The sequence below is a fragment of the Thunnus albacares genome, chromosome 19, assembly GCF_914725855.1.
Source record: "Thunnus albacares chromosome 19, fThuAlb1.1, whole genome shotgun sequence".
Lineage (NCBI taxonomy): Eukaryota > Metazoa > Chordata > Actinopteri > Scombriformes > Scombridae > Thunnus > Thunnus albacares.
The window spans coordinates 1,548,590-1,825,436 of record NC_058124.1 but is presented as its reverse complement, the minus strand read 5'-3'; the positions used below and the strand labels follow the sequence as shown (position 1 = coordinate 1,825,436).

General features: G+C 39.4%; 11 protein-coding genes and 3 non-coding genes across 23 annotated transcripts; 10 read left to right on the top strand and 4 right to left on the bottom strand.

Annotated features, from left to right (window-relative positions):
* The first annotated feature begins 38,723 nt into the window (after positions 1-38,723).
* On the top strand, positions 38,724-38,797 carry trnat-ugu. The gene has a single exon. It is a non-coding gene; the product is annotated as a tRNA-Thr (tRNA).
* A 1,008-nt stretch (positions 38,798-39,805) lies between these two features.
* Positions 39,806-39,879, top strand: trnat-cgu. The gene has a single exon. It is a non-coding gene; the product is annotated as a tRNA-Thr (tRNA).
* Positions 39,880-41,472: 1,593 nt separating this feature from the next.
* Positions 41,473-41,546, top strand: trnat-ugu. The gene has a single exon. It is a non-coding gene; the product is annotated as a tRNA-Thr (tRNA).
* Positions 41,547-59,179: 17,633 nt separating this feature from the next.
* stx12 (syntaxin 12) lies at positions 59,180-72,844 on the top strand. Its single transcript, XM_044336370.1, has 10 exons — positions 59,180-59,301; positions 60,049-60,189; positions 63,825-63,894; positions 64,399-64,498; positions 67,056-67,193; positions 68,779-68,822; positions 69,461-69,566; positions 69,665-69,737; positions 70,586-70,668; positions 71,884-72,844. Exons 2-10 carry the CDS (start codon positions 60,090-60,092, stop codon positions 71,974-71,976), a joined length of 807 nt encoding a protein of 268 aa, XP_044192305.1. The 5' UTR covers positions 59,180-59,301; positions 60,049-60,089; the 3' UTR covers positions 71,977-72,844.
* Positions 72,845-78,292: 5,448 nt separating this feature from the next.
* arhgef1a (Rho guanine nucleotide exchange factor (GEF) 1a) lies at positions 78,293-130,226 on the top strand. 2 transcript variants are annotated; one of them, XM_044336302.1, is made up of 23 exons: positions 78,293-78,531; positions 90,738-90,900; positions 99,019-99,086; positions 102,221-102,284; positions 102,594-102,726; positions 105,447-105,556; positions 106,250-106,393; positions 106,729-106,979; positions 107,946-108,071; positions 109,888-110,005; positions 111,824-111,900; positions 115,598-115,769; positions 116,792-116,868; positions 117,060-117,232; positions 120,116-120,183; positions 120,410-120,598; positions 121,719-121,805; positions 122,997-123,046; positions 124,943-124,978; positions 125,879-125,929; positions 126,955-127,278; positions 127,654-127,801; positions 128,516-130,226. In XM_044336302.1, exons 1-23 carry the CDS (start codon positions 78,469-78,471, stop codon positions 128,542-128,544), a joined length of 2,721 nt encoding a protein of 906 aa, XP_044192237.1. In that variant the 5' UTR covers positions 78,293-78,468; the 3' UTR covers positions 128,545-130,226. The 2 variants fall into 2 exon arrangements, with proteins under 2 accessions (XP_044192237.1, XP_044192238.1); XM_044336303.1 differs by having other exon boundaries at positions 78,300-78,531; positions 102,224-102,284.
* A 6,161-nt stretch (positions 130,227-136,387) lies between these two features.
* Positions 136,388-147,461, top strand: tpm3 (tropomyosin 3). Its single transcript, XM_044334887.1, has 10 exons — positions 136,388-136,625; positions 139,335-139,460; positions 141,531-141,664; positions 142,680-142,797; positions 143,043-143,113; positions 144,069-144,144; positions 144,626-144,688; positions 144,851-144,920; positions 145,885-145,963; positions 147,063-147,461. Exons 1-10 carry the CDS (start codon positions 136,512-136,514, stop codon positions 147,064-147,066), a joined length of 855 nt encoding a protein of 284 aa, XP_044190822.1. The 5' UTR covers positions 136,388-136,511; the 3' UTR covers positions 147,067-147,461.
* si:dkey-240h12.4 (death-associated protein kinase 2) lies at positions 147,269-174,115 on the bottom strand. The gene is made up of 12 exons (XM_044334886.1): positions 173,717-174,115; positions 163,428-163,596; positions 159,716-159,937; positions 157,782-157,920; positions 157,546-157,675; positions 156,921-156,969; positions 156,513-156,539; positions 156,110-156,262; positions 155,149-155,194; positions 154,938-155,027; positions 152,584-152,670; positions 147,269-151,298 (listed from the first exon to the last, which is right to left on the bottom strand). The coding sequence occupies exons 2-12, from the start codon at positions 163,487-163,489 to the stop codon at positions 151,218-151,220; spliced, it is 1,086 nt and encodes a 361-aa protein (XP_044190821.1). The 5' UTR covers positions 163,490-163,596; positions 173,717-174,115; the 3' UTR covers positions 147,269-151,217.
* Positions 174,116-175,631: 1,516 nt separating this feature from the next.
* ssr2 (signal sequence receptor, beta) lies at positions 175,632-179,459 on the bottom strand. The gene is made up of 6 exons (XM_044334888.1): positions 179,380-179,459; positions 178,486-178,646; positions 177,943-178,041; positions 177,325-177,433; positions 177,156-177,233; positions 175,632-176,192 (listed from the first exon to the last, which is right to left on the bottom strand). The coding sequence occupies exons 2-6, from the start codon at positions 178,644-178,646 to the stop codon at positions 176,082-176,084; spliced, it is 558 nt and encodes a 185-aa protein (XP_044190823.1). The 5' UTR covers positions 179,380-179,459; the 3' UTR covers positions 175,632-176,081.
* A 2,091-nt stretch (positions 179,460-181,550) lies between these two features.
* On the bottom strand, positions 181,551-190,347 carry LOC122969861 (low-density lipoprotein receptor class A domain-containing protein 4-like). The gene is made up of 4 exons (XM_044335870.1): positions 189,733-190,347; positions 185,714-185,865; positions 185,420-185,470; positions 181,551-184,558 (listed from the first exon to the last, which is right to left on the bottom strand). Exons 1-4 carry the CDS (start codon positions 189,830-189,832, stop codon positions 184,067-184,069), a joined length of 795 nt encoding a protein of 264 aa, XP_044191805.1. The 5' UTR covers positions 189,833-190,347; the 3' UTR covers positions 181,551-184,066.
* Positions 190,348-191,384: 1,037 nt separating this feature from the next.
* On the top strand, positions 191,385-198,136 carry thap7 (THAP domain containing 7). Of its 4 annotated transcripts, none has more exons than XM_044335869.1 (5): positions 191,385-191,587; positions 194,178-194,259; positions 194,366-194,503; positions 195,335-195,445; positions 196,658-198,136. In XM_044335869.1, exons 2-5 carry the CDS (start codon positions 194,180-194,182, stop codon positions 198,036-198,038), a joined length of 1,710 nt encoding a protein of 569 aa, XP_044191804.1. In that variant the 5' UTR covers positions 191,385-191,587; positions 194,178-194,179; the 3' UTR covers positions 198,039-198,136. The 4 variants fall into 4 exon arrangements, with proteins under 4 accessions (XP_044191804.1, XP_044191803.1, XP_044191802.1 ...); XM_044335868.1 differs by having other exon boundaries at positions 191,385-191,599; positions 194,180-194,259; XM_044335867.1 differs by lacking the exon at positions 191,385-191,587 and adding an exon at positions 192,012-192,116 and having other exon boundaries at positions 194,180-194,259.
* Positions 198,137-204,885: 6,749 nt separating this feature from the next.
* On the top strand, positions 204,886-212,542 carry s100v2 (S100 calcium binding protein V2). The gene is made up of 3 exons (XM_044335081.1): positions 204,886-204,993; positions 208,368-208,499; positions 210,886-212,542. Exons 1-3 carry the CDS (start codon positions 204,985-204,987, stop codon positions 211,054-211,056), a joined length of 312 nt encoding a protein of 103 aa, XP_044191016.1. The 5' UTR covers positions 204,886-204,984; the 3' UTR covers positions 211,057-212,542.
* A 12-nt stretch (positions 212,543-212,554) lies between these two features.
* On the bottom strand, positions 212,555-228,962 carry LOC122969427. Of its 2 annotated transcripts, none has more exons than XM_044335078.1 (6): positions 228,889-228,962; positions 227,587-227,679; positions 219,102-219,208; positions 218,655-218,715; positions 214,987-215,025; positions 212,555-214,668 (listed from the first exon to the last, which is right to left on the bottom strand). In XM_044335078.1, the coding sequence occupies exons 3-6, from the start codon at positions 219,166-219,168 to the stop codon at positions 212,745-212,747; spliced, it is 2,091 nt and encodes a 696-aa protein (XP_044191013.1). In that variant the 5' UTR covers positions 219,169-219,208; positions 227,587-227,679; positions 228,889-228,962; the 3' UTR covers positions 212,555-212,744. The 2 variants fall into 2 exon arrangements, with proteins under 2 accessions (XP_044191013.1, XP_044191014.1); XM_044335079.1 differs by having other exon boundaries at positions 218,655-218,700.
* sema4ab (sema domain, immunoglobulin domain (Ig), transmembrane domain (TM) and short cytoplasmic domain, (semaphorin) 4Ab) lies at positions 228,918-251,326 on the top strand. 2 transcript variants are annotated; one of them, XM_044335076.1, is made up of 15 exons: positions 228,918-229,091; positions 230,790-231,036; positions 232,235-232,395; positions 233,833-233,892; positions 234,065-234,163; positions 234,340-234,433; positions 239,734-239,856; positions 240,409-240,536; positions 241,858-242,039; positions 242,986-243,130; positions 244,676-244,865; positions 246,080-246,195; positions 247,068-247,231; positions 247,870-247,958; positions 249,452-251,326. In XM_044335076.1, exons 2-15 carry the CDS (start codon positions 230,940-230,942, stop codon positions 250,273-250,275), a joined length of 2,472 nt encoding a protein of 823 aa, XP_044191011.1. In that variant the 5' UTR covers positions 228,918-229,091; positions 230,790-230,939; the 3' UTR covers positions 250,276-251,326. The 2 variants fall into 2 exon arrangements, with proteins under 2 accessions (XP_044191011.1, XP_044191012.1); XM_044335077.1 differs by having other exon boundaries at positions 228,920-229,091; positions 249,467-251,326.
* A 3,937-nt stretch (positions 251,327-255,263) lies between these two features.
* Positions 255,264-262,708, top strand: si:dkey-81h8.1 (uncharacterized protein LOC100034657 homolog). 4 transcript variants are annotated; one of them, XM_044336637.1, is made up of 9 exons: positions 255,264-255,513; positions 257,635-257,737; positions 258,076-258,189; positions 258,303-258,359; positions 259,281-259,418; positions 260,325-260,372; positions 260,523-260,636; positions 261,321-261,416; positions 261,922-262,708. In XM_044336637.1, the coding sequence occupies exons 2-9, from the start codon at positions 257,642-257,644 to the stop codon at positions 262,030-262,032; spliced, it is 774 nt and encodes a 257-aa protein (XP_044192572.1). In that variant the 5' UTR covers positions 255,264-255,513; positions 257,635-257,641; the 3' UTR covers positions 262,033-262,708. The 4 variants fall into 4 exon arrangements, with proteins under 4 accessions (XP_044192572.1, XP_044192569.1, XP_044192568.1 ...); XM_044336634.1 differs by lacking the exon at positions 255,264-255,513 and adding an exon at positions 257,314-257,475 and having other exon boundaries at positions 261,925-262,708; XM_044336633.1 differs by lacking the exon at positions 255,264-255,513 and adding an exon at positions 257,314-257,475.
* Positions 262,709-276,847: the final 14,139 nt, after the last annotated feature.

The following is a 276,847-nucleotide window of genomic DNA, read 5'->3' as shown; positions in this document are numbered from 1 at the left end:
CATTCACTTGGAGAACCTCACAAGGTGTTGCACAATTGGAAACATCCCCTTAATGAAATAATTCCTCTTTAATGTATAAAAAAAAAATAAAAAAATAAAGCCTGCAGGTGTTTAGGCTATCGTGGAGCAAGCACAATGGGCACTTCTTGCACTATGGCCACTGAGAAACCAATGCAGGACACTTGGATTATGTCATGGTATTCCCTCAGAAGTACCCTCACATCAGAAAGAAAGAGACCAGAAAGAGGACATAAAAGGACCTGAACAGGTCAGAGTTTCTGTCTGACAATCTTTTCAAATGAGGTCTGCAACCAGTGGAGGAAACAACAGAGTGACCACGGTGTGCAGTTTCTCTCCCCTCTTAAATCTCAGAAAAAGGGCATCGTCACACCCCGATTGGCCGAGAGGGGAATGCAACCGGCTGCTCTCAATCACCACCTGGGAGCCAGTCCCCACACTCTGCACACAGGTGATCTGCATAACCCTCCAATCAACCTAGACATGCAACTATCCGAATTCAGAACGGGGAGACAGGGAAATGATAGCAAGTCCCACAAATGGGTGACTGCTACAAGTTAGAGAAAATTTCCTTAAGTAAAGGTCTGAAACATCACAATGTCTAACTTGCATTATGATTCAGTGCCGTATATACTGAAGTAGGAAGTAGCCTAATAGATGTATCATCTGTATGTAGTCAACAACTGACTGTCAAATCAAATAAAGAAAGTAAAATTCAATAATATTTCAACAATATTTATTGTCAGTTTTCACATTGAACTGGAGGGATTATAAATAAGTACTCTAATAATAAACAAATGGTTTTTTTCTCATTTCAAGTACAATAAGATCTGCCTTTAAAAATAAAATAAATAACAGAGAGCTTAAAAAAAGTGCCTCATTTTCAAATGTTCACACCCTGAAAAAGGCTTAAGTCGACACATGTTGGTGTATTTTTAATCATTCTAGCCCACTGAAATAAAGGTATTTTATTTTTCAAACCTACTTTGAGTGCCTGGACCTGGATTTTTTATACCAATTTTTTGGTCATAAGTCTTCTGCTCTTCTTTAAAAAAATGTTGCTTGAGTTTCCCTTTTTCTTCTTTTTTGTTAAGTCCATTTCACATCTTAACAGTCTCAACCAATTTTATAATACACAATCTCAACACATCTTAACAATGGAACAGCTTTAACACCTCATTCAGAGTATCATTATGTGAGATGATTTAAAATGCTTGGTCTGTGAGATTCCTGGGTTGGTAAACCAGTGCCATGAAGGCTAGAAAAGCTGAAATAGAAATGCTCCGTCAAAAATTAATAATTCTAAACAATTTACTGGCTATAGGTCCAGATAGGACAGCATCTGGGTCCAGACCACTGTCTGCCTATTAGTGTTTTATTATTGAAGTATTAGTGCCTATATAATAATAATAATAATAATAATAATAATAATAATAATAATAATAATAATAATAATAATAATAATTCCTTCAGATACAATACCACGGTGGCTGAGACGTGTCAAACAAACTGCAGATGCAAAACCCTTTGCAAATTCGAAAAACACAAGCGTATTAATGGAAAACACAAATGCAAAAATTAAAACACAAATGCAAGAGCCACAACGGAAATGTGCAACCACAGATGGCGACAATGAAACCAGCCATCTATAAGTGCCGGCAGACTATTATTGCCTGCACATGTGGAAGAGGAAAGTTATTGCATGTTTGAGAAGTAAGTGAAACGTTGTTCGCTAGCTAACTATGATTACTATCGCTATGTGATGATTGTCACAAATGAGCAAAGTTGTTCAATGTCTTCATATTTTCATATGTATGTACTCTGCCATCTAATGTTAGGCTATTATGAAGCTAGCTATGCAGTAATGTTAGCATTACGTAATTTAACTTACGTTAGTCAATCTGGGGTCTATTCCAGAAAGCAGGTTCAACAAACTCTGAGTTGATGACTCCTGAGATAGGAAACTCCGAGTTTTCGGTTCCAGAACAGCTGATCAGAGTCAGTTCAATCAACTCTGAGTGTGTTCACTCTGAGTTAAGTGCACAAATGATGAATGAAAAAAAAGCCATCATCAATGGAGCTCTGACACTATGATTGACCATGGCAATCCAGTGGATGTAGAGATATTAATGCATGTGTATGCAGACAGTGCACATTTATCTTTAAAAAACAGAGCCTGAGTCAGAGCGGGAAAAGTGGCAACATGTTAACACAATAAAGTTGTATTCAGTGTCGTCCATTAATTCATCATTTACCACACTTACATTTCCTTAATGATGATAAAGTGGATTCTGACTGTGTATCAGGCTGCAGCTACATTATATTTTACATATATTTGTTCAGCTTTAATCTGAAGGGGACAAAACACAGGAGGCAGCAACTGAAGATGAAAAATATAAAGATTTAAACAATATATAGATCAAAGACATAGAGACATGACTGTAAGCTTACAGTCTGATCCAGTAATAATGTGTTTGGTGATTTGTACTTGAAAAGGTGTCGAGGTTAAAATACAGTAGATTTAAAAATTTTAGACATCTAGTTGTATTTTGGCTCAACAGCATTCAGTGATGCTGCTCCTGTTCAGTCTTGTTCAGACTGATATCTCCTGCAATCATTCAGAGTTTAAATCATTGTGCCTTAAGCAGCGTTAGTCCATGACTTTCAAAAGGGTCTGATCCTGCTCACGCAGAAATATTAACATATAATCTCCAATATTATAGATATGATGTTCCATCAGTGCGACCAATCAGTGAGTGATAGAGATAATTATTCATTGATCCCATGTGTCTAAAGCTTAGAATGATTTTGAGATTTAAACTGGTATTAAACATTATGTGCAATAAACATTTCAGTGCAGGAGCTGCTCTAACAAACTCACAGCTGTCTTGTGCACAGAGTCACAGTTAACTATCACAGGGAACTATCTAAAGTTATCACATAAATGTGATAACTTTAGATAGTTCTTGAGTAACAAACTAATATCCAACCAGAATTTTGATTCTGACATACAGTAAACCTCCGCTAATGAATGCACTGTGATATAGACTGAATGAATGAGGAAATGAAGCCTGTCTGACTCTGTAAGAGGCAGGAGACAGATAGAAACTCAGGGTTTGTTGAAGAAAACCTGCCAGCGAGCAGGTTAGCTTCACAGAGTTGGTCACCATGGTAACTGACGCAGCGGCACTGGAATGAGTTTTGAAGTGGGGGGACATCCCATCCATCCCATTTCTGAATAGGCAGAATATCGAGTTGTAACTGACCAGTCTGATATGTGTAGAAGTGTGTGTGTGTGTGTGTGTGTGTGTGTGTGTGTGTTACAGTCTTTGATGTATGTGTGTTTGTGCTCAGAGTTTGTGCTCAGAGTTTGTGCTCTGGGAAAGAAGCTGTTCCTCAGTCTATTGGTGCGGGATCTGAACCATTTGCCGGACGGCAGTGGTTCAAACAGGAGCGTTCAGGGTGTGTGGTGAACCTGATAATGCTGCTAGTCTCTTTCCTCAGTTGACTGGCATAGATAGTATCCAGATTTGGGAGCTTCAATGCGCTGGGCCGCCTTCACCACACAATGCAGGTCCTTTCTCTCAGCAGCTGTGCAGCTGGCATACCACACAGCGGCACAGTTAGTCAGGATGCTCTCGATGGTGCTCCTGTAGAAATTTAGCAGCAGTTTCTGTGGGGGCTGGGCCTGTTTCAGCTTCTTGAGGAAGAAGAATCTTTGTTGCGCCTTTTTAATCAAGTCTGATGTGTTGGAGGACCATGTTAGCTGCTTTCACATATTGACTCTATGGAACTTTAGGTTTTACACGCATTCCACTGCTTCTCCATGTATCCACCTCCATGAGGGGGAGGTGGACTCCCTCCTTTGTTCTCCTGAATATTACCTTGCTGATCCCCTGACTTTTCATCTAGCTCCACCAGAATGTCAACTTTTTCACATATCCAGTGAAATACCTCAACACATTTTAGATGGGTTGGCACAAATTTTTGTACAGTCATTGTGCCATTTTTTGGTACAGAGAGACATGTCTCAAAACCTATGGGATGGATTGTCATGCAATTTGGTACACACATTCATGTTCTCCACAAGATGAATTGTAATCACTGTGGTGATCCTTTAACTTTTCACCTAGCACTATCGTCAGCTAAACTAAGATGGCAACCATGGCTGCTAGAGTGCCTGTGGACTCTTAAGTCCCTTTCAAACATGTAGTATATCCCTGAAATGTTCAGGACCATTTCCTACATGGGGTCATGTGTGATTGGGAGCAGAGATCAATATTCAGGGATGTCTGTACCACCAATTTCCCACCTCAAGATTAATAATATTTCAGGGAAAATTCAGTACAGTTCTGTTGTGAATGAATGGAGTAACAATGCAGGAACAAGCACGTAAAGGGTTACGTCCGCCTAACGAAAGATGCTTTCATGTGGAGCAAGCAAACAAATCACAAGACTCTGCTGATGACATAATTGACTCTGCGACTTGTTTATGGTTGCCTTGCCAATGCATTTGCGGGTGATTTGTCTTGTAAACTTGTTGAACATTAAATACATTACCAGAACATTGGCACTGGACAAAAACAGCTCCTCGCCTGCCATGTTCCTGAAAATAATAAGAGACATCTTCTGCCGCACACATGTACATCCAGCCTTGCCCCAACTTCTTCTTCTTCTGTTGAGTTTTATGGCAATTGGCATCCATAAGTGTTGCATGACCAACATCTGCTGGTCTGTCCTTTGCCCCATCCACTCCAGCATTGCTATGGTATGTGTGAAAAAACTCAAGATGGAAATGTTTCTGAATGCAGTTGCATTTGTGAATAGTGAATAGTGCCTGAAAGGTTATCCCAGTAATTTACCTTGAAATATGTGTGAAAGTAACTTTAATGTTGTTTAGCTTTTATTGTGACCTAAATATATTATACAGTCCAATGAATGACACTGTTAGAGTTTCTTCTAACCTATTGCTGTCGACCTTGCCTCATTGTCACTCACTGTCTATCGAGTTCTGTTTCAGGATCTGTTTCATTGTGCAGGGACTGACATGAAGACATTTCTATCAGCAGGCTAATTTGAGAAGTTGTGCCACACCCATGTGCTATTCTACAGTCTCACCACAGCCGGTTTATGCTGCAGACCTTAGCTCTGACCTCATTCAAACACACTACGTCAATAATATCTTCTGGGAATGTCAAAGGGCATATATTAAATTATATGCACTGTTTCAGACAGCCTTTCCAACCATTTCTATGTGCCTGCAGTGACTTGTTTCATTTCTGCATTAAGTATGTGTCTGTCCTGAGCCTCCGCAGCTGGTCCAAGAGGAGCTGACCGGATAGACGTTGGAACATAATGGCCTGGCTGCTCACCAAAAATAAAGGAGTTTGAATGAAAGGAAAGACGCTGTCGCAAAGACAGGAAACCAATCAGCCTGGAGGAAACACACTGCAATGTTATCCTTGTTCTTCACACAAAAGCAGGGGTAACACTGCAAAGTGTTTGGGTGTATATGTCTATATTATATTGTCATGCCACAGTTTAAGTCCTAAAGCAAAGGCAGATGTTAAAATCCTTTAAGAGACTTAAGTCTAGCAAACTACTACTGCTTGCCCAGTAAAGACAGCCACAGGTGCATGTAGTTTTTCTAGCTAGGATGGACCAGTATTAAACTTGTGGAACAGTCTTGACCCTTTTGAAAGTCATGGACTAACGCTGCTTAAGGCACAATGGTTTAAACTCTGAATGATTGCAGGAGATATCAGTCTGAACAAGACTGAACAGTTTAAAATCAAGCTGCAGTAGCAGCTCTACAAGCTGCAATGTTAATTTCCCCCACAATAAATATGAGATGGATGGTACAAATATTCTTAGAGACTTACCAGTGCTGGAGAATTTGTTCTTAGTGTGGTCACAAAAGGGGTTCATCACTTTGGAAGCATGAATGTGATCAGAAAATTGTGTGCCAATCAAACTGATTAAGTGTTAATGTTTATCTTAACAGTCATACAGTGCTCTCTCACCAGCTGCCTCTAATGCCAAATCACTTAACAGTTCCACCTCAATGGCTGGCTTCACTTGGCTCAGTATTACCTGATGGCCAACTGTTACCTTGGTATGTCAGGGCCTTCAGGCATTATGGTGACACTAGTAGAAAGGCCAGGGAAGGTCACTAGGAATCATCCACTGGAGAACATGGTTTTCCACACTGAACTGAAATGCGGCCAGCAGTTGTTTAGATATCTCTAGACCAAAATGAGTCAAGAAGTACTCAGAATCACCTCATGTCTCAGTAATGTTGTGGTCATTTAATGTAGCACATGTACTGATAAATCTGGTGACTTTTTTGTTTGTTTACCTTTGCTACCCTTTAATGTGTATATCGCATGAATGTGTCTTAATAATACATTAGCAGATGTCTTCCTGTTCAGCCTGGATGAGGTCTAGACACAACACAACTAGACACAGCCTCCGGGGGAGTTTGTTATACAACCTTCCAGTTTCAAGCACAGCCACAGCCAACTACCACTGCCTAGGGGAAGATTGGAGTCTGTGTGTTGGAGTGTGTGTGTGTTAGAGAGGGAAAGAGAAACAGGGGTTGTCAGCCTGAGCATGCCAGCATACATGCTGGTACAGCACAAGTTAAGGTGAGATGAGGAGAAACACTGAGCACCACAGAATTAAAAAATCCTCTGCTGTCAAAACAAATTGTCCTTTTGGGCTTGGTTGGCTGACACACGCCGTCTCTACAGGTCCCACCCAGGCTGTGATGATTGCAGGGGACAGGACTTGCCCCGGCAGTGTTGGCTGCCTGTGAAGGTCATGCAGAAGACACCACCAGAGTATAAATCAGGTCAAAACCTCCAATCGCAGCCTGCAGGAGAGCATGTGGTTAGTGGAACACAGCAGGCAGTTGGAAATGAGATTGGCCTCAGTCTGATGTGTGAAAACAAGCTCAAATGTAAACCCTCAGACACTGCAGCCATATACTGTATGAGGGAAGTATTAGACTTTAAAGTTACCTGTTCCAAAAGTGTCTGTCTATGGAGGCCAAAAGCAGCTGTGCAAATAATGTTTTTAAGGCAGTAAGCACCAGAAAACAGCCTTGCCCTTGATTACAGCCCACAAATTATTGTGTAAATATTGTACACACAGGGTTGCAATGAAATACTTTCTGAGTTCCTACCAAGGAAGAAGTTATAAAGAATAAAGAGGTAAGCAATTTTAATTGCCCATAAATAAATGAGATTCTAAGTACTTGTTTAACTACCTGTTACATATTAAAAGTCCAAAAGGCCTAGTCTAACTTCTTTCACATTAGATATGTCATAAAAGTAGCCAAACTAGGTGTGGCATTTTCACTTGGTAAAAAAAGGAGCACCTGGAATTTCTTATACCTGCCTTTAAAAAAGTTAGCAAAAATATAGAATAAAATCAATGTCTTTATTGAGTTAAGCATGACACAGTTAGCTCTAGCATCAGTTTGGATTGTAAGATGGATTCAACACTGGATCCCAAAACTGCATTACTATTCCCAGTATTCCATTATCATTTTAAAAGCATACACATAACTATTTTATGGTCACATAGAAATAAACCCCTTTTCCTGGGCTTAGCATAAGTCTTGTCTCTAAGCAGCAAAAATAATGTACATTATATTTATGATCTCTAGAAATGAACATGTGATATCAACAGACAGCCCAAAGGGGGTTGAACGAGTGTAACTGGACTTGGTTGTTGATACTTGAAGACTTTTCGCCTCTCATCCAAGGGGCTTTTTCAGTTCTAACTGACTGGTGGAGTCCCAGGTATTGAACCTGTTTAACCTGTGGGGATATTATCAAGTTCATTGATACCGCTTGGTTCGTAAGTGCTCCTTGCCTCCTTCACTCCTGTTTCAAACCCTCTGTCCTCCCCATCCAAAATATGTATGTTGTTGTCCTCGAAAGAGTGCACCTTATCTTTCAGGTGTAGGTAAACTGATGAGTCTTTACCTGAGGAGTTGGTCCTCCTGTGTTGGGTTAGGGTTAGGGTTAACAAGCTTTAAGTGTATCCTTCAGATGTTTGTGCTCATTCTCTTGGGCTTGGGGACTTGTTGGTACATTATCAGCTCAGTGGTGCAGAGTTCTGATAACTTCTAGTTCCAGTGGGTGCATATGGGAGTATGAAAGGACAGCCAGGAAAATTGCAGACTACAGAAACCACCTAGAGTTTAACCTGAGATGCCTATAACACAAAGTCATATTTCTACGGTGAAAGGCCACAGAGCTTGAATGATCCTAAAGATGGCGCAGAGCCAGCTACTGAATAAGAGAGTGAGACAGGTCCATTTCACAATTGAAGGTTTGAATAAAGAGGCTGACTGCCTACTTCAGAAATTGAAATCGCATCTGCCTAGTGCAGTCTTGGAAAAGGTCACTGATTTTATTGAGAAGGCATAACTATCTCAACACGCCAAAAGCAAGGAAAGACAAACAAGGAAATTCCAAAACCTACAGTCCCTAGCCAGCAACACTAGAAAAGCAGAAGACCTTATCTGGAGGCAAAAGAAAGATAATTCCACACTGGATGAAACATACGACAGATGGGTGAAGAGCCTGCCAGACAGGGAACTCAGCCAGTCAGAGCAAAGTGTCCTTGCCAAAGGATTAAACTTTGCCATCACACCACAGCATTTACCAATAATTGACCTCATCACAGCAACAGAATCAGCCATACATATATTACCATCCTAGGTAATCCTTGGTTGATAACACTTCTCACCATATTCAAAACTCCATGGACTTTGTGAACAAGGTTTGAGGATTGAAACTGGACCCAGATGAAACCATGGTGTGCTATGATGTGACCTCATTGTTTACATGCATTTCAACCATGGAGGTAGTGGAAACCATAAGGAAATGACTGCTACATGACAACACCCTTAATAGAACCAACCTTAGCCCAGACCAGATTTGCAAACTGCTGGACCTCTGTCTGTTGGGCTCACCAGTATCTCCCATTGTGGCCAACCTCTTCATGGAAAGCAGAGCCCTGAACTCCTTCAGAGGAACAGCACTGAGCAACTGATTTAGATATGTGGGCAACACATCGGTCAAAATTAAAACCCAGGAAGTGCAAGCCTTCACAGAACACATTAAGTAAGTGGATTGTAACATCACTTTCACACGAGAGGATGTCAGGAACAACAGCTTGGCCTTTTTGGATTGCGCTGTACACACTGAAGAGGACAGGAGCCTCCACATTGGGGTATACAGGAAACCCACACACAGAGACCAATACTTACTCTTTGACTCTCACCACCCACTAGATCATAAGCTAGGAGTTATCAGAGCCCTGCACCACTGACCTGATAATGTGCCAACACATGCCCAAGCCCAATAGAAGGAACATAAACACCTGAAGGATGCACTTAAAGCTTGTGGATACCCTAACTGGATGTTTGTGAAAACAGCCATAAGATCCAGGAAGAACGTCAACACTGCAGGTGGTGAAGAAAAGAAGAATAAATGCAACAACATCGTCATTCCATACGTGTCTGGAGTATCTGAGAAACTCAGGAGGATTTTCAACACCACACCCCTGTGTTTTTCAAACCCAGCAACACACTAAGACAGAAACTGGTCCATCCAAAAAACTCCACACCCAAACACAAGAAAAGCTATCTAGTGTTGTCAGTCCAGTGCAGTGAGGAGTGCATAGACTTGCATATCGGGGAAACTAAACAACCATTAATCAAATTCATGGCTCAACAAAGGAAGGCCAACTCCTCAGGTAAAGATTCAGCAATTTACCTACACCTGAAAGATACTCTTTCGAGGACAACAGAGTACATATTTTGGATGGGGAGGACAGATGGTTTGAAACGGGAGTGAGGAAGGCTATCTACATCAAAGTAGAGACGCCTCCCTCAACAGAGGAGGAGGTCTACGACATCACTTATCCCCCACCCACAATGCTATCCTTTCATCCCTTCCCAGGAGACTTACTAACCATTCACATCTGGTCTCATGTGACATCTCCAACAACTGTCATTTACACTTGACTTCAGGTGACGCCAACAACTCTTAACAACTGTCATTACAACAGTCAGGAGCACTAACAACCCAAGTAGTATCAGTGACCTTGATGACAACCCCACAGAGGTTAGACTCCCCTCCAGTCAGTCAGAACTGAAGAAGCCACTTGGATGAGAGGCGAAACATCTTCAAGTATCTACAACCAAGTCCAGTTACCCTCGATTCAACTCTCTTTGGATAACCATGACCTGGATGACTGAGAATCTTCATAGACAAATCTTCAGATAACAGATAATATCTCCTTTTAACATCTATTTAACATTGATGTTTTTAATGTGGTTGTTCCACTTTTAATTGTTATTATTGTTAATTGATTGCTGTATGTTGTTCTTTTTAACTGTAAAGTGTGTTGGGACCATGCTGCATGGTGATTCTGCACTTTAAATAAAATAGACAGGCTTCAACAATATATAACAGTAACAAAATATATGACCACCACTTCCCTGTTTCAAGGTAATGAGATCATTAAGAAATGATTATGAGATAATGGTTTGATATCTGCAGACATTAAAACATTTGTACAGCAGCAATCACAGCAGCTTTTGGCCTCCACAGACTTCACCTGTGATATGAGAGAGATGTTATAGTTAGATCTATTGTTTTTTTTATATTAACATCATATTAACTCTGTTGGATGTGAGAGGGTTGCTATTACCGTCAACTCTAGACCTTGCAGCCTCATTTAGATCATTGTTTTGATTCAACAGCCCACACAAACCTTCCATAAGGAAATGTTTGCAGCAACCAAGGTCAGAAAAGTGTGCACTACCTGCCCAGTACAAAAAGATTTTTTTTTTCAGTTGGTTTGGAGTTTGGAGTTGGTGGAAACTCCAAATGAATGTTGTGCTGGTTCTGCAAATAGTTAACACAGTTCAACCTAATTAGCCAATACCCTGTCTTTCTGTGGCAATGTCTCTTGGCCTCCTAGTAGTAAAAAACATTTTATGCAGCTAAACTAACATTATGTTGGTCTTCCCTACAATCTGTTTGATGATGCCATAAGAAAATGCTGAAAATTGGCAGCTTCAATCAAAAATCATGTCTAACATGTCAAAAAACTTTGACTTCAGACACTGATATCTGTTGAACTCTAGTTTGAACTTTAGTCTCATGCCAGGCAGGCCATGTATGCTACAAAATATACTGTAAAACTTTCACCTCTCCAAAATTGTCAGTGTTGTATTTCAAGAATGTTCAGTGTATAGTGTACGTCTGCCTGTGTTATTGGAATGTGTATCAGTCATGTAGAATGACTTGAGTGTATTTATACTGTAAGACTTGTGGTAAGTCTGTTATGGACAGTAGTGGAGTTAGAATAGAAGTGAAATATGGGCAGCAGCTTGTTGACAGATCACATGCAGCAGAGCACTGATACCACTGCTGAAACTCTGCCAACAAGACACGCTTGTGTTATTAATAGCAGTGACAGCACAGACTCTGTCACCGCTGCAAAACAAGGCTGAGGGTATAAAGTTAAGGGCCATGCATGTTTTTGACTTTCTATGATTACCTCACCAGGAGTTAATGCTTTCATGAGCCTGTGGCTTGCATGATTTATTTTGTTCTTTTTAAACACTGCCTCTCAAAAAGGTTTACCATCAACACCTCAAAAATAAAACACACAGGATGAACAGATTCATTCATAAGTAGTACATACAACCAATTAAAGAGAACTTGTGGCATATACTAATTTTCTCATATTTATAGTCTCCTCTTTGGGACAAACAAAATTCACAAGTCGTTAGTTATTCGATTAGAGTAGATTAAACTTCAATGTCAATGTCAATTATGTACCAACACATGTACAGTTGAATATTGTCTTTAGATAAGAGTGCAATATCAGGCAATGGGTCCTATGTAGCAACAGTGGTGGTGTGCAAATGAGCAGTACAAAGCTAGATGTAGTGCTGAGGAAGAACAAACATAAAGTATACATTCCAATGTGACTTTTTTCTTTTTTTTTTTCTTTTTTGAGGTGGAGAATGAGGTGATAGTTTCTCGTGTTGTAGTGGGGCTATGGGGATGGTGGATGGGGATGAACAGAGTTCAGCAGGTTAACAGTTGTAGGAAAGAAGCTGTTCTTGAGCCTGCTGGTCCTGGAGCAAGCGGTAACTACCACAGCTTGAGGCTGAAACCAATGCGGAAATTCCTCAAAGTGCAATGCCACCAACAACCACCAGATGCTCCAATTGACTCCCATTCAAAAATCCTCAACTTCTCTCTGGAAATAGTAAAGCAATCTTTTTTTTCAGTACGTCATTATCATCTCAATCTGCACAGAGGCGCTGTGGACACCCTGGAACTTAAAGCTGGAGACATGCTCCACCTCTGCTCAGTTGACGTAGATGGGGATGTGTCTGTAGCCCCCAGTTTTCCTGAAGTCCACGATCAGCTGTTTGGTCTTCTTGGTGTTGAGGGCAAAGTTGTTGTTAGCACAGCCTTCCGTGAGGGGCAGGACTTCCTCTCTGTAGGTCGCCTCATTAATGAGGCCAATCACCATGGTGTCATATCTGTGCATTGAAACTTTATAATGGCGTTGGAGCCATGTATGGAAGTGAAAGTTAAGAGGGAGTAGAGGATGGGGCTCACCATGAAGTCCTGTGGGACTCCAGTGTTCAGGGTCAGGTTGGAAGAGGTGTGGTTGTCAAACCTCATAGACTGAAGTCTGTTGGTCAGGAAAGCTTGAAAGGGGTGAGAATGTGTTTGACAAAAGCATTATAATGTCTTACTCTGAATGAACAGAACAGTACACTGGCATATGAAATAGTTTTTGACAAATGTATTAGCAAACAGTTGCCTTTTTGAACATTAAGCAGACACAGAGCAACATTACCACTGCATTGCAGCAAAAGTTGAACCAGGTTCAATTTTTTGCCAGATGACCCTGTGTTGTTTTGCCGGAGCTCCATGCATTGGCACCCACACTGCGTCAACACACTGCCCCCATTGAAGTGAATAAGAGGGCTGTGTTTTTTCACACAGAGCTGTTGTGATTGTGGGCCATCAAACCAAAACAATTAGCTAAAAAGGAGCTAAAAAGCTCTTTGTTAAATCTATACACAAACAGAAATAAAAAAGAATATCAATCTACACTTTTAGGGGGTGTTACAAACATTACAGAAGAACAACAGCTTATCCATACACCCAGCATCATAGCATCTCCAGCTATAGCATGGGTTGCCAGTTGCAGTCAGTGAGCACAGGGTTTGGTTTTGGTCTCTGTATAGGCAGGTTGTCACATATAGAGGCATTCTATAGGGCATTTCATCCTGATTTACCCATAACTAGACAGTCATTACAGAACTTTTGTATGTTTTCTCACGTCAATCATGAGGCTTGGCGGCCCTGTGTGTGTGTGTGTGTGTGTCTGTGTGTATGTTTTGAACTTTAGACACAACCAGACTAGCTGTTTCCCCTTGCTTCCAGTCTTAATGTTAGCTAGGTTAACAATGTCCTTACTACAAGCCAATATAAACTCTTCCACCCTCTGACCTCCACAGGTTTACTTTACACTGCACTATATGAACATCACCCTGTTTCCTGCATTAACACTATATGTTGCCAGTGAATGAAAATCTATATTGCAAATTAATTATCTCAAAATGTACATTTTTTCTAGCCAGGGTTGGCACCAGAACCAGTACGTTCATGCTCTCTGATCTTTGTGTAAGAAAAACAAGAACCCAGTCTCTCATACTGTTGGTGCTGACTGCTCCAAGAATGGATGTTATTTCAGTGGACACAGCTGACGCAAACATGCCAAACAGTGTATGAGTAAGTGCTTTTAAATGCGGGAAAGACTGACTGATTCTCTGTGTCTACTCATGTCCAAATACAACAGCAACAACAGAATTTGTTCTTATCACTGTTAAGGTTTTAATGCCTCTTTGCAGAAGTATTTACTTAAATAAAAGCAGAAGAGGCTGAGATATCCTGACTTTTATTCCCTGGTATTCTCAAGCTCCAAAAATGCTGGATCATACATTTCCCATATTTCAACCAATAGCATATTTTCTTGAGAAAGAAAAACTAGATTAAATGTCTTTAGTTTTTGTATACATTTCATCAAAACACTAAGGCTGAGAAGGGTCAGTCCCTAAACAAAGTTTCTCTCTTATCTGGCTTTGACAGGTTTACGAAGTACAAGCTGTAGTTTTAAGCCAGGTCTCTGTTCTGATGACATTCTTGACATCAGACAGCAGATTGAGGTGGGGGTGAGCTCTCAGGAGACAGAGCGCAGTGGGAATTCTGATGTCAGGTGTTTAGAAAGAAAGGCCTGTTTCCCACTGTGTACTCTTCCACCTGCTCTGATGGTTAAAGTAGAGATTCATCTCACTTCAGCTGTTGCTCACCAGGAGTGAAGGGCTCTATTTCAGCACTTTACTGCTTAACTCCCCCCTCTTTACCCTCTACCCCCCAGGAGCACTCCCCCTGGAGAGAGACACTTCAAGTAGGTCAGATATGTGTGCCTTCATACCACTGGAGATTTACTCTGACAGAAGGTGCTATTTAGCATTTTATGCATGTTATCACTGTTAAATAATTGATGTTGGTACACAGATGAGACCCTGGAGGAATTCATCACTACTTGTGATTCTGAAAATAAAGACCACAAGTCCCATGATCACTGCTGCTTTGTGATATCTTCCTGGCATTTGCAAATTTATGCTCCCAACACATTTATCTTTAAGAAGGAGATTGTAAAGGTGGATGAAATGTTGCTCAGCCTAGTTCGTTTGAAGCATACTGAGGCCTTTAGTCTGAACAGGGAATGGGGACACAGAGTTGGTCATGTTTTTCATGTAATTAGCTCTGGATAAGAGGGTTAGTTAAATATTTAAAAGTAGTGTAACAATAAATTTGAATCCACTAAGAGCCACTGAATAAAGACATTTGTAATTACATGCAGCTTTTACAATATGTAAACAAAATACTAGTGAAGTGAAAAATAGTAGTTTAAATGTGTATGCTTAACAAATTATGTCATAAACACTTCATTTGAGTAAAGTAAACAGTAGTGTTTATACTTCATACTTCAGCCTCTTTCAGTGCAGAGTTTCCATTTGACACACAAACATTTCTTGTTATAGTAAGTTATGGGACTTAAATCAATCTGAAACTTTTTGGGTCACCCTCATTCCTTTACTTGACTTATTTCACTTAAAGTTGAAGTCTTGCCTCCTCAGCGAGCTTCATTCCACACTTCTTAGACATGATGAGAGGAACTGTCATCACTTTGAAGATCTCAGGCTGTTGCCTGTGGGTAGCACAGCAGCCGTGGAGTGAATAGAGATCTGGATCGGATAGTGGGATGCAACAGGAGGGGGTGAGGAAAACACGAGGCAAAGAGACAATCTGTTACATCTCAGGAAGAATGAGTGTTAGGGAGGGACAGAGTTCTAAACTGATGTTCAGCAGCAAAGTCAATCCAAAGGTTTATAAAGTTATTTTTTGCCTACTTCTTTTGTTTCCTGAGGCTATGTCTGATCTTTAAACCAATTTGGCATTTTCTGTAACTACTGCACTCAAAGTTAGGCTTTTTTTCTAATATTGACTTTGTCTTGTCTTTCTTTTTGGCATGTGTGAATGTATCCTACCATGACCCATATGAAATACTGAAATACAGCTTATGGTGCTAATATTTGAATGCCTGAAATATTTTTCAAATATTCCCTTGCACTGTAAAGGCATTTAGTTTAGTTTTCAGGATATCACAGAAATTGGAAGAAAAGGATCTGCTCTAAAAGACTCAAGACTAAAGGGTAGGGAGGGGGGTGAATCTTATACTTAATGTCATAAAAAGGCCACGTTTTCCAGTGCCATTATATAAATCCTGCCTTACCTTTGAAAAAGAATGAGTTTCCTGTAGGTAGGTAAGTTAAGATAAGCAACATAAGTTAACAAATGGTTAAAGTCCACTGTTACAGATGAGCAAAAGATATTTATGGTTTTACACACAATGTGATGTGTATAACAAAGTGTTCAGTCACTAATGACTATAGAGCTCTACATCTATTGTGTTTGTCAAAGCTGATATTGGTCCTACTACAGGAGCTACAGTAGCTGATTCTGATGAGGAATTAATTACTCATGATGCGCACAAAAGCAAATTTTGATGTATCTTAGTAGATTTTTCTTTAAATAAATAAATAAATAATAATAATAACATAAAATGCACATCTGGGATGTTGTATTGTCTCTAATCCCACTTAAAAAACACATAATTGAAAATGTAATCTTTGTTATGTACCACAACAAAAAACACATAAGGAAGAGGTTGGGGTGGTGCAGAGAGCTGCGGCACCAAAAGAAGTTGATATGACGGTATAAGCGAAATCATAGTGATTCTGTGCTCTGTCTGAACTCTGTGCTCTGTCATATGATATACTAAACTAAGGCTGCTGACCCAAATGTGTGACCCAAAAAAATAAATAAAAAAGCGTCAACTTTGCAGTAGCTGATTCTCGTTAGTTTATCTTATCATTAATTCTCCTATGCACCTGTCTGAACACAGGTGTGCAAAGATCAACGGCCAATCTGAAAAATGATTAAACTTTGGCAGTGAATAATTTTAATTCTTTTACACTCCACCTCATCTCAACATCTCCAACATCTCCAGTAATGAGCTATTTTTTACACTATATAGTGCAGTAACATGACCAAACGCTATATTGCTATATTTCATACCAAAAAATATTAAGTGCATTTGAAGCTACTTTCTCTCAATAGCTTGTAGCTTACCTTGTTACTTTTCAGTAAAAGCTTATGTTGCTGTAGCTTAACTCTTCCAATGAAATGTAGCTTGTTGTTCCACTAGCTATAGTTTCAAAGTAGCTTCCCCAACACTGACCATTAGGTTTTTTGTCTGGGTTTTGGGGTATACATCTCAGATTTTTGCCTACACTCCAATGTTTTTTGTGCTTATATTTATGAAAAATTAGATTGAAGAAATGAACAGGAACATATCTTTTCAGAAATGTTTGGCCTACTGTGAATAATCCAGAAACCTCACTCATCTCTACCAAAGAAATACTTGTGTTGACAGTGTGTTCTGTGAATTATCCAGAGTGACCAGGGTACTGTTTCTGAAAAGAGATGTTCCTGTTCCTGTTGAACACCATTCTCCTCCAGTGTATTGGGGTGAAGGCAGAAACGTCAGAGTCAGATATCTCAAAACTTGGACAAATAAAACCAAAACTATCTGCATAACTATCCATCAGTAGAGGTATATAAGAAAATATATCGTTTTGTGCTTTGGCTGAACCAACCTTTTGACCACTTTCAGTTTTTTTTGTCTATCTTTTTTGGTGAAGAAGAGTTAAGACTGCCTTTATCACAGTAGGCGTAAAGAAAAGTTTTACTGTCTTACTGCATATCAGGCCAAAGTTTCCTTAAACTTCCAGGCCATGACTGAGAGCAGTTTTGGTTTGCGGTCATCTAAACTCAACCCCTACTCAGCTTAATCCGATTATGGTCTGAATGACCATGAGTGGGTCTTCTATCACCCAAAACACATTCTGCTTCAAATCGCAAACTATTTAAACCGTAAACCAAAGGCAGCTGTGTTTATGTCCCTAAAATGGGACCTCCCTACAGCAGTGAACTCCTGACATTATTACAGTTGGCCATTGTGTACTGCTGGAACTGAGGCCAGGTCATAGGGCAGACTGTGGGTCTGGGGTTTCTGGTCAGAGATTATGTTTGGCTTTGCTGCTATGTGAGAAATATTTAGTTTAAAAAAAAAACAAAAAAAAAACTGTTTACATTCTATTACTAAGAGCATTTACTTGCTTAGATCTTCACACTTAAAGGATGAAGCTGGTGATATTCTATTATTTTATTATTGTCAAAAAACCTCACATGCAGACCAAAACTAACACTGAATTGATCTACTAACAAGTATTGCGTGTGTATTCAAGCTTGATATATGTTATTCCTCTGTGCCATAGAGCTCCATTGTTCTCCAAAAAAACTATGAAAAACACATCAATGAGCTACACCGTTGCACTGGGTGACATGTTCCTTCATTACCATGAACACACACACTGTATGTACTGTTTATTTTGATTCAGTGCCACACACACCATCCTGCTGCCACCAAATGTGGATTCATCCACCGCTGAAAATAGTCCCCAAAAAATGCAGTATCTCCTCCTGTTTGAGGAACATTTGCTAAGGGGGAGATGGGATGTCAGAAAAAGGAGGGTTGTGTATTTTTGTCTTTTAGCTTAAGGGCGGGTAGTCTGACTTTTTTTTACCCAGTTTGGGTCAATGTAGCACCAACACAACACTGGGTTAATGTTATCTAGAAAGCCATTCAAGACAAGGGGTTGTTTTGAGCCAGTTTTAGTGATATTTTTTATTTTATTGTTGGGTTATTTACTCAGTCTAAAGTTTGCTATAATCTACTCTACTCTTTTTAAATTTACATGTCACAGTTTGCTATTGATTGTTATTGATTGTTGTTGTGTATCTTTTGAATGTCATGTATGCATTATTTTGTACAAGAAAAAATACATCTGTGACAGTTTCAAGCTTGTTGTGTGTAAAACTGGTTCAAAATAACAGATTGCTACTGGGTAAAGTTAAGCCAATGTTGTATTAGTCCTATATTGACCCACTGGGTAAAATTTGAACCCAGTATTCTTTGGTGTGTACAATGCCCAGTTGTCAAATTTCAAAAGAAAATTTAAAAAACGAAAACTATATATTTGTTTGTGAGGTCAGATTTGTTGACAATGAGAAAATGATAGAAAACTGCCAGCCTTATCCTTTAAATTTTTTGTCCTTTATGGTAAAGGACAAAACTATTGTCAGTGTCCCTATATTAACAATATATGGTTGCAGCTGATTTCTGTTTTGGCATCACTGCACTGCATTAAATGCAGTATGTATTGTAATTTCAGTCCATTTTCTCCAACATAAAGAACTCTAACAGCTCTCTCTTTAGGTCACTGCTATGTTTGGACCTTCACCCTGTTAAGCTGCCAGTCAGAGCTCATCTGTCTAGAATAAATGAACTATCCACTTCACAGAGCTGTAGTGAGATATGTGGGCTGAAGCCAACAGCAGGGCCAAGGACACACAGTAAAGTGTCACACTGGCATGTTGTCTTCTTTCAAACTAACCTGATTCTGGATCTGTGCTTCATTTGAGTGTTGTCATCACCAAAAGCATATCTGTGTGTCTTCTTTGAGACTTTCATTACAGGATATGTTAATAGTAATAACAAGAGTGTTTTGTTCAAATCTAAACTGAAGCCTCATTCACTAACCCAAATCAGTCAAACGATATACAATTTGATTCAGTCGAGCTATAAACCTTCCACACTTTCCCAGAGCGTAAACACATTCTATCCTTCCCACAAAGCCACAACCCAGCATTCCCTTGCAACACTTCCACAGATACTGAGTGTTTTCAAGGCCACCCAGACTGTGCTTAACATCTGTACACTCACAAATGATGACACATCTGATGTTTTCCAATAAGTGTGAACTGACAAACACTACTTGAACTCAAGGCTACTAACATGGGCATGGTAATATTCCTTGTTCACTTGCTGCGTTAGTCAAGACTGAAATATGTGGGCACTGTTGGACGGATTGTCATGAAATTCTGTACAGTCATTCATAATCTACAGAGGATGAACCCTAGTGAGTTTGATGATGCCCTCACTTTTCCTCTTACGCCATCAGCAAGTTGACATTTTTGGATGAATTGCCATGAAATTGGTACAGACATTCATGTTCCCTTCAGGATGAATTGTAATAACTTTGGTGATCCCCTGACTTTTTATCTTGCGTCATCATTAGGATAAATTTAAACTTTGTTTGATGCTTTGTTTATGACCAAACACTTACAAAACTAATGACATTCCCATCAGCCATGGCTTAGTGCTAATGAGCAAACATCAGCATGCCAATATGCTAATGCTTGGTGCATTCAAGAAACACTTCAACACTTGAACACCTCAACACTTGAGCCCTTTAACCTTTTTAGCACTTTGTTGATTGTCTATGGGTCTTTCTTGTTGTCTATGGGATTTCTAATGCACTTGTCCACTTTCAATTAATTAAATTAAAAATCCCTCTGTCTAGCACTCCTTCTCATTACACTTGTACCTGGTCAGCTACTTGAGAATTTGCACCACTGTTCTTTCAGAATCACTGTCCTCTGATGCTTGATTGCCTCGCTTTGCTTGTTAGTCACTTTGAATTAAAGTGTCAAATGACGAAATATAAAATGTAAATGTAAACTAAGATGGTGAACATTACCTGCTAACCATCAGCAATTTTATCATGACAACTACTACACCAGTCATTACTATTTTGATATTTACTTCACATTGACTGCTAGCAAAAATAATCTTTGGACCTTCATTTTTATGCATCTTACAATTTTGTTTTCTTTACAATGAGAATTAGAGCTTCACAGAGCTGTTGGCAGGCTGTAGACTTTTAGTCTGGTTGTAAATACAACTGTATGAAGGCTTGGTATTTTTACCCCTAATATATTCTTAGTAGCACAGTACCTAAATAGTTGCCCGGTATGGCTGTAGACCTTCTTTTAGAGTGGAGGTTACATCAGTTGGACACTGGAAAATAAATGTTTTAAATGTTGCTGCCGGACATGATTCATTTCCTGGCTCAGGAAACAGAAAACCACAGAAGTTTTCTTAGGTAAATAAGTGATTTCTTTGGTATTATTTTGTCTTGAGCTTACAGGATGAGCTCACTTCCCTCCTCATCCATCCCATAACAAAATATGACGTAATGAGATCCTTGTTCTCCTCTCTGCCTCCTCTCTCAGCTTCACAGCTGCAGATAAGCAAATCAGTGCTCCTAAAAAGTCAGCATGCATTTCTCTCTTATTCCCCTTTTTCTTGTACAACTTTGTGAAATACATTGTAGCCACTGATAAAGTCAGTTAGAAATGATTTTGTCATTGTGGACGTGGTGACTGATGCCTGCACACAGTAGCGGTAAACTAATTACATTGTGTTCATCTGATTGCCTTGATAATTCACAAAATTTACAAAGACATTTTTTCAAGGCCACTCCAGTCATTTCTTTCAACATAATGAAATCCTGCTCCTACGGCTGTTTTGTGTGTGTGTATTTTTTATCTGTGTCCTCTTCTATCGTGTTGAGTTCCTCCTCTGTTAATATTGGCTATGTTTTGTGAAGATATAAAGATTAATTTTACATCTCAATCCTCTCTTTCTCTCACATTTCTCAAAGGTGGTGTCTTCCCAAGGACAACATGTAATCCAAGATTAATGTAAAGTGGTTTACAATGCCTGACATTCACAAGTGCACACAGTCATACACTAGTGGTGACAGCGCTACTATGCAAGCTATAGTAAGGAGTTTTAAAGTTAAGTTAAAATAAAAGCAAGTATGTGTCCTCTAAAATATATTTGGCTCAGCTTTTTAATAATAGGTGAACATATATTGTAGAAGACAGATTTGTTATGTGGTAGTATTATGTGAATATTTTACATTTTAATTGCTAAAACTTTTCTGTGTTTCAAGTGCATTTGTGAATAATGTGTTCATGTGTGGCATTATGCCCATGGATCAGCAGGTTGGTGTTTACAGCCTAAGGCGGAGGTCAGGTCAAAGTTTCATACGGTGAGAATTTGTCACTCCACTATGCATGAGGCTCTCAATAGCACTGGATGAAGCTGTGTGTGTGTGTGTGTGTGTGTGTGTGTGTGTGTGTGTGTGTGACAATGGAAGCATGCTGAATTGGAGGCAGCTCATATTCCTGAGCATACAGAACCAGTATGGGCTGGGTTGAGTATCTTGAGAAGCAAACTGTGTCAGAAGACTATAAACACACTGTTCAAGAATGCAGAGTGACCTTAATTCTTAAAGGTTGTGTAATAAATATCCTTAAAATTACTTAGGATCTGGTGTTGTTCCATTAGGATGTATGCAAATGGAAAACCATGAAGTACAAAGCACCAGGCCACAGAGAATTATACACAAATACTGCACCAAACAAAAAATGTCTCAGTTTAATATTGTAATGTAGTTAAGTTGAGTCCTATGTGTTCCTGGTTCAGGAACTGGTAATCTTCATGTGTTTGAAATAATTCCTGTATTGAACTATGTGGATTTTCAAAGGCTGATTCTAATATTGATACTTCAAAACTCAGTAGCTGTTCTTATAGCAAAAAGGGTTGGGAAACCCCAACTATGGAAAACATAATCCACACTGATTTACATTGAATTTCTATCAGCTGATAATCAAACATCAGCAGGTGGTGCAGATGTTGTGGTAACGTAGGTGTTTAGCTGCACTAGCAATTTGACAACAGACTGAAATATTTCAGTCATTACATCCATTACAATTGGATGGATCGCCATAAAGTCTGGTTCACACATTCATTATTATTTGTTATTTGTTTATAGGGTGCTCACTCTGCTGTGTTTAATCATACTATTTCAAACTAACTGACAGACCAGCAGAACTTCTGTTCTCTGGGTTTCTGAGCATTTAATGAAGTTTCATAATCTGCTGTGTGCATTGGGGATTTGGGGACAAAAAGAAATACAAAAAGGATGGGAGGTATGGAGGGCAATTAAGATCCAACAGCAGCTCTCTAGGTCTCTCTCTCACACACACACACACACACAGTGAGTGGTCATCCAACAAGCAAAACAGTAATCACCATAGATTCTTGTGTCTGCTACCTCTGGGCACAGACAGTTAGCTCTGCTCACCAGATTACGTAATTGTTTGTCTTGCAGGTCTCTGTGTGTACACACACATTCACTCTCTCTCTCTCTCTCTTACACACACACACACACACACACACACACACACACACAAGTGGTGCCTCCATCTCCCTAAAAGGCCACGGCTGTTGTTGTGACAGATTTGGCAGTGCAGGACTGTCACTGGCCAAGCTGTTGGTGTCAAACACAAACACATGAGGGTGATTTTATAACTGTGGATAAACTGAGTTTACACACTTTTCCATTTGCAAGTGGAGTCTTAATCCAGCATAGTTAGCATAAATGTGTGGATACATTTTTATTTATATGTGAATAAAATGAAGATAGACATATTTTACAGCTTTGTGACAATCTACTATCTAACTCATCCATGATGGATGAAAGGTTGCTGTGTGTATTATCTTTTCAAAACCAGTCCAGTAAATAATACTGTAATTAAAAGAAATGAGGCCATGGTCTCATGCTGCTTACACTACAAATCCTCTCTAATTTAGTAGGATTGGTAGATTCTAACCTCCAAACCAAGGTCACAGCCATTAAACCTGCTTTAGGTTGTAACCATGAGTGAGACTACGTAACTTTTAAGAGAGAAAGAGGACATAACACAGTCTTCCTCTCACATATGAAAAGTTGAATTCATAACCAATAAAACTTCAATTCAGTACACTTACTGGTGAGTGTGCTATAGCCTTACTTGGTCTGGTGTTACCAGTAGCTTTTAGTGGCTAATGTGAGCAAATGATAGATATAGCTTTGAAATTGACATTGCTGAATCATTTCACTGACTTCTGTCTACTTGTGTTACTAGCTGTGTGTTACTAAACTAGCTAACTGTATATAAAGTAGTGTAAACTAGCTCCACCTCCAGCAGCTACAACAGTAACATGCTGCTCTAACACTGATGCTTCACTATTAATAATCTAATGATGTCATATATAATAATATATCAGTCAGAGGTACCAAACCACTACTTTTACTGCAATACTTTAACTACATCAAGCTCATTATACTTATGTACTTTTACTTATGTAGGATTTTTCATGCAGGACTTTTACTTGTATGGGGTATTTTTACATTGCTGTCAATGGTTTTATCACTAAAGTAAAACAGGAAGTATACACATGCTACTATATGCTACATGCTAATCATATGCTCCTGGGCTGCGAGGGAACACTGTGATTTGGCAACATTTTAAAAAAGTTAACTTTATACACAATTTGTTCTGTAGGTACTTTTAACTTGACATGTCTCTGTGTGTTGCATCTTTCTTCATCACTCCTAACATCAACATGAGGATACTGATTTTGAAGTAAAGTAGGTCAGTGGTACAGAAGGTAATCACTAAGTCATCACCCACTCAGACACTTGACCTACATGTGCTGTGTTCTACATCAAAACACCTGAGTACAATGAGGACAATTTGATGGCTAAAGCAAAAATGTCATTGAAAAAGTCATTATAAATCTGTGACCCTATTCCACAAAAAAACTCCTGACCTGACTTCTATAAGACCCTCTCCTTATTAACACCTAGATGTGTACCAGAAGGCTGTTCCACAACATGGCAGCAGTATAGTAAAAGAGCTTCTGCCTACATTATTTACTTGAGGTACTTTACATGAATGCACACTATCTGTGACAATGTATTGAAGAGAATACCCATTAATAATATTGTACATATACAGCTTCTATTTTTCTACTCTGACTGGCAGCAGTCTTACCCTTCTAAATGTCCCTAAAAAGGAACTTGAGTTTGCTAGCACTCTCACATAATATTTTAACAACAGGTTCACAGGAGAGTGATCTGGCTAATATTATTCCTAAATATGAGACACACATCTTAGACACAATTTCAGTTCAGTCTCAAAAGACATTCAACCTGTTTGTTCTTGACCATTTTTTTTAACATATTTTTTTTTGGCATTTTGCCTTTACTGGATAGAGGATTGTGAAGTGGCAGACAGGAAACAGGGGGAGAGAGATGGGTACAACATGCAACAAACGTCATTGGCTGGATCGAAATAGGGATGTTGCGGCTATATGACATGCACAGTAACCATATGGCTACCAGGGCACACCTGACAACTTCTAATCTTCAAACAGGATCGACTTAGTTTTACCCAAATATACTGAAGGCATATTCTGAGAAAACTCTCAAAGACATTCCAGTCTCTTCAGATTTTAAAAGTTGCTCTGAAGTCCATGATAACCGGAATTCTCCTTGTTGTTCGTGTGTTCATTGCAAAAACACAACCTACACTAAAGAATTCAGGCATCCTCATTCAGGACAAACCTTTATTGTATAGTTAAGGGACGTATTAGGCCTACTTGTGCCACCAGTGAGGTTGTTCACATGTAAAACATCCATGTGGTTTAATATATGTAAAAATTCAGATTTCAGGAAACAAAGAGTAGGTTGCACTTTGGCCACAACACACATCAGTACCTCCAGTGCTGTTAATTTATTCCATCTAATTTACTTTAACTGCACCACTCTCATTGTATAGTTATGTTTGCTTGGGTGAACAATGCACATGGGTTATCATGCTAACATAGCTAACAATTTCTTGCTTACATCATTTACAAACTACACCTTTGACACACACAGACACACTCAAATTAATTTATTTGTGACATTCAACTTCAGTTACCCAAATATTGGTTGCATGTGCTTCACTTCCTGTTACCTCCAGGTTGAAGGTCCATGCTGTCAAACAGGAAGTGGGAGCATCCAATTGACTTTATAGTTGGGAGAACTCTGACTGTATTGTAGTGAGCAGAGTACAGTCAACTGATGTTGTAAATGTTTCTATGTTAGTAGAATAAGAAGAATGTTTAGACGTTGTTTATCTTGTTTTTATACAGAAATAGTAACTTTGCATTGTTTCTGTGGGAGGAGCTTCCTGTTTAAAAGCCAGAGTTAGAGGCTGGTGATGAGGGAAACCAAGCTTTCTGATGCACTGAAGCAATTATGTGAAAATGGCTCACTGTTTTGGAACATTTGATACAGTCAACATCTGCTGGGCAACTCATTTGTATGGATGGCTTAAATCAAATAATTAGTCAGAATACAAGTGGTTGTACTGCTTATCACTTATCACTAACTAATCTTAACTCATAACTTATCACTTAAAGAATAGTCAAAAGCTCTGATTTTAAATACTATATAAAGACTTTTTCCCATGTCGAGATCCTGTAGTAAAGAGGACTCATCTCCAGTGATCTGACTGGTCAGTGGTTGGGCTGATGGCAGGTTTTGATCTTATCCTCTGGGCTCAGTTGTTTAGAAGTGATCTGATTGGATTTCGGCTATCAGATTGAATCAAATCTTGAAAATGGGTTGTTCAAAAGAAAAAAAGGATTCTGAAATTGAATTCCAGTCTTGGTTTTGATCAGGATCAAACCCTCAGTATGTGTTGTTCAAAACCTTTCAGTGGGACTTGGATGACTTTGATCCAAAAAATCAGGATTATCCTGATCCCAGCAGAAGGGTGGATTTCAGGAACAAAATGTAATAAAATGTGAAAGCCTTTCAGTACAGTAAAGTAAAAAAAAAGGATTTTGTCCACATAAAATAATCCCCCAAACAGCTGTCAATATCAAACAAAAATAATATACTTAATTTTAGGCACCGGCTATGGCTATGGAACCAGTGCAATAATTTACCGACTACTGACACGGAACAGGATTCTGTGTCAATAGACACAGGCTGTTGGTCCTGACCGGTTTTCCGTGCCAATAGTAGTTTATTCTATGGGCATGTAAACACAATTTTAACAAGAGGGGGATCATTATTTGAGGGGAGAACAGACTTCGACACAACACTGTACCTCTTGTAGACTACTAACCAGACATTCTTTACCATCACATCAGGCATTTTAGTGCCATTAAATAGGACATATTTAGCGGACATTTTGACCATCATGTTGGGCATTTTATGTGTCATTTAACGGGGCATTTTTACCAGACATTTTTACCCTCATGTTGGGCATTTTAGTGCCTTTAAATGGGACATTTTCTTCTGCATATTTACATGTTAACCCAAACCATGATGTATCCCTAACCCTGACCAAATGTTTTTTGTGCCTAAACCTAACCATTGGTGTATCACCTGCAAGCAAAAACATACCTCCATTTTGAAACAATTTGAATTTGATCACATGATCTTGCACAATCCGACACACGTATTAATTGACATGGAGGAATCAATACCAATAGCCACTTCCTCTGTCATTTATCACTGTACATTAATTACAATGACACAATCATCAGAGATGAACCAGTCAAAAATAGTTTCTATATTGCATCCCTTTCTGCACGTCCAGTAAGTGCCTCATTTTGAGAGAATGCTGGAGGTTGGTCTGGGTCTTTAACAGGCTCAGATGCATCATAAACATCATCACAGAGAGGGACACTGTGCCTGGTAGCGATGTTGTGCAGGACAGTACAGGCAAGTAGTATGTTGCGTCCTCCCTGTGGTTCCACTCGCAAGTAGTTAAGGCAGGCAAGGCGCCTCTTCAGAATTCCAGTTAAACGCTCAGTTGTACATCTTGTTTTGCAATGAGCAGTGTTGGAGTGTTCCTGCTCAGGTGTGTTTGGTTCAAGAAAAGGGGTGACAAAATCTGCAATGTATATATCAGCATTCCCAAAGCAAAACTGAGCATACAGTTCCTCAGTGGTGTATTGCTCCAGTGGTTTTGTATGCTCAACGTACACCCTTTGATGGTATCCTCTCCTACCAAAATGGTGGTGGCAATGAACAATACCTGCCATGTCAGTACCTCTCTGTAAGTGCTTCAAGAGAGGCTGAATAAGATGGGTGTGTAATTGGTCTTTTCAAACACATCCATTCAACATCAATTAGCTGATGTGCCTCAGTAATTGTTCAATTAAATCAATCATGCCTAAGGCGTATAAACTCTATGTTCACTACACGAAAGAGGTGGAACCATGGACTCAAAAGGAATTTCACTGTGCTGCACTGCTGGAGGGTGTCGGGCGCCATTATGCCTCAGTAGTAGGAAGTTTTAATTCTACTAAGGGTGGAGGAGTGACTAACAAAAAGGAAGAAAGACATTTGGGTTGAAATCACCCAGAATGTGAATGCCCTGGGGTCTGGCTAGAAGAGGACCATGGAGCAAGTGAAATTTAGATGGAAGAATCTGAAGGCCAGGGCAACAAAAGAATATGCTGAAGCAAAAAACACCCAAAGAGGCAACAAGCCCTTTAGGAGAGGTGATTAAACAGATGTGGTTCTTGACATTATTGGAGGTGAAAACTTGCGAGCTCTGCACAGGATTCAAGGTGAGCCCATAAATGTAGAGGAAAGCCATTCAGTTCCTCCTAATGCAGAGGAAACATTTATTCTGGATCTCAGCCCTGTTATTGAGGAAGAAGGTGGATCCTTACTGGTAGAGCCAGTAGTTAATGCCACTGGAGCTCAGAAAAGAGGCCGGAAGTGTTCTTTGCCAAACAAAGATGATGATTCCTATAAGTCCCTTTTTAAACGAGAAACCGAAAGAGCAGAAGTACACATTAGTTTTGCAGAGAAACAAATCACTCTTACCCAACTACAGCAAACCAAAGTCAGACTTGAGATCCACCTCCTAAAAGCAAGGCTTCAAAAAGCTGGTCTCTTCACAAACGAAGAATAACTCTGAATGTTCTTTATTTTGTTAACTATTAGAGATTAGCTTTTTCATGATTTAAAACAACTATTCAAATAAAAACACTTAAAGTGACCCCATGCTGGCTATTCTACCTGTTCTTAACATAGCTAGTAGCCTACATTGTGATAGTTTAATTTAGAGCATTGGAAATTCTGATTAGGTAATCTTGAAAAGTTTGTACCTGGATCAGGGTGATCCAATCCAATGTTGCTTTAAAAAAAACAGCACAAAAGTAAAATGGATTACCTGACCCTGGATAGCAAAACATGGGATTTCCAAGTTTGGATCATTCTCATCAAGATTAAACTTTCTGAACATCTGGGCCCAGAAGTTAACCTTCTCCAGAGCAAGTTAGCGTAACCTAGGTTACCAAAGTGATTTACCAGGGGTGAAAGTGTCAGCTTTGTGATATCAGAAAACCAACCCGAGTTAAGCTCAAAGATAGCTGGCTAACACCCTAATCTTGTGTCATGGTGCAAGACCCAGGTGTTTTTCTTAAAAGTTATTAAATTAAGTTATTAACTTAAATTTAGATTTGATACAGTTTGTTATAAATTAAATTAATTTTTTTGTTTGTGCTTTTGGCTGGTTTGATTTAACTAAAAGATGGTGCTACAATGTGTGAAGCAAAGGCAGGTAACACAGGTGTCACAGATGATGGCCTGCTTACTGACGTATACTTACGTAACTGATGTAATTATCCTATAGTATACCTTGTGTGATGTTTGAAAATATGCAGTACCAGTCAAAAGTTTGGACACATCTTCCCATTCTCTTCAATGAGAACGTTTGTCCAAACTTTTGATTGATGTTGCATGTAAAGTGTTTTTTGGTCTATTATTTGTTATTATTTTTATCCCCTAATGAAGAAGAAAGCAGAGACATTGGGTTTCAGCATATTGCTGTTTGAATAAAGAAGTCTATGAAAACAACAAGTCTGTGTGCGGTCGTCATTTAAGCTTTTCCAAGGCCAACAGCAGCAGCAAACAGGACATTTGATGGGCTTGAGGTGCTTCTTCACTGATAACTAATCTCTTTATATCTTTACACACTATATTCATATGTACAGTACAATTTACAATTCATAAACTTTATAGTACTCAATTTTATCAGACCTCTTCTTATTTTGTTTACGTTTTATATAATTTTGTTATGTTTGTTTTTTTAGTTTATCTCTTATTGTGAAGCTTACTGTAAAATGTTTCAATGTTAGTGTTATTGACTAAATCATTGATTCTGTATCTTCTAAAGCTTGATGATAATTGAGACATCACTGCTGATCATTTACAGGTGTGTGATCAATTAATAACACTGTGGTTGTTATAAATAGCTTCAGCTGTGCGTGATGGTTGTCTGTAAGGATGGCTGCTCTGGCGTCGCTGCAGGACCATGCAAATGTTACTATAAGACGAGAACGAGTACTTAGAGATTGTTCTGATTTTCTGCCTCATGATGATAGTTGGTTCATGGACCACTTTACAAGGGCTGTTCTCCTTGAGCTGAGTGTAGACCTGGATCTGACTATAGAGTTCCAGACCCAGAGAAACCCTGCCATTCCTGTCAGTCTTCAGGTTTTCACAACCCTGAGGTTTGTTGCAACAGGGACAGTCAAAGGTACATCAGATTTCTGTACACTGTGGGTTAGCAGGCAAATCAAAATGCAATTTACAGCAATGTCTGGTTTTCCAAACGTAATCATCGTAATTGACTGCACACATGTTGCAATAACGACACCTCAGAAGGATGAATTAGTATTTGCAAAAAGAAAAGACTTTCATTCTTCATTGCCCAAATCATTTGTGATGCACAAATGGTGTTTTGAGACGAATGTCTCAAAGCAATGTAGGGAGAAAACTGCAAGCTGGTAAAGTACCTCATGGATGGCTTGTTGGTAAGGTAAGGTATATTTCAATGTACCATATGTGCTTGTTGCTAACTAGTATTCACACGCACAGTGTATTTGTATTCCCTCATAAACACAAATGTGATTTTTTTTTTTACCAAATAATTACATAATTTCTTTCATATTGGATGAGATACTCCCCAATCTTTCCAACTTGCAACTGTTCAAGTGCAAGTTTGTCCTGAAATGAGCCTGGTAGGTTCAGTAAAATCTCTTATCTGTGAAGGAAGCACGTTTACATCAAAGAACAGAAGTGTCAGACTAAATATAAAATGTTGATTACTGATCATAAAATCTATGAATCTATGCAAGATATACACAATGCTATCCCCAGTAATTATACTGATGTCAGAGAAGTTTATGGAAGAAACTAAAAGGAAAAAATGCATAAATTAATGTTCTTCTGATAATATGATTTTCATAGTAATGTACACTGGAGGCTGTTTGTATGCTGATAATATGACTAGATACTGTACATCAGTGTTTACAGAGCTAGAGGAGATCAAACGTGTTATGACACGAGGGTAGAGTGCCAAGCGGCTCATATCTCATCTCACTGTGGATGTTCCTGTGGTGGCACTAAGACTTTGATCCGGGTCGGGTCTCCAGGGGACAACAGATTACGAGAGAATTGGCAGAGCGTCTAGCATGTGATCTGCACAACCTACGTCATGATTGTCTGTACTGCAGTGATTCACTTCCTGTTTGGCAGTGCTGCTTATCCCTTGGCAGCCATTACAGACCCCACATGGACTCTGCACTTCTACACAACTCTGACTCATGAGGAGAAGCTGTGACCCCTGACCCCTGGGAGGATGCCCGCCACATGGCCTCTGTCAGGAGAGTGTAAACAACAGGCCTGGTGAGAATGATTTTATCATCAGGACAGGAGGTTCGGCCCCACAGCTGTGAGCTGAGAGTTTTCATTCTTACCACACTTTCTTATCTTTACTTCACAATACAACTACCTGGTCTACAATCTAGAAGGGTATGACATTGTGCATGTGTGGGTGTGAGTACACGAGTGTGTATAACACACGGGAAACTGACTGCATGTATGAAAATTATACTCCTGAGTGCTGGTGCTATGTATGGTGTAAACTATAAATCAACATGTACAGTGTTTATGTTTTATTTTAGTAATTTATTGGGGGGATTTGGGGACATATTATGTAATAGTCCCAGTGACATGATGATTTCATAATGTCACTTTTCATTTAGGGCCCTTTCACACCTACCTCGTTTGGTCCGACCTTTTGGACTTTTCAGTTTGATCCAAATGAAAATTACAGGCGTGAAAACTCCCCTGAACCACATCCACATGGAACAGCCGTAAGCTTGGTCCGACGAAAAGATGTTCAGACCTTGGTTCAGATCTCAGTTGTAAAAAGGCCCTTAGATTCATTTTACATTTGTGTTGTCACCAATCATCAGCCCTGTGCCCCCCAGCCAATCACATGCCCCCTGCCTCTATTAGCAAACTCAACAACCAGTGCTGCCGCATTGGCCAGTTTTCTTACCAATCTCTAGTTTTTTACTTTTGAAATCGGTGTAGAGTGCATAAACACAAGACAGAGGTAGACATAAAGTGCAAGAAAATTATAAGAACTAGATAAAACCCAACAAAAGTCTGAAATAAAAACAAACAGAAAAACAAATAATAAAACAAATGTCCCCGGATATAATAATAATAATAGTGATGACAATAATTATAGTTATCACTGCTAAGATCGGTTGTTTGGGGTACATGCACACAGCAAGAAGGAAGATTAAGGAATTAAATTAAAAATAAACTGAAAACGGGGAATGAGAAGAAAGTTGAAAATATAGATGAACACAGAACATGACTATGGAAGGTTGAGAAGGGAGAAATACATCGGCTGCATTAGACAAACCCATTAATAGCCATCGCTAATAACGTTATATTTGTGATTAAGGCAAATATAACATCATAAAACATTATTTATCCACAGTAATTACTGTGGTCGAGATGTACACATACAGTATTTGCATATGTGTGGGTAATATTTGTTATTTTAACCAATAATCATAGCCTACTTGAGACTTTGGAAAAAAAAAACACATAAACACATACATACTTAAACCTGCTGGCAGGCTAGATGCTCTGATTGGGATAACGGACCCATTATAACTTGTCAAAGAAGGAAGAGGACAGCTGTAAATAATTACACTTACAATGGTTCCGTACCATTAATCATCCCAGTAAGCCATGTCAGTGAGTGAACATACACAATACCAGAGTCCTGGAACTGGCTCACCTAAATGGAATGCAACCATTGTTGAAGGACGGGTTCACATACTTTCAAGTCAACCTGTCCTTTATAGTAATCAGTTCCACCTGTGCTTTTCCTGCTTCAACAAGTCAAAATGTCTACTGTGAAAAGGGTCTCATGGTGTCAGTAAAATTCAGCTCAAATTAAGTGACACTAGCTCCTGTTAGCTAGAGAAACACAACTACAGTAATTCTAAACCAACTATCTGCTCCTGTAAATGAATAAAGAACTTATCTTACCTTTCATTTCAGTTGTCAAGGCTACAGATGCTACCAAGATAGCCATATAACTAGCTTGGTTGACATGTGCTCTTGGATTATGACTCAGCATCTTTAACAGCAGCAGCTAGCTTGTTCATTCACTTACCTCAGCTGTGTTGTGAGGTTCCTCTGAGAAACTCAATATTATTTTCAATTTATTCATTTGCAAGGTGATATTAAGGAGATATGTTGTTGCAAGTATTTGACTTTGACTATGATTGACTATCTATCTAGGCTAGATTTTAAAGGATAGGTTTTACAATTTTTCAAGTGTGTCTTAAAACAGTCAGGTGTCCATATGAACAGTGAAAGAGGTTTTCCTCGCTGTAATCATTCCTCCTGTCCATACTGGCTATTAAAAGATGCCCTTCAAATGTGCTTTCAATGTAAGTGATGGAGGCCAAAATCCACAGTGTGTCCACACAGTCATTTTGTGCAAAAATGCATTTAAAAGTTGATGTGAAGCTCAGTACATTCAAGACCAAACTAAAACTTGTACTAAAGACCAATCAGCTGTGTGACCACATTATTAATTTCTAATTGACATTGTGTGTGTATGTGATGTGCTCTTGTATGTAGCTTTGTATTTTGTATTGTGTATGGTGTGTTCTGTGTGTTTTGTTTTTTTTTTGTTTTGTTTTGTTTTTTTGCTTTGTACTGTTTGTGGTTGTGCTGTTGTATGTTTTGATTGTGGGGGACTACGGATGCAAATTAGCTTCAGGCTAACTCCGGTGCAGTGCATCTTTAATGTTTAAAACTGCACACTGTCCCAATCAATAATTCAAATCAATCATATGAGGCTTCAGCAGTCTGAGTTAGTCATATCAAGTGGATACCTGCCACATTTACAGTCTTCTTAGCATCAAATTCCCTCTTTGTGTTTCCTCGGACAGTGTTGAGCTGCAGTGGAAATATAGTAACAAAAAGAGGGACTTTGGCACTAAAAAGATTAACATTGAAAGATATCTACTGAAGCTTCATATTAGCTTCAGTCAAACTTTAAAATACATTTTTGCACAGAAGGAGGACTGTGGATTTTGTACCCCATCACTTCCATTGTAAGTGCATTATCAAGGGATCTTCTGATGGTCAGTATGAACAGGAGGAATGATTATGGAGAGAAAAACCTATTTCATTGTTCATTTGGGAACCTGACTGTTGTTTTAAGACTGATTTGTAAAATTGTGAACATGTCCTTTAAGATCTATAAAGAGATAAATAAATAAATAAATAATCTAAACTACAAAAAAACAAAAGGTTAGCATGTCTGAAAACTGTTGGAAACTATGGTAAATAACACTAATGTTTATAAGTGCTAATACACATGCAACTGTTGACATTATGTAGCAGTTTCATCACTTTATATTCTTAGCTGTTTGTACTCTAATCTCTGTATTTGCAGTATTGACTCCCCATGGGGCCCTGATTGCATATCCTACAGTGTGTCACATTTTATGGGTTTCTTTATATTGCACATATTTCTGGTTGACATGTGGGTCTCTTTTGAAAGCACAAGAACATTCTTTCATTGGATTCAGTGCCCCAGAGGCACAGCAGCGCGGCTGCCAGCATTCATAGAGCTACAGTAAGAATGTAATCTACCATGGCTCATAAAATCAGACATGGTGTGTGTGTGTGTGTGTGTGTGTGTGTCAGTGTGTATTCAACAGAGAGACTTTTAACATGTTTTTTTTTTTTTTTACCAGATCACCCACTGTAGTTCAGATTTTGTCATGTTGTTAATTTGATCATTCAAATGAGAAAAAGGATTACGTCACTTGACTTTGTGTCAATGATTTTGACATCAATGTTCATGATCCTTAGAAGATTAATCCTGATGACCTCTGTAGCCATTGACCTTTCTTATAGTTCCATCCTAAGTTTCTCTTGAACCATATTTTGTTCCATGCCTGAACATCTAAATGAAACTGCTTGGATATTCATAGTCCCCACTTGCACATAAGATATTGCATAATGCACTTCACTGACTGCCATGACATTGGCTGAGCACATCCAAGAAGAATAAGTCTTTTGAAATTGCAGATCCATGATTTGCTCTTTAGCCCCAGGATCAACTTTACATTTAGTGCTAAGGCTTTAAAGATCCCATCCAGGCATATTTTAAGAATATAAAAATAAACTATTCTGAATAATCATTTGTGTCTAATATTTTCTAATAGGTTTTTTTTTATATAGTTTTCTAATAGCTTTTTCCACAAAAGTTCATTTACATCGTTAAAATCTTTAAAATGTGACATCTCCTGCTTCTCCCTCATTGAAAAATCCAGATCTATGAATATGTAAATTTATTTCAAAAGTTGAACAGCTGGACACAAGATGTCCCCTACTTCACTGTAAAGTCCATTCTCAGCGTTTGTGCACTGGAGGCATCAAGTTTCCGCATCACATTGTTTAAGTTGAATACTGGACCATGATTGGCTCCAAATCATGCTCATAGGTATACGCCTTAAACAGAGATTTAAGGTGAGCACAGAGAAACTCCCAGTTGTTATTTTCATGTTTGAAAATGAATTTATTGCTAATATTTAATATTGAAATGTATGTAACAACATGCAAAGTGAATATACAGTGTTTGTAGCATATGCAGTCTACAAACTACTGCACCACTTCTGTGCATTGTAGAGCACATAAGTATTTTACTTGTCATTTGCATAAAACAACCTCCTTATCTTCCTTTTCTTTTATCTATGCACTCTTACACATACATAACTATATTTATTTCCCTTTTTTATCTAATTCTTTATTTCTCTTTATGTTATTTCTTTATGTTATTTCTTTATAACATATCTGTTTAAGCTACTTTTCATAACTTTACTAATGAAACACAAAAAGTCTAAGACAATGAACAACTGAAGACAGAGAGAGCCTGCCTGTGTGACCCAGGAGGTTTGCAGGTTTGCAGCATATAGTAGGGAATGCAAAGTGCAGAAGGATAATGAAACCCAGATCAGAATAGATGAGGAGAAAAACAGCCTCCCCCTTCCACCCTTCCCTCCTTCTGCTCTGTGTACTACTTTTCAAGGGTGTTTGGGACTTTTTTTCTATCACTGTACTCTTTCTGGAAGTCTATTTTTACCAGCCCTGCTACGTGATCTATGTAACACTGTAACAGGGAAAGACCTCAGAAAACACAACTGTTATGTGAGTGTTGGAGTCCTACACTGGTTGCAGTGGAACTGAGGAGTGTAAACAGGTTGGGTGGAGCAAAGATAAAAAAAGAAGGCAGAGAGAGTAGACAGAGAGAGAGGGAGAGAGATTGTGTAGGAGAAAGATGTAAGACTTTACCAGTATATACAATACAGATGATTCTGCATGAAAACTGCTAGCAGATGATACTGTTTGGACATAATAAGCATCTTTTATTATAGTACGTTTGAGTAGAGAAACTCATCAAAGGTTGCTTAAAAATGTTACTCAAAAACCCAACAGCCAGCAGGTGACAATTTATCCACTGGAGATTACAATGACCTACTGTTTAATTGATGGGAGGTTGGGACATTGAGTGTGAGTGGTAGAACCAGATGTGTCCCAATTTCAGGGGCTGGATCCTCCAAAGGAAGCGTCCAGAAAGGTGGGTCCTTCAGAGACCCTCAGAGCTAGGCTCAACTTGCATCTCATCCCCACACAGTATGACACAATCTAGCTTCAGAGACACCAACGCTGATGGTACATTCAGGTGTTCCTCGTTAGTTCATAAAGTCAAATATTTTAATATCCAAATGGCAGAACAACATATTGTCAATACAAAGTGGAACCTGGATTATGTATAACATGAACAGAAAGTGGACAAGTTATATTTATATAATAACTTCCATTTATCTGTAACGCCTTGAGATTAACAGTAAATCCAGGCTGCTGACAAGAAGCCACAGTGGTTTAAGTCTGGCTTTAATTGTTTGCATTCTACAGTGGCATTTCCATTGGTCAAGTACAGTCAGTACAACATTTCATGGCAATCCAGGACCAAAGTGGTGGACCGACTGGCCCAGTGAGCCTGTCATCCTAACACAGTCCCTGTTAAGAACCGTGGTTTAACTGACCGAAGTGCCTGTCTCACAAACAGAAGATCCTGAGCTCAGTTCCCAACAGGACCTGTCTGATATGTCCTTGTAGCATTTCTAAACAGAGAGAAATGCATGATTAAGCAAAATGCAAGCCAGCAAGAACATGACCTCATGGCAGTATCAACAATAGAATCTATTGTATTCCTTTGTATTGCAGGCTGAGATTTTATGGATTGGACAACAATTATCTCAGTGAATGGGGATCTGCTTTATGTCTGATGTCTTTAGAGCCAGCTTTGCCACAACTTCCCAGGCAATAGGCAGCTTATGTTAGCATCCAAAATCATTTCTGGTTGGATTATAGGACTGAAGTAGTGATGTTGTTACCTAACTATACAACCTAATTTTATCCCAAAAGTTTTATCTTGTACACACAAGGTGTTCTATCTTAGGTGGTCAAAGCACCTTTCTTGTAAGAAACCATTCAATCCTTGATCCTAACCCATAGCTACATGTTACAGTCTATTGAAACCCCATGAGAGGGCTGTTGTTTAGCCAACCTCACTGACATCAATATTACTTGATATTAGATGATTCTGTCCATCCAAAGCCAACATTTTTCAAACCCTGGCTATCAATAATGTATGCAAATGGCAACTACAATATGGTTAAGGTTAGGGAAAGATTGTCGTTGTGGATGATAAATCTGCCATCCTACATGAGAAACAGACGTACTATACACCCACCTCAACATCCACACCCCTACTGTCCGCCTCACCACATTTGGCACACTATTTCCTCTATAGGGACTGAATTTTGGCACTGGACGTAAATCACGGAATTCTCCAATGTGAATGTTACGCTGGGCTGGGATACTGGGCAGCAAAATTGAGGGAGCTCTGTAAAGCAGCTGTAAGTTCTAAGTTCTGTTCTTCATTCTGCAAAAGCCCTGATTTACATTTGGAGACGAGGGGATTGCAATGACCAACCTGATAGCATAAAACTTGCAGTTCTGTTGCTATTTCAGCACAGTACTGATGTCTGGGTGAAATCTTGCAGAAAGCTCTCTGAAGGCATAATTGCTCAGCGTGCTTGCCATTTATTTGTAATGCCTAGAGATTAACAGCAAGTCAAGACTGCAAGAACAAACACTGGAGTTTATGTCTGGCTTCCATTATTTACATCCTGCAGAGACTTTTTTGTTCATGTAGTTTCAGTGTTGTATTCAGGCTACCAGTGACTGATGGCAACCTGAACTATACTGCCTCCAAAAGGCAGAAACATGATGGAGCCATGGCTTACATGGTCAAAGCATCTGTCTGGTAAACAGCAGATCCTCGGTTCAAATCCCTGCAGTGCCTGTCTGACACTTCCTGAACCAAATGCAGCTCTAAGTGAAGTGTACTGTAGTAATGAAGTGTCTTTTGTTACTGAGGGGCATCCATTCATGTGAACAGTAGCAAATATCTACACAGACTCCATACTGTATTGGAGGCTGAGCTGTAATGAGCAAAACAATAACTGACTCAGTGAATGAGGACCTGCTTTATGTTTTTTTGTGTCCACCTCGTACAACGCCATCTAGAACTAGTTTCAGGCGAGATCCACAGCAATTGGCTGTGTCATTTCTTGTTGAATGATGGGACTGAAACAGAAATGCTGTTAGCTAACTTGAACCCAAAAGTTTTTGAGATGCTACACTTAATACGTAACCCATCACTCATCCATCAGGTGCTGTAGCTTAAATGGTCAAAGCGCCTGTCTTGTAAACAGGAGATCCTGGGTTCAAATCCCAGCAGTGCCTTTATGTTTCTGTTAATCTGTAGCGATAAGACACAAGCCAATCAAACACCATGAGCTCAACACACAAGACTGATGCAGTTATTATCTTCAGTCTTGTCCAGAGACCAGGGAGCTTGCACTGAACAACCTAGTAGTATTGTGACAGCCCCTTTGTTTTGTTTGTTGCAGCTGTGTTCTGTCTGCAGGAATATGTACCTGAGGGCAGACTGATTAGCAGCAAGGGACACACCTGGGCCCGGTTAGTTTTAAATAAAAATACTTTAAAATATTGAATACCCGTGTGACTACCTATTTTTGCCACAGTCTAGAGCCAGGCAGTGACAGTATGAGAAACACTGTGTTATAGCCTTTGGTAGAGTAACATTGTCCAGGTAGAATCAGTACTGTCGTGAAATCATTCAGTATTCTCACTTGTTACTGAGATCTTGGTTCTTTGAGCCCACCAACAGATTAAATATTTCCAAGCTAAAGATAGATAGAAAGTTAAGACCACTGGGAAACTGGGGTATGTTTCTCTATATTAAATTGCAGGTTGTGACATTTAACTTCACAGATAATGAACAACTGGCAAACAATGTACTAGATTTATTAGAAATAAATAAATATAATTATAAAACTTATATCTGAATATTTTCCCTTCCCTTAAATTCTCTCCCTCATTGGTCCAGTTCCAGTGCTGTATTTACTGGTCACCAATGGCCACGGCACCATTCAGTTAGTCACCAGGTAAATCTGATATATATATTCGCTATTTTAGAGGTTGAGAAGGACCACTTGAACAATCTATTATGGTCGTCAGTTGACTTTTTCCTTAAAGTGGTTCTGTAGGCTTCACTACTGTTATGTAGAGTGTTGACAAATCTCAGCAGATTTCGAGTGAACTGATCATCTTAGTCACTGTTTTCAATCTTTGCTCTAGATGTTTCTATTAAAACTCTTGAAAAACCAGTATGTAAAAAGCTGGTATGATTTGGTATACAATCACATTTAAAATGAGCACAAAACTGATGGCACTGTGGCTTAATTGGTCAAAGCACCTGTCTCGTAAACAGGAGATCCTGGGTTCAAATCCCAGCAGTGCCTGCCTTTATGCAGTTCTGCCATAGCTGTGTGGACTGTGATCATGAAACTTCTGTCAGCTCAGCACATAAATTAATGTAAACAAGAGAAGGAATCTACACAGATTGCATCCTTTTGAGTGGCTGAGATGTTACCGGCTGTTTTGTGCCAGGTTCAGAAGGATCAATTGGCCAGGCAGCCTGCTTAATTTTTTTCAGATTATGACTGCATTTAAATATAGATGTCATGACAGCTCCCAAAAAGTGAAGCCAAAACATCTCGATCACCCCCTGGCTGCAGTATAGGTCATAAGTCCCACCTCCTCCACATAAAGGGATGGGACATAAGCCAAACTAAAAAATCAAAGTACACATCAAATAATTTTTTCCCAAAGATGGTTTCTGTCATTTTAGGTAGTTCTTATCATACTGATGTTTGTCCAAGTGCTCATTTTTCTTATACGTTTGTCTTTAATTAGATATTTAATGACATAAAAATGGGATTCCATGTCATGATTGACAGCTGTGACAAACCGCCTTCAAACCTCCATCAGGCGGCAGGAGCATGTTCCGCAGGCTGTCATCCCAATGCCCTACTCTACTGCACAGACTCTTGCTTCAAATGATATCACACAAGCAAGATGGCAGCTCCCGGAAAGGAGATATTTTGGCTTCACTTTTGCATAACGGTAGGAAGTGGAGACGTGTCATCCATCTTTATATACAGTCAATCGACAGTACTAATTAAGTACTGTTATTCTCAGCTAAATTTGTTCGGCCTTTTGGTTGGTTTAGGTTGACTCCAAATGTTTTTGTGAAATCTAAAAACTGGAATCTATTGTGTAGGAGCTTTCCTGCTAGGTTAGTTGGTTAAAGTGCTCATTTTGTAAACAGGAAATCCTGTGTTCAAAACCCTGTAATGCCTTGCTGATGTTTCTGTGTTGACGTATACTATACCCACAAAACCTACCAATAAGCCAATTAAATGCAGTCAGTGGGTCAGATTCTTTAGCTGCTTGGCTTCAACATGCAGGACTAGCATAGCTCTGTAAAGCACTGATACAAACCTCTGACCTGAGATGTGGTTGGAATAAAAGTCACTCCCACCACAGATGAAATTTATAACTCCATCTGAGAGATATTAAAAAGCACTTTTTCTGCATCTTGGAATCTAGTTTGGTACTGATCATCCCTTGAGGTCTTGCTGAAAGGTCCTGTGGTATAATCAGTCAGCACACTCGGCTGTCAACTGAAAGGCTAGTGGTTTGAACCCATCTGTGGATTAGGTTCTTCTGCGGCATGATACTTAAGGTCTGTAGGAGGACTTTATGCTTTATTACCAAACTAACATCACTGTTTATGTTGTCATCAAACTGCTCTAGGGGATTGTTTTGTTGTTGCTGTTGCATAATGGATTATGGTATGCTGAGGGATAGATCACAGGGTTCTCCCAACAAAATGTTTCTGCATTTCTTGGCCGCATTTGGAGGAGTCTTTAAAATGGCTGTGTCCCATACTGAGAGACTGGATTTTCCAAAAGATGCACCCAGAATGTAGGATCATTCAGACACCCTTCAGAAACCAAAGCTAAGGATGCATTCAGGTGGCTGTCACTAAAGGCACCGTGGCTTAGTTGGTCAAAGCACCTGTCTTGTAAACAGGAGATCCTGGGTTCAAATCCCAGTGGTGCCTCAGTAAGTCTATAGCACCTTTCTGAATAATAATAATAACTTTATTTGTATAGCACTTTTCATACAAGAAATGTAGCTCAAAGTGCTTTACAACAAAAGAATTTACATGCACCAAGTGCTTCATGTGAAGAAGACATAAAAGCATGTAAAAACATTAATATAACATAAGATGGAAAACAAAGCCCACTTGATAACATTAATAATAATACTTTAATGTAAAGTTGATGTCAGCACCTTTTCTTACCATTTATGATAGCAAGCAAACATCTACACATACTGCTGCATACCTTTATATTGGAGGCTGAGCTGTTATGGGTGGTACTATGAATGATGGCTTGCTTCATGATTGATATTTTTGGTACTCTTGATTGGAAAACAATTAACAATCCCATCTTAGAGTCATTTTTGGGTAAGGTTTACAATTTCCCAGTCAATAGGCAGGTTATGTTTGCATGTAGAATAATTTCTGGTTGGATTGAGGGACTGAAGCAGCAATTCTGTTTGCTAACGTTATCAGGGAACTTGAGCCCAAAGGCTTTTGAGACACTACCTTGTGTACATTTTTATCATCATCGTCATCAAGTGCTGTAGCTTAGCTGACAAAAGTGCCTGTCTTGTAAACAAGAGATCCTGAGTTCAAACACACAGGAGTGCTGCCACTTTTCTATCTTATGTTAACCACAGCTACGAGACACTATCCAATTAATCTCCATGAGTGGGCTGCTCTTTAACTCAACATGCATGACAGAGGTGTTTTATTTGTGAACTTTACCTCATCCTGTAGTCTTTACCCAACTGCAGGCACTGTAGCTTAATTGGTCAAAGTACCTCTCTTGTAAACAGGAGATCCTAGGCTCAAATGCCAGCAGTGTCTACTTTATGTTTATAGTTGATAGACACAATTAAATTAAACCTGTTGTTTAGCTGGACAACTCATGATGCAGGACTAATACAGCTCTGTAAAGCTGTGGTACTAATTTTAGATCTTCAAGCTGAAAAAGGGTTTCTTTTAACTTGGAGACTAAAAGATTGCTAACAATTTAGCATGTAAAAACACAAGCAGCACTGGCCCAGAGAGAGCTGGTGAGAACTGCATCTAGTGACACTGGATTCGCAGATAATGAAATATGTCCTTTTTAATTATCCTACCTGCTTATCCTGCTGCCTTTCTACATGTCTGCTTAGTGCACTATGCATTATGTTATACTGAGGGCTACAACTGCCACACTCCCATGAAATTTGCTGTGGATATTCATAATCCCCAGAGGATACATGCTAATGTTCTCGAGAACTCTGACCTTCAAGGTGCAACAGAAAAACAGCCCCTGCCTCCATTGTTTTCAGTGTGAACACTGTTGTGAATATACACAGCTCTTTGCTGTCTGAGATTATGATTGTTTTTCCATCTAGCTGCCTCGGCTCACCATGTGACCATGGCAACCACAGAAACCACAATGAAGGAAATGTATTGGGCAACCATGAAAGAGCTGATTTTACTGAGTTTCCTAATCTATGCACCTCAGACAGATCAATGAACAGAAACAGTAGGCTAACATCAGCTTAATCCTGGGACAATTAACAATGTTTATGATACAAACCTAGTTAGCAAAACTTACTATATTAATTGTGTTACAATGCTACATTGAATTTTCTCTATTTTAAGATACAATCAGCTCTATTTTGTTTCTATTTGTATGCAAGTTTCTATCTTTACACAAGATATATCAAAATCTAATGGGCAGATTGCTTTGAAATTTACTGGCACACCAATGCTTCCCAGAGGGCAAACCTTTATTGTTTTAGACAACAAAACAAGACTTTCAGTTTTATTTTGTTTTGCATTTTCTAAAACCTGGTCTAACCCCATTGTAGGCTGTTGTTTACCGTGTTTCCATGCCAGTGGGTGTAGCAGATACAGTGAATACTATCAAGGGTATTGCTGTCTATCAGAACCTCAGTCTCACTGCCACTACATCAGGGAGTATGGATCAGAGTGGTAATCCAGCTTGCCATGCTACATGCTGGGAGCTCAGGTTCCTCCGAGGCGCCTACATTTCCAACAGTTGCCTTTTTTCGTCTTAGTCAAATTCACATCTTCCCCAATGTGCCTCTGTTTCAGATGAAGTGCGCCGCCCCTTGGATAATAAATCACGCGCTCTGAGTTTTTTCACAGCACACATGCAGAATTTGATATGGCAGACATCAAAGATAGAGGTGGTGTTTGCACAGAGGAGACTAAGGGCATGATAAATGTATGGAAATCCCTGATGCTTATGTTCCCATTTTAGACCCACTTGTAATGCCACTCACATAGCTTTTTCTTTCAACCTTCCTTGGAAACTGTCTTTTTCACCTGAAGCTGAATAACAATCCTGTCAAACTTCAGTAGCACAGAGAAAGACCCTGTCATCTTGACAGCAACTCACTATGGATGGAAACACCACATGGGCCTACCAGGCACAGACCCAGGGACCAAAGGGCTTGAGGGCACTTAAAGGTTTTAGTTTGGTTCAAATGCATTAGGTCATACAATGCATCGTCTGACCAGGTCTATGATGGGCAAAAACCCTGCTGCCATAGCGAGGGGTATGTGATAATCGTAAAAATGAGGATAATGGCATTCACTTTCAGACCGTCTGTCCTCAAAGGCATTCATGGTGTTGCACCAAGTTACACAAGAAATTTAAAAGAAGTAGTGTGAAGAAGAAAAAGAACATAAGAGAGAGCTTGAAATCATTCCTTCCTCTTAGGGCTGTCACTTTTTAAAAATTTGAACAACTTTGGAAAAATATTCAATATTTTATCTTTAATTATTCCCTGCCTCACAATCCATCCATGACTACAGTGCATGTCCTCCAACCTTTGATTATCTTTTCAGTTTTCTTAATACATATGTTGACCACAGCATATAACACATTGGTTGGTTAGGGTTGGGGTTGAAGACTACAAGTCTGAAAAGTAAAAAAATCTGTGAGGTTAGCAGACCTCTGTAGACTGTTCCTCATCTCTGCCACTCTCTGACTTCTCCTTAAGTGGCCCAGAATATACAAAAATGGAAATATTTCAAAATTATTTATTTTTGTGCAGCTGGTATACATTTTTGCACATAGAGGGTGTTCTTATTCAAAGGGATTTTCACCAGAGGGGGTCAAATAAAGATACAAGGCGGTTATGGGGTGTCTTGAAGCGGTGAAACTATAAACTGGCATGAGTGTGTATTTCTGTCATTGGGACAGTGGGGACAGAGTTCAAGGTGGACCTTGACACTGTCATGAGAACTGCCCATGTTCCCACCATATGGCTACATTTGCCAGGGTTCCCAACCAGGTGGGCTCACGTAGACCTTTGAGATGTTATGGGGGAATCTTGAAACAGTGAAAGAGTAAAACTGCATAGACATCATCATACATGGTGTACATATCAGTAGGGACATGGGGTCATGAGGTGCCTTGACACTGCCACAGCATCTGCGCCTGCAAACAGCCTATAAAAGTAACAAATCAAACCCATCAATTCCCAGGAAACCAACATAGTGGTTGCCCATCATAGTCCTCCCCTTAGTGGAGTGCAGCTTTCATACGACTATAAGAAGTACCTGAGCTCCTATTTTACTGACTTGGTGGATTTGTTATTCCAAGATGAAAAAGGAGACAGTAAGTTGAAGAAGAGGATGACAACATGGTGGACATGGAGGAAAGGCCCTTGTGACTTCTTTCTCTATTTATAAAGCACCACTCCATATTACCAGGTGAGTCTGATGTAGCTAATAAAAACATATCTGAGAAGCACAATTGCACAGGAGAGACTGATGGGGCTCGTATTGTTTAATAAACAATCATTTGCAATAATAATAAACAGTTTTTTGCCTGCCTTTCTGTTTGACTGACAGTTTTATTGATCAGTGAGAAAGCATTGACTTGGCATTTAGCAATTGTATTTATTTATTGGGACAGTGTACAGTTTTTCACATAAAAGATGCACTGTCCCAGAGTTAGCTCAAAGCTAATTTACATCCGTAGTCTCCCACAATCAAAACATACAGCAGCACAACAACAAACAGTACAAAGCAAAAAACACACAGAACACACCATACAAAATACAAAATACAAAGCTACACACAACAGCACATCACATACACCCACAATGTCAACTAGACATTAATAATGTAAACTTATCAAATTAAAAACAAGACTACCTGCGCTAATGAGAAAACCATAGATGAAGTTTAGACTCAGTGGTCACAGAGCTCATTGATCTTTGGTAGATTTTTTAATATGGGCTTGAATGTATTGATTGAACTGCAGTTGAATGAAGTTGGTTCAATGTAAAAGAACTAACTTTTGCTAGCTTAGCTTGCAACATTTCTCTGGGGAGTGTAGTGGAGCTTCATTTAATGTAGAGTAACTGGTAGACTGGTTGCCCAACACTAAGTATAACACCTGTCAGTGGTCGAGTTGGACTAGGTTTTTGCAAATAAGAAGAATATGTAGGGAAAAAAGCGAAAAAAACAGCATCTGACAATGTTATAGGAGTGCAGTGCTAAATTGATGGAGTAATTGTCTAAGTTATGGTGAACTTGACAGCAAACAGTTCCGTATTTATACATCCAACAGACAAACAGCAACGTTAGCATTGATTTGGAGTCGTGTTTGTGTCCAATATTCCCTCTTCTTGTAGCTCTGGTTTGATCTCCACTAACTGCTGAGAAAAATATCTGGTCACTGCCAACTGCTGCAGCTGAAAACAGCTGCCTGCTGCTGTTGGAAACCATATTGATGAGGGCACTGAGACTAATCCAAAACAATAAAACCAAAACAGTGAGCTGAAAGATGCTAGCTTTGTGGAGATGATGGGAACTGCAAAGTTAATGATCTGCATGAGGTTGTCACTACAAGTGATACCTTTCACATTATGCATAATCATCTGATCTATTATTAATATAAGAATATCAATTAGCACAGTTTGCCAGGACACATTTCTACCTCTGTTCCTCTGCTGATTTCCCACTCAGATGGCAGAGGGTTTCACAGTATTACTGTGCCTGGCCGAACCAAACCTCTGTAAGCCAAAATTACTGCACTTACCTGCAAGATGTGACCTTTGCTCTGTGATTCATTGTGAATCACCAGTAAACACAACCACCCTTCAATTCTACTGCTATGTGCTGTTTCACTCATTTACCACATCCCCCTTTTTCAGTAGGAATCAATGATGAAGGGTCCGAAGCACATGAACAACCATATTTTATATAAACATTATCACAGTATAGTACACATTTAGTAGTTCTATATAATTATTACTGCTATTACTATTTCTTGCATTTTTTTCTAACACTTCACCTGCGTCAGTACAGAGTGAGTATACTCCCAGACTTTCCCCTTCTACCTGATATCCTGTTGTGATATTTCACACATGTTCTCTATAAATCAGATGGGTTTTTTAGCGGAGGCTTTGTGGGAAGAAGACTCAGGTAGAGGAGGGGAGGACATACCAAAAGAACAGATAATCACTCCCACATGTCAGGCTGGCAGAAAGCTGACTGATATGCTGTGCCAGTAAAGAAGGCTTTGACGTCTGCTGGGAAAAACAACACTTGGACTAAAGAGGACTAAAGAGTGAGGTTCAAAGGTTGTAGAAGAAGTGTATACAGAGTTTGCAAGAGGCAGACGTGAAAATGGATAAAAGGGCACCATGACTGAAATTGTTCAGGTCTCAAGAGAGCAGCATTGGGTTGAGCAGAAAGGCGTTTGGACTGCTGAAGTGCACCTTAAGTGGCAAAAATGAAGAATGGAAGTGTTTTATCAGGGCATTGACATATCTAACTTGTTAGGGAAATTTATCACTCAGAGCAAAAAGGGTAGTGGTTGTTAAAGCATGGCTTTGTTTGGTTTTGATGTAGATCATTTCATTTTTAATTTTTAAATCTTCAAATACATTATAACTTTTAGCAAGAGAGACTCAGCCAAACTGAAGCGCAAGAAACAGTATATCACATAATTCCATAAGAACACATATCATTCATTGAGAACAAATACAGCACAGTAAACAGGGCATGAACACTTAATGAGATAAATGAAACTTGACTTTTTAAAACAATTACATTCCTCATAAAACTTTTTGTCTGATTTGAAGGCAACGTTTCCAGATGAAGTTTATCTTTCAAATAATTCCACGGAGTAGGAAAATGCAGTCTTACCAACTTCAGAGCAGACTCTGCAGATTATCCATTGAGATGATCTGCACTTAAAGCTGTTAGAGGAAAGAACATTTTACAAAAGGTAAAGCAGTAGTTTACCAAGAATGGCTTCAGAGATGAAAAGGAACATTAGAATGACAGCTATGAGTTCTTGTTCCAACAATTAAAATAAATGCAAAGATGAGTGATAGACAGGATCAAGACCACTAAGTAGTGAGTCTGGTGTCCTGCATAGGATGTGAGTGGAACCTTCTTTCCAGTGATACTGGTGAAGCCACTTAGAAATTTAGAAAGAAAAGCTGGCAAAAAAACCCACACAAATGTAAATAGTTTCAATATTCAATTGTTGGGCAAGATTCACCCTAAATCATTTTTCACCATTTTTCACAAGATTTGTTGTGCAAGTATTTTAGGACATGGTACACTATAGCATGCATCCTCCAGGGGCCACTAATATAGGAAGCAAAAACAATAACCAAAGCCTCAATTTAACCTTCACAAAAATAAAATACTGTAACTTTAACCAGTCACTTTCATACTCTTCTGTAATACAGGAGATTGAGCTTTCCAGGGGACACATATAAATTTGGAGTTATGACAACATCAAAGTGGATTTTGTGCAGGCATGCAACAAAAGAAAACAATCCTCAGATTTGTTTTTCTTCCTCCAGAGTGTGCTTTGCCTCTGGTCATGTGTGTGCAGCTCTCAGACCTCTGCAGACATTTCCTGTCCTCTGAAGTGGCTCCAGGGAGTCCTCACCTGAGGTGAAACTGCCAGACAGCAGGGATAAACAAGGATCTCTCCATTTTGTCAAAGGAAGTTCCTTTTCTTTACTGGTAATGAAAAAGCCCGACATTATGTCCCCTTTTCATTTTGCCACATAAAAGAAAATGGAAGTGGACGGAGCAAAGTAAACGTCAGCCTGCAGGATGCTCTGACTGCAGCAGGGCCTTGGGGCAGAGAGAAGCTTCTTTGTTTATCCCAGCAGAGTGAAAGCACTTGGCTTAGAAATCAGTGGTTCAGACGAGGATTACACCGGATGCATGGCTTCTTTTTAATTCTCACTGTTGAACAACCACAATGAGCTTTTATTGCCGTCTGAAAGAGAAGGATGGAGTGAACAATGCCCACAGCACATACGAGAGGCTCTCAGTGTGGTTGGGTATTATGAGGGGGAGGTAGAGCACAAGTGTGCATTAAACATGATGGTCATTGCTTAATACTGCATTGTATACCCCTTTTCTGTGAAGTGAATACATTTGATTTGAATGCAAACTATTTGCTGATATAATTTACAGTAATTCAGTTGCTTAAAGGATACAGATTCTGCACATATCCAGGTCTATATTCATATTCTGGGACTCTACTGGAATATCTTTGCATGATTTACAGTTAAAAACTCCTTATTCATCTTTATGCAGCCCCTCAGTTCAGCCTCTGTATGAAAGAGGCTGTTTTAGCTCCTGTCTCTTTAAAGCCCCGCCTCCCGATGAGCCCACTCTGATCTGATTGGTCAGCTTCCGGAAGCTGCTACTTACAAAGAGGCTATGTAAACAAACTACAGTAGTAGGAATTCACTTCTTTTTCTCATTTTTTCTGTTCAAAATGGAAACTTCATAGATACATCCATGCATGTTCGAGCCCAAATCCGATCCAAAATTTTCAAGTGGACTACCTTAGCAACAAAAGCTATGAAACAGAGGCCATATTTAACATGGACATCTGACATAACAGTATGAGAATAACAGAAAACCACAAGAAACATGACATGTCCCCTCTAAATTAAAGGTTGCAATATATGGCCCTCTGTAAACCTGGTAATGTGAATATGATACATCATTAGATACAAGCTATAAATTAATTTATGGTTTTCTCTTCATACTGCATGTGTGTCAAATACTTCAGGCAAATTTTTCATTAATTCTTATTTGTTACTTGTTTGTGTTCACTGCTCTTATACTCATGTCTACCTTTTCGCCATGTTTCATTTTCACTGGCTTTTTAGATCCCATCCAATCATCGTCCATACAGAAATCTGCAGAATATTAATTGCATTCAACGCTGCTCTTCCCTCATTTTATTGATATTTTAAAGTTTGGTTGTTTATTTAGAAAGCGAACAATACATTGGTTTATGGTAGCACATGTACTGTAGCTACTGTAAAAGCTCATTTTCATGTGAGGTCATGACCTTTCTCTGACACTTTGGAGGTGTTATCAGCCTAAGGGTCACTTTGCTTTGATTCTACAGCTCAAATTTAAACATGGTTATAGTCATGATCCAGTATTTTTAGACTCGGTATATTTAAATGTGCCTGCCCGCTTTTAAATTAACAAAAATAAATAAATGATTTACAAGATGATGATGACAACATGATGACAACAGCATGTGGACCACTCTGTTAGTCTTCCTAGGTATGATGAGAGAGGTGAGAGCCCAGTATCTAATGATTCAATTTCTTCAAGGCACATGCTCTGTAGTACGATAAATGGCCTTGGATGACAGTCCTATGTAGCAATGCCATGCAGGATCCCAGTGGTCAGAGAGTAGAAGCTCCTCTTAAGCCCCTCAGCACCGGCCCATTGCATCCAGAACCTCCTCTCGACATCAGCGGGGAGAAAAGGCCGCCATCCGGGCAGTTAGGAACCCCAGAAGATTCATGTGGCCAGGACCATTTCCTTCAACTTGTAACCACATCTCCAGAACCCAGTCAACCCATTCAAAGCTTTAAAAAACTTTGCAGGCTTGCAACCCCCTTGTAGTCCAGTACTTACTGTATGATATTTACTGACAGTGAGCTGTGAAAATATAACACTGTGCAGACATGCATGCAACATTCTGCATAGAGTGGAATTTACCATTTGATGCAAGACTGATACCTATTTCTATAGGAAATATGCTAAAAGCCATCTTTTACAGTCTAAATGTAATTTTAATGGTTAATTCTTGAGTGGGAAATTATCTTAACATTAATGAATAACTTAAAATAAATATAACTTAAATATGCATTACCCTCTTAAATTAAAATAAAATTAACATTATTATTTATAGAATGATATAGCAAACGAATAAAATCAGCAGCAGATTTTTGAACTAAATATACATATGAACTAAGTATACTACCAATTCTTACCACTGAAATCATTTTTCTTTTTTTCACAATAATAAAAAGAAATTCCCATGGACCGCCTGTAATTATGCCATCTGACATGTCATTTAACACAATGCTGCTCACTTCCTTCTTCAGTTGTGAGTGGGCCTTGTTCATTGGTAAGGGGATGAGGATGGGGTGACTGCTGAGCCTGAAGCTGCATCTGTTGGGCCTGGCACCAGGCAGGGCAGGGACAAATGATTTAGCATGAATAGCTTGCTAAAAGTTTGTAAAAGATATTAAATAACTAATGTTAGGGGAGCAAAAGTAGCCTCTGTCACCATGGACTAAGCTAACAGGTTAATTTCCACCACTCAGGGACAACAACCACCTGTCTTTGTGAAAAACTGTGACACGCTGTCACCCTTTATTTTCTCTCTCTTGTCTTTCTTTTCATTTGTAGAAACCAGATTTTTTTCACTCACAATTCACTACTAGCAAGTACTGTTCATGCCGAGTTTGGGGGCAGGACTTTTTGTCAAAAACAAAAAAAGAAAAAGAAACAATCATTTTTATACATTATAATATAAAATAAAAAAATAAAATAAAACATTAATGATGATAGGTGTTCTAATAATGTTCTAATAATTTTTTGGACCCCTTTCAGTCACAGGCCCTTAGAATCATCCTAACTTTTTGCCCCTGACTTTGCTTAGCAACATAATGACACTTTGTTTCTTACTTGAATCAGATATATATTTTGTTGTGATAAAATTAACAAACATCAGAAAATGTGTATGTCCATCCTCCAAAAGTATTATTGCAGTATCAGAATCAGAATCAGGTTTATTGCCAAGTAGGTTTGCACATACAAGGAATCTGTCTTTGTGTTGTGGTGCATAACAGTCAAAAATGTACACGAAAGTAAAGTTATTACAAGGAACTTTCATTTTGTGTTGATTTTTGCAGCCCCTGTGGACAAAAGCAGTAGTGTTTAATGGAATGAAGAAAGCATTTCCCATGAGCACCACCACCTTGTATCATAAAAATCTTGATCTGGCTAGCTTGTGCATTTGTTTTGGACAACAGCTGTTTGCAGGATGCATAGCAATGACATAATGTATCTATTTGTGGCTATGTAAGATTAATAATTGTAACATGATGATGGTGAAACAAAGTAAACTTTGTTTTAGTACCGTTCATACACCTAGGTTACATGTAAGGCTGCATTCACACCTAATACCTAACGTAACCTAAGGGTTGTGCGGAGGTGTGGACATGTTTATTTGTACTTTAGAATGTAACTGCCATGAAACAAACAGAAAATAATGTTTTATTTCTCAGATTCACTCCTTTGTTTTGCCACTCCCTCTCTTAATTCACTCCCTGCTCACTTGACTACTGCTGCTCTCTCTCGCACGCTCTCAGCTTGCTCATTCTCTGTCTCTCTCTTTTTCTCTCATCTTTTGTAAAATGAGTCAGGAAGCCGACAAGTCTAACTTTACTTTTAATGTTATCAAACTAAGACAAATGTCCTCCCCTTGTCCTAGTAACATTTCCTGCTCGCCTCAGTGTCCTGAAGGCGTGTATGTCCTTGAAGGGAAGGCAGGTTGCAGACAATCACCTTTTCAGCATAGCAGCAGTTGTTTTGTTCGCACCAAGTCACAGGATGGTCAATCTCCCACCTGTAGGCAATCTCATCTATACCAGAGATGAGCCCAATGAGGGTGGTTTCATCTGAAAACTTCAGGAGCTTGACAGACTGATGACTGGAGGTGCAGCTGTTGGTGTACATGAAGAGATGTGGAGAAAGGAGGCAGCCTTGAGGGGAACCAGTGCTGGGAGTCAGAGATGTGTTTCCTCAGCTTCACGTGCTGCTTCCTTTCAGAAGGAAGTCGGTGATCCACCTGCAGCTGGACTCAGGCACGTGCAGCTGGGAGTGCTTGTCCTGCAGCAGAGCTGGGATAATGGTATTAAAGGCGGAGCTGAAATCCACAAAAAGGATCCTGGCATAGGTTCCTGCAGTGTCCAGGTGCTGGAGGATGAAGTGGAGGGCCATGTTTACTGCATCATCCACAGACCTGTTGACTCTGTAGGTGAACTGCAGGGGGTCCAGGAGTGGGTCTGTGATGGTTTTAAGGTAGGACAGTACAAGGTGTGCAAAAGACTTTATTACCATAGAGGTCAGGGCGAAGGGTCTGTAGTCGTTGAGTCCTGTAGTCCTTGGTTTTTTGGGGACGGGGATGATGATGGAGGTCTTCAAGCAAGCTGGTACATGGCATGTGTCAGTGAGCTGTTAAAAATGTCTGTGAACACCAGAGACAGCTGATTAGCACAGTGTTTCAGGGTGAAGGGAGGGACAGAGTCTGGTCCAGCTGCTTTGCAGGGGGTTCTGTCTCTTGAGCAGTCTGTTAACGTCCCTCTCCAGGATGGAGAGAGTCGTCATTGTGGTAGGGCAGGAGGGGGTCTCAAAGGTGGGCAGTTGTGGAGAGGCATGGGCCCCTGTTGTGGTGGGGAAGGAGGAGCTGGTGTTCTGGGGCTGGTGGATGGATAAGGAATGGTGTCAGGCCTGTATGGTCCACTTCCAATAGTTAAGGACATTGTATCCAAAAAAGTCTTTTAAGCAGCACTTTGAATGTTAGTGTAACTTTATCATCTGACTGACTAATAACTTCAAAAATACCTCATACTGAGGTTTAGCTTCACACCAGCAAACCTTCTGTAAGACTAGAATATTACCACTGAGATCAGCTACATTTTGTTTATAAGGGTCTACTTACATCTAGTGGTGAAAGATGAGAACTACTGGCAGCTACTTAAAGGACAGGGTCACAATTTGTCAAGTCTGTCTTAAAACAGTCAGGTGCCCAAATAAATCATAATCATTCCTCCTGTTCATGCTCACCATTAGAAGATCCCTTCATAATGTACTTACAATGTAAGTGATGGCGGCCAAAATCCAAAGACCTTCTTTTGTGCAAACACGTATTTAAAAGTTTATCTGAAGCTAATTTGAAGCGTCAACCGTCCAAATGAGTCAAATCAAGTAGATATCTTTCAACGTTACAGTCTTTTTTTAGTGCCAAAGTCCCTCTTTTTGTTACTATACTTCCACCACAGCTCAACAGGGAAACACTGTCCGAGGAAACACAAAGAGGGAATTTGATGCTAAAAAGACTAAATGTGGCAGATATCCACTTGATATGACTAACTCAGACTACTGAAGCCTCATATAAGCTTCACATCAACTTTTAAATGACTGTGTGGACACACTGTGGATTTTTGCCCCCATCACTTACATTGAAAGCACATTTGAAGGGGATCTTTAATAGCCAGTATCACATAGTATATCACACACATGTTTCTCATGTATTTTCTTAGTTTACAGAAGTATATAAAGTACCACAAAGCTTATTATCTGATTCAGGTACAGATCAGTGCTGAATACTAGAAAGATTGAACACTAAAAACATTCACAGATCCAAAAGTACAGGTTCACGTCAAAAAGAATTAATGCATGTATAAAATACAGGAGGTGGAGATGCTGGAATAATCTGTGGTGTAATGTTAACAACATTAAAAATAAGTTTTTACTGAAATTTGAAGAAAAATGGTTTGAAAAAATTTTGTCAAAGCCAAAATTAAGGACATATGTGCATATCAAACAGAATTTTGGCTCTGAATTATATGTTACATCTCGTCTATCCAGAAGGCAAAGCTCTTTCGTTGCACAGTTGAGAGATGTATTCTTCCTCTGGCCATTGAGGTTCGTCAATTCAAAAATATTCCAGAGGAAAACAAACTATGAGTTGTGTGATTTGGGTGAAGTGGAAAATGAGTCCCATTTTCTTTTGTACCATACAAATTATGATGACTTAAAAGTGTTACTGTTCCATGAAATCGCTCAATTAAACCTTGAAATATTCTGTGTTCATATGAGCAAAAACTGCAATGGCTGTTTAATTTTAATGTGTTTAAGTCTGCTAACTTTATCTCAAAAGCCTGGAAAAGAAGGCAAGATAGCTGTTTAATAAATATTTGTGTAGATTTTTCAGTAATACATAGTAAGCTTCTGTCAGTAAATTAGATAGAAGTTCTGTACTACTCAATGTTGATCTGAAGATCTGAAGGTGAAAGATGCTTTCTTTATTTTCTTTCTCTAGTATTTGTATACGCTGTACTCTGGTCCTGGCTTGTTTGAATTTATGATGTCTTGTGAGCCCATAGGGGCTTGGCATACAATTGTATGCATGACACAGTAATACATTTTTCATTCATTCATTCATACATGACTTATACACTCTTATGCGCAACATACAAAAAATAGCCTACAAAATTGTGAAAACACTGTTGTTAACATGTCAACGTTAATTCAGTCATTATGTTACTTTCCTCTTCATTCTTCTTTCTGATAAACTCAACTCTGATAAACTAATGTGGTTTGTCCAAGTGGTGTTGCATAGTTGTCCAAGATGGTGGACCCGCTCACGCATTCGCAAGTGACAGATCGGGCAGTGACAAATACATCCACAAACAAATCTCAAAACTATGGTATCCTGCAGGAATAACAGCAGGAATTGCTGAATTCTCTATACAATAGACAGCACAACAGTGACACATATTGGCTAACTCAGACTACAGCCTGGGGTGCATGATATTCAAAAGTGTTCCTAATATTTTGCCCCCCTCGTGTATGTTAATGGAGTGCACTGTTAAGTACACAACCATGCTATGAACACAAGTCCTGTCTTTAAGTGGGCACTCATGCTCATCTTTGGAAAGATAAGATTCTTGTGATTCATTTGATGCAAAACCATTTCAAGATACAATCAGAACAGGCGATACAATCAACACCTCTGTCAGGCAACCAACAAACAAACAAACAATTACAAAATTCACACTACTCACCCATGAAGCCTCATATCAGTCCACTGACTGATACAACTCTGACAAAAACAGTCTTGTTACATTGACAATGGTTCAGTCAGTCTAATCCAGTGAAATATTGAATCCAAAACACATTACATAATAAATATCCACAAACAGCTGTTGCATAATTTCAAATTAGCTGGAAGATGTCCTAATATTCCAATGACGTCTTCGTCGGTGTTAGCATCCGGGCCTGGGTCGCAGTGGCATCAGGCTAAGCAAGTAGTCCAGAGGCACCTTCCCTTGGAGGTTTTCCGGGCACATCCAACTGGTAGGACACCTTGAGGTGGACCCCGAACGTGCTGGAGGGATTATATGTCTCATCTGGCCTGGGGACGCCTCGGGATCCCTCAGGAGGAGCTGGAAAACAATGCTGGGGAGAGGAACGTCTGGACTACATGGCAACCCTGTTAACTGGAAATAATGCTGGCATTACTTGCGGGGTGAATGTATTCCATATTTGGTGACTTTCCCCTCTGTAATGAAACAATTGTCAACTGTTCAGAAACTGACATTTGAGCCAAGAAATAAAGACAAAACATTAAAATTCAAGGAATAGTACTTCAGCTGTCAGATGAAGAACATCTTAGAACAATTAAGATGCATAATCATGTTTTCCATCATCTCTCCTATTTGTGATATATTTGTTCTCTTTGTAACTGTAAAAGATCCTGTATTACTGAGCCCAAAGAAGAATTTACAAAGTAGATGCAACAAAAATATCCTCACAGATTCTTGAGAATAACTATCTAGGCCTGTATTTACCAAACTGGTATAAGTGAAATTGAGAAAGTAAAGGCCCTGATACAAGTGTGTGAATTTAGGCAACATGTAACTGTTGAGTATGTTTACATTATGCTCTATATAGTTGCAGAGTCTGGCAGTGAGAATGCGGTGGAATCATCTGTATCTCCAAAAGGAGACAAGGTACAATAGTCGTCCTGTTTGCAATATATGTATACATTGCCACTACAAGCATAGCTACAAAACTTAAACAACTTAACACATAGTATATAGGACTAAACTTCTTCTAAGACTTCTGCATTGGTTAATATAAGAACCCCAACTACACTTAAAGTATTTGTGACTTTTGTATGCATATGTACAACCTAATACCTTGATTGTTTTTGTTTTGGATTTTGTCAGATTCACTTGGGAGAAGAAGTTTGAGTTAGCAAGGAGGCCTGGAGAAGGAGTCCTTGTGAAGGAGTTGGCAGTGGCATTCTAGGGCACTAAAACACTGGGGGGAAAGAGCCTTACAGTGGAAGGAATGCCCCACCACAAAAACCACCAGGCAGCCTTCAACCCCACAGAAACTCCAAACATTGAAAGTTATGTCATTCTTGGTAGAAGTAGCCATGTGGTCTTTGTGGGATGCCAAGGACTGGGTTATTTGATATGGAGTATTATTTTTTTTCTTTGTCCTGGTGTGACAGAACCGTCACTGTTTATCACTGTTTTTCTTTTCAGTCTGCGTCAAGGAGTGGCTTCTCAACTAACATTTGGAGGAGACAGAGTTGCAGGCCAGATGGGGAAAGGCTGGATGGTACATAACTGAAAAAATGATGTACATTAACAAACAACAAAAAAAAGCCACTTAAAGACTGAGAATGTGAGCACTACCCATGGTTACTTGAAGGTTACTTGAACCTAAATGCATGTTTTGACGTTAAATGCAAATGTTAGGGTAAATTGATGTTGATGTGTATCATTTATTGTAATTTGCTTGTTGCTCTTTGTTAAATAATCATATTGTTACTGTGTTATTTGTTATACTTATCTATTAAATTAACATACTGTTATAAAAACCTTACATTGTCTATATTTTGGTAGTTATTAGCATACATGACACAAAGAAGCATTGTAATATTTCCATGTGATCTGGCTTTTACCAACATCCGATGTGGTAAGAACTGTACCCAGAAGAACTGTGGAGGAGAGGCATTCTGAGAGTATTCTCAGCAAGACATCAAAAGAATCAGAACCAGTTGTCTTGTGTTTCCCTTCTTACCCAAAGCCAAAGAAGTACATTTTAAGATTTTTAATAAGATATACCCCTGCAATGAATTCCTACATAGGTATTTCAATTTGGATTGTAATTTGTGTGTATTTTGTGTGCATTGCAGCAAGAAACACACAATTATTGAGCTTAAAATTTAATCACATGTGCCGCTAACGGCGGTTGGAGGCTCAAAATTATGGTGTTGAGAAAACTAATTTTACTACAGAGTGAATTAGTTTGAGTGGCTTTTGTTTATAACTTCAACAATAAAATGTTTTGAAGTCATTACACTCTGATTTGCACCCATGGCTTCTTCTCCATAGCAACAGTGGCCAAGGCTCATGGGTATTCTTTTCCGTCCGCCATGGCAACATTAAAACATGATCAGAAACAAAGTTAAAATAATTTAAACTGGTGGTGGTCATAATCCTGTAGGATCATTACATTATCAGGGAGAGTCCTCTGTTTCTATGTTCAGTAACATTGAGAATTTTGTTTAGAGAAAAATTTGAAATGGGAATACAGAGTATAGAATAGGGAAATACAAAATCAGACACATTATGAGAAAATCTGTAGTGTCCAATTCATGCAAAAATGGCGATTTAGATTTTGTAAATTTTTCTATATTAAACATTTAAGATTAATTGAATAAAACAAATTTTGACAAGCGATTCATCAGTATGATGGTGACCTCCCCTTCTTACTGATGTTTGATATGAATATTTCTATTCCACATGTCACCACCCTCTTGAATAATTTTGTCGGTGACTTTCTATGGCAGAAGGTTTGGCTGTTGCCTTACGAATATCTCATCACCAATATGATAAGTTTATACACAAATTCTACCCTGTAAAACATTTTCTTAAAAGATTTAAGAATGGTATTAATGTATTGTGTTCATTTTGCTCTGCACATCTTGAAACTGTGCTTCATTTATTTTGACATTGTTACTATACCAAAAAAACTGTGGCAGATTTTGCGTTATTGTACAGGTGCTGTTTGGGTTTTTGAGTTACAATAGAAATAATGGGAAACAAGCTTACATCATCAATCTTATAATTATCTTAGCTAAGTTTCATATTCATAAGTGTAAGTTGCCAACAAAAAACCTCTCGTTAGTTTTTCATAACGATTGTGAGCAGATTGTAAATCTTTCACTCAGAAGAACGCTGTAAAAAACTGTTGAGTGTATTGTTTTTAATGTCATTATTTAATTATTCTGTTTTGCTAATTTTATGTATTTATTTTTTATTCATTATTTTATTGTGTTTTATTGTTATTTAATTTTCTTTCTATGTCTTATGTGTTGTTTGTGAACGCCCTGACGTTTTGTTCACAAAAATGTACCTCATATTCATTTATGTACACAATTAAGTTAAAAGATTTTTTTTTTTTTAAATCACTTCCGGAACCAGCGGCCCCACCTAATTCGCCGGTAGTGACGTCACACGAGAACGTCACGGATCAGGAAAGGCAGTATTTTGACGGCAGGAGGAAAAACATTACGCCTATGTGTTTATTTTACACTGGCAAATAGGCAAGTATTACATTGTTTTACATATCAATGCTTTAGCATAACTGACTATATGTTGTTGTTTCTATGTCCTTGTGAGTAAAGAACGCGCTTAGCTGTTTAAAGATAACCAGTTTATCCGTTGAACCGAAGACTGATGAGTTAGCTAGGAAGCTAACAGCCGAGCAGAATTCTGTACAACCTCTCTTAACTTTCTGTAGATGAATAGGTGAGGGTAGATATCCATTTAAAAGCTGAAAATGTGGTCCACAAATGTTTATACAAACCATCTTAACAAGACGTTCCCATTGTGGTTTAACAAATATCACGTGACATGGTCGTCTATTTCGATCAGCTTGATTGATTCGACATTAGCAGGCTAACTTGTTAACCAGCTAACAGTTATTCTGACCAAAGTAGAAAAGCTTAAGCTCTTACGTCAGTAAAATAATGAAACCCTAAGTATCCCTGAACTGTTAACAGGTTAATGTGACACGTAGCTAGAGTGATTAAACTAGTCTGTCATAATGTGCAAGCAAACAGCTGACTTGAACCTAACTGAAGACCGCTTCCCCCCAGCTTCCTGTCTCAGGAAGTCAGTCAGTTTACATCAGGAGTATTTGTGCTTTTTGCGAAAGTGATCATTGTTCTGCTAATCATTTTATTTGCCCATTCAAGACTTATAGTGAATATGGCAGTTATTAAGATTTAAGATTAAGGAAGTCTTGGAGAGTATGTAAATTTTTAATTTTTCCTTCAATTTGTCTGCAGCCAAAGCTCATCGGTCAAGGCACAAGCACACTCTGGCAGACATGTCATACGGTAAAGCAGAGAGCTATCACCCAGTCCCACGGGACTTCAACTCCCTCATACAGACATGCAGCGGCAACATCCAGAAGATCACACAGAATAGTAAGTGCTTCACTGCTGTATCAGTAGCTCTGTTTGCCACAGTGTAAGCAGGACTGAGACCATGTCCAAACGTGGTTACTCACTCATTCAGGGGCACTGAGCCAAGGGACAGGGTATGGGAATGCTGTGTCAGCCTGCAGTCTGCCTCACTGTGCTAAATCTGCTCATTTTTTTTTTTAGACAAAGGAGAATTTTTATCTGCAATGTCGGATTTTACCGAGTTTTTTTTTTTGTGTTATAGTGTTTGGTTCTTTTACTTTGATTCTTCTCTTAAAGGTTAACTACACCGTAAATCATGGTTTTACACTGTACACATAATCACATCACTTATGTTGGCAAGTTATGTTAATACAGGCATTTTTTTTTAACAATACAGGTATTGTATGAAAAAAATTGGATTTGAAAATTCAGTTCAGCCATAATGTTGCCCTGGGCTCTAACTGCTGACCAGCTCTATATGGCTATTCATGCTACTGAGCGGTGGTCAGTCGGTGTGGTCATGAGGCTACGCTCCCTATAGCAGTTGCCCCCCCACTCTACTGGCGTTTTTTAAATATGCTGGGAGGAGGGGACGCTAGCTGAATTTGAGTGTGTGGTTACCCTTTAAGATGACTGTGAACAACTGTAATTCTTCACACAGATGGCAAAAATAACTGCTTTCATTCACAATATCAACGTTGCTATGATCTTGATGCTTTATATGAAGATTTATCCGGTTAATTTAACTGAGGCCCTGTTTACACCTGGCATTAACATGCGTCTCGGGTGATCTGATCACAAGTGGACAGCTTTAAGTACAGGTGTGAACGCACCCAAGATGCATTGAGGACACATTGAGATCCGATCACTCAGACCACATTCGGAGGTGGTCTGGGCCGCATGTGGCCATATTCATTTAGCAGTGTAAGCGCAATGCATCGTGGGCCACGTTGGAGGACCTCTGCTCAACTTTCCTGCAGACCAGGCACAGGAATTGCATTGCTGCCTCCTGGTCTGTGTACGCTCCGTCCAAAGCTGTGTTCAACTTGTTTAATAACAGGGTAAAGCAATGCATTATTTTGTTTTTTCCATTTTTCATGTGAATTAAAAAAAACGTAATCCACCTCCCTTTTTTTCCTGTTTTCCCTGTTCCCCTAACCCGTTTTGATTTTAAAAGTTTTTCGCTTGACTGTCTGATAACTACAGTTTTTACTTTTGCTGCGCTACTCGACATAATGGAGCTCAGGATTTATCAGGAGGACGACTGCTTTACTCCAAACATTATGAACCTGGACTGTGTGTGTGTAACAGCTGACCTATCGGATGTGTAGAACAACACTGAACATTAATTAACATTAGATCCTGACTGATCCTGTTGGCGTGTCAGAGATTTAAATAATCAGTGAAGTTATGTTGCTGTGTCTCATGCATAAATGCACACAGTGTCTCTCAATGTGGAGATGCAGCTGCAGGGAGATCGCTGCATATAAATCAGTATTTGTCTTATATATATTTTCTGACGTGGCACTAGAGAAAATCAATAGGAGTAGCATTTGATTTTCGTGAGGGGGCACACAATACATTGTGTATTTGTTTATCCTGTCATCAAACAAGTTGAACACAGCTGTGGACGGAGGGTACACGGACCCCCGCTTCTCCTGCCGGTTTTAAGAACAATGAATTTGGTCTTTGCAAATGGAAATGTGAGATTCAAGGAAGTGAGATCCGATCACAAGTGGTCACTCAAGACACGTGGAGACGCATGTTAATACCATGTGTAAACGGACATACTTAGAGCTGTCCACTTGTGATTGGATCACCCAAGACACATGTTAATGCCATGTGTAAACAGGGCCTTAAATTCAAAGAAGCTGGTTACAATCAGGGTCTGCAGTCGAGCAAGATATACTGTATAGGCTGAATCCAAATAGCCAGAATCACTGACACTTGCAGACTCATGGACTTAACAAGCACATTCTCTGGAAGACTACGAGTGCTGAGGGCTGTCTAAATCTGAAAGTTAACAAGTCCTCAAGTGTAAAGTCCAGTTGGGATGCAGACTTTACCCAGCTTGACTCTGAAAATGATCCATAATCCTTAACAATATGGATGTGATTCTGCAGAGCAACCTGTCTAGCTATGTCACCGTCAGCTAGTCAAACACTACCTAATTTGCCTTTATTCAGGGGTGGACACTAAAAAGAACTAGTTCATATGATGTGTTGTCTGACCACATTGGAAAGCAAGTGTTAATAGTTGTTCAGAATGAACCCACTCAAAAATGAGATGAAAAGCCTGCTGTCATAGAGAGGGACGAGACATGCTAATGGTTTCAATACGAAGGTAACAGCGCACACTTTCACACAATAGCTCCTGGAAGGCATTCATAGGGACACAGCTCCATCAATTCCAGCACTGATAAGATATGGGGTCGGGGGGGGGGGGGGTTCTGAAGCTATTCCACCATTCAACAAGCATCGCTGTTGAAGCAGTATGGCAGCTTTAAAAAGAGATGACGGGCAATGCGGGGAGAGAGAGAGGAATGAGATGTAACAAAGGTCCTCACCAAGAATCAAACCAGTAACACTACATTGACATCATGACGCCCCAAACCAAACCATGATAACATTTGAAGTCATTTTTGATGTCATTTTATGAGTGAACTGATACAGTGTGGTTTAATATTACACACAGGCTTAGTTTCACATTGGTTTATTTTAGTCTGGTGAGTTAGACAAGCAAAGGTTGGATTTCATCCAACTAAGAATCAAGTTGGACTACCTGCAGTATTGATGTAAACCTACTCAAATTCAAACTGAAACATGGCACTTTAATGTAGAATCCAATACTTTATTTCAAATTGATTTTTCTGAAGAAACTGTGTAAATACAGTAGTTACCGTCTGGACTGTAAATGCAGCAGTGTTAATACTGAGATATTAAATAAAGGGAACCTGTCTGTTATATGTAAAGGAACAGACCCTGCACATATTCTGCAGTAATTGCTCATTTCAACATTGTTAAAACAGTTTAGGTTAATAGTTTTATGACAGTGAAATAATAAAGCGGAGACCTAGTGAACTGCTGACTGAGGTTCAGCATTTTATCGGTGGTTTATGTCATCAGATAAAATGTTCAGATGTTAAAGTGACGCCATAAAGCCTGATCTTCTGAACTGAGCCGTGTGACCTTTATGTGCCGTTTGTGTATACAGTACATTAGTGAGAGAAAGAGGATATGGCACGCTTAGTTTACTCCACCCCTACATGAAATAGTTGTCTACAAAGATGTTGTGGCTGTAGATAACACCAGTGTGTTTAGTGTTTCAGAAATGAGGAAACAGAAGAACATTTCTTACGTGTTTAAGAGGAAACAGAACAACAGAGTTAACATATGCAGTGTTCTCGTTATTGACATTTTGCTTACATGCATTCATTGTACTTTGCAGTACTCCATAGTGATTTACAGTGATTTAGCCACAGCCTGATTATTATGACTCTTGATTTGTATTTTAAATCCATTTTGTCTTAAAAAAAAAATGTTGAATACTGAAGACAGGTTTATTTCTTTCCTATAGTCTGTTGTCATGGCATGTGTAGAACCAGTGAGTTCTTCCATTACAAGATTCACATTATCATTGTGTTCTTCTCCTGACAGCTGCTCAGATCAAGAGTATGGTGAACCAGCTGGGGACCAGACAGGATACCAGTCAACTCCAGGACCGACTGTATGTATCAACCTTATCTCCCCCTGCATTGCTTCTTCTCTCTGCCTCACACACACACACACACACACACACACACACACACACACACACACACACACACACACAGTCACTAAAGAATGCTTTTGTTTAGTCACCTTGGACTGCTGTGGACAGGATTCCAGACTTCCTGTTAGATCTGCCCCAGAGCTGACAGCGATGTTTTATCGTCTTACTCAGAACTTAGTGAAAAGGCCATTACACATTTGGGATGGTCTGTTTCTGAGTTGTAAATCTGTTTCTCAATATAAATAATTAGTGTTTCAGTGATGCCTGTATCTCACACAGCTAATATGATACCAGTAACAGTCCAATCAAACACAAACAAGTTATTCAGTATTATTGCATTATTGAACCTTAATCCAAACATTTCAAGAACACAGACTAAACCAGCTCTAAATTTTGCAGTATGGAGTGCATGAGGTTGTCCAACAGTGTTGTCATTCTGAACTGTTGTTTCCACCACAGGCAGCAGATACAACATTCTACCAACCAGCTTGCAAAAGAAACCAACAAGCACCTGAAAGAACTGGGTTCAATCCCTTTGCCCTCATCACCCTCAGAGCAAGTGAGTATCATTTGCATTTATTAAAGCTAGAATCACAAGTATAGACTTTTATCAGTAGTATACACTTTGTATGGTAGGAGATAAAATGACTGTGTTAGTGCTGACTGCAGAGGCTGGAGTGACAGACACTCGCTCCATTCACCTACCTACCATTCTAATACTATTGTCACAGTATCACAAAAGATAAAAAATGATCAAATTGTGTAATGAAAGCGATCAATGTGATAGGGTTTGGTGATATGGCCCCCCAAAAAAAAAATCAAGTTTGGGGTCAATTCAAGATTTGAATCGATTTTGTTTTGCCTGCAAAATGCAGGTTTGAAACATAGTATTTCTTTAAGACAGTTGAGCATGAATAATATAATACCTGCACCACCTGCAAGGCTATCATTACACGTAAAATGCAGGTCATCCCGTACAGCCGCTGACTGTCAGTATCAGATGCCTCAACTAAGTAGAGCATCCAGTTTAATAATTAGTTTCAGCTAGTGATGCCTCCTGAAACCTGGTTCTTAATTGGAACCAGTTCTAAAAATTTTAAGAGCCTGTGTAACTTATGTTTGCGCTGTAGCCTCTGCTCACAACTATAGCATGCTGGTTAGGCTAATAGCAAACAGTTGCAAAAAGGCTAAAACGAAAGCTATCTGAATGTAGCCGTACTGTTTGTCTTACACCCCTTTTTACACCAAAATTAGCACATCTGTGGGTTTTTTCCAATGCAGGTAAACCTCTCTGTTTTTTTCCCTGGTGTGTCATGTTGGATGTCACGGCTAGCAGCTAGTTAGCATGGCTAGCATCATTAGCATAGCCGTGCCCTGCTGTGTGTAACTCATAGACTGTATAAAAATAAGGTGTAGCCATGGTGTTTCTGGTTTGACAGAACTGTGCTGGGCAGGTGACAGATGTGTTCATGGTGTTTGTGTGCTCTGAAAGACATCACAGCGCACATATAAAGTCATGTTTACATATGGTCTCTCTGTAATAACAAAGCACATATTAATTTTGTTAATGCAGAGAGACCATACGTAGACATATGGATCAGACCAATTGTTTACACACATCTGCAGATAGAAACAGATGAAAGACCAGTCGGGAAAGGGGAGAAAATGAGATGAGATATTGCCCTACTGTGTGATTTCAAACTTAAAGATCCCCTCCAGACATGTATTAAGACATGAACATACTCTGCTTGGAACAATAATGTGTGTCTGACATGGCTTTTCCATAAACACAAGGACACAAGATGTTACCTACTTTATTGGAAAGTCCATTCTCAGTGTATGGAGGCTTGAAGTTTCCACATCACACTTGTATAAGTCGAATATTGGACCATGATTGGCTCCAGACTAGTTGCGTTGTTACAAACCCTGCTCATAGGCCCATCCCTAGAAATCTGATTTTCAACAACAAACTGCACATGTGTGATTCTACACAGTGAAGCTCAAACATCCAACTGTAGGAACAAGAAGAAAAACAGGTTTTTGAGGGAGGGGGGGCACTCTAAGTAATCAGTCAAAAGCAGCTGATGAGAATAAATGACTACCATTAAAACAGAACCACAAACAACACTCATGGCTGATCAGCTGTAAAATTATTAAACATCATTTAAATATCAGCTAAGAGCAAAGTCTCTTTGTAGTTATGACCCACAATCAGAAAGCAGCCTAGTACCTTTATTACCTCAGCGAGGGCTTGTCTGAAAACCAATACAGGATTTTTAAGTCAATACTGATTGCAGGATTTGAGGGCTTTAAATCAATATGATAACCTTAAGAAGGTAATGCCTGACTTCCATCAACATATTGACTGCACCACAAAGGAAACAAACACTCTGGATCACTGCTACACACCGTTTAAAAACGGCTACAGAACCGAATCACCACCCGTGTTTGGGTAGAGCAGATGGACACCCTCACACATACACTAACACACACAATTACACTAACACATGGGTCTAATACTCAAATAAGTCCTCTGTGTGTGACAGAATACTCACACCTACATAAACCTTATCAATAGGTTCATAGGCCTCACACAGGGAGAGATAGCATAATGGTTGAGTGAAGGCCATTACAACAGATGTAAAGGTATAGTCAGTGTCATTTCTAACACCACTGCAAAATGACCAAACTGCAAACAGCTAGGAAAATGAGTTTATTGGCTATTCTGTAAAGTTGTGGTAATGTAGGCAATAGCTTAGATTTTTTTCAGAATGAATGCTGAAGCAGATACTGAAAGTTTGTAGACTTTTTTTTTAACACTACTTTTATAACTTTAAATAACAATCAATATAAAATACAAAAACAGTATATAATAAACAATCTAAAAACAACTACAGGATCTAGGTAAAGAGAAAAAAAGTCTGTGATTTATCATATTAATGGCAAAGATGGAGGAGACAAAAGACAGAGCTCAGTCAAACACATTCAAGTACATTGTAATAAATAAAAAAAACAAATAAAAATCTGAAGTGTGGCCCTCTATATCTTTATCTATTTTATTTTTCCTTGTTTTCCTAACTGGTCTCATACCTTTTTATCTCCTCTGTGGTGTCCAGAGGCAGCAGAAGATCCAGAGGGACCGACTCATGAATGATTTCTCAGCAGCTCTCAACAACTTCCAAGCAGTCCAGCGGCGTGCAGCAGAGAAGGAGAAGGAGTCAGTAGCCAGAGCAAGAGCTGGATCCCGTCTATCGGTGAGTAGTAAGTCAGCGGTGGTGTCACGCCACACGATAACAGACAAATAATTCAAGGGCAAAGCCTTCGCAGTTGAGTTATGTCTTTTTTCGTTCCGTCAATATAACTTTATGAACTTAACATTTAGAAAAATACATTTTTGGAACATTTAAATCGATTCAGAATCAAAGATAAGAATCGAGATTCTTACGTGAATCAATTTTTTTCACCCACCTCCAATAAACAAAGTAGAATTAACCCTTTTTGGCATGTCAACAAAAACGGAAAATGTATAAGCTTAATAAAAGTAGAATTTATGGCAGACTTGCTATATTGGATTGCATCAGATTGCAGAGGTGTTCCTAATAAAGTGCTCAATGAGCGTATGCGTATATGTATTTACAATAACAGTCAAAAGTTTGGACACACCTACTGAGTCAAGGTTTTTATGTATATATTTATTTTTATATTTTCAACTTTGTAGAACAGTACTGACAGGACGTACAGGAAATAACACATATGGAATCATGTAGTAAATAAAAGTCTTAAACAAACCAAAATATCTTTCATATTTTGGATCCTCAAAGTAGCCAATGTTTGCTGTGATGACAGCTTTGCAACACTCTTGGCATTCTTGGCAGGTCGTCACCTGAAATGCTTTTCCAACAGTCTCGAAGGAGTTCCAACACACGCTGAGCACGTGTTGGCTGCTTTTCCTTCACTCTGCGGTCCAACTCACCCCAAACCATCTCAGTTGGGTTGAGGTTGGATGATAGTGGAGACCAGGTCATCTGATGCAGCACTCCATCAGTCTCCTTCCTGGTCAAATAGCCCTTACAAAGCCTGGAGGTGTGTTTCAGGTCACTGTCCTGTTGGAAAAACAAATGATGGTCCTACTAAGCCCAAACCAGATGGGATGGTGTATCAAAGCGGTGATGTGTCACTGCTGGAACCACAAATGCAGATAACATCCGTTCACCTTCTCTGCATCTCATGACCACACGACAGCTGGAACCAAAAATCTCAAATTTGGACTCATCAGACCAAAGTACAGATTTCCACCGGTCTAATGTCCATTCCTTGTTTCTTGGCCCAAACAATTCTTCTTCTTGGTCTCTGTTGGTTTCTTTGCAGCAAACTATGAAGGCCTGATTCACGCAGTCTCCTCTGAACAGTTATTGAGATGTGTCTGCTACTTGAACTCTGGGAAGCATTGATGCAGGCTCTAATCTGAGCTGCTGTTAAACGGCTGATAACTCTGATGAACGTCTCCTCTCCAGCAGAGGGAAGTCTTGGCCACTTTTAACAAAACACACCTGTTCAGTGAAAACCATTCCAGGTGACTACCTCATGAAGCTGGTTAAGATATTGCAGATAGCGTGCACAGATGTCATCAAGGCAAACAGTGGCTACTCTGAGGAATCTAAAATATGTTTTGATGTCTTCAGTATTGCTCTACAATGTAAAAAATAGTAAAAAGTAAAGCAAAACCACTGAATGAGTAGGTGTGTCCAAACCTTTGAATACACACACACACATACACAGTACAGTTGCATGAATGATGTAATGCAGAGACTTAATAGCAGGGTTTCTCTTTTCTTTCAGGCTGAAGATAGCTCTCGGGATGAAAAGCTTGTGTCCTTCGAGAAGTAAGTGACTGTCATTCAGGGTTTCCTTTAATCTGGGAATTTGTGTTCAATATTCAATGAATAAAAAGACATTTTGAAATGAATACATACAGATAAGAATATAACCATGAAATTGTGAAATAATACTCTCTAATTCATCATTGTTAATAGTGCAGCATGGTCAAAATCATCTAATGCTTTTGTTGTCTATTCATTATTTAACTATTGCAGTTCATTCTTCCCTCCATTAGTTTCAGTCAAGTTGTCCTGTTGTTTCTAAAACCAGTGTTGAGTTTAAATGGATCAACAACTGATACATGTGTTCCAACCAAACAGCCATTACTTAACAAATAGATGAACTAATGTACAGTAATAATACAGGTTGCACATGTGAAAGGGTTACAGGGTGACTGTAGAGGGTGACGTTGGCATTATGTAGCACACTGTTTTCAGAAGCAGTTTTAGAAGTTGTTTGACATTTACATTCTGCTTAGAAAGTGAAAACAAGACTGAAAAGAAGAAGAACCTCAGCAGGAAGTTGAGAGAGCAGCTTTAGTTAATTGATGCTCAGTAAACTGCTTTAATAGTTGCACCGTGTGTGTTCAGGTATTATTCTAAACCTCACTCATGTTTTTAAATGTTATGTGGTTTGTGTAAAGTCAAGAGGACTGGGGTCAGATGACCACCCAGACAGAGGAGGCTGCCATCACAGAGGAGGACCTGGAGCTCATCAAGGAGAGAGAAACCAACATCAGACAGCTGGAGGTCAGCTTCTGCTTACTATTTCTAATATTAATACATACCACTGACTTCTCACTTCTGCCTAGCTGATTCTAGCCTTTGGTCTGTCTTGTCTGTTTCAGTCGGACATCATGGATGTCAACCAGATCTTCAAGGACCTGGCAGTGATGATCCATGATCAGGGAGAGATGATTGGTGAGTAGCACTGGTTCAAAAACACATGAAAACAAGTGATCCTGCTGTTTTTCATTCAAACCCACACAAATCAGCAGCAGTGAGACTGAATCGACCACAACAGCAAATATCAATGTAATCATTTGACTACAATATTTAGTATGACAGTATTGGATTTATTGAATGATTATTTCATCCAACAAGTTCAACATAGAGGAAGTGTTGAGTTTGAATCAAGTGTGTCAGGAAATTTTTTTATTTTATTTTAATGTAAACAGTGTGAAAATAAAAGGTTTGCTTTCTTTTCAGTTGAGATAAATAAATATTCTCTAATATACTATTAGAGAATTTATGGTGTGTTTTTTACATGTAATTATACAGAATAACAGAAATAATGTTTATTGGGGGAAAAAAAAGTGAAGCTTCTGCAGGGAAGAGTTGCTTTTTTCCTCCAACCCAAATAACACAACAGTTGTGAGCTCAACCGTCAAAGTTTAAGTTCAAAACAGGTGATTTTTCATCGCCAACTAAAATGTACACTACCATAACAAAAATATTCATGACCCTTTACTGATCTGCCATCACTATGCTTTACATTTAGTTTAGACAACTAAAACCAACAGATGGAGATGTGAATAGCAATCTCTCAGTCAGATACTTCATACACCTCCGATAATGTCAATTTGCAGACATTATTCACACAAACACAATGGGTCTCTTATCAGGAAAATGTAAACAAAGTTCATCTGAAGTGTTTTAATAATAACTAATGCTGTTTTCCTAATTGTGAACGCTACAAAACCTCTAGTCGTCTTCACTGTGACTTCTATTAGTTCTCTGCTGACCCTGCTGTTTGTGTTGTTCTACAGACAGCATCGAGGCGAACGTGGAGAACGCTGAGGTTCACGTGGAACGAGGAACAGAGCAGCTCCAGAGAGCTGCCTACTACCAAGTGAGTCTGCAGCAGTCACTCTCAGCTCTATTTTGGTGTCACTGTTTTGGTATTTTGGTCACTGACTGTGCGTCACGGTGGGAGGAGAGGCACAGAAGAGGTCGGTGATCCAGTAGCACGTTACAATCTCGTGCAGGTCGAAAGCTCGTCACACTTCTGTTCTGGAATATTATGGTCACAAACCCTCCTATGTGATTTTCTTGTCTATCCACTTTTATTAGTTACTTTATTGTCTACATTGTGGAAAATCATCTTTTATATCACAGCTCTCATAACTCACTCTTGACTTTGTACTGAAGATCTTTGAGAAATTTACAATACAGCACAAAGTCAAGAAGTTGTGATATGTAGCACATGTGCGTTCCATAGCATGTACAATGGTGTCTGCTGTATAAGCTCTCCTGACACTGAAAATGTTAGCACTGTTATTAGTGTTTGGAACCATTTCCAAACAAACTACCATAACCACTGTCTGGGCAAAGGGACATGTCACCCAGTGCAACAGTGTAACATGTTTTTAATAGTTTTCAGACAACAACGGAGGTCTCTGGCACAGAGGAACACGATATATCTGGCTTTGAATACACACACCATACTTCAGATTTGTTGCCAATGAGAAAAATTTGTCGATTGTCAAATGTTTGGACACACCTTTGTCTTTATTTTTTTTTTTTTACTATTTTCTACATTGTAGAGCAATACTGGAGACATCAAAACTATGAAATAACACACGCAATTATGTAGTAAATAAAAGTATTAAACAAACCAAAACATGTTTCATATTTTAGATTCCTTAAAGTAGCCAATGTTTGCTGTGATGACAGCTTTGCTGGCAATAGGAGGAATCTAAAATATGAAAGATATTTTGATTTGTTGAAGACTTTTGTTTACTACATGATTCAATGTGTTATTTCATCTTGTCAGTACAATGTAGAAAATAAATCAATTAAATAAAATACCAACTTTTGATTGTTACAGTAAATACATATACACTCACTGAGCACTTTATTAGGAACACCTGTGCAATCCAATACAGCAGGTCTGCCATACATTCTGCTTTTATGAAGCTTATTCATTTTCATACATAAACCAAAAAGAATGTATATTAGAGAAACTAAAAGTCCAAAATCTGTTTCCCCAAATTTATATCTACAGTTTTGTCATTTGGTGAAGTCCCTGCTAACAATCCTCCTTTCTCTGCTTTCTTTATCACAGCAAAAGTCCCGGAAGAAGATGTGTATCCTCGCTATGGTTTGTTCCATCGTGCTTGTCATACTCGGCATCATTATCTGGCAAGCGGCTAAGTGAGTTCATTCCACACATGTATTGTGCCACGACTATATTTTTGCTCTGCCCCCCTCCCACCTGCAAGTACCTGCTTGGAAATCACAAGAAGAGCAAATAGAGGCCGATCACTTCACCAAGGTCAACGGGAGTGGATCTGTGCAGAGGGATGTCCGCTGTGAAAAAACACTCATCTGTACTGATCAAGTCCGGTTTTGTAAAATAGCTGAAAAATATCCTATTTAAACTGATATGAAGGAGAGGAGAGAGGACTGAGGTGGTGTAGGGGAGTGATTTAAGATCCAAGATTCCTTAATTTGCTTCATTCGTTTTTTGTCTTATTTACTGCACTAACACTAGCCGTCACTGTATTTCAAATATCAAAATATTATTGGGAATGATTTCAGAACAGGCAAAATGGAAAAAAAAAGAAACAAGGCTTGTTAAAAGGAAATAAATCTGTGGTTTTTAGGGGCTGTAAATTATTTTTTTGTTACCTGTTCTTGTGGAACCTTCTGATGTAAAGTGTGTGGAGTGCCACAGTTTGAAGTTGTAGCTGTGTTGCTCAGGTGAGTGTTGTCAAACCATCTGTGTGTAGTAGATCTGATCTGACACTACTGAGAGCTCTGCTGCAGCTCCTGGCCTTCACAGTAACTTGTACATGGGACCTGGAAGACTCCTGATGGTGATGGCAGCCGTGATTGTAATATAAATGTTGTAAACTGAAAGCTCTAACAGATTAATATTATCAATCAAATCCATGTTTGTAAATATTACAAAAGTGCTGCGTTATATTCTGCTGATAACATTATGGATCTCAAAACAAAAACATTTTTAATTGATTTCTATGACTCCTGTCAGTATACGTAATAAATGTCTTAAACACTTCTGATGCTCTGGATGTGTGATCAGTTTGTCTAGACATATTGGTTCAGGGTCAGATTTTTTATGGAGGCTCAACAACCTGTTTGGTATTTTTCTAACTGGAGGCCTGGGGGCCTGTACTATGAAGCAGGACTTTGGGTCAGTGAGGTCACTTCAGGGTTAACTGAGTTTTCAGGGCTACAACAGTGGTTCACTTCTTACCGGGGTACATCACCATGGTAACTTATGCTGAACAGCTAACCTGCTCCAGAGGATCGGATAACAACTTGTTAACACCCCAACTACTGACCAATCAGATCACTGGGGGAAAAAAAAAAAGTCATTCCTACAAGATCCTGACATCAACAAAAGTCCTGAGTTTACAGTAAAGTGACAAGTAAAAAAGAGCAATATATATTTTTATAGGTCAGTAGAAATGTTATTGTTCCAGGCTTTCCATTTCCACTCTGGTTTTTAAACAGAGCTTCTAACAAACATTGTTTACAACACTAAACACATGATGATTTTAGCTGTATTTTAACTGTGCAAAGTTTTATTTTATCCTCAGAGTGACAGCTGAGAGTGTGGATGATTTTATAAAACCAAATAATAATTTAACTTTTATTAGAAAAATAATCCACACACTGTTAATTGGCTTCCATGATTATAAATGTAACATTTGGTTCTGATAGACCTCAATCATTAACTACTTTTCCACTCTTTGCTTCAGTAGCAGAAACAGTCTGGCATTACTTTAAGTTTGTTTTTGTTTTTTTAATTTTATGGAACATATTCAGAATTGGTTCTTCATCAGCTGACTAAATAGCAAAAATATTCACTCTATAGTCAAGTCATATAATAATTCCTTCATGTATTTTAAGCCTTAGCCTACTTCTAATATTTGGAAATTATTTCTAGTGTTTCTACATTTTATTCTGTTGTATGATTACAAGCTATCGTTTACATTTCACTTTGTTGAATATGACTTTGCTGTCCATAAAACACAGGTAGGTTTTCTGCAGGTACCCTGCACCATTTCATTTCATATTATATAAGAACTTCATTCATGGTTCTGATGATGAAGCTCGTAATTAACAAGCCCGCCTCTTTCATATGAACGCACTTGTAGCTGGAAAATGAGTTGACCGAGCTGGTTGAGAGTCAGCGTCGTAGAACTGGTTATCTGGACGACCAATGTTAGGTTCAGTTTTTTCCCCTTTTTTGAGTATTTCAGGGTTTTAGGTTATGATTCTTTTGAAGAAGCTATATGAAATCAAACAATTCGCTAATATGGCAGAGTAGAGACAGTCCAGCAAAACTTGTCTGTCTGTGATAAAACAAAAGAACCATTAAGGGCATTATCAAATCTTTATTAAGTCTTTTATTTTCTTAAAATGCTCTTGAGTTGAAAATACTAAGTTATTTGTGTTCCTGTGGCATTTAACTTGAATGAATTTAAAAAGGCACATTGACAGTTAACTGTGAGCATTATGCCCCGCAGTGCATCAAAAGAACTTACTTGCTTTGTTGTTTATGTGTCCAATACACAGTGTGTCATAACTACAATTGGCACTGTGTCCAATCATTTCCTGTTATACTTCCTCCCTCACATACACAAATGCACACGCGCACAGACGCATGGCTAAGGTGTCTAACTTCTGTTTTTTGTGCTTATTGTGGCCAAAAATGTTTGATTTTGCAGCAGCTTTTCTCAGAAATTGTGGTGCAATTTTATGTGCTCTTATTGCAGTAAAATTGTGGGAATTGGGGAAAAATTGCAGGCAAAGGAAAATAATGTGATTTTTTTTTAACCAATGAAAAGTCATATGTAATCACTTCCATCAATAAAAAGCATATTGCATAGCATAGACAACTATATTTCAGTACTATTTTTTAAAAATGTATCTTCTGAACATGAGGACCATGGGCTCAAAGTTATATAAAAGAAAATACTGTACTTTAATAAAGGCTTATAAATAGAAACTAAAACTTTCACCTCAACATTAGCACCAATAAAAAAGCCAATAATGCCATTAAAATAAATATATTAACATAAAAATATTCCAAAGTGCCCATTTCTATGTTTGAGGTAGATTATGTCCATCTTTGCTGTCTGAACAACTCATTTATTTGTATTCTTCTGACTATTTGGGAATTGTTTTGCCCGGTCATTTTTATTGGCAGATGAGATTTGTCCATCTTTCACCTGAATGTACCTGAATCCGATCCTTGCTGAATGTGCACTGTGTGCTGCAATGACCTAAGTTACCATGACATGAAATGCAGAAATTGGTCCAAATCACAAGCAGTCTTTTGATTTGGCCATTTCATGCGGAAAAATTGTGGTAATTTAGCAAAATTGCAAGCTCTCACAAATATTAAGGAGATTTCTTGAATTTGCGTTAATTATTGCATTTGCAGGAGCATTTTTCCTCGAGCGACTGATTGTACTTTAATTGTATGTGCAAGTTTATTTGTATATATGTGAGAACTATTTTATTGAGGTGTGTGATTTTCAGTATATTGTGTGGAAATTATTTCAGCAGGTGTATGAGAGAAAATGTCAGTATCAGTTGAAACGATAAAACCAATAATCCAAATGGGATTGTAGAATTATATTAATCACTACCCATAATGCTAATGACAATATGACAGACAGATAAAATCCTCTTATCTGTCAAGGTCCATCTTTACAAATTACCTCTACCATCATAGCATTCTTATATCTGTCCACTGTCCATCTTATCTTACCACTGTCGAGTTGCTTTGCCAGTTGATCTTGGAGACTACATGTATTTCATCTATAATACATCAAAGTAGGTAGATAGGTTTCATATCTGGTAGATTTTAATTTTGTAGTGTGCGCAGGTCTTTGAAAAAAAATTATTATACAGAATAAAAACTAAACAAGCTCAGTATTTTCTGTCAGTGCTAACAAGGCTATCAACTAAGTGTAATGGCAGTATATTTTATCAGTTATAAAAGGGATTTGACCTTGGTTAGGACTGTGTTTCACGGGTGGAGATGCTACACCTATGCCCCACTTCCTAAGTCCTGACAAATGGTGATAGATCATCTCTTTTTACCCTTTTGCAATCGCAAAACAAAAGAACCCTAACGCCTGGGACACATTAGATGCGTGAACCTCAGCAGTGCATGTGCGTTGCTGAACTGCTGCGTCTCTCACGCTTGTAGCGTCCACACTGGAAGCATGTCTGCGGCGGCGTTTTTGTCACTGGCAGCCCTATCTTTCTATCATGTTCCCTTTCTATTTCTGCTGAGAACCACGCGTCACGCAGCGAAAATAGGCGAGACCTCGAATCTCTAGATGAAGCGACGCAGCAGCCTCGCTTGAGACGCGCATGACACACACGTGTCAGTGTGGCCGCTCTAACCTGTTAACATGGGCGCTGAAATGAAGAGCAAGAGGTTCCGCGACGCACACGCGCTGCTCACACATCCAGTGTGTCCCAGGGGTAAGAATAAGACCGCTGGGTGAGGTGGATCACCATGTCTTGCCATACGCAGATGATGTAATTCTCTTTTTGTCATAAGCACACTGCATTGCTCCTTTTGTTAGAGCCTATTGAAAGCTTTGGTAAGCATCAGGCTTAAAGTTTACAAAAGCATGCATATCAAAATGATGAATACTAGTTGCTGGACAGAAGAACATGTGAAAAAATGGAAAAATAGTCTACACACTACATAATGCTCCCGTGAACGTTTAGTGGTACACAGTACCACCATCTATCAAGCTAAACACTAACACTGGCAAGAGAGTCAATTCGTGTCATTATCTAATAATGTGGATAAATGATTTTTTCAAAATATGCTTTTCAACATCATAGACAGGATAAATGATCTCAGTATCACATTTTCTAAAAATTATAAGTTGCTTTATGAGTGGAATTACAAGGTCTTGTTTGATAGGTTCAAAAGGTAAGTCTTGGAGAGCACCCCCTTCATCATTAGTAGGTTATGTAATTTGTCATTTTTTGTATATAAATCTTCCAATTTTTTAACTTAAAACTTTTCTCAAACCCTCAACTCCATTATCTTGCAATTTATCTGGGGATACAAAGTACACTGTATTACAAAACGCTTGGCTCTGCCAAATTTTCAACATTACTTTTGGGCAGCTAATGCAAGAACTCTGGTTTATTGGCAAAATGCTTACCCTGAAGGGGTGTCCATCCCCACCCCTGCATGCGTGGCTATTGAGCAAGATATGCCTGCTTCTTCCAGTCCTGTATTACTGTTTGTAGGAAAGACTCTCTCTCTTGCTAATAAGATAACTTTGATTAGAAGTTCTCTAAAAATGTGGTTTAAAATAAAAAAAAAACAACATCTGCCTACCCAGAAACAAATGTTTTACTCATATCTCCCATAGTCATGCATTTGCCCACCTGACTTTAATTTTTCAAAGATTGCAGCGATTCAATATGGAGTGGTAGTAGTCATTGTATTGCTTTTGCTTTTGAACAAGAAGCTATTCTACAGTTTAAATCCTGGTTGACGACTAAGTACTATTATACAGCATATGGAAAAAATTATATTTTCCATGTGCTGATTTTTAGATATATGGAATCCATTTCTCGCCTACTTGACTGGACAGCCTGGGGACACCTCAGGAGACCTGACTGTTTAATATTGGTTAGTTGTGTTTAATTTTTGAGAACTGAAAATACTGCTTTGCAATAAAATTTGTATGTGTGCAGGTGTATATTACATGTTTCATAACATACATTGCTCTCTGAGCCCAGCTTCTACCTTTCTATGTAACACTGTGCCAGTGGTATCCACTGACTTATTAGAATTATGTTATACAGTATATTCTGCTGATAGCTCCTAAATATTACAATGTGTGAAATTAAACAATCAAATGTATGGAATAATTTGTAATTTGATCACTTATCATCTGAGACTGCTCCAGTAACCTTTTATTTTTCCTGCTTTTGTTAATTTCATTGCTTTTTTTCCCTGAGTATGGATGTCAGGACATAGGGTTTGTTGTGTTTTAATGTTTTTCTTGGTTTGTGATATGACTGAAAAGGTTTAAATAAAATATTCAAAAAATTAATTGCTCACCTACCAATTATAGGAACTGAATACTTTCAGATGCTTGTGTTGCAATTTGAGTCTCTGTCATGGTTATTGCACATCAAACACACCATGTTCTCAAACATAAACGTAATATGTGCGCTATGACAGTTTTGATAAATTTACAACATGATACAAACCTTTTTTCTTGCCTCAATGCGAATAGGCACTGGAAAATTTCAGCATTTTGAACCTGGTTTCATATTGGGATGTGGGAAAGAGCAAATAATAGTCTACCAGGCATTCACGGACAGCTGAACACTGTGTGTGTGTGTGTGTGTGTGTGTGTGTGTGCGTGCGTGCGTGCGTGCGTGCATGCCCGTGTGTGTGTGTGTGTGAGGGGGCGGTGATGATTCAGAAGTCAGATTTCTCACAGGAACAGCCACTTCACCAGAAGCAGAAGCACATTACAGTTGGCCAGTACGGAAAGATTTTCACTTATTTTCTCTTTGGTAGGGATCCGAGTGGTCCACAGAGAAGCATACAAACGTTAATAGTGGATCTTTTATTTTCTGACTTCCTTTTGAATCTGTCATTGTGAAAACTGTCACAATGTCTAGAGTTGCCAATCTGTCGAAACTGCGGCAAGAGAGGATGAGGGAGATCAACCTGCGGGTGAGTTGGCATTATGTTCGTCATCGAGTGTAACATTATAGACAATGAGAAAGAATAACATAGAATAACATGCAACGGCATCTGACTTCAGGTACTGCCTACCACATAGGGCTTTAATAGGACAGGTAACATAACCACCCTTTTTGTGTAAAATGGTGTGACTTGATTACTACTAAATTGTGCTATGTGTTGTCTGTATTTTTTGTCACTTCCCTCTTCTTACTCTGTCACTCCCTTTTTGTACTCTCAGCCACAAAAACATTTCCTGATTGTGACACATGGCCTGCTCTTTATGACAGGAACACAGGCCTCTTAGGCCATAGGCCCTAATATAGCTGCACTGGTTGTACATCACTTCTAATCCAGATATAGGGGATAAGTCTGTGTGTAGTTGAGAGTGTAGGTGGTGGTGTGTATGTATGTTTGCTTGTACACAGTGTGCTTGCTCACTGGATATTTGACTATAGCAACTGTTGCCATAGAAATGGCAGTGGGTGTGTGTGTGATATTACTGCTGTCTTTGAAAATGTTGAAGGCCTCATAAATGTGTAATAACAAATATACAATATAAAAAGGACTCAGGGCGAGATTTGCATGTACTTTTGCATCACTTTTAAAAAGGTCAAGATGTGAAACATTCTCATTTGCAAGGTCACACAAAAATAGGAGGAGACACAGTAAAACAGGTTGATAATGTCATCTACTGGATTTACTGAGATTATGCAATTTGCAGTTCTAATGAGTGATCATCTGCGCACAATCTCCACCCGTCACCTGCTGGACTCTTCCACTGGACCTGATCCTTCCCTCTGTCTTTCTTTCTCTATCCACTCCTTATCTTTTTTATTTCTCATGACTGTTTCACTGACTCCTATTTCATAAAAAGAATAATCCACAGATTTAGCATCGCCCTCCTGTAGCACCGTTGGAGTCACGATGGACAGTTTAAAAAAAAAAAGTATCAAAACTGATGCAGTAGAAGCAGATATCGGGCCCTATTTTAACTGCACAAGTGCAACGCCAAGTGCAACACCAAGTGCAGCATGGTAATTTTTGGGTGCACAGACAGTGTGGGCGTCTTCATGCACACCTGCATTTGTGGTTTATGAACATGCACCAGCGCAAAGTGCAAAAGGGCTGGGTGAGGTCAAATATAGATCAGTGGATGGGGTGATATATAAATACTCTATTCTCTATTCTATTCTCAGCCAATTAAATCATAGGTATCATAGCTCTGAAACAACTGTGCCAATCAGAGTTCAAGTATGATAACTGTTCAACAAACAGAAAGTACTTCTTCAGGAAACATTTGGGTGGTTCAGAACATTACAGCATGAACATATATCACCACAAATCTGCAGCCCCAGACAGATGGAAAAGTTTTCATCAGTTAGTTACGATAACAACAATTTAAATTGTTGCAGCTAATGTAGCTTGAAACTGTCATGAAGAGCAGCACGAGATGGACCCAAATGCAGGACACAGCAGATACTTAAGTATAATTCTTTAATCCAGATTATTGCAGGAAAAGCAGAACAGCACAAAACAGAGCAAAGGATCCAAAAGGCTGGAAGTGACACACGGGACTAACTGAACTGACGAGGAGATGAGGTACATGTGGGGAGATGGGTGGAGAAGCGCTGATTGGTTGGGGGGGAAAACACAGGGAGCAGTGCAGGGCTGACGAGGCTGATGCAGGGCAGGTGGGTAGATGAGCAAAGGCGGGAAAGTCAAAGGAACACAGGAAGAAAAAACACGAGAAAACCCAAAAACCCAGAAAACACAACCCTCACATACATTCCATCTAAGAATATACATGAATATTAACTTAAGTACACAACACTATAACCTGCAACCTCTTATCTGAAGCAAACAGAAAACCAAAAGCCCTCTTAATAACCGAGACCCAGTATAAACTGTGTGAGTACAGACCAGAATGAATCAAAGACAGACTAACTAATAAAAGGCAACTTAGGCAACAAAATAATATAATACCAGATAGTCTTTTAAAAATACAACTCCAATCAGCCTTCTCCAACACAGTCCAGTCTTCACATAACAAGGAGAAAAGGCTGAGGGTCTTTGGACTGGAGGAGAATGACAGTGAGAAGCAAAGCAGAGAGCTGGAGATGAGAGAGTGCGGCTGCAGAGAGGGACCGAGGAGCAGATTGTGAAAGAAAAAGTCCTTTCCCTTGACTGCCCCAGGGCCTCATTAATAACCGTTGTGTACGCACTAAATAGGGCTTGAAAGATATACACCACTTTCCACAAAAAAAGTTGGGATTTATAAAAACAAACTTGACAGGAAAATGTGTGCACTAGTACGGAAACTCTGACCCAGGCACATTTTGGAGACAGAGGAAATTGGCAACACTTGATGGCAAGGTAGTGAATAGAAGCCAGATTTTATGACGGTCCCTCTCATATATTTTGGCTTGGATCAAAACATTGTGTACTTCAAGAAAAATTGTGGCTTTTTGAAGTAAGTGTGCAAGTGTTACTCTTTTCCCAAAAGATACAAGCCAACCAAATATTAAAAAAGGAGACATATTGTGCCTTTTGTGATTTTCTGTCATTTACATACTGTTATTATGATGGATGGTCATGTTAAATATGGTCAAAGTTACAACAAAAAAAAAAAAAAAAATCTCAGGTGAACGTATGTAAAAATGCTCCTTGTATGACAAAAGCCCAGGTTTCAGTGTGCTCTGAATGCTTCATTTGCAATATTGTTTTAAAACCTCTCCTGACGAGATGACATCAGCTCATTGCGCAGGTCCGTAAACAGCCGTCTGTTCCATAATCTTTGTTGCAGAGGTTCTTTGCATCGTCGACATTGTAGACCTTCAGAATAAAAGTATTGACCTGGAAATGTGCAGAATATGCCCCATTTTACACCTGTGATTTATTACTACAATTTAAACGTTAAGCGTACGGCGCTGGCTCACCGTCACATTCCTAACCCTTAGAGTGCAGTGGAGAGGGTCGGTGGTGTTCACAATCTGTCACGATCAGTTGTGGAGTACAGCACTGCACTGTTGAAATGCCAAGGATAATGCCAGGATGTGTTAGGTGCCAGGATTCTGGAAAGTCTGGCTTGTGTTTTTTCATATTAACCATGAATATTCAGATTTCTTTTAGTCAGCATCATAGAAATCCCAGATTAAATATCTCTATGGAATTGGTGACCAGAGCGCTGGAAGATTTTTAATAAAATCTCATAATACTGCGCATATTTTACCAAGTACGATTTTAATTAGTTTTTAAAGTTGTTGTGCAAAATTGCTTCAGTGAGTACAGTACTGTGCCGTCTGCCTTCATCACCTCATCTGACATCTCTTCACCACCAGCACTCATATTGACAGTGTAAATTATTGAGTTATATACAGTGTTTTTGTTTTTGTTTTTTAGATAGCCTGTAGAGTTTATGCTGTCAGTCATGTATGAGTCCCTGTGCCTCCACCAATTCATTCTCTGACAGTATAGCAACTGTAGCAATGTGAAATAAAATAAATAAGATGAAAAAGCTTTGTGCGTGGGGGGACACTGTAGGTAACTGCCTAGTTTGTCTAAGATGGAAAAGAACACACTGAAATTTGCAAGCTCCCAAGTTTTTATTAATGCAATGTTTCCCTTGCAAGGTCTTCATCAGGGAAACATCCATGTGAACAATTTTGTTCTTTTTTGCTAGTGTGTCTATGAGACAGTATGGTCGCACCCCACCTCCCTCCCAACCACCCATACTGGTTATCCAGTTATTCATTTACCTACAGCTGATTTTCATGACATATTTCTCATATTTCCTCTATGTGTTTGCTTATTCTGTATTACTTTCTTCTCAATGTCAGTGCTACTGTATATGTGTGGCATTGTCAGTAATATGTTGGTCAGGGAGGCTAAACTTAAACTACCCAAGCCCCTTAGGAATCAATCTGGGTTACTGGACCACTTCAATCCTCATAGCAGCTTACAGCTGTCCTCAAAGTGGAACACCTAACATGTGACACATGACACATTAAAAAAAACCCACTACATTTAGAACAATAAATATTAGAGGGCCTAGGTATAAAATCAGTGACACTTTCAATAAAAGATAAGTTTTGGGGGATATGGAGAGAGAGTCCTAGAAGAGAATTCCAGAGAGAGAGAGAAAAAAATGAAGACGACCCTATCACACCAGGCTTGGTGCTTGGTTCTGGAGGGTGTCAGTAGAACAGAGGCTACAAGACAGAAAGCCATAGAATGTTTTTAGGACAGTAGTGATGTGGTCTCAGGTGCAGGATTGAGATTTCCAGATACACAGAAGTTTATGGAAGCCTATTGCAGAAGTCAAGTCTTGATGTGATGAGACAATAGCTCCAACACGTATAAGGTTGTAGGTGTAAGGGAAGGGGAGCACAGAGGAGCTATCTGTTCTGTGCTATGTTGTGTTTCTCTGCTGTTTATTATGAAATCTAGATTGAAATCATTCAAACAGATCGTTGAAGCCATTGCAGTATTTTTGACAGAAAGGAAGGATTAGAGATATTGGAAGTTATCAAAAACGTCTGGGTTGAAGCCCAGTTTCTAAAGGATAGTAGCAAGTTTGAGTGGCTGGTGGACAAAACCAGGGTCTGCATTTATCAAGCATCCCAGAGTAGGAAATTAGTCCTAAGAGTAATCAGAGTGATGCAACAGTGATGATTCTGCCAGAACCAGCCACTTTGGCAGTCATAGAAAGACCTTTGATTGTGCTTACTGCACATGATGATGGCCCCCAATAAGAGCAGACTAAAGCTTATTTGAACACAATCATGGTCCCTGGCTGGATATCAGGAACCATATCTCAACTTAACTAAAAGGTGAAATGTCATAAAGGTCTTTAATTTTGTTTGTTTTTTCAAATAGTGTGGCTATAATATTTGAGAGATGGTCATATTCGTAAGGATGCATTTCTCAAAACTGGATGACATTACAGCAATAAAAAGAGAATTAGCCCACATGTAGGGCACATAAGAATGGATAAGTTAACTAGGGGTGCAGTTAAAAGTGAGACTGGACAGTGGAAGATTGAATGCTCTTCATGGCGATGTATGCCTCAGCCAATAGGTTTTCAACATACTTGCTGCGTGTGCCTGTGCTAGCAGCTAGCAGCAATGCTATAGGGACTGTAAAAAGATGTGGTTGGCTGCAGATAATATAATTTCATGCAGTGAAATTAGTAAAATTAGTGCAACTGTTAGAACTACAACATGTGATCATAATTTCTGCTCTGTGGCTCTGTGTTAATTGGGAACGTTAAGAGGGGAAGAAGAGGTGGGAATGGCCAGATTTATTTAGAAAAATGACAGGATGGACTTGTTAGCTGTGACATTTTGGGAAGTGTTGGGGGTTTCAGGAGTTTGTTACAGTAAAAAAGTACCGGGATTATTGGAATCAGACTGTATGAGATTGGAGAGCTGACCTGAGTCAATCAGGATCAGGTACATAATCCAGATCAAAATGCTAATCCGTTCTTTAGTTTATTCTATTTATTTCTATCTATTTCAGCCTTTTTAGTGTTGCAAAGACACTCTCCTTTATTACAGCCATAAAGGATACATGCACCCACTGCTGGATCCAAATATACCTTTTCATTTACTATTTTACTTTTGCAAACTCTGCATATGTTTAATGCCAACTATTCTGCATTAGTCATGTGCCAGACACATGATCCTGTGATGACATGGTTAAAAATTTGAACCAAGTTTTGGAAACAACACTTAAGAACATATCTCCAATAAAAATTAAAGTAGTGTCTGGTAAATACAAAACTCCCTGGAAAAATAATGTCTTGATAAGGACAAAAATTAAATAAATAAATAAAGTCAGAGGGCTGAACCAAAGTGGCGAAAAAGAAGGATCTTGACAGCTACAAAGCACAACTGTGTAGCTACAATTCAGGGATCAGACAAGTTAGACAGTGGCATTTTAGAAACATGATGAACTCAGATTAGCATCTTCCTTCCATAACAGAATTATGAATATCAGATCGAATATTTCTACATTTACTTCAGATCATCCTTCCATTTCTCTTTTTATTGTCAGTGACTTTATTACAAACCACATTCTTGATTTTATGATTTTATGACAGAAGCATGGTTAGATCAAAATGGCTTCACTGTTTTAGAAATAGCACCATCAAATTAAAGGTTCTTCTATGCACCCAGGTTTGGAAAGGGAGTGGTGTTCCACTATCAGTATTTCCTTTGTAATGCAAGCAAAAGTTATTCAGGGTTTTTTTGGGGGTTTTTTTTTGGGTATTTCTGCTTTTATTAGACAGTGGGCAGAGCAAAGAGGCAGACAGGAAACAAGGAGAGAGAGATGAGTATAACATGCAACAAAAGGTCACAAGTGATGTTGTGGTTATGCGGCATGCACAGTAACCATTCAGCTACTGGAGTGCTCTGTCAGTCAGGGTTTTTGAATTATTTGAAGACCTTACCTTGAAAATGATATTCATACCCCCAGTTACATTTGTCATTCTATATCAACTTCCCAAACCATGGGTGTAGATTTGGGCATGGACAGAAGGGCAATGTACCTACCAATGTCAAGGTGTTGCTGAATTGCCTACCAATATTTTTACAGATCTTGCCAACTACTCATAATGGATCAGATAAGAGCTGTGCAAAGTTGCCTGGTTTGTGTGAAAAGTGGGTTATTATGATAAAGAGTGAAAGAGCGGGATACTCGACTTGATGATCTGACAAACCCCAAATTCAAGCTGGAACCTATTATGGATTGTTGACTAGCTGCAGCTGACAGTAGCAGTGGAATAGGTGATGAACGGTGGTGAATCTGAAGCAGTTTGTATTTATAGTTTAAATGTTGTTTCAAAAATGAAATATATGTTCACTGGACTGAATTAACATCAGCTGATGTTATCTTTGAATTTCAGTTGTCATTCAAGTGAATGGGAAGGCATGTCCAAACTTTTGACTGATGCTGTATGTATACATGATACTGTGCAAAGGTTTTTAGACACTAAAAGTAAAGTAAGGATGCTTTCAAAAATAATCCTGTGAAAATTTTTGTTACAAGTTGGCTCCTGCTTGCAACAAAAGGAGGAAACTCACACAAACATCACCTAGGGGGGTTTTATTCAGCCAAACTATAGATTAACTTAATCAAGCAAACATGGAAATCAGTTATCAGTTGTGCCAGGAGTGTGTGGATGAGTGTATCATATGGTGTGTGTGTAAAAGTAGAAATCTAAAAAAAAAATAAGGAAAAAAGTGGCGAGTTGGAGGGTCCCCAGGTTGTGGCATGGGGATAGAGAGAGAGCCAGAGCAGTTCCAGCAGCCATCTTAAATACAGGTAAGCCAGGCTGTACAGGTGTACCACATCTCCTCTGACGACCCTGCCCTTCACTCCACCTCCAAGCACCCTGGAACATAAGCCAACATAGGTAACAGACACACAGACCAAAACAAAGGGTAACCCCAGGGTCGTAACAATCGACTCCATACAAAGTTTAGGAAACCTAAATGACATCAACATTGTTGTGAGCATGCTTTACCTTACAGCAGCAGTTCTCCTTAGTACACCTGCACACAGTTTTTCCACGTACTTGGCTGTTAGGTTGTTCCTGCATCTTGGAGAAGTTACAACAGTTCTTCTAGTCTAGTCTAACTAGTCTGATATCATACTAGTTAACCAGCAACAACAAACAAGATAACAAACAGCCACAAATGCAGTGGGACTTTATGACATGGATACTTCATCTCCATGAAAGAAAGAAGACATCAGATAATGAGAGTCAGAAACACCCCTCTCTCTCTCTGTCTCTTTGGTCATTAATTTCTTCTTTGATGGTTAAATCAATATCCCTCTGTGGCTGTTGTGTGAATTTATCTCTTTAACAAGAATGCAGCAAAGAGATCATATGTGCTGTAGGTAGTCTGCCTGGACGCTGAAGCTGTTGAAGAGTTACAGTGAGCTGTCTGGACTAATAGAAAGAGTCTGATTCATTTGAAATTGATCCAGTTTTTAATTGAGTGGTTGTTCAGTCACCTGTTGATGTGATTTGTGAATAAGTGTGCAGGAGGTCTGGCTGCTTGCTTGTGAGAATTTCTTCATTCTTGTTTGTTAAACTGAGCCGTATATTAGTAATATTAACTGGAATCAAGACTTTAAATACTAAAAAAGGTAACAATAAACAGTGTTAACGTGTCAGCTTTACAGGCTATTTTTTGTATGTCATGCATATAGATAAGAGTGTGTAAGTCAAGTATTTGATGCATGCATTAATACTTTTTGAAGTGAACCTACACTTTTAGACCGTCGTTTTACAAAATAAAACGATGGTCGTACACATGAGAACGCAAAAAAGACTACGAACGCTCAAACAAGCATGCTGGACCAGTAGGTAGCCATAAAGTCTACAACAATGATCTGTCAAACACCAGAGAAAAACATTCGGAGCATGTGTAGTGAGCTTATTTTCCTTTGGCAGTAGTCTTACGGGCTCCGTTTTACGTGTCTACACAGATACACAGAAACTGGAGTCTGTACTTTAATCTGTACTTTAGAGGGCATTTTTTTTTAAAAAAAATCAATTTTACTGACCCTTGTGTGTGGATGAGAGGCCAAAACGTAGGGGAAAATGTCCATTTTGCACAATATACGCATTAGTGTGGGCCTCAGTCTGCACACCTTTTCATAACAGGGGCTCTAGCTGTGTTCAAAGTTAACCAGTCACATTTAAAATCATGCCTGTGGGTAAAGAACATACACCTGCCATCAATGAAAGTGATTCTGATTAAAACCAGGTTAAAGTCAGCTGGTGCTACAGGATTTGCTTGAATGTTTGGAGTTGCATCCTACTGCGAGAGCCATGGTCTGTAAATAGTTACCAAAGAAACTACGAGATCTAATTGTTTACTGTTGAATTGTTGGAGAGGGATATAAAAGAAGGTATCGGATATACCATGGAGCACTGTTAAAATCATGATCAACAAGTGGAGAATATGTGGTACCACAGAGACGTTGCAAAGATCATTACAACCCTCCAAAGTTGATGAGAGGAGGAAGAGAAAAGTGATCAGGGAGGCTACTGTTATGGAATTTTTTTGGAAGTCTAGATGTGCAAAGTTAAGAGAGACTTATTCACAAAGACTTGCTGCTGTAATAAATGCAAAAAGTGGTTCCACAAAGTATTATTTGGGTAGGGTGTGCAGAGTTATGCAGTCAGGGTGTTCTAGTTTTTGTTTTTGTTTGTTTTTTTTTATTTAAAATGTTCCTAATAAACTATTAGAGACAAAATTCATCTCCACCTGCCCTCAACAGGCACCGATATATCCACAAACACAGAAACTTTAGAAACAGCTGTAAAACCTGTTTAGACTGTTTTTCTCCAGTCGAAGTTACCAATCAGTTGTGTCACTTTCTACGTAACAATATTTTATTGGAGGACAAAGACAGCACTGATGAAAGTTACAAATGACCTCCTAACTGCATCGGACAAAGGACTTCTCTCTGTACTTCTTATTCAATCTTGGTGCTGCATTTTACACCACTGAACATTACATGCTATTACAGAGACTGAAACATTTAATTGGCATTAAAGGAACAGCATTAAGCTGCTTTATGTCCTATTTATCAGATCAATTTTAAGTTTGTACACATTAACGATGAATCCTCCATGCACGCAAAAGTTTGACACAGAGCTCCACATGGTTCTATTCTTGGACCAATACTATTCACCTTGTATATGCTTCCTTTAGGAAATATTATTAGGAAACACTCCATAAATTTTCATTGTTATGCAGATGATACCCAAATATATTTATCAGTGAAGCCAGATGAAACCAATCAGTTAACTAAACTCCAAGCATACCTTAAGGATATAAAGACCTGGATGACCTGCAATTTTCTGCTACCAAATTCAGACAAAACTGAAGTTCTTATGCTTGGCTCTAAATACCTTAGAAACACATTCTCTAATGATACAGCTGCTCTAGATGGCATTACCCTGGCCTCCAGGTCCACTGTAAGGAATCCAGGAGTTATCTTTGATCAGGATATGGTCTTTAACTTGCACATAAAACAAATTTCAAGGACTGCCTTTTTTCACTTACGTAATATCACAAAAATCAGACACATCTTGTCTCAAAAAGATGCAGAAAAACTAGTCCACGCATTTGTTACTTCTAGACTGGATTATTCCTTATTATCAGGCTGCTCTAACAAGTCTCTAAAGACTCTCCACCTGGTCCAGAATCAGCTGCACGTGTACTGACAAAAACTATATTGCTCCCATTTTAGCTTCTTTGTATTGGCTCCCTGTGAAATCTAGAATACATTTTTCCTTCTCCTACAAAGTCCTTAATGGTCAGGTACCATCATGTCTTAAAGAGCTCATGGCAACTTATTACCCCATTAGAACACTGCGCTCCCAGAATGCAGTCTTACTTGTAGTTCCCAGAGTCTCCAAAAGTAGAATAGGATATGGAGCCTTCAGCTATCAGGCTCCTCTCCTGTGGAACCATCTTCCAGTTTCTGTCCAGGAGGCAGACACCCTCTTTATGTTTAAGAGTAGGCTTAAAACTTTCCTTTTTGATAAAGCTTATAGTTAGGGCCAGCCCAGGCTTGCCATGGACCAGCCCCTAGTTATGTTGCTATATGTTGTTATTGTTATTATTGTTGTGCTTCTCTGTGTCTCTCGCTCTCCCCTCTCTCCCTCCTTCTTCCTCCCTTAATCCAACTGGTCAAGGTAGATGGCCGCCCACCTACAGCCCAGTTCTGCTTGAAGTTCCTTCCTGTTAAAGGGGACTTTTTCTTTGCTGCTGTCACCAAGTGCTTGCTCATGGAGGAATGTTGGTCTCTGTAAATTAAAGGCTACGGTCTAGACCTGCTCTATGTGAAAAGTGCTCTGAGATAACTTCTGTTGTGATTTGGCACTATATAAATGAAATTGACTTGACTTGAATGTCCTACAACAGCAAAATGTGTTGTGTTGAGTGTCTTATGAGTGTAGGTACAGGCTTGTACTTACTAATTTTTCTTTTTTGTTTTGCTGTACAGTGCCTTTTGGATTAAGTACTGTGGGTGTCTAAGCCCTTTAAGAGGGATCTTTTTTTTTCTCTTGCTCAACTCCAGCAATGACTCCACTCGATGAGTACCAGATTGCCTACATACCACTAAAGACACATGTGGGTCACTCTTTGTGACTCGTTAGTCACTGGAGGGGCAGAAAACAGCACCATCTGTTGTGTGCAGTCAGTGCCACAGGTCAAAAAATATACCCAAGCCCTACTGTGTTTATGTGGGAAATTTCAGATTAGTGGGCCTCAGTGCTCCTATGCATCATTGCCTCGTTTGTCCTTCATCTTTGGTGGCGTCTCATGTTTTATTCCTTAAATGCATTATGGTGCAAATGCTGTTGTGTCTCATCAGATACAATATAATGTGGACATCATATTCACCAACATTTTAATTGTTTATTCATATCATCATTGTATTAATTGATGAATAAATACAAATCTGTGGTGATGTGTGTTCACATCATGGCACTCTGCATCTTGAAGACTGAAATATGATCTCCTGAAGAAGTGTCTATCTATTTGTTGAGCTATTGTTGTCATGCTTCACTGTGATTGACTCAGCTGTTTCAGAGTTATGAGACCAGTGATGTGACTAGCTAAAAGTGTATTTATCATCCACCACATCTCTAGATCTATATTCCACTTCACCCAGCTCTTTAGCACTTGCTGCTAAACATGCATGGACCTGGAGACACCCAGTCTGTGCAGCCAACACCTACTACTACAGTTGTCATTGCACTTGCAAGATTCAAATAGTTGTCACCATCTTTGATATATGTACAATTACCATAGTTACAAGTGTTGTTATCTTCTATCGTGAAATTAGTGGAAAAGACACTTTTTACCATTTTATGCCAGACTGTAATACTGTACAATAGACTTATTGTCCTCAGTAAGCATAATTTTTAGTCCGAAACTAACAGAAAACTTTAAGTCACTGTTGTCCTTGTATGGTCTTTCAGAAGAAATGCTGGTTATTAGTGCAACAGATCAAGCTGCTAAATGAACTCCTAAAGAAGAAATATTTTTGGGCAGTATGATGTTTTCTCTTAGAAAACTTCAGCTTCATCTGATGCGGTTTGTGACATTCACAAATATACAGGAAGTCATTTTCACATTTTGTTTCTGTTTCTTTTCCAGAATAAAGAGAGAGAGCGCATGAGGGAGCGAGAGAAGGCAGCAAGGGAGAGGGAGGCACGTTACAGCAATGGTCACCTCTTCACCTCACTGACGGTGTCAGGAACCACGCTCTGTTCAGCATGCTGCAAGAGCATTACTGCCAAGGAGGCACTCAGCTGCCCTAGTAAGTAACACAGTTACTACTATACTTGAGTGCAATGAGTGTACCTTACTTTGTCAGACACATCACGTGAATCAGCATGCACATAATCACAGTGTTTGTGTGTACAAGAACAGCTGTGTACAGATCGGTGAAAGTGTGACCAATCAGCTCTCATTTTAAAATTTCACACTGAGCAGGATCATATTTTGAGCAGGAAAGTCGATCTGTTGATATTCTACATCCAGTTCTTGCTTCAGAAAGTTGACGAAACAACTTGAATAGTGGCTAATATATAGATAATATAATAATGATAGATATACTTATCATTTGTGCTAAAAAAAAAATAAATAAACAGAAAATTATGGATTATGGAAGTAATATTTATTTACCATATTCAGTAGTTAAGAAGACTTAGGTATTTGTTTGCTAAAACAAAATATTCAAAGTAAAATATGGCTCTGTTTAACATATCTTGTGGCTACCAAAATAAGTAGTATTATAGATTTGAATATGTAACAGAGTGGTGCATCTGACACATCCTCTCCCAGCCTCCAGACTGTGGTCAGGAAGCACAGGGGAGACTGATTTACAGATCCAGGGCAATCTTTTTGAAGAGCTGTGGCATTTATTATCTGATAAACTGTAGCTCAAACTGAACATTCACTGCAGTACTTCTTGCTAACCTGACTGCTCAGACAGCACACCTGGTTGTGCTGAGCACAGCTTCACAGCATCTCTCTGCCTGTCTCTCCTGCACACTCACCTCCCACACTGCGCTACTCTGTAATTAGGGACAGAGCCCAAAAGGTAGAGGACTAATGTAAAACAGTCTAAGGGCGAGGAACCTATTGTTTTTCGTGCGTTTGTTTCTTTCTTTCTTTATTATTACGCCACTTAAACCCTAAATTTGACCCCCTAAACATGCTCAAAAACTCACCAAATTTGGCACACACATCAGGTCTGGTGAAAAATTTGATAAAATGTAAAAATTAACCCCTAAATTGCCAAAATGTGCTCTCTAGCGCCACCCATGTAACTAAAATAGCCGCCATGGTCCGTAGGAATGTCATGAAGAGATCAAACCAAAACTCAATTATTTGTCTCATCAAGACCTACAAATCATACACTGACACCCCTGACCTAAATCCTATAGGAAGTCAATCAGCTGTTACAAGTACTGTAGTTTATTCCTACAGTGATAAGACACAGAAGTAAAGTGATAAAAGTAAATTATAAAAACCAAAAATGAGATTCAAACAACCAATTTATGCAAATGAGATTAAAGAATCTGATGTCTTGGTCTGTCATTATCTCAAACATTGTGAAATAAAATATAATAATAATAATAATAATAATAATAATAATAATAATAATAATAATAATAATAATAATTCAGTGTTGTTGTTGAAACTTGAATATAAGTTCACCTCCAGTGGCAGATTTTTCTGAGTGACTTGTAATGTGGGTGAAAGGTCAGAAACATGTCTTTTAAATCTGTTGGAACAATGACATGGAAAATGCTAACACCAACATACTGTATTAGCCTGTTTGGGAACCAATGTGGACAGAAAAACATAAAACCATCATGAGAGAAAGACCCAATAAAAGCTCATGAAATGGGCTGTTGTAACATCAGTTACAGGTCTGGACTGGTATTGTCTTTACTCCCAGTTTTCAACCAATATTAGTTTAAATTTTGGCTAATTTACACCATTAAATGTATGCTGAGTTCTCTATTAGCAGTTCCTGTTTGTTGTATGTATGTTTACATGTAGCTGCTTCCTATGAGGACTTAATGTTGATCTTCACAGATAACACTGTGTTTCTTCCCAGCATGAATAACAGAAGTCATTTGACAGCCAGTTTATACTTATACTACAATGTTAGTCTGAATGATTGTGGTTTCTTTTATTTGTAATCACCATTATTGAACTTTTTGCACAGTTTCACATTTGCTTCCAGTAATTTATTGGAAGTGTGTTTAACTGGCTGCAGAGTTGTGCACCTACACACATAGTGAGGGCAGAAAAAGTCACACTGAATAATAACAATCAAGTGTTTATGTTTGAAACATGTCTTGATATTCATGATTAGGCTTTGTCCAGCTGGATATTCATGTCTATTACAGACCACATCCTGTCTTTTCTTCATGGTTAAAATGGCGTCAGGAACCATGAGTTGACTTACAGAGGAGCACAGAGAATATTTGATTCCCCACCTCCTCCTGTGATGTTCATCCTGTCTGAATGGAACTTTACTCTTGTTTAAATCATAACATCATATTTGACAGCAGAGCTTCTACTTTCTAACATTCACAGTGTAAAGTCATACAGTTGTTTTTTTTTTGTTTTTTTTTATTTTTTTATTTGTATTTTCATCAGGTATTTGTGAGGTTTAATTTAGTAGTTTCCAATCAGCCTGACCTGCATGTCTTTGTGTTGTGGGAGGAAACCCGAGAGCCGGGAGAAAACCCACGCAGACACGAGGAGAACATGCAAACTCCACACAGAAACAAGCAGAAACAGGCAGGCGGAGGTGTTTCTGTGAGGCTGCAGTGCTGAACACTGAGCCCGCGTGCCGCCCTGGAGAGGGAAGGAAGGAGGTTAGGAGAGGTGGAGGAGGGGTGGGGGAGAGGGAAGAGAGGTAGAGGGGGACAGGAGAGAGGGTAGGGGTGAGGAGAGAGGTTGGCGGAGAGGGCGGAAAGCTAGAACGGAGTGGGAAGAGGAGTCAGGGGTTAAGGAGGATGGGGGTGAGAAAGATGGAGGAGAGGAGGGAGGATGGAGAGAGGGAGGAAGGGTGGAGAGGAGAAGGGGTTCCTCCACCTTTTTGTTGCTGTCGCTTTTTTTCTTGCGCAACCAGCTCCAAAAACCTGTTTTCTTCTCCTTGTTTTCTCTCTCTTTCTGTGCCATCTTCTCCTCTTTTTCTTGTTTCTTTTTTTCCATTTTCTCCTCTTTTTGTTTCCTCTTCTCTTCTTTTGCTCTTTGTTTATTTTCCTCCTTCTCCCGTTTTTGTCTTGCTTTCTTTTGTTTCTTGCCCTCACTTTCTTCTTGTCTCTCTTCTGTCTTCCCCTCATTTTCTTGTGGTCTCTCATCTGTGTTCCCCTCATTTTCTTCCTGTTTCTCTTCTGTCTTCCCCTCATTTTCTTGTGGTCTCTCATCTGTGTTCCCCTCATTTTCTTCTTGTTTCTCTTCTTTCTTCCCCTCGTTTTCATGTTGTTTCTCTTCCATCTTCTGGCTGTGCAGAAGTGCCTCCTCTCTCCGCTGGGCAGAAGCTAACAGTGCAGCTTTTTCTGCCTCACATCTGGCTGTGATCTTCATACACTCCTCCTTCCAGAAGCGTTCGATGGTTTCAGCCTGCATGGTCTTATTTTGGAGACTCTCTCTGAGGGAGGAGATGACAGAATCTCTCTCAGAGATGTCCTCTCTGCTCTTCTGGAGTAGAGAGGACATCTCTGTGAGTTGCCTCTCCTTGGCCTCCAGACGCTCCTCCAGCCTTATTATGGCTTCATCACTGTCGTGAAACCTGTGGTTTGCTTTTTGAGACCAGTCGTGCCATTCTGCAATCTGCCCGTAGGCAATGTTGAGGCAACTTTGCAGGTACCCACAGTCGCGGCAGTGACCAGCCAGTGGTCTCAGTTGGTTCGGACCCTGATCTGGTCGCTGGTTAGGACGCTGATCTGGTCGCTGGTTAGGACGCTGATCTGGTCGCTGGTTAGGACGCTGATCTTGGCGCTGATCTTGACGCTGATGTGGTGCAGCGTCAGCAAATCTGCCCTGACGTCTTCGGTTATTTCCTCTGTTCATCGTTTTAACAAAAACAATGTCCAGAGGTAGTAAAAAATAAGATGTCTGTCGTAGACTGTAGTGGTAGACAGTAGTTCTTCGACAGAATGTCACTCTGGAACACGATACTTGTGTGCAGATGTGAGATGAGATGAGATGAGATGAGATGGTCTCAGCCTTATTAATAAACTTCCAGACTTGCATCATAAAGCCGTTTGCCTTTGATGTGTGACAGATTAACAAAGGTCACATGTCTGATGACATCCGGAACTGATGACATCATGAGCTAAACCTTGGAGGAGGTCATGTGACCTGACAGCAGATATCAGATTAAAAAATAAAAGTTGGATAAAAAAATAAAAGTTGGATTAAAAAATAAAAGTTGGATTAAAAAATAAAAGTTGGATTAAAAAATAAAAGATATCATGTTAAAAACAGATATCAGATTTAAAAAGATTGAAATCTTTGGAGCAAAGTTACATTGATGTTGACATTATTTAAATGACTGACTAATGATCACTAAACCAGCTGATTTCTACTTTGTTTTGGAAGCTGATTTATCAAACACCTTTAAGTTGAACTTGCTTTGTGATACAGACCCCTGAATAATTGACCTAGTTAAAGGCTGCTGTCAGTGTTGGAGGGATATTAAAAACAAAAAAAAACTCAGTCAGTGGTCATCATAATGCAAAAATGAGTGCAACAATTTCTGTTCGAGGCCTCATTGTCACATCAGCTTGACAATATTTACTACAATATTTGCATTGCTTGTAGAGGTGTAACGCATCGTAATTGATCCATGATCCGTACGGATCGCCCCCCGCGGCTCGGCAAACATGTGAACCGCGGATTAATTGCAAAATGTAATGTCTCATTTAAGACAACGTAAACAAACTGCTGTAAGTAAAAGTCATGGACAAACAGCGTGTCGCTAACAGGGATTTTGAAGAGCAACAACCAAACCAGCATCTAACGGGTCCATAGTGACATCTGGTATGTTTACCTGCTGTTTAGTGTGCTGCAGCTGAGCAGCTGCTAACTGATGTTAGCAGTGCACATTTCCCCAGTGAATGTTTGTTTAGTGGCTCGTTCAACAAGCTGCAGGACACGACGTGTGTTCATGTTTGTGGACACAGAATGTTGTTTCACTACCATGTTTAAAAGAGGAAGGTATCAGGCCTCATATTGCAATTTAATTTAACAATTGAACATTGAGTATTTTATATATTTTAAGATTTTATTTAAACATTAGACATCATGAATGCTGTTTTCATGTAAGACCATGGGCTTAAGTTCCTTGCTGTAAGTGTTTGACAGAATATATGGAAAACAAAGTTTTTTTTTTTGTTTTTTTGGCTGATCCATAAAATGATCCGATCCGTGACTCAAATCCGTGATACGATCTGAACCGTGAGTTTCACCCCTAACTGCATGTATGTCAGAAAGATTAGTGTCAGCCTAAAAAAACTGTTTAGCATGAATAGTGTGGTGTGTAGATTTCATTTAGACCCCCATGACTGCCTGTGGTTGCAGAGAGAAATGAATTTGGTGCTAATTACACTGTGAATAATAATCACTGAAATGTTATTAACACAACAAAACTTGTAAAAAAAGTTAACTGATCCCTCCCACCCCACGCTGCCACCAATCAGAAACCAGCTCACATAAAAATGATGTCTGACTAAATGAATTAAAGGTTCCATGTGGAATTTTTTTTGTAAACAAACAAAGCTTCTGTTTGCATTCAGTGTTCAGTTTCTCATCACAACACATTGATAACACTGAGTAACTAACAGCCACTAACAAACATGTTACATTACTTACATCCATGTTCACTAGCTGCAGTCTTCTTCTTCTTTATCTTTGCTCACACATTTTTGCATTACTTGGTGTGTTACCACCAAATATTTTAATGTTTGTTTACATTTTGACAAACAGTCTCCATTAAAAGTCTGCTGAATTAGCTTTTAGCAAGTCCTCTGTGTAATGTAGCCATGGATGTCCAGACAGCTATCACTGGATTACTTTCATACTGAAGAAACCTTTAAAATGTGACGATTCTCAGGCAAGTTCTGCAGCCTCTTTTTTCTATGTTTTCAAAACATTTTCAAAACATTAAACACATATTCTTAAAATCACTTTGGCACATTTTGAACAGAATTTTCGCTGATAGCAACATCCTCAAAACATTCTCACAATGTAAACCTTGGTAAACATGCAACATTGCAGGAACGTTTGATAAAATTATGAAGAGCAGTGAAGCATTCTTTCAAATGCAATGTTTTCCCAAAATCACAAAATTCAAATAAGTCCTTTCGAATGCAAATAAGGATCAATATTTTACATTTAGGGAAAATGCAAAAAGGACTACTGTGTTTTTTTTGTGTTTGTTTCTTTCTTTCTTTCTTTTTTTATTGTTACGGGATATCACACCTAAATTTGACCCCCTAAACATGCTCAAAAACTCACCAAATTTGGCACACACATCAGGTCTGGTGAAAATTTGATAAAATGTAAAAATTAACCCCTAAAGTGCCAAAATATGCTCTCTATGTAAATAAAATGGCCGCCACGGCCTGTAGGAATGTTGTAGAGAGATCGAACCAAAACTCAATTATTCGTCTCATCAAGACCTACAAATCATACACTGACACCCCTGACCGAAATCCAACAGGAAGTCCACAATTAGCCTTTCAAAATAAGACTTTGCCTCAATTGTGGCAAAATATGCCCAAATAACCGACAAAACCAGTGCTTAATTTGTAAATCAGACGGTCCTGGAACACAGAGAGGATACTGTTCCAGCAGGTCAGGGGGAGAGAAAAAGTCACAGTAGGCATCAAAAAATCTACAGTGCCTGGAGCACTTTGGACACCGCCTAGGTGCTAGCTGTTAAAACCAAACAAAACTGTCATCACATGCAAAGCAATGTGTAACACATCTAGGCTATATTATTAGAATAATTGCATCTGACATGCATGCTACACATGCACAAATCATGCCCACAACGATGGGACTTACAAGTTTTGATTAGCCATAATCATTTTGCCATTTCACTGTACAAACACCCACTTGCTTAGCTGTGAGGCTTACAGTAATCATATGCCAAATATTTAGACAGCAAAAAGCATTGAACCACTTGCCAGAATACAGTGCTTCCACTGGTATTTAATTTTTTTCATAAAATAAAATTAATTGATTTAACCATACAGTAGCCTCAGAAAGAAAACAACAAATAAGGCTAAGGACGTAGCACTAGCAGTGCGTTAAATATTTTTTGAATTGATGAACAATTCTTTGTCAAAATCAGTAGGGAGAGGAATAGAAACCACTGTTTGCGGCTTTGCAGCTCTCTCTCTCTCTCCTTCTCTCTCTCTCTCTCTCTCTCTCTCTCTCTCTCATTGTTCATCCCTTCACTTCTCTATCATTTCCCTTCTGTCTGTGGATTACTGAAATGTTCCAGGCTATCCACCCTGGCACACTAAACAGTGCGCAGGATGATGCACTTTACCAGGACGCACAGTGCCTCGTGGACCACTACAGCAGGGATTTATCCCTGACTTTCTCTGACCAACTCCTTGCGTTCAGAGCCTGCTTTAAGTCTGAAATAGCCAACTGTGAAGGATCTGGCCAAGATGCTCATTGTGGATCACAGCTGAATGGCAGCAACATTTAGTGAGGTTTGCACAGCATTGCTGTTATACCTCACCATACCTGTCACTGTTGCAACCGCAGAGCGCTCATTCTCCAAGTTCAAGTTGATAAAGTCTTATTTAAGGAGCAGCATTGGACAAAGGCTCAGTGGATTGGCTATACTCTCAATAGGGAACAGCAGAGTCAGGATTTGGACTTGAGCCTCAGAGTCATTCATTGTCAGATTTAGGTTATGTGCAGTACAATATGTGGTAAGCAGTTCCATCTAGATGATCCTGGCCTGCACACCTGAATAGACCCCACTCATATTAGCCGCGCTGTCGTAACCCCGCCTCCAACACTTGCTCGGGTCAAATCTGTTACTCACTATGCTGTCCAGGATTTTCTTTTGCAGCTCATATTCTGATGTGTCCACCGTTTCCTTGAAATTCAAGGTAGAGGTAGCTTTTTTTTTTAAATCTTGTCTTTCAAATTGTCAAAACATTTGGCCTCCATTGGCTCTATAAGGAATCATTATCTGTAACACTGCAGGTGTGATGTATGTCTTCACACACACTCACACACATGTTCACACTCACAGTTCCTTCACCTGATCTCTCAGTGTAGTAGGTTGCTGCAATACTGAAATATATGAAAAAGAGAAGAGATATTATATGTTTGTGTTTATTATATTTTGCTTTTGTCATATCTTTATTTTTTCCAGCATGTAATGTCACCATCCACAACCGCTGTCGAGACACTTTACCGAACTGTGCCAAAATGAAACAGAGGGTAAGACTACACCACAAATTGCCACAACTATAATTATTCCAACATGTTCTTAATATGTTCAAGATTTCTTCTATTGTATTATTTTGTTTTACAATTATCTAAAGAAGGTGAATGAAATTAAAGGTATGCTATGCAGGATTTTCCTAAAAAGCAATGTATAGATTCATACAAAAGAAATCCCTCTCAATCATCACTTAAGACCCATTAGAAGTGTGTGGCAGTATATTTATTGTGTTGTCTTTATTGTATTTATTACAGCAACATTGTGAGGTAAGATATGTGCTTGAAGAGTTAAAACTGAGGGAGTGAGAAGTGTTTTAAAAAAATGTCAGGTTCAGCCTCTGACTGATGACATCACGCAAATCTGCTGTAAAAACACTCACTTTGGACTTAAATTGCTCCAGAAGTACAAAAGGTATCACAGCACAGAACACAACTTTGAATGTTGAAAGTTTGCTCAACATTTTAAAGTTTGAATGGAATCTGGAGACCAACGTACTGTACGTTTGTCAGAGCAATTGTGTTTCAAAGTTACAAAGGTTCCAACTCAGTTGGATCGTTCCTCCCATTGACTGCCATTATACATTTTAATATTTAAAAAATATATAAAAATCACTGGAATATCATCATGGAAGAGAATGATGCACTGAAATGGACTGCCCCCTCGACGCAGAAGAACTCTGGCCCTGCGTTTGCCCTCAGACTTCAGCAAAAAGCTACTGAACTTTCCAGTGGTATGTGATAAACTTAAGGAAAAAACAATCACGTTAGCATGTCTAGCAGATGGAATCAAGCTTCCACCATATGTGTATATTCTGAAATGCAAGACTGTGCCAAAGGATGATATGTCAACCGGCATCATTGTCTGTGACAAGGATAAGGGTTGGATGGAGACAGAACTTGTACTGGACTGGCTTAAGGTTGTGTGGGGCAGGCAGAGTGGTGGCTCAAGGAGGAGAAGGAACATGCTTGTATTTGATACATTCTGTGGACACCTGACTGAGGCCATCAAAAATCAGATGCAGGACATGAATAGTGTCCAAACAATAACTACGACGGCTTGAGGCTAAGGCCAGTGCAGAAGTACCTTAAACTGCAATCCCACCAACAGCTGCTAGATGCTGCCTCCAAAAAAGTCTCTTATTCAAAAAGCATCAAGCATTCTCTCCAGAAATACTAAATCAATCTTTTTTTTCACCTGCTGCTCTCCCCAGCTCCAGGACACTATTGTCATAATATATCTAAGTTTAATGTCTCTTCATTACAATACCTGCCCTGTTAGCCCAATTTAGCTAAAGTATCCCAAGTGTACAGCGCTTGGTGTTCCCAGTAAGCTAGCGTTAGCTTCGGTCCAAGGTAGTTTCCAGAGCGTGAAAGGCAACACCCTGCACTCCTTATTTAGAAGATCCTGGTTCCAAACGGAAAAGATGGTGCCGACCATAACCTTAAGCTGCAACTCTGGGCTTCAAACAGCTCCAGTGGAAACCAATGGGTGACGTCACACCATGCTACATCCATCTTTATATACTATATATCTATGATGGTGACCCGGTCATCATGCTCGGGGGCATGACATCCCAGGTGCTTGATATTGTTGTCAATAAACCATTCAAGGTTGGCAAGTACCGGCTGGCACTCACATCAAGTGGAAAAAATTCAGAAGCCTGCAGTTCATCTCCTCTGTGAGTGGATCCTCCAGGCATGGAATGCAGTAGGCCAGGGGTGTTGGCTGGACTGTTAACCATCGAGGTTTATCCAAGATTCTTCTCTATCAAAGAACTTTTAAAAATGTACTTCTAAATAGACTGTTTCCATGCATTTTTTTCTTGTATGTGAGGACTACACATTGCTTAGAAAATTGGAAAAGGAAAGAAGGGTTTGGATTTGATTTACCATATAATCTGCACATGAATATTCCAGCCACTCTGAAACCAAAATGAGCATCATCAGATACCTACTACCATTGTTACAAGGCCTACATGATGGAAAATCCTCAAAACCCATAATGCAATGGCAGTGTCACAAATGAGAGTTGAAAATGGCTAACTACTCAAAATGACTGAGTAAACTTTTATTATTTTAAAAGAACTAGTAGGCCTAACTATGGTCTATGTGGATTCATGTAACTCATGTAATGTGAGTTTTTTCTATTTTCTCTGTCTAGCTTGTCCCTTCCTATCAATAAACCACATAATTTTTATAACCATGGGTTGTTGATTGGGAAGGCATGTAGCTGCCTGTCAAATTAGACTACAGTGTGTGAGGAGGACAGAACAATGGCAACTTTTTTCCATTGTAAATAAAGTGCAAACTGGTGAGGCAATTTCTGAGAGGTGATTGTTCATCCACCGTCTCCCACTATCACTGACACGTGACACTGACCTTACGGTGATGTGTGTGACACATCTAAATAATTTAGATTTAGAGTTAATTTCCTAGTTTAACCTGACATGTCTCATGAGTGAGCCAACTTTTAAAATGACTAAAGTTATCAGCTCAGCTAGTAGCCTAGAGTTTTGTTTTATGGAAGCTGTGGTAACTTAGCTGTCAATGTATGACATGACCAGAAGAAAAGTTGGATTGGTCATAAGACTTGCCTCAGGGCCAATCAACTCTGTTTTAAATTTCACACTGAACAGGAAACATTTTGAACATGAGAGTTGATCTGAGTTACACCGTGTCTACACTGAAAGCATTTCAGTCATGTCGTGTTTTCTCAGTTGTCAGTCTCACACATTACTCCTTAGAGCAAACATAAAACAAGCTGCAGCTGTGAATGCATGGTTGACAAAACGCTATAGTGTTTTCCAGACCCTGTGGTGCGGACAATACTAAAAGTCAATGTTAAGTTTAATTTCTAAAGAGATAGATCGAATAAGACATAAACATGATTGCTGTCATAAATAGTGCTGTCATTTAATATTCAATTTCAAAATCACATTGTAATGAGATGGTGTGTCAAATTTTGTGTCAGTTTACTTAATAAAATGTGTAATTTCAACCACCATGGAAAATATGGAAATCATTTCAGTGAATGAGCTGTCAAATCAATGCATGACTTAAACTGCGAAGCCTTTTAAAGTAGAATGCTATTGTACATGGTACATACTGATTTCTGTCATTTATTAACACAGCAGCAGAAGACGGCCCTAATGCGGAATAACTCAGCCCTGCAGAGTGTCACACTTCGCACAAAAAGTGAGAACTTTTCTTACAAATAAAATGATTGAATATAATCTGTCTCCCCCTCCTACCTTAACTATTTCTCCTTTTGCCATTCCTATTTTTTCTGTCCCCCTCTCTGCTGGTTATTTTCCTCTTCCTCTAAATGTTGTTCTCCTTCATTATAAAACTCCTCCTCTCCCTCCTCGCTTGTTTTAACTTCTTCCTAAACATGTTGTTCCTACTGCCATTATATTCTTCTTCATCCCTCTACATCTTTCTCTTGTCACTGTCTCTCCTTGTCTTGTTCTCCCACCTTTAACTATGGACCTATTTCTTCCATAGGTGTAGGAATGCGCGAGCGTCCGAGTTCAGCCATCTACCCTTCCGACAGCCTCCGACAGTCTCTGCTAGGATCCCGCCGTGGTCGGTCCAACCTTTCCCTGTCCAAGAGTGTCTCCACCAACAACATTGCAGGGTGAGCCTCACTTTCATTGGTCAGCAGCTGCAATACAATGTAAGGCACACGTCCTAAGACTAAACCTATGGGTGTTTTCAAATCTATTGTTTGTTTGCTCTGCTTCAAATCAGTGGATGAATTGGTAAAGTTGTTGCGTTTTCGTCTCGGTTTGGTTTCTTTTCACGCAGAAACAAGTTCAAGCAAACCAAAATGCATCGTTAAATGTCACATGAGAACGTTCTCTCCTCTCGTTAGTTTATGTGCCTGGGGCGGGACTGGGAATGTTAAACACAGGAAGATGGTCCCATCAGCCCAAAAATAAAAAAGGCAACGTAAATCATTGCTAGTCCAGATCAGACCTCAATTAATTATATGGCAAGCTGCTAGCAAGTGATTTCTCAAATCTGCAACCCAGCAGGCAAAGCGCACCTGTCTACAGGAGCCATTTAGCTCAGCCTTGCAGAGTATGTTGTAATTGGGTCAGATTAAGGTGAAATCACGCTCCCACCTCAAACTAACTGCTCCAGGATTTACGTGTGACTGGACCAAGAGCATGGCTCCATCACGGCTGCTGGAGACGATCCACTGCCATTCTAGCCAGTGTGTGTCTACTGGATCTGTGAGACAGCCTAGCTCTTTTCCTTACTCTGCTATTTTTATGCAGGGTCTATTTTTGGTGAACTAGCTTGCATCTCTGAAGCCTGAAATTCTCATGTGAATATAAATAAATGATGGTATTTATTGACAGTAGACTTAAAATTGATTTATGATTATGCGTTTTAATTGTTACAGATAGGCCAAGATTAGGAGGGAGGGAGACGATCTATTCCTAACCTCCATTCAGTCCCCTTCTGTTCTCTGTAATCACATATACTTTTAAAGCAGCTGAATTCACAATATAGTGCTTCTCATTTACATATTTTTTCTGTTTCTGTTGTCAGATGTCAGAAGTAGTGTGAAATTTGATCACTGCTCATAGATACTACCTTAGCCAGCAATCATTATCAGGCTTTTGCTGCAGACAAAATCATTATTTTATGATCTGACAAAATGAACAAATATACAGGTTAATGACAGCAGCAGTGCTGTGAGATCAGCTACAAAGACATTTAAAATCAGATGATTTTACTGAGATTGGTAGTAGGAAACTTCTAGCCCCGAGACTGTAACATTATCATTGGCAACAGGAGTAGCTGAGCATTAGGATATATAATATGTTTATATATTATTATTATTATTATATGTAACCACTGTAGACACATTCATATATGTACACATACATATATGTGTCTACATAGATACATAACTATAGGTCATTTAATGTCCTTGTTTAATTAGTCCCAGTCGGAATGATATACTAAGCCGGTAGGAGGATAGCATCTGGTTACCATGGAGACGACTGAAACCTTTCACTGAAGAATAAATTGAAAACGTTGTGCAACTCTGTAATTTCTGTTGAGCGACACTTATCAAAAGTGTCAAGCGACCTACCCTAAATCAGCCTTCACAAGTGTCACTCTTTCAACCATCCTCAGTCAAGGTTGATTAATGGTAGGTCACTCATCACCTTTGATAAGTGTCGCTTGACAGAAATGACATATTTTCGACCAAAAAAAGTGTCACTTGACACTTTCCTTTCATGGCGTACACCTGGAGAATTTTGTTATGTCATGGACACCATCATGTGACATGGACGAGGAACAGCTGAGTCATTTAGTTGAAATGAGGAGTTATCTCTATGATACCTCCACATTTCACTACAAAAACCTAAATAAGGTAGCAGCTGGCTGAAGGGAGATTACCAGGTAACTGGAAGTTTCTGGTTAAGTTGCTGTTGGCTATTATGTATGTCATTTCCAGTAAAGAAACAACTAAATATGACAATATAGAATGTGTGTTTTCTGTTTAAAAAGTATAAACCTAGGATAGCAAGTACTCACCCATCTATTACTTGAGTGGTTATGTCTCCACAGCACAGTACGTGGTTTGTTTCATGACGTAACAGAAGTGTTTATTTAACAGATTCAGTGTGGGCAGAAAGTGTACGATGTGAACACAGAAGCAGCATTAAGACAGACAAGCCCAGTGGCAGTTCAGTTTAATCAAACAGGTCATCCACTGAAGTCATCAGTGCAGGTTGTCTGTCAAGTACCCTGGCCCAACTTTCAGCATCATGCCCAACCTCATGATCGGCTTTGCGGGCATCCAATCTGACTTCCCGAATGGTCCTGTCTGCATGATCGACCTCCAGAGTGGTCCCGCCTACATGGCCAGAATCTAGACTTGGCCACCCTCCAGAGCAGCTCTGCCCATCTGCCTTGACTTCTGGTCATCCTCCCAGTGTTTTAAATTTCAGTCCAGCATCAAGTATTGCCCCCCAAAAGAATGCTCCATTATACAGTCAACCTGCAGACTCACAGTCAGCATTGGGTGTTTAGTGCAGTGTGAGCAGAGGGTTTATTTAACAGTGAAAGGTGACAGACAAAGTGTAAATTGGGGTCCTGAAATTAATCCATCCAACTGCTGGTGTTGTAGGTGACTGCCTAGCTTACCTTTGCTTAAAGACACTCCTGACTTCCTGCATTGCATTTCTGGAATTTGCATTGCATCAGAGCAATTTAGGTATTGTCTCTGTGACTTGATGCCAGAAATGTAATTCCTAATTTGTCAGAGTAATGTGTCATTGTATTTGCATATGTACTATATGTACTCAGTATATCTGTATGTGTGTGTTGTAGAACCCTTAATGACGACTCTCCCCTGGGGTTGCGCAGGATCCTGTCTCAGTCCACAGACTCCCTCAGCTTCAGGAACAGAGCTATGTCAATGGAGTCTCTCAATGATGACGGTATATGAACATTCAAACCACACTTCACACTAAAATGGCTTTAATAACATGGTGGTTGATTTGCCCAGAATTGAGGAAATGTATTGCCTTATGTTTAATGTGTGGTGCAAAAGTTGGTCAGGCTCAACCATCAACCATGGTATGTGGATTAGATATGTAGTAATATGTGTAATGGGTAGATAGTAAGGTGAGAGGGGGGTGAATAGTTGGTAAGGTGTATAGTGCAGCAGCATGATAGTGTAGGGGTTAAGGAGATGATGGAACGCGCTTCCACCAGGGGAAACTGTGCTGCAAACATCAGTTTGCAGGTTAGATATCTGATTAGCCAGTCAACTGTCAAATGTACATGCAACTGTCAACATTAGTAGGTTCAGATGCTAAATGCTGTGGTCCTTATTCTTAAATTCAACTGATAATAAAGTGGTGCTTGTTCCTGGCTTATAAACTACAGTTACCACCATAAGATTCCCTGTCCTGGAGACTAAAGGAGCATTTTTGATGTATCTCCAAAGACATTTTTACTTTTTTAATAAAAAAAATATGAATATTCACTTTAACATGATTTTGGCTACATACTAAATTGTGATTTCAGTTGGCTCTAATTATTTTTACAACCAGCTATCTTAACAAATGCATGAGATAAAGATTCACACCTTTGTAGGTTTTGTATGCTGATGGTTTTCTCTTGTTTAGGAGATATTTACTACACTTCAGTGCTGGAGGAGATGGAGCTCGAGGGCCAGGACTTTAAGGCTGACTCATGGAGCATGGCCGTGGACAGCAATTACTTGCAGTCACAGAGCAAAAACATAATCAAGAGGCAGGATGTCATCTATGGTGACAAGAACATCATTTATTTTTTAGCAGTAGCTTATTGACCTTTACTTTTCTCCCATAGTACAGACACATGATGTATTGCTGAGCATTACATCACAACAGTAAATCCATTAAAATATACAATATATTAAAATACTACATAGATACTATTTACTGAAGCTGGACATACTATCGTTACTATTTTTTCTAACAAAACATGTCAGATGTCCAGTTTAGGCAATTCCTTTCTTGCATGTACAGTATGACAGCTGCTGTCTATTCTGTGATTATGATGTGTGTGTGTGTGTGTGTGTGTGTGTGTGTGTGTGTGTGATGTGGTTATGTGTCCTTCTCAGAGCTGATTCAGACAGAGGTGCACCACATGCGAACCCTGCGCATCATGGAACGGATATTCCAGCAGGGCATGCTGGAGGAGCTTCAGCTGGACCCCAGCACTGTGCATACCATGTTACCCTGCCTGGACCAGCTGACCAGTATACATTCCCATTTCCTGACACAACTTCTCCTGCGCCGCAACAACAGCCTACAGTCTGAATCTAGTTGCAACTTCACCATTCACCATCTGGGGGACATACTACTCGAGCAGGTGACTGCCATGCATTCTCACATACAGACATACAGAAAACACATACCATACCACACCACCAAGAGTTACCCCATTTAGACTGGCACAGTGGCACAGAACTGGAACTAAAATATTAAGTCAAGGTGATTTTATTTGTATAGTCCAAATCACAAATTTGCTTCAAGTGGCTTTAAAATCTGTACAGCAATACAACATCCCCAATTCAGGTAAGGAAAAACGCCTCCCTCCCACCCCTTAACAAGGAAATATAGAAGAGCAACAGAAGAGGGATCCCTCTTCCAGTACATGCAGAAATGCAATAGATGTGTGTACAGAATAGACCAGATAGCAAAATTACAGAAATACATTATAGAAAACTGGATGACAACATTATAGATGGATTGATAATATATATTAAGAATCTGATCAGGAGGATGTTGAGCAACTTCCAGGTGCTGCCAAACAGATAGGACCATGTAGAGCTGTAAATGTAACTTTATTTATGTAATTCTATGACTCAGCAGAAGTGTAAAACTACACTGGAGACTAGAGTCTAACAGTGACATCCAGAGGTTAACCAGTGCCAGCTGTTTCCAATACTAGTCCAACATGGATTAAAATCATGTTCAGAAAACATCAGTGTCAAAAGTTTGGATTTATTTATATCATTTTATCATAATTGTTGTATATTGCCATTTTATAATTGCAATTAAATGCTAAAATAACCATAAAAATGATTTAAAAATAAAATAATGATTTTAGCATCTGAATTGTTATGATTATTTTTGTGAAATTGTTATTCATTCAATAATCATATAGCAAATATTAGATATTGTGACAACCCACATTTAGATAACAGATACCAGGTCTGAACAGTGCCTCTTTTTCTGCTGACAAAGGCTTTCCCTTACATTAAATCCTTAAGTTCTTTTTCACTCTCATTTCACACACAGACCAAATAATCTGTGTGTTTATGTGTTCTGCCAGTTCTCAGGTCAGTGTGCAGATGACATGCGAAAGACCTACGCTGAGTTCTGTAGCCGCCACTTGAAGGCTGTCAAATTGTACAAGGAACTGCTGGCCAGAGACAAGAGGTTCCAGTGCTTCATACGGGTGAGACAGATGCAATTAAAATACAACCAATTGAATACACCTCCCCTCCCCCTCCCCATTTCTGCCAAATCACTTCCGCTAGATGCCACTAAATTCTACACACTGCACCTTTAGCTTTTATTTACTATACCTCACGCCCCCTTTGATAGACATGTGTCAGCTCTGGCTCGCTAACATGACACACATTCCAGTGAGAAACAGCTAGTAGCAGTGGTAACATTAGCATGAAATTCAGGCTGGCTGTTGCACACCTTAAAAGCACAGATGCTTCATTCTGGTTAATAAATTCAATAATGTATGAAAATTCATACATAGGAAACTATGTCAATAGAGAATTAGTTTCATTGATCAACCGCACAGGATCATGAAAGGAGACTGCAAACCTAGATTTTTTCTTTCTCAGAAAAATTATAAGGGTAACAACGTGATGAATTTTTCCTTCCAAAGCCATCAGTCTACACAGCTGTCAACGAATCACACACTCAAACTCTTAACACCTGTCAAACTGATCACCAAGGCACTGATCACAGCCTGACAATCTGATCTCTAAAGCATTGATAAAAGCTTTAGTCTGACAAATGTTTGCACTCTTCATTAAACTGCCATGAACACACAGCCTTAAAACAAGCGTTCAGTGCAGCTTCAGCATAAAATCATCCACCACCTCCATGAAATCTAGGATTGTTGATGCTAACAGCTACTTCTGCACTCTCAATTAAAGGGGAGGTTTCCTTCTTGGGATAATGAACATTATCCCATTACGTCCGCCATTCGTGGAGTTTGAGGCACAAAAACAACTTCACACATCGATTTTCTCATAAACTCTCAGTCATTCTGGTTTGTTTTCTTGCCCCTGTGGGTGCGTGCATGTCACTGAAGACATCACTCATAAACCCATTTATGGAACCAGTGAAAAGTTTGGACACACCTTACCATTCCCTTGAATGAGAAAGTGTGTCCAGACTTTTTAATGGTATTTTAAATACTGGTGATATTCTGACTCAGAATATCCAACATGCCACCAGCAGCTGGAGAGCTGGTCAGTGGGGTTGGTGGGAATTGTTCAGGTGCCAATGTTGTGCTCTGTCTCTGTTCCATTTTGTCAATGGATGATAATTTAACAATACTGTTTTAAACAATAATGTCATCACATGTAAACATAAAAGAAATCTATTTTAGTACCATTTGTTCCATTGTTGTGTGACACACCAGTGACCTGCACTCGGCACACTCACTGACCAAACAGCACATAAAAATAATAATGATTGTTTTGGATATATTTCACTGAAAAGGCAACACCAGGACATTCTGGTTTGTAAAACATAGTGGAACATTAGGCAGAACCTAGAACAAAGACATGTTTGGTTCTGAAAAGGTTAGGGGAAGCTCCAGCTTACCGTTCGTTGCAAGGGATGTTGCAGGACAGGAACAAATTAGTGGCCTGAAAAATGACAACTGGAAAATGTATGCAAGTAATATTAAGAACTAGTAGTATCCATGACACCATGCGCAAAACCCCACAAAGTAACATTTTGAATAGAAGCAGAATAGGCAAGCCTACAACATGTGTGTCTCTCAGTATTGTTACTTCTGGTTTTTCCAGGTCATTTGTCATTCTCACTATATGAGTGAGAACTGTTTGAACCGTATTATTTTTCAGTGTATTCTTTATGATTGATTTTTTATTTTTATATGTATTATATGGCACTGGAATTGCGCTCCTTTAGCCCTCACGTGGTTTAAAAAGTCTCTCAAAGGTGCCTTTCAAACACAATGAAAGCATTTTGTCAGTGTGTTTCTCTCTTTTTTTGGGCAGAAGGTGAGTCGAGGACCCTGGCTACGGTGCCATGGTGTTCAGGAGTGCATCTTGTTGGTGACTCAGCGGATCTCCAAGTATCCTGTCCTTATTCAGCGCATTCTGGACAACACCACCGGTGAATCACCCAAGTCAAAAAGCTTTATTATGAATCTAACTTTGTTTACAAAAGCAAATGCAGATCATTCTTACAGTTCTCTTCTAATACAATAAAAAGTAAAACAAGGAAACAATTGGCCTGTGTACAGAAAACATAACAGGATATTTAGTATATGCACAATTTTGCATTCAACAGCTTTTGGCAGCATATTTGTGGATTATTCAAATCTTGGCACTTTGCACCATCCAGGCAACTATTCCATTTTCCTATATGGAGAAGCCATTTTCCTCCTGCAGGACTGTTATTTTCACAATTTTTGTAATATGTGATATGACTGGCCAGGATGACAATGATCATTATACCTTTATATACTATTTCCCTATCCAAACCTTTTTTACACACTGTGCTGTTAGGCCTATGAATGGTCATTGAGATTTGTCCATTCAAATGGAGCCAGATGTTCCAGTCACTGAAGCTCAAAATTAAGTGTCAAAGGAGAACTGTAATCGTAAACACTTTACAAACTCATTTAACTATACATTTTAATGCAGTTTTTGGTTTGGTGACTGTTTATATATGAGCAACAAATCTGCCTCTTCAAAGCTTTGAAACTTGCTTTGCAGACATTCAGTGTCAGATCACTTTTTTCAGAGGTTCAACACTCTCTTTCCAGAATCATTGCTATTCACCTTGTGTCTGGATGATTGTCACAGGTGACTGGCACATATTTCTACACCTACTACTGGTACTGAATGTCTGTAAAACAAGTTTCAAAACATGGAAGACACAGATTTGTAATATTGAAAATAGTACACTTTCAACATAGTAACAGTAAATCAATTATTTCATCATCATTTATTATTTTATATTATTTTGAAATTGTAGTGCCACCACCACATATAAAGGCAGAAGATGGTATTTGGCTTTGGAAACTTTTACAGGGATATTACCAAAAAGCAGGTCGGCAGGCCGGAGTACGCCCACAAAAGGTGATATTCATTAACAAAAATAACAGAGACATAAATGAACCCTGGGAAATTCAACAGTAACAACTTAAGCCAAAGCAAACAAACAACTAAAATCTGCAGCATCACAGCAAGCTGCCACCTACTCTCTTCCCTACTTCATCTCAGTTGACCAGTGACTGGCCTTTTACCTACTCAGCCTCACGTAACTGTAACGTACCATCTGCTCAGGTTACCATAGGGTGAGCTAGAATGATACCAAGCCATCAAAAGATATACAGAACATTGATGTAGGATTTCTGTTACTGCTGACAATCACAATTGCCTATGGTTACACACACAGCTATGAGTGCACCAAATTATACAGAATGTAATTTACTACAGCACAGTTTTATGCTTCCTACTGCAAATTGACAGTGCCAAGTGACTCACTACTTAGTGCAGCTAACGATGCATACCTCTCAATATTACTGATTAAAAAGACGTTCTGCTTAACCATCATAAAACTCTTCAAAAGGAGTAACAGGACTGAAGCCCTTCAACAAAATATAACATTGTAAAACACAAAATACTCAACTTAAACCTGAACTACATTTGTGCAACATGACTGATAAATTAACATAACCATTAGACTGAAATTAGTGATTTGACACAAAAACACTAGCAATGTTGGGAATCAGGGTTTAGTGAAAAGAGAGAGGAGCAACCTTTTCACACAAATATTTAAATCATGTTTTTTAGGTTTAAAGCCATAGTTTACAGCTTCAAAACTTTTCATGTTTTAGTTTTAAGGTTATGAGTTATCATGGAAATCTAATCTCATACATACTTCCACATAATCAACCATAATGTTATTTTCTCTCCCTTTCAGATGATGAAGAAGAAGCCTCTTTATTGGCCCAGGCTCTTCTGATGGTCAGAAAACTTCTTAGTTCAATAGACCAACAGGTACAAACCTATTTTAAGTTCTTTTTTAGCCTTAATTATAAAGACGGCTGTGATTATAAGATGCAAAAAGATTCTAGTGAAGTTTTTATAAGATTACCTGACTGTCTGTCTGACTGTATGCAACAACACACCCCACACACAACACACACCATATGATCCGCATTATTCTTTGCTACTTGACAGATGATTTTGTCAATGTTTTTTTAAGATAAGACTTGATCCCCAAGGTGAAGTTCAAGTGTTACAGCAGCAACAGTAATACAGATAATATGTATATATATCTGGGGCATGATACAGGTTTATTGTTACTGTTATTATTGTTACAATGTGCAACATCAAGCCAAATACTGGTCTACTGGTGTTGTTGCCCACATAAAACAGTCACAATGGTGTCATAACTCTGGAGAGTGGAGAGGTTGAAGGTTGGAATGTTAAATCTTACTCACCCTGGATGAATAGGACCGGATGTGCTTATGTATGTGTGTGTGTGTGATTATGGGGATAGTGGGAGGGGTTGTTGCTGCTGGCTTTGGTTGAGCAACCTCGATGATTTGAATCATCAGTTGAGAAGCTCGTGAGTCAACGTGCATTTTGTCAGTTGAATCACAGCCTTTTTTTTGCTGCATAATTGTACATAAAGTAATGCAAGGTGACATCATCACAGGCTGTGAACTTTTACAGAGTCTTGTCTCAATATTACCTAAATACATAACAGTTATGGAAACAGAGAGAGAGAGGACAGCACACCACAGAGCAGAGTGACTCTGTTTGCTGCTCTGTCTCTGACGCTCTCAGCTCTGGTGTTGAATGCAGCAAAGTTGGCTAAACTACTTTTGAACCAGACGCTGGTACAACCTCCTCTGCTGTCCAGTGTGATTGACTCAGCTGGGCAGGAGAGACGCTCTGTGGCTGAACTAATAAGTTAAATTATAAAATCCTAGCATACTATTTAATTCTCTGACTCTAGTTTCACAGATGATGAACAAAGGCATTAAAACACAAGTCTTACACTAAAACAGGATAGAACAAGACTCATGTAGGTTGTTATAGGAGTTTAGTGTCAGGTGGCTGCTTTGCAAGAGTGCTGGATTGTACTGTAACTGGGTGGAGGCATGGATATGATTTCTCATAGGAGTATAGGAGAAAGAAAACATCAGCAGTCTAATAATGTTGAGTATTATAAGTCAGAAGCCGATGCTCCAGCCTGAAGGGCTGACAGAGTTGAGGAGTCTGAGGAGCCTAACAATAGGAAGTTGTAAATACTGAATTGAGAGTACACTGAGGGGTCTAAGGGGACGGTAAACACATTTGTGTAATCACATTCTAAATATCTCATTTTTAAATGGGTGAAAATTAATTTTAACCATATTTTACCCATTTCTAACAGTTGTTGACTGTACTCATATGATAGCTGAGGTCAAGAGTTCTCTATAACAGTTGGTCCCAGGTCTGCAGTCCCTTTTGTTGCCGAATTATAAGCCTTCAAACATACAATGAGGTCAAGGTTCAAAGGCCAGTATTTCAAAGCAGAAGCCATGTAGAATCTTCATACTGACATATGTTACTCTCTGGGTTGAGACCTTTCCAATGATGTATTTGGTTTAGCTCTATGAAAAAGTTTTAATATTCTCATATCATGAACACAAGCTATCCCAGGTCTAGTGTCAGAGAGCACTTTGAAGGACCAATATATAAAACAAAGCTTTTTGTCTGTTTGTTTGTTTATTTGTTTTTCTTTTTTGGTGGAAATAGTGACAAAAATGAGTCACCTTCAGAGATTATAATACTGCTGACAATGTAGGGTATTACTATAGGCTTGGAGGAAGGCTTGAAGTGCTTGGTTTAGGCTTAGGGTTAGGGTTGGGGTTAGGGCTGAAAAGACCAACCCATTCTCATTCCCAGTCTTTAGAGACTTGTCGGAGCACTGGGCCCAGATGCTCCCAAGCTGGTTGATAGCCTCCTGCATCCAGCTCCTGCAGCACCTCAAAACAGACAAAGATAGACACGGTAACTGACAGCACACCCCGGCAGCCAGGGCCATCACACTATTCAATCAGAATCTGTTTTATTAGCCAATGCAAGCATACAACAAATGTGTCTTGGTGTTGGCTCCTAACAAACCCAACGCAGAAGAATAAAAATAGACAAAATTTGAAATACATTAGATTGAAAGTCATGCAGAGAGTCATGAAAAAAATGGAAAATTTGGGTCCATGTACACTGCACAAATCAAAGGCAAGCCTGCACATAGTCATAAAGCCTGACTGAAAACCTGTAGGGACTTTTACAACCTGACAACAAAGAAACAGCACTGCTGAACAAAAGGAGTCCAAAAGGGACTCTAGTTCCCACCATGCTATGCTCTACTCACACCCAGGTGTGAAATCAGCCTGATATTGCACTGCCAAATTTGACTAATCTGGAGAGTTTGGCCTTGTTTTTGTCAGGTATTCAAACCAGAACACCAGTATGATACAACTCAAAACTCCTCGGTTTGCACAATAAAAACTGTCTTTGTTGTGTTTTTTTGTAAAGGTAATCCACATGCTCAGAACAGAGGCAGGATTTGGGGTTAGCGAGGTAACATCAGGCGTAACTCTGGGTATTCACTGGGTTACGACGGTGGTTCACTTCTTACATCGCCATGGTAACTTATGCTGAAGAGCTAACCTGCTACAGAGCTGTTTATGACACTAAACAAATAATTATGATTTTAGCTGCATTTTAATTGTACAAAGTTGGTTTTATTCCCAGAGTGACAACTGACAGTGTGGATGATTTTACACTCTGATTCCATCACTTCAGCTCAGAATAACATGAGACAACTGTGACAACTGGAAATAAGAAAATAGATTGTCTTTTATTAGAGACATAATCCACACACTGTTAATTGGCTCCATGATTATAAATGTAACATTTGGGTCAGATAGACCTCATCAGTCATTTAATACTTTTCCACTCTTTGCTTCAGTAGCACTCTGGCATGACTTTAAGTTTTTTATTTATGTGACATATTCAGAATGATTTCTTCATTATCCAGCTAATAGCAAAAATACTCACTCTATGATTACAGGGTCGTTTACATTTCATTTCACTGAATATGACTTTTTGCTGTCCCTAAAACAGAATTCATGATTCATAATACATTTTATGAAATAAATAAGTGAACCTCTCAGCACATGTACTAAAGTAAAACAGTGACTAAGCAACAGCAATTAAGGTTGTCCTGGTAACCTAGTACTCTGAGACACATACCATATGACTGCACAATCCCTGCTTGAATTCCAGCTGGGAAAATCTGTGCATTCCCATCTCTTCCCATGTTTCCATTCTGCCTAAAACACACAGTCAAAGTGGCCTGATCAAAGGTCAAAACACGTCCTCCAAAAAAAACTTTTAAAAAAAACCAGTATCTAATTAGAGGCCAGATGTGACAGGTCCACACCAAATCATTTTATTAAGCTCAGTACTAATTTAATGAATTGGATCAGGTCATCATTGTAAAAAGTCATCCCGTCATATTAAACTTACAATTATGATTTCCATGCAGTTTTAGGTTTAAGATGATCAACTCCATGCCAGTTTATTTGTTAGGTCTCCTACTATATTCAATTAAATTACACAGTTAGATAAATTCATGTTCATTAATACCCTCGTTTGGACTCCAAATGGAAGATAACTTTTATACTGTGGGCAGATGGAGGAACTGGAGAAGACGCAGCGGCTGCAGGAGATCCAGGCCAGGTTGGATCCACGGGCTGAGGCCAGAGTAAGAGATGGTAGACTTTTCAGGCAAGGAGAATTGCTCCGCCGGAGCCTTGTCCATGAAGGGACCCTGTTCTGGAAAACACCAGGATCCCGGCTCAAAGGTACATGACACTATGAAAACATTAGTCTGTGTGTAAGGTAAGCAAACTTACTGTATATAGTGTTGCACAGAATTGTTGGCTCAATCTGGTGCGTCACATTTAATAAAGTGCTTTAGGTTGACAATCAAATTGGCTACTGCAAAGACTGCAATAGGTAACATGTTAACTTAAAGGATGCTTCCCGTTTACTTCAACCTGATGTATTCAACTTGGAGGCAGAGGCAGAAAGAGAACTGAACCAGTTAAGTACAGTGTACCTTTGGGAAACATGTGTTCCTGCAGTCACTGCTCTCCTGAGTAAGGAGGAAAGCTTTTGCTGCAAAGAGTTGCACCTGTTGATGCAAAACATGGAAAATCGAGATGTACCCATGGATGTGAGTGATCCCAGGTGTGTTACAACAACAAATGAATTTGCAGCTCTTATGAACATTGTCATTCTGGAGACTGGAAGAAAGAGGATTACAATATGTAACAGGGTTTTTCCATTAGCCCAGGTTGGTCCACTTTAGCCACGCTGCTTAACCAACCCATGATGAAATGCATCTCCACTACAACCTACCATTTATGGGAAAATCCCATGTAAGTGTATAATTGTGATGAATAAAAAATGAAATAAATAAGAAAACCCATTAAAATAGGGCCCTAAGACCCAGTTTCCATCAATAACTGGCTTTGTATTACGTCATTTGAACTGTAGGCTCTGCGTTGGGCACCAAAATACCACACGGATGGGCAAAGTGAATTTCATTTTTCAGTCCAACAGTTATAAGATACAGATATAAAACTATGAAAAAACAATTCCAAAATGTTAATTATATATTGATGAATGACAAATTTCAATTTTCTGTTATTGATTTTTATATGAAAATTTTGAACTGATAAGCCTTTCACTGACTTACTTGATGGAAAAAAAACAACTTGACTTTGGTGTGTGGTTGTACATTGTCTATCTTTGTGTGTGTGTGTGTGTGTGTGTGTGTGTGTGTGCGCGTGTGTGTGTGTGTGTGTGTGTGTGTGTGTAGATGTACAGGTCTTACTGATGACAGACATCCTGGTATTTCTGCAGGAGAAAGACCAGAGGTACATCTTTCCTTGTCTGGTAAGAAAATGTACTCACACACACACTTACAAAAGGACACTAAAATTGACTTTGCCAATGCATCATTTGTTGCACAGATGACCAGAAAGACAACTCTTCATGCTGTCATCTTTCATTGCAACATTATTGTCATAGCATCTTTCCTCTCTCTCTGTATTACTTTCTACAAACATCTCTGTTGTGCAATCCAGGACAAACCTCCAGTGCTGTCCCTTGAGAACTTAATGGTGAGAGATATAGCCAATCAGGAGCGAGGCATGTTCCTCATCAGAGACTCCACCCCTCCTGAGATGTATGAGTTCCACGCTGCCTCCAAGGAGGACAAGAACATCTGGATACGCCACATCCAGCACGCCGTCAGCAAGTGGGAAAATGCACCAACACATACAAAACACACTGTTTTTCTTTTGGAAATGAAAATGTTCAATCCTGCTAGCATGTAAATGCATTAGTACTGACTGTGAACAAATTTAGAACTGCCTTAGACTATGCATACACACAAATCATAAACGTCCCACGGTCTTAAAAAAATGATATAGTCAGTATTTATTCAATGTAAACAATATGTTAGAAGAACAGTTATTTTTAATGATTGGGCCTACAACATACAACATTTAAAAGTATGAAATCGATAATAATGCACAATTTATTTACTAATTATAAATGAATAGCTAAGACTGTAATCTATAAATCATCATTATAAATGTAATGAAATTATTGATATATTATCATATATATATATATTGAAAGATAGTGTCCTAACTCTCTTTCCTCACAGACTCCAAATCATTCAGTCTCTGGGGGATCACACCCGGGTCTAACAATTGCCCCAAACACATACACGCCAACTAGTTTCCCTCCTGCTGAGCTGCGGTTTTAGCGGTAAAAGTATATAGTACTATAAGTAGTATAAGTAGTGTGTTCAAAATCTTTATAAAGGTCTCAGGGCACTGAGAGGTCTGACTTTAGTCTTCTGGCCCTGTCAAGTATGCACATCACTCCTGCTAAACAATCCAGTCTGTTGTGGCCATTATTCTTGCACAGCTATCATGCGATAAAGCCAATCAGCCTCGGTCTTTTGGCTTGGAGATGGAGCAGGGTCAGAAACTGGTGATGACATAATAGGCTTACTTTCAGGCATTACATGGTGCACAAGAGAGTTCACTTCCTGGTTACCAAGTGTCTTATCCTGCCTTTTTAGACAGTCCTCAGTTACTACCATAACTCTGTTTAACCTTAGCCTGATAAATTAACAGGCAGGATACTGAAGAAATAGGGAACAGCTTAGTTTGGTGTACAGTCAGATTTATCTAGGGGCAGACCCCACTTTGAGAACCACTGATTTAGGGGACAAGATTACAAGGATTGCACTTTATGCGTAATCTTGGAAAGTTTGGAGTGGACAGACAAACACTGATTCTCTTTTATTGTTCATTTGTGGTATTTTGTCACTGTCTGTAATCAACAAGTTGATATGTCTAGTAAAATTGCATCACCGCAGTATGACACTTCTTGGTGAGTCCCGCATGGTGAGGAAAGCACAGGCAATCCTCAGTGATGTATCACATCCTCTCTATGGTGAATATGAGTTGTTACAGTAAGTACGAAGGTACATTGTACCACCTTTACAGACTACCTGTGCACAGAGATCATTCAAACCTTCCAGTATAGCTCTTTTAAAAAATAAATAAACCCCTGCCAATAAATCTTCAGGTCACCCACAACTTAGTATTAAACTCAAAACTTATAAGAGAAAGACTCAAAGAAATACACTGGAAACTGGTAGAGTTCAATGTGAATAGGTTTACTCTGCAGAAAGAGCAATACAAAGCAAACCGAGGCCTTGATCCCGGGATAAAGAACCTAATGAAAAATCATAAAACATTAAATTATATACCTCTCATAACCCCTCTTAATCTGGGGCTTATTCGCTGAACACCACCCTGTTTGATCCTAACACTTTGGTAATAATCCAAACATGACTCATCTCAGAAAACAATGGTGTCTCACACTTCTCTAACATGTATCAGTTGTACTTGGTATCTTCCACATTTCTCCCAATACACATGGCCTAGCGGCCTTCGCTCATCACACACAGAAAATTGAAATGTGACCTCACTGATCGTCCCCTTCCCAGTTCCCTTGGGAAAATGTTATCTTTGCACCTATTCATGGAAAGGCAGTTTTCCACCACACATGTGATGCAAACAAAGACAGCCAAAAAAACTGTCCGGATTCCTAATGCCATAGCATTCATTCAAGTTCTCCCTCACCTTGGCTCCCCTGATATGAATTTAGACAAATATCACCAACTGGGTTGTCTGGGTTGCAAATGTGACAGTTTGAGGCGTCATTCCCACAATTCTGTGAATTTTGGACCCCCTCCTGAGTGCCTGAAAGGCATTCAGTCTTGGATCGAGGAGATGTGCGAGATTGATGGACAAGCACAACTGATTGCCTTTTGCCTTTTGTCTGGAATATTTCATATTCCATAATTGTTTTCAGTTTCCTTTTTTGACCGATTCCTCCTGTAGGATTTCCTACAATTTGGACAATTAATTCCAATGAGTTTCACCCAGTATTTCTAAATTTGATTGCACCAAATAATTTAAATTTCCAAAACTACTATTTCTCCTCCACAATTTTTGCAATGTCCACTGATTCCCTTTCACCCACATCAATCCAGTAATTTTCCGCACCATTCTCAGTATTCTCCTCCAGCGCACCAGACCAGTAACCAGAGGGTATTTTGGGCCTTAGAAAGCAGTGGAAACCCCAGGTGCTGCTCCCTGCCCTGCTCTTGCTGGTTAGCTAGTTAACAAAATGTCACTTGATACCAGAGGCAGAGATACTGCAACATTGATATTTTCTTTTGGGGCACTGTCATTAACAACTGATTCATCTTTTTTCATCTTTTTGTCAGGGTGAGATAAGTAGAAGCAAGAAGGGGATGGGGTCTTAAACTGTCTAATTTTATTATTGATGCAAGCATAGCTTTATATTCTCTCTGACATCATATGTGACTGTTTAGCAGTGTTGCTGTATCTCTGCCTCTCATATCAGTGTCCAATATGTGTCCCAAATGATTAGAAAATAAAATAAAGTAAAAAACTTTTTTAAAAAAATTTAAAAAAATAAAATTTAAATCTTTTTATTAAAAAAATACATACACACACACACACAAACATCCTTGTCCCTCATGTCACTGATATTAGCATTTGTGTGTTCTGTGCTTTTGTATGTTCAGGTGCCCATCAAGAGAGGAGTTCCCCCTCATAGAGACTGAACACAAGGCCCACCTGAGAAGACTCAAAGGTCAGATGACAATACATTAATGACACAATCAAACAAACATTTTATTGGATTCTGTTTTTCCAACTGGAAACAGCTGCTGGTGAGCACAACACCAGACCTATTTTAATTACTAAACAAATCAGTATCTATGTGAGGTGGCAGTATATAGGTGTTCATTAGATGTGATAGTACATTAAGAGTGGGCAGGTTTTGTTGTCATGTGATTTGTGTTATTTCTCACATACAGCTGACCTCCAGCAGAAGGACAGGGAAATGCTGGAGCTTCTGCAGGAGAGGGTGACTCTATTCTGTGAGCTGGCAGAGGTGACAAGTTGTGAGGAGGGCCTACAGCCTCCCATCACTCGTTACTTGTTCAGGGCAGACACACCTCAAGCTCCCCGTGCAGAGAAATTCCTACTGGATGCCACAGCTGAGGGTAAATAACACTGTTTTGTTATTTATATTCTGACTGTCACTTTATTTTTTTTTACTCCACCTCATCATATCACCTATGACTGGCTCTAAAACAGCTTTGCCAGATGGGAAGTGTTGGAGTATTGTACCAGAGGCTTAAAATTATCGTATTTTGAGGAAAATTATTATACGCGAGTAATAACCAAGAGAACAAATAAGCTTAAATGTGTTTCAGAAGACACAATCTGCTACTGCTGCCTGTGCTGGCTGCCTGCTGCGTTCATGGATATATATAAAGTCTATCTTATCAAAGGAGGCATATTGGAGAATATAACATGCCTGTTGGGAGCTGTTTAGGCAGTTTTATGTACAGATGTTGCTCTAGGCTACCGTCCAGTTTGTTGTGTCCTTCCTCTGCGCTGTAGATGTTTTTAATTTCCCACAACACTGGAAGGCAGCAATTGATGCTATTTGTGAGCCGTAGCACGTACAGGTTGCCCTGTACTAAGTGTCACAAAATGATCAGATTATTGTATTATATGGGACTTTTAGCATTATTGATCAGACAGAGGGCAAAATAATCATATAAATACGATAATACAGGCATATACGTTTGTCTAAAGTGTCTTTATGTGCGGGAAATGGCATATGCCATTTTAGTAGTGTATAAATGTATTTTTATAGCAGACAGGGTTGAAATGTAGTTGTGAGAATTGTTACTATCACTTTAAATAAACCCAAGGGCAGAATGGAGTGAAGGCTGTAAATGACACTATATATATATATATAGATATATATCAGTAGGTTACGGCCACTGGTGTACGAGCATACTGGGAAAAATCCCAGTGGGCCGGTGGACCATCAAAAATGGATACCAGATATATCCATTTTTAATGGCCCTCTCTCTGTGCCTGTCATTTGGGGTGTGTATGACAGCGTGCTGCATGCCTGTGTCAGGTAATGACCGAGCGCCCCCCTTTACTCTCACTGCCAGACGGGGGAGACAAAAGTCCTGCACTCCAGCTTTAAAACAATGAATAAGAATAAATATAATATCTTAATTTATACTAAAATTTGATTCAAAAGAGACGATTGTGAGTTATACAGGTGTGTGAGGTTGTGTCTGTTGTGTGTTTCCACAGTGGACAGGTTGAGTGAGCTCCTTCTGGGCTGCAGTGTGGAAATCCCTCTTCCTTGCCATCACAACCACATGGAGGCTGTAGAAACCAGTAAGTCACTGAAGACTCAAATCTCTCATACGACAAGACAAGATTAGATTTTACCGAGCTCATCATTGCAACACAAAAGTAATCAATCAACAATCAACAACCATTAAGAACAGTGGTTCTCAACCTTTTTTCAGGTCAGTGCCCCCCTATCCATTTTTCAGGTCCCTTACTGTCCCCCATCAATTAAAATGTAGGCTAATTGTCTTCCCTGAGTATTAATGTTGATCATTAAAAACAGAGGAAAATAGACTTGACAGTGCAGTGAGAAAACATAAGAAAACCCTGAAGTCTTATGATAAAATTGTGAAAATGTGCATTTGAATGTAAGACTAAATTGGCATTAAAAACAGACAAACAAAAATGTCTCCCAAGAACACCTCAATGCCCCCCTTCCAAAAATATTGTTTCCAGTGCCCCCCGATGTTCTCTGTTGCCTCCTGGGGAGTGGTACCTGCTCCGTTGAGAAGAACATACAAGATGCATAAAACAGACCAACATCCAGTGTGTCATACAACACCATCAAATTATCTGGAGAGCACATTTGAATTAATTCAGATCAATGTGTTATAAAAGAGGAACAAACATTAGAAGAAACAATTTACAACAACCAAAACCCCCCTGATTTCCCAATTACTTGGGAAATATTGACCACACAGATAAAATCTCTCTGGTCAAGGAGAGCTTGTGGTCCAGACAGCATTTAATAGAAAGATCCACAGTGCAGTGTTGAAGTTGTTCAATATCGTATTAAGGTCCAGATGTTTTCCTGATGTTTTCCTCTGGAGCAAAGCACTCTAAGCAACATTAACTGGGTTGAGATAGAGCAGCAAAAACACTAAACACAGTAACACAGAAACACTGGTAACCGGAAATGAGACAATACACTTACCTATCTATTATTTTATTTCAATTTGAGTGCTGAAACACAGAGCCTGAAGAACAAAAAATGTGTAACTGTCCAAATACTTGCTGCCTGGACTGTATCTGACCCAAAGAGTGCAGTTACCAGCCTAATGTGATTTCACACTTCATTGAACATCAAGTTCAAATTCAAGTTTAATGAAGCCTAAACCACAACTCCCCTTCTCCTCTTTTTTGCTGTAATAACAGTCAGATATTTTATCCATGATGAATACTATTTTGTTTTTTTAGGACTAGCACTGAGTAACTGCTGTGTTTGTTTCTGCTCAGGTGATCAGGATCTTTTAGTCAATGGAGCACATGATTCCCCTGCAGCAAAGGTGAGTTGATGGCTAAGGTGGAATTGTGGTAGCTGGGGTTTATTGGGGGGTGGCTCTGGGTCTCAGGTCGAATGCTTTCTCATTCTTCCAGAATGAATAAATTATCAGCATCCCCTTACCTGCCTTAATACATCCTATGGGTTACATGGGACCAGAAGTATTTACCTATCCCCAAAGTTTTGGGGACTGTAATCTTAGAGCATACTTATTTTGGCAAATTAGCACCATTAAAAGTTTCCAACCTGCTGCTACAACTGTTACAATAACAAACCCTTCCACTGTTTTTAGAACACCAGCATGTTTCAGTTTCAGTCTTACTGCATGTCAATTGATTTTGGTAATCTAATTAATTGCAAATATGTTCGCAAGTTCTAACTGAAATACGATATCAAAAAAGCAGGTCCTGTATTATCAGCTTAAACTGTAAATGGCCCTGTGTCAATATCTAATTCCAAAACTTTCATTATTGTAGTTTAGGGTTATGTAAGTATTAAATCATATTACCATAAACTATTAACAATTAACAACAACATTAAATGTTGACTCCTATGTTAATTAAAAGAATGATAAAATGAATCTCACAAAGTAATTAATCAATGATACCTTAATAAATGTACCTTAGATTGGCATTTTACAAATCTCTATGTAAATACAAAAAAGAAAAAGAAAAATCACACAATCAGTGCAGCTGGTTATCAACCTAAACAAACAATATTTTACTAAAAGATTGCGTCTCTCAGCTTACATTTCATCTTCACCTCATCACATCACCCTTAGATCACTTTAGAGACACATGTGTATGTCTGGTCTGAAAAACGCATGAGGTGCACACATTCTCACTGCACATTCCGTGTTAATAAATACCAGTTCATGTGCGGGAAGTGATGTATACATGGTTTTTGTGCCTACGTATTGTTCGGACATCAGGAACTTCTATGTCAAGAGTCAGGCCGTCATTGTAAATAAGAAACTGTTCTTACTATCTTGCCTGGTAAAATAAAGGTTAAATAAAAAAATTTAAAAAACACTACCTTCCTTCTAACCAACTTTCCAAGGTTGTAAAAGGCTATTCTGAACTTTTTTTTCTCCCTTCTTCTGCTACAGTTTGTTTTGCTGCCTGCTAAGATGAGGTAGCTGAGGATGTTTGTGTGGCTATTGCTTGGTGGATTGAGCAGCATGCTGCTGGTGATAGCAACATGCAAGTTAGCTTTACATGGCGTTAGCTGGTTGTTGTTGACTAGCATACTGTTAGCTGATAATGAGGGGAATGTTAATTAAAGATGTAAATTAAAGAGTACAGTCTAGACCTGCTCTATGTGCAAAGTGCCCTGAGATAACTTCTGTTGTGATTTGGTGCTATATAAATAAAATTGACATGACTTGACTTGATCGCTGATGATGTTACAGACAGAAGTAAATATCTGAAGAGCTGTGTTGAATGTGTGGATAAAGGTAATATGGGTAGGTAAACCTGCTCTACCTCTGAGCCACAGCCGCCCCAAAGAACAAAGTCCCACAGAGACCCAAGCACAAAAATGCTAAAAATCCCAGGTTCCTGCAGGTTTTCCAGGGGAAAACATAGAATTCCCAGAAATAACTGAGATCTCAATTCCCAGTTTTATTTAGTAAAACCTGGTCCCAACTCTCCACTTTATTACAAAACAGTTTTTAAAGGGGATGAAAGGAGCAAATATCACCTGCCACTTTTGTCACCAGCTCTAACCATTCACAATCATATCATGTCCTCTTAGGAATGTGAATTTTAACTGATTTACTAATGTATTGCTATATCTAATGACTGTATTACAGTATTACTGTATGTTCAAATGCATCATCATTCTCTTCCCAAAATAATAGTACTCTCCTGTGTTTGTGGATTTTTTTTACCTTCTAAAGGATTGCTCGAGGAGTGAAGACAAGCCACCATCTGCAGTAAGTAAGGCGATGAAGGTTTCTCAGATATCAGTGTATGTTTGTGTGTGCCCATGACCCATGAAAAATACCACACACTGAAGTAGTACATGTGCTTGCGCATACGCATGTAGTAGTGCTTCTCGAGATCAGGCAAGTGATCGCCACGGGGAACAGTGGGTCATGTCCCCCCCAATAAACTAAATATGGAATTTTGTCAACTCCAATAATAATTATAATAATAATTTGTAATTGACACGACATCAGAGTCCTCCAAAAGCTGAAAGGAAACCTTATTTAGTTACACTGACTCCAAAACACTGTGTCATTCACAGAAAACCTCTTGTGTCTTGTTTGAGTTCATGTCAACCAGCTGAACAGCTGTGAGCACCATAGTCATGGGTCTGTTCAGTATGCTCTATGCACCATACACAGATTATTACACAAGTTCACTCATGTCTACACAAGTAGTGGTGTCATTACAGCCAGTTGGGGAAATCAACCCTGAATATTTTTGATCCTCAAAAACTTGTATTTTAATGTAACAGAGTGGAACTTTGCTTGAAGCATCGGAAGGAGGGGGAGAAATATGGCGAGGCACATAATAGACACATACAGGCCATGGATGTATTAACAAAGGGAGGGAAATGGAAGCACTACTACAGTGCACCAATTAGAGCTCAGCACCGGGAAGGTGTGCTTCCAGGTTAGTTTATACCCACGAAAATGAGAGGAAAAAACAGGAAACGCACAGTGCAGCATATAGCACCACCACCATGCACTTACAGAGACACACACTCACCCTGTGACAACACCTCTTACCTCCCATATATCAACCCACATAGCGTGCTGCATGCATGTGTATGTGTGTGTCTGTGTGTAAAAGACACTAGTAATGAATATGCTGCATGTGTTTGACAGGAGATCTGTCAGCGGCTGATGAATCTCAGTGTTTATCTCCACGCACTCCAGGTGAGTAGGTTTATGTTGATCGTTAACACTCTTATATACTCTTGTATACAACAGCAAATAGCAGATATACCATGACATAGATGACTGAGAATCTTCACAGACAACCATCACAGAACAACTACTAGGAAAGCTCACACTGCTCCCGATCATTAAATTTTAAAGAATAATATTGCAGGTGACTGTTACAAAGATGGGGTGTAATGCAACAGAGGAAGAAGATCTTGCAGTAATACCAGTAGAGTGGTAGAACTTAAAAGTGTCCCATTTTTCCACCGCAGTGGATAAGTATTCATAAACAGTCCTCATACACATAATCTGTAATCATACACCAGTCTGTCAAAGATCTATTAGAACATGATCAACATAGTTCTACAAGTCCAGGAAATATTAAGCATGATTTAAAGTTAAGAAGACAACTTCTATGCGATCACTTATTTTGAATGTCGAAATAGTCGATTACACAGCTGTAGTCATTAACCTGTATTTATGCTGATTTTGTTAGCTGTCACAATTATAAAATAATCGATCCCCCTTTCAGGTTCTGTAGCTTGGCTCACCATCCAGTCAACTGGAAAATCTTAACTCTTCAGTGCATGCTCTTCTTGGCATTGGATGGTCTCCAGTTCCTCCAAAAAACTGTCTGCTGAACCATATAATTTAAAGTAACTCTTGACAGAATAAGCACACTGTTTTCAACCTGTAAAATCAAAACCAGACAGAGACGGGGGGACACAGCTTTCACTCTTATGTGCTTGTGCACAACATACAAACAGAAGGTTAGAGAGATGCAATGTTAGCTGAACAGTTGCAATGTCAATAATCTCATCAGCTGGACAGACAAGGATTTTATTTAGTCAGGCTTAAAAAAATTAAGACCAACCCGCCAAAATGATAATGGTGACAGGTACAAGGCCATGAAGTAAAAAGATGACTAACTACAAATTGACAGTGATCAGAGCAAAGCAGTAAATGAACATAACTGACAACATGAACAGTGAAGCTGGATTCTCCATCATCTCCTGCAGGGTGCTGTCATCAAACAAGACTCCATCTTGGAGCTGCTGCTGCAACCACAGGATGCTTCAGCACCAGCTACAGGAAGTGTAAGGCGTCCTCTCTGGCGAGATGGAAGTCGGGAGGCCAGTGTGGGGTCAACCATTGGGGAGTTAGCTCTTTTGCAGAGACAACACAGCCTGCTGCAGGAGGAGCTGCTGAGGCTGCGGGATGCTGAGAGTCGGTTCAAGGACAGCGAGAAGGCCCGGGCCAAGCTAGAGAGGCAGGTCCGACACATGAAGGTCTGCAGCGGGGCTTCACCTGCCTCCCAGCAGCTGGGAGAGCAGGAATCTCAAGTAAGAACAATGCACTGCAATTCCATATAGTTAGGGAGCTTAAATGACAGATTTTTAAAAATCGTCAAAATCAAATGGTCAAGGCTGAGGGATCCTAGTCTACTATCAGTCAAGTTCCAAAAATACTGGATCCTACACATCCTACAAAATGCAACTCAGCAAACTCCTCCAGAACAAGACATTATACAACCATGACGAGTAAACTGACTTTGATGTGTAAAATACGCTGAGTGCTCCTTTTACATAAGGTTTTTTCCATGGAAGGATAAATATATCAGTAATCAGCAGGTCTACAGTATACTATATGGTGCCCCATGTGGGAGTGTTCACTGGGTTTCCTCAGTGTCTTCTTTTGTTCTTACTGCATTGCTGCAGTCAGGAAGAGAGGTCTCAGCTGGAGATGATGCCCAGTGGGACAGCCAGGAACCTGTCCACCAAACAGATGGCCTCCAGGACAGCAGTGATTTGGAAGTAGACATTATGTCAGATGATGATGGGACGGCATCTGAAAGCTCAGGCAAAGGTCAGATAACAGACATAACACACACTGACTGAATATAACATGCATGATTTTGGTATCATACTGTATCTGAGGTAATGGTTCCTTTGCAGTTAATTGGAGAATACATTGGATGCAAACAGGCGTTCTTTGTCCAGTGTTTTATGTCACATTATGCTAACAGCCTCCAAATCTCTTTTTTTTTTGGTCCAACTTACTTTTAAACTTTTTAATCTCAGTATAACTCATCATCCAGTGAAGCTGGGAAGAGATTGGGGGATTTGGTGGTGCTTCTGGGTACTGTATTCATTGAGCAGCAGCTGATAGTCTTGTTCTTGCTGACCTCCAGTGGTCTAAGTGATGTAAAGCCAGTATTCAAATATTGGCTCAAATAAAAATGTATGTAAGACAAATAAAGAGAGAGAGAGATTACACAATTTATCAAGACAACATGTAAACATGGAAATTGTGTGTTGAGATGTTAAGCAGGGAGGCTTATTTATAAAATATATACTTATAAATATAATATGAAATATTTTGCTTTATGGCCCTGGCCTTTGAGAATTTACAGTAAACTTCAGAGAGATATTTTCTGAAAGAGATGTTTTACACATCGCTGGAAAATATCAGTACTTACTCAACACATATTCACAACACGCTACTGAAATGCCATTTTCTTGTAGTTTTAGGGGAACGGTTCAGGAGATGACTGATTTTTGATTTGTTCTCTCTTTTCAGATCTTCAAGATATTCCAGAGGAGTTCTGATCCTTGGCATGTTTTTGATTATGATACAAATTGACTGACTCCAACAGTAGACCACTATACCAGAAAGCACAACAATGCGCATGTCTAACTTTTCTGCAAGTCTGAATATTATTTAGCTGCTTTGCTTTTGAGTACATGGCTTGTGACGGTTAGTTGTTTTATTTTTCAGTTATGCTTTGGATTGTTTGGATTTCTATGATTTACTTCCGTCACTGGACCAAAGGGTTGTGGAAAACCGATGGACATTGCAAATATGTAACTCTGTTAAATCTTTAGATTTGACTAAATGACCATTAGGACTGATGGTTAGGGCTGCTACTGTTTTCAACATATGCATTTGTATCCCCCACAAAAATCAAGGAATGTATCAGTGTTTAGTTTATATATTGAAGAATATCAACAATAATAAAAAAAAGCTGGGTGCCAACTGGATTTTAAAAATACAATTTGCACCTTTGTAGCTTATATACAGGTTTTAATGGCGTTTAACAGACTCTAGTGCTTTACTGTGAACTGAGTTGATGGACAGTGTCTTCCTGCTGTATGACAAACAACAACCTTGATGTGAGTTTGATTTAAATTGTGCTGCTCCTTTTGAAATGTGTGTATTTATCTTTGAGAATTTTAAAAGCTAAAAATGATGTGCCCTACAAACAAACCACATCAGGAGAAAAAAAGCATGTGTTTATATGAATTACCAGAAAGATCACAAATACAGCAACCTGTACTGAAATACCAGAAAAATAGTTAACCAGCACAATCTAAAGAAATCTAATACAACTGCCATGCAATAAATCCTGCTTTTTATGATGCTTATAGTACATGTCACAATGGAGCTAATATTGTCAAAAATGCAATATTATTCTTATCAGTCTCATCCAGAAGAATAGGTTTTTTTATATTAAGTGATAATCATCTGTGGAGGTTCTGCCCTAACTTAGAATTTGGACATGAATGATAATATTCACCTGTGCAGAATGCAAACTGCAACTTCTTCATCTTCTTCAAACAAGTAAAACAAGTTTACAGGCGCATTACCACCAACAGCTGGAATGTTTTTAGTGGTGAATTGTGGGATATGCTTGGCTCTGAATAGCACTTCAAAGTGGTATCAAGAGAGATGTGCATCAAGTGCAGATTAAGTGGACTGAGTGCTGGCATAATTCTGAAATGGGGCTCACTTGCCTGCTACCTGTCGACACATTAACACGTACTTATGTGCTCAAAACTCTAAGTGTGGATATTAGGTACCAAAGTCACACTGCTTCCTCTTTTGTTCCTGACAGAGTCATAATTCATGCAGCCACTAGAGGTCCTTTTTGGGAATTGAAATGACAAATGCTTGTTATTCTACTGAGGACAACCTTCTCCCTTAACAGCTGAAATTCACCAGGCATGGACACAAGCATCACATAGGAAGGGCGGAGTGGGTTTTTTTCACCTGCTACACCAACTGTGTCAGCTTCACTGCATGTGTATTGAGTTTTGCCAAGTGATAATGCAGTTGGTTATGCAGGGTTTGGAAGTGTAGGCTATATTGACTGGTACTGAATTCATTTATAAGATTGTTTCAACTACAGGATCATGGATACTAGGGATGTGCCCGAATACAAATACATTATTCAGCAAAGCACAAATAGTGGGTTTTTTACGAATATTTGTTACACACAAATATTTTTAAAAATATTTGTTAGTTAGAGGTCTGTCTGCAATGAGGTGAAGAGTAAAGTTTTAGCTCAGTAGTCAGCGCAGTCGTCTATGATCTGGGAGACTCCAGTTCAAGACCCAGTTTGGGGACCTCTTTCATAAGGTAGTTTGTTCATGAACATTTATTGTAACACTTTCATTTTCTAAAATTAAAAGTGTAATAAAAGCAAAAACAGGATTTGTAAGCCTCTTTCCACTTCTATTCGAATACAGATACAAATACAAATAATTTTGCTGCCTCAACAAATACAGATACAAATACAAGTACTGGACTCTCTGCACATCCCTAATGATTACTCTCAACTCAACTCAACTTTATTTACATAGCACCTTTCATAGCATGCAGTCCAGAGTGCTTCAAATAGCAGGATTAAAACGATGCAAAAAATAAATGAATAAATAAATAAATAAAGCAAAATAGATGACAATAAATAAAACTTTGCAAGACAGATTGTACTAATTTTTTACACAGTTCTAGCCTTTGTAGTTTTTACCTGTTGGAGGGCCGCATAGCCGCGCCCAGAGAAAAAAAAAATAGATCAGTTGTGTGATGGTCAGTATAGCAGCTTCAGTTGATTATAATAGACGCATTCTGTTGCAGCACATGTGTGATGCCACATCCATGCTGGGTGTATTTAGGCCGTTACTTAGGCCAAGTCAAATAGCAGGTGAAAAAAATCCACATTCATCTGCTGAACGAGGAATATTTCTCTGTGCTCATCTTAAAGGATAGGTTCAGAGTTTATCTGTCTTTTTATGATAGTGATGTGCCATTTAGTATGTGGAAATGGGTCTTAGTCACTGTAACAATTCTCTCAGGACAGGACTACACTGAAAGAAATGGGGGCCAAAATCTATAGCCCTGGTTCTGTGAAAACATGCATCCCAAAGTTCAGCTGATGTCAATATGGTGCTTCAGCAACCTCAGCGAGCAAATCAAGTTGTATCTTCTAAAGTTACAGTCAGTGTTTATTTGAAATTCCCTCTTCTCATGGGAGTTCCATGGGAAGAAATACATTCTGTTGCAGTACTTTGGAACAAAATTCTGGGATCTCTGAAGCAATACTGTTTGGTGAGGAAATTATTATCAAATAGTCAATCTGAAATGTGTTTGGCTTGGTTGTCTTGCATGTTTTTAAACCTGTTTTACCTGACTTCCAGATCTGGCAACCCATCCTTTCCCTTTATTAACGACTGCAATAGAAATAAGCTTTTAGCTTTATTGTGTTTTTATCCTGAACAACTCTCTCTCTCTCTCTCTCTCTCTCTCTCTCTCTCTCTATCTATCTATCTATCTATCTGTCTGTCTATCTATCTATCTATGATTGCGTATTCGATGTAGATTTGCATATTCTGTAATACAAATTTTCACATACAAACTGCTCCACCTGTTCATTTATTTTACTGATATGAATGTATTTCATTTTTTATCTCTGATATCTTTTACTAAAGCTGTCATCAGATTAGTAAAATCTTTGATGCCAACGTAATAATGAGATGTATAAGATACTGTAAGTAGTATAAGGTATTATATATTCAGCAGATACTGTATTTGTCACTTTAAGGCCTGACCTGAAACAAGGATTGTACTTGCTTTTGCATACATTTTTGTCATTCATGTGAAATGTATTACTACATTAAAAAATTGTAATACAAAATGTATTGTGTATTTTCTGTGTATTTTAGGACACTCCTGGATATGTACACTTTTTTTCTAGAATCAGGATTATCTAAGTATTGAGTGCAACGACCTTAAACACACCTGCAGCACAATGAGAGCACTATGAATGCCAAAACAATGCAGCTGGTGTTACATTAACAAAATAATGAAAAGAAGCAACTGGGCCTTTTAAAGTGTGAGAAACTGGCCTTAGTGGTGTCAAAGGATTTTTGGATTGTCTGGCGATCATCATAGTTAGTCTGTATTGTCTTTCGGTTGAATTTTCCTCACAGTGTGAAATCCTTTTTGTTAGGTCATGGTCAAATCAGACCAGGTTCAGGCTGGTCAAGGTCAGATGATAGTGGGGTCAAGTTAGGTCTGTGTTAGTTCAGATGACGGTCCGATCTGTTAGGATGCTTGTCCCATCAAGCTTCTATAGTACCAGTACCATGATCCTACTATAAGGCAGACTGTACAGACAGATGTTTCAGGGGTTGTGTACTGTAGATTCCAGGTTCCAGAGGATCAGGCTGGGATGCTCGCCATCTACGGGGATTGCTGGATTTTCTTCTCTGGATCTCCACAATGGTTTTCACTCAAACATGCTTTGCAGGATTACACACCATTAGACAAAAATGTCTTCACTAGATGTCTATCTGATAGTGCTGTAGCTAAATTTAAGGAAGCAATTCCATCAGTATTGAATTCAATGCCATGTCTCAATACTACAGAGGACTCTTATGCTAATTTTAGTTCCTCCCAAATTGATAATCTTGTTGACAGTGCTGCAGGCTCATTGAGAATAACACTCGACTCCATTACCCCTTTAAAAAGGAAGATAATAAAACATAAGAGGTTAGCTCCATGGTATAACTCCCAAACCTGCAAATTAAAGCAAACATCACGAAAATTTGAAAGGATCTGGCATTCCACTGAGCTAGAAGAATCTCGCTTAACCTGAGGGCCTACAGAGGGCCTTCCTAATATAGGAGGGCCTATTACTTATCATTAATAGAGGAGAATAAAAACAGCCCTAGGCTCCCTTTCCGAGGGGCAGACACCCTCTTTACTTTTAAGAGTAGGCTTAAAACTTTCCTCTTTGATAAAGCTTATCAAAGCCAGGCTTGCCTTGGATCAGCCCTTAGTTATGCTGCTATAGGCATAACTAAGACTGCCGGGGGACTTCCTGTGATGCAATGAGCTCCTCTCTCCTCCTCCTCCTCTACATCTGTATGCATTCATGTACCATTAATGCATGTTACTAACTTGGCGTCTTCCCCAGAGTTTTTGTGCTTTCTCGTCTTGCAGGAAACATCAGGATCCAAAGTGTGGGCCTTGGCCGTGGGGATGGTGTGGGGATGGTGCGGGGATGGTGGCATGGTCCTGTGGGTGTCCTGCCTTGACACCATCTCCGGCTATTATTGCTATTATTATTACTAGTCATATCCCTATTATTATTATTGTTGTTATTGTTATTATTGTTGTTATTATGCTTCTCTGTGTCTCTCTCCTCTCTCCCCCTCCCTCCTTCTTTCTCTCTCAACCCAACTGGTCAAGGCAGATGGCGGCCACCTAGAGCCCAGTTCTACTTGACGTTTCCTCCCGTTAAAGTGCCCTGAGATAACTTTTGCTATGATTTGGCACTATATAAATAAAATTGAACTGAATTGAAAATGTTCCCATTGTCAGCCCTGAATATCTCATTAAACTCTGAATATAGCAGAGTCTCAGCAGAGTCTTGTCTAATACTTCATGATTAAGGAGGGACAGAGAATTCTGCCCCCCGCCACTTGGTGTGGCAGCTAATATGCCAAATAGACCTCAGAGTCTTCCCTATTATGATTAGCCAGGTAGAGTTTTCACATCTAAGAAGACAGAAATAAGTTAATTTTGAGCAAAAAAGTTTTTACACACAATTTGTGTATTGTTGGAAAAATCACTTGTATTAACATCATATACCAACATGGACCTATGTGATCATCAATTCAGTGCGTAGTTACTCTTTAATTCTAGACTGGAGTCCTGTCACCATATATACACTATTTATATATATATATATGACACCATCGGGCCGCACTGGACAGTCGATATGAACGGCCTCATACCCCACAATAGAAAAAGTGTCACTGTCCAACACACCAACCCTCAGAGGGGAAACTGATATCAACCTTTCATCTGATTGTTGGTTTGATATGTAAACAAATGCATTTTCTTGAATGTCATAGAGTTCAGGTTGTCATAGTAACAAAGTCTGTAGTAATTCTATTCTTTCCTTTTTCTCTGTCTTCATCTCCGCCTGTCTATGTGTGTGTATAGCTGTAGACACAGTCCCTTATTCTAATCCTCTAGACAATGTCAGCCAAAAGATGTTTATTAATAACCCAGCTGGGGCCTAGCGAGGGGAATAACTGACATAGTCACTCCCCCTAGCCCCTAAATGTGCTTCTCGTTGCCCCTGTACCCTATCCCAGGAGAAATCCAATTATAGGCATCACAGACCAGGTGATGGAGTAGAGTTACAGGACAGACATTCCTCCTCAGTGTCAGTTTGTATTGTGTTTATTCTACCTCACATCTTCTCACCCCATTACCAAGCCAGTTCATTTAAAATAAATTCTTGAATTACTATTAAAGCATAAAGTAGCATCCTGCCAGTTATTACAGTCATTAATCTTAAGGGGAAATGTGTGGTTTTAGTTATGAATGTAACAATATTTCTTAGATAAGACTCAGTCTTTTGAATACAATAGCAACATTTAGTGAACATAAATGTTAATATTTCCATGTACTATATATATCTCCTGAAACAACAAACAACCCCTCTAAATTGTACACATAACAGTGTATCAGTATTCAAGTTGCTCTGATTAATATTCTTATTTAAACAGTGGATCAAATGACTATGTGTAATATGACTCTGCAGTTCCTCTCGGTTCTAAGGAGAGTTGTTTTAGTACTGTTTGGTTCAGTCTCACTGCTCTCATCAACCTGGTTTCCAGCAGCAGCAGGTCAGCTGTTTTCAGTGAAAAAGCTCTGATTAACCTACTGTAAACTACCTGCTCAGCACCAATCAGAAGACAGACACAGTGAGAGACTAGCTTATGAACATAGTGGAACATTTAGCAGCTAAAGATATTTTTCTCAGGTGTTGGTGGAGAAATGTATTAGAGATGAGAAATTATAGCTAAAAGCAGAGTTAATATTGGATTTACATTCACCAGAAACATGATCCCAAATGAAGTAATGTTGCTCTGTGTCTGTTGGGTGAGTAATCAGGTAGTTGTTTAGTCCTGGGCTGTGTCTGAAATCACTCACTCACTACTTCCTGTATAACAGACACCCAACAGTTTACTCAGTAGTGAGCAGTTCAGAGTTCAAATTTCAAACACTCATTAATCATCATCATTTGCGTCATCACTGACAGGTGTAGAGTCGTAAAACTTTTTGCATCTATAAAATGTGTGCATTGCATCATGGGATTGTGAGCAGAAAGTTGTCTAATGTGCAATAGACACTTCTTTTCTGTTCCGTTGTGGAATTTTTGAGGGCACAACAGTATTTACACTAAGAATTCAGACGCTATAATAAAATGATTATTAAATCATTATTAATTTGTTAGCAAGAATTAACAGCTGCCATGTATGTTTTGTAGTCCGACAGTTCACAAAATCTGTTGGTTTCATTGGTGATATCCTCCTATATCTCTCTAACTTTTTAACAATAATCTCTGCTGCCTAAAAATCATTTGCACCATTCAGCTCACCCTGTCCTGCTGTTATTACAGCCATGTCTGAACTAGCATTCATCCTTTGAGCTACTGCTGACTTTAACCCACAAAAGTCTTGGACTGTTGGGAAATTGTGTTCAATAAAGGCCAGTAAAAATGAAATATTATCTTTTACTGTAAACTTAAATGGTATCAAATGTACAAGATGATAGCAGTGCTCTGTTCATGTAATAGTAGCAGCAGCTATTATTTAAATGCATGACCCTGAAACATTTGAAGATGACACATTGACTGGACTACTCAGGCAATAACACCAACAACTGACAGGTACTTTTATTCCTATGACTAACATGGTCTGTAATTTGAGCAGTGTGTCAGACAGAAAAAGACACAAGTGTTTTTCTTTGTCGTGTCTTCCATTAGCATTTATGCTCTTGTCAGCCTTCCTTTATTTAATTTTAGATGACCTGTATTGATCCCACACAGGGAAATCAAAATAATCTTTCTAGTCTTTCCCATGTTGTTCTTCACTTTAGAACCAACAGCACAAGGAAAAGGCTAGACCCACAATAAATCAAATAGAGGAATTCTGAAGTAGTATAGTTCTGAAGATGTGTCTCTATGAATGAAAGCATAGCACAAGCTATGAGTGACTGCAGAGGATAGAGGAGGGTGCGGTGGTGTGGGTAAGTTGAGGGGCTTAGAAGTGGGAGTGTCGCCTCCTCTGTCATATAAATGGTCTCCCTCTGTCTTTGTCAGAGTTTGGTGTCTCCACCAGTTTGCCAGGCTCACGGGAAATCTGTCCTGCACCCATTTGTCTTCCCTCTCTACTCTTTGTGTTCGCCTGCAAAAGCCCATCAAACCTCAGCCAAAATGGAGGCCATCAAAAAGAAGATGCTTATGCTGAAGTTGGACAAGGAGAATGCACTGGACCAGGCTGAACAAGCTGAAGCAGACAAGAAAGCAGCAGAAGACAGAAGCAAGCAGGTGGGTTTTGAAGACTGGATAAAATCACATGTCAAAACCCCAGAAGAATCAAACAGATACTTACAAATAGTCTTATCAAACAGGTGTGAGGCAGGTGATTCAGTATATGAGTTTCAGAACGGAGTGAGAGTAGAAAACAGATTTCTAGCCATGTGCCTTTCATAGAGTCACCTGGCTAGCATAATCTTTACTTTTGGTTACAGTATTAATTTCTCCCATGGTTGTGAAATGTTGATGATAAAAATTTGAGGTAGTATCTAACTGTGTTGCAAATGGATGTTGCTGTTTCATCTCTGAATTGTATCTTTAAATTATTTCACAGTATATCTTTGAATGATGACAATCTGATCAGTCAGATGAGTTCTGCAAAGGACTAAAAGAGAGTTAATAATTACATTTGAAACTGATAAATTACACTTTAAAAATAACCAAACCTGAACCCAATCAGAGCCCAAAGCTTTACGCAACAAAATGGCGTCAACCCGACCTGAAACCTGACACTTCATTAGGTTCAGGTCAGGTAGCGAAACTCTACTCTCACAATTTGATTAGGTTGGAACACTATAGCCTCTAATACTAAATTATTGAATATTTTATAAATATAAACACAAAACACAAAACACAAATGTGTAATTGCACATGTACAAGCGTACTGTGTTTTGAATGCTACGGTTACAAGACTGAAGGGAACGGTTACTTTGTGCAATTTACGCACCCCCTTTTTACAAAGTGCAGAATAGATAGAAAGCAGAATTCTGGTCCAAGCTTTGTTTCCACTAGCATCTGTTTACTGTGTATAATAGAGGATTGTTTGGATTAATCTTTCCGAAAATCTAAAACATGATGGTTTCTGCCCATATTCTGAGTGAAATGAGTACTGGCTAGTAAAGTTAATAATCTTGTCAAAGATACGACAATAAACAACAGCAATAGCATGAGTGCCGCACAGCGTAGCATGACATCGTGACATGATGTGTTATTACATGAAAAACCAATAAATGCAGATATTTTAAGACTAGTCGTACACTGCTTGTTGTGGCCGTAAATATCATAGGAGCTGCTAAATGCCGATGTTGTTAAATGCTAAGAAAATTATCATTATTTTATTTTTGTTCAAATTCACTGTCCTATGCTAATGTACTATGGTACAGTTGTAGACGCCCGTCCATTTCCTGGGGTAATCCATTCACGATACAGACAGGAAACCCCAGAACTCCCAGTATCAGTTTTTGATTTAGGAATCTATCAATCAATGATTTAGCATTGAATGTGGACAGAAAACCTGAGCATCATGTTCCACTTTTTCAAAGTTAAAAACATATTATAGAGTGTGCGCTAATGGAACATAAGATTGGAAAGTCAGCGTGACCTATGTTTAGTGTAATATAAACATAGAGTTTTAGCGAAATTATTATTTATGGCCAACACAAGTCACTATCAGGAATGTTCTTTCTCTATAAAGAATACCTGTATAATGAGAGATCTTCATCTTATCCAAAATTTTAGACCTGACCTAAAATGGAAGAGCAGAATACCCAAACCCCACTTGCATATATTAATATTTTGCAAGCTCTGTTGCAAAAGGGATGCAAGAACAGTCAGACATAGTCCAAATAGACACAAGAATAATTAGACCCAATCCAAAAATGTGGTCAACCTGAAAAGAGCCAAACAGCGAGAGACCACCATATTCTCCTCTTTTTCTCCTGTGATGATGATGATGACGTACCATGTGATCCAAGCTGATGGAGGCTGTGATCATGTGGTAGCTTCAACACCTGGAATAAATAAGTGATCTGTATCCAAATACTTTAACTGGATAATTCATATATATATAAGCGTGGCATGGTATATAAACATAGTATATATATATATAAGTGTTCTCGATACCTTGATTTTGCCCGTATTGTGATAGCATCTCCCCACTCCACAACAGCAAGCTTTCACTCTACTTCAAATGTGGCAATTAAGAACAACTATATATACTGCCTTTAGACATGCTTGGATGGCACTTTGTATGAACTAGTTTCAAGCATACACTGGTCTTGTGTATTGTCTCTAAGTCAGATCCATGGGATAGGGGCTCGGCATTGCTGTCAGCCATTGGGTCTTTGGATACCGTCTATGGGAGTTGCCATAGTTCACATTTCTCAAATTGTACACATTCAATTCCAGTAATCTGTGCAAAGCTGTTTTTCTCAAGATGTTCTATTGTATCTCAATGCATGGTAGCTCAAAATTCAATTAATACACAGGAATACACAGAATATGTTATATTCCAGAGCATTACATTCATTGTATTAAAAGAGGACTCCACCGATTAAGCATTGCAGTCCTGCAACAGTCGGACTCACAATGGACAGTTTTTAAAAAAGAGATCAAAATTAATGTGACGGAACCAAAGATGTCATCCATCGTCCAACATTACCCACAAAACAATTTGGCTCGATTCACCTGACTGTACAGATTCGAGTGAGTTATGCTAGTAGCAGCTAAGGTAGCCTGGAGTTGCTAGCCCCAAACAGAGATGAAGAGCGGGCTACAGAGGTCTGCTAACCTAACTTCTTTCATACTCCATACCGCCAGATTGTGATGTGTAAAATTGATGGAGTTCCCCTTTAAGCATGTAAGCAAATTCTTTGATGGATACATTTTCATCTTGATATTGCCAACACTGCTAACTCTGTGTTTGTTCTCCCACACCATCAGCATGAAGACGAACTTCTGCAGATGCAAAAGAAGCTGAAGGGTACAGAGGACGAGCTTGACAAATACTCTGAGGCCCTGAAGGATGCTCAGGAGAAGCTTGAGGTGGCCGATAAGAAGGCTGCTGATGTGAGTTACACAGTTCCAAAATGGCAATACACACACAACGATTGTGATTAATTCACAGTTTGTGGAATTATACTGTCTACACAAGACCAGTATAACTCCAGACAAATAGAAACACACCTCCTCTGTACCACAACATAGGCACAGATATGTAAGACACATGGATTTGTCTGCTTAGATAGATAGATAGATAGATAGATAGATAGATAGATAGATACCATCAATTGTCCATGGATGTTAGGACAATGGACTCAACAGTTGGTGGTCTATTTTGTTTTATCGTTTCTACCCAACTAGATAGAGGAACAAATATCTGTCACAAATAGTAAAGCTCTAAATATTACAGACTGTCTTCCTTCTCACACTGGCATTCAGTTTGAGCCCTGGACTGAGGCTGTGATAAAAGCTGTGATGCTGCCAGTGTAAACCAAGCCTGGCTGAATCCCTGCTTCTCCCCTGCATTCCATTCTCCTCATGCCCTGCATGGACTCCTCACAGCTGTCGGGGGGATTCAGAGCCCTATTTTGGCCATGATATCAGTCGCTCAACCTTGACTGCTAGCTTAACAATGGTCCAAGTCCATTTTAGGTACATCATCCATTCCTCCCGGGTCACAGTATCGGCTAACCTAGTTAGCAAATCATGAAGAGAGAATAAATGAATTATTCCTTTTAAGAATTTTACGATGTAATAAAATAAGTGCAGTTTACTGTTGTCTCACACATTTAGTCAGACTATAACCACACACACATAAAACATTTTAACTTTGCACCCTACATAGAAGCTATTGCCGCATGAACACCATGAACAGTCAATGACAGTGGCTCCTGTGGACCACCAACCATTCTTCTGCCTCTTCATTCTCTGACAATGAGTTCATCCTGAGTCATTGTCCGAGAATTTATTTCAGAGTCTACATTTAGAGAGTACAGCTGTCAGCACAGGCCATTGTTCTGCTTACAAAGAATGCCTAAAACAAAATGCCAATAAAGCATAAGTATTAGGGGCGTGGACAGCAAGCTCCCAACTCTAGTTTATCAGCTACATTCATAGCATTCATATTCATACCATCCTCAACGGGCCTATTTAGCTTCTCTGCTGAGGTTTATGTATACAGTGTGCATTCTACGGCCCAGAATGTTAAAGTCATCTCTGTTTCTGTAACTGAAAATCCAGAGTTTCCCTCAAATCAAGCTTAACAAACTAAACCCGCTTTAGGGAACAGACCCCAGATAGGACAGATAGGACAGACATCAACAGACCTCAGTGTCAGTGGATTTTAGAAACGCCCCCTGATGGAGTACAAAGGCACAGCAGCCTCCCATTACCTTACCTCACCCCCCACTCCTCATGTTTTAACACTAGTTTGAATTTCAGAAAGTCATAGCCTTAATCATAACTTAATTATAACAGTAAACTAGGCCACATGGCAGTTTTATTTTCACTAAAGGAATCTGTGCACTTCATACTGCTGTGATTATTTCATCAAAAAATACTCTTAAATACCCTTATATCTCCTTATACCCTTACCACTTCTCTTCTTCACATACATACATATATATAGATACAGAATTTAAAGTAAGTAAACCAATAAGGACTTTATTGCTACCTTGTATGTACAAAAAATATACATTTTAATGAGCAGGCTGTAACCGGCACACTGGAAACACTGGCCTATATGTATTTCTTTTAATTCACTGAAGAATAAAATAGATTTATAACACTGTTTAGGATTACAGCATTTGGCTAAAAATGACTTAATATATGTTCTGTGTTGCACTTGGAGACTACAGATATACTTCACTGGTTAGTTATTGGTATAAAATTCACACATTAACATTTCCCGTCTGGTCAGTTCATTAGACATTAAGCAGCATGCAGTGTTCAAACAGGAAGGAGCAACATGGTTTTATCACCTCTCTTCATGTGGAGGCAGTTTTAGATGTAATAAGGTTATATCTGTTTTTATTTACACAAGCCTTGTATTTATTTTGTTATCTACATCAGCATCCACACCTGTGCAGCTGTAGGCAGAACACTAAATCACATTGTACCATGTTTCTCTGTGCTCAGGCTGAGGCAGAAGTGGCTTCCCTGAACAGACGTATCCAGCTGGTGGAGGAAGAGTTGGACCGAGCTCAGGAGAGACTGGCAACGGCTCTGCAGAAGCTAGAAGAGGCTGAGAAGGCTGCTGATGAGAGCGAGAGGTCACTCCTTTGCTCTGACTTTGTGCATTTATAATCAGTGCTATAAGGCAAGAGGGAAATGTACCTTAGGGATGGCCCACACCATTACTGTGGTTCACAACAGTCACCCCTTTGCCCAGGAGCAGTCATTCTGGGAAACTAAATACACGTAAAGAGTAACAGCAGGCTGAAAAGCAATGTTTTGCTACCCTTTCTGGTTGAAAGGTTCAAGCTTGTTTCACTTGGGTGTGGTCAGAAATGTGCTCTGTTGCACCTGTAACCACACCCAACAGTGATGTCAGACCTGTATAGCACTACAGTGAGGTGCAAGGTCCCTGTCTCTGCTAAAAGTCCCAATAATAGAAAACACACACATGCTATCCATTGATATGTCCCATTCCATCCTGGAAGGATCTAAAATGGCAATAACAGCACATGTATATTGTGTGGTGCTCCATCAGTTTCCATCGGCAGATTAAAAGTCCCTTTTCTGCTACATGGTACCAGCTCAACTCGGCTCAACTATACTTGCCCTTATTTGGTTTTCAATCTCGTAAAAGTTGTGGATAGTAGCTGGTACCTATGAATGAAGCAGCACAGACACACAAAGCAGCAGTGCTGTGTGTGTTTGCCCAATCAGTGACAGTCATCCCCGCAAACCTCGCCCTACATGGAAGGGGTAGGTAATGGAAAACAAAATCCAAAAAAGTAAAGCAAGTAGAGTCAAGTACAGTAGAGTTGAGTCGAGCCAGTACCATGTAGTAGAAAAACAGCAAAAGATTCACTTTTTGGAATTTAGGAATTGCGTAACACAGACAGGCAGAAATTAGAAATTACTAATAAATCCAAGAAATTAGCTTTGAATAATTGATATTTGTTATGTGATTTCTTAAGAGCAGCTGATATTTACAAAAGAACTATTCATGATTTCTGTCATGTAATTTGTTTTTTAAGCTTCATAGAAGAGACAAATAGAAAAACCTTAAAAAATAATTGTACTGCACAAAAAAAAAAAAGTAATGTTTTGTGTGTGCAGAGGTATGAAAGTGATTGAGAACAGAGCTCTGAAGGATGAGGAGAAAATGGAGCTCCAGGAGATTCAGCTGAAGGAGGCTAAACACATCGCAGAGGAGGCCGACCGCAAGTATGAGGAGGTGAGATTTCTGTCATCGGCCACTTGAACCTGCAGTATCATACTGTAACCAGGTGGGGGCTTAGAAGCTCTAATGACGCAGCTCTTTCAGAAATATCAAGGATCAACATCCAAGAAGCTTTTTACTGTATGTACTGCTGTAGTGTTTTTCATTTTTCATAACACAGGAACACTGTTGTTTGAAATGTACTTATATGAGATCTCTTTTACTAGTGATTATACTGTATACACACTGCTTTTGTCCAGGTGGCCCGTAAGCTGGTGATTGTAGAAGGAGAGCTAGAGCGTACAGAGGAGAGGGCAGAGCTGGCTGAGGCGTGAGTATCTACATGGCTTCCATTTAGTTGTTGGTTGTGGTTTTTGGTTTGTTTTGCAAGGTTTCAGGCTCATACATCATGAAATATGGGTAAAGTAGAACCATATTTCCATACTGAAGTTCTTTCTTCTTATTTGATTTGACTTGGCCACATGCTTCTTGGTCCTGAGGTCAGATCAATGGGGTCTGGCCTTCTTCACTTCCTGGAAGAATCAGATTTGAATGTCCAAAACATTCTGAATTGAGTTACAATCTTAAACTCTTCAGCTATCGGTTGTGACCAAACATTAATTCAGTTTAGAAAGGACAATGTTTCCGTTGTGTATAGTCCAAGTATGATCGCTAACCTCTGCTCATGTGGGCAATTTAATTTTAGAAGCTGTTTTAATTTGTGACATTTTCAGACCAGGGTTCATGTCCCAGGAGCACTGCCTCTAGTGAAACCAATGATACAGTCGGCTTGTGACACAGCATACATCTGTGGCAGCTCTCGCCTCTCCTACTGATTGGTCCGAGCACCTTTTCAGCTCTGGATAAGTTAGGGTCTGGCAAAGACACTGGTGAAAATAATTTCACCATAAGCATTGTCATCAGATGTTCTACTATGTCACATATTGAGTATTAACTATAAAACAGCTTTTTCTTTACTTCAGCATTAAACATATCTGTCTGCATTTGTGTAAAGTAGAGCTATATTTACAACACAGTATTTATATTCAAATACAAAGTATTTGAATGTGTACTTTAATGTTTCAGTTGTGTGTTACTTTATCCTTCTACCCCACAACATTTCAGATGCAAATACTGTATTTCTACTTAAGTGAAGGACCTGAATGCTTCCACCTCTGTCCCTTCAAATTTGTACTTCTGCTGTGTGCAGTTTTCTCCAAACTAATCTGAAGTCCGTGCTTCCATCTGTCTCTTTCCTTCTTCCCCTGAAATCAAAACTAAACAAGTAAATGTGCTGAGCTGGAGGAGGAACTGAAGAACGTTACCAATAACCTGAAGTCTCTGGAGGCCCAGGCTGAGAAGGTAGGGGTGGTCTATGGTACTCAAATCAGCATGGCATGGCTTTTGTTATGGGTGACAAATTAATGGACACGTTCACAATTTTGTGAACCTAAGTCTGTCTTAAAACAACATTCAGGAGCCCAAATAAACATTGAAACATATTTTTCTTGCTGTAATCATTCCTCCTGTTCATACTGACCGTTAGAAGATCACTTCATAATGCACTTACAATGGAAGTGATGGGGACCATAACTACGATCCCTACCCATAGGCTCCTGTAGCTTTGCGCAGATATCGTAGAATTAAATAAAATTAAATAAATTTATAAGTAATAAGTAATTTTTATTTATTTAATTTTTAAATGCTGCTGTTGATCCTGCAATCCAGGGTTTTTCCATATCAGCCAACATCAAACTGAACATGTGTGTTTAATTTCATCTTTCTTTAAGGAGTCACATGTCACACAGATCTGCTTCTGAAAAACTGTCGTTTCTCTCTACAGTACTCTCAAAAGGAGGACAAGTATGAGGAAGAGATCAAGATTCTGACAGACAAGCTGAAAGAGGTGAGCAGGAAGGAACAATGACCTTTGAATACTGTAAAGACTAAAGACTAAAGGACTAAAAGATTTCAGTAAGATGTGTTGAGACACAAAGATTCACATACTTTGCATGTTCTCCTTATTGCAATATATTAACCTGAGATATAATCTGCTTTGTCATCTCAGGCTGAGACCCGAGCTGAGTTTGCTGAGAGGTCTGTGGCCAAGCTGGAGAAGACTATTGATGATCTGGAAGGTACAAATATTGATTCTATTTTTTCCCTATACTCTCTGAATACTCTTTAAATACTGTTTAAATACACAGTGAGTGAATACTCATTGTCCAGAAAGTGAGCACCTGTACAAGGTCACGCTGTCCATGATGCAAACTTTAAACAATGGTCTTGAACATGTGATCAATGATTATTAGTCAATTAATGATTAATAGTTCTGAACTCAGTGTTTTTCAACTCAAGTACATCAGATACTTGAATTATAAATTAAATTGTTAGTTTAATTTAATTAATTACATTTTTTTTAATTAAAAGGGTTATTGACTATAATGTCTATCAATGTGAGTCATTCTGCTCCTTCGTCTGTATAATTTAAAGTACAAGTCTGATGATATTCTTTAATTAAAAAGATTTTTTAGCCATTTTGCCTTAATTTGATAGCTGAAAGTGCAGTGAGAGAGGAAACAGGGGTAGAGAGAGGGCATGTCAGAATCAAACCATGGATGTTGCAGTTATGAGGTTACCATGGTGCCCCAAGTCTGTCAAGGTCATGTTTCTACTGGGGCAAAATCAAGCTTAAATCACTAAACTCTTTATAGTTAGCCAGTCAGGTAGACATTTTGACTCATATTCCAGTCATATCCAGTCATATTCCTGTAAAAAAAAAGTTTAACTGGCTGTTTTACTTAACATTTAACAAGAAAAGCAATGAATTACATGGACTAATGTATGGAAAAGTCCAAAGTACCTTTTCTGTTCCACTAAAAACAGCAGTTAAAAAGATAACCAGCTGTAGTTGCTTATGATAGAGTTGTATAGAATTAGATTGTATCGACAGGTCTACCCATGTTCCCCCATAAACCCCAACGTTTAACCAGCTGAAGTTTCTGCCGTATTGGATTATATGGACATATTAATCCACTCTGTTATATTTTCTTCCCTTTTCCTTTGCAACACATCTTCCTTGGTGTGTGTGTGGACACACAGATGAGCTTTATGCACAGAAACTCAAGTACAAAGCCATCAGTGAGGAACTGGACCACGCCCTCAATGACATGACCTCTATGTACGTATGTGTGATTTCTGAGTGAGAAGCATGCTTATTGAGCCTGCCAGTGTAACATTCTGTTAATGTGGATAAAAATAACTTAATTGTACATTGATCTGGTCTGGTTGCTGTAGCTTTTCATTCATGCTTAATGAATTATTAAATCTCTTTACAGCAACAATCACTTTAGGTATTAACAATGTGGAAAAGGATCAGACTCTATAGACAGCCACATAAAGGAGGCAGCTAACTGAAAAAAAAGAGTTAGGGGGTATGCTCCCCTGTAGTACAATAATAACAACTGATGAATGTGATATACATTGTCTTATATCAGAGCTGGAGGGAGGAGGCGTTCTTTGAATATATCCAAAGACAGCAGAGATATCATCAAGTTGATTTTTTTTACTTCATTCAGACAAGTTCCTCTTCCTAAGCTGCACCTTATGACATGAATCATTTCCAGTCTCCCAGAGCACAGAGACATCCAGAGATTTACTGAGAGAAAACACACACAGTCTCTCAAGCCTCTGCTGCAACCACAGCTAGCCACTATAGAATATCATGATTTTAACAATAACATAAATGGAAGATTGCAATATATCAAGGATTATGGTAATTCATCAAAGCACTGACTACAGCTTTACTGTCTAATTTTACAAGGGAGGTACCACTACAGTAATGGCAGCCTGTTAACTTGAGTGTATCTAGTCTTTGCTGGATTATAGTGTTTACATAAAGGTTTGAGACAATATATAAGCTTTTCATGACTTTTGTCCGGTAACTAAAACTATTATTGAAAAATGCTAATTGCATTACTATCCAAGCATGGACATCTAAGGCCCATTTCACCAAATTTGCAGTATGCAAGCTGTAATTTGCAACAGAAGATCATTTTTCCTTTCTCACTTATCAAAAAAATAAAATTGCCACTTGCTCACAACAATCATTTGTGAAACGTGACTGCGACTATTTGTGATCTGCATGTCAGCAGTGCTTGCAAATCACTTTTGTGAAAAGGGTCCCTGGACGGCTTGTTGAATGGTCTTCCACTGACTCGTTGTGTTACTGAGGTATGGTTAATTAAGACATCAACAACATTGTCTTCTTGTGTTTTCAGCTAAACACCTGGAAGCTCCACAATCCCGTCCTGGTTGTGGTTTCAAGACTGCTGAACATCGTCTCATCGGCTCAATCTTTTCTCAGTCTGCCCCTCTCCTCACCCCCCTCTCTTCTTCACTCTGTCTCATCGATCTTTCACCATTCCTCAGCTGTTGAACTGTTGAAATCTGTGTGTGCCTGTTAAACTGTGTTTTCGGCACTTTCTCAATCTATCTGCTGAACCTGCTCTGCAGAACCTGCTGCTTTTCAATCTGTCTCTAGTCATCTTAAAGCCGTTGTTCATTGTATGTCTTCTGTTTAAGGATGTCTTTGTCTGCTTTCACTCTTCATTGTACTTCTGTATCGGTTCTATTCTGCACCAGTTATAAACAGGGGAGGGAAGAAATTCTTGAGTTGATTCATCTGTGTCTGTGGCCGTTTGTGTTGTACTCACATTTTTATTCTTTCCTTTTTACAGCAGTAGTTTATTAGCAGTGCACAGCACTCAGTCCATGTACAATCCTGCAGAGATTTTGTGATTATTGTGGCTCAAAATGAATGACTGAATTTGCAGCAGCTTTTGAAATATTTGTGTAAAATCAGAGAACTTGCACACTTAAAGAACTATTTAAGGAAATCTCCATGTGTAATAAGTTCCAATGATAGTAAGAATGAATTTAAGAATCACACAGGATCTCAGGAATGACCTGTTCATGGATTAGACCAAGTTCAGACAGACTTGAAAAAACAAAGCCTTCTCATTCACTTCAATGAGGGCAATGTGTTGACACAGTGGGGTTGCGACTCACAAAACAACACCTGTAGGTAATGTGAACGGTGTGTTTCTGCTGTTTACTTCACGATCAACATAACGAAAGATAAAACAGTTACCACTGCGATAACTTTCCATAGTTGTAAAATACTGTTTGTGAGTATTGCAAACTGTTGTACAGTGTTTTGGAGTCTGATGGCCCTTCAAACTCAATACATTACTTTATCTGGACTTCCTGAATCATAGGCTATTTCATAGTTTGTCTCACAAGTAGATCTACCTTACACTTAACGCAGGGCTGTTTTCAGTCTGAACACGGCCTGAGCCTGTGCAGTGAGCTGGACAGGAAGTTGAACATGCTCGAATAACTTCCATAAATTTTTTTTTTTTTCCTTTAGGTATCAAAGATTCAGTTTGAATGACTTTGACAGTCTTGGTACAGAATTTGGTGAGTTGGAGAAACTCGGTCAGAGTGATACATGGAGGGAGAGCAGTCTATTGAGATATATTCAAGGGAAACAAAGACCTCCTATTGTAGTTACAGTGGAGAATGAGGCTTGGTTTTTATTGGACTCGGCTAGTGAACATGATTGTGAACACTGTAGTAACTGATAAACTGGCAAACATTCTGCATCTTTTTGGAAAACCTGCTGGTATTTAAAAAAAAAACAACACAATCACTGGAGAAAGAAATTTCACATATTCACAGCATAAATTATGGCACCGTGATTTCTAAATTTATTTATTAAAAGCTATTGGTGAAGTTTTGCTGTTATCTACAATGATGGAAAACATTTCAATAAGAATATATCCTTTATGTGGACTTTTGTAAAGCAAACCAAATTATTTATAAAGCACAACTCAAAAGGAAAATGTATCATCAAAATACACTGAGAGGTGTTTCTAGTATTTTGTCTACCTTCATCAGTATTAATGGGGTAGACTCACCAGTCAGTGTAACAAAACTAGACAGCAGCACAAACTGCAGCCTTCAAAATGACCATGAAGTTAATTCAACAGTTTGAATAAAGCTGAACATTAGAAGCTTCATGAAGGATTGTTGGGTTACAATACACTAGTTTTTGCCAGGCAGACATAATAAACAGATCAACAGACTGACAGGAAGTGTCAAGATATTTCTTCCTTATCGGCATTCAAGGTTTAGGAGCCACGTATTTGATTTGTGTTTAAGTGTAATATTCCTCCGAGCACTAGGGGGTGTATGGTAAAGTCCACACTGGAAATTGAAGTTCATGACAATAATCACAGGTGCTGCTGTTATGAACTGTGCTCAGACAACATTATTTGGGTTGATTTGTTTTAAGTTTGTGTTGAAAACTGGAAGTGACAGACACTGGTGAGAACATGAACGCATTATGATATCAAGTGTTGGAAAAGACTGAGTACTCGTCTAAACAATTAGGTCCATTAGCATCCAGTAGGACTTAGTCAATACACAAGGCATGAGATGTCTTAAAAAATAAGACATAATAATTATATATTGGTTTTTCGTCATCTTTAAAAGGCCATCAGTAGTTGCTATGGAATGTGTGGCTTCAGTAATTCAGCAGGCAACAGCATCAATCATTTCTTGTTTTGATATTATTCAAAAACATCCTTTATTATAACCAGTTCAGTTCTTCTGTGTGATGAATGTAAATTAATACCATATATATTTAGACTCTATAGTTTATTAGTCACTGCAGTGAAATAGCTTTGATTTACTGGACTGTGCTTTGTCAAATGAATCAAGTGAATGAGATGAAAAGAAGATGAAACAGTCAGCAGACAATTACAGATCATTTTAACAAACATATACCATTTAAGTTTGAGAAGAAAAGAGACAAAGTGATTTTGCAGCATTTCAAAATACTTCAAAGTCTTACTGTTATGATTGTTCAAGTCTTATATGAAACCAGATGAACAATAAAGGGTATATTAGGTGTAAGTAGTGAGCTTATTTACACATGTATGTTAAGCCATTTAAACTGATACATTATGAGACAAATAATATAATACATGTGAATACAAAATACAGATATATTTTGAGGTATCATGTACTGATAGAAATACTGTAGCTTCTGCAGTTATGAAATATTAAAACTTAAATACACTCTTGCTGATAGTGTCATACCGCCCCCCCAAACCCCATAAATGAGCAGTATTTTTGACTTACTACAAAAGACCCTTTAAGAGCAACTAAATGGCAACTCCAGAGGTTGAGATGGCTGCAATGATGTAGACGTGCAGCCCAGACTGTGTCACTGTGACATCACTATCAATAGAGCACACATCTGAGATGAACCACACTTGAAACTTACAAGCAGAGGGGACAGTGAGACACTACATCCACCCTGGTTACTAAAACTGCAGTATATTACAGCTTTATTTTCATAGCTTCAGCCATCACTTTTATCAGTTATGATAACTTATCAGCTTAGTTCATGAGATCTGAGAATGTGGCGCTAAAAATAAACTCAAAAAACAAACCAAAAAGTTGAGCTAATTTGTCATTCACCAGGAGAACTGTGAGAGCTCACAACCATGATAAGTACAGTAGAAGCAGGAGGCAGGTCTGTGATAGACTGTTAATCCACATTATCTAAATCACTTTATATGGAGGTCAAACTGAAAGTGAACACAAAATGTTGCTGATAATACCTCACTGCACAGGAAAACTGTGTACAACACAGTAGACTGAAACAGAAGCGGAGGGGGGGGGGGGGGGGGGGGGGGGGGGTGTAGATGTTGATGGGTGTTAATAAAGGATCATTTATTGTTCACCTTCTTTTTCTCTTCCAAATAAATCTGACTAACCTGGAGGTTTGTTTCCAACCTGCTCATTTCATGTGATGGTGATGGTATGAAAAGCTCTCCTGCACTCTCCCTTTTTACAGTTTACATATGTTTTTTACAAGTATTAGCCATCACAAAACAAAATATATCTAGTATTTGCATTTGGCAGTGGAATTGCATGATGAAAACATTATCATCAATGTAAAACTCATGGAAGACTTGGACAAGAAAAAATAATTCTACACAAACCTTTTCTGTGCACATTATGTTATCAAAAAGTTTCCCCAAATCTGTACAATCCAAATGCATTGTAACCTTCAATACAAACATCATTAAAGGCATGCATCCATAGTGACCATGAGCTGAACTTTAAAAGAAAGCAGCATTAGTTTATCTTTTGAAGGTCTTTCATAAAGACAAGCTGATTAAACAAGGCTGTGCTTATTTCACACTCCTTCACGGGTTCTTCTGAGACAGTTTGTGACTCTTGACAATATTCAGTCATCCATTTCAACTGAACAGTGTAACAGACAACATTTCCCTTGAGTGATCCTCTCTCCTCCAGCCTGGACCACTCTGCACTCTGCTGCCTCCTTCTGGTCACATCTATGAACTGCTACTGAGTCTTCTACGCAGCAGTGAGGCAGGCTTGCTCTCTGTGTCCTCTACGTCGCTTTCACATTGTCTCTGGAGAAAAGGATCATTACAGTTGAGTTTTAATATGCACATTTTTTGGGTCACATATATTTTTCACAACTGTATCTTTTTTAAGCTTATAATGTGGACTTGAACTAGACCATACAGTATGAACTCAACCACTCATACATTGTTGTTCAGGACTTTAAACCTGTATCAACTGACTTTTTTTTGGCCACTCTGGGGCCGTGGAAACAAGTAGTGAACACAACATGACATATCATCACCTTCATGTTGAACTTGTTGGCAAACAGTTGCTTATTTCCACATCTAGCAGTTATGGGGCAACATTTTCTTTCATGTGGAGTCATGTTTCTGTCCATCTGGTGAATATAAGTTCACTCTCTTTTAGCTCTATTTTTGCTCTCTACCAACTCCTGAGTGAAATATATCTGGCTCTTTAGCTGCTAAATGCTCCACTATGTTCACCAGCTAGTCTACAGCTAACTGTGTCTCTTTGCTGTTTGCTGCTGAGCAGGTAGTGTACAGTGAGTTGGGTTTTTAGAGCTTTTTTCTCTGAAAACAGATGCCTGCTGCGGCCAAAAAGGAATGAAAATAATGTAGCGTTATATGACATGCTAAGAATAAACACACTCAACAGTAATGTGTAATCTATGTTTTAGTTTGTACTTGTCAGAATTTATTTGGTACATGTTGAATTTGGATAAAAATTTAAGTTACAAAAGTGAGTCACACCATCATTAAAGAACCCATGAAATAGAAGTTAGAGCGTCTTTAGCTTCTTTACTGTGACGTATTTCCCAGTAAAACAGAATATTTGAGAGGTGTAGAGTTACAAGAGGGATTTAAGTGAAATCCTTTGCATTTGATTGGATTGCTAAAAAGTGGGCGGGGCTTAGAGTTTAGTACTATACGGAGCGGCAGAGAGAAACGGAGCTACAGAGGACTGTTGGCTCCACATACACCCAAACCTGTTGTTAGATCAGGATGGGGACAAGGGAAAGATGAATGAATTGGGGGGTTTGGTAGATCATGTTGAGCTGGTCATTTTAAAAGTAGCTCGCAAGCCAAAGAAGTGTGGGCACCTCTGCTGTACACTAAGTTACCAGAACACAGAAACCAAATACAATGTAAGACACCTGTAATTAATACTGTGTAGTAAAAAGTATTAAGTGTTGACAAAGTGTCAGAGAGCAGACATTAATAACTGGGTCAGTTTTACAATTAAACTGTGTTTCTTACTTTGATTAAAAAAAAACATCTTGTGGTCATATTTAATATGTGAGCTGAGTTGAGTGAGATGAAGTGGTCTCACCTGTAGTGGATCTGGATCTGAGCTGCCTTTACAGAGCAGTTTCAAATGGACCAGCCGGTTACACATCCACACCATGTTATAGGACATCTAGAGGTGGGCAGGGGGGGGAAGAAAGACTGTGTTACAGTGTTCAATAAAGCTTGCCACTCAATTGTGCAACCAACTAAGAAAAATACTTGACTGTTATTAAAGGACAGGTTCACAATTTCTCAAGTCTGTCTTAAAACAGCAGTCAGGTGTCCATATGAACAGTGAAAGAGGTTTTCCTCTCTGTAATCATTCCTCCTGTTCATACTGGACATTAAAAGATCCTTCAAATGTGCTTTCAATGTAAGTGATGGAGGCCAAAATCCACAATGTGTCCACAGTCATTTAAAAGTTGATGTGAAGCTTATATGAGGCTTCAGCAGTCTGAGTTAGTCATATCAAGTGGATATCTGACACATTTACAGTCTTTTTAGCATCAAATTCCCTCTTTGTGTTTCCTCAGACAGTGTTTCTCTGTTGAGCTGTGGTGGAAGTATAGTAACAAAAAGAGGAACTTTGGCACTAAAAAGACTGTATGTTGAAAGATATCTACTTGATTTGAGTCATTTGGACGGTTGAAGCTTCATATTAGCGTCAGATAAACCTTTGTTTATCTGATCTGGAAATCCGTAATTTTAATCAAGGTAACAGTGCGTTTCATTTGGTGACCTGTCAATGGCGTCATGTCCCCTTTACCCACTCTACCAAAGAGTATACGCACACAAGAGGATGACTATCTTGTGCGCATGCATTGGTGTTGTGGTTGTCTGCCAGAAGCCGTCATAAATTGACCTACATATCTAAATGAGCGAGAAGTGTCAAAGTTGCTGTCTTAGCAGATGAGTTTATGTTGACTCACTAGATTACTTTTGACAAAGAACAAGATGAGTAAAAGGTAAAGGCTATGTTTCATAAAGCCCACTGCCTCTCCTATCTCACTGACCCAAAAGTCACTGGAGTTCAGAAAAAGCTCGTTTGAACGCGTTCACCTCCAAAGAGTGAGTTAGCTGGCTCTTCATCTTTCCCCATAGATGGTTTTGTTTCTCTTGCCTCTGACAGTAAGACCAGGAAACCTATTAAGACCTGGAGAGAAACTGGAGCTTTTCAGTCTCTGATCCTCCAGGATTTCCTCCAGTTCACTGATGAGTCTGCTTGGGCTCTAGTGCCCTTGTAGAAGGGTTCGGTGGAGGTTATCTGTCTTTGCCCCTGCATAACTTTGATCTCCAGACGGCTCTGGTTTCTGGTGGGGTTGCTGTGGCTTTTTGTCCACACATTCCAACTGAAAGTGCATCCTTCATGTTAGGAAACAACATGGCTGGCAGAATATTTGCTGCTTTGAAATCTATTCAGAAAATTATATTCTGTAACCAGCCACCAGGGGGTGCTCAAGATATTTTGGCTTCACTTCTGGAGCACTGTCATGTCATCCATCTTAATATAAAGTTATTGGTTTATAATTTTAAATAAAAACATGCAGTAGACATTAGGTGTAAGGGAATGTGGGTAATTAACTTGAGAACAAATCGCATTTATTTTGTGTGTTTGTGCTTTTTCATCAACATGTTCTTCATTAATTTTAACACAGATAGTACAGATTTTCAATTCCCCTTCTTTAAAATTACTTTTCTCCCCTAACATGGTTATCCTTCTGCTTATGGCCTTTATGAGCGTTGCACCTTTTTATTATCTTTTTTTAAATGTATCTGCATTCATATGCAGATATCTGTCTATAGAGATTAACTGAAATGTCATCTGGACCATCTTAGGTTGCTGATCGGACTGTAAACAACAGCTGGCACACAGAAGAGGAAGTCTTTGCCCGTATATCCGGTATCCAGATATCCACTGTCTACACTGGAAGCCCTGAGATATTGGCCGTTGCTCCTTGAGGCTAAATCAGACAGATAGCTGATGGGTTCTGAGATTGCCTAGAGCTCTGTATTTTCAACTCATTTCGTGGGGCTGTGATGAGAATTGAGTGATAGAGATTGTTCAGGTTACAATTTATACAAGTGTATATTTTAAAAACTCCAATTTAGTTGTGGATCATTACCAGGAAAACATGCCTGGTGCAATATGAAGATCAAACAAGCAACTATTTCGTTCCCAAAATGTCAGCAGATATTTTTTCATGTAAATAACAAATTTTGGTTCATGAAAATAGAGCCCTTGCTGCTGCACAAACCACACTGTCCTCTGGATTTTTTCCACATGTTGTTCTTCATCTCTCTCTCATTTCCTGTCACTTCTAAACTGCAGACTCTCTATGCCTTTATCATTTACTCATTTAAAATGTTAAAATGTTTGGTATACACATCCAGACTCACCTTCCATTTCCTTCTAGCGTTGAACTTCTTAAAGCTCTTCATATTAATTGAGGATCGATTCCTATTGGCCTCCTGTTTGCGTGTGATGGGCTGAAACAGATGATGACATTTGGACTCATTAAAAGCAACACGCAGTAACACTCAGCAGCATGATACAGTGAACATGTGAAGCAGGTCTGTGGTCCTGAAAACGGTAAAGACTTGTAGTAACCTTAATCCATGGATGAAGCAGACACTCCTCAGCTGTCATTCTCTCACTGCAACACACAACACAGATCAGAAGAGTAGTTAGAAGTAACAAGTCCTAACTGTAGAAACATGGCGGTGCAACTTGGCAGCCTCTGTGGAAGAGGACCCGCTCCATATGTAGATATAAAGGGCTCATTCTAAGCTAACAAAAACACAAGGATTCTGATTTATATGGGATTATACACTAATTAAAACATACGTGTGAACATTATATTCCATTTTTGACAAGTCTGTTACTCTAGATGCCACTAAATCTTACAAACTGGACCTTTACATAAACAAATGAATCAATCAATCGATCTACACACTTCAAGATATAAGCTATTCAACAGCAGTACAATAGCAGCTCAATTAAAATCCAAGTTTACTCATCTTGTGCAGACTGCTATGAAGGTTGGTGTTGTCATGCAGCATTTATGGTTTGGTTCTTTAGGCCTGTTTGTAGTTTGCTTTATTGTTTTTGCCTTAATTAGCTCTTCATTACCCAGTTAGCATGGAGGGTATTGCATGGTTGTGGTATCTTTAAATATGTTTAGTGATTTAAATTCTCTTTAGTATGGCCAAAGGGAGTTTTTCCTACTTTTACAAATGACCTGCTTGGTCTGAGAATTATATTTGCCTTTGATTTAGATTGAAAGAGCTGCAGTAAATAGCTTTATTGCTTTGAAAGAGTGTTAATTCAGTTATGTTCTTATATATATATTGTTATTTTCTATGTTCTAGACCACAAACACACTTATTCAACATAATAAGTGTCCCTCCATGGCATATGTATGTCTACTGCACTGTCTACAATAAATCCCCTGAACTATGGATCTTCTCTCCTATCCTGATTCTTTGACTGAAATCATCTCCATATCTCCCGACCCAAACCACACTCCCAAAAGCCCAGCCTTTATTACATCTGGACCTATACTACATACCTGGGATTTTTCATCAAGAGTTTCTGGATGAAATCTTTAGCCATGTCACTGGTCATACTGAAATACTGAGCCTCAAACTCATACTTCAGGGCGATGATGTTCTTCAGAGTTTCTTCATCAGTGTCACCTTGGAATGGTGACAAACCGCTCAATCTGAGGAGAGTCCACAACAAGAGTGAGACTATGAGTGCTATGAGTCAGTATGTCCACATCTCAACTCATCCGTACAGATCACTCTTTTAGTCAGTCCAACACCATCAGTCCATACCTTAAATCTGTTTCACATAGTATCAAATAGTGTCAGACAGTTGTTGTTTCCATACAAGCCTTCTGATCATTAAATGTATGAAACAACACATTTAATGTCTACTGTACTCACATGCCACAAACACTTCCAACTTACAGTATGTAGGTAATAACTCCAATGCTCCTGGGGGAAGAAGAAACACAAGACATGTGGTGTGGTTTAAACTGTATGACAAACATGAGTGAAAGAGTATTTAGTTGACTGGACATTTCCCAGTCATTGGGTGTGATTGTTATACTCAGATGTTTAAACAGACCGAGAGTCTTAACACCTGGAATGAGATCTAGTGCAGTGAGTGGGACTCAGAACAGGCCCAAACACACCACTAGCAGAAGAATTTACTCTCCCACACAGAGAGAGAAAACAGTGACGAGATAAGCAAAATATGCTTTGGAAATCAATGTGTGTGCAATGATGAATTATAAGTTTCTGTTGTAGATATGAAAATGTGCAATCCACTGCAGAATCCACTGTGTGTATACAGAGTCAGAGTAGATTGCTCACCACATATCTGCTGCTGTGCTCAGAGGTTCAGAGTTGATCGCCTCAGGGGCTGAAAGAGAGAGAGAGAGAGAGAGAGAGAGAGAGAACTGACTCAATCTGCTCTGACAGACAACCTCTAAAGAGTGTACCTTACTCTTCCGAGGACAACAACGTACATATTTTGGATGGGGAGGACAGATGAAGGAGTGAAGGAGGATATCTACGTCAAAGTCGACAAACCATCCTTCAACAGAAGAGCAGGTCTATGACACCACCTATACGATGCTGTCCTTTCATCCCTTCCTAGGGCATTCACATTTGACCTTATGTGACAACTCCAACGACTGTCATTTATACTTGACCTCAGATGACAACTCTTGATGACTGTTGTTACAACAGCCAGGAGCACTAACCAACCAAGTGGTATCAATGACCTTGATAACAACCCCACAGAGGTTAAATAACTGGGACTCCCCACCAGTCAGTCAGAACTGAAGAAGCCCCTTGGATGAGAAGTCCCGTTGCCCTCAAACCTCCTTGGATTTAGACTATATACAATGTATTTCTAAGTCCAACTTCTAAATATAATTATACTTACAAATTATATAAATATGTTGAATGTATGTAAAAAACAAGAAATCCTCACCGATGTATTGTGGGGTGCCGCTTGTGCTCCTGTACTCCTCCCCCTGGTGAAAACGGTGAGCCAGGCCAAAGTCGATGAGTTTGATGTTGGGGTTTGGAGACACTTTGTCTGACAACATGATGTTTTCTGGCTGAATAGAGAGATTAGACGTCATTACGGCAGCAGCATTTAGATAATGTAATTGAAGTTGACAGTTCAGTAAGCAAGGGATGTCATTTAGGTTAGAGTACTGTTACCTTCAGGTCAAAGTGGGCAATGTTCTTGCTGTGCATGAATCCCAGTCCCTCCAGGATCTGCTTCATGAACTCAATGGCCTCACTCTCCAACAGGTTCTCCTTCTCAGCGATGAAGTCGAACAACTCCCCTCCACTGACGCTGAAATGTCCAACAGAAGGTCACGGACAAGGCAGCAAAACACATTACAAGATGATACAACAGTAGCAAGTGATGTGCGTTGCTAATAATCACTCACTGCACAGGGAAGCAGAGTGTGCATCTGAATACATTTAGAGTTTAATATGATACCAAAATCAACAAAAATATAACTAAAACAAACTTAATATTCTCTTCACATATCATCACTATTATATCATTTTTTATTATTTTTTTTATTATTATTAAGTTTCCTAGCAACTACTGAAAGGTAGAAGTTGCTAGGAAACTTCTCTGACTCTAACAGCTGCCTCAAGGTGTTTCTACAGGTCTGTTCAGTATCATCTTATCTATCATCATATTCTCTCCTCTAATATCTCTGCAACTGTCACATGACCACCTCTCATATTAGTCATGGAGCATTTTGCTTTAGAAAGACATTTTTAGTATCTAACTTCATGTCAAAGCATTTCCTCTTCATTTCTGTCAGTACAGTGCTGCTCGGATGGATTCATATTTTATAACTGTCCTTTACTTCTGACACTCCTGAATTTGATGTTTTTGTCTGCTGATTTCTGACAGCATGACTTGATGTGCTGTTGTGTGAAATTCTTGTTTTTACCCTCTGGTAACATTTTTGTGAATAAAACTTTTTAGGATAAGAATATGAAAATGTTCTTGCCCATTGTGTAAAGGACTATAGGAAAATGATTGCCATATACAAATGACACCAGTCCCTTCTCATTATAAAGGTAGGACCAATATGTCTGTTTGAGAAACACCTTGGGCCTCATTCACTAATATGTGCGTAGAAATGTTCTTACTTTGCACACAAAGTAAGTGTGCACACAAAATTACCATCAGATTCATGACAGGTGTGCACCGGCCAATTTTGTTCTTACCACCGTGTGTATGTTAGTGAATCACAATCATTCTAAATTGACAGGTGTGTGCCAGCTATCGGTAATAAGCATACTACCACATCCCTATTTCTCCATATAAGGAGAGCTCTGTTGGAGCGGTGCAGCAGTGGAGAGAGCTGTCACTCACTGCAAAGAGGGGCTGTGATGGTAAAAATGTAGAAAAACTTTACTGCAAGTGAAATGCAAACACTAGTTTCAGAAGTAGAAGCTAGAAAAGGCAGATTTGGCTGGTAAACATGTCATTAGCACAACTGTTTGGAGCCTGATTGTGAATCCTGTATACAGCCTACATACCTGTTGCACCACTACCACACAGTACATCCATAACAAAATAAAAAGTTGAAAAATGTGTAGATCTGTGGAATTGATCTAAATAAATCTTAACTGCTGCACCAGGTATGCATCATGTTTGGTCTCTGTCCTCATCAGGCTGTGATGTAGTGAAAGCAGAGCGTCCAGAGAGTAGAATGGGAGGCAGAACCTTCAGCTATCAGGCTCCTCTCCTGTGGAACCATCTCCCAGTTTTGGTCCAGGAGGCAGACACCCTCTCTACATTTCAGAGTAGGCTTAAAACTTCCCTTTTTGATAAAGCTTATAGATAGGGAGTTTTCACTTCTAATGTGTGTATCTGTGCACATTGTAAAAATAATGTTCTGTTGAGGTATTAAATGTCTATGTCAGGTACATAATCTTAGACTCTTTATGCTTTACCTCTTTCATTAAAGTTCAAAGCAGTTGCACCAGTTCGATGTGGTTATTGTGGTTAAAATATGAATAGGGAAGCTGAGGGGGATCTCAACCACATGGACTGGACTGCCTGGCTGACAGTACACTGTAAGACATTAAATAGCTCATAGTATTCCTTGTCAACTCACATCTCCAGAATGAGCACCACCTCAGATCGACTCTCAAAAACATCTTTGAGAGCCACGATGTTTGGGTGTTGTACAGAGTGGAGGACCTCCACTTCCCGCTCCACGCTGCTCCTTTCCAGGCCCAGACGGCTGCACGAGCTCTTCCGAATCTTCAGGAACTTGCCTGCCCAGTATGTCCCAGTGGACAACTCACGGACCTTTTTAACCTGACCAAAATGCCCACTGGATGGAGAGAGAGCATAATTCACAGTTTACACCAACCTCCAGATACAGCAAGAATGTGTTGTTTTCATATTCAATTCAAATTCAGAATAAAAAGACTCTTAGCAGACCCACCACCTGCTGTGTAGTCTCAACTCTAATTTAAAAAGTCATTTTTTAAAACTATATGACTAAACATGCATCTTTACATCAGAAATTCCCATCAATCCCCACTGCAGCTGCATTTCCATGACCATATTTGAACAAAAGAAATAATAAACACACAATTCTGTCTATGTTTGGAAATCAACAGCACTTCTATTGTCTGGTACTGCAGCCTCTAGGATCTGAGGTGAACCTGAGGATGAAGTACTCACTTTAAGCTTTAGTTGTAAGGGTCTTCACATCCCTAACGATGAAAAGTCTTTACATTTTATCCCTCAAGTTTTGGACAATGGTTGCTGAAATCATGTTCATTGTCCTGAACAGCAAGATTTCTTGAATGCATATCTGGGGTCAGATGTAGAAATAATGTGTGTGCACAAAAACCACATATACGCCATTTCCCACACATAAACTGTTAAAGTGTTAAGATTTCTAAATACATCAAGAAAAGAGAATGTGTGGTGAGACCACAGATTTCATCACAATACCTTAGCTGGCCTGTACTTTATTTGATCATTTATGCATTATAAACTTACATTGTGCAGACAAACATTGTTCAATCCCACAAAACTTTATTTCAAATTCTAGTGGAGATCCAAAAGTTTCCAAAGATACCAAATGTGTCTGAATTTTGGGGAAATGTATCTATAATAATGAACTAGACATGTAGGGTATTTCCATTTGATGGAACGGCGCAACCATGAAAAACATCTTGAACCAACAATATAAACCAATCATTGTTTACCGGAAGCTAACGACAGCAAGGTAGCGGTAAAACACTTACCAAGAATTAAGCCAAGAATAGATCCTTCTATGTGTGTGTTTGTACAGCTGACTGCAGTCACATATGTAACTGAATGAGCAGTCAGTAGTAGAGTCCCTCTAGACAGCTGGCCCACAGGAAGCTGTTTTAATGTGAAAGGCTATCATAGCTGCCGGCTGTATAGCAGCTCAACATTTGTAGATAAGTGTTAATAATGTTAATAACACCTTGTGTAAACAGACCTTGAAAGTGTTTGGTTAACACTTCCAGTGTAGCTTTACAACCCAACTCAACTAGGTGTGAACAATGTCCACCCTGCTGCCACCGCAGCTGACAGCAGACAGGTGTGACACTACTACTGTAACATGTTTACCACTGAAATGACACAGTGAACTCAAGCATAAAAAAGGAAATAACAATGTGTATTGTATTTCATTTCATTTGTTTGATTTTTCTCGTATTGAATAGGATGTTTTTAACACACGTAAAATTACTATGAAAGGAAAAACTGGATGTTAAACCTACAGTGTGGAACTTTAACACGTCAATGAATGTCTGTTACATTCAAGCCCCAAATGTGTTCACACAACGCTGATTAAGCCTATAACCGCCAGATAAATCTCTCTGTATTTCACAGTATACAGAGGTTTTAAATCTCATGTCTGGCTGGCTGTTTGGACGTTAATCGTGCAGCTCTTCTAGACTTTCCAAACGTTATCGGACTTAATGGATCAAATTCTGATAGTGAGACGAGTCATTCTGCAGGGGTTGTGTGAGGCTCAAAATAAGTTATCCACCGTTTTACAGCCGCAACTGGAATACTGGGACAAATCCCAGCAGGCCGGTGAACCATCAAAACATATCCGTTTTTACCGGCCCTCTCAGTGTGCGTGTAATTCGGGGTGTGCTGCACTCCAAGCTTTAAGGGGTTGGTTAACAATCCAAGAGCTCAGTCACTGCTCCGTGAGTTCAAAGCTCTTCTCAGGCATGGACTATATAAAATTGCCGACTTCCTTTTTGTCACTCAGATATATGTAGGTGACTCTGACATAAATTCACACTTGACAGGGCATTTAGTACAGAAAGTGCCACAATGCTCATGTGATATTTGGTGCCTGGTGTACAAGAGGAAGCGGTATCACTACTAAAACACGTGTGATGATATGAAAGAGAAAGAGTCCATCATGAGTGCCAAGGACACTCGCCCTTCTCTGCTAGTGAACGTTAACAAGACCTTCAATTGTGAATCTCATTTCATTCCTGTTGACTTGCATGCTTTATCTGCAGTGTTTTTCTGGATATTAATTTGTGCTGGCAGCTGACATGGATGGAATTAGAAAATGAAAGAAGTGATACAGCTGGTCTCATTATTACTGTGTAACTACTTCTCCCCCACTCACCCGATACAAGCAGAATTTCCTCAATGATATAAAAATGTTTCTTTCACAATGTGTCATACTTTATTGAACATATTTTCATTTTCTTTGACACAGGAGATGATACATGCATGTGAAATGTATTACAGTCATCTTGATGCAAACAAGCCGAGCGTTTAATCTCTCGCCGTTTATTTGACCTTTATGTTCATCTCATGGCATTTTTTATTTCAGACTTTCTTAGTGTAACTGATATGACCTCATCAGATTTATATAATGAGCTACATATCTGAAAGGGACTTAATATGTGCAGCATACAGGACACATCTTATACTATTCTCACTATTTAACTGATATGAACTATTCATTTGTGCTTTTATTTAGTGGGTATGAAGACTACAGATCACATCATTTACTCATTTGGCACCTGATTTTGACTTAATTTTAGTTTTTTGACAAAAATGTATATTAGTTTTAGTCAAATTTTAGCCTAAATGTATCACGTATTTTAAATTTCTATGTCATCTAAGCATTTTGAGGTAATAGCATCTTTGTTGTGTCCAATTTACCATGGTTATGGGTTGTTTACTTGTTGACACACATGTGTGTCCACTCACCTGTTCACTAAAATACTGTTACTGTCTGGGTTTAGCTTGAGAGGAGAAGCTCAAACGGCGGATAATGTGATAATTTTTTGGTGAACATCTAGAGGAAGTGTATCGTGAAGAGATCTTTAAATGGTCATCATGAAACGGAGGAATGATTACAGAAAGAAAAACCTCTTTCAGTTTTCATTTGGGCTCCTGACTGTTGTTAGAAAACAACCCTGTAGTCTAATCCACCAAAGTATTTTAATGTTTTAATTATTTTATTTTGAAGGTCAGACATCCATATGAGAAGTCTTGATGCATCTCAACTGAAGACTCTTCCAAATAAGTTTTTTCCCGTTAAAGTTTAATAACGATGCACACAGTTTATCAGTCTATGCTTTTTATCATATGACCCACATTATGACCCACAGATGGAAACACATTCAAACTAAAGCTGAAATCAACACTTGACCTTCATAGTCATTGTTTCATTTCATATCTAATGTGCTGCTGTACAGAGGAAACACAACAATAACATCTGTAAATGTCATAATACCTTTCGCATTGTGGTGAACACTGTTTACACTAGATATTGAAATAATCAGTTATATCTATACCTTCCCAGAACTTCCCCGATCTCATAGAAGTCTGCCACATTTTCAGGCTTGAACACCGCCATGTTGATTAGTTTCACCTCGATCCCTCCAGTCCTTCGTTAGTCCACTCCCGGCTATTTAGCAGTCAACTTCAAGTGGTTCATGATCCTCCAAACTCGACCGGATGGCCCTGAGTATGAGTAACACATACCACAGAATAAGATGTATGTTAACAGTAGAAAAGAGATAACACAGTGTGTACAGCTGACTGTACACACAGTCAGCTGCTAGTCAACTATTTATAACAGAACCCAATAATGTGCCCAGAGAGTCTGTCAGATCTAACATCTGTCCTCATTGTATCACAGGTGTTTTCCAATTAAGAGTGTCCTGCCTGTGACCCTGATCCAAGTCTTTTACTTTTTTTTTACTAAACACATTTTGACTACAGTCAGGGTCTGAAATTAACTTTTTGTCTCACCTGCCAAGAGGACTGGTAGATCCAAAAAATCCACCAGCCAAGCAAAGTAATAAATTGGCTTTTTGTGTCACTTATACTAACTCCTTGTAAAGGTGTAGCTAGCTAGCAGCAGGCTAGCGGCAAGAGACAGTTTAGCAGAGAGCTGTGATGTGGAGTAGCTGATGTCCGCTATGGTGAACAGTGCCGTGAAACTAGGAGCACTGGAGATGGTCTGTGGCTGGCACTTCTTTAACTCAGACCACTGTTCAGACACATCTACCCGTATTTGACAGTTGGTATGTGTTGATTTCAGACCCTGAGTACAGTATAGATAACACATGGATCTGAAGTGATCGAGTTCACTCAGCAGTCATTTAGTAGAGATATAGAACATGAAACGTGAAAGGTTGATGTTCACTATATCTAAAAGCAAGAGGTTACATTAAGATACAGCTGATAAACTGTTTCCACACTGAAAGATGTGACTCATATTGACACTAACCATATTTCCCAGATACTGTTTCGTTTCATGTTGATTGGAGAGAACATGGGTAAAGTTGTGATATTCCACCTGTCACTACGCACTACGACCTTATGTGACCTGTGACTTATTCCTGCCAGCTGTAGGTCCTTATCTTACATTGTGTTACATATTAATACAGATATGGTATCTAGTGTAATCTGACTTTACAAACACTGTGACTTTACATGATGTGAAGGTCACTCCCGCCATTCTTCTGTTTACATCACCATCAATAGTTACGCCTCAGACATTGCTTTGTTTCAGATAAATACAGCATTTTATTAACTTTACACTAAAACTACTGTGATTTTACATAACTAGAAGTTTACTCATATATACTACAGGATTTTGCTTCTCTTCAGTATTCAGCTGTGCAGATGCAGATGTGTTCTGGTTCAGGTCCGTTCCTTTAGGCAGAGCAGAGTGTCTAGGATGCTTTTTTGCTTTTTTATGTCGCAGTAGTGGAGAAGCTTAGAAGAGTAAAGTCTGCACTTTAGGAGGAAATGGGTGCCAGCAGCTGCCAGCGGCTGTGCAAAGAGGTTTCTGATTGATGGCAAAGCAACTGACAGACAGACTGGGAAGGGATCTGCATACAATTACCCTTACAGGGATAAATATAGTTGAAATGAATTGAATTGGATTAGTGAGAGAGGATTAATGTGCTATATTTTTACCCCAGAGTCTGTTTTCTAAACTAGTATTTTGTTGAAATGCTCAGTCATTGTTACACATCCACTCTGCTTATTGTGGCCAAAATGAATGAACTAAACATGTAATCACGTCTGATCATGTGACTTCACATTTCTATGGGTAATCTCTGTAAGCATGCGGACAGAAGTGAGTAAATTACACCAGTTAAGACAGAATCATATCGTCAAATCCCTCAAATTCAACAGCTGAAGAATTTAAAAAAATCTTTTGCTGTGTTCCAGACATTTCTGGTCATCACCCATTTGGGCAGTGGGTGTATAGCCCCCAGCCAATAACAACACACAGGGTGTGAGGTGGGGACTCGTAGCGTAGCGACCAGTCCTCTGCTCCACTTTGCTCTCTGTCTCTGTGTCATGGATGATTAAAGAGCTGCAGGTCTGTGTGTCTGTTGACCGAGGGAAGGAAGGCCACAGCAGACAGGATGAAGCTCTGCATTCACACAAATCCAGCAATGCAGCACCTTCCTGCAGGGCTGAGTGTGGGGGTGTGGGTGTGTTTATTTGTGCTTTAGAACATAAATCAGAAATCAACAACCAGAAAGCCTTTTATTTATCTGATTCACGCCTTTGTTCTCACCATTACTGCTTTTCATTCCCTCTCTAGCTCACGGCAACATTATTTTCTGAAAGATTTAGAATATACAGTACTGTGCAAAAGCTGTAGGCACCCCAGATGTTTAGATTCTTATCCATTATGCAATACCATCAGGGAGGTGTCTGACATGACAATGACCCCAAGCATACAGCTAGAGTCATAAAGAACTATTCTCAGCAATAAGAAGAATGATGAGTCCTGCAACAGATGGTATGATATGGCTCCAGCAGAGTCCTGATCTCAATATCATGGAGTCAATCTGGGATTACATGAAGAAGCACCTGAGATGTTCTAAATAATAAATCCACAGAAGAACATTCTTTCTCCAGGATGGAAGTTACCATGAAAAACTGTGTTGAAGTGCATGGGGGAGCCATGGATTGGGAACAACTGGCCTAGATTGTCCATCCTGCCATGTGCTTGAAAACAGTTCTTCCATCCATTAGCCTTCCTGATCAAACATGATCTATTAGAACTGAACATCCAGCCTCTACCAGCCCACTCTCAAAGCTCCTGTCTCTCTGGATCAGGACAAATGATCATTATTTTCATTATCAATCTGATGAGTCTGATCATTTAGTCTATGAAATGATAGAAAATAGAGAGAAATGCCGATCACAACTTAACAAAATACTCTTGAAGAAGGTCCAGAGGGGCTGAAATGTTAGTATGATGAATAAACTGTGATGCTGAGCAGAGCAGTGTGCAGGATCTTTTTTTTCTTTCAAGTGATTCTTTCCAACACACCTGCATCTGAGATAGCTGGATGTGCAAATATCTCCTCACCACTTCCAAAAGCCTATCTCATCTTCATACAGCTTGTTTTCTCTGTTCAAAAACATTTAGCAGATTATTACATAAGAAAGAAAAGCACCACATCTTCACTAGGGATAGTTTATCATTTCTGCATGAACAAATGAAGTGCTGATTATTCTGTTGATGGACACATCCTGCTATTGGATATCCAGTCATTGAAGCCCTCGCCCTCTGCTTTACATGTCCCCTGTGTGTCAGGATGGAAAATGAATCTAGGTAAAAGTGAACTGAAACGCCTGACAACAACTTTCAGTTACATCATTTACTGTTATACTTGACATACAAGGGTGGAGGTTAGCACTAAGTTTAACACTTTATCAGTCAACTCAATTCTTGTTAACTCTTTGAGTGTGATCATCGGTCATTGCGACACATTTCCTCATCAGTACCAATTCAACAGGTTGAACACAGTTCTTTCCACCATCTTTACATTCTTTTAAAATGTATTTTTCTCCTGCACATTTTTTTAACAAGACTTACTGGTTTAAGACAAGCCTTTCTGTGGAAGAGGGAGGTCTCTAAAGACACCAGCTGCTTCTACTGAAGCCCTGGTGACATGTGGGTGTAGCACTTCCTAATTTAATGCTCTACTGCTGGTTCTAAACCTGAGGATTGTTTCATACTGGCTGCAACACAATAACTTATCTCATCAAAAGCCCCCTCCTCTAGTCATCTATACAGTGTATTATCTATGTATTGATAAAACATTTGCATTATTCCAACTATTGTCAGGACATTTTCTATTCTGAGAATCACCTCTTAGAAATCTGTCAGATAGGAATTCATACATGTCCATACATGTTATCCCCAAATTCCCCTCCCTCTCTGATAACACATCCTGACCGACAACTCTAAGCACCTTAAAAGGATGACATCCGCTGTATGCAACCTACTTCCCTCTATATGTGAGACTTCCCTACATGATCAAGTATGACAGAAATGTGCTTTTAACCTGTCCAGCAATCATGTCTAGAACATTTACTGTCATCTCTGGAGAATCTTTCACACATGTTCAGATGATAAAGAATAAAACCTGATCATAGCGATGTCACTACAAACACGACTAGATACAGTGAGAAAGATGTTTATCATTGAACTCTCAGCCTTGCTGTTTACATACCTTCATTTGGAGAGAATGAGTCTGACAATGAATGCTCTCTTTTAAAGCCAAACCAGTCAGGACAAAGACATCAGAAGTGAGTCAGCATCACTGAATAAGACATTTATTGTTGTCAAGCTAATTCTGACAATATCATGATATAGGTCATGTCATGACTGACAGGACATCTGATCTTATATTCTCCTCATATTCTTCTTCTATCTCAGAAACATTTCAAGGATTAGATCATTTCTGTCTGCTCAAACTCTGGAAACTGTTATCCTTCATTAGCAGCTGACTGGACTATTGTAGTCCCCTGCTCTCTGGCATCAGTGAAAAATCTCTCTCCCACCGCTGGCTCGTTCAAAACTCTGCTGCCAGACTTTTAAGTGGGAGAAGGAAACATGATCACATGTTGCCATTGCTGGCTTCCCTACACTGGCTACCTGTTGCTCTTTGAATTTATTTATAGATTACTTATAAAGGAGCTTTTATTGCCCTATGTCACCTCTTGCTCCCTGAGATCCTCAGATGCCTCTTTTCTCATTGTTCCAAGGTCCAGACTCAGACTCACAGGGGATGGAGCCGTTGCTGTTAGAATGACCTGCCTGAGATCAGGGCTGCAAACTGTTTCCTCTTTGTTTAGTTCATTTTAATCTCTGTGTCTTCTAATGTGTTTTGTTTTTATTATAAAGCACTTTGTAAGTGTGTTTTGAAGTGTTATATAAATAAAGTTCCTAGTGGTTTCCTGGTGTGTGGCTTTACTGGCAGCTGGTAATCTGATGTCTATCATAATAAATTCAGTACTTCATAGTTTTTCTGACTGTTGACAGAAAAGAATAAGCAATATTTAACATTGTTTCAGGCTCTGCTGCTCATTATATTGTGTATTATGTTATACTGAACCATTACTAAACATAAATAAAGTGGGACAATGTGATGCTGATGAGAGACCAGCTGCTGAACTAAATGCACATTTAAAGGCAACTTTTTTCCTGATGTAAAGTAGTGCTGTCAGTAGGGGAGCTGTCAATCACTGATCCCAGATAGCATACAGAAGAGGGGCCACTTCAGGCAATAATGCAGCACTGCTAGCCTTCTTCTAGTCCGGACAAACGTAATGTGAGCCTGAAATAGCCCACATGTAAAATAACAAACATGGCCCAAATATCCCAAATCAAATGTGGGCCTATTTTGGTAAAGAAGTGGTGCTCTCAGATATGTTTATTCTGGATGAGGGCCACTTCTGGTTTATCTGGTTTGTTCTTGGTTAACATATTGCTTGCTTGTGGCCCAGATCTGGGAAACAAAAGCGAACCACCCAAGTACTATCGTTCCATGCGATATAAGAGCCGGATGAAAGTGCTGAAAGTGTTGGGTGTGGGCCTGAACTGGGCTACATTCACTTTGTTATCTGGGATGCAATCTGACTCCAGATCTGCACACCATTAGTAAAATAACAGAACAATCCAACAGCTGTCTATAACCATAAAACATAAAAACATCCTGCCACGTGTCTGGAGAATGTGTCTCTTTGACTGACTGACTCTTTTTAGAGTATATATATATATAGCCTATATGAGATCATAGCAACATATAGTATAACAAGGAATGTGTCTTGCTTTAATGACATCAGTCAGTATGTTGTTATAATGAGAAGCATTTCTTGTTAAACGAGATGCCTTCATGTTGTGTAATACCAACACTGATGTATGTTATTCAAACAAGTTACATCAAGTTGAAGTTATATTATGTTGTGACTGAAGCAGCAGTAATACATATGTAGTGAAAAACGTCATTATGACATGAAAAGTATCTTGTTAAAACAAGAAAATGTTTTTTCACTTCTTTATTCATGACATTGCAAAAAGCAAAGTGAAACTCTCAGATCGGTATGAAAGTGAATTCTCTAACTGCCCACTGCTTGACTGATGACCTGCTGACTACTTCTCCCACAAAGACTTTCACACAAGTATTGTTTCAACTGTTCTCTGTATGCTAAAAATGAACACAAGATTATCAGAAGTCCATTTTCAGAGACCTTTAGCTTTCTACAGAGCAGTGATGTGGTTTGACAGCGTGCAGCGTCACAATACTGCATCAACACAATCTCTACAGGCAGTGAGAGTGAAGGATGATCCCGTGTCCCCTCCATTCACTCTTCTCTTTTCCCCCTCTTTATCTCCTTCCTGTTCATTTTCTTTCCTTTCTTACTTCCTGTATTTCTTTCTTTCTCTCTTCTCTTTTTTGTTTTTACCCTTTCTTCATTTCTTTCTTAGTCAATCTCCACCTTTACCCAAAACAACACCTCCATTCTCTGTCTCTCTCTTTTACTAATCCTGACCACATACGAGCCCGACCAGTCTCACACCTGCAGCTCTCACTGTCTTTCTCATTCATTGCTCACATAACCTGACACACAGGTTGACACACACACAGCTTGCTTTTCCCTTTAAACACGCACTGACAGAATGGGAATCCTGTTTTCCTCGGAGGGAACTTGTTGCTGTCTGAGATGTAAAAAGTTTCAAATATGAATACAGCAGCCGAAATGTACTCCCGAGAGCAGATGATGACTCTTTAAGTCCACCATAAATCAGCATGTGTTCCATGCATGATAGTTCATGATTTAACTCAGCATCACAATGATCAGAAACCATGAGACATTTAAATACCTCTGTAGTGAAATGTAAATGACAGTATCATTGAAAAGCTGGTTTAGTATTTTGCATGTTGTATTTTTTTATTTCTGAATTGATTTTTAAAGTTTCAATCTATTTGATTTGACTATTTTACATGCAAAATAAACTGCTGACAGTTTGGTGAGGAAGTGGTTCATGTTGCGACATGCTGGTGATCCTAGTAATGACAGTGGGTTTTTTTTTAAATGACACACTTGTATAAAGTGTAACATGTTGCTCATCTACCTGTGTTGTAAATAAAAAATGCAACGCTGCAGGCAACAGTTTGGCCAGACATTAAAAACTGTACAGAATCATTATTCACAACCAATAAGTTAGATGTGCATAGAAGCACAGAGGTTTCTGTGGTTATATTGCAACAGTTTGCTGTTGGTTGAACACAGTAGAGGGCTTTTATTTTGAAACAACGGACAGAAGCAACATCTGGCCGATGTGAGTGATGGTCCCTGTGGTCCAGCCAAAAAGTTATGAGACTCTGTCGGTCGGTAAATCATCCAGAGCGTGGGATCATTCTGAACATGTAAAGTTAAAGGACGACCCCGAGAAAGTGACAAACTCTGCATGCAAAGATCCGCCTGTCACTCCTCCACGTCAACATGACTAATCATCTGCAGCATGTAAGTAGCCTAACATTAGCCACCTAGTCATTACTGTTTTTGCTGTTAGCGGTGTCGTTAACAGGTGGCTCACTTTGAGTGTGCGCTTGTAAAATTGATATTTTAAAGGTGCATTATTACAGTTTTGTATTTTTGCAGCTCAGTGTTAACAATGTTACTTATGACATTCTCTCTCAGCCTTGGAACTCAAAACATTTTCTGATGCCCCAAAAATATATATTTAAATCATTAATTTAATATTATAAACGTGCGATGACTAGCCTTAGCTGATGGGTGCTAGCTGTTGTGGATGACAGAACCTCGTAAGAATCACTTATTAATCTTTATTCAGTTTCATGAGTCTGGTTCATTGTTCTGGACAAACTCATTTTCATAAAGTTGGAGTCGAGTTGTGTTTATGGAAATACAGATACTGTCCGTCAACTCCCCGCGCCCTATCAGATCTCCTGCTCTCCATAGAAAATGAATAGAGTCCATCCAACTTCACACAGGCCTACATCATTGCATCCGATCTGCTCTGCATGCACCGTTAGCATTGTAGTGCGCTGCTGGATTGGCATCGCCACACCCTGTACCGCGCCTTTCCTCCCACTGTGAGTGAGTCACCAAGATATCAAACCAGTGCAATCGAGGAAATAACCTTAGTGCACCGCAGGAAGATAGCAGTTCGCCGGTGGACTCACACTGCGCTTTACGCCTTGCACCTGCACTAGATAGAGACGTATTGTATGAAGTTACTGGAGCTGTAAATTCACCTCTTCTAAGCAGAAGGCAGAATAGAACGTTGTCTTGGAGCCAGACAAGCCCGGGCAAGGCGTCTCTTCCTCCAGGCAGCGCTCCTGCTCCTGCTGTCTGACTCACGCTGATCAGTGGATGTTTCCACGGCCTGTCACTGGGGGTGCAGCACTATCTTCTTCCTTTTTATGGCGGGTGGCAACTCATGTTAAGGTGCATTATTGTCACCTACTAGTGTAAACCAGAGTTATCTACCCCCATTGACAAACACAGCAAACCAGCAGCTTTCTCCAGCAATAGGAGGAAATTCATTTTTTCCTACCGGCTAGAGTGGCAGCTGGTTTCCATAATTTACTCGACAAATTTACCCGCATTGGGCAAATGGTGAGTGTTAATTTTGGACCCTGTTGTGCAGACATTAGGGATGTTACAGGATCATTAACTGGCTGTCCTCCTTGGGCGTTCCAGCAACATTGAAATATATTACCATAGTCAGCGGGGCTGTTTAGCTATTCTGCTACAGTTAATGTATGCAGTGTGCATTCTGCAGCTTTATACATCCTATATGCCTAGATTAACATCTTCATATGCTATACTTTCTAAACTGACACCCTGGTCTGATCCGACATCTGTAAAGATAATCCTGATAATAACTGATATATAACCATACCCAGTAAATATTGGTTGGACGGTGGTGTTGTGAGCCTGTTTTTTTATTTTAAATACAAAAACATTTTATTCAGATATCCTAGATGGACACAGGCCATTTAGAATGAACATCATTGTAGGTTTTAACAGTTTAGAAGTGATATGAGTTTCATCTGGATTGGTAAGAGTTACGAAGGCTTTGTTATCGAAATAGTTTTGTCTTTATATTTTTGTCTCATTCACTTTGAATTCCATATGATGCACTTTGCTCCATCGAGGCACTGCAGCAGGCTAATGCTAACGCTAACATGTCAAACAGTCGCTGATGCAGTCGCATTGTAGAACATACATGCTAACTGTTGCAGCTCGGCACAAAGTAACTCTCATCTCTCCTGGGCCTTGAGAGGAAAGATGATGCTCTGATCATATCAAACATGAGTGAGATAAAATTACGACACGTGACTCAATAGTAAATACTTCGTAACTCTTACTAATGCAGATAAAGCTCTGAATTAAACATTTTTGTATCAAAATAAAAAAAACAAAACATGCATAAATTTGCACAGCGAAACTTTGACAAGTATTTGAAGTGTTTTTGAGGTTCAGGTGGCGCTTTATTAAACATGGAAGTCTGCTCACAATACACCAGCACACACTGGGAGCTTCTAGCAATCATTAGAAGGAATAATTGACATTACACATGCATGTCTGTCTACCAAATATGTGCGCACTTCCTCTTAGAAGCAGTTGGACTTGTTGCAGTTTTTGCTGTCCTACAGAGACCACTTTTGGCCAGAAGCGCAACATTACGTCAGACCAATCTGGGACTTTTGTGGTCTCTAAAAAAAATGTTTTTTGTTGTTTCCCAGAATTAAAAGGTTTGAAGAAAAGTCAGAAAGAAAGAAAAGAAATAAGATAAACAGATTTCTTTTCTTGTTAAAAATAGGGCTTTAAGAACTTTTATCGGGTATTGTTTTAGTTGCAAATACAACATACAATAAGATAACAGGTCTCTAAATTAGAAGCAATGAATAGTCATCTTTTTTAGTTTTAATAATTAAAATCTCCAGGTTTAAATGAGCTTAGACTTTCATTTTTCTCGTCCATGTTTGACCCTACATGTGGACTGCAGCATATTTGATCTTAACCTGTTGTGACAGGGTTTATGAGGGGGCAAATCCTACAGTTTTTAAGAAAAAAATAAATGCAGTAATGCTAAACTTTCTAATCCCATAAGTGACACAGTTTGAAGTGAAAACCGGCACCTTCCGATATTAATGACAGTATAAATACGGAAGAATTTGTCGTATTTCTCTACACTGAAAAATTGTTTGCACACTGACCGTCGAAAGGAATGTAGAATAGTATCATCAACAGCTCAGCCTTTGAAACAGAACGTACTCACCAGTGTGACTGTTCGGCTTTCAGCTCGGACGTTCCCACGAACCGTCGTCTGTCCCGCGGATGTATCGCTGCTGTGTGTTCCTGGTAGATAGTGCTCTGCGGCTGTGCGCTCGGCCCCTTCACGGCTCACAACGGCTCACGGCTAACAGCTCACAGCGGCTCACAGCTAACGGCTCACAGCTAAACAGCGGCTCACAGCGGTTTGCAGTTCACAGTGGCTCACAACTATCGGCTCACGACTCACAGTGGCTCAAAGCTAACATCTGCTCACGGTTCACAGCGGCTTAAAGGCGGTTGGGGAATGCGGAAAACACACACATTTCATGACAGCTTGATGTCATGTCCGAATTACCGTAAATATATGTTTAGAGCAAGTGGGTTTATGTGCGGACTCACAGTATTTACACGACACACCCACTATATGACAACCACTTTACTACATGACACATACACTTGTCACGGTTTAGGCGTGAGCAGAGGTGGGAGAGGTATTATGTCAGGAGCACCTACGGTAACTAAGCGGTATCAATGACCTTTATATCGACCCCACAGGGGTGAAATACCTGGAACTCCCCACCAGTTAAAACTGAAGAAGCCCCTTGATGAGAGGCGAAAGGTCTTCAAGTGTCTACAACCAAGTCCACTTACCGTCGATTCAACCCTCGTTCGAGTACTATGACCTGGATGACTGAGAATCTTCACAGACTGCATTTTGGTTGTCTCTAAGAACATAACAAGGATATTTTGACCTGTTTCTAAATCTCTTTCACCTTTCATCTCACCAAGACACTCTGAATGACGCTTTCAAATATCAGATTCTGTCAACAGATATATGTTATGTTGCCACTGTGATAGACACAGCAAAGAAAGGAATTGTCCATGTGTTTTATTATGTCAGGTTTTGGAGGTTTTTGAGCGCCAAGTGAACAGATACAGCAGGTAACTGGAAATTCCACTTTTAACCTGAAAAGCCAAGAGCGATGGAATAACAAAGTTCAAACACCTGTCAGTGTCACCTGCAGGGTGAGGATGAGATAAAAGCACCGTCCTGATGAAGGCTAATGAAATATATCTATGTTGAATGTGTGTTATTTGCAGCCCGTCAGCAGTGCAACAAATTTAAAACCTAGATCCAGTAATGGTCAGTCAGCAGTGCTATTTAAAGTTGATTCATTCTTTGTACATCGACATCGGGTTTAGGGGACGTCTTTCAATAATTATTTAATCACGCGTTTAATAAGAAAATATCACACACACACACCTCTTAGATGTAAAGAGACAGATGTTTTAAATTAACAGCTGCAGGCCATAGATTATATCCACTCATTATCTACAAGGCAAAATCTAATGCTGAGATGATTTTATTTCTAAATAATATCACACTGACTATGTGTGGCCTCACCTTGACTATACTGAGTAATTGATGCAGATGCATTTATTTAAAGCGTATCACACCTGTCAGGTCATCCTGTAAGACAGTGAGAGCTACAACAGACTGAAACTAACTTTACACTTAGCTGATGTTCTACAGCATGCAATCCAGCCCTATGTAGTCAGCAGCTCAGTCGGGTGTGCTACATGCCAATACAATCAGTCACTTGAAACTGTGATAAGAAAAGCAACAAGAACACACCTAAGGTCAGTCTGATCTGAGCTTGTGTGATAGATTTGTGCATCCAGGTCTGTATATTCAGCTGCATTAATGTTGTGCTGTTTGTCTTCAGTGGCGTTCTGACTGATGCTGGTGCTGAATGAGCTGTTATTTTGTATTTCTCTTTCATTCAAATGACCTCACACCATCTTACACATGATAATTCCATTGTTCCAAATCTGTTATCTATTGTGGTTTCATGGAATGTAAAACCTTCTTCTGTGAAACAATTTCAAGAGTTTCAATAAAACAAATCAGACACAACTTTAGAAAAAACCCAGATAGTGTTTATTCATTTATTTTGAAGTTTAACAACTTCAAAATCTGAGTTTAATTAATCACACACACAATTACAAAATACCAAACTTGTTACAGTAGTAACTGCTGTTGTAATTGTTCTCTCACATGAACCCGTTTGCAAATATGAAGGAATGAGCAGCAGCTGGTGAAGTTGAGCTGCAGAGGATTTCATGTACCTGCTCATGGTTTGTAACTTCACCACACTGAAGCTTTTCATGTTTCTGTTGTTGTTCTACTTCCTGTAGAACCGGCTTGTTCGATCTAATTATAGTCACGTTCCTTGGTCACTGTATTTTTTTTATTCTTCTTCTTATCTTTCACCCCCAATATGGGTTATTAAGCTATTCAGAGATCCTGTGCCCACTTAACCCTTTGAGTTCCACCCTCCCCCAGCCTTAAACCCAGCAGTGCCCTCTCAGTTCTTCTTAGCCTTTGGTGAGTCGTACTTCCTCTTGCTGGAGTACCAGAGGAGCAGAGGGATGCCGATGGAGGGCAGAGTCATCACGCCAAATGCAGCCCAGTCCAGCTACAGAGAGGAGAGTGAGAGTCAAGAGACAGCCCAGAAATGTTCCTTTGTCAGTTTTGAATGTAAGAAGTGTTTTTGTTATAGAAATAGTTATTTATCAAAAACACCAGGGACAATAATGCAACAGCAGATGTATAACAATTCTACACTTATTACTAAACAATACACACCATGTATACATGTTGACAGCCCTTCTGTGGTATGCTAATAAAAATAAATAAACATTTTGCTCCTCTCAGATGGATGAAACTGATTTTACTTTTAATTGAATCCATCACTGACTTAACCTGTACCTGCAATGGTCAGACGTGAGTGAGTGCAGATTATTACTCACAAGTATTTATTACTGGTTTTGTGTGTATTTTATTTAATCACAGTTATGGTTCTAAATGCTTTAATGTTTGCTTTTTTTGTCACACTTTTGCTTGTACTGTCCTTCACACAGGACACCCACACAAAAGATAGTGAACAGCTCTAATTGGGCCTCCCTATGTAAATAAAGGTTGAATTCATAAATCTACAAATCATTTAAATCAAAGTTAGAATGAGTGTACAGTATGCTGTTGGGAAACTTCCCATGACTTTTTACTACACATCCAATAGAAAATCTATTTTGGTCCTTTGCTTCCTCACCTAAGAGAAAGGAAGAACTGCAGAGCTTCTGTTTACAGAAGTCATTGCAGGTCAGCCATGTCTACACACAACGTTTTTCTGTTGTCCATCTCACACGCGTCTGTCAGAACAGATACAATCAATAAAGCTGTCTACATAGGCCGTGTTTCACTTGTGCTATAGGCACGCAAACATGACACAAAGCTTATTTGTAGGCTTTTAAGTCTATTTACCTCCATTTCATGGGCGTAACTACAGTGATTGTGTGTTAGGCTCAAATCTAAGTGACCTACACTCAACATGTGTGTGAACTTCTCCTGTGCAGACATGGTGTGAGTGAGAAACACTTACATAATGTGGGGAGAAACGCCGGTCGAACTCCCTCTGAGCCAGGATGCCTCCCTGGCCGGGGGCGCTGGTGTAGCCGACCTACAGGAATGACAAGACACTTCAGCTTCCTTCACTTCACCACACACACACACTTTCACTGCTTTGATTCATGAAGTTCATCTGGTCTTACCACTACTTGGCCTCCCTCCTGGGCCAGGTAGCTGACAGAAGCAGACGTGAAGTTAAAGTAACCGGCCTTCAGGGGGCGCAGCACCACCGTGTGAGAGACATTGCTGGCTCTGAACGTTCCAGAATTAAGGATGACAACATTTACTCTCATCTCAAGTAAACGCATGAAGAGGTGTAAAACATTTATTACATTCTTTAGTTGTGGATAAATTCTTTTCAAAAGATGAAGAGTCCATCTGTGCATATATGAAAGCAATTCAAAAAAGAAGACCTCATACAGTCTGATCTATTCTCTAGTGTTTCTGTTGTGTCAGATCAGAGAGGTTGAACATTTTAGAGCCCAGCACGGGCTCGGAAGTCTTTGTGTCACATTGTCTGAAACAAATGTTGCTCTTTCATATTCCAATGTGTGCTGTTGACCTGTATTAGTGCTTCTCAGCTCCCCCTGAACAACTACACTTGTGGACGAGCATTGTGGAGGCCTGAGTAACAGAGGTGTAGTTGATGAGCTGTCTCTCTTTACACTACTCTACCTGATTTCCATCCTACAACAACAACAACAACAACAACAACTGCAGGGTGAGAAGACCATTAGAAAGACATTTAAGTTCAAGGATACGGTGCGATCCTGTCCCATTTGACGTTCAACATTCCTGAAACAATTCCAAAGTCTTCAGGAGGAAAAGAATCATCAGACAGCTCCACCTCCAGAGCAGCACTGTAGACACAGACACACAGATACAGTCTTTAATTAGCTTTCCCCATTTGACAAATGTCTGTAAAATACAGCTGGGTATCGCTAGCTCATTTATCTACAACTCTATATAAAAGGAAAAACATTATTCACTTTCTTTCTGAATGAGAAGTCAGATCAGTCTCATGTCTACATGAATCATAAGCATTCTGATGTCTTTCTCATGTTATGATGATGAATTCCTATTAATTGCCAACACTGAAGGTAAGTATGTCTATGGATTTGTATCACAGCTTCACATGGAGTGAATATTGATCCAATCAAGTTGCACTAATCTTAAATTCCAAAGTTTATTCACTCACCAGCCATCATGTTTCCCACATATCAAAGATTTGTGTCACACACACAGTGTCAACTAACAATCTACTGAAAACCTCTGTCAGTGCTACAGTACAGTATTCTCCTTACCTGGAGCCCACATTGTAGATGTTGTACTGCAGGGTGAGGTCGCGACCCTCCACTGCGTAGCGGTTCAGCAGAGACTTAGAGGCCAGCAGACGGGCTCCCTCTTCTCCTGAGCCCAGGCCGAGCAGGGCCAGAACTACAAATACGTGCAGCATCTTCGTCATCTAAAAAGAAAACAGGCCACAAGGTTCTAGTTAACAGAAAAAAAGAATTATCGGAGAGATAGAGTATTAGGACACATATTCTGGTGCAAAGTCTTCTCAGAAGAGTGGAGGCTGTTTCAGCAGCACAGTAATGTCCATGGTTTGGCTGTGCAGTAGAAAGCTCACTTCAGACTTTACTTAACCTAACCAACAGTAACATAGTCTGAAGAAAATTAGTTAAAAAAAACAAAACAAAAACAAAAAAAACACACGTATACGGAAAAAAAATCACGGAAATACGGAAGGTTTTATTTTCGGACAAAAAGGTCCAATTAGACTTGATTGGCTTTCCTTAAAATACGTTCATGGCTAATGTTAACAGTTAGCTGCAAACGGACCTAGCTTAACAGTTATTAATCAAAGCTACCTTAAAAAAACAATAGCGGTCGTTCTGTTTTTACAGTGGAGAGCATTCTTAAATAGATGAAGTACGAATAATAGCTGTGTTACATTTTAGCTTGTCTGTAAGTAAGAGAGCTGAAGACTGATTGTTAAAGACGCTTACGTGGACTTGACAAGACACAACTTGGGTTAGCTTTCATTGACAGAATTACACTAAATAACAGCGCTCACAGTTACAATTTACTTGACAGAAATGGAGCAAGTAATGTTCATGTATCTGGTTTTAAAACAACGAATCAGAAAAAGAGTGCAATTTGTAGAGTTAACAGGGAATAAAAGAACACACTCTTACCGTTAACAAGTCCTCTTCGCAGCCCAGATGTTGAAGGAGCTAGTGACGCGCATGCTCAGAAGCTTAAAGCTGCTGTTTGCATGACGTGTACCGGGGAGCTTAATATAGGCTCCAAACAGCACAGCGCCCCAAGTGTCCTGGAGGCGGAATCACTGGGAAATACGACACGTATATGTGGACTCTGGACAAACACTGTTATTATGACATGGTATGACATGGTTATGATAAAACAAGTATTCAGATTCTTTATTCAGCTAAAAGTAGCTATCCAACAATGTAAAAATGAATTACAAGTAATAGTCTTGCATTCAAAATGTTTCTAACTAGTATTTATAGTTGTCAGATAAATGTAGTTGAGTAAAAAGTGCAATATTACACACTGGAATGTGGAGTGGAATAGGCTACTTAAGTAAAGTACAAGTGCCTCAAAATTGTAATTGAGTAAAGGTAGATTTACAGTTCTACGTTCCAATGATGCAGACATGGTTCTTTGGATGATTGTCTTTCAAAATAAAAATATACATCATTGAGAACATTGTAACTGAGCTTCAAATAGAGAAATAATTCACCTCAAAAATCGACCACCTATGGCCTTGGCAGCATTTCTGAGTTTCCCTACAGAAACTTAGACAAGAGTGTTGCATATTTGTGTAGCTGACGGGGAAAGACGGTCTGTCTCCTCTCCTGCAGAAAAATGTCAGTAAACCATGATGGCAGGGAGAAGAGATGATTTGATTGATGATAGATTCAAGCTGCTAATGAACAATTTTAGTTCCAGGGACACTCAGGTCTCAGGTCAGCTCTGTAGTGTATTAATGAAGTCCTGATCCCACAGTGTGTTTGACTCCCCTCTATAATATATATGCTGGATATGTTTTAAATAGAATAGCAAGTATTTTTAGTATGGAGTGATGGATTCATTTGAATTGAATTTTCATATTGTGATATTACTATTTCTCCCTTTAAATAAATGTCTCAGTTCTCAGTAACCTGTCTCAGTAAACTTTTAAATGTCAATATGTGTGTTGGATTCATATCAAAATGAGGGACCCACAGTTTTTGCAGCATCATTTGTTCCCTAAAGTCTAAACTACAGTGGCCCTGAGGTGCAAATACAACAACAAAACTAAACTGGCCATGGATGTGTAGTGGGATGCTGGGCCAAAAACATTTGTATTTTGTGAAATATTGTTGTGTTTTGCACCGCAGGACCATCATACTAATCCCAAGTGTCCCCTACATAATTCAAATAAATACTCCAGGAGTTTTGTATTGTTGTATAAAGCTCAGGGAATCCCAAGAGACAGACTGAAAATAGTAAAATCTGTCCAGCAGAAACTGAGATAATCTGATCTGTAATCCCTAGTATGGGTCAAAAACACTTAATCCTACATTTTCCATAATGCATCTTGCCTTGGACCTTCCACCTGGTAAATGCCTACATCTTTCAAACTCTCCACCTCCAGTTGGTAACACAGGTTTTATGTTATACATTTGTTGTCTCCAATCCCAAACTGAGGTAACCCTGATGACATCACTATATGATAAACGGACTGCATTTATATAGCGCTTTTCTAGTCTACCAACCACTAAAAGTGCTTTACAACACATGCCAACATTCACCAATGGCAGAGGCTGCCATGCAAGGTCCAACCTCCTCATCAGGAGCAATATAGCACTTTTTATCCAAAGTGACTGGAGGAGCCGCGAATGGAACCACCAGCCTTCTGACTGGACGACCCATGCTACCTCCTGAGTAACAGCAACCCTGTAAACTATGACATCACTATGCCCAACATGTTTGTATGTGCACCTTTTTTAGTCAGTTCTTTGAAATGGTAAAAATAGTTTAAGGTGGGTTTTGTTTTTTACATATTTAGCTTCTGCCTTTGCACTATGCCTTTCATTGTGGGACAACATCACAGTCAATATCAAGGAATTTAGTTTATTTATTGAAGTTGTAGCATCATTTTAGAATGTTCTCATTGTGAATATACTAAATCCTCAAGCTGTAAGTATTGTAATCATGATGAACTGGGACAGTTTGTGGGACAAAGCTCTAAAGCGATGATGGAACTGCTAAATGTCTAGTCATTCTACCTCACAACTATAAAGTCACATGTTCTCTGTTTCCTCTAAAAAAAAGACACCACACATCCTGATGCATTCTCTTTGCTTTAATGTCTTTACATTGTTACAGTAGCAATGTTCTCTTGTGGTTTTTCTACCCACTGGGTAGGGCACGTGCATAATATATTAACGTTATATACAGTACTGTACAGATAAAGACTCAGGAGTCAGACTGCTGAAAAAGCACCATTAGAAGTGAGGCACAACAGAGGTGGGGGCTTTTTGAGTGCAAGTGGTTTCCTGTGGTCGATCCAGTGTCACCATCAGGCACAGAGTTAGCTCATATTCATGTAACGTGCAAACCCTACTGAAAACAAGTCTGAAAAACTGTAAACTGGAAATTACAAGAGGAAAAAGGCATGTTTAAGGAGACAAAAATCTATGTTTGATATTTTTCCCTACATACAAATTTGAACACATGAAAATGGAAAAGGGAACATACTAAAACTGATAGCAGCAGAATAAAGCAGCAGCAGCATGTAGCAAGAGCTAAACAACAGGTAACCTGGGTTCTGAGTCCCTGCTCAGGCTACACTGTGGGGGAGATTATGGTCAAACTAAAAGTTGAGTGGCTGAAATTCAAATTCTGCTAAATCACAAATACATGTTAACATTTCATCAAGCAGCAACATTAGATAAATAAAAATAAATACTCTTTTATGTGGGTTCATCCAAAGCATATCCCACTAACAAGCACTGGCTCCATGGCATCAGGTCTCAAAAGCACTTCAAAACATTTTGTCCAGGTACAGAGATATTGCCATTATTTCTTTTCTGTAACGTGTATGGACGACAGTTCCAGCTGTTATCAGTGAGTCTTCAGTAGAAACGACATCACTGACAGAGTCATTTCATTTCACACATACACATGGCATGTTTTTTTGAAAAACAAGTGTGTGACAAATATTAAAAGTTGAGATGATTCATTAGAAAAATGTGGTTTTCTTATTGGCACATGTCCTAACCCTAACTCTAGCCCTACCCTAATGTACAATATAATATCTCTCATCAGTGTTGATGTTTAAATAGTGTTTATTTAGTCATTTCAAGCTCATCCTGGATTTGATGTACTCTAGTGTGCGGCTGGATGGTTTGATGTGAAATCAGTGCCGGCACACACTGCCCTGCTCATACTGAACTTCTGAATTTAAAGCTATTCCTATTTTTGAGGCTGAACTTGAATCTTACTGTGTGTCACCACAGCTACACAGTAAATTATAGATGATCCATTTGTCATTTAAATTATTATCATGCAAAATGCCAAATACTTGCTTTGTTCCAATCTCTAGCTGCTTGTTTTATATCACTGTTAACTAAATAAGGGGGTAACAAGGAATCTGAAGACCTTACTTTAGGCTCTGGGAACTTATGAGGGTTATTTGTCATTATTCTGTGACATCTCATAGAATAAACAATTAATGGATTCATTAATGGATTCATTCATTGTTGTTGTATTAATCTAATTCCATTTCAGTCATTCACATTCAAATGTAAACTGTTTAACATTAGAATTATCTTTAAATAACTAAAATGTATTCAACTACAATGCTTTTGAATTCAATGGTTCAGTATGAGCATCAACCCAAGTCAGTGCAGTTCAATGCAATGGCACTGAGCTAGACTACATATTGCTATGCATCCTCTGCTTTGAAACAAGTCAGAGTGACTTCTGATTCTCTTACATCACATCCCCATGACTAACAGCAGTGTGAATCACGGTCTGGTGAATCAAAACAGAAAATCACTTATTTCCAAATGACTGGGCTCAGCATGTACATAACATCAGCATACAGAAAAGAAACGCATACAAAAGGAGAGATTTTTAGCACCTAATAAAAATATCTTGCAGCTTTAATATTCCTTAAAGGACAACTCCATCTGTGTTTTTTGTGGGTTGTTCAAATGGAAACGCTCGCTCAGCCGTTAGCAATGGGTTAGAGCCCCTCTCCCATGAAAAATTGTCCAGATATACTACGAGTGATGTCGCAGTGCTGAGTCTGAGTGTGTGAGATGAGTGGAGGGACAGACAGCTGCTGAGCGCCGCTGAGATCCGGAGTCGTTTCCTCGTGGGAGGAGGAGAGCTCAGAGTTTACTTTTTAAACTATGAGCAGCAGGAACAGTGACTGCGTCGTCTGTGTGTGTCTGTTAGCGCGTTTAGCAGAGCAGTAGCAACAGTGAGTATTCAGTCTGTCTCTGTGGCTACTGGCTAGGCGGGCTAGAGGGTTTATTTCACTTTATATGTAGCAACCTCATCATGCAGAAAACCTGCGTCAGGTCATGTGGGAAAAAAGTTTTTAGAAGGTTTTTTTTAGCATTTTGACGCTAAAACATACGTACTTCAGCCAAAATTTGAATTTTTGGATTTGAATACATATGGGACACTGATGTGAAGCTTCAGAACAATATAAAAACCTCAAAAAAAACAAAAAATAACGGACCCGCCCTATAAAATCTTCAGCACCTGGGATTAGTTCGTCTTTAGTGTGGCGGTAGAGCTCTCCTCTCAGGTGTGATAGAGACTGTTCAGTATATTTCAGTTCCCTTCTGCTTCCTTCCGTCAACTCTTCTTGTTTAAGTCAGTGGAGGCCTTTCTTGTGCTTACAGGGTCACTGCTGCCAGTGTGGAACACTGTCTGTGAACTGTTAGGTCCTAACCAGGCTGTAGAGGCAGGGTAATCCCCCATCACCTCACTGTAGGAGGGCGGGGGACCCTCCATCCTTGCACTGGAATCATTGGTTCCAGAGTTACTTTTGGGGGTCTGTAGTCTCTTGCTGTGTATATAAATGTCTATGAGGTCACTATCAAAAACGGTCCGGTTCGGGGGAGCACGCACAGCGGCTCGGATCAGCTCCAGCTGCTGGTCTGGGTGGCGGAGCTGTAAGCTACATGGACCCTTGTAGGGCGGCAGCTCCTCCCCATCTGACAGGCAGATGATCGGGGGAAGGTTGATGATCTCCTGTGGCAGGTGGGGGTAGGTGGGCTGCAAGCGACACAGTTGCTGCTGCTGCATGAAACGTGGCAAGTTCCTGTTCAGGTGGCTACACATCACCTGCATGGAGACAAACACAGAGCAAAGGAACCCATTTAAATCATCAGACAGGTAAATATGGTAGGTGATACTAAGTGGCCCAGGTGGACTGAGTGAGTGAATTTATATGAGTTTAATTCCAGTTTTTTCTGGAACTATTTGGTGGAAATATTTAGTTAGTTTAGTTTAGAAATATTTATACTCCTTTTTGACCAAACAGTTCTACTTACTGAGGAGCCACAGGAACTTAACTCAAGAACTAAATTAGGAACTAAACGTCTCCTTTCAACATTCCTATTTGTATGTATGTAAGGATCCAAAGAAGACATGGAGGTGGAAAGGGAGACACAGTGTCTCTTTTGACCTATCAGCAACATTCAGCCCCAACAGTTCCTTGGCCATCAGAGAGTACTGCCCCCAACTATGGCTTGTCAAACTGTTTTAAGACCCTGGTTCATCCAGTCAAAACACAAGTTAAGTTCCCAAGTTCCTGAAATTGTCACCTGGGTTCCTAGAAAAGTTCCAGTGGAAACTGTTCAAGGTCAGGCTATGCTTGAAACAAACTAGCTTGTACAATGTGTCATGTGAACATGTCTACAGTCAAAAGTGTTTTTAGCTCTTTTGAATGGCCAGACTCAAAAACATTCAGACAGAGTTAATGGTGCACACATTCTCGTTTCTCCTTGAAGGTTTTCATGGCGTTGCACTCATTTGTACACAAGAAAACCTGACAGAAGTAATGGTGCAAAGAATGAAAAAAAGAGTGATTGTCGGTTTCCAAAAGTTACAAAACTTGTGAGATCTAGATGGATGGGTGGAACGCTACAGGTTAAAGGTTTCTGAAACAAAAGGCTCAGGTAAAGCACGACAGGCATTACTCACCTCACCGTTTCTCTGCTGAGTCAGCACACTGTCTGACCACACGCTGGCATCCTGAGAGAGGGAGAGGCGGTTAAAAACAAGCTCATATCAATCAAAAATATACCACAAATTAATACACACACATACCCACACATCACTACTTAAACTGTTAATATAGAGCCTCAAAATTCAACCATCCAATTGACTAGAGACATTTTTGATTTTGGTATCTTTTGGTATCCCTTTTCTTATCCAGTGTAAAAAAAATCTCCCAGTATTCCCAGCATCTCCCAGTGCGGTAGCAGTGTCACCTACCAGTTGTGTGGCCTGGTCTCTCTGGGTGTGGCTGAGCCTGCTGATGAAGGCCAGGGCTGACAACCGGTAGTGGTTGAGCAGGCAGATGATCACGACCATCATGAAGGTCATCACCAGCAGGATAATTATCATCTGAACAAACTCCAGTTCAGCTGCATACACAAAGAGATGGATAGAAACACTCTGTCACAGGATTCCATATACTCCCAAGCATTTGATCCAATGGATACAATTCCCCCTTTCTCAATTAGAGCCTGAGCGGTAGTGGATTTATGAGGCTGATACTGAGATGGATACTTGAGAATAATAACAAGACTAACTGTGAGACTGAAAATCAGCCAGAACTTTTGAAAAAGGAGATTGGTTTCACCCAGCTGGTATGTCCCATGCATGCACCCTATGCTGCATACATGATGGTATATGTGTCATCAGAGCTGGTTGAGCAGTAAAGTGGGTATCACATCTGCTTAAAATGCAGAGAGTTGAGGGGTCAAGCACCAAATTACTAACCTAGAACACCTCCCCCAGCTCATGGTAATGACTCCCACAAAACAAAGGTTGTGTTTCCTGTTCCAGTTGTGATGCCCCTGTTCTCCATACTGTGCAGTATACAATGTTCTCTGCTCACAAATGCTTTTGGACATAGAATATGAGAACAAAATGCAAAGCAGGAGGTGCAAGAAAGTTACCACAAGGATAACTGGCTTGTGGCGGCCAAGCTTTCATACTGATGCTACTTTTTGATCCTTTGATGCCAGCTCTTCCTTTCATTGTGAAGCAGAATTCACCCACTAATAGGTGGTAGGTAGTTATAGATAGTTATAAAATAAAAAAATAAGTTATAAAATGGGTGATTTTAATAGCATCAGCAATGTATGGTTGTAGTAAATAAATTGCCCCTTTCAGTTGGTTGAGAGGGACTTGGCAGTCTTATGATAGCTACATTCTACTGTTCATGTGTGGGGCATTGATATCAATGTGTGTATCTGTCTGTTTTTTTTTTTTTAAAAAGAACAAAATAGATTTATATAATAAACAATCACACAGACAGCCCAGCCAATCAGCTGAAACTGTGAGGTAGGGAGCTAGATGACTCTTAAGAGTAGGGATCATTCATTCCTCAGACCAGACACATGTCTAGACACTATATAATACACACACACACACACACACACAGTGTTTAATAATTGAGGCTGGTTAGCTGAGCAGGATCAGCCTGCCAGAGCTCAGCAGACCAGACACCATCTGCTCTCTCTTTTAAAACTCTTTTTTATGCAGAAATTGAAGGAACTGATATGATTACATGTGACAAATAAATAATGATTAATTGATTGATTTATCTGTCTCACATACATTACCAACTGTAGGTCAATCAGATATTAAAATGATGTGTTTATACAAATATTTTTTTTCATTCTAACTAAGAGTATGATTTGTTTTATTAAAAAAAAGCAAAGCTGTTAGAACTACTTTGTTCTTCTTTAAAAACCAGACTGATACATTCATTTCTATCAATGCCCCACATGAACAGTAGAATGTAGCTATCACAAGTGAAAGGGGCGACACCAAGAGCTATAATTTACTACAATACATTTCAGTTGCTATGAAAATCACTCATATTATAACTTACTTTAACAAAGTAATTTGTCAAACTGAATATTGTGTTATATTTTTCAATTGATCATTGTGTCATCTGAGGTAATGAACAGCACTTTGTCTTTAAAATGATGTTATTCCATAACAGCAAATGACTTTGCTGTTGTATACTAATGCTACAATTACTGACTTCATATCCTGTTGTATCACAGTGGTTTTTTGGGGAGTTTCTCATTATCTGAACTACGGGACAGATGACAGAGGGTGTCATAAAACCCTCTGAGGCACTTTAGTGACTAGTGATTTGGGGCTACATGGCAATAAAGAAAATTAGCTTGACTTAACAATGACTTTAAAGCATATGTTGTATTTTTTTAAGTCTAACTTAAACAATATTTACATACAACGTGTTGTAATAAACACTTGAAAAATATGATTATTCATATGATTACTATCTTTAATTGATCAATATCCTCATAGTAGTGTTAATGACAATCATATTGCCGATGGGTTGCGGTGCAAAGGGACAGTGTACATTTTTAAATTTTGCACGCTCAGAAATAGAAAAAGCTTCCAGACTTCCGGAGCTCCAAACGCTGGAACTAACAAGCACAGATATGTAATGCATTCATGTAAACACATACATTTGTGCCACTGCGAACATGTAAAGTTTTGTGTTTTCGTCAGGTTTAAGCTAAGTCAACAAAACAGAGAAAACAGAGAATGTGTGTATGTGTCTGATACCCGCTGAGTGAACAAAGAGAGAGCAGAGACACAAAGGCTCAGACGCTGGCAGTGACTGACAGGCCTTCACCTTTCACCCTTGACCCTGGGGAGGAGCGCGCTGAGACAGCAGCCGGCTGTAATGAGGAGTCTGGTGCATTGCTAATAAACCTGATGTGTGTGTGTGTGTGTGTGTGTGTGTGTGTTCATCTTGTTGTCTCATCAGCCCTCTCTACATCCCCTATAACTTGAGCTTATGCTTGGGGCCTCCCTGTGCTCTTCTTCTATGACCATAACATCAGGACAAAGAAGTAAAGTGAATGTGAGCGTTCAGATGATCAGCAGTGATCCAGGCGTGTTTCTGATGGATCAGTATCAGCGATATAAAGACCAAATTCATTTCTGATCCTTTGTTTGCTCCAGGTAACAGTAGCTGTCAAAAAGGCCCTTTCATGCTCTGTTTAAAACACATGAATCACAGCACTGTGAACCATGCAACTCACAAAATAATCAGCTGTCAACAGTTCCAGTATATGAAATGAAAATGCGTAATCGAGCCATGTCACTTTGCATCTATTCTCAGCAACGTTTTGCAGCAGTACCACGCCTCTATAGAGCCGCTGTTAGTTAAAAATGCATTTGAGCAGTATTTGGTTTATGCTGTAGATAAAAAGAGGTTGTGTTCAAATACCCAAATGCCCAACCTGTCTACCACAGTGGCTCCAGATCAAACCCCCCCCCCCGCCCCCCCAGGAACAGCACTGGGGGCATTTTTGGGCTCTGAGGGCCCAAAACCATGGAAGCCTGAAAAGTCTCTCAGCATATGGCATTTGGAATGAATGTGGCGCCATCTTGGAATGCAGTATCCACTTTTCTTAATACATCCATCCCCCACACTGATACAGTAAGACAATATTAGAGATGAGTAGTGAGAAACATGCAGTCTGACGTTGTTCCTGACTGGTCAGGACTGAAGGTTGTGTGCAGTGGTGTTGCTATTGGTATTCTATCACCTTGTTGTCTTGTTGTCCACTTCTGATGATGCAAGTCTGCATTCACAAGCGTTCACTGTGTAATTATGGCGGACAGGTTGAAATTCTTTGGACTGAATGTAGCAACGTAAATGAAAGCAAAGAGAACAATAAATGCATGAGCAGTTGTTTAGTGGAACAGGTAACTTTGTCAACTCTAAAGCTGATGGAGCTTCAGTCATGTGATGAGCAATATCTGATGAAAAAGCAAGTAAGTGGCCCTTGAGTTGGGATTTTTGTCAAATACATGGTCAAGAGTTCACTTCCATGCTTATCCTACACATGGTTTGGCATCAATGAATCCAAATGGAAAAGCTATTGCCAACCAGCAGGTAAATGAATGTATTTCAGTTCAAGCCTGGCTCCTATCATACTTTCATAGGCTGCATAAACTCTAACAGTTATGTGATGAGACCGGCCTGTAGCCGACGGGCTACAGCTGCAGATACCAGCCATCACATCTATCAGCCTCCTGGTGACTGTGACTGTTGGTCTTATATTATACAGTGTGTTAACTCAAGTGTTACTTCTGCTCAGTAATTAGACGGCTACGATAGAAGTTACTGTCATATTAAGCAGCATTTACACTCGTTATCACATAGCGGCGTTTAACCTCGCCCGGAAATGAGCAGATTTGTCTTTAAAAAAAAAAAAAACAGAAAGACTTACATATATCCATGCCCTGTGGCTGGGGTCCGGTGCAGCTGCAGAAGCAAAAACCATTGGACTTTGTGTTGCTGGAGCTTGCCGGGACCGTTCTGTTTCGCATGAGACAGGGAGCGCCGGGACGCCGGGGAGCTGAGCCGGCAGCCGGCAGCCGAGGGGCGCAGAGGAGCGACCGGTCCAGCAGCCTGTCAGCGCCCACCCCGAGACCCGAGACTCCTCACACAGCCTACATCACGACCCTGGAGCTCCGTGTGGTACATGGACTATCCTCATCTTAACATACTGTGACACACTCTCCTTTAGTGCCCCGTGGTGCTTTCAGCTGAGCAGAGGAGTGTGTGTGTGTGTGTGAGTGAGTGTGTGTGTGTGTGTGTGTGTGTGTTATGGGACGTGCTCTGATTTACAGCCCGCCTCCTCCTCTCTCCTCCTGTCAGTGATCCGTGGGGGAGGAAGGGATGGGGACAATGGCGGACGGCGGTCAGAGAGGGGGCTGGAGGAGCAGACCCAGACAGACCATCCAGACTGAAAAAGATCGCCGCTAGCAGACTATAAGACGAACAGAATGGCAACCCATCTCGACTGGGCAAAATAGGCAACTGCCCCAGGCCCCAGCCTTACTGTCTGGTATGTGGAAATGTAATGAATTCATTTAATTAAAATATATACATTCCCAGCGGACGAATTTAAGTCATGCATATTTGTTTGGAAATATACACACCAGAGGACAATCTAAGATGAAACAATCAGGACCTAATGGTAGTGTCTGCAGGGGAGAGGACTGAATCCAACACTTGCCACAAACCTACAAGGGTTCTCATATAAACTGGCTTGAATACAGTAGATCAGGGGATCCATACGAGTGTGAACAATTAAATGAATGGTGTTTACACTGTACAGTAGGATACATGTTAGTAATAACACGTGATGTTACCATTTTGTAAACTGTCACATATCTGCTGCTCTTTTCTCTGTTGTAAATTGGAAAAATTAAGTTTTTAAAAGCCTCCGCAAAATGCCTCAGCTATTGACAGCAGATAGCTGGTGCAGAAAACACACACTGAAAACAATGAAAAGCAATCCTCGTCATTTACTGTAATTAAGAAATTATAGAGTTTTACTAAATATTAAAATCCTGAACATAGCTGTGTCAGTCATTCTGTATGCACAGACAGCAGAGGAACTGGGGGGGTCAACAGGTCAACATTATTATATGTCTGATTCCCATTCTGAAGGTGGTTCATAGGTGGCTCATAGGATCCAAGAGCAGACACCAAGACAGAGGTCTGACTGACAGACTGGGAAGCCACCAGACACACTAAGTAGTTCAGAGACCACAGTCTGTTCCAGAAGGAAGAGCCAAGCAGAGGAAGAGACTGTAATAAAGAATATATGAGCACATAGCCAAAATGTTTTCTCCATTTACCCAAATCAAAAAAGCTCCATAGTAGAATGTGAACGATATCAGTAAAATGAACATATCCACTGCTACATGAAACACAGTGCAGAAATACGGTGGCCCGGAGGGTCAAAACACAACAACATATCAGTAAAAACATTTCACAAAACGGAAAAGGTAGGGACAACAATTCATGTTTGTGATTGGACAGAACCCAAGTCAATCAATAGCCTATTGGTCCGTTATATCCTACTATAGGAAGTAAACTCCAAAGGATCCACTGACTGGCCGTGAATGTATGTGATACTGGGCCTGTGTCTTCATTGAAAAAGCTATCAAGAGAACCTGGCTGCAGACAAGTTGATGTAAACCAGGGGTTCCTTGGCTTTGGTCTGCAGACAAGAGCATTTAGCACTGGACCGCGACAGACGCGTGTGATTCATTAAGGCACCAGAGAGAGACAGAGAGAGAGAGGTTGGCAATGGCATGATAGTGATAAGGAAAATGCAGCATAGACTGCGTTAAATTCAAGGAATTTACCCCCAATACCCTATAATAACCTGCAAACTTACTTACACTACACTACCAGAGACAATTAAACATGTTATTTTTCACAGCAAACATGCAAAACAATTTACAGGGGGAACTCCTAACTTTACTGCACATGGCAGTTGTGGAACAACAAAGTGTAACAATTAACAGGAGAACGCATTTAGGCCGATCGGTTGTAAAGAAAAAGCATTGCAAATTCGCAATTTAATGCATTAAATGCCTCTCAAAGTTGTTTTTGTCATTTTTATTTGTTTGTTGTCTTTCTAGTGTCTGTTTCCCGGGTCTTTAGCGTTGTTTTATTTATTCAAATAATTTTCGTAGTGTGCGCCACGTTTTAAATAAAGTTTTATTTACAAAAAAGAGGACGAGGAAAAGTAGGAAGAAGGTGGAAGAAGAAAAGATCAGCCATCTTCGTGAGGTCGAAATCTGCCGTGCAGGGGTAATATTTTTAGTATTACTAAATCATCATGCATTCTTGCGTTTGACGAACATACGTATGAAGCGAAAACAATAACACGCGCCATGTCTATTACGTTCACAACGGGTTAGCTTTTCGCTAGCTCCCGGCTAGCTTGTTACATAAGCTAAATTAGCATGGCAAAGTTAAGCAGCAGGAGATGATGGGACCGCCGCTGAATGGCAATAACAATTATTCCACGTTTCATTGTATTTTCTCAAAACCGAATGTGCGTGAATTGATAGTTGTTTAAAATCCAGTTGTAAGTCTGGGGATCACATGTAGCTGGAACCACCGGCCACAGCGGTCCCCAAAAAACAACCTTTCCATGGCTAACCTAGATGTAAAAGTCTAAATACTGACGTCTGTTTTATTTCCGAGCCATTTTCCTTGGCATTAACGGAAACGTCAGACTGTCTAGATATAAGGACACGGAGAAATGTCAACTTTTTTCCTTTAACTTTATTGCTGAAATCAAGAGCAGTGTATAAAAAAGGGAACAGTGCCATCAAGTGATGGTACAAAAAGCAGCAATGAATATAGGATCAAGACTCAAAACTAGGAGAAATAAATAGATAAACACATGAAAAAAGAAAGAAAAACTCTGGACTCCGTGCAGGTCAGTCAAGATCCTTTACAGCAAAGTGGAAAAACCGTTTCTTTATGGACCTGGTTTTGTGCAGCCTGTCCATATACAGTCAGTTAGTTCATATGGTGTATGACAGGACAGTGCAGAGAAACTCCAGGGGCATGTTTCAGAAAGCAGGCATGACAAACAGCGGGAAAAGGGTCAATATGTTAACACAATAAAGTTGTATTCAGTGTCGTCCATTAATTCATCATTTACCAGACTTACATTTCTGACTGTGTATCAGGCTGCAGCTACATTACATTTTACATATATTTGTTCAGCTTTAATTGAAGGGGACAAAACACAGGAGGCAGCAACTGAAGATAAAAAATATAAAGATTTAAACAATATATAGATCAAAGACATAGAGACATGACTGTAAGCTTACAGTCTGATCCAGTAATAATGTGTTTGGTGATTTGAACTTGAAAAGCCGTCGATCAGTGCGACCAATCACATCATGAGTGATAGAGATAATTTATCATGTGTCTAAAGCTTCATACCGATATTTCAAATTTAAACTAAGATTACACTTTATGCGCAATAAACAGGTCAGGAGCTGCTCTAACAAACTGACAGCTGTCTTGTGCACAGAGTCACAGCGTTGTAACAGGAGGACATGCAGAGGTTTTATTCTCAGTTGAAGCTGAATTCACACTATGTAATATTTGAATGTGAGAGCAAAAACCGCTGCCCAAAGAAATGACTGATGTGGATAAAAGTGGTAACTTTAGAAAGTCCTTGAGTAACTAAATTAATGTCCAATTTTGATTCTGACATACAGTAAACCTCCGCTAATTAATGCACTTTGATACGGACTGAATGAATGAGGAAATGAAACAGTGTGTCTGACTCTGGAAGAGGCAGGAGACAGAGAAAAACTCAGGGTTTGTTGAAAAAATGGTAACTGACCCCAAGTTTAAGTTAGCTCTCTTTCTAGAGCTGAAAACCCAGAGTTTCCCTTATCTCAGGCTTAAGAAACTCAGAGTTTTCACTAATCCTGCTTTCTGAAACAGGGCCCGGGAGGTTCTGGGGAAGGAAATGATGTGCAATCCCAGCAGGGATTAGAAAGTAGTCAATTTCTTCAAAGAGTCCCATAAAAATATGAACTGTCTGAAACATCTGGTTGGTTGAGCAGTGTGAAGAAAACATGAGCTTCTTGTGGCTCTATTGTTGATTTAGATTGTGGAGGCTACATGCGTAGTGCATTGTGGGTAGCTGCCTGCAGGAGGCAACACAGCAGTGACTGCCACTGATCTGCACTTATTATGGTCATTAAAAAAGTTGCAGTAAATTCTCAAACAGGGTGTTCTCTGAATTGTTCTCATACTTGCCATGTATCACTACTTGATGTAATGATACGTGTTAAAATATAGATGTGACTACTTTTTTCTCATCTCTGCATCACTCTTAGATGCCCAGACATTGCTCAGCAGGCGGCTGCAAATCTCGGGACAACCGTGAGACTCGTAATGCTGGTATCACCTTTCACAAGTGAGCATTTTACACAATTTGAAGAACATCAGGGTGACGCATCTAGGTTTTTAAAACTCCTACATATTGTATACTTGTACTAATAATTTGTCTTTGTGATGGCCAGATTACCAAAAGGAACAACTCGGAGGAACCTTTGGATCAGCAACTCCCACCGTGCAGACTCCTGGGATCCTCAGACTGACTTTGTCTACTTTTGCTCCAAACACTTCACCCCTGAGAGCTTTGAACTGACTGGATGCAGGTCTGTAGACTCAGTCAGGACATTGGAGATTACAGATATCAAGAGTTTAACTCTCATTCTTCTGTTATTGTGGCCTGGGAACCAGATGAATCTGCAAGCTCATTCTTTATTTACTCTGGCAGATGTATCTGGCCTCCCTCCCATTCAGACAGATTTCCAGCCAACCTGGCCCGGCTCGGGCCAATCACACGGGCCAGTCATTTATCTAATATGAGGCAGGTTTGATATGATGACTGTACAGAGGAGCGCCATTGGGGCATTTTCGTAAACAACCAAGATGGCTGGCACTGATGTGGAACAATCTGTTGAATCCGCTGTTGCAACAGTATTAAACAAACTGGACTGTATATTTTCTCTAAAAGAACAAAGAGAAAGAAAAGTCACATCCGTTGTTTCCCCAACTTCTGGAAAAATGAAGGGGGTTAGCTCCAAGTTAGCAACAATGGATTAGCCTAACCTGACAACGAAAAATAGAGAACGGAGAGTGTGTGGCTGCTGAGTCCCACCTGAGTTTTGCTCTGTGCACCAACCCCCCACCCCGAAGCCACCACCACCCAAAAGCAGTTACCCTATGGGAAACACTGGCGCTATGTCACACATTGTGTTGCTCTGATTGGTTGTAGGTCTATCCAATTGCATTCAGAGGCATTTTGGCCTGCGCCCATTGATAATGCCCTTGGAAATCAAAAATGAACTGAGAGGTTCCAGAATAATTTGCATTTGTGAATTGGTCTGGCGATGTCAGACCACTGTTATTGACCATGCTGCAAAATATGTTGCTGATAGTTTTAAAATAGCAACCTAAAATTTGTTTGACCTTTTCACTCACAGTGGGATCAGAAGACTGAAAGAAGATGCATTTCCTACAGTATTTGATTACTCTTCAGCAACCAAATGCAAAAGATCAGGAACTCCTCAGAAACAAGAAGACATTCCTGTCAGGTAAACAGAATTGATACAGAGTCAGATTTTGATATTGATCAAGAGCAGAGTCTGGAAGTACCACCTATCAAATTTTGTTCAGCAGTTTATGAGCCTCACTTGTGTACTGGCTCAAGACAGAGTCTAAAAGTTAAGCTTGTAAAATGGTATTGAGACATAATTTCACATATAACATGCCAATCTGCTCATTATTGTCTATTAATTTCCCTGTTCTGGCAGTAGTGGGTTTATTTTTACATGCAGACACAGCAGAATCGTTCAAGTACAAGCAATCTGCAAAACAACAGACTCTATTCATTTTTTTATGAGTTGTTACTGCAATGTTTATTTGCACTTTCCTTAACAAACTTCCAAAATACTTGACAGGGAAAACAAGACTGAGAGTCTACAGCAATGCTAGAGTGGCAGCATGAACAGTTGGTTGTTTGGGTTACTGCAGTATGTATCATGGACCATGAGGCCACCAGGATGCCCAAGGACTTGCAGCCTTTACTGTTATTTTTGGTAGACTTAGTGAACACAGGTACCCCTAGATGTCACTAGCAGCATGAAATGCAGCTAATCTGCACTTCTCAAACATAACAATATCAGCATCATATAATCTATGAAGCTGTAGCTGATGCTTTACCTTGTTTGACTCCATGTTTGTTTGCTACTGTGGTCATGGAACCACTTTGATAAGCTTTAACTAGCCTATATGACCTCTATGGCAGTGCCTGGTTGGTGTTTGAGTGCTTGTGTGGAGCATGTTTAGGGCGTTAGACAGCACTCTCCAGTACACACGTTACATTGCAACATTGCATTTGATTGATTACTTTATCAAACCAGAGGGCAGTTGACTCACATTATGGAGAAAAAGAACATTCTTAATAAGAACAAGTTACAGTTCTCCTGCCAAAGCATGCAGGCAGGAGAAAACAACAGCACAGCCATAACACTATACAGTACTGACCTGTACTCATTATACAAGTAGAAGATACAAGAGCTTATAATAGCTTTAGCCCAGAAGAAACCACACAGCAATAAAAAAGTACACTGTACTGCATTGGCTGTTGTGCTGATAGGAGTACTAAGCATTGAATGTGAAGATTTGTCCTTTCATTTGTCATGTATATCATACCTGTCATATGTTACTGTCATGTCTGTATGTTCTGCCATGTGAAAGAAAACCTCATGGAACAAACAACCTGTGTCACTTTATTTTCTCTGAAGGAAGAATCCACGCTCAGGTGACAAGAACACTCAGCAGCAGGAGGAGGGTCAAACTTCAGAAGAACCCACAGTTCATAGTTCAGTGGCAGCAGCTGGTGAGACTAATGAAAACATACCTGCATCTTCTCAAGAGACAGCAGAGGTGGAGCAGCTGTCACAGCAAGAACACAGTTCTTCACCACCACTAGTGTCTCGTTCCATCTCCCCATCGCGTTACATGAGGCGCCTACCACCTCCTCCAGGCTTCTATCTGCCGAAAGAGCACAGTTACGCTCAGCTTTGCCCCCTGCTGTGGAGGAGACGTTATGACCAGGCTATTGACTGCTTGGAGAAGGCCTTACGACAGCTCCATGCAGCCAGGCGGAGGGAGAACCGCCTGCGGAGCACTATGCTGAGGCTCCGTGATAAACGGCTGAAGCACACCCTGCTCGTGTCACGAGATGGGTCGAAAGACAAAGGGGGCTGGACATCAGGGGAGGAGAACAGACGAGGCAAAGGCGGTTCTTACCAGGATAGTGAGACTGATGCTAAGTCTGAGGATACAGGGTTATTTGAGGACAGATGTGGGGATCAGATGGAATTGGTGGGTCGTTTTCTTCCAGACACCAATAGCTGGTCTGAAGAGGAGAAAGGTTACTGCTTCTACTGTGGAAGAGGGCAGGTGCAGGGTGGTGGTCAGCTAGCACGCAGTGTTTCAAAGACAGGGAAAGATGTCCAGCCCACAGTGCATAAGGACTCTCTGATGATTCAGAGAAGTGTGGAGACTGGTACCTGTGGCACAGCTGAAAATGACCAAGAAATACAGATAGTCAGGCTGGAAAGAGCTTCTGGGAAAATTGTAGAAACCAGTGACTCAAATGTAACAAATTCCCAAGTCCTGCTCCAAACTCAAGTTCTTCAGCATGTGATCCCTGCTGCAGTGTCTCTGTCTGATACTTGTGAGCAGAGTGTGCAGTTTTTAGGCTCTCAGCAGGAGCTGCTGCTCTCTGACATGTGTGAAAGGGAGTCTGAAGCCACGAGTCAACAGCATCATCTGGACCTGCAGCAACAGCTGTTTTGGATACAGGACGATGCTGAGGGACAGGTCATCCTGGTTCCTGTCCCTGTTGAAGATGGATTGCAAAGCTTTCTGAAGATGGAGGGAGTGGCTGACGAAGCACAAACCATACTGGTGTCAGAACTGGATCTTAAAGGAGACTTTGGACTCATGACAGAGAACACTGGAGGTCTGTCCAGAGGTGAAACAGGGTGTGATGATGAACATGGTGACCAGCATTCTGTTATCAACAGCACATCGGTGGAAATGAGAGATGTGAGGGAGAAACTGAAAGAACACCTGGAGGGATTTCACCTTCAGCTGAGCACTGAGTTTATAAACTGACAGGATGTTCTGAATGAACACAACAGACAATATGTTCTTGTTCCATTGACACTGATCATTTTCATCACTTTTTTATTATTAAACCTTTATTTAACCAGGCGAGCTTACAAGATCTCTTTTTCAAGGGAGCCCAGGCCAAGATAGGAGCAATACAGTCTTTCAGACATACAAGCAAACATTAAAACCACATAAAACAAAACATACAGTAGCAACTCACAGAAACATATGCCTAACAAGACAGTAGGAAACAAATCTATCTAAGGAAGCAATTACAAATTCCAGTTGAGTTTGCCTCCAAACCCTTCACTACATTTTAAGTGACCTAATCAGGATCAGCTCATCAAGCTGCAAATCTGTCTGTAAGTGGTTCCAGGCTGCAGGGACAGAGAACATAAAGGCCTGTTTGCCAAATTCAGTGCAAACCTTAGGGATGGGCAGTAAGAGGATGCCATTTAAGTGCAAACAATGTTTACTAGTATTGAGTGAGATATATCCACAAAGGTAAGAGGGGAGAAGACCAAGGATAGATTTATAAATAAATATGAACCACTAACTGAGTCTGCACTAGGGCAATGAAGGCCACTGAAGTCTGGCATATAGGGTGTAATGGTGAGTAAGAGCTTTGCAGCCTGTGACAAACCTCAGAGTGCTGTGGTACACAGTATCCAGCCAATGCAAGCATTGGGCAGAGGCATGCATGTACAGCTGATCACCATAGTTAAGCAAAGGAAGGAAAGTAGCCTCAACCAATATTTTCCTGGCAACATAGTTTGTTTCTAAATTAAAAACCGAGCTCCAGTTTTCAAGTTTTCAATGTGAAGTTTAAAAGTTAAAATAAAAATCAAAATACCTTGATACTTGTACTGTGACACTAATTCAATCTGACTGCCCTGCAAAGTTACAATGTTATGAGGAGAAGCTTATGTCTTCCTGGCATTAGAAAATGACATCAATTTAGTTTTTGTAGCAGTCAACACAAGTTTCGGATCAAGCAGCCGTGATTCTACAGTACCAGAGGCAGACTGCAAATACTGAAGTGATTGAGCAAGGATGGAACCACAGCAGTAAATGACAGTGTCGCCAGCATTAAAATGAAACTCTACATTAGTAACATTTTTACCCAGATTGTTAACATAGATAGTAAACAAAAGTGGACCCAAAACAGAACCTTGGGGGACCTATAACGCGACATGTAGTACACTGGTTGAAGTGCCATCAAATTTAACACATTGTGTCCTTTCAGAGAGGTCATTTTTAAACCAGCCAACAGCCTGCTCAACCCAATACTGAGCAGCCGTTGCTTCAGGATATGGTGGTCAACTATATCGAAGGCCTTTGAAAGATCGATAAATAAGAGCAGCACAGGTTTTTTGTGATCCAGTGACTCCATTATATTGTTAACAACCTTTAAGGATGCTGTGATGGTACTGTGTCGTTTCCTGAAGCCAGACTGGTACATTGAAAGGATATCATTAGAACTCCTTCAGCTGATCATTTACCAATCTTTCAAGAACCTTCTATAAGACAGTTAAGTTGGAAATAGGCCTACAGTTGTTAAGTGATGTAGGGTCCTCCCCCCTTTTAACAGAGGGTGAACATGGGCAGATTTCCATATTTTTGGGATGACATTTTGAGTGAGTTTAAAGATGCTTGATAAGGGTTCAGCAATAAAATCAGATGCAAGTTTTAAAAAGTATGGTACCAGATTATCTGGACCTGCAGGTTTTTCAGTGTCCAGCAAAAGAGCTCTGTGAACTTCATCAACAGAGAAGGGAACAAAATAAAGAGGCTGACCGTCAAAAATACAATCAACAATCATGTCTGAAGAAGGCAAGGTTTTTAAAGGCAGGGACTGGTTAAACAGTAAACTGGAGGCAATGAAGTGTTCATTGAAACATTCCAGCATAGAAGATCTCTCAGAAATGGATGTGGTCTCAAGAATTAAGAACTTTGTTATCCTAGATTAAATAACTGAAAGATTCATTTTTTCAGTCTTTTCTGCCAGTAGAATCACATATACTGTACATTGTGTAGACCTACATGCATATTTCAGAGGGTGCTTGGCCTTTGAAATGTATAACACCACTTCAGAATCAACTCAGCAACATGCAGTCAGATATACTGTTGTAGAGCAACATAGCTTTTTAAAGATATATTCCATGCTTAGTCACTTTAGAAAGGTGCTTTAAATAAAAAGTCTGATGATATTCTACATCTTTCTTATTGTCAACACATCCCATGTGCAGAATTAAAAATTATTGTGTGTATCAAAGGCTGATATATCTTATTCTCCTGTGCCATTGAGTTCCATTGTTGTCCAGACACTATTAAAAACACATCACTGAGCCACACTGTTGCACTGGGTGACATGTTCCTTCATTACCATGAACACACACACTGTAGTTGATTTTGACTCAGTCCCGCATACACTGTCCTGCTGCCAGAAGTGTCACTATGATTATGCTGCCACCTTCTGGTTCAGCAGTTCTCCAAGCTGCAGACTGCTCAAAACAAGCATATTAGAGTTATATTCAAATGTCTTCACTGAACACACTTTGAGCCAGCGCACTTCTAAAACCTTAATTATCTGAGTGGGAAGAAGAATAATGCAAAATAAGTTAGGTCTCACTTACAAATGAATAAAGAATACAGGTTCCACTTACTTAGCTGCTCAAGTCTCATCAGCAATCATCATAGCTATGCAACACGATGTAGCTTAACATCATTCCTTTCAGATTCAAGAGGTCTGCAGGCAAAAGTGTAAGTGGATGATGTTTGGTTTTGCAGATCCATAATCAGCATTCTTTTTGATGCACTGAATGATAAGATGAAGCTCATGGCCTGCTGAGTGACCGCCATCACTGAAACGTCACCTAATGGAGGCTTGTGTTGCAGCAGTATTTCTCTGTAAAGTCTGCATTCTCAGTCTATTCTTGTATGCATTACCTTCTATGGAACATGACATATGGGACAATGAAATGTTCCTTAAATGTCTTTTCCCCAAATGCACAACACACCCTGATTAAAGATAAGTGCCGGCTGCAGACAATGCTGAAAGATTAGTTATTATTAGTCATTTATTAAGTAAACAAACCAAAGGTTGCTTTTTTGCTGCACTGATATCAATTATAGACTGGAACGTAGTATGTTAAAGCATCATTTGACACTTTTTGAGTAATTCAATATTACAATAAATCACCATATACATAGTTTATTACTGTTGAGTGTGAATGATTAAACCAACAGGTATAAGTACCTGTGGGTGTAATCGGGTGTGAGTAGATATCACAGTGTGACACATCTGGCAACTGGGTGAGGCTGTTTGGTTAGCATGGATTACTCAGCTAGTGTTAAGACAATCAGGAACAGGGAAAGTGCTCAATGTCTAGACGTGAATTTTCTTACTACATTTCATACATATACAAATGTGTGTGGGCTATATTTCCACTGTGTCCCTCTGCTGATTTGGAGGGGATAGGGAGGAACCTTTCATTAACAGAGACACAAATATACATGATGTTAAATAAAAATACATTAAGAGAAATCAAATAATACATTTCTGCTGTTAAATTATAAAATCATGACATCCAGTGCCGACCCATAGCTGAACAGAGCAGCGGAGGATCTGTAGGCTTTTTCTTTATCATAATTGTAATCATTTATTGTTAGATAATAGAACAACAAAATCATTAACTGCCACTTAGACGGTTGAGCTCATGAACAGCTTAAAGCTGATTCTTCCATAGATAACTCACAACCAGCACACACACGCACAAAGAAACAAACAATACATACAGAGAGAGAAGAAGGATAATAAATATATAAATATAAAAAAAGGAATTAAACCTGAGTAAGCATATTTTTTATAGACCTGGCTCTAATATGCACCATTTCATAATCTTCTCTTGCCTGTGTCTAGTGTTGACAAACAAAAAACCATAAGTTGGACATTGGAGACTCGTCACCAAGTATTTCTGGATTTGTGACCCATCAGATTCGGTGACACTACAGGATCAACTGTATGAAAAGACCTTCAGATGTTCAGGTGAGCTGTTGGTGCTCTGCAGACAGAACTAAAGCCAGCGTTGATGCATGTCAGATGTATGACTTTGTATCATGAAGCTTCCTGTAATGTTAGCTACACCTGAAGGAACAGAGTGAATTCCAGTAGATCAGAGTGTTTTCCACCTCAGTTATCCCAAGGACTTTTGAAACCTGTGTGATGTTGACACACTAATAATAATATCATCCACATTACTCAGTGACATTCATATTTCCCACTGTCTCAACCCAGCAGGAAAATAAACACTGACTGAATCTGTCTCTCTGTCTTCTGAAATATCCTTGATTGATAACCTCCTTCACCTTTTCTCATAATGACCAGATCCTGATTTCATCATGATGAGATCTTTTCCCTCTTTTATAGTAAGACATAATTATGAGATACAGAAGTCATAACTACCATAAGCCTTTTTTTTCCTTTTTGTGGTGTCTTATTCAATCGCCTTGAAATCTGTGATTCTGTAACCTATTGAGGTTAAGTCAACCAGTGTCATTATTTCTCGCTCCACAGCGTCTGTAAATCTGTGTTTACACAACTAAGATGCAATACACTGCATTAAAAATATTCTCCTCTGATTTTACACATCAAGATCAGGTTTCTGGTTATGGTTAGTCTTTCTCAACCTGTGAAAACATGTTGGATTTCTTGTTTGAGCTGAGAAAATAACCCTGATGATGTCACAGTGATGTCATCGAGGTTGTTTAAGTTTGAGTGCAGCAGCTCCTCAGTCCTAACATAACATCATCCACAGAAAGCTGCTGTTATCTTTGACAGCAGCTGGAGCCAGGAGCAATATGTCAAGAAAATTGTTCAGTCATGTTTTACTAACTGAGGAATATCTTCAAAATGAGATCAATTATGTCTTTTATTAACAGTAAAGGAAATTACACATTATGCTTTTATATCCTCCTGCCTGATCATTATAATTGTTTACTTGTCGGAACAGTGGAGCTCTGGAGCAGCTCCAACTTGTTCAAACTTCAACAGGCAGATCACTGACCAGAACCAAGTGATCTCCACACATCCCTGAGCCTCCAGCCTCCTTTAAAATCCATTTTAAACGACTGTCAATCACATACAAAGCTTTTCTTGGTCTGACAGGAGTTTATACCTGAACTTCTAATCATTTTTACCAACTAATATACTTCTATATATTTCTTTTATCATGAGATGGCCTTTTTTACAGATCAAAATTCTCTATTTATGTTTGTTGTATTTCTTTTATTGGGAGTTTCCTCTATAAGAGAAAGCCTGGGTTACAAACTGGAGGTGTGGAGTTGAGTTTCTGTTGTGAATCTGTCTTGTGAGTCACCCCACTTCATTGAAATTAAATGCTAAATTACTGGAATGCCCCTTTAATTGAATTTGTTGTGTATGTTTAGTATTTCTGAGATATAAACAGCCCACGTAGCGTGTAATAAAAACGTCAAATTTTCTTTTGGAAATGATGTTTCCTTCAGTCATTTGTAATCGTAGCTTACAGTAATAGTTATAATAGTAACTTGTAGGGAGCATTATGTCATATCATGGGAATGTTTGCTGGTAACTGAAAGTAAAATGTGTATGGGTGTGTGTGTGTGTTGGTATGTGTGTATTTATGTTTATCTTAATGCTTATGTGTGTGTATATTTCTGTATATGTTCTGGTTTGTGTTTGCATGTCTGCCTGTGCGTATATTTGTGTGTTCCTGTTTGTGTGTATATATATATATATATATATATATATATATATGTAAATGCATTCATGTTTGTGTGTGCCTGTACTCGTGTAAACGTGCTCATGCTTGTGTGTTGTTTGTTTGTGCTTGTATGTGCTAATGCAAAGCATCTGTTAGCAGCTCAGCGCGCTGTCACACTGAGTCGCACTAGAGGATGAAACAATGGAAGGGTTGATGGGTCTCTGTAACAATTCACTGTGTTGCTTCTTTGAATGGGTGTGGCATCAAGCCTTTCCCAGTCAGATATTCAGGACCTGGAGGAGGGGGAGGGGTGTGGGGGTAATCATAGAGAGCATATATTGTGACACACCCTTCACCCTGAGGACATCCGCTTCTATCTCTCTATCCCAGCCTTGGAAAAGCTGCTGCCTGCTGGAATTCAGTTGATTCTTTAACTGATTTTGTCTGTAGATAAATTCTTGTGGTTAATTTGAACCAAACTTCAGCTTTCCCCTCACTTGCACACCCACCCCACTGACTGTCTGCAGTCATAAAAACCGGATAGAAAGAATGTGGTCGTGCCTGTTTTCTCCTCACTCTCTCTCTCCCTCTCTCCCTGTCTCTCCCTCCTTTTTTTCATTTCAAAAACTCTTTACTAGGAACATTACTTCAAGGCATTCCCCGACTGTCTGAATGTTTCACATCTAATCTAGGTATACTTGCATATAAACCTGCAGTATTAAAAGTATCTGCTTTCATGTTAACAGTAGGTAGTGAAGAGGTTAACACAGTGACAGTCTGGAAGAAAAGTAGAATACCAGCCTAAACTTGCAGTTATTGCGTAAAACAACGGTGTCCAACTTTTACTAAAGGTTTCCAGATGTGGAATGAGTTGTCTTCTGGATTTGAGCTGCCTCTGTGGAATAACACATCACTTAATACAGTATATACATCAACATGTTATTTGTCCAAAGCACAAGCGTAGATGCATATGTATTTATATAGATATATAACATTATGATAGAGCCTAGTGCTGTACTGAGGTGGATTTATGGCATTGCCTCGGATTACAGCTCCTTCTTCCTGGCTTTTCTGTCTTGCTGAGGGAGGATCCAGGAATGCTGCCAGCTGGTGACAGAAGCAATGCTCCTGACACACAGCAGCAGCAGCAGCAAGCAACGAGACACGCAGGAAGAAAAGTTGCCACATTCAAATCAACAGTCGACATGCCTGAGGTAAGAAACAACACACTTAAACTACTTTTTTTATTGCTGAGAAGTTAAAGTTAAGTTCAGCTCACAAACTTGTGAAACGTTGACTTTTTTTTTTTTTTTTTTTTACACTTTACATCCAGTTTTCACGGAGAGAGAGAGAGAGAGAGAGAGAGAGAGAGAGAGAGAGAGAGAGAGAGAGAGGGAAAAAAAGCTGCTGTGTGAATTAATTCTCAGCTAGATAATAACTCTTCACATGGATGTAGAGACTAATAGGCTCCATCCTGTAAACTGCGAGTGACTGTCAGAGCGGAACGAATCAGTAAAAAGTATGGAAGGGTTTGCCGCTGAAGACGCGCCATCTCACGCCAGGCGAAAAAAATGTCGCCGAGGAGGAACTTGAACCCGGACAGGTCGAGTTTAACTTCTTTTTTTTTTGTTGTTGTTTTACCAAAACGGACACAGGAGCCTCTGTATCCCAGCTGCTGTCTAACAAATCAGACAGATTGAGCTGAGCAGTTTAAAGTAGGCTTCTTAACTTATTTCATGGAGAGACTCTACAGACGTGCGCTGCCAGCTGCCCCTCCCTGAGCAGAAGCTCTACTGTAGCAGTCCGTCTTTACAAAGACTCTGAAGCATGTTACAACAACATACAGGCACAATCAGTCTATTAAAACATTACAGTAATAGTCAAAAAAAGGTAGATAGATTAAGGAGATGGTTTGTGTAGCTGTGATATTATTATTAATACAGTAAGTGAATCAGGGCAGTGTCTGATTTTGAATGTGGGGCCCAGAACAGGAGAGCAGGTAGTGATCCACCTGTCTGTGTGTGTGTGTGTGTGTATGTGTTGAACATGATTGTGCACTGCAGCCTCGCTTCCGCTTTATTTTAGGACCTCTCTCGTGTTCTTCCTTCATCAGTAATGACATATGAATCATCATCAGAATCTGGAGAGAAGAGGGCACCATGGGTGGCCTGTCAGCTTCCAACGGGGGCTGTGCCACTCTCGGTCCTCACTTTTGTATGGCTTCTTTGCCAACTTTGAAAGAATAACAGGACCAGCCCATATCATAACACTCCACAGCTATCAGTTACATCCTGAAGCTTAAAATAAATGATAAAAAACAGCTGAGAGCAGACTTTTTTCTAGAGAACACCCGCCAGTGTTTTTTTAAAGAAACATTGCTGTATTGTAACTGCTGGTCAAGGAGAATCTGATGCCCACTGATACATTTATTTACAAGTATATTATAAAGCCTGAAAACAATCCCAAAGTACAACTGTGTAGAGTTAGAGATCAACAGTGAGCTGGGAAGAAATGTGGGGAGTTGGGTGTGGTAATGAGAACTATACAAAAACAGGGAGTCTATCTGTAATTGTTCTTGCTGAAATCACAAAAATGCTCATCTGCTACTATACTTTCCCATAAGATGTATAAACGTGAACATTATTAAAAAGGTAACATTCAAACAAACATGCACAGAACAATTATTTACTGGCATGAAACTAAAGCCTCCACAATCTTGTGACAGTGCTTATATTTCAGAGACTCACTTGTTATCTACCTTTGTGAGTTTTAACATATCTACATTTTCATGTAATATTTTAGTTAATATAATAAGTCTACAGTAGTTAACACTACACCTTGTCTACAGTCAGGATATTGCCTAGTTCTGTGGGATAGTGTTTGTAGAAGTGAAGGACTTGCAGTGGCTTGTGGTACATCAGTCATTCTTTAAAGGAAGGGTGTGGTTTTGACAAAGCTGTTGGCCCACATGCATTGAATAAGTGGAGCAAAACTGGAGTTTGTTCTACTGATGGCCAACAGACGATATGTTAAACACTGCTTTAATCAACGTTGAACATCCACAATCAATCGAATGACTATGTGAAAGGTGTTGCTAACGGTGATGAACTCAAAGAGAATTCTTTTCAGTCTTCTAAGTTAAAGAGACAGATAAACAAACCAGAGCTAACAGGAGAGTAAATAGATTCACCAGGTGAACACAGACTCCAAACCAATGAGAATGTTGCTCTGTGTCTGCTGGATGTGTAAATAGTGTTTGCTGATATAGTCGTCATCATTTTATAAGCTGATAATATATCACGTGGCCACTACTTTAAACAGTTACAATACTTCCCTACAAATTATATTACTAAATGATGGAAGTAGCAACAGTCTTAGAATTACAAAAAGTAATGCTTATAAGACAATGGTTATTTAGTAGCTGTTGTGGAGCTTTCAATCGATTACACAATCTTCCTCAGATGGAGTTGACACATTTTTGTCCATGTCAGAAACAGCAGCTGACAAATTTCACCACAAGGTCCATTTAGGTCCATTTTGTTGAGGAACACTGTTTGATATGAGAAAAAGCTCCAGAACAGCCACTAAATGGACCCTGTGGTGAGATTCTTTTGTCAGGTCTGTTATAAAACATAATAGAGCTTTAATCAACAGTTTTGAATATGCTTTGGAAAGATAACCGCATAAAGTCAGATAGATCATTCTAGTCTAGAGGGCCAAATGGTAAAAGGCTGATCACCTTTGATCCTCAATCCAGACTTGGACAAGTGAAGAAATGTTGTCACATTCATGACCTTACTCAAACAGAGCTCTCCTAGTATTTGTTTAACAGCTCTGCAACTGTGTGAGCTTCAGCCTGTCGACCAAGTAGTTCCGGTTTTTGGGAGCTGAGGAGGTAAAGAGTTTGAATGTGAGAGCTATACTATGAATGCTCTAAAGTTACAAAGAGCATTAACTTTTTCTAGACTTGCTGACCTCGCAACTATGCAGAAGGGGATAATTCACTAAACTGATATAAGGCGAATGATGACCGCTGTATATATGAACAGGACCTGCTGTCCTCTTTTATGATGATCCCCTGCATCACTCATAAGAGATGATATTATTGGGCGTTGCAGCTAAACCCACACCACGTCCACACAACACCCCCAGAGAGACTTTTAACCATGACCATGATTTGTTCCTGACCTTAACCAAGTCATTTTTTAAAATATGACCATTAGGAGTGGGTGGTACGGATATGTACTTTATATAGTGATATTGATATATGTGGTAAATTAAATTAAGATTAAATAGCTGACAAATGAAGGTACTTTATCACACTGATGTGAAAATCATATAAAAAGCATGAGGCAGGCGTGCTCATTGATTTGCAACAGTTCCCACAGTAACTGATAAGACGCTTAAAGGAACAGATACCACGGAGCAGAATGGAAAGTATGAGAAAAACTTATATCATCATATTCAACCCTAATGACAAGCTAACCTTAGCCATGTAGCTTTAGCTGTGTTACAGAGGCAGAGCTTTGAGGTAAACAAAGGCAGTTATTGGGCCATACCCCTAATCATCCCCCATTCTTCTCCCCAGTACTCAGACCTGGAGAAGGCCATCAACACACTGGTCAGCCAGTTCCACTCTGCTTCGGCTGACAAAAGTCCAACGCTGAAAACGGATGAATTCAAAGGTCTTTTGTCCTCCCAGATGCCTAACCTGGTCAAGGTAAAACTGCTCTCAGTCTCCATGTGTTTCACTCTCAGCTAGGCCTGCTGGCGATTGCAGCATATGGGTGTGGCAGTGTGCTTCACACAAAGACAGTCAGAGACATGCTCAGTCTCAGTCACACATACACACACTACAAAGACTTTTACACACACATAGGAATTAGGCTCAGTTGACTTTTAGGTAAAATCCATCATCCAAGCTTTAATTTCACTGACAAGCAAGGTAGGTGTTTAAAGGAATGTACCACTGAAAATCTGTCTTTAGAATGTTACGCTTGAAATGTTTGTGGCTTGTATTTCGCCATGAAACTTGGTCACCCTTGAAATCTGTTGTAACCACAGTGGATCCAAGGTGATTACAGCTGCCATCCACTGCAAAGAAGGAAGATACAGTATGAAAGTTTCATGATTAAAACATATATTTTCAGTGGAGTATTCCTTTAAAGGATAGTTTTTTTTTCTCACAGGACAATGGAGTCTGATACAACCCTGGAAATATCTTTTTTGGAGTTGAGACTGCTGTCTTAACTGATCATTTATGTGCTGCTCAAACTACTGTCTAAACTGTCTGCACTGCTTCTGTTTAATCCACATTTTTCTAAGTGTAAACACAGGAGCAGGGCATTATTCTTCATTTAAGCTGCTTTTAAATGGTGAGTGGTTACTGCTGCTGCTTCCACTGTTTCCAGTATAATGACAAAGTTGCAGCAGCTCTTGTGCACACGCTCAGCCACCTGATTGGTCTATAGTGATTGAATATTATGATTTATTGATATTTAGTGGAATCATATAGCCTTTATATAAACCATGTTGTAGTTTTTCTACAAAAGTTAGTTTAACAAACGAGTGATTCCAAGCAAACTATTTAAAATTAATAATAAGTTTGTTTGTGGAGCACAGTTCCTCCCACTAAACATCAGCTTGGTTAGTTTATAAGTGATTTTGTGAAAGTTGGCTGTATAGTAGCTCAATATTGGATAAATATTCATATTAGTATTATTCATTTCAGCTACCACCTGAGTTGACAGGTCTAGCCATGGCATATTACTCAGTGTAGCCATAGCAACCCTAGAAACTGCACTGGATGTGTAAATTTACTGGTATCCAAATACCTGAACTGTGACACCTCAGTGTACCAAGACGCCAATAAAAAGAAAACTGGAGATGGAGCAACATCAGCTGCTGTGGTGCAGTAACTGATGTCTCTCTGTAGTGTTTCAGTTTGTTAAACTTGCAGTCTGGTTAGTTCTCACTGTCAGGCTGCAGCAGAGTTAAGCTGCGCTGCCTCCCACTCATAATGTTGAGAGCCAACATTGTATCAGTGGAACAACTCATTGTTTAAAAGTATTATCAGTTCTCTGTTCCTGTCAATCTAAAACTATCTACTAACAATTTCCTTAATCGGTTCATTGTTCATTAAGCTACATGTTTAAACATTCTTCAGTGTAATGATTTGCTGCTTTTCTTTCTTTTATTTTTTTATCATTGTTACCTGAATATCTTTGGGTTTTGGAACAAACAAGACATTTGAAGATGTCAACTTGGGCTCTGAGCACTTGCACTTGCAGCAACATTTGGATTTTTTTCCTTTGTATTTAACATGTCCAATATATGATAAATCCTCCACAAACATGATTTAGTTTCCTCTGTAAAATGTTAGTTACAGAGGAAACTGTAATGTGACATGATGTGATGCCACATGTTTATTTTCTGCAAGTTAATGATCCGTAAAGTCATTAGTATAATGTGGAGAGACACATTACAGTGCAATGGAAGAATTTGATGTCCATACTTCTAGTTTACAGAAGCTTGGGTTTTATTTTTGTAGTTTCATCCATCATTCCCATCAGTTATTATAACATTGTACTCACCTAGTAAATAGCTGAGGTCTGGAAACACCATGACATCACTAAGGAAGAGGTCAACAAACACCAGTCAGTGCAGGTTAGTCAAACTTATTTGGAAGAGAAGAGGAAGATGAACAATAGGTTTTATTGGCTGACTCTGTAATTGTTTACAGGGATTTGGAATTATATTCTCTAAAGAGAGCAGAAAGCTTTGAAACAGTATCATCATCATATAGGGAGTTAAACAAGGGAAAATGTCATGTTTATGGTGGCTAGTCATATGGTGGTATTTGTGGCTACATCCCTGCTCTCTGATCAGCTGACTGCTTGTCTTTCTTGCCTCTTTGGAATTCTTTTTAGCGATGTCACTGATCTCAGTTATAACTTTGATGAGTACTATGTTATCCTAAATGTCAGAGGTGATGGACACAACTATACTATCTTTCAGAGCAGTGAACTCATAAGTCATTTCTAAATTAGCTTTGCTCCTGATGGAAAAAAACATGTTCCTCATGTTGTCCCGGTATGTGTCTGCAGGGGATCGGCACAGAGCAGGGACTGGGTGAGATCCTGCGAAAGATGGGTGTAGGCGATGGTGAGGGCATCTCTTTCAAGCATTTCTGGAACTTAATCCAGTCAGTAGCCACCACGCAGCATGGCCTCCTCAGTGGGCAGAAGGGCTCCTCATGCAGCTGCATCCTCCTGTGAAGACCAGGCTCTCAGCCCAAGACATCAGCGAGCTCTGAGTTTCCACCCTGGAATTTACCTAAACAGAGTAACAATATGCACATCACTCTCCTAATCAGGTGTCGGACAGAATACAAAGGTACAAAGTCGAGTCCGCCCACAGCAAACTGTTCCCAACTTTTATGACTAAACATTACACTTTTCTCAATCTGATAAGTTTCCACATCACACTTCTGCCATTGTACTGCCCAGCATCCTTTGCACCAGTTGAAGTTCAAATTCGGGCTAGTTTGCATTCAAATGATCACGTTGTCCAAGTCTGTTACTATATTTGTAAAAGTTATAAGAATCAAACTATCATTTGAGCTAGCCTACAATAAAATAATCAAATCATACATATTGAACCCTTCTGACACTTTGACATGATCCAACAAGCACTTCATGTGTTGGAGGTCCTCATGCTAAGTGTGAATTTAACTGGTGCAAAAGGCTGCTGGGCATTATCACAGTCACAGTCATTAACAATAACATCATTAATATAGTCACTTTCCCTCATTCACTCCAATTTGGTCTTATGTTTGTTTTCCATGTATAATATGTCATGGTGCCTTCATGTTTACTTCACTAATCAGAGGATGATGAACTGTTGTCCCACTGTTGTCTTTTTCACAACTTCATAAATCAATTGTTCAATAGCTTAAAGCTCACACGATGTGATGAGTGCTGACATTTTTGAAAATGGAGTGCTCTGTGAAATGGAAGCGTGACATAAAATACAGAAGATACAAAATCAATCACCATTTTGGAAAAGGGAACAAGAACAGGGTCTCACAATATCCCTTTCTTGTCACTTACCTAACAATGGACATCTCACTAGTTACCCCTATTAATGCCAAGTATATAGTTTACATATGGTAACATAGTCTAGTCAACTTTGTATGTCAAAAATGCTAACTCATGAATACCATTTGAAGGCACGTCAGTATGAGAGCATGTATCAACAGAGTTGAGGCCAGATCATTAGAAATATTTAGGAAGAACTACAGTCGAACTTTCAGAAGCTTTGAAATATTTTAAATAGAATTTCTTTATTTGTTTGTGCAGAACTGAGTCCAGGGTAAATTATTGCTGTAATTTGCAATTCACAGTATCTGTTATGTTAGCAACGGCAATTGACACAGTAACTTACAGTGTTCATCCTTGTCTTAATCTTTAAGTATATAACACTAATTATCTCAATTTTGACCTCATATGTGTCAGTAACAAAACAAAAATGTAGTTTTGATTGTTTCAGTATGTTTGACTTTATATACATCTGGAGAAACTGAAGACAGAAACATCTCAGTGTGGTTTATAGTCCCTTTATAAGTTTCTACTAGTAATGCTTTACCCTCTGTGATCCTGCATTTTCTATGTATTTATATTTTGTAATTCTCTGTATTCTGAGCTGTGTGACACCATAAGACAAATGATGTAATAAACATATAAAGAAAGCACCAACACTGCATTTATTGTTTAATGGTTTATTGGTTTAACAAGAAAAAAATCATCTCACACAATTTGAGTATTTATTACAAGCATGTGAATTATCTGCTGCTTTAACAAGTGTTATATTTTATACCTTTAATCTAGTATGCTGTCAGATGTGTAGCTGTGCCAGCAAGCTGAAGCAGTGAGATCTAAGCATTAATCACACATTGCACCTGCATTTATGGATATAAATCATCATTGAAAGATGTAGTACATCCTCTCTTGAGTTTCTTTCCCTCAGGTGTACCTCGAAAGAATTCTAGGTAAGATGAGAACACGTACTTATTCATGACTTTGACCCTCCCAAAGATGTCCAGCTCCGTTCGCTCGTCATGGGTGACAGCATTCATCATCTGCTTTGATTTGATGTACAAAGAATTTTCCTTTGCAACAACTTGATCTAACCAACTCCGGCTCTCCTGTGGTGCCATTTCATAGTTGTCAACAGTGCAGCCATAAAATCCTCGTCTCAGTTGTTCAGGCCAGGGTTTGTCAGTCACCATGGGGTGGTCATCTTCAACAAACGCTGAGCACAGGGAGCTATCAGTCCCCCGAGAGCGGCCTACTTCACAGCCTATCACACTCATGAGGAAAAGTGAGAAGATTCTGAAGTTACGCACAGATGCTGAGAACACTGCTGTCATGAAGTAATGACCCCATCTCTCACAGTTGTAGCTACACTGCTGGAATTGGAAAGTCTGGCGACAAAAGTCGTTGAATTTGGATGCTTTGAGACCCTGTCTCAGGTCCTGCAGGGAGGACATGTTGTTCTGGTTCATGAAATTAAGCTGGAAACGTTCAATTTCAGCTTGATTGTCAGTGCTCATGAATTTGCCCACCAGACTTATACTAAGATTTTTCCTGTGTACCCTATAAATGCAATCATTGAGAACGTAGTAAGGGTCTGAGGCAAATTCCTCTCTGGCATTATATCGAATTTCCACAAGTACATCCTGAATGTTGGTGATATGCTTTAAAAAAATGCTCTCTCCTGCCCCTGGCTCTGTAAGCCAAATAGCTTTCAGGTGTCTTTGATCACGTTCTGGGATATAATCAGGAGCACGCCTCCTTTCATTCTCCTCAAAGAACAAGCTCCAAGTGAGCCCCTCCAGGCAGTCAATAGAAGGGTATTTTTTGCGCAGCTCCATTGGAACAAACATTTGAGGGTGGCTTGGCCACTCTAATGTCTGAAGGTACAAAACATTTCCTTTATAATCAGGAAACACTGGCCCTGCACAGCCAAGTTCCACTGTAGTCAGCAGGTCACCTCTTTGGTCCAGTTCAGCAATGACTCTTCTGCTGTGGTCATGGGACCTCCAGACTTTGTCAGTTTTGGTCATTATCTCTCCATCAGAGCTGACAGACAGGAAGGCGTTGTGTAGGTGCAGCTTTGTTTCCACACGGAGAGACCGGAGAGTTTGCAGCATCTGCAGCATAAAATGTGGGTCATTTCCAAGGTTGCAGCCGATGAGGCTGACGGTGCCAAGTTGGCTGAAGATGCTTTCCGTTTTTAAAGTTGACACAAATCTGGCAAGTTCCTCTGGCCCATAACCTGCCAGCTGGGCTGTTCCATTGGTACCCTCACTGCCATGGCCAACCAGTATGATATCATGATTTCCAGTAGAAAAGAAATGGCTTCCCCTGAGAATATGCAGCGCCCCCTTCTGGTACTTCAACAGAGTAGATACAGTAGGATGCCTCTCATACAGGTAAATTGCTGACTTTATCACTGCAGCGTCCTCTTCCATAATAACTATAGTCTGGTGGCTGTATTTAGTTTCACCTGCCCAAAGGGTCATATGTTGTAGGTTAGACATAATTTCTGTCTCGAGTGTGTGATTATGGCTGAATCTAAACCTGTCTGAATGAGTCAGATAAACTGGGAAGGCCTCTTTAATGAGACAACTATCTCCAACACAAGCATGTACTCTCTGATTTACAGAGGACAGAGCATGAAAAGCAGGATTCCAGCTATCAGTGATTCTCTGCCTCTGTGTCTGTATCAGAGGTTCTGTAAACCATAAATCTACACTGGTAGCATCTTCAGGATCAGAGTGTAGTGGGAGGAGGTCAAATCTTGGTGGAGTCATCTGAAGATATAACCTGGAAATAGATAAGTGATGCGTGAATAATTAGCCAATGGATCACATACTCACACTGACTGAATAAAGCAGGGTTTCACTCAAGTCAATTAGAAGTCATTGTAATGTGTTCTTTAATAAGCACACTGTTCCAGTTTGATTGAGCTGATTTTTCATTTGTCATTTGGAGTCAAAAGTGTTGATGAGACAGTTTGTACACTTTGTTGTAGAGTCCTGTGCTTTGTATGCAGTTGACTTAGCTTGATTTGTATACAATATATTGAATGTACAGTAGAATGAATTGTATGTAGTATGTACAGTGTGAAAAGGAACCACTTACAGGTTAGGGTCCCATCCTGGCTTCTCCCTAGTAAAGTATCTGGGGAAATAAAGTAAAGCATATTTTTACAAAATAAAGTATACTACTATATACTTGTACAATACATTTTACTCTGTGGCCTGACTACAGCAAAAAGCTACTAGATATAAGCCAGAAATCCCCAAATGTACTAAATTTGAAGCAATGGTACTCATTATATTATAATAATCTCTCTGTACTGTCTGTTTCTCAATCATGTGGTTCCACAAGGCAAACCATAGTGGTTTTCACTAGTGCCCTTGACAAAGTATGGTGTTTGCTATAGGAGAAGTATAATATGCAAGTAATGTTTATATATAAAAATTAGGATTGGTGTCAAATTTGCTCAACAGTCCGAAACTTCTTGTCAGGGCTGAATTTCTCCACCTGGATATTTCCTTGTGCCCCACCGTCACATTGCTTGTAAACCTCTCTGCATTACAAATTTCCACCTCAAACCATTCCTACTAATCTCAATAACCACAGCCAAGAAGACTATATTACAAAACTGGACAGACAGAACAAAATTATGTACAAAACACTAAAAACTTAATTACAGATCATTCATATTTGGAGAAATTCACAGCATCATTTAAATATAATATACAATCCTTTGAGGAAACCTGGCCTCCCATTCCTATAGTACATGCAGGTCTGATCCCTTGTACAGTACATACACCACACCCACACAGTCCTGCAGGTTAGCACGATGTGCTGCGTCATTGTGTTTGGTCTTGACAAGTCTTGTCTCAATATGTTCCTTTTCATCCATTTGTAGTGTTAACAACATCAAATTATATGTTTATAGTTTGATCATAATTAGAATTGTAAATTGTACAGTAAGTGTAAATGTATTGTTATTTCTAAGAATCCTCATGTCCCACATGTTACCAAAAGTTTTATGTTGCTTTGATACTTAAAGAAAGAATGAACTCAGTTGTGTTCATATTGTAGGTTGGCCTCTCTAGCTGTTAAAAGTTGTCATCAATCACACATTTATTATGTAAAAAACTATTTTACAGTATCAGGCTAAAAAAAATGCAAATCTTTACAGTCAAACAAAAACTTGAATTTCTATAAAAGTTACACCTGAGCCAATCAACTCTTGGTTGGATGACAGCCAGGTGTTTCCCATCATGCCAGGTCTGAAGTACAGAACCCTTCCTTTATTGAATCAGATGGCGCATCTATTACAAAACTCCTCGAAATTGCCAACTATATTAATGATTTCTTTATTAATAAGGCCAACAGTCTAAGACAAAGTATGAATAACTCTAATGATGAACTATCTGTAGAGCTAATTAAAGAATCTATCTAAAAAGAAAGATTGCAGATTTAAATTTGAACAAGTACAACTGTAGGATGTAAAAAAAAAAAAAAAAAACTTCTAATCTCAGTAAAAAGCAATAAACAGTCTGGACTGGATAACACTGACAGAGAATTGTAACTGATTGCTGAACTGCTGTGTCACATTTTTAACCTCAGCCTGAAGGAAAGTGTTTTCCCTCAAGCATTGAAAGTTGCCAAAATCATTCCAATATCTAGGAACAGCAGGAGTACCTTGAGTGGGATGACCCTATTACTGTAGTATATTTAGTAAACTTATTGAAAGACAAGTCTTCTCTCAAATTTTAAACAATTTCCTGACTGATCACTCAATCAGACACGTTATAAAATCATTTTATCTCATCTTGACTATTGCTCAGTAGTTTGGTCAAGTGCAACTAAAAAAGATTTGCACAAGCTTCAGCTTGTTCAGAACATGTCTGCACATCTAGCTCTTCGCTGTTCATCCAGGGTGAGTGTTAAGGGCATGAAGCTCTCTCCTGGCTAAAAGTTGAGGACAGATTTCTTATATCAATGTTAGACATGGTCATACTACCAGATATTTAACACAAGGTCATGTAGTAGTTCCTGCACCTAGAACCTGTGCTATGCAGAGAATGGTTCTCTACAGAGCTACCTCTTATTGGAATATGCTACCATGTTCCCTAAAAAAATAGAAAGAAGATGAAAATAGAAAATAGGGCACTACCAGTCTATGGCCATGCTAGGAGCACTCTTACTTGTGCTTAGGCACAATGGTGCTTAAGCACCACTAATGACAATGCTAACATTCTAAATGTTTAGCAGTTAATGGTCCATGCTCACCATCTTATCATTCAGTTTTCCAAAGTATGGGACAAGTGGAAATTTTGACCTGATGAGGGCGCCAAATGAAAAATCACCAAAGTTGTTATAATTCATCCTGTTGATGACATGAATGTCTGAACCAAATTTCACAGCAACCCATCCAATAGTTGTTGAGATATGTGAGTCTGGGCTGACGGACTGACATTACCTCAACATGTGTTCAAAGAAGCAAGTTTATCTTGATGAGACTTTATCATTTGAGCTGGCTAACATCATATTAGTCTAAAGCAGTTAAGCAACACACAAAGAACGGCAGTAGTGGAAAGTAACTAAGTACATTTACTCAAGTACTGTAATTAGGTACAATTTTAAGGTACCTGTACTTTCCATGTGATGCTACTTTATACTTCCACTCCACTACATTTCAGAGGGAAATATTGTACTTTCTACTCCACTACATTTATTTGACAGCTTTAGTTACTTTTCAGATGCAGACTTGACACAATGGATAATATAAAAAGCTTTTAAAATACAACACATTGTTATAGATGAAACCAGTGGTTTCCACCTTTTTGGCTTTTGACGTGTTACAAAAAGCAGTGTGTAGTCGGGGTCACATTTCAGATGTCTATGAGTTGTTAACAGCTCCACCAAATAGTGATTTTTCCCTCTAAACTTCTCACATGCTTTCATTTCAATAAATGTTCAAATGATCCAATATTTCAGCAAAAATCAAAGATTAGAGAAAAAGTCCAAAAACTGAAAACAGATTTGTGTATCAGAACTTTGTTTTTTCTTCTTTCCTCTCCCATTAATCATCTCACAACCCCTCAGATTTATCTGCTGACCCTTTAGAGGGGCCCGACCCCTAGGTTGGGAACCACTGGACTAAACTAACTAACTGTATATAAAGTAGTGTAAACTAGCTCCACCTCCAGCAGCTAAAACAGTAACATGCTGCTCTAACACTGATGCTTCACTATTAATAATCTAATGATGTCATATATAATAATATATCAGTCAGAGGGACCAAACCACTACTTTTACTGCAATACTTTGACTAAATCAAGCTCATAATACTTATGTAGAATTTTTCATACAGGACTTGCTCAAAACAGCTTTATTGTCCACATTTGTTGCGCAAAAGTAGAAATTCAGCTTGCATGACAATCAGCATCAACAACAATCACATCATTTACATCATATGTTACAACAGTAAAGTAAAAATCATTGTATTGGGACTTTTATTTAAGTTAAGGATATGAATTCTTCTTCCACCACTGAAGAACAGGACTCGGCACCTGATATGACTCTTCAAAGCAAAATGTCCCTTTAACTCTGATGGTTCTTTATTCTCTCTGAGTTAAATTAGTACTGACAGTATTGTAGTGTAGTGTAGTGACAGTATCAAAAGAAATACTGCTGTTTACAGCAGTTACCCATCAGTGATCATCTGAATAGTTACATCAGATCTATCACATTAAAACAGCAGTCAGTTGCATCACCTGGTGTCTCACCTGTTTCCTATGTTAGAGCCAGATGGAGTCCACGGAACACTCCCATCTGTAATGACAAACACTGCAGATAAAAGCTAAAGTCTGAAGCTCAGCCACTGGTTATCAGGCAGTTAGTGTAAAATGCTGAACAATGAGTCAAAACAGCCCATTTTACTTGCTATGTCTACAGCTCAGGATTTTCTAACACTGAATATGGATATATTAACATTTTAAAAGTGAATCATTTATTTTAACGCTTTTAATAGGTAATAGGTGCTGAATAGGTACAGCAGTTTGAAGAGGTTAAGTAGTTATAAATATTATCAATTAAATAAAGTACAGCGTCATTATTTTTCACTTGCAACATTTTTGCTGTCAGTTGTCTTTCTTTCCTGAAAGGCTTCACCAAAACGCCACATGTAAGGAGAAACATTATTTTAGTCTTCTTAAAAAGCTAAATAATCTTACCAGAATTCATTCCCGCAGCCAAAGACAGCTGAATGATAATAACGCAAAATCCCCAGGGCTTCAACATGGCTTTGAGGTTCCCTGCAGAGCGGCTCAAGTGAAGATCACTGTGAATTCAGCAGGCAGAGTAGCTTCAGGGCATATCTCAATCCACATTTGGTTAGATAAGAATGAAAATGAAAAAATAACATTCATGACAGCCCAGTTCATTAGTTAAACATTACAACCTACCAGCCATGAACATTTTGTCACTTTGTCTGACTGCTCCACATTAGGTTTACTTAATTGTTTTAAAATGCAGATTATGTTTTCTTTATGTTTTGTGTGTGAATTTTTATCATTCATGGTTTGACTGAATATGTAGTTTACAGAGAGATATTCACACACCCCAGTGTTTTAACTGCAGGTGTGTAAAATGACAAAATAACATATGCAACACTGCTTCTAATTGTAGAACTGTCAGGAAGTAGCATGAGATGGACCCAAATGCAGGACACAGGAGGCAGCACATACTGAAGTATCACTCCTTAATCCAAATAAAGCAGGCAAAGCACAACAAAACAGAACAAGACAGAGCAAACAGAACAGAGCAGAGGTTCCAACAACCACTAAACTGAAAACCAGGACTTACATACAAGCTAAACTAGTGAAACAACAAGTGGCAAGACACAAGGGCAGGCTGGGAGCTGATAGGCTGGGGAAGACACAGGGAGCAGGGCAGGGCTCAGAGACTAATGCAGGGCGTGGGTGTGGAGGGAAGTGTGGAGAAGAGAGCAGACTGAGGACATAGGAGGAAAAACTCATGGCAAACAAAACCAAAAACACAATCCCCTTAAATATCCAATAAACCCATCTAAGAATATACATGAATAAACTAAAATACACAAGTACACTATAACCTGCAAATGCTTATTACTATTTTATAATGATGCAAATCCTCTTACATGGCACACAGAGGCTATAAATGCAAATTATTCCTATCTACAGAAACAAATGTGTTGAGGCTGAGTTAAAGAGAGTGCAGCCATTGAACAAACACCTCTCAGTCTCTGGATAAGAGCGTCTATTAAACGCCCTAAATTTAAATACTGAAGACATGTGGAATGAACTGCCTGATGTATAAATTGCAGCATCCTTGTCGTCTAACTATAGTGTGTCAAACTCCTCAGTTTCACAACTGGTGTGAAAGCGAAGTTCAATATCAATTTCAAGGGCTTACTATCACTCAGTCCAGTTCAACAAACAGGGAAAAGGTCCAAGGGCTTCTAGTGGACTGGTGGAGGGACATAGAGCCAGACTGGGACAGAACCATGACAAGAACAGCATACACTGAATAAAGTTATTATAAGGTCCATTTGTACAATCAAATGCAATTCAATATACAGTATGTTAAAGATGGATGATACTGGCCTGAAATGGACATGGAATTGAATAAAGACCTCTGAACATAATAAGCTTCATAAAGGTAGGATCTGTTGCAGGATTGTTTGATTGCATTAGTCTGCACGTTTAATTAATAAACTAAATGACCCTAGCCAAGATTTCCTGTGTGTTAATTCACTTGTGGTAATTAGGAATGTGTTTAAGAATATGCACCACATAAGCACAGCATCAACCAAAATAAATTTTTGACAAATGGCCCCTCTACAAGACAAGACCTCAAGGTATAAATGCAGGGGCTGCCTCAGCTCCTTATCATAATACCTTATGGTATATAGTGTGTGTTCAGTCTTCTACTTTTTGGTGTGAGGTTTGAATAAAACAGAGTGTAGAGTGCATACATCCAAAAAACTGTTACACAAACTGAAGACATAAGAGACAAAAGATCCATACACTGCACTGATAGCACAAAATAAATTAACAAAGCAACATTTCAATCTAACAGAGATCTTTGTCAGGTATTCTCAAATAAACTAGTAGTTGTGAGTGTTTTTTGGGGGGAGGGGGTGAAAGTAGAGTACCTCCTCAGGTATGCAGGTGTAACTGTTTTCTGTTGATTGGTGATCACATAATGTGCCCTTTATAAAGAGACCTCACTGCTGCCACACATGCTCTGAGGAAGGCTTTATGTTGAAACACATCAGCAGATTTGTCAGCCTATTGGTTGTGAATAAATTAATCTAAAAGACCAACACATGAGGTGATTCTATTTGCCGTTTGTTTTGTTTTTTCAACTATGGAGACTTTATTCTGGAAAATACTGTGAAATACACAAAGCAGGACTGGATTTTTATCCCCTATATGAGGGTATCAGTTTTCTCATGCCCTGTAATGATTGGTTGTTGAATTGAAATGCTCCAGACATGTTTAAAGACTTAAGGCATCTTTAAACTGTGCAACAACAACGATTGTGTAAGTTGCATGTCATATTGTGCAAGACACCTAAAATCAAATATTGGTTACAATCGATGCCAAACTGTATGATCGTTCTGAGGTTGTCAGATTGTGAGCTGGTGAGAGATACATGCTCTGGATGCACTGGGACGCACCTTCAGTTATGTGCCTGTAGCTGTGCCTGTGATTGCCAGTAGAGTGAGCACTTTGCACAAGAAACATGCTGCAAAGCCTCGACAGCCCACTTTTACTAGTTCACAACGGGCTGTCAATCCTTGAGCAGAACACTACTCCACCAGCTCTTGGTACTTGGTCTGCTTTCTCTCATTGGCCTCCTCCTTCGCTCTTCCCATGGCATGGTGAGTTCAATCATGAGATGTTGTTTGGTGGTTTCTGAGAGCAGGATCATATCTGAATGCAGTGTTTGCGGATGTTATGTGCTCTGGGATTGACTCTGAGCTGTCAGTCAGAGGGGGTGTGAAGGAGACCAGTTCCTGTTCCTGGCTGTGAGTGGACTTTCTTACCAGCTATAATGAAGGAGATGGTTTTCCCCCTAAAGTTTATTCAAAATCTTCACTTATGAATTGTCACACCAGCCAGTGTATTCTGAGTCATTTCATGTGGTATTCTGATTGGTTGGTTTGTAGATGTGGGTTGTATCAGCAGTCACATTGTGAGAATGCGGTCTTAAATTTCTGAGATTTTGCTTCAGGCTGTCTTTGGCCACCAAAGCTCCAAATAGGCCATTGGTGGAGTATTCTCACAGTTCAATCAAGGACCACTGTTTTGGATTGGCAACCAAAGATTTCACGATTGTCAACTTTCGTCTCAGACAACCTAAAATTGCACAGTATAAAGGGGCCTCTATAAAAACAATCTGCATTGACCTATCATTTGTGTGCGTATGTTTTTTCCCTTGTTGAAATTTTAAAAGTTTAACCGCTAGAGGCAGGATTTCTCATTGTAAAGTCCATTCTCAGTGTATGTGCACTGGAGGCTTAAAGTTGCCACATCACACTCGTGTATATTGCATACTGGATCACGATTGGCTCCAAACTAGTTATGATGTCACAAATCATGCTCATAGGTACACATGTTATATGTTATTATTTAAGATTAGCAGAGAAACTTTCCTCCTTCAGCAGATGAAGGTGAAAACAAAGTCTGCTCAAGCATCACAGTCAAGTAATAAAAAGCAAAACACATTTTTGAGTGCAGGGTGACTTTAAATGAAATTAATTAAAAAAGGACCTATTAGTTGAGCTCATAGGACTTGGTTTTACAATCCTGTATTGTAATTGGCAATCATTTCTGGGATGGGGGTTGTGGTAAACGCCTCACTGGGGTCATCAGGTGGCAACACTCTTTCCTTAGTGTTTCATTGATATACCCACGCAGCAACAGAACTTCAAGAGGATCAGCTGGGTTTCTTCTGTCAATGATTCAGTCCTCTTTTTGCAGACTGTAAATCATAACCAGCAGTGGGGGTAGGGGTTGCAGCTTCACTGGGGTCATCAGGAGGGCCTTCCTTGGTGTTTCATTGATGGGCCCACGACACCTCAAGAGGGCTCAATGGTGACACCTGGTATCCCAGGTGCCCCCTCCTCCTGCTGGCTGATGGTCATCTTGCTGCCTAGTTCTTGTCCTTTCTTTTCAGCCAGAGGCAGTTGCTGCTTCACTTGGCAGCCTCAGCCAGTGACTTGATAGCCTGTCGGAGGACTCCCATCCTTTTCAGCAGCCTGGTGGTTGACATGTCTACAAAACCCCTGCAGCCAACCTCCACAGGGAGCACCTGTGTTCTCCTTTTGTTCTTCTTCAGTTGCTAGATCGGAGTGCTTCAGCTTTTTGTGTTTGTATGCTTTACCAACTGCATCCTCCCATGGTACAGTCAGTTCTATGATGAACAGGACCATTTGAAGGGCTGATCACAGGATCAGATTCGGCCTGAGACTGGTTGTAATGATCTCCGGTGGAAAGGGGAGCTTCTGGTCTGGACTTACCTGGAAATAGTGTCTTGTCTTTGTTAGCAAGGCCTTTGATGGTTTCTTCCCTCAGTTGTTTACTCTGGTCTGAGTCCTTAATTGCATTGTACCACCGCCCTAAGCTCTTGACTGGCATCTCTGATACTGTTGGTATGGGAGTTCTGTCAATGTGGAAACTCTGGTCTTTGAACTTTCCTTTTATAATGGAGATGGTCCTGGACTTTCTGGGTTTAAACTTAATCCATGCCCATGTTATGTTGGAATGAAGTTTTTCCAGGAGTCACTTTTTACAATGGTTGTTGTCAGAGTGGTCATGTCATCCATATAGGCATGGATGGGAGGTAGTTGTTGTCCGGACGGCAAGCGTCCTCCTTGTTCTCGAGGGAATGGAGACATTTACATTTTACATTTATTCATTCACTTGTGTCGAAAGCAATGTACAAATGAGGTACAATTCAAGCCAGAGCAGATCCAGTTGAAGCCTTTGAGAATATGTGTCTCAGTACTCCATCTGACACAAGTACCATCAGGCTTCCAGGTGCATGAGGTAACATATAAGTGCTGTGCAAATTACTTTTGACCCTCTGAAAAGCAGTAAGATAGGACAGCACAGATGATAATTTGTTGTTCTGCTTCTCCATTGAGTTGATGTGTTTCATGAAATCAATCACTTCACATGTATTCTATTCCATCCATTTAGCTGAAGCAGTGGTTTAGAGCATCCCTGATACTTCCGCCAGGTATAAAATGGCCACTATGCGAGACAATGGCGAACTTAAGCACCACCATGTTTTTGCCTCTTTCTTTGAAGCACTGTAAGCAGTATTCAGGTACAGATCCTGCAGTGAGTATATATGGTCTGAGCTGAGCTGATTTAAGTTATTCTGATCAAACATCTTGAACTCTTCAACTTTGACCTGGACCAATTTGATAAATCTAACCTACAAACACAAACACAAACACACACATACACATTTATCTAGCAGTTGTTGCAAACACATTGAACAGCCTCTTAAATGCTTGTGGTCTCACACCTCTATGTGAAGATCATGACTTTTCAGTTACTAGACATGAAGACTGACCAGTAACCCTTGCTTTAAACTTCATTAGAATACCTGCTGCCTTCAGAGCTTCTTAACATCACCTTCTGAAACCTGTTGGTGATGTCATGCATGCTGCCATGTTCTTCTAGTGCCAGCAGCTTCACGTTTGACGCTGGGAGGCGTACAGGCTGTTACCACATGGCTGTTTCCAGGTCACTGCTAATCCTCTCCAATCTTCTTTTCTCCTCATTAGCCATCTTACCAACTCCTTTCTCTGCTGCGCTCATGATGAAGCCCGCCTACGACTAATTCTGTCTAATTTTACACGCCATAGTTTGAACCAAGGTTTGGTACTGGAATTACTGCTGTATTCTAATCTGTTATGGTGTGACATGACAGGCAACACAGACATTTTGACAGAGGGATTCTGAGATGAAGCTGGATAAAGAATAAATTGATGGATGGAGAATAAAAGAAGAGCCAAGAATGAACCATCTCAACAAGCAAAATCAAGTTATTGCACATGTCAATATGGGTTTGACCAATTTTGCAACAATAGCTGGTTTGTATATGGAGGAGTCTGAGCAGATGAGATAACCTGGTGAAGGCAGACTGTGGAGCCAAACATCAAAGGATTCTTCAGCTGCATATCAAGACGGAAATCAAGGAAAACATCAAGATACCCAACAGGTGACTACACACTGTAGACTAAAGCTGGTTTGAACCTTGTCAACTACCATTTTCCTTTTAAAACAGATTCCTTGCTTTCTTGTGATCTATGGGTTTGTGTCTACACAACACATACAGTATATTACATAATTATACATTATGTATATATACCTTTTGTTTCTAGGACATAATTTATCTTGACCAGATCAGATTGTTTGGGGCTTAGGGGTGTGGGGTGAGCCATTAGCAGGAGCGCCTTTGATTAGGCCAATTCACTGTGTAGTTAGAGATGTTAGGAAAATACATTGAGGCAGAGATGTAATAGGTCGCTCTGGTTCAAAAACCTGGGTCTGGGTCATAAAAAATAGACTTTGACTGTGGCTTTATTCTAACTAACAGTCAGACTTCAGATTGACATCTAAATTCATTTGTTGCACAAAGCTGTTTTCAATCTTAGTAGGACTAATTTGCCATGAATTCTGGGTAAATTAAGACTTTTCCAACTAAAAAAAGTGGCTCACCAAGCAATTGCATTTAACTCCTCAGCTCTATTATCTCCAGCAGGAAATGCTGCTCTCTGAAAGTACTCAACAGTTATAAGGACATTTTGCTGTTTCTGGTAACAATACCAAACTTCCAGTAGCATAATATCTCAGTGAAGTGCAGACCTGTTGAGCTCAGTTGAGCTCAGTACTTCTGCTAACTTGTCAGTCAGGCTCTCAGGACAGTTTTCTTGGGCAAATGAAAACAACCGATGATGTCCTCACTGCTGTACAGTATATTTCTCTCTAAAAACGTTCCCTTCTTATTGCTTGCTCCACAGTTTGTTAGCAGACCACAAATTATGAGCCATGTTTTGCTCTTTTTTGTTGATTCCACCGTTCAGCAAGTGTCATTGAGTGTCATAGCTTTGAGTTTGCCTGGGGGTACTGTGGATAACTTTTTAGGATGAAATTAAATTAATCTAAGGGCAAAATTAAGACTTCCCTAACACTATAGACCAGTCTGTAGACTACAGTCTGAAGCTACCCCCCAACTAATGCATCGTCTGCATACACTAACAATTTGAAAAAAGTTTAGATTCATTCATATAGCAACAGCTAACAGCTCAGTGAAAAGAGTGAATAGAATTGGGGTAAGGGGGCGTCCCCTCCTTGTGCCCACATCAAGATTAAATTGAGAGAATCTTAAACCAACTATACAGGCTCTACAGAAGCGTACAACAGAGCAACTCAACTGATAAAGTTTGGTCCAAAGCCAAAAGCAGACAGGGTGGAGAGAAAATACTTCCACTCCACCCTATCAACGGCTTTTTCCTCATCCAACAACAGGACAGCCACTGGAGAATTAAGTCTGTTACAAGCCCACATAATATTCATCAAATATATTGTCAGTACCTCTAATAAATCCCACCTGGTCAGGGTGAAAATGATCACCCCCTTAAGGGGTGAAGTGACCCTTTAAATGGACTGGTATGAAAGAGGCCCAGATGTATCTGAGGAACCAAAAAGTTCACCTCAGCAAATATCAAGTCCTAGAACACAATAATAACACTGACATCACTGTCTGTGAGTAATGATAGACCTGTCTGTCGAATCAGACAACAACTAGCTTATGGTAGTACAAAATGTTATTTATTTACTTGAACAAATGGAACTGCTCAGTATATGGAAATGCTTCCATGTGTGCAGCGATGCCACTGCAACTAGTGAGACGTTGCATTCAAGCAGTAAAACTGTAAACTGTAATTCTGAACTTCATAGGACAGAGGAAACTCTGCAGAGGAGACATAGTTTGAACTTTTAATTACTTAAAATAAAAATGTCCAGATAGCTCAGACTGAGTTCAGGATTCATCCTGAGAAGAGCTGCTTTATTCCAAATTATTTCACTGTATAAACCTGGAATCTGTGTCTAACAGCTGAGCCTCCTGATGTCTAAGAGAACACAGAACATTAGTTTCTGCTTGAGGTTTCTGCTTGAGGTTTCTACCCGCTAAAGGGGAGTTTTTCCTTACTGCTGTCGCCAAGTGCTTGCTCATGAGGGAATTGTTGGGTCTCTGTAAATTAAAGAGTACGGTCTTGACCTGCTCTATGTGAAAAGTGCCTTGAGATGACTTTTGTTGTGATTTGGCGCTATATAAATAAAAATTGATTGATTGATTGATTATCAGCAGATCCTGACCCATCCTGTTGGCGTGTCAGAAGAAGATAGGGTGATATGTCCAAAAACTCAACTCTCGATTATTTTCAAGCTTAGAGTTGATTCACAATTTTAATCGATTTGCAATCCTGCAACTTGCAGAGGTAAAGTAGTGAGGTGATAGACATGTTTGTATTGATGCATCAATAGAAGCACCACTCCAAAGATGAGTCACAACCAGTTGCAGGGACTTTGTAGGCTATTGGACACTGAGAGATGCTGTGTGTTTTTAGTGCACATCAAATTATGTACTTACTGTGTTTTTCAGCTCCAGAAATTCAGACCACTTCCCCTCCAAATCCAGCATCAAAAACATGTCATCCATCCAAGTTCAGCCAAAGTCTTTTCCCTACAGACATCAGATGAAATCTTTCAGTCATACACATACAATACAAATAAAATATCAAGAGCTAAAATTGTTAAGTTGAGTTGTTAAGATTTAGTTTTAAAGGTAAAAAAAATCAGCATGTCTAGTCAGGATGGGTAAAATCCACTGAGGTGAGACTCCTTTTCTTTAAATCAGAGTTACTGAAATGAAAACAGTGATTTAAAATCTTTAACAATACAAGTTAAAAAAAAAAAAAGAACAAAAATGTAGGCTTTTATTGGTTCTTGAATTAGTCAGTTCCCTGAAACTATTCAGCCAGTAATCACAGACTCTAGCCCACATCCATCTACAGCCTGGCTTATTAGACTCTCATTATCAGTCTACAAAGCTGGATATGTATGACTGAAAAACACACTCACTGGGCCTTTTATTAGGAACACCCGTGCAATCTAATGCAATCCAATACAACAGCTCTGCCATAAATTCTACTTTTACAAAGCTTATACATTTTCAGTTTTTGTTGACATTGTCAGAATGTTTATTATTGAGGTGGTGGTGGGTGGTGGTGTACTGGGGGCATTATATTGAAAAGTGTTCCTAATATTTTGTCCACTCCATTAACATCCTCACCATTTTTAGACTTTTTCTCTAATCTTTCATTTTTGCTGAAATATTGGATCATTTGAACATTTATTGAAATGAAAGCATGTGAGAAGTTTAGAGGGAAAAATCACTATTTGGTGGAGCTGTTAACAACTCATAGACATCTGAAATGTGACCCCGACTACACACTGCTTTATGTAAGACGTCAAAAGCCAAAAAGGTTGGAAACCACTGGTTTGATGGAAGGTGGAAGATGTCAAATAAATGTAGTGGAGTATAAAGTACAATATTTCCCTCTGAAATGTAGTGGAGTGGAAGTATAAAGTAGCATCAAATGGAAACACTCAAGTAAAGTACAAGTACCTCAAAATTGTACACAGGACAGTATACTTGAGTAAATGTACCAAGTTACTTTCCACCACTGCCTGTGTACGTATACCTGCAAATCTGAGAGCTACAACAGCACCTTTCACTTGGGTAAATGTGCTGCCGCATTTGGATTCAGTCATACAGTGAATAAATTCATCCTGAGGGACTGAACAGATGTGGGAAAGGCCTGATTTGGCCCCTCTGTTATACTGTAATGTGTGTGGCTGTCCTGTAGGTGGAGGCTGGAGTCTGCTGGACCTTCAGATGGGAGGAGGCTCTCAGGCTTTGTTGTTGTAGTAAAGGCTCAACGCGGTCAGCGTTTTCTCCTCACCGGGTCACGTTTCTTCAGTCCAGTTTTCGCTAAAGCGATGCAAAGGAAGGCAGGTTCAAACTGCGGATAGAGCTCTAAAAGAAGAACAGAAAGGATCCGACGCGGTGGAGGAAACCATCCGCACAGACATGTAAGATCACTTTAACTGTCTCACATCTTCTACAACTGGAATTGTTGGATGGGTGTTGCTGCTCTTTAAAATTGACAAAAATGATGTCTGGTTTTAGTTTTGCGGCGTCCTGTTGCACACAGGAGATATGAGTTGAGTACAAGTAGTAACAGGGTGAGTTCAGCAGTAACGTTACAGAACATGAACCATCACAGCACGTCGCTTTGTGAAGTCAGCACGCTGCGGTGGCTTTAATAAAGGACCAGAATGTGTTGTTAGCAGCAGGTTTGAGCCTGTTGAGCCGAACTTTGGGTACCACGTGTCTCATCAGCGCTGACGTACTTGATAGGTAAGTGTTAACTGTTAACTGCCTTCCTCCTGCTGCCACTATACATCAGCTACCTCTGCTAATGTCAGCTACGCAGTATTATTGTGGTCTGCTCAGTGGAAGTTACCTGCACACAGACACAAGCAGTCAGCAAGACGTATATTCTGTATACAGAGATGGTTTATTGGAGTTATTGTAACACTAGTTACTGATATAACCTAGCAGTTGTTGTTGGTGTTGTATTGACTGCATTACATTGACAGGTGTTCCTAATATTCTGCCTCCCTCGTGTAAGTGAATAGTGGACTAAACATGTCTCAGTATAATAGTGGCAAAAGTTTTCAGTTTTAAATGGGACCTGTAATTATGGAAGTGGTGACGCCACTTAATTAGCAGGCATGTGTTGTTGTTATGTGGCATATACCAGCAGTCAAAATATGATGCTGTTGTATAGTGGTGTCTGCCAATGAAACACTAGTGACACACAGCTGTATCACCACTCACACATCAGTTTCTTATCTGTACCTCACTCACACACAAATTAGCATACTCTATATGGGTCTGTTTAACAGTTAAAAATAATGCAACTTGTTGCTATAAAGAACTAACCAAATCAATACGTAACCCTTTAAGTTAGTATTGAATACTTCCACAACATTTTAACACACCGCATGCTGATAAACAGCTGATGGCTTTAGCTTACACATCATTTCTAAACTCTTTTAGAGTGCAGTGCAGTTTTGGCCTCCATCACTTACATTAAAGCACATTTGAAGGATCTTTTAACAGCCAGTATGAACAGGAGGAATGATTACAGAGAGGAAAACCTCTTTCACTGTTCATATGGACACTTGACTGTTGTTTTTGGGACAGACTTGAAAAATTGTGAACCTGTCCTTTAAGGCACACCTCATATAGCTGAAAGGTCTCTGGCTCAATTCCATCCTGGGACCTTTTTGCATGTCGTCCTCCTCTATCTCCTCCTCATACTGTCTGCCATCTAAAAAGAAAAGTATTATTTAGTTGCATGGACCTTTCAGGCCAGGGCTTTCTTCAGTATGCTTATATCAGACAGACTGCGGCAGCAATACAAAAGCACTAAATGAAGTCAACAAGATGTACTTGGAGCAATAAACAGCAGTAGAATCAGGAGAAAGACTTCTCAGGGGAATTTTCCATGTTGAGGAATTCTTTGTAAAAGAAATATCTGGATTTATAACCCACCTGAGGATTGCTGGACAGAATATACCCGTGGCTTTTGACCAAAACATCTCCAGAGATAGGGCTACAAGTAATTAATACCCTGAAAATGAAGAGTTCTCACTCCTGCTGCTCAGAAACAAGCCTTCTTTCACCTACATTTGGTCTCTGTGTTTCTCTGCCTGTCTCAGATACAGTGATGGTCTGCTGTAGAAACCAGAGGATGTGGCTTCAGCTAGGACCTCCACCCCTCCTAACAAATCTTTGACACTCTGGATGACTCAGTGCTCTCCTGCTGATCTTAACTGTAATTGAGGTCAAACTCCCTCATTCCTGCTATAATGGAGAATCACAGCCTGCTGTCACTCACCATGGCTCTGCTGGGCTTTCTGAGCCCATGTCTGACAAGACTGACTCCCAGAGTCTCCTTCCCTGTGGGTGAGTAAGACTTTTCACTTTTTGAACTTGGTAAATTTACTACAGATTATTATTATTATTATTATTATTATTATTATTATTATTATTATTACAGATTTAGCATTGCGCTCCTGTAACATCTCAACAGACTCATGATGGACAGTTTTTTTAAAAAAGAGGATCAAAAATGATGCAGCAGAACTAGAGATATTGTCTTTTTTATTAAATTTTTATTAATTTGTCAAAACCTGGTGCCAACGTTACCCACAATGCAACTTGAGAATGTGTTGTGTTATGCTAGTAGCGAATAATGTAGCCTGGAGCTGCTAGCCTCCAGCAGAGGTTACAGAGGTCTCACTTCTTTCTAACTCCACATCCTCAGATTTTCTTCATTTTCAAACTTGTAGTCTTCAGCCCCAACCCATGCTGACTCAAGTGACATCATTTAAGGCAATTTATGAGATTTCACACAGCTTCCACTGGAGACACAAAGTGCTTTATACTATTTTTTCCACACATAGAAAACCTGGAAACACACACTGATGTGGAGTTCTACTTTAAAAGCAGCAGTGTAGCAGTTGAAGATGAGCAGCAGACATTTCAACTTGTCATAGCAGGAAAAGTACAAGTGGAACTGATAACACGAGTGATGGCTCAGTTCCATTCAGGTGTCCGAGGAAGCCATACTGATGAACCATGATGCAGTGTGCCAGGGTCGTGGTTTTGGAAAAACTAAATGGGATTCAGTCATGAATAATTGCACCTTTCCTGCTATGACATGTCTAAATATCTGCTGTGCAGAAGTGCAGGTTTCGAAACATTAAACACAGCTGTGCAAATGTTTTATGAGTTAGATAGTGCATTATGTTTTGACTGAAATAGCACTGAGCATTAAAAAGGACAGTGTTGTTTTGTTGGTGTAGTTTAAAGGCTTTTCAAGCACTTTGAAGGATGATTTCACAAGTCTTGAAACAGCTGAATTCATGACAGCAATAAGCTCCATCTGAACACTTGGGAGTTTAAGAGTAGAATCACAAGATATTGTACATGATGACTGCATTTGCATAGATTTTCCCTGCACAGTGTGTTTGTTAAGTGTTTATAGTTCATTCCTGGATAATGATTTACCAGAACATATGAACAAAACGACTTCTGTGACATCTGAGGTGATTAAATGAAAGTCCCCTAATTCAAAGTGTGAACTGCTGTGCAACAACAGGTAGTCCTGGGAGACATCTCACCCGCTTCAGTAGCCCTGATGTCAGCAACACCACCACACTGCTGCTCAGTGAGGATGGAGACATGCTGTATGTTGGAGCCCAGGATGCTGTGTTAGCGCTGGATGTTAGCCTCAAAGAAGCCATCATACTGAGGAGCAAGGTGGGGGAGCGAGCACTGATGGTGTTGCAGGCACAAGTTACTAATCAATTCAGTTCAATTCAATTTTTATTTATATAGCGCCAAATCACAACAGAAGTCATCTCTGGGCACTTCTCACATAGAGCAGGTCTAGACCGTACTCTTTAATTTACAGAGACCCAACAATTCCCCCATGAGCAGCACTTGATGACAGCGGTGAGGAAAAACTCTCCTTTAACAGGAAGAAACCTCAAGCAGAAGTGGGCTCTAGGTGCCATCTGCTAATCACTGTCCTTACAAACTATAAGACTAGAAAAGTTTGGGTTTTTTTGAAGAAAATTGTGCTAATGCTTAAAATTGCAGGTTCAAACACTAAACAGTTTGCATGTGAGATGTTTTGTGGGAGTTGCAGTCTGTTGAGGCCCTGAAAGGATTTGAAGTGTGAGTATTGAAGGGAGTTAAGCTGCCATGTCAGGTGTAAGAGCTGAAAGTAGTTGAAATCAGTCGAGGTGTAATTGTTTTCAGAAGTAGTTGAAGTGCTGTTCACCATCGAAGTGTCAGTTCAACTACTTTCAGTGTTTATATACAAATAACAGATAAAGAGCAAGAACTGAAAGCAGGTGAAGTGTCAGTCGAGGTCTAAACAATGAAAACAGTTGAAATGTCACTTGACAAGTAAGCACTGAAATTGAAGTGTTTGACTGTGGTTTAATGAGTAAGACATAAAAACAGGTTCTAGCTGAAAATGTTTTTGAGTAAAGTTGAAGAGCTGATGCCAAGAGTTTCAACATTTTTCACAACATCCACTAATATTAAAAACTGAAAAGAGCACAGTGTGTAACTCTACCACTAGTTGTGTAGTTATTTATGCTCCCACATCACTGTGTTTGTGAGTCACTACAGTTTTAAAAGAAAAACTCATTTTTGACATTTTGTCAAATATGTTTGCTTGCTGCTTAAAATCAGAGTCAGATGAGAGGATGGAGATCAAACTGTCTGATTACTGGTATCATGGTTTGATTCTCGATTTGAATGAATAGAAAAGCCGGTACAACCTTCAGGCTGTTACTGCAGTGTGCCAAACAATCATTCCTGTTGAACTGAAATGATTTGAACATGTTAGACTCTCATGCCTGCAGGAAAATAATACAATTATTTGTTGTTATTATTATTATTATTAAGAGCAGTGCAACTCTGAGAAAGCAATGCAGCCCTTGTAACATTTCCACAGACAAAATAAAAACATATGATGATGATGAATATCGTTGCACAATGGGTAACATCTCTTTTATATATAATTTCACAAAAAGTTTCAGAAATAATGAAGAAAAACTGCTACAGCTGTATCTGCTACATTTACTGCCACATTATTCTAAACTGATTTTCCACACCTCTACAGTATAACTATATGTGAATCTCAGTTGCTTTGATGAATTTGACTCTCTTCTCTTCTTACAGCTGGACTGGAGCCCTTCAGAGAAAGACCTTGAGCAATGTTCCATGAAAGGCAAGAAAAAGGCAAGTAGAACAGTTCGGAGTACAGTTACATTTCCTTTCAATGAGCAAAAGAAACACAGTTAGGTTGCGGTAAATGTTAATTTACAAATGCAAATCTCTGTTCTGGTACTAAATGCTTGGTCCTGCTTGCTCTACTTGGTTTTACTGAAACATTTAACTTGATGTTTTCTAGGCCGACTGTCCAAATTTCATTCGTGTACTGCAGTTCTTGAACACCACCCACATCTACGCCTGTGGAACATTTGCCTTCAGTCCACGCTGCACCTATATTGTAAGTTTGTTTACATTGAGATTGAAATGGATTGGTTTGTTTGACAATTCACATCACAAAATACCCACATTTTATTTTAAAGTGGATTGTTGCATTTGATGTCGTCTGATTTTATTTCTCCATTCAGCTTTATTTAGTTCCGTATGAGCTTGACTTTTTTTTCCCTTTCTGTCCAGAACACAGAGACACTAACGATGAGCCTGAAGCCTGATGAAGGACGAGGTCGCTGCCCGTATGACCCCTACCAACGCAACACCGCTATCATCGTAGGTAAGATAATGATGCAGTCACTAGGACAGAACGTTAGCTGAAACAAGCTTTTTGCTGCTTACTTTATGTGGAGGGATTACATCATCCAGCTGGCCTGGGAGAGCATCACCGGCACACTTACTGCTGAACCCAAACATACAGCACCTCACTCCTGTTTACCACCACTGTGCTCCAAACACTGGAAGTAACAGGAATGAGTGGAGAAGTTGTGTTTCTGTGATTTCTGTTATTTCAGCGTTTGTGCTGATGAGCTTTTTGTTTCCTCGTCAGCTTCTTTAACACATGGACCATTTCCAACAAATGAGCCATCTGGCATTTAACTAAGCAGCTCTGCTTGTTAAATGCTGCTGCACTGTATAGCTCACTGTTTATAGACCAGTAGAACATGACATATTAAGAACTCACTATACATTAACATTACACTAAGTTGTACATGAAAACATTGACTGTAGCCCAGCTCCTCTTTTTCACATGATCAGCATCACACAGTACACAAACCTTTTTACTTAGTTATGGAGGTCTGACTCAGCATACGTCAGACTGTCAGACTGGCTTAGTTTAGACTCTGACCTTTTTGAAGAGCCATTACAAGCACTCAGTCCTTTTTATGTGTGGTCACCAGCTGAGTTGGCATTAAGCAGCACTGGGCTCTTGTCATGTGAAAGCTCCTTTGGGATTACTCTAGCTAAATCATAACTGTAGATTACTCCATGATCAGCCATACAGATTTGTCAGGTGTTTTGGGAGTCATACATGATGTAACATGGTCCAGAAAATTAGCTTAAAGGACGTGTTCACAATTTTTATGCCTCCGTCTTGGTGACAGCCATACCCGGAGGTACTATGTTTTCGGGTTGTCCGTCCGTCCCGTTCTCATGAAAGTGATATCTCAGGAATGCTTCGAGGGAATTTCTTCAAATTTGGCGCAAACGTCCATTTAGACTCAAGAATGAAGTGATTAGAGTTTGGTAGTCAAAGGTCAAGGTCACTTTGACCTCATATCCGTCCCATTCTTGCGAAACGAGATATCTCAGCAACACCCGGAAGGAATTTCATTACATCTGGCGTCTTAGATACAGAACATCATTTAGATATTGCACTATGTATGTTCTTGGAGATGTTACAGACTGTTGTTGACAAGCATGCACCAACAAAAAAATTCACTGAGTACTTCTCAGTGGCTCTCTTTGGCCCCGTGGTTGGATGAGGAATTGAAAACATGCATGTCTGACTGGGATCAAATGAAACGTGCTGCAATAAAATTGGGAAACTCTATTCGATGGAAGAAATACTGTGAACTCAGAAACAAGGTCACAAAAATGAACAGACCAAAAAAAGATCTCATTATCAAAACAGGATTCATGAACTAAAGCATGATGGGAAGGAATTATGGAATATGTTTAACAACATTAAGTAGGTCAAAGCAAATAACCCTTCTTTCATAGTCAGATGCTGCATTCATTACAAAACCCCTTGAAATCGCTAATTATTTTAATGGCTTCTTTGTTGGAAGGGTTTACAGTCTAAGACATAATATGAATAACTCAAATGATGAACTATCTGTAGAACTAACTGAAGAATTTATCATGAAAAACAAAGATTGCAGCTTTCAGTTTGAACCAGTGCAACTAGAGGAAGTAAAAAAAAAACATCTAATCTCAGTAAAAAACAAACAGTCTGGACTGGATAACACTGACAGTAAATTAATTGTGACTGATTGCTGAACTGCTGTGTCACATTTTTAACCTCAGCGTGAAGGAAAGTGTTTTCCCTCAAGCATTGAAAGTTGCCAAAATCATTCCAATATCTAGGAACAGCAGGACTACCTTGAGTGGGATGTTCAGCAGACCTTTTAGTATACACCCTGCTCTTAGTAAACTTTTGGAAAGACTAGTCTTTTCTGAAATTTTAAATGATTTCTCTGTCAATGGCCTTGATTCTGAGTTTCAGTATGCCTACTCAACCTGTACTGCCATGACACAGATGACGGATGACTGGCTGACTCAAATAGATGATAAATAAAATAGTTGGTGCTGTCAGGCTCCACTTTATTTCTGCTTTTGATGTAAATGACCATGAACTACTTCTGGTCTTTGGGCATATTGTTTCAGTGCAAATGGATGAAAGGTTACTTGACTAACAGAATGCATTGTGTGTACTTTAATGGGTATTTTTCAGCTACAAGAAAGCTTGAGTGTGGAGTTCCCCAAACTAGCTGCCTTGGTCCTCTTCTCAGTTTTTACCAATGACCTACTTCTGGTGTTAAAAAAAGTCATCTATGACGACGTACGCTCATGATTCTACATTGTATAAGTCCACTAACAGTCTAAATGAACTAAAGGATCTTCTGCAAAGTCAACTTGAATGTGTGTTCAATAGGGTAGAGAAAACAAGCTAAATATATCTAAAACAAAGTGTATTATCTTTGGTTGGAATCATGCATTGGGGAGTGTCGTGCTTTGGAGCAGGTCCATGAAGTGAAGCTTTTAGGTGTCGACCTGGATGAACAGCTTATCTGTTTGAGTCATGTTTACAAGATTGTAGCCAAAATGGATAGAGCAGTGTCTGTCATCAGGAGGTGTGACTACTTCCTGACTGATCACTCAACCAGACACATTAAACAATCACTGGTTTTGTCTCATCTTGACTTTTGCTCGGTAGTTTGGTCAAGTGCGACTAAAAGATGTTTGCACAAGCTTCAACTCGTGCAGAACAAATCTTACCGTCTAGCTCCTTACTTCTCATCCAGAGCGAGTGTGGAGGGCATGAAGCTCTCTCCTGACTTAATGTTTAGGACAGATTTTTAAGCAGTCTCCTAGTTTTCTTTCATTACATTTGTACTGTGACCAAACCTAAAAGCTTACAACCAAAGATTTCATATATCAGTGTCAGACACGGTCATACCACTAGACAAGTACCACAAGGTCATATAGTAGAACCTACTCCTAGGACCTGTGCTATGCAGAGAAAGGTTCTGCACAGACCTACCAGAATATGCTACCATGTTCCCTAAAAAAAAAAAAAAAAAATGGCAATATGTCAATATTAAATTGATGTTGTGATATGAAACTAGATATCGTCCTAGATCTTGGCTCTCGTAATATCGTGATTTGGCATGGATGCTGTCTTTTCCTGGTTTTCCGGGCTGCATTACCATGGACTGATGTGGTTTTCTGAACTTACCAGACTTCCCTATCTTTTCTATTATTGCCTTCTATGATTTAATTATTTTTTATTATTTGTTTTACCCATCTGGTCATTGTATCCATATTACTGATGATTGTTTATCTAAAATCTTATTGTGTGGATGTTTTGTGGGAGTACCCACAGTAATCCCTGCAATGTTGTCAATATGTCGATGTCAACGTATTTGGTCAAAATATCGTGATGTTTAATTTTGTCCATATCGCCCAGCCCTACCTTTTGAAGCTGAGGATTCTGTGTGAGTAGTGGGGATGCTGGGTGGGTGTGAGGGACTCTGGGTTCTGGATATTGTTGTCAAGTGTTCATGTATGTTGTATTTTTATGTGTGGACCCCAGGAAGAATAGTTGGGGATCCAATTAAACAAATAAACATCCACTTGGACTCAAGGATGAACTGATTAGAATTTGGTGATCAAAGGTCAAGGTCATTGTGACCACACAAAACACATTTTTACGCTATATTCATACGCTAATTATGACAGTTTCACACAAATGTCTAATAGGATAAAATGATGAAGTGATGACATTTTATATCCAAAAGCTCAAAGGTCACCTTTACTGTTACATCATTATGTTCTGCAAAAATACTTTTCTGATTATTCAGAGAGATTGTGAGCATTTTTCATACTGAACTGGTGATACTAATCAAATCGGATGCCCACCTTGAAACTGTGGTGATCTTATTAAATTCCTTCAAAATCTTCACTACAAATATTATGAGTCTGGACAGACATGAATGTTAACTTGACTGGTTGGTGGAGGCATACAACTGCAAGGCGGTATTTCTAATTCAAGTCTGTTTTATAACAATACTCACATGTCCATGTGAACATTGAAACTGTTTTTGCTTCTGTTCAGTTTCTGTAATTATTCCTGCTGTTCATACTGACTTCTCGATGTGCTCTCAGTATAAATCAAGGGGGACAAAATCCACAGTCACATTTTCACATGTGCCAATAAACGCTCACTGAGCACTTTATTAGTATCAGCTGTGCAATCTAATGCAATCCAGTACAACAGCTCTGCCCCTCTCATGTATGTTGATGAGGTGGACAAAACATTAGGAAGACTTTTCAATATAATGCACTCCAGTACACCACCACCACCCACTACAACCTCAGTAATGAACATAAATAAGAATTATCACCTTTCTGACAATGTCAACAAAAACTGAAAATGTATAAGCTTTGTAAAAGTAGAATTTCTGGCAGAGCTGTTGTATCGGATTGCATTAGATTGCACAGGTGTTCCTAATAAAGTGCTTGCTGAATGTATAATCCAAAGTTAATCTGAAGTTAGAATGAGGCTTACATGACTTTTCACACATCTTAAAGACCTCAAACATGTGTTTGAACAAAATCCAAAGTGGCTGACTTCCTGTTGGGTGAAAAGAAAAAAGGGCAAAAAAAAGTATTATGTCGATAATGATGATGAGAGCAATGAACCCACTGAATTTCATGCACATCAAAGAAACTTTGTTCCAAAATGCGTTTTTGGGCGCTATGGTGCCCACTGGCAACACCTAAGCCCAATCACTACAGACATTTGCAATTTTCGCCACTTCTTAATTGTGTGCCAATTTTTGTGATCCTAAGCCCCTCAAAAATGCAATGATGTACTGGAATAACAATAATAATAATAGGTTCCTCACACTTCCGTGCTTGGGCCCTAATGATAATGTCCTGTCCAGTTCATCTCCTTCTAAAAACTGTAATTTAACCTAACCTTTATGCATAATTACTAATACAATAGGACTCATTTCAAAACTCATCAGGAATTCAATAAAGAGAGGTGGAATGACATCATAAAATGCACCAATGACTGATGGGGGATTGATTTCCCTCAAACAGTTGAACAGTGCAAAGACCTCATGTTATCAGGGGAAGATGTCATGTAAAGTTGTGCATCCTCTGCGTGAGGTCTAATCTTATCTAACCAATTCCAGTTTTGCAGATAGATATGAACCTTTGGAGAATGGTGTCATACAACTGTCAACCCTGTCATGGACCATCTTCCTATTTTAGAATGAAGCATCTTTAATATTTTAAAAGGTACATGACCTATTCATTTTAAAAAAGTGTTGTTATGTTTCCCAGATGGAGAGCTGTATACTGGGACAGTGGCAGACTACAGGGGGAACCGGCCAGTGATCTCCCGGCACCTCAGTGAGGGCAGGCGTGTTGACCTGAAGTTGGATGATACATTAGGGTGGCTGGAGGGTGAGTGTGTTTACCAAAACTAAACATTTGGAAGTCATAGCAGTTGTGGATAGACATGTTTAAAGTTCACAAACCTGATATTTCAGTTCTAAATGGACAGTACTCTTACAATGTTCCCCAGCTGTGTTGGTAAATGATAAAGATAAAATGACAAAACCCCCACAGGAATCCCCAGTGCTTTCTTTATATCTAGTGACAAACAGAAAACATTTCTCTCGTCTTGCATTCAGAACTTGCTTCACAGTAAAGGGGAAATGTACTCCATTTACTGTTACTGATATGTTTTCTGTTCGTCACTAGCTGTAAAGAAAGCACCGGAGATCCCTGTGGGGTTTTTGTTGTTTTATCTTTAAACATATGATGACTCAATGGCAGCTTTGTCCCTGACATCATTGAAAAGACCATCTCACACCAACAAGCATCATAGACACAACATGTTGATAAGCTTATAACATATCCTTTTATTTTAATGTGAGTAAGTTGCTTCTATTTCCAGCTGTAATGATGTTGTTGTATTACATCAGACAAACTTACATCTGCGTCGTTCTGTAGATCCAACCTTCATCAGCTCCAGTTTCATACCTGATGAGGAGAAAATCTACTTCTTCTTCAGTGAAGTGGGCAGAGAGTATGACTTCATCGACAAATTTATTGTCTCTCGTGTTTCTCAGATCTGCATGGTAAGACAACAAAACATTTACTGTTCCTGGAATGCACCTGGTATGGCAACCTTTTTAAAAAAGTTGTAAGCTGTTCATTGTTACAATGTTAGCTGATTTGCAACACTTATCAGTGCCATCACTCTTTTTAAAAACCTAACTTACCATGTCTTGAAGGGATACAGTATAGTGAGAATTAGTTTTAGTTTCATTAATTGAGTAACCTCTTAGACCACTCCTGATGTATAGTCCACTTTTCTGCTGTTCATCCGTGTGCTTCCTTTGCTTGCTGGGTTTCATATCATAGAATCCAGATTTGCTGTCAATAAATGGAATAATAAATCGATAAATAGAATCTACAAATTTGCATTAGAAAGTACTCTTGCAAAAGATTAATAGCCATTTAACATGGATTTTAGAGATAACACTATATTAAATTCAACAGTTTGATGACAGCAGAATGAAATTATCCGTTGTGAGTTTCTTTCTGTAGAACATCCAAATGCAGCACAAAGGTCTGATATTCTCTACCGCAGAGAGCGGACCGAAGACTGGACCAATATGGCGGTGGCTGAGATGTACCACATGAGTAAAAATGCTTTAATGGGAACTATAAGACTTCAGGGGTTGTGTTCACAAAAGATCTCATCTTACCAGTAGCTAAAATACTGTATGAAACACTCTTAGCCCACTTAGGAGTACTAAAGTTAGGACTGACACACGCCCTGTTTTTAGGAGTTTCTGCAGCATCTTGCTCATATTGCACAGGCACATGTGCACTGTGGTCACCACTGTATGACATCTTCTCTTCCACTGTGCAGTTCCCTTTTAACTGTACCTCATGGTCCCTACATGAGGGGGAAATTATTATTTCTGTAATGTCACACAGTCTTGGGAAATACCCCACTGTGTGAACATAGCCATAACCATCTCTCAAATGTTATAAAAGATAAGATTTAAGGCCTTATAAAAATATTCTACCTGCTGTGAATAAAGTTGGGACTCATTAGCCTCTCCAGCCAGGGGGACATGATGGTGTTCATATACATATATAAGTTTTAGTCGTTCTCACATAGGACTGCTCCTATCCTATGACCAAAGATTTTCCTAGTCTATTAGTAATCATTAGTTCAAGCCATTGATTGTTTCACTGTGGTTACGTTCTAAAGCACAAATAAACATGTCCACTGTCTGCTCTCCGAGGTATAATGGTGTACTGATTTATCTTCTACTACTGCTGTATCTTCTTCACTGGCTAACAGGAAATCCTGTGTAAGTTCTGACACCAGCAGGTTGCAGTACTGTGTTGTGCTTGATGTTTTCTTCTCCTGTCATGTGTCAGAGTGATGTTGGAGGTCAGCGGACCCTGCAGCGACGCTGGACCACGTTTGCCAAAGCTCAGCTGTTATGCCAGGCTGACAATGAGCTGCCGTACAATGTGATCCAGGACATAGACAGCCTCCCACCAGCAGAGGGAGCTCCTGGGGATGACACACTCTTTTATGGCATCTTCACCTCTCAGTGGTCAGTAAGAGCCATTACATGATCTATGCAGTACCTGATCTACATTCTGTGAAGTTCTGGTGGCCTTTCTTTTCTCTTAAGGTTAAAAATTGTACCTTCCTAACCAAAGTATTAGAGCCAGTCTCACCCTCCCTACCAGAGACCAATAACCATTTTCGACCACTTCAGATTTGATAAAAATGGTCAAAAATCCCTCCAAAATACATTGAGACACCAAGACCTTGAGGAACACCATAGAAAAATTCATGATGTATCAACTTTGGTATCAACTTTTGACATTTGGAGATTTCTGTAAGAACTGCATTTTTCAGCCATTGGATGGCGAGCACTTCTGTTCTGTTCCTTAGCCTATTGTCAATATACCTAGGAAAGCCATACATCCTCTGAACGCTCTCGATCTCTAGTTTGTGGTTGTAAAGTTTCATGCAGCTGTGATTAGAGGTCACAATAGGTCATTTTATACAGCGAGGTCAAGTTTCAAAAAATGGACTCACTACAATGAAATGGCTACTGTAGGGACTAACATCATCACACATGAATACAGTTGGGCTCATTGAATCCATAAGAGTCTTAGCTTTCCAGTTATACCCAATTTATACAATTCCAAGACTGTTTAAGGACCCCAGTATGCAGAAATATTCAAATACGCTATTTTTAGAATAGGCGAAAATAACACAGTTATACTGCATGCAAACGACTGCATGGTTTTTGCCCAAACCTGCATTGGATTAACATAAGGTGGGCATGTCTGTTAAGGGGAGACTTGTGGGTACCCATAGAACCCACTTTCATTCAGATATTTTGAGGTAAGAGGTCAAGGGACCCCTTTGAAAATGGCCATGCCAAAATGACAATGCCAGTTTTACATGAGCACAGCAGTTAGAAAAAAAAATTGTCACTGTAACTAGAGTTCAAAATAACTTAATGTTTGATTTCCATTAACCAGGTCTGTCAACTCGGGACAGTCAGCAGTGTGTTCTTTCCGCCTGACTGACATCAAATCAGTTTTCTCTGGTAACTACAAAGTCCTGAACCGGGACACGTTACAGTGGAGCACACGGGTTCAAGAGAAGGTCGCAAACCCAGGAGAGGTAAATGATCACTTGTAATTGATATGAAAATGGAAAGAAACAGAGACAAGACTGCTCATTTGGAAGAAAATAAGACACGTAGGCAGATATATGGTCCTGACTTTAACTCTAACAAGCTGAGTTCACATTCCAACTTATTATAGAAAGTTTTCATGACATAGCCATTTAAACTGGCTGAGTAATAGTGGCCCCTACCTTGAAGGATGCTGTAGTTCCACTTTACTACAACTCTGGTCTTAAATTTGTTTTGTTGTCTATTCCTATGAGTGAAAACAGAGTACACCGAGTTATTAGCTGAGATCTGGGTACACTTAGTCTGACAGGTCATGAAACACAAGCAGCCAGACAGACAGGAAACAAACCTCCAGGTTAGTCAAACTTATTTGGAGGAGAAAAAGAGGGTGAATAATTACGGTGAGGAGACAGGAATCTGGTAGACAGAGTTATTGATTTTATGGAGGGGCAAATGGGATGCAAGCCAGGGGAAGCTTGGTCTGGTACTTGAGAACCTGGGGCTGAGGCTGAGGCAAAGGGAGCCTATGGCAGAGGCGGGCAGGTCTGGAGTAGGATCCATGTGGCAAAGCCGAGTTGAGCAAGGGTCCAGGGCAGGGAAGCAGGGCCGACAAGACGAGGGGGGCAGGAGACAGGGACCAGACCCAGAGGAACAGGAGACAGCATGAGACCAGGAAACAAGCAACAACAAAAATCACTTAGGTAAGGCAAGAGAAAAAGGCTTGAAGCATAGAATACCAAGCTACCAAGATGAGGCTCAGATCTGGTTAGTAGATGTCTTGATTATTGAATGGGCTACAGCTGGTCTAGCTCTGCTTTGACTGCCGCACATCTGTCTCCACTCAAACAATCTCACACACACACAGACAGGCAGAGAAAGGTAGAGCGCCACTGGGGAAGTGGCAACGGGTTAAGGAGATACAGGATGGGAAGTAGAGGGTGGGGCAGGTGAAGTAGTAGGAGCACATGTAACAAAAGGTTTGTTGTAGACATCAGCTTTGACCTTCTGCATTTACTGTAGTTGTGTACACACTAGGCTTGTGCTGATTGATGATGATGATGTTTGAGGAGATGATGGCTCTTTGCTGAGGTATCATTTAAACATCTGACAGAGGGCTCCTCACTCATCTCTGTCTGCTTACTACTCTACAAACTGCTGTCAAGTCATGTTTTGTGATGGTAACAGCTGATAAGACTGGACAGGATGTTAATCAGTGCAAGAAAATTGCTACTTGATTTACAGAGCCAGTCAAAAATTTGGACATGAGAAAATGTGTCCAAACTTATGACTGGTTGTGTAGGTGTGCTATATGTGCTGATATCCAGGGTATATAAGTAGACTGTGCTGGGAGGAATAAACTACAAATATGGACAAAACATCGAAAATAAGATCCCAGTTGTGTTGAATTGGAATTATACTTTGATCATAGTGGTTTCATTTCCTTAACATTTAGGTATCCTTTTAATGCAACTGAACTGTGAGCGTAGTGTGTTCAGCTTGTATTGCTGTTAAACTGGCTCTCTGTGTGGTAGTGTGGCCTGCACAATGCGTCAGACAACGCCCTGCGCTTCGTCAAAGAAAACTTCCTGGCAGACGACAGTGTTCGGCCGGTGGGAAGAAGTCTGACCATGGTGTCTGCAGAGCACAACTACAGCCATCTGACTGTCCAGAGAGTCCAGGCTGCCAACAATAAAGACTACACTGTCCTCTTTCTTCTTACAGGTACGCCATGTGTGACACAGTATGTTCTTTGTTTTCCTCAGTGCAAGTTTGGCACAACTCTGCTACCTTATTGAAGTGCCCTAGCTTTACAACACACTAGGGACGGGGTTGGATAGCATTTTATTGAAATAAAACCTCATCAAATCTTATTAGGTTTGCCTGTCAACATTTGCAAGTAGCTAAAAGCTGAAATAACTACAACTGAAGATGTCCAATCACCTTTCTTTGGCTGAGTATCAGAAGCATAACAGTTTTTAGTGGCAGCATAATTAATTTTCACAACCTGGTAATGAGTTCAGCAGCATAACATATGTACAGACAGCAGCTGCAGAGGACACATTAACCAGAGGTCAGACAGACTTTTCATTTTAGCAGTTACACAATTAATGATAATTAGCTACAGCTAATCTAATCTGCCGCTGGTGATGTCTGTCATTTTAACTGGAGACAGCGATGGTCAGCTAACAATGAGATGCCCGCTACCTACACTATATTTGTGAGATATTGAAGGTTTGATTAACAAATTGGGGTATTTTGGAACCGGCTATTAGAACACTCACAGCTGCATCACTCTGTTTTTTTCTGGGCTGTGGAGTGTTTCTCCTGAGAACAAACTGGGACACTGACAGATCCGTGGTACTATGAATAACATGTGGCTATGATGTCTGGCTGCAACTTTACTGTTTTGGTTCACTTTCAGCACTCTCATTTTCAGCCGCAGCAGGCAGCTGTTTTCAGAGAAAAAGCTCTAAAAAGCCACTGTTTACTACCTGCTCAGCATCAAACGGCAGATAGTTGGCTGTAGACTAGATGGTGAACATAGTGGAGCATTTAGCAGCTAAAGAGCCAGATATTTCCCTCAGGAGTTGGTAGAGAGCAAAAACAGAGCTAAAAGAGAGTGAATGTTGGACTTACGTTCACCAGGTGGACAGAAACACCACTCCAAATGAATGATAATGTTGCTCCATAACTGCTGGATGTGGTTCAACATCAACATAAAAGATCAGTTAATGGAGGTTCAGATATTGATGATGCTGATGCGGCTGATTTGTGATGTTTTGTGTCAGAACTCTGGCACCTCAGACAACAAGTTACCAGCAAAACGCTAGAACACAAACTGATGTTTCTTTCAACTCCATGTGTCTTTTGCAGTGTTACATCTGTCCACTGTGTTAACATAACAACTCTGTGTTTTCTCACTAACTTTGTTTCAGAGTCTGGTTACCTACACAAAGTGGTGCTGCTGCAGAGTGGTACACACATTATTGAGGAGGTCCAGGTGTTTGAGAAGCCTCAGCCTGTCAAGAGCCTGAAGCTCTCCATTCCAAAGGTACACATTCAGAATCAAGACTTGAAAATGTGAGTGATTCATCCATGTAAAAAAAACAAAAAACATCTCCATATAGGATTTAGGTATTCTGCAAAAATCACCATCATTGTCTACAACCATGTGTATCATGAGGCTTGTCCAGATCCATGTACAGATAAAAATGATGAAAATGAAACATTGTAGGCTGTAGGTTGGCTCAGGTATTTCATAGGCAGGAAATGTGAGTTTCTGGCTTTCAGTTTCAGTTTACTGTTTATCCAGAGAAGACAAATGAAGAAAAATATCATTGGAATCGTTGGTGTTTCTCTTCTCCCCCATGTTCTCATGCAATGAGTGTGCTATTTAGCAATCTCTGCTCTGACACACTGTTGATGTAGGACCCATGACTGACTGGATAAGATTGAAAGAGTCAATTAAGGTACAAAATCACAAGCCACAGAGTTTAATGGACAACAAATGTGAATATTAAAATCACCTCAAATTAAAAGATTGTCAGATTCTGGTCCGAGTCAAGAAGTCAAAGAATTCATCTATAAAAACCGTATTCAATTCAGGAGGTGTGTATATAATAGCACAAAGCCCTGAAGGATTCAGTCTTACACTGTAGTAATTCCAAGTGTGTATAGTCACAGTTGATGTGTGTTTACAGTTAAACCCACATCTACTGCTGAATGAATGAATGACTCAGCACTTTATTCTACTTGTTGTTCACTGATAAATGTGATAATCATGGAAAGCTAAGAGACTCATCCAAGGTGAGTATGCATGTGACACTGGTGCTCACTGGAGGATTAGTCTTCACTAAGAGCTGAATGTAAAACCCTCTTACAGTACTGTTGTAATGGTTTTGATCTCACTGTGTCCCACTACAGGGTATGATATATGTTGGCACATCAGAGGGTGTGGTGAGGGTTCCAACAGCCAACTGCTCTTTCTACTGGACCTGTGCTCAGTGTGTTCTGTCCCGAGACCCCTTCTGTGGCTGGGACCCTGCCAGCAGGGCCTGTGTGGAGACCTCCAGCGCCCAGACCAGCCTGTGAGTACCACAAGATTTTACCATCATTAGGTTGTAAATGTCATTTTAGGAAGAACATATTGACTGAATGAGCGTGATACCAATAGACTGCTGAGGTATGTTTATCACATTGAGACTTTGACGGTTGTCACGCTTCAAGAAGGCGGGTCTTATCTAATATGAGCCTGTCAGAGGGCAGATGTCAAGGGATGAGAGAAGAGGAAGGAGAGTGGTGAGCTGCTGAGACTGTGGTGAACACTGAATGATGACCCTCATCCCACAAGTATTCAGGTTCAGTTTCCGTCTGAGTCTGTTTGTTAACCTAAATCAACTGAAACCAACACAGAGCTCAGTGGATGGTTGCTGACACCAAACAATCAGCTGTGATTGGCAGTCGAGGCATCCAGTGTGTGTTGTGCTATTAGTAGCTGACAGCACACGTCACATGACAATATCATTATACAACCTGTTATTAGCCTGTACTCTTGATAATGTGATTAATAGGCTTCTGACCAATGGCCATGTGTAGAGCAGAGTGTCATACTGAGCCGTGAGATCAGCCAGACCTCACTGACTCATTTCCTTTCTTTCCTGGCTGAGTTATGAGTCATCTGCCAATCTCAGAACCTTCTCTGTTGACTGTGGTTTTCCCTCCTCAGTGGCCAGGACATTGACAGAGGGAATGTTGAAGAAGCATGCTTTACATTAACACACAGAGCCAGATTTGGGCCAAACAACCTGCCTGCAGGTAAGTGTCACTTATCTCAACTGCTTGGCTTTGCTAAAGCTTGTTACATACTCCAGGGGATGGAAAGAGTACTGGAATCATTTACTCAAGTAAAAGTACTGTTACTTACATGAAAGAAGTGAAGTGAAGAAGTGAAAGTAAACCTCTAGTTAGTGTTATGGAATTTTTCATCTTTAGGGGTTACAAATTGGGTTACACTGGGTCAAGTCTGGGCCTTGAGGTAACACTGTAATTCTTAAGCAGGAAGGAGACATATTCTCCTCTCCTTGAGACTCCAGCTGTCTGTGATGTTTTGGGGGAAGCAGGAACCTCTCTGATAGAAGGTAAATTAGCATTGCCATGGTCACCAAGGTCGGAGGAGGCTCTCCTAAACAACACAGATAGGTGGATGTGTAAATTCTATTGACACAGTCAGACATTCAAACCAAAACTGCTGAAGTTCCATGCAACGTGACCTGAACTGACACGGGTAAAATGCAGTTCCTTGTTTAGAAACTAGTGAACCAATTAGACTAATTTTTCATATTGTAGGCTGATAAAGACTAGGACTCAGACCTTCAGAGGACAGAACAGAAAGAGACAGCATCCGAGTTGCAGATGACTTCAATTTTCGCTATTTCAGTTCTCCTTGATCAAGTACTTCAATAAACATTTCCAGCTTTAAGACATCAAAGGCTCGTGTCCACTTTTCTCCACTGAGGTGCTGACCATCGCTCAAAATATCCACAACAGTTAGATAAAAGTAAAAAAGTAGGTCAGTTAAAATGTACTGTACTTGTAAATATTACTGCATTACAGATTTAAATGGGGGGCAAAGACAGTTAAACAAAAAGGACTATGGACACCGTGGCAGGTGCAGCAATCATTAACAAGCTACATAAATGAATAGCCTGCCACTTCTTATGGAATTAACAACAGAATAGAGCATGTGTCCATTGTAAGCAGTCCACTCAACCTCTCCTGTCACACTGAGCTCCTCAGAGTTTTCAGACAAGCAGAATGAACACTTGGCAGTCACAACTGTGACAGTCAAAAACAGCAGAAAGACCTCAAACACTTCACTGAGCGTAGAAGTTGTTAGCAGACCCAGCATGCACCTGTCAGTCATGCAACACTGTGGGCATGTTCAATCTGGGTCACTGAGTGTGCACGACGGGTCAGTGATTAATGAAGGTAAATGCAATTTTTTTTTTTTTTTTTTAACCTATGTAATTCAATCCTCCGTTGTACACTCCATGCAAGAAACACTGACATTAACACGATTACCCAATGAAGCTGGTGTGTGCACTTGTTAATGTGAGTGGATAATGTAGGCTCACTTTGTATGGAGTATGTAACAAGCCTGAGCCAGTAGGAAAAAAAAGAGTTGCTTGCAGCCTTTGCTTTGATAATGTGCACATTAATACACGTCCTCGCCATCAGCAGAGTCCGTGTATGTGGTGATATTGTGTAGTGGTGTACGGGGGGGTCTTGAGCTGTAATCTGTATATCAGCCTCATGTCCTGCAGGTGAGCTGGTGTCGGTGTCTCTGAATGAAGTGGTGCGTCTGCAGTGTCCCGCAGCGTCTCGGCTGTCCCAGCAGCTGTGGGAGCGTCCCAACAGCCGGCTGTCCTCAGACCTGTACCTGCACCTGGAGGACGGTAGCCTGACCTTTGTGGCCACCCCCGCCACACTGGGCCACTACCTCTGTCTGTCCACTGAGAATGGCTACCAGCAGACCATGGCCATCTATCATGTCAAACAGAAGAGCAGCCCCGTGCCTCAAACTCCAACCAGCTACAGCCGACCTCAGTCGCCCCCCATACCCACCACACGGGCTGTCAGGCCTGGACTGCACGTGTCTGTGGGGCCTAAAAGAACAGAAACAAGACAGAGAGAGACTGAGCCAACTCTGGCCAGCAGTGACATTCAGGTCACCACCAGACGGCTGGGCAGAAACTTCACCTTGTGGACGGAGGGATCTGGGCAGAAAGAGGCAGAGCTTCGGGACGGGGAGCCCCTGCTGTCAGCACGAGGCCCCAGCTACTTGAAGGAGCTGGTGGTTGTGTCAGTTCTGTTGGTGCTCTGCCTCAGTCTGCTCATCACCATGCTCCTGTACGTGGTCAGACAGCGCTGCCGCAGCCGAACGGCCCCACAGACAGGGACTCCAAGCAGAGACTCTGACAGAAGGACCCCTGTGGAGCAGGAGGCCCTCAGGGGGAACCAGTTTTTGAGCAAGCGCAACGGACAAGCCCTGCACAGCGGACAGGCCAGTGGGTTAGTTTGTAATGGGGCACTCACAGGTTCTAATGGGCATTTGCCCAACACCCCCATCTGAACAGGTCCAGACATTATGACTGAGGTGAGGGGAGGCCCTGCCAGGTACTAAGGTCACCATGGTGACGGAGCTTCTGTTTGCACAGCCAGTGATGAGGTACAAACCCTGTGGACTCCTGAGATCCTGATTAGTAAGATTTGGATCCAACAGGATGAAGGACAGTCTTCCTGTGGTACTGAATGAAGACACATGACTGTTGACATGGTACTCTTTACTGTTGCCAGGGGCTGAAGCACATTGGCTGTGATGTTGTGAATGTTCTATGTGTTTTCACTTACTAGATGGTGACATTTGAGACAGAAAAGGTACAAACCGATACAGTACAGCAGGTTCTTAAAATATTTTGATAGAATAGTCAGTGTTTGATGCAAAGCCAGTGACTGCCACAGTTCTGCAACTTTTTATGGAATAATGACATTTTTCACTCAAAACACACATTAACAGAAGTGTTAGATTTTCCTCTGTGTTCATCAAACATCTCAGAATCACTCCAACATTGTACATACAAGCAGACAGGACTGTATGTTCTGCTCATTTGCTTTGCTATCTGTTGCAGGAAACACAACTGATACCTGTATTATGTTAGTGGGGAGGTTCTCCTCAGTCCAGTAGGTGTGATGATGCTGTAAGGAGGTAGTCAGGTGGACCATCATACACAAATTCATCTGCACTTTGATATTTGTTCATGAGATGGTATTACACATGGGATGTGAATGTGCCTTGGCTACAGTATTTTCTGTGCATCATATACACTGGACCGTTTGGACCTAACATCAAAAAACATGCATCTATAATGTAAATGGTCTTATCTGCATTTTTACACGTGACCACATGCAGTGTGATTTAAAACTGAAACTGCCACTAAGTAGACCTTTAGAACACTTAATAAGCCAGTTTCCATTAGTAATCAGTTACCTGTTAGTATTAGTAATCACACTGCCTGTCCTCTCACTGCACTGTCAGCCCACCACACACACACACACACACACACACACACACACACATAAAATCAGGAGACATTGTCTTGTATCATAGCTCCAGTTAAAATTAGTAAAACATGGTTCCCAGATAAGCTTGGAGGTAGAATAGTAATCTGATCACTGTATGTATACATGGATTTTACAGTATTTAAGTATAGTGTCTGATTTCACCATAGTGAGTAAGCTGCTCTCTTGTGTACATGTGGATGTAGTGACAGTGTGTGAAGTATTCAATCTATCTCAGGACACCAATTAGAGTCAGACTATCACTTTTTCGTGTTGGGAACACTTTTTGGATGTGTGTGGTATTAGAGCTTTTGGGTGCATTATGATCCATCACATCTTGGTTTATAACTCTTATCTACAGACACTTTGAACAACTCATGTGTACTTCCTGTTGCGCATGTGTATAAATTGCAAAAGTCGGGACACTTGCAGTGCAAGTAAATCCTGAATGAAATTGGGTCAGATGTGTTAAAAAATGAAATGTTACATTCCATCTGAACATGAGGTCGTGTCATCCAACACCTGGCGGGAAGTCTGGACAGATTCTGGAAGGTTAACACTGGACTTTCCTTGGTTTGACTTCTCTGTGGAAAATCAGGACCAAATGTACATTACTGTCAGAATTCTCGCTGATTCGGACATATTTTTAAGATGCTTCACAAATAGAAGCCCTGGTTAGTGTTTGTCATCATGCTGACTCTTGCTGCTTGCCTTTTTCTTACCTTTCAGCACAATCATCACTTGTTTGTATCGTATCAGGGTCACTGACAACATTTTCATGTGTTTCGGAGACTGTATTTGACCACTATGCCATTGGGGTGACTGGTACAATATGATGACCACGCACCCCAGTGGTCATTCAGAAGAACAGCTCCATTTTGTTGTTTTGAAAATCTAGAACTAATAAAAGTGATCGATCATATCAACAAACAAATAAATTCCAAGTGTTATTTCATTCTATTCTCAGGCAAACCGTTCTATATATTTGTATTTGGAGTAATGGTTTTATTGATCAAGTCCTTCACATTTCAGATCATTCATGCTGAAACAAACAGCTTTTGACTGAAAAGTTGGAATCATCTGACAGAATAGAAAACAAGTGGTTTTCTCTAAAGTTCCCCTTCACTCAGAAATATCTTTTTTTTTCTTGTTTCTACAGTTGAAGAAAAACATATTTTTGAGTGGAGGGGGGATTTTCAAGAACTGCAACTTATAAAAGCTTGTTGTTGTTGCTCAAATTAAGGGAACAGTCCAACATTTTTGGGAAATTCTGGTTTGCCAGTGAGGTAATGTTTGGTGTGTAGAGGGTGTGCATTGATGATTCATATGACCCCTGCTCACCCAAACCAACAGGCAGCTTATAAAGTATGAACTTTATGTGTATCTGTTTGTGCAGTTGAACATTTTGGAAACATTTATCCCACTGTAGCAATACATATGTTGTTCAGTGTTGCATGTTTCCCACTTATCCATACACTCTATATGCACAGCCTAACTCAGTCAGTCATTAAAATACAACTTCCAACAACAACAAATCTGTCTTTTTCACAGTTCGGAGAGAGAAAACTGAGATTGATTAATCTTTTAATCGGTTGAGACAGCAAATGAGGATTTCCCAAAATGTTGGACTGTCAGACCTTTAAAAATATGTCATAGATTTTATTCAGATTTATGGCTCACTATTAGCTTCCTATTCATCAAGTTGTTCTGCTTTGTAATTCTTACTGTCACATATTTGCAGAGGTGCAGGACTAATATTTTTTATTGGAATTGCTTCAACAATTACAACATACTGGAGAACATTAAGTGTCAGGTGTGTGCATGAGGCAGTGCTACAATCATTTTATTTATTACTGTAACTAGGGGAAGGGATGCTCATATGAAGGTTTCTACCCAGGCACATCTGTCTACTCAGAGAGAAATGGAGTCAATTACCAATTCAAAAACCAAAGTATCTTCTGGGGTGAAGAATGTCACAACACAAAGTCTAGAGTGACTCATATCTACCGTTGAACTTAATGAAAATTTATCGGAATGTGACGTGTGGTGGAATGTGATATTACATCTGCAGAATCTCACCAGCTCCAGCCTGCTGAAAGTTGTCAACAGCGGAAAAAAAAAGAACACATCTCCTTGTTCCACAGCATGACACTGACACAGCTGTCACAACAAAACAAAAAGCTGCTGGCCGCTGGGTCTGCAGAGAGAGTTCAGTGAGATGCTTTTAGTTTAAACAAGAGGCCTATTATTAATGAGAGATTTTTTGCCCTAAACAGATGGGTCAAATGCAGAGGACACACTTCCCCACCATAGGGCTTAGTGAAATACAAGTGCTCAACAGATGAAATGTTAACAATATTCTGTGAGAATGTGAGTAAGAAGTGACAGCTCCATACTGTGTGACCAAGTGAGAGGTGCATTTGCCATTTAACATTTTACACTGTAAGTCTGTCCATAAAATCAAAAATGAGGTACATCACTGTGGATGACTGATGCTGAGGCTGCAAAAGATCCCAATCAGTACCTTCTGATACCTCAAATACACTATTTCAGGCTTCCAGTGTCTGTATCTGTGAGGTCTCTTTCAGTGTAACGAGTGGGGAATCTACTGGACTCAACATTCTAGCTACAGACTGCTACAGGAGGCAGTGCTTACCATGCTGTACAAACACTAGTATAGCCACAGACATCTTGGTTTGTCTTTTGGCTCCAACTTGTGGCCAAAATCTGTTACATATTGAATCCTGACTTTAAATCTTCGGTTTCATTGCCTTTAATAAGCATCAGGGATGCACATAATAATACAAACAATGTTCTTTCTGCCTTCAGGTATAACTCATGAAGACTCAGAAGGGCACTACAGCATCTGCACAGCAAGTTCAGTTTCTTTTAACTTATTAATATTATATTTTGTATTTTACAGTTTTTACAGGTCCACAAATACAGGCACTTGTGCACAGATAGGAGGCAGGAGCACAGCAATGAAAAGGTACACGGTTTAAATCCTGCATTTACAGATAGAATAGAAGTATTTTACATCTGCTGCCCCCCAAGCCAGAGTTCCAGTGTACTGATGCATTATGGGTGTTTGAGGATATTTACATCCATACTGAGAGAACATCGTTAATTTACTGAGCATGTATTTGAAGACCCGTTACCAGGATGGCCATTCTTTCATTTGATTTATAATTTAGGCAGTAAGTATGTGAAAATATGGACAGCTTCATTAAAAAGTGTAACAGTGGGACTTGTCAGCTTGATTACTGTGGTACATGCAGACCATCAGACTATGTGTTGGATCTTTTGTGTGTAGAGTTTGCATGTTGTCCTCACCTGTTAGAAGAATATAGAAGTGAGTGGCTACTCAGGCCTCCCAAAAGGCCAATTACAAATGTGAACTCAATTAAATTTTTGTCATAATTAGTTTATTTAAGGGACATCATCCAAAATGTGCTAGCAGTTATTGTTTTACCATTTTAATTGATCCTTCTTACTTTGGGGATTTTAATTGTAGTTGATCACTGAAGACATACAGTCCAGACAGTTAAACAATGGACACTACATTAAAGTACTAAGTCTCAGCTTTAATGTGAGTAGGTTTACATCAATATAGAAAGAGCTATGTGGGAGATATAGCCCTTTTAACACAGTGACCAAAGTTTTTAGAGAAAGTGACCAAAGTAATTGGAGAAATACACAAGTAGTTAAACAGATACATCATAACTTTCCAAATACTGTCTGTCTGCACTGTAGAGGACATGATTATATTAATAGCATGTAACAGAGCATGATTATGGTTTAACATAGAGACTGGTTTCATCAGAGCTGGAATGAATAAAACATGGATCAGGGGTGGGGTCTGTATGGTCCCAAAAATCCTCTTGTCGGCCCTGTCTGTCCTCACAGTCAGCTGAGATGCTAAACTTAAAATAAAGCATAATTTATAAATGATTTAGGATGAGCTGTATTACTTTTTTTTTTAATATATATATATATAAATGCACAGGCTTACATAATCGCAGCTCAGCCTGCTGTAGGCTCCCTAGTCCGCAGTCGTGCATGTACTGCATCAGACAGCAAGTCTAAAAAAGTCGCAGCCGCATCAGTGTGCTGCAGTGAAATCCAGCTCCTGAACACACACCCTGCTGCAGCCTGCAGAGCAGCCACACCACACTGACAGACAGCACATCAGCCGGAGATATTCACAGAAACAAACAGGAAAGAGACAGTGAGCCGCTGTGACACAGCTGAGGTAAGATCATCTGTTCTGCTCCCCGCATTTTGTCCCGCAGGAGAACCAGGACAGGTAACCTGCGAGAGGACGGAGTGTCATTGAAAACATCGCTGAGGAGGCGAAGCGCTAGGGTTCTTTTAGCATCTAAATTGTTTGCATGGACATAATTATAAGGAAAACGACGACATTAGAGGGGAAATGTAGAAATAAATAACCAGGAGTCGCACGGCATGGCCTGACTCAGTCTACCTGGCGCTCTGCCAAATCCCACTGAGATCCACCAGACTCCTCTGCAACTCACCATGAAGCTCTGAGATCATCCTGATCTGATATCTTTCTATGTACACTTATTAGAAATGGATGCTTATAACATTGTGCTTTTGGCTGCTGCAGTCTATAAAGGTCGACTGCAGATCTGGAATATTCTCCAAGTGCGCACTTTAATATTTATACAATGTCAGTCAACAATGATGATGGAAGCCTGGGTTTTCTTTTTCCAACACTGTATTTATGCAGTCTTGTATGTAATAGCAGAAGTCCTTGGTTTTGCTGACTCAAGGCTGCAGGTCAGAGCTGAAAGTCAGCCAGCAGGCTTTGGCCTGGACACAGATACATAAAACACATCCCGTTAGTTCAGCATATTTACTCTAAGATCAGTGCTGACGCTTTACAGTTTGTTAAAAATGTACTATTGAACTACTATTCAAAATGTTTTAATTTTGAATAGACTCAGACTAATTACAGGAGTAGGATGTGAGAGACTGTAGCATGTTATCACCTTTCACTTTCTTATTGAGCGAAAAGTACAAAAGACTTTAATCAATATTAAATTAGCACACCATGATCAAAGACTTCACTTTTGTAAGTTGCCCCCTGGTGGCCCGGAGCAGCCAGTGAGTTTATTACAGTAGCTGCGTTTCCATCCAAATGTATCGCAAATTTTAACCGAATTTTCAGAAAATCGGTAAAAGAAAATGCGACTTGCGCGTTTCCATCTACTACTGTTATGTGAATATTAGGAGTTGATTCATCGAAACAAGCAGCACGTGCACTAATTCTCCAATCTGTAGCCATTATAGCACTGCAGAAGAAGAGGGCGCAGTCAAACCTCAAACAGAGAATAATAACGTAGAAAACATGATGGAAATACATTTCTGTTGTTTCTGTTTGACAGGCTTGTTGTATAACCATTTTAAGGCCAGATCAATTATAATACTTAACTGACAAGGCTACAGAACTAATACTTTTTAAACGTGCAGTGTGGAACTTTTACATATAAGTTTTTAATATGGTGTCTGGTGTGACAGACTTCCACCAGCCGAGCAGCTAACTTCAGGTTAGCACTCTGCTAACTTGAATGGGGATAAAATAATTTAATTGTGCAGCTCTTCTGGACTTTCTAAATATTATCCGACTGAATGGATCAAATTCTGATAGTGAAACAAGTCTTTTTGCAGGGGTTGTGTGACACTCAAAACAATTTATAAACCATTTTACAACTGCAGCAGTAGCAACGGTGTAGGCTACGATGTAGCCTATGATGTAGCCTATGATGTAAGCACATGTCAACAGTGTTTTTGTAATGACTCTCACTGCCAGAATGGGGAGACAAAAGTCCTGCACTCCAGCTTTAAGTTCCCCTGTGGATTTTCTGACCACTAGTGGCGCTGTAGAGCAGTTTTTGGTTATCTAACCGCATGAACATGTACACATAGATTTTTAAAAAATATGGATGTAGTCACTCTGACATCACCCATTGGTTCATGAATTGCTGTTTTGAAGCCTCGAGTGTAGCGATTTGACCATCGCCATCTTGGATTTGGCCTTTGCCATGTTTGATTTTTGGAGCCAGAAGTGACCGTATTTGGACGAGAGGCTGGAGCTGACCACAGCACCATCCTCTCTGACATGTTTATCTATGCCTCAGATACACAAAATTAACTTTACTCTAGTCTCTCATCACCAGATCATCATTGTGAGGTAAACGGTATCACCCACATGCACATACATATGTGTTCTTGTCCATATGTTACAGTATATTTATCTTAATTTCTTCCCACATCTAATAACCATCCTGGCTCTTCTCTAGCTACTCTTTCTCTTTGACTGACTCCTTTTCTACATATTGTTCTGTTAAAGCTGCAGGATGGCTCAAAATGACAAGGACCCGATGACTGCAGTGGGGAATCTCTCCCCAAACCAACTGCAGTCCCACCTCAAGATGGAGCCCAAGACTCTGGGGGTGAGCAGAAGCATTCACACACAATATACCCTGTCAATCAATGACTGGCTGCATCCCATACAAAGTAACATGAAATACAAGTAACAGGACATACATACTATAATTATCATCTCCCATGTATTCCAGAGGTCAGGATGATGTGTTGTAATACTAGCAGACAGCTGAAAGGAAATCTTGCCCTGATTTTCTACTTGAGATTCTGATTTAAAGGGCTGTTCCACTGCATTTTCCCAATTAGGGGCTCTGAGTTTCTGACTATCTGTTTTATTTTGAGTGCATTAGTAAGACTCAACATGCTGATCGCCCCTTCTAATTGCTCTTTACCTCCCCTCTGTCAGGCGATCCAGATTGTTATTGGAGCTTTGATTCTTTGTCTGAGTGCCTCTGTGCTCCAGATCCATGAAGTCCACTTCACTGGAGATGTGGCCCTCTTCCTGATTGTTGTCATACAGGTCAGTTATATGCCACTGAATGGAAAGTTTCATTTAACAATGAGATCAATCAGAAGTTTCCTTATATTTCCACCAAATGCTGTGTTTAAGTAAGTGTAATTGTAACCCACCAGGTGACCTTGTCTGGATCAGTGTTGGTCCACAGTGGGAGGAAACCTACTTTGTTTTGGGTGAGTCTGTCTCCAACAGTCTTAATCAAACCAGAGCTCTGTGTTACAGTCCTGACTATCTCAAGTGCTCTTTAATTATACAGTTGATGATAATTAATCAATGACACTGTTGCACATAGACAATCAACTAGGTTAATTTAGTAGTAATTTGAAGGACTTGCATCACTAAACTGCTCCCTTTTAAATATTTTTCTTTATTATATTTAGAAAGAGTTTAGTTAAGAGTGTTGGGAGTCCTTGGGAACAGAGAGTACCTACACACCTGGACAAGAAAGATGTGCATGTGTTGTACACACTGATTGTTTGAATATTATCCACCCATGAAACCCATGAAATTACAAAAAAAAGGTTAAAGAATCAAGGTCTTTATTTGTCAAATGCGTAACAATTACAAGAATGGCAGTCATCACTGGCATGCTTGGGCTTCAAGCTCTCCCAGCAGGGCAGAGGACATAATAAAATCATTAAAAGCTAAAAAAAATATTCTATGAAATATTAAAGTGAATAAAAATAGCGCTGAGCTCAGTGTTCAGAGTCAATGTGAAGGAGGTGGTGGTCCATCCACACAACCAGGGGTCTGAGAGAAAATGTAAAGCTCTGATTAGGGAAGTTCATTCTTTTTCATTTGGGAACAGAAAACAAAATAATCTAAGCCCAAAGGTCCACTTACTAGCTTTTCAGAGCTTTTCCACTAAATCTCACAGTTTTCTTCAGCAAGCATGCTCAGGTGTCATCACACTCATCACAGGTACATCTGTATACTGCATATATGCTGCTGAAAAAATAGGACACATCTGCTGCAGCGTTCATGACAGAAATATAATAATCACTAACAAAATTCACATTTGTTACATAGAGATGGAATTGATTAAATAGGTCACATACCTAACTGTACATGTGCACTACTGTTATCATTTGCAGGTGAAATGTGTCTTGGTGCTGCATCTCATCAGTGCTGCATTTGCCACTGCTGCCCTGGGTCTGATGTCCAAACATCTCCCCTACCGGCAGGATTCTTACCACTGTGAACACTGCCGCAGACTGGAGCTACATGCCGTGGTATTGTCTTTAAAACATACACAGCATGGCCAGAGCACTACATGACATTCATCAGGTTTATGTGTAATACGACAGAACAGCCATATCAGTAGCTGCTACTGCTATAAAAAGTCAGTGTGGCTCTGTAGCAGGTCATGTTACAGTTACAGTACATCACTGAGTTACATATTCAAGATGAACATGAATATTGTAGTGGGTGAAATGGATTTGTCTACACAAAATGCAAAATTGCTGTCAGAAAATTCTGTTTTGAGCCAAATGTCTAAAGGTCAGTTTTTTTGGAATTTACTCTATATGCATTTATATATATATATGTATATATATATATAGAAGATTTGAGTCTTGCCTGGTGCAAGACTGAAACAATGTTTGCCGGACAGAAATATTTTTGCACATGTTACCTTGTCATAGTTTTTCTGAATAAAGCTAAACTTTTCCTGATATGCTGTCACATGATAAAACCAAGAATCAACAAAAAAAAGAAAAACTATAAGAGCTTCATTTTGATCCAAAATAAACCCAGAACCATTGTGGAGTATCATTTTTGACAATAATTCAAATCATGCATAAAGTAGACTGTACACAATTATGGTCTTGTGGTGATTCCCTCACAGAGCAAATTGTTTAAAAATGTTTAAAAATCCTTTGCTGCTGAAACGCACAAGGTCCATAGATCTACAGAGGGGAACAGAAGAAACCCATTTTAATATTCTCAACCTTTCCATGTAATCAAGTCAAACATGCATGTAGATATTTTCATACACCAGGCTGCACAGCATATATATAGAGCCATCACTGATGTATGATTGCATATTTGATTTAGTAGAATCACATGAATTCATAGTTGGCACTACATGTTGTGAAAAAGCAGACTCCATGTTTCTTTGTTTTTACTGTCCACTGCAGCAACATTGTTTCAGGAAATGCACCGGGCTGATCGAGCAAAAGTGTAAAGTAAGTGACTGTTACAACTTGTCCTGAGTTGACATTGAAGTTTCTATTTTTTCATGAAATCATCCCCTTGTTTTTTAGTTTACAATAGCCAAGTTACAGTACATGATTCCTATTTTCTGAACATGCGTGCTGTTTGATTTCTCTGACTAGCTGTTGATTGATGGAATCCTGGGGACGCTGGTGATCTTCCTGGTGCTGGAGCTGTTGATCTGTATCACTGCCATGCTGTTTGGCCTCAGTGTCCTAGCTGCTGGTGCAACTCCGGTGAGCCTGGATACCTTAAAGTTACATCAAGTAATATTTGAACTGTAGGGTGCAGAGAGACTTAAAGATAAAGTTGGCATTCAGACATAAAAAAGCCCTGTTAAGACAACGCAGGTAGCTGCACTGGTGGGGAGCATGTTGCTTCATTTACCAGTCAGACAGTGAAATATGATCTGTAACAGATCTGTGAATCTTATCAGACACCAAACCACTTCACAACAGTTTATAATAATCAGGATTTTACAACTCTGAAAAGTTATCATGACGACAACTATGCAAGCCTTTATCACAATAATCTCAGGGTAAACAGCTGAAAATGGCTTTCACATTATAACACCAGGAATGTGGGCTTGCATGTATATGATTGGACAAGGCAGCACCTTGCCAAATGATGTCACGTTGCTTTGCAGTGAAAGAGAGTTTGAATTCCATGCAGATCATCTTCATCACTTATACAAGGTGATAAATCATCAAAATGCAGTAATTAGTTAGTAGTAGGTCAGTTGGGTAGGTGGCATAGTGCCACATCTGTTGTAATCTGTAACAAATCTAGATATATTAAAATGTGGACATGTGTTTGGAAGGTTGCTGGTTCTCACTGAATCTACACAGTTACAAAATAAAGATTTGTGTGTGTGTGTGTGTGTGTGTGTGTGTGTGTGTGTGTGTGTGTGTCTCCTGCAGGCTTCCAGCCAGCGACCCGTCTATCCACAGTCTCGCCCCCCGCCTGCTCCAGCTGTTCAGGCTTCTCCGGCTGCAGCTGAGCCGACTGTATCTCAGGTACCACAAACACAGTCTTTGTTTTTGGCAGTGCTTCTCAAAGTGGGTTCCACTGTATCCTGGGTGCCTTTAGGACAGGCCAAGAGGGGCACAAGATTTATTTTCATTTTGTACTGTACATTTCAATTAATACAAACATCAAAACTAAGACAGGAGCAATAAACATCAAATTCCCCACTTTAAAACCCTATTAATGAAGCAGCTTTCAAACATTATATTATTTTGTATATTCTGTGTGCAGCATAATTACCTCCTGCATAAATGGTAGTAATAAGAATGTAACTTAAGGCTTGCTCAGGTTCACTGTGAATCTGAATACAGATATTCTTGTGAGATAAACAAATACAGACACAGATAGTAGCTAATGCTTTAGTGTTCTGACAGGGCGAACACAGCAGGGTTCCTCTCAAGTGTGAACACACTCTTAAATAACAGTTCAATACGTTGATATGTCCTCAACATTTTGAGTAAACCTGTTCACACTACATTGCTCTCTGTGTGTCAGCAGGTGGCTGTAGTTGTGACTGAACCAGATTCAGAGCAGATGGAGGACATCTCCACCCCACCCACTGAACCCCAGGTGGAGCCCATAGAAGCTGTGACCACAGAACCCTGAACTCAACACGCACTGCTTACTCTGTGGTGCTATGTCATGTCAATCAGAGTGTAAATATGGATGTCAACAGGGAAAAAAACTCCTGGTGGTGATTGCAATATGGACTCAGTTATCTCCCATTTAGCTTGATGAATTATGTATCAACTCGGGTGACAAATCTGCTGATGGCAGCAGTCCAAGGTGAGAAAAATAGTAATAATATGGAAAAGTTAATGTGAATGTCTCAACAACTTCAACATGTAAACATTTGTTGAAACAAAAATTTGTCATCCTGCTTTTTCACTTCTGGCATGACATGAACACAGCATCAGTGCTAGCACTGCTGGACCTGCACTACAGTATGTTGTGGTTATGATATGGATCTGTGTTATTAGTAATGTTGACTACCACTAAAATCAGTATAGTCAGAGAAATAAGCTTTTACCCAAAGCTGAGACAGCTTGGTTACTATTACAGTATGCACAGTCTGATATACTCACTTCACTAACAGTGTGTGTACATGTTGTGTTCGTTAGAATGAAGGTAGATTACTGATAACATTAACCTTTCTTGCCTAAAAATATGACATGCTTGAAATAAGATGTTGTGTTTGTTATTTGGTTATAAAACAAAGTTTTTATTGATTGTAAGCTATTCTAAACTTGTCTTAATGCCCATTCAAAATGAATTGATGAAAGAGTACTACAGCAGCTCATCTGTTGTCTATTATCCATCCATTGTTGTTGCTAATATTTTAGACTTGATCGAAAAAAAAAGACATATCCATAAAAGCGGGAGAATCAAAAGAGGCAGACTTAAAAAGAATGTTTAAAATCATAGCCGAGGCCAAGATATGACTTGACTTTAGTCCCTAAAATGAATCAAGCTTCAAAAACACTGGATCCTACATTTCCCATTATGCAACTTGACAACTTTTTTTTTGCTAGACCTTCCCTGCCAAATCCGGTCTCCAGTCACCGTGCTTGAAATGAGGCTTTCTCTTGTAAATTTCATGTCTCCAAGCCTACAGTATATCATAATGATTTCATCAGAGTTATTGTGACATCCACAGTTATATAATAGCAGTTATATTTTCAGACTTGTCAAAGCTCCTCCAAAGCCACAGCCATCACAAAACTATTTACACAGTCTAGTACCATTATGTATTGGTGGAGGGCCCATTAAATTGTGATTCCCAGATAACAAACTCTTTTCTTGTGATCACACCTTGATATCTTTATGTGGTTATTTTAAGCAGTAAAATCTAGAGATAACAGTTTGATATCTCATGAACTATTACATCAGGTTATATTGTCTTCAGCTAAGCTTCTTGCTATCATAATTCATTCATTTGGAGGGATCATGAACTATTAAAGGCTGTTATCCCACATTATGATAATGATAAATCAATGCTAAAAATCTATCATTATCATCATTATCTTGGCAGAATTGGTTTAAATAGTAAAATATGAACAATGGATGAATTGCTGCTCTAGATATAGGACTCCAAGGATCTTTGGGTCTTGTCACAGTGAACAGGGATTCTCCTTAACTTACCAGCTGATTTCTATTCCAACCTGTGGTTGTGAGATTTTGGCAATGACAGAGAATATAAGCATCTGGCCTGACAGAGTGAGAAGTTTGTCTTCACACTGAAAGGAGCCAGTTGAGGTCGTTTGTGCATCTGATTAAGATGTCCCCTGCACGTCTCCCCAAACACACTGGAGGGATTACATATCCCATCTGCCACTGCAAGACCCCCTATGAAGTTCTGAAGAGAGTGGCTGGGGAGAAGGACATGGTCCACCACCTGGATAAACCCCTAAAATGGTTTGTCCAGTATCTGTTATCTGGTGATATAGAGATAATAAATGTAAAATGTGATCACAAAATATCAGTTTCAAGATAATGATAAATAAGACATATCTTTAGATAACAGGCCTACAAAATGATGAAGCAGCCATAATCATTATATTAATATTATACACTCACAAACACTGAAGCATAGCAGCAGGATAATGCTGAACCTATTTGTAAAGTCTTTTAAACAGGAAGCATCTACAGTAGACTGAATGTATTATTCTCCTTCATGTCGGTCATATGTAATGACTGAGGTGTCTTTCATTAATCAAATGTGCTGAGCCGCAAAAGATCACCATCATGGAGGTATGTGAGAGAGAGAAATCTGGCTGACAATGATATTGTAACCATAGTCCTTAAAGTTGCTCATTGTTTTAAGCAAACTAGACAAAAACATTTATTACATTATTCTTAAAATGGGAGGATTTGGGACTTCAGCCCTGGCTGCCTGCAAGTGTCAGACACTGTTTTCCTGTACTGGCTTGTTAGTATTGTTAGGATTCTTTGTGGAAACCACAGAATAGCATGATTGACACCACTGTAAATAACTGTATGAACATTTAATCACAGTGAAAATAAAGTTACCTCTGCACAGATTAAAAACACTGAACGATAGATATCTATCATCACTCTCACCAATCACTGATAATCACTTTCAGTACAGTACTGTTGAATGTTATTGAAGCTTTTCATTTTGGAATACATCTTTATGTAGCTTAATAACCACAAATACATACACACTGTAAATACTTTGCTTTTACTGTTTCTTATCCTGGTCATTTCTGAAGTGACAGTGCTGCGTTTGTATTTCTATAATGATGTCTCATTGTCAGGACAGGACAAACTGTATACTGCTGAAACAATGAAACAAAATCTAGATTGCTCATGCAAGTATTATGTTAGTCACAACATTTTTAATTACAACAGTCTTTGGTTTGCTTATTTTACTTTATTTTCCTTTTTGCTACATACATTTCAGTTGATTGCAAATGTTCTTTAGCATACAAATCCAAATCACAAACCCAAGTACTTTCATTTCCATTCATTAATATCTACAATGTCGCATATTGTCTCCAGTCCTTGTCACATTCAATCCTGTTCAATAAAGGCAAGTTAAAAAATTTTCATTTAATAATTCCATTCACCCAAATCACAACACATTTTCTCTCATCCCTTCAGTGGTATCTCTTCAGTAAGACAGTTTTGAGATTTCTGTCTCTGCTCTAATACAATCAGAAAGAATATACTTTAGTTTGTGCTGAGTATTAAAAGTACCATTGACATTTTTCTAGAGTAACATGGATCCTTGTTACTCTGGATAAACCACATTAGAGGCAGTTTTTAATAATTCACCATAAGGTGCAGAATCAGAGCTAGTAGGAATATTTTTATTAATATTTGCGTTCTGTGTGAAAATACTAATGACCAAAACAATAGTTCCAAAAAATATATTATTGACGTGCAAATTAATTACACAAAAAAAGCTATATATGTATAAAAGGAGTGCTTTTTAACATGCCAGTGGTGTTCATGTCCCTAATTGGGATGATACTCATTTCTTTAGGGGCTTTTTTACTCACCTTCTAGATTTGAATTCTCACCAACTCATACTAGGGGGAGACTTTAACTGTGTCCTTAACTCCACTCTGGACCTCTCCAAGGCTTCAATTGGACCTCCTCTCCAAATCAGCCCACGTTATTAATGACTTCCTCCAGGTTTATGGGCTAACGGACCCCTGGAGATTCACAAACCCTCAAACTAAGCAATTTTTCTTTTTCTCCACAGTGCATCAGTCATATTCGTGAATAGACTTCTTTCTGTTAGACAACAGATTCCTCTCGATACACATATCTAGTGATTATGAGGGTATTGCAGCTTCAGACCATAGCGCAGTAGTGATGTCCCTCTGTTTTCCAGATAGGGATATACCTCAGTGCACTTGGTGATTTAATCCACAATTTCTGTTGGACAAGAACTTTGTAGATTTTATATCAGAACAAATATACTTTTTCCTTTAAGTCAACCGAGAGCTTGAGATAGACACCTGTGTTCTGTGGGAAGCATTAAAAGCATACCTGCAGGGCCAGATTATATTATATACAGCTGGTATGGATGAATGGAATGCTATGCCAGTCCACATCAGGGAACTCACCACTTATAGGTCTTTTTCTAGACAGTCAAATGGACAATATGTATTTTTCTACTGCTAGAAGTCTCTAAATCAAAACATTAACTAAACGAATGTTGTGAAGTCGCGTGGGATCATGGGAATTGTCCTCATTGTTAAACAACCACCATTGCTGTCATTGCAGTCAGCTTCTCCTGGTTAGGATTCCTTCAGTATTCATTGTTGAACAGGTTTTAACTGGAGTCAAATTATCTGCAGAGGTCTCCTCCTCTCCAAAACAAACAGACCTGGTGATTAGAACAGGTAAAAATACTGAATAAAGAAGTTTCACGCTAAAAATCTATGTTTTTTCAACGCTATTTGGCAGAGACAGGACATGCAGAGGGGCTGTGAACTGGGCTGCTGCTGATGTTTGCTCAGCTTGTTTCTCTGATAACTTAAGATTCAGCATCCGGTTACTAAAATGTTTCATCCAGTTAAAAGATATAGTTAAAAATGACCAAGATCTAAAAAAGTGTATTGTAAAAATGTGACTTAAAACTGTATAAAAAGTAAATTTATGAAAGAGGATATGACACCATAGACATGTGACCTAATGAAACAGACCATTACCACAATTAAAATTAGGGATTTCTCTGGGTTTGAACATTGATGGAAACATTTGGGATAATGTAAGTACAAAACTCAACAAAATATATCACATAGGTCTAGTCCTTTTTAGACATTTTAATGCAGAAAAGATACATATTATACATTTAAGAACTTACAGTAATTTACAGTAATGTTTATTAATATGCACTGTCCCTGAGAAATAAACTGAATAAATAAATAAAAATATATTTCAGTGATCAGTCTGCTCAGAAGATGCTAACGGTGGTTCAAATCCACTGTTGAGAGTCAGAACCTGGACCAGGAAATAAGATAATGTTGACCTACTGTAGCTACTCTACAGCCAATACGTTTATGGGCATCAGTTACCATAGTAACAGACAGGAGTATGTTGGGAATGCATAAACCTGTTAGAAGAGAATGTTTGATTTGAAGCCTCCAGCTTACTGCTATGAGCACTAGGTGTCAGCAGAGAGCAATAGTCTGTCAACAAACACTGCTGCTGTTAGAAATGCCTCCAATTCAAAATCCCTGTCTGGTTGATGATTTAAGTTGAAATAATAGCATGTATTTATTATCTATTGTGTATAGGAACTACATTTAGGTATACAGTTACTCTAAGTATATTTAAGTACATTTAAGTACTGGCAATTACTAACACCCTGGTAACTACTCTACAGTCACATTAGCACCATGGACCATACTGCTTACAGAACATACAAACACTCTGCCCCCAAATCCCACAATCTCCTCCCAGTTCACGGTTGATGTTTTGAGAATGTAAACTCTGTTTATGGCGAAAGTCAAATGACAAAAGTATCATTTGATTAGATTTATTGAACAGGACAGTATGCAGTATTAAGCATAAATGATGCACTGCACCGGAGTTAGCTTGAAGCTAATTTGCAACCGTACTCCATTATAATCAAAACATACAACAGCACAACAACAAACAGTACAAAGATAAAAAAAAAAACAACAACAAAAAACCCCCACAAAGAACACACCATACAAAATACAAAGCTATACACAACAGCACATCACATACACCCACAATGTCTATTAAAAATTAATAATGTGAACTAGGCTCAGTGGTCACACAGCTGATTCGTCTTTAGATGATTTTTTTAATTTGGCCTTGAATGCATTGATAGAACTTCAGTTCTTCATATCATCAGGTAGGACATTTGTAGTGTAAACACTGTGCCTGTAGCCTTTTTTATTTGTACTGATTTTGCGTTTTTTCTTTATACTGACTAAGCTGATTTTTCATTTAATTTTAATTTCCATTAATTTTGCAATTTTCCATTCTCTTTTAAAAGAGACCAGTGATGACTGTTTGATATTCAACTCCATTATGCTCTTGCTTCTTTTACTCGCGTGAAGGGTTTTGAATACTTTTCCCATCACTCTAACCGATACAATAAAACAAAAGTATTGACAAAGTCACACTTAATTCCAAACATTAAATGATGATGTTGTTTTTGTTGTTTTTTGTAAGTTAAGGGACAAACAAAATCAAATGGAAGTTTCTCACTTCAACAATGATTTTCTTCATGTATATATATCATAAACGATACTAATATTACATACACAGATTGATTATCTGTTTATTTGTGGTCACACCAGCTATGATATTCATAGCTGTGTTATGCATATGATGGATGTACAAATAACATGTAACATTCCAACTGTTTTACCAGCAGGAGTTGTGTGTGTGTAGTTTGCATCTGAGAGCATGGTTGTGCTTAGCGCTACCATTCATGACTTTAGCTAGGCACTCCCCTTTTATGGCCTTTATCTGTATAATATCAGACTGAATGAATAATGATAACCGTTTAATAGAACACTTCATTTTACAAAGATAAGATTTCTCATACAATGCTGATTACCTCCATTGACATCACTGGCCAGGCCCATGTTTCCAAGACAGATTTACTTTACACAAACACATGAGGGTTCCTATGAAACATAACTTCTTAACAGAGTGTAATCAGGCTTTCAGAGTTTCAGTGTTATTTAGGATTTAGAAAAAAAAAACAGCTAAAGTGTGTGTTGAACAAAAGTAAAGTGAGATGCAGAGACAGCGATTACATCTTTGACCAAATCATAATTACTGTAGGATTTACAGCTGCAGATGGAACTTCAACTCTTTATGCCACCTGGTTGTGTGTTGCAATAATTAGTGCCTTTGAAGTGAAATAAACACATACAGTGTAATCTCCTCCGGAAGATATCCTGGAGATTAATGCTATTTTTCACAGATGAACACCAGAAACAGACATCAGCTGTTTGTGACCACCAGAGCAAAATCACTCACAGCATCCACTGGAAAGAGTTCAAAGGTCATCAACCAGGAGTCAGTGGATGAACAGAGAAACATCAAGGAGGACATTCACATCTGACACCAGAGACAGGTTACATTGTCCTACTGGTACACCAGCGCAGGAATGTCATACCAGACACCAGATTTAAAAACTATACTGTGAATACAAAGATATTTATGTGGTGTTGATAGGCTTAATCAGAATTGTGTGAACTCATTTGGCTTGAATGTAACAGATGTTCCTTTATATGTAAAAGTCCTGCACTGCAGCTTTAACTGTTTTTTTAGCCGTACCAATATGGAGCTAAATGTAAAGTTTGGTGTGAGGGTGTTGTTAAAGCAAAGGTCATGGGTTCATTAGAATCATTACATTACATTTGGCAGAGGTTTTTGTCCATAGTGACTTTTTCCCTCACATACACGGCTCGGTGTCTTGCTCAAGGACACTTGGACATGTAGGGGCAGCAACGCTGTGAACAGCCAACTTGCTTCAACTACAGCCATCCCAACATCAAAATGGTTTGGTTCATAAACAGTCTATGGATTACCTGAATGATTATTTGGTTGTGATTACCACTGACATTTTGTCCTGAGTGGAAGAAAATTTCATGAAGGGTCCGAAAAGGAAAGGGTTCATCCTCTGGGGAGCATGAATGTGCTTAGTAAATTTTTTAATAATGGGCTTATTAGATTGTGATATTTAATGTGTACACAAGTGGGAAATTTGCCTGATATTGGCACTCAAGCTGAAGTCAGGGGTCAATAAAATCATTAGGATTTTCCTCCAGGGAGTATTCATATCCACATCAAACATCCTGGTTTTAAGACCAGTAGTTGTGTACAGTAAACAGTCTGGTCTGAAATGTTGGATGAATAGTCAGACTGAATTAAAAGTACATTTACATGATTCTAACAAGGTGGCAATATTTGCCATTCTGACCATGTGGCAAACAAATGTGTGATCACATCTACAGATTCCACATCCAGTGCATAGATAGACACCTGCCTGCAGATCACACATGATAGACAGAGGCCCTTCTATTGGACTCAATGTTGTTAAAAAGGGGAGCTCCAACTCTACAACGACATTATACTGGAGATACTAGATGCTTAAAAGAAAGATAATAATGGAAATAACAAGAGATGAAACTCAAAGGTAGTGAGCGTGTCTTGGAGTGTGTGTGTGTGTGTGTGTGTGTGTGTGTGTGTGTGTGTGTGTGTGTGTGTGTGTGTGTGTGTGTGCGTGCGTGCGTGCAGATTTGAAAGATTCATGTGGCTACATTAGCATTGTATTTGGTTACACCCTGCATTGTACTGTTGCCTATTTAAAGTGCTATTGTGTTCGTTCCATTCTGCCAACTGTTGTGCTGACAATGCAGAAGCCATTAATCTTCCAGTTAACAGCTGTGAGTAAATGTTGTTTCTCAAATAGAAGAAAGAGTGGAGTTAATCACGTATGACTGTATACACACCATTCAGTAGCCCTTTTAGCTACACGTTTACCTGCCCAGTACTATGGTACCACAATACCATTTAAACAATATGAGACAATACGTTCATATTGGAGAAGGTATGTGTTTGTATGCTATCGTCACAGATCCCTGTACAACCCTGTGAAATGCATCACTATCAAATATTTACATTCTTCAAAGCACGATGCGACTTTTCACTGCACCCACACAGTTTTTTGACAGCGGATATGTTACTGATAAGTAATTAATACCGAGGTTCACTTTAGGTCATACATTATGATGACTGATTATAGTAAGAACAGGAGGCTCACATGTGCCACAGAGCAAATCCATGAGGCAGTCAGTCGAGTGATTAAGTGGACTGATGAATGGCATCCAAATGTAAGCAAGAAAGAGATCAGCATCAAAATTCAAAGAATTAAAACAGGCCATCACTCCCAAAAGACACAACTTTAAACACTTAGCAACTACAAAGTTATTCATGTTTTTTACAATGCTGTGAAAAGTTTCTCAGAGAAAAATCCAAGGCACCTTGAGTCTTGATATTGTATGGTTGACACCAACGTGAAAGTTTTCATCAGGTAAAGTTACTTTCCTTCAGATTGCAAGGCTACTTCATTAACAGGTCGACCCAAGAGACAACAAGGTGGAAGAAACAACCATTGCAGAAATATCAAATAGGCTTTACCGATGTCCATACTAATAAGACAAATGTGATCAATAGATTCATTTACTGCAACACTTCCTTTGTTGTCTATCTCTTGGAATGTCCCTGTTGATATTTTTATGTTGGCAAAAAATAACTTCAGAGGGAAACTTCAACCATTAAAGCTTTTTGTGTGTGTGGAGGTGCTTCTGGTGCTTCATTTCTGATGCTGAATTAATTTTGAATTTGAATTTGTTGTATAGTCTTGCATATTTAGGATAGATAAGTAGTCTTTTCTGGGTAGGTGATCACAGTGCCACTTCACTGATCTCCTGCGTGATTTTGGCAGCCCCACCCTTCTTCTATCCCCACACCTGTCAGGTCATGTTCTACTTCAGTGCCTGTGTATTTTAGTGTAAGTGTATTTTATTTCATACCCTGATGCAGACTTTCAGACAAAACATGTTGGTCAGCCAAGTAATAATCAAGACTTTTTATTATACTCAAGACAAGCCTTGGATCTTCCTCAGTTGGAGTGGCCCTTGACTCTACAGAGCACCTTTGTCCATGGAGTGTGATTTATTATAAAAAAAACACCTTTATGTATGTATGTGTATGTACATATACATTACATGTATGTACATATATGTATATATGTGCAGTATATATACAGACAGGTGACAAATTAAAGGAAAAACCAACAGAAAGTGTCTTAGTAAGGTGTTGGGCCACCACATGCTGCCAGAACAGCTTCAGTGCCCCTTGGCATTGATTTTACAGTCTCTGAACTCTGCTGGAGGGATGAACAGCATTCTTCCAAACGATATTCCCTCATTTGATGTATTGATGGTGGTGGTGGTGGAGAGCGCTGTGTAACACGTGGGTCCAAAATCTTCCATGTGTTCAATCGGGTTCTGGTGACAGGTGACGTGAGTATTTTTGATTTATTGGGTTGCTGCTCTTATTTGGATAAAGGAAGGGCAGCTTCACCTGGGTGAGCAACACACTTGACCAAAGAGCCCCTTGGACATTAAACATGGGAGTGTTCCATTGGGGCACATCCTAGTTAAACAAATTTATTAAAAGGACATTTCAGCACTAGGTATGAGTGGCACACCACTGATACCATAATGTTCTTCCACATTATTGCTCATTTACTGGAAACGTGGGCTGGGTTGGATATATGCGTCGGGGGGATGAGAAGTAGTTTAAGTCACTGGTTCCCAACCTGGGGGGCCTGACCCCTAATATAGGGGTCACTTAAGCTTCACAGGGGGTCGCAAGGCCCTCCTGTTTTCAAGGGGTGTAAGAAAACATTTTTTTCTTGATATACCTTAAGTCTAATAAGCATTTCATTAATTTCCTCGAAGAAAACAACTAAATGTAACTTTTATTTTTAAAGTGTATATTGTTATTTATTTAGAAAAATAAATGAAGATGTAAACCTATAAAAATGTCAGGTGCGGTGTAGACATGAGCATAAGCTATATTCACAGAGCCCTCATTCACTCTATGCCAAGCTCTTGTATCAAGTCAGCTAAACAGTTCAGTCCAGCATTACAACAGTATGCAGATAAAACAACCAGAGAACACTGTATATATTGTGTCAAAAACAACCCTAATTAAAAATAGAAATATAAAATATAAAACAATAATAGTACGGACATAGAATTGTATAAAAAGTTTCTAAAAATATAAGGATAACTAGTCTCTGATGCACTGCAATAATCACTTGAAATAATACATGAAAAACGAATCCAAATTGCTGGTTTTTACACAAATATCTTGCTGATATTAACTTCACTATTTGGGTTAATTGCACTTAGTAATTGTTCTGTACTGTTATTGTTATGCATTCTATATAATATGACATATCTATACAATTTATCTGTTCATCAGGAGTCATTTACTCAGTGGTAAAATACAGCTAAAGGTTGGAAACCACTGGTTTGAGTGCCCGCAGAGAAAGAGGATTCTGTACTGTGTATACATGTTGTGTATACATTGGTCTTTACACAGTAAATGTGGTCTAAAACTGTTCTGTTACACTGTGGTGGTGCAACAAACTGTTCCACAATAATCTTAGTGAGTCAGAAGAAGGGCATTGTACATCGCAATGAGGACTTTCCTGTTGCCTATGCTCTGCTCATTAATATCTTCAACTGGAGTCCATTACGGTAAACATCAGTTTCAGGTAAAAGTTGTGTTTGTTTTTGTCAGTTTTACATTATTATTGCACGGTAATGCAAGTGTAGATTAACTGGAAAAGTCTGCACTGAATTATCATTTAACAGTAATACAATTTCACAATAATGTAAGAACAATAAGAGCTTATAAGACTGATATTAAGAAGAGGACTCAAGTCACCCTCACATCAGCTGTCACATATTATTGGCTTATTAATACATAATATATCTGCTATAGATCAGTATCATCCAATCATATTCATTCAAGTATTTTAGGCAGCTGTTATAAACTGTCTCTATTACTGTGCTGATTCTTTAATGCCAACACTCCCTCCACCACCTCGACCTCCTCCTCATGTCACTAAAGCTTTTTGGTTTCTATTTGTTATCTTGCTAAATGTGTGCGCATGTATATTTCTGTATCTGATGCTGTAGCCCAAGTGTTCTGACTAAACTTGCATCAGATTCTTAAAGACTTTTCACATCTCAAACACAAAGTCTCTTCAGCTCTGAACTGAGCATCTATTAACAAGTCCGTCCTTCGAGTTAACACTTCTAGATATACCAGACACTTCTAGATATGGCAGACTTCAAGTCTGTCTGGAAAGTAGAAATACACAATAAAAGAGCCAAACATGCAAAACTCCACCATTTTCCTATAATCAAAATAGATTTAATCTGATTTTTCAATATAAACATACAATTTAAAACATTTGAAATGTCTAACAAATATGGTAATTCAGGCATACATATTTAGTTCCTATTAATTTATTATGTGTTCCTAAAATCATGTAAACATTTATTAAAATAAAAAGCACATCAGCCACTCATTACTCGCTTGTAGTGAATACTTGCTATGCAGAAAAGAATTTTACAATTATCTATACTGGTATATACAATATTTACTTATATTAATCTTAACATCAGAATTCTATTCATACAACTTAAATATGGCAAAAAATAAATGTGTAATAATCTGTGTAATAAATAACATCTACTGATAATTTATTTCTGCTCCATCTATCCAGACTGTTTCTTCACTGTTGATGGAGTTCGTCTTTCTTAACTCTGCCTCTGCACTGCAGTCTGCCTGGAAGAATAAGCACAAATCACCAAGGTGAATTTAATCATTTTAAAATGAACTTTGCCATCTTCAAATGTGCAGAACATTCAACATATCACTGATTTCATATTTAGAATTTCTGTGGGCCTAAGTGTGGGAGCGGCCCAAATGTATTTCATGCATTCATATATGGATACGGGTAAATGTGGAGTGGAATCAGAGTTAAATTAACCTTTTTCACAGCATTTTGACCTGTCAAACACAGGTGTCGCTACTAATATTTTCATTGCTGTATTGTAGTGCAATGATTGCTATAACAGAGTCATTATCAATGTTCAACATGTATGCTGTGAGAAAAGCCCTTGAGTTGTATTTATTTGGGAGCGATAAGAAGAGTGAAACACGAGTGCTCTGATGCTGCAGATCAAATTCAGTTTGCTAACATGTATCCATGAGCAAAGCAACAGGTAAAGTACAAGATGGATAGATTTTTGACAGAGAGGGAAAGAAAAGCTGGTGATGCCTGTCTTGCTCTGGAGTTCACAGACAGCAGGAGAACACTGTGTCCTTTGTGTTCAAAACTTTGGCAGTTTGGGTTAAGTTGAATTAGCATTTCCATTCGTACAACAAAAAAATGTCAATTATGTTCTTAGCAATGTTATTTCTAAAAAAATGTGACGTGTGCTTTGTTACTAGTTTACCATTGCATTTTTTAAAAATACCATAAGTATAGTTGTTAAAGGGGAGATGGTGCTGCTTTTTTAGCTTTCAAATGAGGGCATGAAAGAAAAAGTTTGGGAACCACTGACATTTATACACTTTACACCAAAGAAAAAAAGGTTGTGTTTAATTCAATATTTATTTTTACATTTTGGCAATGCATTTTATGTCACCAGTGATCATAAATATGCAGTATTATACAGTATACACTTGCACACTGATTTAAAATGGTAGCTAAACTACTGACTGAACTATGTTTTGGCCACATTGTGATTTTAACAGAAACCTACAAATTTTTGGACATTATTCTCTTTACTGACTGAAGGTGACATTGGCTTTGTTCCCAAACTTGTGGGGAGTTTTGGACTTGTGTTGTGGCCTTTAAACACTGTATTAGTACATTTATGAATAGAAAAGCACACCCTTAATTGTCTGAATGAGAAGGCTTTGTTTAACAAACTCATATATCCATACCCAAACACATAAAGCCCAACCTTTATGTATTGTTTAACATCTCGACTGTCAAAGAAATCTTCTAATGAGTAAGCCATGATTAAGATCTGTTGTGAGAGTGGGAGAGGTCAGAGACACTTCCCTCCCTCTGCACTATGACATGGCATTAGATAGCTATCAGTTACAGAACATGCTGAGGTTGTAATTTGTTTAGCCTTTTATTATAATGTTGCTATAGGTAAAAAAAAACAAAACTCTGTATCTCCAATATGTACACTCTGCAGGAACCAGCCTTGTGTTCAGCTTGGTGACAACGCTTATTGATGGCTTTTATGAGTCTAATGGGTAAGATAATCTCCTACACTGTTAGAGGAGAATGTACTACTTCAACTTCTAAAAAAATCAAAATCACCATGGAGACATAGTGTGGAACACAAAACACAATATTTTCAGCAAATACTAGTGCATAGTTAAAAAAAAACAACAACAACCCAACATTGTGGCATGTACAAAAGTTTGGGCACTCTAAAAGTTCCGAAGTCTCAGATTCTTTTTACAAGGTCTTAGACCTTAATCAACCCATTAGGCCTGAGCCATGTCAACAACTGTTATTAGGAAATGTCGGCTGGTGCCAGTTTCAAAGCTGTACAAATATTCTGACTCTTCAAACTTTGTGCAAACACTCTGCAGCCATGGGTTCCTCTAAGCAGCTGTGTAAGACTATGAAAATGAAAGTTATTGATGTCCACAGTGCAGGGTACGGCTATAAGAAGATAGCAAAGTGTTGTCAACTTGCAGTTTCCACAGTGCAAAATGTAATTATGAGATGGCAGTTTAGCGCAACTGTGGAGGTCAAGATGAGATCTGGAAGACCAAGAAATCTCTTGGAGAGAACTGCTCCTGTGCTGGTCAGAAAGGCAATTTGAATTTGTTCAATTTATGACATAAAAAGTAACTATGCATTAATGTTTGCTGAAAATATTGTGTTTAAGTTCCATTTCCTAGAGAAGCTGTGTTTACATCACTTCAATTAAAAAAATTGCCAAAATATGTTATTTATCAAAGGGTGCCCAAACTTTGCTTACAACTGTAAACCTCCTAAAAGGCTGCGATGTTCACTAAATTGCACAATACACATACCTGTTGCTTGACACTCCATTCATCCAGAGAATCTCAAGGATTCACTGCATAGAACCCTGCCTTGTTCTTGTTGGGTGTGCCCCCCTGTTGAAAAAGGTGAGAGGATCAAATTCAAACATCATATCAGGCTAATAATGAACAAGACAGACAAAGAGAATTTTTTTGAGATACCACCAAAAACATGATTTTCCTTAATTTGAAAAATATACAATTAAGTTTAAATGTTTGATAT

What these genes read in the sequence shown, in the direction of transcription:
- thap7 (XM_044335866.1), top strand. Translation starts at nt 192,718, where the DNA reads ATGAAAAAAGAAAGAAAAACTCTGGACTCCGTGCAG. An exon ending in AAACTCTGGACTCCGTGCAG is followed by an intron (nt 192,754 to 194,179) that starts GTCAGTCAAGAT and finishes CATCACTCTTAG; the next exon opens with ATGCCCAGACATTGCTCAGC. An exon ending in CAAGAAGACATTCCTGTCAG is followed by an intron (nt 195,446 to 196,657) that starts GTAAACAGAATT and finishes TTTTCTCTGAAG; the next exon opens with GAAGAATCCACGCTCAGGTG.
- si:dkey-240h12.4 (XM_044334886.1), bottom strand. Translation starts at nt 163,489, where the DNA reads ATGGCGGTGTTCAAGCCTGAAAATGTGGCAGACTTCTATGAGATCGGG. An exon ending in TTGCCCACTTTGACCTGAAG is followed by an intron (nt 157,676 to 157,781) that starts GTAACAGTACTC and finishes CTCTCTATTCAG; the next exon opens with CCAGAAAACATCATGTTGTC. An exon ending in CAGATCCAGATCCACTACAG is followed by an intron (nt 151,299 to 152,583) that starts GTGAGACCACTT and finishes CCTTTTCTCCAG; the next exon opens with AGACAATGTGAAAGCGACGT.
- tpm3 (XM_044334887.1), top strand. Translation starts at nt 136,512, where the DNA reads ATGGAGGCCATCAAAAAGAAGATGCTTATGCTGAAGTTGGACAAGGAG. An exon ending in CAGAAGACAGAAGCAAGCAG is followed by an intron (nt 136,626 to 139,334) that starts GTGGGTTTTGAA and finishes CCACACCATCAG; the next exon opens with CATGAAGACGAACTTCTGCA. An exon ending in GACTATTGATGATCTGGAAG is followed by an intron (nt 144,921 to 145,884) that starts GTACAAATATTG and finishes GTGGACACACAG; the next exon opens with ATGAGCTTTATGCACAGAAA.
- si:dkey-81h8.1 (XM_044336633.1), top strand. Translation starts at nt 257,414, where the DNA reads ATGCCTCAGATACACAAAATTAACTTTACTCTAGTCTCTCATCACCAG. An exon ending in TGGAGCCCAAGACTCTGGGG is followed by an intron (nt 257,738 to 258,075) that starts GTGAGCAGAAGC and finishes CCCCTCTGTCAG; the next exon opens with GCGATCCAGATTGTTATTGG. An exon ending in TGATCGAGCAAAAGTGTAAA is followed by an intron (nt 260,373 to 260,522) that starts GTAAGTGACTGT and finishes TTCTCTGACTAG; the next exon opens with CTGTTGATTGATGGAATCCT.
- LOC122969861 (XM_044335870.1), bottom strand. Translation starts at nt 189,832, where the DNA reads ATGCGAAACAGAACGGTCCCGGCAAGCTCCAGCAACACAAAGTCCAAT. An exon ending in GAGACCAGGCCACACAACTG is followed by an intron (nt 185,471 to 185,713) that starts GTAGGTGACACT and finishes TCCCTCTCTCAG; the next exon opens with GATGCCAGCGTGTGGTCAGA. An exon ending in CTCAGCAGAGAAACGGTGAG is followed by an intron (nt 184,559 to 185,419) that starts GTGAGTAATGCC and finishes GTCTCCATGCAG; the next exon opens with GTGATGTGTAGCCACCTGAA.
- stx12 (XM_044336370.1), top strand. Translation starts at nt 60,090, where the DNA reads ATGTCATACGGTAAAGCAGAGAGCTATCACCCAGTCCCACGGGACTTC. An exon ending in AGTCAACTCCAGGACCGACT is followed by an intron (nt 63,895 to 64,398) that starts GTATGTATCAAC and finishes TTTCCACCACAG; the next exon opens with GCAGCAGATACAACATTCTA. An exon ending in CCAACATCAGACAGCTGGAG is followed by an intron (nt 69,567 to 69,664) that starts GTCAGCTTCTGC and finishes TGTCTGTTTCAG; the next exon opens with TCGGACATCATGGATGTCAA.
- arhgef1a (XM_044336302.1), top strand. Translation starts at nt 78,469, where the DNA reads ATGTCTAGAGTTGCCAATCTGTCGAAACTGCGGCAAGAGAGGATGAGG. An exon ending in TGAGGGAGATCAACCTGCGG is followed by an intron (nt 78,532 to 90,737) that starts GTGAGTTGGCAT and finishes TTTCTTTTCCAG; the next exon opens with AATAAAGAGAGAGAGCGCAT. An exon ending in CCACCTGAGAAGACTCAAAG is followed by an intron (nt 120,184 to 120,409) that starts GTCAGATGACAA and finishes TCTCACATACAG; the next exon opens with CTGACCTCCAGCAGAAGGAC.
- sema4ab (XM_044335076.1), top strand. Translation starts at nt 230,940, where the DNA reads ATGGAGAATCACAGCCTGCTGTCACTCACCATGGCTCTGCTGGGCTTT. An exon ending in CAGAGTCTCCTTCCCTGTGG is followed by an intron (nt 231,037 to 232,234) that starts GTGAGTAAGACT and finishes GTGCAACAACAG; the next exon opens with GTAGTCCTGGGAGACATCTC. An exon ending in CAACACCGCTATCATCGTAG is followed by an intron (nt 234,434 to 239,733) that starts GTAAGATAATGA and finishes TATGTTTCCCAG; the next exon opens with ATGGAGAGCTGTATACTGGG.
- s100v2 (XM_044335081.1), top strand. An exon ending in AGATGCCTAACCTGGTCAAG is followed by an intron (nt 208,500 to 210,885) that starts GTAAAACTGCTC and finishes ATGTGTCTGCAG; the next exon opens with GGGATCGGCACAGAGCAGGG.
- LOC122969427 (XM_044335078.1), bottom strand. Translation starts at nt 219,168, where the DNA reads ATGTTGAAGCCCTGGGGATTTTGCGTTATTATCATTCAGCTGTCTTTG. An exon ending in GGCTGCGGGAATGAATTCTG is followed by an intron (nt 218,716 to 219,101) that starts GTAAGATTATTT and finishes TTTTATCTGCAG; the next exon opens with TGTTTGTCATTACAGATGGG. An exon ending in GGCTCTAACATAGGAAACAG is followed by an intron (nt 215,026 to 218,654) that starts GTGAGACACCAG and finishes TTATTTCCCCAG; the next exon opens with ATACTTTACTAGGGAGAAGC.
- ssr2 (XM_044334888.1), bottom strand. Translation starts at nt 178,646, where the DNA reads ATGACGAAGATGCTGCACGTATTTGTAGTTCTGGCCCTGCTCGGCCTG. An exon ending in ATCTACAATGTGGGCTCCAG is followed by an intron (nt 178,042 to 178,485) that starts GTAAGGAGAATA and finishes CTGTGTCTACAG; the next exon opens with TGCTGCTCTGGAGGTGGAGC. An exon ending in AAATGGGACAGGATCGCACC is followed by an intron (nt 177,434 to 177,942) that starts GTATCCTTGAAC and finishes TGGAACGTTCAG; the next exon opens with AGCCAGCAATGTCTCTCACA.